Source organism: Rhinatrema bivittatum, chromosome 1 (assembly GCF_901001135.1).
Source record: "Rhinatrema bivittatum chromosome 1, aRhiBiv1.1, whole genome shotgun sequence".
In the NCBI taxonomy this organism is placed as follows: Eukaryota; Metazoa; Chordata; class Amphibia; order Gymnophiona; family Rhinatrematidae; genus Rhinatrema; species Rhinatrema bivittatum.
This window is the reverse complement of record NC_042615.1, coordinates 163,901,265-164,189,622: the sequence shown is the minus strand read 5'-3', so window position 1 is coordinate 164,189,622 and position 288,358 is coordinate 163,901,265. Positions and strand designations below refer to the sequence as shown.

The following is a 288,358-nucleotide window of genomic DNA, read 5'->3' as shown; positions in this document are numbered from 1 at the left end:
ATTCTTTTTTCAACCGATAACCATTGTAAGTTGTAGAGTACTGGGGATATGTGGTCGGATTTTCTTTTGCCAGTCAGAATTCTGGCAGCTGCATTTTGGAGTAACTGCAGTGGTCTTAAGGTTGATTTAGGAAGGCCAATTAGAAGGGAGTTGCAGTAGTCCAAACTGGAGAAGATGAGGGCTTGAAGAACGGTTCTGAAGTCCTGGGGGTGAAGCAGTGGTTTTAGGTGTTTGAGAATTTGAATTTTGTGGAAACCTTCTCTTGTTCTTGTTGTGATGTGTTTTTTGTAATTTAGTTCATTATCTAGCCAAATACCAAGGTCTTTAACGTTGTCTTTAAGATGAATTTGAATGTTGTCGAATTGGAACATAATAATAACATAATAATAATAATAACATAATAATAATTGGAACATAATAATAACATAATAATCTACTAGCAGTATGGCTCCTAAAGCAAACTGGATTCTCTGTAAGCTATGATGGCTTTTATTGGGTCAATGTAGGTATCGTCCAGAAATTATACTTGAACAGTAGAGACCATATAAATCCCTTCTTCAGAGGTGACTAATGTCTCTGAAAAAGGGACCTCTGTGGTTTCAAAGTTCATGCACTATATGTTTAGATACTTTGTGTATCCCCTACTTGCAGTTTCATAAATGCAGGGACAACATGGTTCTTGGGGCCAATATATCAATTCCAAACACTCTCTTAGAAGTCTCTTATCCCTAGGGCCAGGTTCTTTTACTGGCAGTGGGGGCGGACTCTCTCCTCCAAAGCCCTGAGTAGCAGGGGTGAAATGTCTTTTACCTGGGAGAGGTAGGCATTCCTTTTCACCTTTGTGTTGTGAGTGCCAATAACTATTTAGGAGACTGGTTGAGTGTCCAAATGTAAACCTTACTAGAAGGGCTTTTAGATAAGTCAATGTGCACTGTTCACATCAGTTCTTGACACCACAGATGACATTTACACTTCTCAATATTTCCCGTTATGTGCAAGGGTCTCTTTTCTTTACCAGGGCAAGGGAAACACTCACTCCAGGGCTTGGATAGGTAAAGTTTTCAAGGGATATTCTTGTTTGGGTTGAAAAAGAACTCTCCAAATGGCAGGGAAATGGTAACAGTCTTTGCACAGTCCCAAAATCTCTTTTCCAGGGGGACGACTCCAAGTGTGTGTGTGTGGGGGGGGGGGGTCCTCAAAATATCTCAAATAGGGCTTACTCACAGTTCTCCAGAATGTCTCAATCATTTAGGTCCCTCACTGGAAAGAGGATCCAACCAGGAACAGCACAGATCTCACAATACTCCTCCTTAGGACAAAAAAGGGGCAGCAAAATCTTCCTCCCAGATCCTCCAGCTCAAAAATATTTCCCCAAAACTGAATTCAAACACCAGAATCCACTTGCAGTGGATCACCACCAGGGCATCACCCTCAGACTGAGGATGAAGGGGGCAGAGTACTCCCTATCCTGGGCCCCCTAGGGAAAGATTTCTCTGTAATCTCTTTCCATGCCTAAACCAGGAGTCTCACAAGGTTCCCTACATCTAAAACTGGAAATATTCCCCAAACAACCCAGAAGGTAAACCCAACCAGCCAAGGAGTGGACTGGAAAGGCAGTTTCCTGACTTTTTCCCAGGAACACAGACTGGAGTGCCTGAGCCCCATAAGTAGGCCCCAAAACAACTGAGGCTAAACTCTTCTGTTTCCTGTAACTCTAAACTCAACTGCACTGGCCCATCGTCTCAGGGAGAGAGTTGCTTTTATACCACAAGGGGATGTCCAACCCAGTACCCTCAAAAGGAGGAGTTGTACTGAATGGAACCTCTCCTAACGTACTAGCACTGCCTTTCCTAGTTCAAGGAGTTAACTATGATCTTTCCGGTAATGAACCCAAAGGGTCTTTACATTTGTATGCAATAAAAAAGTTTCAACATTTGATTGGAATATAATTTTCAGTTTTAAGTTATTGTATGCTTTATGTAAAATTTATTTTTTGTTATATGGAAAGATATGGTGGAGGGTTAAAAAATTGTGAAAACACAGAGTAACTCATCAAATGGAACAGAATTGGTGAGAGTCCCGTAAAAAGAAACTGGCAGAGCATCACAAATTGAATAAGAATCATCCAGTATGGTGTATCTCCTTGGCTCTTCCATTGTGGAAGGTGCAATCTTTTAAATTGCCACCATAAGGCCAGCAGGATCTCAGTAACTTTAGCGTCATGTGATTTTACAGGATAGTTCTTAGGGAGGTTGGCTGATCATGATTGTTGAACTTAATTATCTAAATCTCAGGGTGAGATTATATGAACCCGAATTCCATGAACAGATTCTTTTAAATGCTTAGCAACACTTCTACAATTGTCATTTGAATTTATATAGCACTTTTCATCCAGTTTGGATCATACCCTGCTTTACAAGCTGTACTTCAAAACATTGCATACAACTACTCAGAGAGATTAAGGGTGATTTGGGCTTCTTGTGGTTCCCTGGCCATGACCTCTGCACATTATCTTTTCCCTTAATCCATCCCTGTGCAACCCCCTTCTAGGCTTGGGCCCTAGGCAACATCTCCAATCTGTCCCTGAAATTACTACTAGTGGGGGGCACAAAGGCCAAGGATTTAAACCTGAAAAGTTTTCAGTTCAATAAATTTAGGATCAATAGCAGTTCAATATTATTTCTAGGCTTGATGAATTGCAATTGTTACATAAGTATATCAATGCAATGTATATAAATTAAAAATAAACATACCATACATTAAAGCTAAAAGTAATAAAAATTATAAATTCAAAATCTATATTAAAATTAAAAAATCAACTTAAAAATAATGAAAATAAAAGATTAAAAAAATAGATACAAACTATAGTAAACTAAGGAAAGTAACATGAAATATCTGTATAAATACTTAGGCCTTCCAAGATGAACTGCTCCTTTGATTTTACAGATATCTACAATCTATGTGAAAAGAAAAGTTTTAAGGGACTTCCTAAATTTGGCATAGTTTTTTTTCAAAGCATAACGCCAAAGGAAAAAACAGAGTTCCAAAGACTGGGCGCCAGAAAAGAAAAGCAGATTTTATGAGTGTTTCCAGTCTTATCAGTTTAGGTGAGGGGAGAACTAAAAGCTGAGGAATGTAGAGTATGCATAGGTAAATATGGAGAAGATTGGACAAGTATGAAGGAATAGCCTAGTGAAAGGCCTTGAAAGTTAGATAGCTAATCTTGAATTGAATTCTATAAAACATGGAAGTCAATGAAGTTCAATGAGAAGTGGCATGACCATGATCAAATTTTCTTTTACCAAATATTTTTTTTTAACTGCTGTGTTCTATACTGTTTTATATCTGTGAACTTGGTTGTATGGCATTGCAATATTCTAGTCTATTGAGTATAAGAGAATGGGTGAGCATCTTCAGTCCATAATTTCTAAAAACGGTTTCAGCCTTCTAATGAACCGGAAGAAAAAATAGGATCGCTAAACTAGGGTAGAAACATATGAAGAGAATTTGCGTAAAGAATCTAGTTGATTCACTCAAAATAATTCAAATTGGCTCATGTTGGGAAATTTCACATTTGAACATGGGAAATAGTAAATTTATGAAGTTAGTACTAATAACATTGTAACACAGAAACATAATAGATGATGGTAGAAAAAGACCAATCCACCCACAATGCCCTGGATACATCCCAGCTCCTAGCCATAGAATATGACTGCTTGCAAGATTTCTCACCTTATCCAGGTCAGTCTTTTTTGTCTTCTCCTTGGAACTCCACCATTTTGAGTAAGCCCCATAGCAATTGCAGTATCTTCATATCTTCCCCTTTTCGCAATGAGGCCCATATTCAAAAGTCATTTAGACGGATAACATAATAGTTATCCATCTAAATGGCTTACCCGGCCATATTCAGTCTTTGTCAAGCTAAATTCTAGCTGGCTAATAAGTTAAGCAGCTAGAATTTAGCCAGAGAAGTTAGGGGCGGTCCAGGGGCATAACTGGGAAGAGAGTGAGTTAGCCAGCTAAATTAACCAGCTAACTCCAATATTCACTTAGCCGGATGACTTTGCCCACTAAGTCCGGTCAAGTCCTAAAATTAGCTGGTTAACTAATTAAGATAGCTGGCTACATTCAGTAGTGTGGCTGTACTGTTAAATATACCTCCAAAGTTAGCCAGTTAAGTTTATCTGGCTAACAGGGTCATTTTTCAAAATGCGATGGGCCGTTATCACATGCATTAGGGCCTTATCGCGTGCAATAACACCCTAATGCACACGATAATGACTGCATCGTGATGATAAAATTTAAATGAGGGAAAGGGGAGGGGGTTTGGGCGGGAATTAAAAAATTTGAGGTCTGGTTATGCTACGGGTGATAATGTTTTACACATTATCACCGGCAGTAGTGCTGGAAATAACTACACCTTTTGCAGGGGTGCTATGGGGGTGATGGTGTTCACCATGGCTGCAGTTGCAGCAGGTGAGAACGCACAACCACGATGTGGCCAGGTGCACACTATCACCCCACCCCCACCCCTTTTCTGGCCACGGCTTTTCATTCCACTATATTTATAGTGGAATGAAAAATCTTGGCCAGGCTTTGCTATCCGGACTGGGTCTGAATATAGAGCTCAATGCTTTTAACACCTCCAGTGACTGTGCTTTTGCCAGTTAATGTTAATTTGCTTGCATAGTCTTACACTGGGTACAAAACTTTGTTGATTTCCTATTGAAATAATCTTTAAAAGAAAGAAATGTTAAGATTGATTCACCCCTGCCAGTTATGGTCGCCATACAAACAGTAATTGAATTTTGGGATTTTCTGAATATCTATAATAATTAATAGGGCTTCTTCAAACTACTAAAGATATATATGCAAGCACTTGAACAAAAAATATTTCAAACGAGCAGGAAGAGGAGCTCACATATACTTTCCATTATCAATATACTCTCTGCTTCTGCTTCTGCTTCCTGCAAATTAAAGCAGCATCCAAATATCCTGCTTTAATTTGCCACCCCAGGGCCTGAATCCTGAATATATTTACTATAGCACAAAGTAAGAATGAATCCAGTAGCTTTCATTTTGACTGCATAGTTCTTATTATTAGACTCCTTTCTGTAGGAAAAAAAGTTGACTAGGACATCACCATATATGTGTGTGTGCTTCTGTTTTTCAGGGAGGACTAAGAATATTCTGACAGGATTCACAAAAATATTCACATGTTCCAAAATGTAGGCTGTACTAGTTCTGTTGAAAAGCAATTTTGCTAGACCATAGAAATTGCACAAGCATCTCAACACTTATTTATTTCTTAGTTTTATGTCCCATCTTTCTAATTTGCATCCAAGATGCCTTACAAAATTACTCAGTAACAGTAGTACAGTTTGTAAACCAGCAAGACACTTACATAAACCACATATATCCTTACAATGAACAGTTTGATAAGGTATAACAATTTTGGGAAATACATCACATACGTACATCACAATCACCAAACACACCAATGTATAAATAATACATATTCCATAAAGTCCTAAAAATTAGGCCAACTATACACTTAACTAATGTAATGCTACCCCCGGTTGCTGGCTGCATAACAATGGGGCCATAAAAGAATTTGTATTTTGGGGCTGGATCACATGGGCTAGCTCTTGCCACACAGTCCTTTTCCTTCCCAGGTTCTGAGTTCTTTGTTGGATGGGGAGAAAGAAATTTTCTTTCAAGGCCCAGAGTGCCTGTGGTAGTTTTGCTCTCTTTTTCTAAGGGAGAGGTATAGTGTTCCTTCACTACTGTGGGTACTGTAAGTGCCAACGAAAATGGCGGAGGCATTTACTGATGTAAATCAGGTGGAAGAGAATGATAGTTATCAGACTCATTTCACAATTGCAATGCTCTAGCCACAGTGTGGATTGTTGTCAAAATTAGGAACCTAATTCTGACAACATACACTTTTAATCAAACTTTCATTTTTCATCACAAATTAATTTCATTTCACCTTATTCCTTATCAAAAAGAGCAAAGATAACTTCCACTGAATACGAAAGGAATGAGCAAGCTCCTGTTAAGCCCCTCACCTCTGATCCAAAGCAACTCCAGCCTGGTCTCCAGCAACATGCTGTTCCAAGGACCCAGGATAGAGCTCGCTCCAACTCTGGACTGCCTTTATAGGTGCCCTAGCCAGGACTTCCTGTGGCGCTGGCTAATGATGTCACATCCTCAAGGAGGATATAAGGAAGTCTCGTGCAAACAGCTAGCACCTCAGCAACAGGTCATCTGGTGTCTGTGTATAGGGCTAACCTTGTTGAGATTGTGTCTTATGTGGTAGTCCTGGTATGTTTCCTTGTGTTCTGTTTCTTGTCTGGTTCCCTGCCTGCCCTTGCTTCTGGTGCTGCTTGTTTCCCTTCCTTGCTTGTCTGTCTTGTCTGTCCTCTTTGTCTTGGTCTGACTACTTGGATCCTGATCCTGGCCTGGCCCCTGACCTTCCACTGTCTGCTGCCTGCCCTGTTACTTGTTCTGCTGTCTGCCTTGACCTCTGGTCTTTACCCATTCTGCTGCCTGCCATGACCCTTGCTCTGATTGGACTTTCACTCATCTTAGCCCTAGGGACCCACCTAAGTCCTGCTGGCTGCCTGAACCCAACCTGTGGGGGAGGTGACTGGTATAGGTGAAGCTCCAGCTGGTCCTGCCTATGGGCTTCTCTGCCAGTTGCCAGCTTGGGCCTAGTGAGTTTGTTCATTAGGTGGTGCCAACCATGCTGTAGCCACAAGGGTCCACTTCCTTGACAGCATCACAGTTCCATTGGCTTTGAGATACTGTACTTTGCAACATTAATATAAAAACTATTTTTTTCTTTTTATCTTGGGCAAAAAAGTATGCAGACCCCGTATAGAGCTTAGCTGCAGTTACGGATACACTAATGGCTTCATTGCTTTGCTATGAAAACCATCTGATTCCAGATCATAAGGCTTAAAATCAACTATGTGTTAAATATACTCATACCTCATGGATCACACATTTATCACTGAAAATGTGCTTTCCTCATGTTAGCAGCAGTGTTGCATTAGAACATCATGTTTCCTTAAACATCAAATGCTGCATCCTAATGCACTATAATCATAGCTCAGTTAATTCAATACTGTGTACTTTTACTTTTTGTAGAAACACATTTTTGTGCAAAAATATCAATTTGAAAGAAAGGATAACTTAGCTACGAAATGAATGCAATCCAAAATAAGAGGCTTCATCATATTGCATCACCCAACACAGCTGTGTTTCTGCAGGGGTTTGCTTGCTTTGCGGCCTCTGGTTCCTTTCCTCCATAACCCAAGTTGAAGCACAGCTGTGTCAGGCGATGCCGTGTCTGCACCTTGCAGCACTTTCCATTCAGGACATCAATGTAGGCCTTGCAGCTGAATATCTTCAGATAGTTCCTACAAGGTTTTCTACCAAGCCACATTTCATGCAGTTTCATCTCATTTGCCCTTGTTGGGAGTAGGTCTTACAGATAATTCACAGTGATCAGTGCTTCTCCCCAGAACTTGAGATGAAGGTTGGTGTCTAGCAGCATGCTTTTTGCCGTCCCAACAGCATGAGGTTCTCCCATTCTGTTCAAGAGTTTACAGCGCAGTGGTCTGATGCTCAATCTCTTGCGCTAGAGGTATAGTTTACTTGATCTCGTGACATACTTTACTCTCCTCTAGTCTATCATTCCATGTTTGCATTGGAACTTGTTGCTTGTCACTACCACATACCCCTTGTGTTTCTCCAGTGTCTCATTTTGGTGTCTCAAGAGGTAAGTCTTTGTGTACCTGGAGTAATCATCAATGAAGATCAGGAAATAGATTCCAGAAGGGATCACTGACTTCATTGGTCCTCACAGATCACTTTGGATTAGTTCCAGTGGCTGACTTGCACTGCTGTGGCTTGCCTCTGGCAGTAATGCATGTGGTGCTTTGTTTTTCAGACAGCACATGCATATTAATGTCTCGGTGCATCAGGATATCTTTAAGTCCACTATCATACCTTTGTTCAACAAGTCATTTATTGATCTAGACATCTGTGGCCCAGGCTCCTGTGCCATGTGTGTATGCATGCCCGCTATGGGGGATGGGTAGCTGCGTTCCCTTTTTTATCCGAGCAGATGATTCTGTACAGGTTGCTATCTGCCACTCCTTGTGCTTCTATGCTTGCCTCTTTCTTAATTGTGCATGAACATTTGTAGAAGAGCATAGTGAAGCTCTTGCTTGTCAGGCGTTTCATTACTCATAGGCTTCCCTTAAGGTCTAGCACATCCTGCATATTAATTCTTTGCCTGACCTCAGCAATGGGGGTGCATTTAAGCCATCCTTCTCCCTTTTCCATTGCAAAAATACATTCTCATCAAGTAGGAACACTATTTTTCACATTTTTATTAATGTCTGTGAAGAAATCTGTACTGTTTGTCATGTGGCTTGTTGCTCCCAAATCGATTCACCATTCTGTTACACTATCCTGAGAAAGCTTGAAACTGTAATTCCAAAGTCATTAAGGGTCAGAAACGTGCACTGTCTCAGCTAATGACTGGTGGCTATCAGGTTTCCAGACTGGGCAGTTCCTTTTCAAATGTCCTGCCTTTCTACAGTAGTAACATACCTTGGATTGTAACACCCCTGAGATATGAAGGTATTTTTGTCTTGTTTGGGCTGTACTTGGCCACAAGCCTCAACCCTGCTGTGTAAGTAATTTTTGTTCTTCAGGGCTGTGTTCACCTATCAGCACCCACCTGCAGCAAGAACAGTTTGAAAACCCTTTATATCTTTCTCTCTCATGCAGTTCTATGAACAAACTCATGAATAGGTACAGAGAAGGGTGACCAAAATGATAAAGGGGATAGAACAGCTCCCCTATGAGGAAAGGCTTAAGAGGTTAGGGCTGTTCAGCTTGGAGAAGAGACAGCTGAGGGGGGGATATGATAGAGGTCTATAAAATCATGACAGGACTAGAATGGGTAAGTGTGAATTGTTTTTTTACTCTTTCAGATAATAGAAAGACTAGGGGGCACTCCATGAAGTTAGCAAGAAGCACATTTAAAACAAATTGGAGAAAATTCTTTTTCACTCAATACACAATTAAGCTCTGAAATTCATTGCTGGAGGATGTGGTTAGGGCATTTAGGGATAGATTTTCAAAGGGTTGCGCGCGTAAGATATGCGCGCAACCCCCGAAAACCTACCCCTGCCTCCCCCTGCACGCACCGAGCTTATCTTGCATAGGCTCGGTGGCGCGCGCAAGCCCTGGGACACGCGTAAGTCCCGGGGCTTGAAAAAAATGGGTGTTCCGGGGGTGGGGCCCTGGCCCAGGGGCGGGACCGAGGCCTCCGGAACAGCCACCGGGCCGGGGGATGGAGAGCCAGCGCGTGCAAGTTACGCCTGCCCGGAGGGTGGAATGAAAGTTCCCTCCGAGGCCGCTCAGAGCGGTCTAGGAGGGAACAGAGGCAGGCTGCTCGGCTTGGCACGTGCAGGTTGCACAATTGTGCATCCCCCTGCGCACGCCGATCCTGGATTTTATAAAATGCGCGCGGCTTCAGTAGCATGGGATATACTTAGTTTTTGGGTACTTGCCAGGTACTTGTAGCCTGGATTGGCCACTAATGGAAACAGGATGCTCAGCTTGAAGGACCCTCAGTTTGACCCAGTATGGCAACGTAATTAATATTATATACATAGTCACATGGTTCCGTGCATAGGGATTGTGCTGATGTGACCACACAAAATAGGCAGGGAGAAAAAATAGAGACTTGGACTCACCTAATGCAGGCTACAGCCTTTTAGGTAATTCTAGCATTTTCACTCCTTCCCATGCAGCGTCAGATGGACAGACATGGGGAATGTTAGCCACTTGCTCTTTGGTCCGGAGGAGGACCTTTCACTATCGTCTTACAACATCAAAGACCCCCATTTCTGTATGGAAATGGCTTTTGAAAATTGCCCTCTTCGTGTCCATTTGAAAATTTATGGAGGCTCAGCAGCTAAATTTAGCTATTCAAAAGGTTGGTGTTCTCAAAAGCTTTCCCAGGAATTAGGGAGGTGGACCTTAGACATTTAGCGCTGATTTAACCAACTAACTGCAGCGAGCACAAGCAGTCCTAATTAAAGGCTGACAAATTTTGACCAGATAGATTTAAGCAAAGTTTCAGCTACAACTGAAATTCACTTAAATTTAAGCAGTCAGAATTTATCCAGCTAGGTCAAGCACTGAATGTTTGGGGTTGGTTTTTTTTTTTCAATAGACCAATTATTGTCTATTTTTCCTATGAAAATAGTATCTGCACAGAAATGCATCCTACCAGCCCTGAAATGTGATTAAATGGTAGTCTCAGATATCTTTGGCTCTTTCCCTTGCATTGCTAGGCTGTCTGTAATCCTCCTTGAAATGGAGGATTGTTAGTGAAAATTCTCCAGTTGTTCTAATGTTCAGTTCCTGGAGAAGGATCAAGGGTAAGTGGGATAAGATAGCCAGATGAGTTTTACAACAACAGAAAGTCATTGTTGTGCTGAAAAGAATGATGTGTGATTTACCTTGGTAAACAAAGTTTAAAGTATTATGGTTTGGAAATTTCATTCCACGTAATGCAAAATTCCTGTGGCCATAGGACTGACAAACACCTTGAGAGTAAAGGGATTTAACTTCCTTGTAATTATGACTTTGTTTTTTTCTACCAGGAATGAAAAATGTGTATTTTTCTTTTCTTTGCCCTCTTCCTCATTGATTTATTTGGAATTGGGCCACATAAGAAATTTGTAGCATACTTAAATCATATAGAATGGTGTGGGCAAGCTTAGACTGAGCTGACATTGGAGTGACAGCATGTTGCATTCATTTCTCCTATCCTGTTTCAGATGTTCACAACATGAGAGCGATTCTGTTTGCTGGAAAAGAGATAATGAAAGTTGTGCTTGAAGCTGACAATATATTATGCCATTTTGAGTGGGCATTTGTCTAAAAACTCATGTACAAGAGGTTTATTCTGTTTGCTTGAGATATGCAGGGTCTTTGAGTGGCATATTTTAAAGAGGGAATGTAATTTTTTTTAATTCACCAAAGTTGACAAATAGTGTTCCATCAATAATTGTTCTAAGTCTCAAATTTGGGCTAATTAAGCTTTGAGATATTGCTTGGAGAAAATGGCTTATATTGTTCAGGGTGTGTTATTTCTTTAGCTGATATGATTGTACACTTGCATCTTCTTAATGAAGTCAGCTTGAGAAAGGGTCTTCTCAGATTGCTAAGTCATTTTAAATTTGAAATAACAGAGTGAAAAAAAACTATGTTTTAAGGGGTAATTTCCAAATCTTTTTATACGCATGAAATCTAGTTTTATGTGCCTAAATGACTGTTCTAAAATTGACCCAGACTTACCGGCTAATTTAAAAAAAAACAAAAAAAATCCACACGAGCGTTATCGGCGCTCCAGTGAAGATACACTAGAATTTTAAATCATGCATGCAATTGTGCATGTAGGTTTCAAAATACACCAACTAGGCATAAGTAAGCTCCTAATTTTAAGTTGTTACTCGAGCAAAGCTAGTACGCATGTCTTCTATAGGACTTTGAATATAACCGGATTTTACAGCATGCTTGCGCAAGGTACATACCCTGTTTTCCAGTTAGTCCACCAGTTTGTCCAGTTATTATTGATGTCTTCCAGATCCCTCTGTTTCTTCATCCTGCAAGCCCTGCCCCCCTTCCCCCCACCCCCAGTTGACATGGACCCCTGACCCTGTAGTGTAAGCCACAAAAGGTGAGATCTGCAGACTTACTCTTCATCAGGAGCAGCAGTAAAGTTATACGGATAACAAGCCTATGTGCACCTTGGTTTCCGGTTTTAAAATATGGAGTTACATGCATAAGTGTTGGCCACGCCCCAGAATGCCCATGTCCCACCATGCCCTGCACATTCCCTGCCCCCCTTATTTTTCATGCATACACAGTCCACATATGCACATAAGTGGACATTTTTGCTTAAGCAATGCTTTTAAAATCGACCACTTATTGGGCCTGATTTTAAAAATCATTTACTCGAATAAAAACCAGGTTTACTGGAGTAAATTCACTTTACTTGAGTAAGTGGGTTTTTGAAAATTGCTACAATATATGCCATTGACTTGTCTATAGGATTTACTCACATAAGTGCACTTTACTTGAGTAAATGGCTTTTGAAAATTGCTACAATAGTAGCTACATTTACGCATGTAACTCCTTTTGAAAATTACCCCCATTGTGTATAAAAGCACATATGCAACCCAGTTTCAACTGTACTTTCACACACACTGAGGAGAGACATTCCAGGAGTGGAATCAGCACTTATATGCTGCACAAGTTTTGATTTTGAAAAAGATTCATGTAGGTACACACTTTAGGGGTAAATTTTCAAAAGGATTTATAAGTGTAAATGTAACTACTATTCTAGCAGTTTTCAAAAGCTATTTACTTGTATAAAATGCACTTATGGGGTAAATCTTATGGACAATACAATAGGATATATTTAGCAATTTTCATAAGCCCACTTACATGGGTAAAGTGTATTCACACACTCGTTTTTAAGAGTGTAAATGCTTTTGAAAATCAGGCCCTATAGTTATGCCTTCCAAAGAGGAGCTGCATCTTTACGCAAATGAACATGCACATATTGAGCCAATTACCAAAGTATTTTCAAAGAAAACTTATGTGCACAAGTATGCTTTGAAAATACTCCATAAAGTCTGCATATACAAATATTGGCTGGTTAAGTTTATGCAAATTTAGGTTGTAGCTGAAAATTTGCATAAAACTAAGTGACCAAATTTTGGCCAAATGTAGGTCTTTCCTTTATGCACTAAATCAGTTACGTTACTAAGTCACCCCCCTCTCCCAGATCCTAGGAAAGCTTATGGGGCCATCAAAGTTTTGAGCTGATACATTTAGTCACCTAGACAAAAGAAATGGTTATATTTAGCCACTCAGTCTCAACAACTTTTCAAATGGACATTGAGCTGTATGGCCACTCTGAGGACAATTTTCAGAAGCTATTTCCATGCAGAAATAGGATCTTTTGTTATTTGGAGGACAAATAACAAGCTCATCCTCCAGACTAGAAAGCAAGGCATTAACATTCCCCAGCTCTGTCAGCTGACCCTGCATGGGAAGGTGTGAGACTGCAAGGGTTACCTAGATAGAATATTTATTTATTTATTTTAATAATTTCTAATCCACCCGATTACCAAACTTTTGTTCGGGGAGGATATTACCTGTATTAATGAGTCCATATCGCTATCTTCCCTAGCAGCTTCCTCACAATTTAACTGGCTAAATGGCAACTTTTAAAATATATAGCCACTTATCTGGCTAAAGTAAAGACAGATAAGTCATTATCCGGCTATAATTTAGCTAGATAAAAAGAGAGGCATTCTGGGATCATTCCAGGGAATAACTAACTTATCCAGTTAACTTGGTCAATTTTCAACTGTAACCAGCTAATGCCTGGATGCACTAAGCCACGATATTTTATCACGGGAGAATCCCACTATCAAGGGGGGTGTCGCCATGATAGTGGGGCCCCCTCCCCCAAAAAACTTTGGGGCAGATTTTCAAAGGGGTACGCGCGTAAGATACGAGGGGTACGTGCGTAAGATTTAGGAGCGGCCTCGGAGGGAACGGAGGCAGGCTGCGCGGCTCGGCGTGTGCAGGCTGCCAATTTTGGGCAGCTTTGCGTGCGCCGAACCCGGAATTTAAAGGCTACGCATGTATCTATTAAAATCCGGAGTACTTTTGTTTGCGCCTGGTGCGCGAACAAAAGTACACGCGGGCGTACTTTTATAAAATCTACCCCTTTGTGGCTCTATAGTGTGTTCTTTTATCTTGCGGGCAAACCCCATGGGACAAAAGAACGCAGTTAGAGGCCCTTTAATGCCATGACGGTCCCCACCTCGAGGGACTGCCATCACCTTAAAGGGCCGCTGGCCTTTCCCCAAAAGAGTGGAGGTACAGGGGGGCCAGTGCTGGCCCCGCCTCAACCTGGGACTGCCACTTGAGGCAGCCCTGACTCCCCCCAAAGTTTTAAAGTTAAAAAATGAGCCCGAGCGGTGATGGCCCTGGCCCTTCCCACTCACCAAGCCCATTAATAAAATGTATGTCCTGCTCCTGGACCCGCCGCCCACCAAAGTCCATCAATAAAAAAATCAGGTCTAGGCCCCAGACCCCATTCCCATACTTACCCCCCCCTCCTCAAAAGGTTTAATTAAAAAAAACAGGGTCCCAGGCCCTGGCCTCCCCCTTTATCCACTGATCCCCCTCCAGCACCCCCCCAAACCTTTAAATGAACCCCCAAAAAACTGAATTAATTTGGTTAAGCCGTGACGCACAAAAAACTGTACCCCCAGGGATAGATCTCGGAAGTTGCCAAGTAACCCCTGCTACCCAAGTGAGAGATTTAGGGATCCAAATTGATGAAAATTTTACAATGAAAGCTCATATAAGCAAACTAATTAGATCTGGTTTCCTCAGAGTGCAAATTCCGAGCCGATTAAAACCTCTACTGAGCTCAACAGATTTCAGAACAGTTTTACAATATCTCATTTTTTCAAATCTCGACTACTGTAATTCATTACTTCTAGGTCTTTCAACAAGTCACTTAAAACCCCTGCTCCCACTACAAAATGCCGCTGCCAGATTATTATCTGGAGCAAGAAAATTTGACCACATCATCCCCAGTTCTGATGGCTCTACATTGGCTTCCTGTACAGTCAAGAATACGTTATAAAATTCTAACTATATTATACAACAACATCAACGATCTGCTGGGAATATCATTCAATCCTCACATCCCCCCCCCCCCCAAGAGCTCTCAGATCACAGAACAAAGGCCTCCTTGAAATTCTGAATTTAAGAGGCTCTCATCGGCCCAAAACTATGGAATTCCATGCTAGAAGAACTTCAGTCATTAACAGATAAAAAGAAATTCAAAAGCAACTTAAAAACTGGCTATTCAAAAATGCCTTCCATTTGACTATAACACCTAGCCCCCCTTGACGCAGATAACATAAATAGTTCTCGTTCAATATCCCACCTCCCCTTACTAACTCTTTTTATCTAGCTCTGTTTCTACATTAGATGTCTACCTTTGTACTACTACCATTTCTATGAATGTCTATTTATCCTGTAACACTTTTATTTATCAAAATCAACAAAAGAGAGGGAAAAGGATCAAAGCCCAATGTCAATTTCAAACCCACTCAATTTTTTGGCAAATGACAATATCATAAAAAATCTTTGCTTTAAAGTTTACATCTGCAGCCTCTCGCCTCACAATGGGCCGCAAGCTTCAATCAGCTTGTAAAGCAGAATGTAATTTCTTTTTAATCATTTATTGTCATATTGCCTATCACTAATCTAAACTTTATTCAAACAAATTACTTATCACTAACCTCATTCAAAACACCCCTAAAAAAGGTATACCAGTGTGAAAAATTTGTTACTTCTCACTTTTCACTATAATTCAACCATAATCTTCTATAGAGGAATACTTAGCCAATTCAACGTGAAATGTAAATCAAATTATTCCCGACATGAATCACATTTCGATTGTAAAGACAATCTTCCTCAGGGGATCATTTCACAATATTTGTTGCTTGAAACGGCCAATATTTTTCAGTATCCCAGACAAACAGTGTCTCACCGCACATATTCAAAAAATGGCGCCATGGCGCCATTTTTTATTTATGAATGTTTTACATGTAAACCACTGTAAACTAGTGATTCTCACATGGAATGCCAGTATATAAAACATTTAAATAAATAAATAAATAAATAAATAAATAAAGATAGATAGATAGATAGATAGATGTATCTGGGCTTCTGTAGAAGTCTGAGGAAGAGGTAGCATCCAGCTCTACAGTAATTATTATCTTTCCTTTGAAACCAGACAGGGTAGGTCCTGAAGTTCTCTTTCCATTGGGTGAGGATGCCAAGCTCAATAGTCAGCAGTGCAGGCAGCAGACAAATTATCCAGCTACAATTAGCAGGATAACTTTTTTCAGGATATTCAGAAAAGTGCTACTGAATAGTACTGATTGGTTACTCTGCTGAATATAGCTGGATAAAGTCCTTATTAGCCAGATAGACTTATCTGGTTAACTTTAGGACTGCTCTCAGGAGCAACCAGATGTAGCCTAATGCGTTATCTGTCTAACTCTGAATATAGGAGTTAGCCAGATAGCCTATCCGAATAATTTAACTCCACTCCAAAATGCCCCTAGACCACCTCCTAGTTATTAAGATAAGTTTTATCCAGCTAACTACATAGCTGGATAACTTCAAAACAGTCAGATCATGGAAATTTTAAAAGCCAACAGTTTATTCAGATAAGTGCCAACTGTAGCCAGACAAAATATTAGAGTATTGGCCCTGCTGTTTCTAAAGCTAAGATTGAGAGAGTTTCTGAATGTGGCTCATTCCACTCAAAGAAGAAAAAAAGGTTTTCGATTAAAATTTTAATAAATAAAATGTAAAAAAAACATTTTAAAAAAGTAAATTGAAAACAAAACATTGTTCTACCTTTTTTTTAGTCCTTCTTTGCATTATTCTTCATCTTGTCTGTTATTCTTTTCATAGTTTTCCTTTATATTCTACCTTTTCCTCTTCCTTCATCTGTCTGTTTCACAACGTTATCTTTTATCTATCCATCTCATTTATCACCACCTCTGTTTTTCCCATCATTCAGCTCTCCACCCAACCTACCCCTTTATTTCACCCCCATTCTTCCTGATTTTTAGTGCATGCCCAGTATTCAGTGCCAGCATCTCTTTCCTCACAGCACTCCATGTCCCCTATTTCATTCCGCAAGCACTCCCTGGCCTGTTCCTTGTCTATCTCTCCACCCTGAACCCATGCCCTCTTTGTCTCTTTCCCCAGCAATCAGTGTTCCCTCTCTTCCCCTTCTCTCTCTTTTCCCTCAGCTCTCCATGCTCTCTCTCTCTCTCTGTTCCCCATGATAAAGGGGATGGAACAGCTCTCCTATGAGGAAAGGCTGAAGAGGTTAGGGCTGTTCAGCTTGGAGAAGAGACAGCTGAGGGGAGATATGATAGAGGTCTTTAAGATCATGAGAGGTCTTGAATGAGTAGATGTGAATCGGTTATTTACACTTTCGAATAATAGAAGGACTAGGGGGCATTCCATGAAGTTAGCAAGTAGCACATTTAAGACAATCAGAGAAAATTCTTTTTCACTCAACGCACAATAAAGCTCTGGAATTTGTTGCCAGAGGATGTGGTTAGTGCAGTTAGTGTAGCTGGGTTCAAAAAAGGTTTGGATAAGTTCTTGGAGGAGAAGTCCATTAAATGCTATTAATCAAGTTTACTTCCAGGCCGATACAGTAAAAGTCGCAGGAGAGCCGGCGAGCGCCCGCTCTCCCAATGCATGCACAGGCCAGTGTCCTGGGCGCGCGATTCAGTATTAGCCCATATGCAAATGAGAGCCTGCGGTAAAAGGAGGCGCTAGGGATACTAGCACGTCTCTAGCACCTCCTTTTTGACAGAAGCGGCGGCTGTCAGCAGGTTTGACAGCCGCGCTCAATTTTACCGGCATCGGTTCTCGAACCCGCTGACAGCCATGGGTTTGGAAAACAGACGCTGGCAAAATTGAGTGTCCGTCTTTCAACCCATGGGCGGATTTTTAATTTTTAAATTTTTTTTTTAATTTTTGGGGCCTCCAACTTAATAATGCTATGATATTAAGACGGAGGGTGTACAGAAAAGCAGTTTTTTCTGCTTTTCTGTACACTTTCCCGGAGCGGCCGAAATTAACTCTTGCCTTTGGCAGGCGTTACTTTCTGTATCGTGCGGGAATGACTAATAGGCCCATCAACATGCATTTGCATGTTGCGGGCGCTATTAGTTTCGGGGGGGGGGGGGGGGGGAGTTGGCCACGCGTTTTCCATGAGCTATTAACCCTTACTGTATAAGGGGTAAAAATAGCACGTCGAAAACACGCAGCCAAATGGGGGGCTAACAGTGCGCTCAGCCTGAGCGCACTTTACTGCATCGGCCCGTTAGGGAATAGCCACTGCTATTAATTGCATCAGTAGCATGGGATCTTCTTAGTGTTTGGGTAATTGCCAGGTTCTTGTGGCCTGGTTTGGCCTCTGTTGGAAACAGGATGCTGGGCTTGATGGACCCTTGGTCTGACCCAGCATGGCAATTTCTTATGTTCACCCCATTCCACTTATCTCCATGCCCCAGTCTATTTTTTCTCAGCGCTCCAGTCCCTCCCCCCAGCTCTCCATACCACTTCTCTCTCTCCGTCCAGAACAGAAGAACAAAGAGAGTAGCTAAAAAAAATGGCAAAATATAGGAATCATACAAAAGGCCATTTGATCCCAATGTTTTGGAAATTTTCAGTTATTTCCAACTGGTACTTTATTAACTGAAACCCTATGGAAATTTCAAATTGGAAGCATAAATGCACTTTTAGTGCCATGACCAATTTATTCTATTAGCACCATTTCCTTAATATTTATAAAATGTTATTGAGCATATTTAGTACAGTTTTGCATTTGTATTTGAACTCTTTTTTTTATCATTCAAAAATGTGGCCTATTTTCCATCTTATTTTTGTACCTAAGTGGCTCTTTTTTGTCTCCACCCAACGCCCTCTGCTCCTTGTCTGTCTCTTGCCCAGCACATAATATCACCTCTCTCCCTACCTTTCTGATGTGGTTGAATGTGTACATGTGTGTATGCATGCTGTAGCTGTGTAGTTGGTAATGCGTGTTTCCTCTGTTAGACATTTCAGGTTGTCGAATGTTGAAAGTTGAGGATGATTCTGTTGTATGAAGCAGATAAGCATAGCTTTCTCTATTTTCCTACATAAACCTTCTCTATCACAAGAAGGACTGGACTTACAGTATTCTTTGGGATATAACTGAGTGCTTGTGGCCTGGATTGGCCATTGTCGGTGACAGGATGCTTGGCAAGATGAACCTTCAGTCTAATCCAGTATGGCATTTTTTATGTACAGCATTGTCTTTCACTTAATTTTATTTGTGATTGTGCTTTATTTACCAGAAATAAAATATGAATTTTATTTTATTTTCCACCATTGATTCCTATGGTGTTGGACCATGTAATATACGAATGAGTCATTTTGGTGATTTTCAGTTCTTACCCTTGGTTTAAGCTGCCATTGCTGTCAGAAAATACTCAGTATGCTTTCCCAACTGAGTTCCAAGTTTTGGTGGCATCAGAAGTGTGACTGTGTGAAAACTAAATCACAATACATGTACGCTAAAATCACCCACTGGTTTTGCATCTCCTACTTGTGCAGGTGGGCGAGCAGGACAACACAGTGCGTGTGTGTTTGAAAACTGAATGGATGTCTGCTGCCTTCCTCTCCTGATCTAAATATGCCTCCATGAATGCCTCTCTTTAACCCAACTGAAAGCGTGTGATCTGTAAAAGCTGGTACCTAGTTTTAAGCAGGGCGGAGGAGGACAGTTATCAGTCACACCATTTTATCCACATGAATGGTTTGAACATTGTCCTCCCCCATATGCTAGGTGAATTGGAGTAGAGAGTTGTCTAAAAAAAACCAAACAGCATAAAGTGGGGTTATTTGGTTTCTCTGTAATGCATATTATTTAATCATTTTATATTGCTGTAGTTGATAAATAATTTTCTGACAGAAATGATCAAATTTCTAAAATTTGTGTGAATCCAGTCCTAAAAAATGAAGAACCAGCACACGATCTCCAGCACAGCAGCAAATATGGCCACTGTGCCGGGAGCCTGAACCCGCCCCACCCCAGACCGTCCAGACCACCCACCCCCCGCCTCCTCCCCGCCCCTTTTTGCAAGCCCCAGGACTTATACGCGTCCTGGGGCTTTACACGTGTCGCCAGGCCTTTTTTAAATAGGCCTGGTGCGCATAACCCTTTTAAAATCCGGCCCTTAGGGGATAAGGAAATACCTATAGTAGTTGAATGCAATCTGCTTTGAAGTGCCTGAAATGTGGAAAATTAACTAAATAAACAATAACTAACAGAGGACGTAGCCTTTGGATTACTTTTAACAATAGCCTTTATGCATGGGTGTTTTATTTTTGCAAAGTTCAGCATTAGTCCTCATTGGTTAGGCGAATCTCTTTGGATAATACATAGTAGGATAGATTTTCAAAAGGATACACGCGTAACCCCCAAAAACGTACCTCTGCGCGCGCTGAGCCTATTTTGCATAGGCTCGGCGGCACTCACAAGCCCTGGGTCGCGCGTATGTCCCGGGGCTTCGAAAAAGGGGCGGTCCGGGAGCGTGGCCATGGATGTGACAGCGGTTCATGGCCGGGGGCGCGCCGGCAGTCGCGTGCAAGTTATGCCTGCCTCGGGCAGGCATAATTTTTGGAGCAAAGGTAGGGAGGGGATTTAGTTAGGGATGGGGGGTGGGTTAGATAGGGGAAGGTGGGGGGGGGCTGAAAAAAGTTCCCTCCAAGGCCGCTCTGAGGGAACGGGGAAAGCCATCGGGGCTCCCCTCGGGTTCAGCGCGCGCAAGGTTATAAAATCGGGCGTAGATTTGTTCGCACCGGGTTGCGCATAGATTTTAAGATCTGGCCCAGTATGTATCTGAATGCCTGGGAGGAAGTGGCGTTTTACAGACAGGTGTGATACATTGTAAAGATCTTCACGAAAAATTGTTGAAATTTCTTTAAAGGTCACTGTGCAGACTGTTGAGTGTTCAAAAAGTACTGGAGAAGAAGATAAAGGAGGAATCCAGACCTAGCCTGCCCCATTTCAGAGTAGGAGAAAATGTGCAAGAAGCTCCCAAGACTGAAACCCTCTGCAGGCGAGACGTCTACCCTCCATATTTTCTAAAACCATCCCCTAGGAACAATTGACTTTAACTTAGAAACAGATGACCCAGTATGCAGATCTTACCTAAGGGAAGAGGGAGGGTATGTCCACATTTCTTAGGTCGCCGATATTATCTTTTTCACATAGTCTTTTGTTTTGGTTTTTTTTATGGCATGATTCAGGGAGAGGCGTCTGTAACTCGTAAATATGAATGAGCACAATGAGCCATTCTATCCTTTGCCCTCTCTACTTGCCCACCCCTTCCTTTTCTTCCTGTGCAGTTTTCATAGTGCCAGTGCAGTGCAATGTAAGTGACCGCAGTGGCAGGCATGATAACGCTTCTTCTCACACTGCCACTCCCACTTCCTCCCATGACCGTTTTGTTGTTGTTACTGCTGTTGTACTGACAACAACAAAAAAAAAGGGACGGGAGGTAGCTCAAGCAGCAGCACAGAAGAGTCGAGTGCTTTTTACCTGCCGCAGCACCTGCATGTTGTGTACCACTACTGTCGTCACTACTGGTGCTAGTTTCACTGTGCTGGAAGGAAGAACCAGCACAGGCACGACAGCAGCAGAAAGCCTTTGTGAAGCTAGGAACTCTCCCAGAGACCTGGAGCATGGTCTCTGAGCCCAGAGAATACAGTTCAGACCCTGCCCCTCCATCAGTCAGGATCATAAGCAGCGAATGTGTCTACGTGGATGCTAGCTCTACCACTGGGTAGCATACTCACTGAAACAGCCTGTGAAGGAAAAATGCATAAGGTTCTCTTCCAGCACTAAGTCATACCACTTTTAGCATTGATCCTTTAAGATTTCAAAAGTTATGCAGAGCCGAGTATGGACAAAGCTTGAATAAAACACCTCTGATGAGTACTGAGTGCTGCAGGAAATAATTCAATATAGGATGCTCTTCCCTCTGACTTATTATTAAACTTAGGCACTAGCATGGTTTACACAGTAAAAAAAGTAGATGACAGCAGATCAGGACCAGTTGGACTACCTAGCGTGCCACGTTGTTTCTATCTACACTGCCGAGGAAATTGCTTTTCATCCAGATAACGTTTCTGGTCTTCCCTCCCTGGTGTTCTACCTTTTCCATGTAAACCAACATTCAGATTGGTCCCCCACCCCCAACCCCTCACCACTGCCGTCCGTGTCTTTAACCAGCCTCTCAACTCTGTTCTCATTACTGTCCTCTGTATCTGTCCCAAGCATACTTCATTTCTATCACAGAACTACTTTCTGCTGCTGGTAGGCCATTCTGAGGCATCTATCACCCTGTCGGTAAAGTAGAACTTCCTTACATTTCCTCTGAATCTCCCTTCCTCCCATTTCGTATCATGATCTTATCCTTGAATTTCTTTTTCTAGGAAACGTATACCTTCCTGTACTTTATTGAAGCTTGTCATGTAAGATGCTGCTGTTGATGCTGCTTTTCAGATGAGATATTTTGAGTACAAGCATTCAACATACTAAAAAATTAGAGCTGTGTAAGCCAAAAAAGGTTTCCATTTTTTTTCAGGGTTTTTTCATTTTTCGGTTTGTTTAATGTTAATTTCAGTTTAGTTCCTTTGATAAACCAAAATAAACATTTAAAAACAAAACAAAACAAAATGGGCCCTCTAACCCCACCTCCCACACTCAAAGGCCTGGAAGACCCAGGCCTACTTGGCTAGGCTAAGCCCACTCAGGTCCTTCCTGATCTGCCTTCCATCCTCCCACGAAAACAACAGGGCCTGAGCCTTTCCAGCTTGGTGAAAGGAATAGAGTGGGTCTTGAACCAACAACACTTGGAGCACAGATTACACACTCAAAGAATTAGCCACAGGACCAGTTAATCTCAAAATACTTTAGTATTTTAGTCTACTTAGCAGTGATGTCCATGCCACTGGCAGCTTCCGATTGGGCAGCCTTGGATGTGCCCCCTGATTAGAAATTGTGTATAAGGAGCCCCTGCTTAACACACCCTTGCTAGGCTAAACAGAGGCCTTCTCTGTGAAAAGGCTAACCGACTGACCCTTGATTCCTAATCAGTTATTGACTTTGGATCCTTACCAGATTCCTGATCCAAGCCTCAACCTCCCTACACCTTCTTCAGGTACTCCACAGATTGCCATGTCCCAGCTGCGACCTCCACTTGCAAGCTCAACCCATGGGAAACAGCCATGACTTTAGTGAAGACACCACCCAGGAGCTGTGCCTTGTGAATTTGCTTCTATGTCACTCTTTCCCAGACCTTGGCCTCCTCTGGATGCTGTCCTTGTTCTCCATTAGAGGGAAGCCCCATAACACCTGACACTGGAGCCTCCCCAGGCCCTCTGACCCTCCTCCTAGTCCTACTTACTGTTTTTGTAGGGATCCTGGAGAAAGAAAGGGGCAAGAGCAATGCCCACTTACTTCTGTCCCACAGTGATCCTTTTAAAAATATCACTGGCAGCCCTGAGGCCTCACCTAATGCCAGGAATCTGCTAATTTAACTCCATATTCAATTTATGTGTAAGGCAGCATAGGCCTTACTATAAAGTGTAATGTATTAGTTAAAATGAGGAACTTTCCAGAGAGGAGAGAACTCTAAAGGTGTGCACAAGGAGCAGAGTGACAAGGAGTTCCAGCCCCCAAAAGGCTCCTCCACAAGCTCTTGGGAGTTGTTGCTGTTTTAGATTTTAATGAGGAGCAGTGGAGCTGGAGCTGAGACTCCCACGAGTCAGGGGCCTGGAGTGTAAAGTGAAGCAGGCTGAGGCTTGCAGCCTGATGAAGTAATTAGAATGGTTCGAAGGATTTTTGACGATTTGAAGTCTGATCATCTTGAAGAAGCCAAGGAAGGGTTCCTGGGAAGAGGAGTATTCCTCTGAGGTGTAGGGATTTTCTGTCTGGACTTAGGAAGCCCACAGCTTGAAATAGTTCTTGAAGTAAAGAGAAACTGTGAGTAACTTCTGTGGTGGAGCTTTGGAATATGGAGATTTGCATTTTATTTGGACTTGCGCTCCTGAAATTGTTTTTTTGTTTCCTACTGTTATTCTGCCCTATTTGGATTTTGATTCTTCTGGACTTTGCAATAAATTTTCTATCTGTTTTGAAAATTTCTGGAGTGCACCTTTAATTTTTCCCTGAGTAAGTGTAACTCTCCCCTGGAGCCTCCCAGCATTTCCTGGCCCCCTGCTTGGTCAAACTATGGTTTTTGTCTGTCTTGGGGCCGCAGAAGGCCCTGCAGCCACCGAAGGTGACCCCCGATGAACGGGGAGATTACATATATATTTTGAAAACCTAACTGGTTTGACCAGTTGAAAACTGGACTTGCACACTGCTGTGCAAACAACTGTTCATCTGATAATGCTGATCATCATAGGAGATTAATTTCTGAGGTGTACAGGTTATTTTTCCACTGTTGTATGCAAATATAACTGTTTTGTTTACCAAATATCTGACTAATGGCTTTAAACATTAAAGCCATTAGTCAGATATTCTAACTAATGGGATTCTGAAATTATAATTCTTACACAGGAAGGAAGTCTCCTCTTCTGTAGAAGAGCCAGTTACTTATAAAGGGTTAAATGTAGTTTATTTTATTTTAGCAGGTGGAGCAAGCAGGAATTCTCTTTGATGGTTCCATCAGATACTGTGTGCTCCCAGCAGATAATTTTCATGTAAAACGTTTTGTTTGGCTTCCTGTATTATACAAGAATTCTTTCTAAAATGTAGGCATCTTTCCTAATGAATCAGTAGAATATTAAAGGTACATCACTCACTGCTTTCCTATAAAAGGGAGCACAACCTGAATCTCTAAATTTAGTCACAGGATCAGTTTGCAAAACAAACTAGCTTACTCTGACCGAAAGACAATTTCATGGACTGGTGGTTCCGAAACATTTTTTTTTTTCTATCAAACATCCCTTTGGCATTCAACATGTGTACCAAAACCATTGAGTACATTTTAACCACCAGATTCCCAATCTCAGCCCCCACCCCACCCACACCCGTATATTTTTCTCCTTCCCTTCTTGCCTGATTCCCCCCTTCCACATTTTCTGGGAGAGGTGGCCCCCAAATAACCCTCAGGAATCGCAACTGTGCCTAGTGTGTTTATGTAACAGCAAATTTACCATACTCCATTTTTATTTTAACACAAAGAGTAGCCTAGTGGTTAGAACAGCTGGCTGAGAACCAGAGAAGCTAGGTTTCAAATCCAGTTTTCCCATTGTAGCAGATCCCCCTGTTCAGTGCTTTATCCTTGACTAGAGGTGCTACAGATTGGGGCAGGGAGGAAGATTTTTCTTTTGGGGCCCCTGGTGCTGTCAATCACAATCTCAGTGACCACATCACACGTTAGATAAAATTATTCCTTGAGGTGCCAGATAGTAAAAAAATAAGAGCAGGGAAGCCAAAATTAACAGCACAGGAGAAACCAGGAATCACAGAAAGGTCCATCCATCTCCTAATAAGTCCGTATGGGGCATACTCAAGGATAATAATGGAGTTTGTAGTTGGTGTTCAAATAAAAGATAGTTTTTACTGTAATTTAAAGAAGAGAATCCAAGTCAAGATTACAAAAATAAGAATCAACATACATCCAGTGACTTCTCCTTCCATCCTTCTGTTCACTTCCCTTCCTACTCTTTCACCTTCATCCTGATTAAAAATATCCTCCTTAGTAAGAGTGAGATAACTAGACATTAGTTCCGGTTCTGGCATGAACTGGGCTGGAAAAAATATTCCCAAGCAAAATATTCAAACTGGGTTCAAAAAAATCCAACTCTCTAACTGTAATTCAAACAATCAAAAATATGTCTCTTGAGTTATTGGCTAAAAAGTCTATATCCTTCTCTTCACCCAATCTGTTAACTGGTCGAATGCGTCAAAAGATCTTCGTCCCAGCCCTTTGGGATTCCGAGTATATGCTCTTCCCTTAGGCACTGGTCAATCAAAATTCCAAAAAGTCTTCTGAAAACGTCTTCTTTGAAACCTCTTTGCCAAATGCTTGAAGTGCTTTCTGTGAGATCTATTGGAAATCTCCAGCTCTCCAACCACCTTGCTTTGAGATCTCGGGGAACTCTCTTACTCTTCAGTCCTCTCTCTATTGAATTCTTGGGGCGGTTTCAGCTCCTCACTCTTCCTCTCACTAACCCTGCTCCTCATCCTCTGAAGTACTGGGCCTGCTCCAACATACTATTCCTCCCCAAAAAGCCTGTTGCCCAAAACGGTGAGGTCATAACAATGGGAGAAATCAAAAAATGGCAAAACCCCTCCTGCTGCCCCAGATAGAAAAATTCACATAGGGATAACGATAGTGACTGGTATAGTCCCATCACATCATTAAATCGCCATGTGACCCTCCTTTGCCTCAGGATAAGATTTAGGGGGTCATTTACTAAGCTGGCACAAGATGGGAAAGGGAATGATATGCATGCAAATCAGCTCATTCCAAGTCAATCTGATGCAAATAAAATGACACAATTTGGAAAAAAATATCTCAAGCCATTTTATTGTAAGGAAAGTAATCTACAACTTAAGAGCTTTAACTAACTGGCCCTGGGAGTATTAGGACATTAACTCATGTTCCAGTACTATTGGGGTTTGCCTTAAAGGGTCTGAGCAGCCTGAACAATCCTTCCCCTCAAGTAGACAAAAAAAACCCCTCTGTGGGACCAATTTTATACTTGTGCCTCGATCACATGATAGGAGCTAAAGATTGTGTGTAGCTGGTCAGCACCATTTTGAAAATAGTGGTGCCAAACCTGGAGCCCTAGGGGTGTTCTGGGCCCCCTAGACCACCAGGGCAATGAAAGTAAGGGGTGGGGTTTGGGCTAAGGTGCAGAAGTAGATATAAGATGGAAGGTGGTAATTTTATGGCACCCAGGCTGTGGGGCCGCCACTGAATGCCGCTGGCTGCGTTCTTTTGCCTCGAAGTAATAGTCCATGGGATTTACAGAGCTGTGGTACCAATTACCACAGCTTTGAGAATCCGTTGGCCTTTTTCCCTCTGGTAAAAATACTGTGGCTTAGCAAATATACCCCTTAGATTGTAAGACCTCTGTACCTGGTTTGTAACTTGCCTTAAGCATGGGTTTAGAAAGGTGAGTAAATAAATCTAAAAATGAAATCCTAACTATTTTTAAGTGGAGAAATGATGTTTCTGTGACTGACTGTAATGAGAAACACAGTAAGACTGCCTCTGACATTAATACTATCCCTATGCGTAATATAATCTCAGCACTGGGTGTGTTTGTATCTGATGATCTCAAGGAGGCCAAACAGTTGGATAAGGCAATGATAAAAGCCAGAAAAATGCTTGGGTACATAGGGAAAGGAATGGTTAGCAGAAAAAGATGTTATTGCCCCGAATAAGTCCCTGGTGAGATCCCATTTGGAATGCTGTGTACACGTCTAAGGCCGCACCTTCAAAATTGCACTTTCAAAACCAGATAGAGTTGGTCCAGAAGGCAACTAATAAAATGGTCAGTGGTCTTCGTTGTAAAGCATATAGGGACAGAATTAAAGATCTAAACATGTATACCCCAGAGAAAATGTCAGATAGGGGAGATATGGTAGATATTTAAATATCTCCAAGGTCTCAATGCACAGAGAGCAGGCCTCGTTCCCTGGAATGAAGACTATAGAATGACGAGTCATTGGATGAAGAGAGGAACTGTCATAAATTTCAGGGATTCCAGCTTTGAATTCCTTTATAAGTTGTGCAGACAGTTGTCATAAGGTTTGAAACTGTGCTGCTTTGCTGGGCAATATAGCATAAGGCGGGACATGTGACAAAATAGGATAAAGAGCGAGCTAACATACATCAGTAGTCTAGAGGGATTCTCTGGTTATAATCCTGCCTGTATTAATGCATTGCGTGTGACCAGGCCCTGGATATGCAGTTAGAAAAAAACTTCCTCATTTACTCACTTAAGGCAAGTGAACCAAAGATGACATATAGCTCGAGCATGCTAGGATAAAGAAATGTATATTCTTTGGTATCCAGGGTATTGCCATATATAGCAATACTTAAAGTTGACTGTTAGGTCATGTAAGCAATACATTAACTTTTCCATAGGTATTAGTTACAGGAAGTTACTGAATATTAAAATAGAGTATTAAATACCATCAGCTGATTTATTGATTGCTTGTTATCATGATCTGTACAGCATATATAAGAATTAAAACTCAGAACAGCTTCCTGATTTTGATGATAACCTTTTCTTTTCAGAGTGCATTCATCTGATAATGAAATAAAGGAAGTAGGATTGCAACCTGTTTCTTGTTCTAGTTGTTAAAATATTGTTTTGTGCAAATTCAGACAGTGTAATGCAGATCAAGAGTTTGGGCCTGAAAGGGTAAATAACTTATTTACATTTACCAATTCTATTCCACTCATTATTTTATATGTCTCTCTCATATCTCCACTCAGATGTCTTTTTTCCAAGCTGTACAGACCCAACTTCTTTAGCCTTTCCTCATAGGGGAGCTGTTCTTTCCCTTTTATCATTTTGTTCATCCTTATCTGTATCATTTCCAATACAACTGTATCTTTTTTGAGATGCGGCGACTAAAACTGCACATAGTACTCTAAGTATGACCTCACCATGGAGTGATACAGAGGCAATATGACATTTGCTGTTTTATTCTCCATTCCTTTCCTAATAATTCCTAATATTCTGTTTGTTTTTTTTGACCGCCTCTGCACACTGAATCAAGGATTTCAAAGTATTAGCCAGTGCCACTATGATGCCCAAGTCACTTTCCTGGGTGGTAACTCCTAGTATGGAACGTAACATTGTGCAACTACAGTGTAGGTTACTTTTCCCCATGTGCATCACTTTGCACTTGTCCATATTAAATTTCATCTGCCCTTTTAAATGCCCAGTCTTCCAGTCTCATAAGATCCTCCTGCAAATTTTTACAATCTACTTGTGATTTAACAACTCGGAATAATTTTATGTCATCTGCAAATTTGATCACTGCACTCATTGTTCTTCTCTCCAGATCATTTATAAATATATTAAAAAGCACCAGTCCCAGTACAGATCCCTGAGGCTCTCCACTGTTTCCTTTTCTGATTGAGAAAACTGACCATTTAGTCCTACTCTCAGCTTCCTATCTTTTAAACAGTTTGAATTCCACAATAGGACATTGCCTCCTATCCCATGACTTTTTAATTTTCTTAGGAGTCTCTCATGAGGCACTTTGTTAAATGCCTTCTGAAAATCCAAAAACACTACATCCACCAGCTCACCATTATTCATGTTTATTAACCCCTTCAAAAAAATGTAGCAGATTGATGAGGCAAGATTTCCATTGTGTAAATCCTTGCAGGCTGTGTCCCATTAAACATATCTTTCTATATGTTGTGTGATTTTGTTCTTTAGAAACGTTTTCACAATTTTTCTCAGCACTGAGGGCAGACTCACTAATCTATAGTTTCCCAGATCACCCCTTTTTAAAAATCGGGGTTACATTTGCCACCCTCCAATCTTCAGACATGGTAGACGATCGCGGCGAAAGGTTATAAATTACCAGTAACAGATCTGGAATTTCGTTTTTGAGTTCTTTCAGAACTCTAGGGTTTATACCATCTGATCCGGGCAATTTGTTACTCTTTAATTTGAACATCTGCCTTATTATATTTTCCAGCTTCACAGTGATTTATATCTGTTCTTCTAAATCACCACCATTAAAAATAGTGTCTGGCACAGGTATCTTCTCAACATCCTCTTCAGTAAGCACCGAAGCAAAGAATTCATTCAATCTTTTATGATGGCCCTTTCTTCTCTAAGTGCCCATTTAAACCCTCGATCATCTAACAGCCCAACTGACTCCCTCACAGACTTCCTGTTTAAGATATATTTTTAAAAGTTTAAATTATGGGTTTTTCCTCTACAGTTTCTTTTCGAATTTACTTTTAGTCCACTTTATCAATGTTTTACATCTAACTTGTCAATGCTTATGTTTTTTCCTGTTTTCTTCAGATGGATCCTTTTTCCAATTTTTAAAAGAAGTTCTTTTGGCTAAAATAGCCTATTTCACCTCACTTTTTAACCATGCTGGCAGTTATTTGGCTCTCCTTCCACCGTTTTAATATGTGGAACACATCTGAACTGGGCTTCTAAAATTGTATTTTTAAACAATGCCCATACAGTCCTTTTCTACCATCATATTTCTATATTTTTGTCATTTACCTTAAAACCATCTAGTCATATGTACATGCACTACACCTCTGAGCACATTGCATTGTATTGAATGCATAATAGGAGTAATTTGTTGATAATGCTAGATGTCTCATTGGTAACATTGATTACAGTTTATGGATGGGTTAGGTAAGTGGAGGGTTGGGGTGGGATGGGAAAGAATGGGCGGGGCAAGGTGGTTATGGAGGAAAATCTATGAAAGTAAATTGATATATTGTTATAATGCTATGCACAAAAACTTAAAGGCAAATTTTAAAAGCCCTGCACATGCCAAAGCCGGGAGATAAGCGAGCGAGTCAGGCCAGCACACATCGAGTGGATTTTATAAGCCTCCCGCTATGCGCACAAGTCAAAAGTTTTTAAAAAGGGGTGGGGTGTGAGCATGGTCTGGGTAGGGTGTGGGCATGTCGGGAGAAGACCAAGAGATGTGCGCGTAAATACTTACACTCACAGGCACACGCTGAGGTCCCCTGCCGCATATCATTACTTATGCTATGGATGGCATGCAAGTAATAAAATAAAATAAAATCTAGGCTAGTCAGTGGGGTTTTAAGGGTCAGGGCTAAAAGGGGGAAAGGGAGACCATTAAACTAGGGGGGGTTGGGAAGTCCTATCCCTTAACTGGGCGAACTGAGAACAAACTGGTGAAACTGGCATTGGTGTGGATGTGCTCCCCTTTTAAAATCCCCCACTTATGCAGTGAAAGCGGGATTTGCATGCATCCACTTAAAATTGTGCGCACATGTGCATGCGTTCAGCCTATTTTATAACGTGCGCATTTACGTGTGTATGTTATAAAATGGCCCCGTCACTGGATGCGAACCGGCAAACGTGTGTACATGTGCGCCTGTTTCAAAGTTACTAAGGGGCGGATTTTCAGAGCCCTGCTCGCGTAAATCCGCCCAAAACCGGGCGGATTTACGCGAGCAGGGCCCTGCGCGCCGGGAAGCCTATTTTACATAGGCCTCCCGGCGCGCGCGGAGCCCCGGGACTCGCGTAAGTCCCAGGGTTCTCCGTGGGGGGCGTGTCGGGGCGTGTCGGGGGCGGGCCCGGTCGTCGCGGCGTTTCGGGGGCGTGTCGGCAGCGTTTTGGGGGCGGGTACAGGGGCATGGCTACGGCCCGGGGCGGTCCGGGGGCGTGGCCACGCCCTCCATACCCGCCCCCAGGTCGCGGCCCGGCGTGCAGGAGGCCCGCTCGCGCGCGGGGATTTACTTCTCCCTCCGGGAGGCGTAAATCCCCGGAGAAAGGTAAGGGGGGGTGTAGACAGGGCCGGGCGGGTGGGTTAGGTAGAGGAAGGGAGGGGAAGGTGAGGGGAGGGCGTTAGAGGATTCCCTCCAAGGCCGCTCCGATTTCGGAGCGGCCTTGGAGGGAACGGGGGTAGGCTGCGCGGCTCGGCGCGCGCCGGCTATACAAAATCGATAGCCTTGCGCGCGCCGATCCAGGTTTTTAGCAGATACGCGCGGCTCCGCGCGTATCTACTAAAATCCAGCGTTCTTTTGTTTGCGCCTGGAGCGCAAACAAAAGTAGGCTATTCGCGCGCCTTTTAAAATCCGCCCCTAAGTGTTCTTCAGTGTTCTGCAAGTACAATATGTAAGCTAAATGCAATGCATACCTTGATTGCAATATCTTTGTTTCAATCAACAAATTTTAATGTAAAAACGCCAGGTCACTGAATAATCTTAAAATGATTTTCATAAATAACTTACATAGGCATGGTCAGTGCAAGTTAACAGGTTCATTAAGCTGTGAAAAACATGAGCAGCTATGTATGTATATCACACTTAGGTAATGTATTGATCTCATGCATTGTGCTGAGAAATCAAACACACATAGCAGCATTCTCTGCTTGAAAAAGGACAGAGACTAGGACATTAATACTATCCAGAAATCTAGAAATTAATTGGAAAAAAAGGTAACAGTGTTTTGTGATGTGGTTTTCACAACCCTAAATATTTTAATGACCTTCCGAATATTCCTTCTTCTTTCTCCCTCACACTACCACACAGTGGGGTAGATTTTCAGACGAGCGCGAACAGCCTACTTTTGTTTGCGCTCCAGGCGCAAACAAAAGTACGCTGGATTTTAGTAGATACGCGCGTAGTCGCGCGTATCGGCTAAAATCCTGGATCGGCGCGCGCAAGGCTATCGATTTCGTATAGCCTGCGCGCGCCGAGCCGCGCAGCCTACCCCCGTTCCCTCCTAGGCCGCTCCGAAATCGGAGCGGCCTAGAAGGGAACTTTCCTTTGCCCTCCCCTCACCTTCCCCTCCCTTCCCCTACCTAACCCCCCCGCCCGGCCCTGTCTAAACCCCCATCCTACCTTTGTCGGGGGATTTACGCCTCCCGGAGGGAGGCGTAAATCCCCGCGCGCCAGCGGGCCTCCTGCGCGCCGGGCCGCGACCTGGGGGCGGGTACGGAGGGCGCGGCCACGCCCCCGGGCCGTAGCCACGCCCCCGTACCCCGCCCCCAAAACGCTGCCGACACGCCCCCGCAACGCCGCGCGCTCCGGCCCCGCCCCCGACACGCCTCCCGACACGCCCACTCCGAAAACCCCGGGACTTACGCAAGTCCCGGGGTTCTGCGCGCGCCGGTGAGCCTATGTAAAATAGGCTCACCGGCGCGCAGGGCCCTGCTCGCGTAAATCCACCCGGTTTTGGGCGGATTTACGCGAGCAGGGCTCTGAAAATCCGCCCCAGTGAGCATAAGTGATAGATAAACATTTTAATTCTTCTCCAGCGTTAATAGCAGAGACAACCTATTCTCAGTTTTAAAGAATAAGCATTAAAGAGAGCTGCAACCAGTCCTGTCTTACTGATTCAAACTTTCATTTCTTTTGAGAGTTATTTCTGCCTTACTCCTTTTCTGGGATTCATTGCAGTATAGAAAATATTCTGTGATAGGGCTATGAAAGAATGCAGAAAGAATTGTTCTGAATACATTAAGCAAAAATAGAGTGCAAGTGACATTTTCCCTTGTTCATGGATTAGATTACCTTTTATTGGATTAACATAAGGATTACCTATGGATGATGCAGGCAAGCTTTTGAGAGTGCATAGTCCCCTCTTTGGGTCTGACCAATGACTTGGAATAGGGCACGTGAGGTTCAGTAAAATGTTGTATCCTACCACCTCAGAGAAGATCAAGTTATCAATTCTTCTCACGTAAAGATGGTATTATAACCATGCCGCAGCAGTACCATAAACAAACCTTTATCAGTAAGTACTACCTTTTCTGACAAACAGATCATTTTAACAGAAATACAACACTAGAAAAGGAATAATAAATTTTGACACGTATTTGGAGCCTGAATCAACATCTGTTTTCTAGTAATAGTATATATCCTGTCTTCTCCCTCTTTCCACAACTTTTCTCATCAGTCTCCTCAATCTACCCTGTTTCCTTTCCTCGTCCACTAAAATGTTATGCTCCTTCCCCTATAATCCTTTCACTACCTCATTTCTTTTCTTTATGACCCACTCCACCCAAACTTTCCATGATCTCACCCTTGCCTCCAAAGCTACTTCTTCCCTAGTAGACCCCATTCCCAAGCCTCTTCCTTCAATGATTAGACTCCACCCCCCCCCCCCCCCCACCTTCTTTGCTTTTATATATCTTTTAATTACTCAACCTCTCATTCTCCTGTGGTACTTTCTGCACTCCTTTCAAACCTACTGTAGCCTATCCCATCCTTTAAAAAGTCTCTTCACCCTCACATTTCCAACTCCTGCCACATTTCCTTTCCTAGGCAATCCAGCCGATGCCTCTCATTGGTATAACACTGCATGCAATGTTGCTGGGAGCTTAGATCCCATTTCTGCTGCTGAATCACAGACAGTAACTTCTGATACTTCATCTGGAAGACACTTGGGCATTTCTTTTCTCTTTCCTCATTGACATGAGTACCAGTGGATTCCACCTCATTATGGGAAATAATTTGCTCTTTCAGGTGGCTTCAACCGAAAGCAGGTCACTCACTACATTTTACAGTTCAATACTGCCTTTTTCTCATGAACTGTTTCACTCTGGTTGACACTTGACATAAGCATGGTCATTTCCTTTATTCAGTGTGTATACTGTTCTCTCTTGATACTGTACAAATTGACCTGTCCTAATCTTCTCAAAACTTTGTGCAATGTATTTTTTTGTCATTATCCACAATGTTTTCTCTGCCTGTTCAGCAATTTTCTGCAATTGTCTGGTGAACTCAGAAAGCTTTCTTTTTGTAATAGCTTTTGTTTTGCACAATGCAGCTGAATTTTCCAGTAATTATTGCTTTCTCCTTCTTGAAGAGTGAGGTCATTATGTCTCAGTGGCCAGTGTCAGCATCAGAATATGGTCCTGCAGAGGGACAGCAAGCAGAACATTGTGACATTTATTTATACCACATATTATTGCACATATTTAACAAAGAAGAGATTGCCTCCTGGTAGACCAAAAAGTCTGATATCTCTATATAGGTCACTCTGCCAGTAAGCCAATTCAAGGCACTATTGTGACAACATCACACAGGTATACCAGTTAATAAGTACCATTTCATACATATGTTCATTCATAAACAACTTACCTACGGATATAAACTGCTATACTAAAACTTTAAATATATGAGGCCTGGATTCACAATGCTGCAGTAAAATGATATTTATTTATTTATTTATTTATTTATTTATTGGTTTTATATACCGGAAGTTCCTGTATACAATACATATCACTCCGGTTCACATTTAACAGATATAGCTATCGCCGGGTAGGCGGTTTACATGGAACATATTAAATATAATATAATGAACAGAAGAACTATAATACAGTGTAATATATTATATTAATAAACAACTAAGATCAACTTAGGTAACAACTTGGAACAAAAAACTGACTCAATGTGAGCATTACATTATTGTGGTAAGACAAGGCTGGATGTTTGTTCTTCCTGCTTTAGCTCTCTGGGAAAGCTTGAAGGAAGAGCCAAGTCTTGAGTTTCACCTTGAACGTTGTGTGGCACGGTTCTAGGCGGAGGTCCGGTGGTAGTGAGTTCCAGAGTGACGGGCCCGCTGTGGATAGAGCGCGTTTCCTCAGGGTAGATTTTGCAGGTTGGGTGATCATTCTGTTCTGGTATGCCCTTCTGGTTGGTTTGTTAGAAGAGTGTAGTTGAAGCTGGAAAGTTAGGTTGAGGGGGGAGATGTTATGTAGTGCCTTGTGAACCATCATGCAGGTCTTGAACTGGATCCTGTATTTGATGGGGAGCCAGTGGAGGTGCTGTAGGATTGGGGTGATATGGTCCCTTTTTTTGGCATTGGTAAGGATCCTTGCAGTGGCATTCAGAACCATCTGGAGTGGCTTGGTAGTGTATGCTGGAAGGCCCTGCAGGAGTGAATTACAGTAGTCTAATTTAGTTAGAATGATGGCTTGGAGTACTGTGCGGAAATCCCTATAGAGTAGAAGGGGCTTTAGTTTCTTTAGCACTTGTAGTTTAAAGAAGCATTCTTTTGTGGTGTTATTTATGAATTTATTGAGGCTGAGTTTGTCGTCAAGTAGTACACCCAGATCTCTGACTTGAGGTGCGGTGGAATATCCTGAGGTGTCTGGAGAGTTGATGGATGTTGGCGGGGTAGATTGATCTGGTGCTATGATGAGAATTTCCGTTTTTTTGGTGTTTAGCACCAGGTTGAGGCTGGTTAGTAGATCGTTGATGGATGAGAGGCATTTTTTCCAATAGGATATGGTTTTGTGTATGGTCTCCGTGATAGGGATGAGAATTTGAATGTCATCTGCGTATAAGAAATGGGTGAGCTTGAGCTTAGTAAGTAGATGACAGAGAGGGAGCAGGTAAATGTTGAAAAGGGTGGGTGAGAGTGATGATCCTTGTGGTACCCCCCATCTTGATTTGGATGGGGTGAGATTCCTTGTTGTTTATCTTCACTTTGTATGTTCTGTTCTCTAGGAAGGACTTAAACCAGTTGAGGGCTGTTCCAGTGATGCCGATGACTGATAGTTGTTGTAGTAGGCTAGGGTGGTTCACGGTGTCGAAAGCTGAGGAGAGATCCAGAAGCACGAGAAGAGAAGGTTGGCCTTTTTCGAGATTGAAGATAATGTTGTCTGTTAGTGTGGCTAATAAGGATTCGGTGCTCTTTTTCTTTCGGAATCCATATTGGTTGTTAGTGAGGATATTGTTGTCTTCAAGGAATTCAGAAAGTTGTCTGTTGACGATTTTCTCCATAATTTTAGCTAGCATAGGGAGGTTCGCTATAGGTCTGTAGTTAGCCAGATCTGTAGTGGGAAGGTTGGGTTTTTTGAGTAGAGGTTTGAGAAGCGCTAACTTGAGTTGTTTAGGAACTTGGCCTTGGGCGAGGGAGCAGTTAATGATATCAGCCACTGGCTTGGCAATGGTGTCATGGATTGAACTCAGCAGGTTTGATGGTATATGGTCTAAGGGGTGAGAGGACGGTTTTATCTTCTTAAGGATATTTGCTATTTCTAAGGTGGAAGTGGGTTCGAGAGATTCAAGCACTGCTGTGTGAGTGTTGGGTTGAGAGGCGGTTGTTGTTGAGAGGCGGTTGTTGTTGAGAGGCGGTTGTTGTTGAGAGGCGGTTGTTGTATCTGATTGCTGGCTGTGGTTGCTTGTAAGGCTAGTGTGTGGCGTTGGCCCTTTGAGGGGGGCTACGAGGGCTGTGATTTTGTTGTCGAAAAAATCGGCAAGTTCACTGGCTTTTTTTAGAGCTTGGTCATCTGGGATGCTTGGTCCAGGAGGATTAGTGAGGGCTGAGACATAAGAGAAGAGTGCTCTTGAATCGAATGAGAGGTGGTGTATCTTTTTGGAGTAATATTCTCTTTTTGTTTTGTGGATTTCGTTTCTGTAGGTGTTGAGGCATGATTTGTAGTTGAGGAGGGTTGTTGTAGAAGGGCTTTTACGCCATAGGTTTTCCTTGCTTCTAAGCTCGTGTTTACGAGACTTCAGTTTTGTGGTGAACCAAGGTTTTCTGTTATCTTTGTCCGGGTTAATAGACTTAGTAGTCAAGGGACATACATGATCTGCAACCTTGTTGGTGATGTTGAGCCATGATGAAGTTGCTGAGTTAGCGTCGGTGAGGTCTAGATTCGTTAGTTCTTTGGCTAGGTGTTTGCTTAGGTGATCTCCTGAGCACTGTTTCCTGACTGAGATGTTAATAGTTTGGGTTGTTAGGGGAAGAGGCTCAGGGATCTTTAACATTGAAGAGATGATTCTGTGGTCAGTCCAAGGAACCGCAAGGCAGGTTGGAGTGGTGTGGGAAGATAGACCTTCGTTTATAAAGATCAGGTCTAAGGTATGACCAGCTTTGTGGGTAGGTTCTGTCACAATTTGTCTGAAACCCATATGGGTGAGGGAGGAGAGAATGGTTTTGCAGTTGGAAGAATGAGGATGGACATCCACGTGGAGGTTGAAGTCTCCCATAAGGATAGTTGGTTTTCCTGAATTTAAGTGTTTTGCTGCTAGTTCTATGATAGGGGAAGGGTCTGATTCCAAGAGACCGGGAGGAGCGTAGATTAGTGCTATAGTCAGATGCTTTGAGTTGAATAAAGCGAATTCCAAGTTGGCTATGGTGTTGGATGTCTGCAATGACAGACCTAGTGTTTTTTTGGTTGCTAAGAGGAGGCCGCCTCCTCTTTTTTTGCGTCTGGGTATGGACTGTATGTCGTAGGTCTGGATAGGAAGCTGGTTGATTAGAGTTGTGTCGGTTGGTTTTAACCAGGTTTCTGTGATGGCACAGATATCTGGTTTAGAGTCGGATAAGAAGTCGTTAAGTATGTGTGTTTTCTTGGATATGGATTGCGCATTAAACAGAGTGATTGAGAAAAGAGCCAGGCCGAGGCATTGGGTGATCGGTGTCAGCATGATGGGTCTGAGTCTCTGTTGGCGGTTGTGGTGTGGTGGTGTAGTGGGGAGCTTGGGTGCTTTCCATCTTTGGTTGTGGATGATAGGGATGGTTATGGGGTGCATGATGGGAAAGTAGCTTGAGAAGATGGTTGAGTGCTGAGAGGCGAAGGGTGTTGTCTGGTGCTGGTGCTGGTTGAATGCTGCTAGGTGGTCAGATGTAGTTTGTTGCTGTCGATTGTTGAGTTGGAAGCTGGTTTTAAGGGATTGGTAGGTTAGACTTTGTGTGAAGGCCGAGGGTCCCCGAGAACGTTACAGTAAGGAGAGGATTGTCTGTGGCTACTCCGGGTTAGGGTCGGGGATATTAAGAACATAATACTCTTCTTAGTACTTTAATCTGGAAAGAGATTTCAAAATGCTATTAAATAAATAAATAGCTAAAAGATAAATTATATATTTAGTTAGGTATGGGCAAAAAATAAGGTAGAGGCACAAAAACCTACCATTCCAATGGTAAATGTCTTGAGATAACACATAGCAGAAGAAAAACCCAATATTAACCATGTTTCCTGAGTAGCTGTCTCAAGGGAGAGCAATAGATCTAAAAGGTAAAGGAAGGATGTTAGAATAACATTTATGTTATGGTTTTGAGGTGTTTGAGTGGATTCTTGGGTACTGTGGAGATGACCACGCCCACAGGGAGGAGCCCTGTGAGGAGCCACAGTACTGGGCTAAACTCGGACACACAAGCACAGAGATGTGTCTTTTATTATACAGCTGATGTGTACCACCAGAGGTGCCAGTAGTGAGGTGATCCAGAGACAGCAGTCCAGAGACCCTCAGCAGAAGAGACCCGTCTCACAGAGATAGTATAGGGAGATCCGGTTGCAGGTTCCCAATGCAGCATAGCTGTAGATGAGACAGACTGACAAAGTTAGATTATTCACTAACAGGCCCTTGGACGCGAGTTTTCCCTTACCCCTTATTCAGTAAGGGGCGGAAAACGCGTGAACAACCCGCAGCACCAAATAGCGCCCTCAACATGCAAATGCATGTTGATGGCCCTATTAGGTATGCCCGCGCGATACAGAAAGTAAAATGTGCAGCCAAGCCGCACATTTTCCCGGTCATATAGGGCATGCTTGTACAGCATGGCCAGCTTGACCACAATACATGCATAGTCCCAGTCTCTTCAGTGTTCTTCTCTCTTTTGAAGATAGGTAACTGCGGCCTAATTGCATTGGCTCTTCTTTGCCAGCATCTGGACCTGAGTAAATAGGCCTGGGTGTGGACTTAACTCGAGTTTCTCCCTGAATTGGTCTTCTGGGAATCTTGGTCTCTTGAACCTTGTCAAGAATTTGGCGATCAATCCTTGTTGCCTTTTTCATTAGTTCAGCCAAGGTCTCAGGCATCTCACGAGCCGCCAGCTCGTCTTTCAACCGAGAGTTCAGTCCTTCAAAGAAGAGGGTCTTCAGGCACTTAGGGTCCCAATGTAATTCTGATGCCAACGACTTGAATTCTATGGCAAAGTCTGGTAAAGGTTTATTACCTTGCTTCAGATGAACCAACGTGGATCCTGCGGTTGTGTACCTGGCAGGGTCATTGAATACTGTTCTGAACAGTTCCAGGAACCCATCAAGGTCATGCAGGAGAGGGTCATCGCACTCCCACAGCGGAGAGGCCCAAGCCAACGCTCTTCCGTCCAGATAAGACAAGATATAGCTGGTCTTGGCATAGGCTGTAGGAAAATGATTAGGTTGCAGAGAAAAGTGCATGCAACACTGATTTATAAATCCTCTACATTTCCAAACTTCCCCTGAGAAGCGAGTTGGAGCAGATAGAGGTACAATTGTCTTGACTGTCAATTCTGGCGGTGTAAATTCTTTACCTGTGGAGTTCGGTGTATTCATCTGTGCATGCAACTGGTTAAAGGCAGCAGTCAAATTATCCAGCGAATTCTGTTGTTCGACGATTCGCTGGGTCAGGCCTGGAATGGCCTGCAAAGCAGTGAGCTGAGCCAAATCCATGGAGTTAGCAATCTGTTATGGTTTTGAGGTGTTTGAGTGGATTCCTGGGTACTGTGGAGATGACCACGCCCACAGGGAGGAGCCCTGTGAGGAGCCACAGTACTGGGCTAAACTCGGACACACAAGCACAGAGATGTGTCTTTTATTATACAGCTGATGTGTTCCACCAGAGGTGCCAGTAGTAAGGTGATCCAGAGATAGCAGTCCAGAGACCCTCAGCAGAAGAGACCCGTCTCACAGAGATAGTTATAGGGAGATCCGGTTGCAGGTTCCCAATGCAGCATAGCTGTAGATGAGACAGACTGACAAAGTTAGATTATTCACCCTCGGCAGAGGAGACCTGTCTCACAGAGATAGTATAGGGAGATCCGGTTGCAGGTTCCCAATGCACAGAGCTGTAGATGAGACAGACTGAAAAAGATTACTCAATAAGTTGGTAGCTGTATAGGTGAAGATTCCAGCAGGCAGAAGTAGTTGAATACAGGCACCAAACCAGGGAAAGCATGTCCTTGAGGAGCGAGTACCTGATCCCAGATAGGCACATGAAAGAAAGCAAAGGGCCCCCGAGGAGCGGGTACCCAGGTTAGAGAATTACCCCGAAGGACAGAGAGAGCTTCCAGAGGCAGTAAGGAAGCGGCAGAGTAGCTTAGACCGGACAAGTCCAATCCTTGCTAACTCGCGGCTCGATACAGTAACGTGCGGTTGAAGATTTCCCATCTGTAACGTGCTGGGAGCGCACAATACAGACGCGTAAGGCGAACCAGCGATACAGTCTCCAGTTTCACGCGTCCTTAGCGCTTCTTAAAATAGACACATAACCCTTGTAAATATCCTTATGGGTCTTTTTCTTGCTTTCTTTGCACAGGAACTAGGAATTTTAATTAAATTAAAAAAAAAATTAACTAGCAATCATTAGCAAAAAATCACACAGGAGCCATATAAAAGCAATCCATATATATCAATCTATACTTACAGCATGAATTATCACCAGAGTGCCCTTTATGCAAACTGTTTGCATTTGACTAGGTGAAAAAGAGTGAGTGTGTGTGTGTGTGTGTGTATGTATATATATATATATATATATATATATATGTTTCCATAAACCAAAAAGTATGTGTTATCACAATCTCTATATGTAAAGATATAAAGGCATGGATAAGTGTTAAACTTATGCCCATTTGGCACAGGTTATCTTGAATATTTGCATATGTTCTTTTCATTTCAATCGTACCCAGTTAAGAGCTGGGTTTGTGCAAATGTGTGTGTGGTAGTAAGTTTAACTTTGAGCATTAGCTTAGACAACAAAATCATGAGGAAGAAGAGTGAGAATATTCCAGTAAGTGGCAGAAGTATTAGAGCAAGAATCTTCTACAGAGCTTGTTAGTATTGCCAAGTATAGCACAGTTCTAATTTATCTTTCAAGCAAATAAGTAAATGAATTCTGTTTGAGCTGCAAAATTATTTGGTGAAAAGTTAAATGATGACTCATCTGCAATTTATTCCTGCCTAACAATTTTAGAAGCCAGAAGAGAACATAATGAAACAGAAAGAGCTAATGCCCTGATCTCCTCAAGGTCATGCGAAGGAGCCTTATTAAGGCTGCCAAGACTCAAATGCCTCAATCCCCCAGGATACCAGCCAGGATGAAAATGCTTGAACCCACCAGAGATCTGTATAGGTGGGAATGGTGAAAAGATTCTCCATAGTACAAACTCACAGAGTATTCTCAGACTTAAATACAGAAGAATTTGAAGGTACACAGAGCAAAAGGAAAAGTTAATCATAGTACAATTCAACATCATCTAGGAAAGAACCTCTTGAATACACAAATGACTATGGGGTAGATTTTATAATGTGCACGCATTCATACACATGGTCGTGCTGATTTTGTAACATGCATGCACTGGCGCACACGTTATAAAATTCGAGGGCCGCGTGCATAATCCACACGCGTATGTGTGGGCAGCGTGCGCAAGGGGGGGGGGGGTGAAATTATGCAACCTCTGTGCAGCAACACATTTAGGCCGTCCCCAGTTCCCTCCCAGTCCGCTCCAATTAAGGAGCGGACTGGGAGGGAACTTCCCTACCCCCCTACCTAACCTTCCTTCCCCTTCCCCTGTCTTCCCCATCCCCTAAACCCTACCTATTCTTTTTTTTTTTTTACTTACTTCAGGGCCCGACCTGAAGTAAATTGCGCCCCTCCCTGCCCCACCCCTTGGAAGATGCCCATCACTTATGCACGTACCAGCATTCACGCTCGTGGCTGGGCCCCTTTAAAGATTCACCCGGCACGCACAAGGCCCGGCCACGCACGTAAATGCCAGAATTTATGCACGTAGGGCTTTTAAAATCTGCCCTTATCTGTCTGAAAGATGGCAGTGAGGGGTTACCAAGAAAATTAGATGCTTCTCACTTTGGAAAACCCTGAACATATGAATAGAGATGTTAAAGGAGATTGTTCCCAGGAAACTGAAGAAATCAGTCAATGTTGAAGATGTTATTGGTAGAACAAAAAAAAAAATGTATAAAGTGAACAAAAAAGGGAGAAGAAAAAACATTTTTTAAAGTTAAATTCACATGAGAAATTCAGTCATAAAGGATAGATCTGAGGTAACAAATGTATAAAGTTGAAAAAGGAAAATATGCTAAAAAAGAAATCCAGCTCATTTATTTGCAGTAAATGAGGACTCATGGTCCAACCCCTCTGTCCATTTATCTCTGCTTATTGTGTAACTGTAGACCCCACATCATTTCCAGTCAACCTTATCGCTACCTTCTTTAACCCTCCTAAACATGTATAAGCCCCTCTCCTCCCAGAATGCAGGAGCACATAGTTGCCCCCGGAGCCACTCTTACTACCTGCTGTCCTCCTTTTTCTCCAACACTCCACTTGGCCACTTGGGTACCGGAATTCATTCTGACAAGGTGGAGGATACACCTTCGAGTCAGTAGGCTCACGGGAGTGGAGATGCGTACACAATATTTCAGTCTCTCTTCTGGTTGCTCTCACAGATTTAGTCATACTTGGGATATCCTTGTTTTAGGGGCACCTTTGACTCTGAAGAAAGATGCAGAATACACTGGTTGGGTGTTCAACAAAAACTTACAGTAACCAAAACTACTAAAAATTCATTTCACAAAAGAAGTTCTCCAGATAATCTTCTCACAAAAATAAACAGTCCAAAACTGCCTCTTTCTCAGTTTAGTTAACTGAGTCAGTGTCCTTTTGGAAGGCAAGAACAAGGAAAACCCCTACACTTTTGAGTGGTAGAGAGTGGGGACCTAGTAGGTGTTGGATCTCCTGTCTCAATTTCGGATGGTGCACTTGGACTTCGGGTGCTAGGAAGTCTCATCAAGATGTTCAAAACTCCAAAATCTCTCTCCTTCTCCCAAAACAAAATGGAACGAAACTCTGCACAAAATTCTTCTCTCTCTTTTCTCCATCAAAACCCTATCAGATTATTGCTGTCTCTTCTTAGCTGGGTGAAAGGAGACACAGCACCTTCCTGACCTCCCAAGGTGGGGCTAACCGACCTCCTTGGGCAGGAGCAGGATCCCAAAAACAGTTCTCAAACAAAACCACCAAACAACTCTTCTCAGTTCTTCTTTTCCCTCTCCAGACAATCCCTTCCAGGCTTTGCAGAAATGGCACAGGGCAGAGTTCCCCTGGATCAGGCTGTGGGGGCCTCAGTTTGGGATCATTTCAACAATTCTCCTTTTTTTCCAAATTCTAACCAAAAACACCACTCTGCTCCATGTGCACATCCAGCTCTTATAGTGCACTGCTGAGCAATCTAGACAAACCTCTGTGGAGAATGCCTGCAGGAATGGTCTGCAAACTACTGGATACTATCTCAGGGTTTGATGCTAGGGACAATTTAACTACTGAAGACCTATAGATCTTTAACATGCTTCAGTCTGTCACTGTTCTGCCTACTTGCATCTCTGTTCCAAGCTTTCATTACACTCTGAGTAATATTATTCCCTTGAATTTGCTATGTCTTCCTCTCCTTCCAATTATGATCCCTGGTCTTGAGCTGTTTTTCTTCTAGAAAAGGTTAACTTCTTGTCATGCAATGAAGTTTGCTAGATATCGTCATGTTTCTTCAAGATCTGCTCTATCCTTGCTTTCTTCTAGATCAGTGCTTCTCAACCAGTGTGTCACCAAGGGGTGGAAGATGTGTCACCAAAAACTTGACATAGCAAGCCTGTGCTTTCTATAACAGCTACATGAGCTTGCTGCTTGAGGAGAGTGCAGAGAAGGGAGCTGGTACTTAAAATTCCTCATCACCGCTCCCTGTTCCTGCTTTTCCTTCACCCCTGGCAATCACTGCCACCACCAGTGTTAAGAATTGTGGACCCTTGCCTCGAGGTGGGGTTGGCGCTACCTGCGGGGTTGAGCCCCGCAGGTCTCCACCGTTGGGAGGCGAGGCTGGCCGGGAACAGAGGCAAACCAGGAACTTCGCCAGTACCAGCCCACGTTCCCCACAGGGTGCCGGGGCCGGCTGGTCTTAGGTGAACCTCTGTGTGGCTGGTCCTGGAGGAGACAGGCGGCTGGAAGCAGGGAGAGTCAGAGATGGCAGATCCAGTGCAAGGTTGAGATACCCTCGAGGATGGAGAGAGAAGGCCTCAACGGATGAGATGCTACATCAGTTCCGGAGGCAGTAGAGCAGGACCATGTGGGGAAGGCCCCATGGAGAGGAAGTGCAGGAGCAGAGGCCTGTATAATGGTATGTTGAAGCAGGCCCTGAGCAGGGAATCTGCTGTGACAGGTTCTAGTGGAGAAGAAGCACTGAGGCACTGCCTGAGGTGCGACAGTACAGTAGGAGGAACCTGTGGAGTAGGAGTGTAGAGAAATACCCCGAAGAGCGGGGACACAGAGACACAGTCCTGTAATGTAGAGGTGCTGAGACAGGTCCTGAGCGGGAGCGTAGAGACAGAGTTTCATGACGTAGAAGCTCTGACCCTGGCCACAAAGGGCTGAAGTGCCGTGACAGGGTCTCATGATGTAACAGCGCTGAGCCAAGTCCCGAGGAGCGGGAACGCAGAGACTGGGTCCCAGAATTAGAAGTGCTGAGCCAGGCCCTGAGGAGCGGGTTGCCAAAGCAGGGACCCAGATGTAGAAGCGCTGAGCCAGGCCCCGAGGAGTGGGACGCTGAGGCAGGGTCCAATATGTAGAAGCGCTGAGGCAGGCCCCGAAGAGTGGGACGTAAAGACAGGATACCGATGAGCAGAGCAGGGATCTGTAGAACAGGAACAACAGGTCCGGAGTACTGGAGCAAGCATCAGCTAGGATCCAGGGAACTCGTTGCCAAGTCAGCTAGTGGTGGAGAGTGGTAGTTCTTAAATATCCCGGGACGGTGATGTCATCACTCGGGGACGAGCCTGAAGTTCCCGCCATTGGCCCTTTAAAGGGAGGACAGATGACGCACGTGCACCTACAGAGGACCAGGGTCGGAACGCTGGTCGGCGGCGTCCAGCAGCTACGTGGAGCACAGGAAGCCAGGAGGAACGCGGCGGCAGTGACTGGCTGCGGCCGCAAGAGCACCGGGAATAAAGTGCCAAGCATGACATGAGGTGAACTGAGCCGGCTGCGGGTGGCTGCAGCCGGTGGACGTAACAACCAGTTCAAGCCAGAAATGTTGCTGCATGCTGCATCCTGCCCCATCATCCTGCCATACCTCCCTCTCCCCCTTCTTGGAGTGTCAGTTTTTCTCTCTATGCTTGTTTATAATTTATGGTCTTTTATTCTGTATTAGATAAGAGTCAATGTGCATTGTGTATGTTTGACAGAGGTGAGGGATTCTGCTAACTAGGATGAAGGAATCTAGAGCAGTCTGCAGTCTGGCTTTCTTTGTTTTTCCAGTAGTAAGTGTACTGAGTTCTATATTTGCAGTCTTGCTTTTTCATAGGTAAGGTTGTTGCTGTTCAAGTCCTGGGTGTTAGTCCTCTTATGGTATGGCTGGTATGCTATATAATTTCTAAATGTCTTTTTAGCAGGTTTTCATGTTATTTCACAAAGTGGCTGGCAGGGAAGGGATTTTGAAGCACTGTTACTGAGGGGATATCAGAATTTGAATATGGTTTTTGTATGGTGAGTTGAAAGGGGAAATTTCCTAACTCTGCTCTGTATAAACTCCAGAAGAGGTCAGCACTTTCTGAGGTTGACAGTGAAATGCATAAGTGTCTGTATCGAAAAGCTGTGCATTGCATTTGCATATCAGTCCCAGATTTCTCACTGATGCAGTAAGCAAAGATTTAAATTTTTGTGAAAACAATAACATTTAATAATGATATTTTATAAGCAGTTATTGAAATTAAAGAATATGTTCTCTCTCTCTCCTGCATCATTTTCAGCAATAAAATGTCTAGGATTTCTTTTTTTTAGTATAACTGTTAAATGTAGTGTGCATCATCTGTCAGGTGTGGCATGATGGAAGAAAGGTTGAGAATCACTGTTCTAGATGATATATTTAGATTTAAACTTTTGTGGAAGGGTTTCTGTTCTAGATCCTATACCATTTTGGTAGCCTTCATCTAAACTTCTGCCATCCTCTCCAATACTCAGCAAATACCTTCTTTGTGGGTTTTTTGTTGGTTTTTTTTTTTTTTGGGGGGGGGGTAATTCATGTTCAATTTACCACCACAAATCATTTTCAAAATTGACTCCTATGTTCATCTGTGATCTATAAAAGGGCAATATTACTTAATTTTTCAGACAGGTTATAAAACCCAAACATACTGTTTCCTTTCCTACTGTTTATCACACTGACTAACAACCTTGAAATCATCAGAAATGAATATTTCTAGGTCCCTTTCCTCATCATGTCTGCCAAGTACTAAGATTGAAATTAAGCAGGTGACTTAATGAAACTGAAATTATAGAAAACAGAAAGAAACAATACAAAACAAATAGTAGTTTCCAGAGAGACCCAGAGGCAAAGTATAAAAAAACCCATAATGATTAATGAATATTATCTGCATTGTAGATTTTACAAATGTAAAATAAATAAACCTGAAGGACGAAAATACAGAATGGCTGCTACAAAAAAATTCCTAGGAACAAGAAGCCCTTTCTGAAACACATGAGAACAAATCTGATGATAATTTGCATAAAATAAGTACATATAGTAACTACATAAGTAGATAAGATTTGCCATACTGGGTCAGATCAAAAGTCCATCAAGCCCAGTTTCCTGTTTCTAACAGTGGCCAATCCAGGTCACAAGCACCTGGCAGGATCCCAAGGGGTGGATAGATACAATGCTGCTTAAACTGCGGATAAGAATTGGATTTCTGCAACTCCATCTTAATAATGGTTTATGGACTTTTCATTCAGGAGTTTATCCAAACCTTTTTTAAATGAAACTACACTAACAGCTTTCATTACATCCTCTGGCAACAAATTTGAGAGCTTAACTGCATTCAGAAAAAAATATATATTTTGTTATTAGTTTTAAATGTATCATCTAGTAACTTCATTGTGTGTCCCCTAGTCTTTGTACTTTTTGAAAGAGTAAACAGCCAATTAATACTTACTTGTTCCACTCCACTCATTATTTTATAAACCTCTATCATATCTCCCCTCAGCCATTTCTTCTTCAGGCTGAAGAGTCCTAAACTCTTTAGCCTTTTCTCTTAGGGGAATTGTTCCATCCCCCTTTATCATTTTGGTCGCCCTTCTCTGTACCTTTTCTAAATCTCCTATATCTTTTTTGAGATGTGGTGACCACAACTGCACACAGTTCTCAAGACAAGGTTGCACCATGGAGCAATACAGGAGCATTATGATATTCACAGTTTTATTTTTCATTCCTTTCCTAATAATTCCTAGCATTCTATTAATTTTCTTGGCTGCTGCTGCACACTGAGCAGAAGATTTCAACTTATTATCAACGACGCCTAGATCCTTTTCCTGAATGGTGACTCCTAATGTGAAATTTGCATTATGTAGCTGTAATTTGGGTTACTTTTCCCTAAGTGCATCACTTTGCCCCGTCCACATAAATTTTCATATGCATGCCCAGTCTCCCAGTATTGTAAGGTCCTCTTGCAATTTCTAACAATTCTCTTGTGTTTTAACAACTTTGAATAATTTTGTGTCATTGGCAAATTTGATCACCTCACTCATTCCCATTTCTTGGTCATTTATAAATATATTAAAAAGCAGTGGTCCTAGAACCGATCCCTGAGATATTCCACTATTCACCTTTCTCTATGAGGAAAATTTACCATTTAGACCTACTCTCTGTTTTCTATCTTTTAACCAGTTCCCAATCAACAATAGGACACTTCCCCCATCCCATGACTTTTAAATTTCCTAAGAAGTCACTTGTCAAATCTTTTTGGAAATCCAGGTACACTATATCAACTGGCTCACCTTTATCCACATGCTTATTTATTAATACCCTCTAAAAAAAAATGCATCAGACTTGTGAGGCAAGATTTCCCTTAGCCAAATCCATGTTGACCTTGTCTTCTTAAACTATGCTTATGATAGTCTCTATAATTTTGGATGGCACAGATGTCAGACTCGCTGGCCTATAGTTTCCTGGATCACCCCTTCATCCCCTTTTTAAAAATTGGTGTTACATTGGCAACCCTCCAGTCTTCAGGTACCATAAATAATTTTAATGATAGCTGGAAAATTACTAATAGCGGGTCTGCAATTTCAATTTACAGTTCTTTCAGCACTCTGGGCTGCATACCATCTGGCCCTTGTGATTTGCTACTCTTTAGTTTGTCAATCTGTGCTATTATATCTTTCAAATACATTGATATTTTATTCATTTCTGGCATGTGTATCTCTCTTACAAATAATTCATTTATCTCTCTGCTATTGCTTTGTCATCTGTAAGTGATCCATTTATCCTTTGTTCATGTAATGGTCCAACTGAATCCCTTGCAGGCTTTTTAATTCTAATGTACCAGAAAAAGTTTTATAATGAGATTTTACCTCCACAGCAAGCTTCTTTTCAAATTCTCTCTTTGCCTTCCTTATCAATGCCTTGCATCTAACTTGCCAGTGCTTATGCTATTTCCTGTTTTCTTCATTCGGATCCCTTTTCCATTTCATGAAAGATATTCTTTTAGCTAATATAGCCTCTCTCACCTCACCTTTTAGCAATGCAGCCAGTCATTTAATCTTCATTCCACCTTTCCTAATGTGTGGAACATATCAGGTCTGGGCTTTCAAGCTGGTATTTTTAAACAAGGTCCATCCCAGATGTAAATTCTTAACTTTTGCAGCTGCTCCTTTAACATTTTCCCTAACCATTTTCCTCATTTTATCCTAGTCACCCTTCTGAACGTTAAATACTATTGCAGTGGATTTCTTTAGTATCCTCCTTCCAGTTATTAAGTCAAATTTGATCATTTTGTGATCACTATTGCCAAATGGCTCCAATACTGTTACCTCTCACACCAAATCCTATGTTCCACTAAGGATTAGGTCTAAAATAGTTTTCCCTCTTGTTGGTTCTTGTACCAACTGCTCCATGAAGCAGTCATTTATTTCATCTAGGAACGTTACCTCTCTAGCATGTGCTTATCTGACATTCACTCAGTCAATACAGGGGTAATTAAAAACTTCCATTATTTCTGTGCTGCTGATTTTGTTAACTTCCCTAATTTATTTTTGCATTTCATTGTCTGTTAGTTCATTCTGGCTAGGTGGATGGTAATACACCCCCACTGCTATTGTATTCCCCTTTCACCTGGAGTTTCTTTCCATAAAGATTCAGCATTGCATTTTGTTTTCCGCAGAACTTTTATCCTGTTAGATTCAGTGCCCTCTTTAATATATAGTGCTGCCATCCCTCCACCAATTTGATCCTTCCTATCATTTCAATATAATTTGTATCCTGTTATCACTGTGTCCCATTGGTTATCCTTTTTTCACCAGGTCTCTGAGATGCCAATTATATCAATCTATTCATCTAGTACTATACAATCTAATTCTCCCATCTTATTTTTAGACTTCTAGCACTTGTATACAGACATTTCAAAGTATGTTTTTTGTTTGTATTAACAACCTGCTTATCAGTTAACATGGGTAATTTGAAATCTTTTGGCTCTGCCTACTCTTTACTTAAAGGTACATGATCCACTGTAGCATTAATTGCAATCTCTCTACTGGGATGCCCTAAATACCCTGTTCTCTTAGTATCCTTCAAAGATACATCATTCCAAACCATGCACATTTGAGTGACTGTTGGCTTTCCCCCATCATCTAGTTTAAAAGCTGTTCCATCCCCTTTTTAAAGGTTAGTGCATTACCAGCAGCCTGGTTCCACTCTGATTAAGGGGGAGCCCATCCTTTTAGAAAAAGCCCCCCACCCCAAAATAATGCCCAGTTCATAACAAACATAAAACCCTCTTCCTTGCACCACCATCTCATCCAATCATAGAGTCTCTGGAGCTCTGCCTACCTCTGGGGTCCTTCGCATGAAATAGGGAGCATTTCAGAGAATGCTACCCTGAAAGTTCTGGATTTCATCTTTCTACCTAAAATCCTATATTTGGCTACCAGAACCTCCCTCCTGCACTTTCCTTTGTCATTGTTGCCCACATGTACCAAGACAGCGGGCTCCTCCCCAGTACTATCTAAAATCCTATGTGACACACAAGTTCCACCACCTTCACACCAGGCAGGCAAGTTACCAAGCGATCCTCATGTCCACCAGCCACCTAGCTATCTACCTTCCTAATAATGGAATCACTAATTACAATGGCACTCTTAACTCTTCCCTCTTGGGCACATGTTCCTGGAAACTATCCTTGATGCGAGAGGATACTATATCACCATGAGCACAAGTCCTAGTTACAGGATTGCTTCCTGCCTCACCAAGGTGATGCTCTCCTTCCAAGTGACCTTTCCCCTCCAAGGCAGCACAGGGGCTACCAGATTGGAGGTGGGACTTATCTACTATGTCTCCTCTATAATACCTCTTTGTCTCCCTTAGCTCCTCCAGATCTGCCACTCTAGCGCACCTAGTGCACACATACAACCTCTCATTAGCTGAGAGATAATTGTACCTATAGCATTCAATGCAAAAGACTGGAAAGCCTCCTTCTCATCTCAGGACTAAGTATCTCCATCTTAATTTTGTTGATTTATCATTTCTATTTGTTAAAATTTCTAAGGGTATTTAAATTACTTTTAGTCTATTGATTTATTTTATACTAGCCGTTAAGCCCGTAACAACGGGCTCGGTCCGTTTCCTTCCCACTCCCTCCACCTCTTTCTCCCTCCTCCTTCACTCTCTCCCCCCTCCCTCTCACATCCCTCTCTCTCACCTTCCCCTTCCCTCCCTCCCCCTCACCCCCTCCCCTTCCCTCCCTCCCCCTCACCCCCTCACCTTCCCTCCCTCCCTACCATCCCCCTCACCCCCTCCCCTTCCCTCCCACCCCCCTCACCCCCTCCTTTCTCACCTCCCTCCCCTCCCTCTCTCACACCTCCCTCTCTCATACCTCCCTCCCCCTCTCTCTCACCTCCCTCTCTCTCACCTTCCCTCCTTCTCCTCAGTCACTCCCCCTCTCTCAATCCCCTCCCCTTTAAGATCATCCACAACCGGCAGATCTCGGGGGGGGGGGTGTCCCTCCCGCGCGCAGCTACTTCTCCTCCCGCTCCTGCCGGCAGATCTCGGGGGGCTGTCACTCCCGCGCGCGGCGCCGCTGCTTCTCCTCCCGCTCCTGCTCGTCATCGCGGCTGCCGCCGCTCCTGCTCCTCCCACTCCTGCTTCGTGGCCGCCGCCGCCGCCGCCGCTCCTGCGGCCCCACCGCCATTTTTTCATCGCTGCTGCCGCCGCTACTGCTCCTCCCACTCCTGCTTCGCGGCCGCCGCCACTCCTGCGGCCCCACCACCATTTTTTTTTTCGGGCACGCACGGCTCTGACCGACGTGCTCGCCCGCACACGCGCGGTAGAGCTGCTCTCTACTGCGCATTTGCGGGCCGTCGTTCAGAGCCCATTTATAAGGTAGATTTGTCTGTCAATGACCCTCAAAACACTAAAACTAATCTACTTATATCTACCTAGTTACCCACCTTATTGACTCGTTTTGAATTCATTTCCTTCTGTATAAAATCTGTAGTAAATTTAGAGTAAGGAACTTTCAGGTATGCGTGCCAGCATTTGGTCCTCTTCTGCTGCAAGGGATGCAGGGCTTCTGGAAACTGGGGCTGTGGAGCCTGAAATCTCAGTTGCTCATGGTGACGTCTGGAGTCCTGTAACGGGGCTACTGAGTAATGTATGCAGATGACCCTTCCGGTCCTCTTCTGTATGGGCTTTAAAGTAGAAGGACTTTGCTGACCAATGATAATAACTAAATGCACAAAAGATGAAAAGTCTTTTAGTAAATTTATTTATTTAACGTTTTTATATACCGACATTCATTTGACACATCATATCAGTTTACAGTGAAAATATGAAGGATGAAAGGAAATTACATCATAACAAATTGAGTAACTGTGCTTTAACAAAAACAATATGGACAACTATGTAGTTCGAAGTGCTAAAAGGAGGTAGGAACATAAGAGATCCGAAGTAGAGAGGAACAAATAATTATAAATATTATGTCTGTGATGTACATGGGGAAAACAATTTCAGGAACGTGCTTGAGGAGGGAAGAGTTTGAGAGGTTGAGTGCAAGTGCGAGGGGGAGTTATTAGTAGGCTTGTTAAAAGAGCCAGGTTTTCAGGTTTATTTTTTGAAGTTTTGAGTGTTGGGTTCAAGCCTTAAATCAGGGGGCATTGTGTATAAGGAATATATATAAGGAATATATCAGATTTTCTGTTTTTATTTTCTTACCAATCCTGGATTTAAAAATATGGATTTTTCAAAAACTGTAGAATAAAAATGTTAAATGAATTGGCTGCCATATGATTCAGAAAGTCTTACATGCTTACAATTTGGTAAGATGATAGTGAAGGCAGGATTTTCTTTAAGTTCTTGTGATCCATTTTGGCTTGAATATATTGCTTTAGGGTTATATTATGCATTTCAGTCCTAATTCTGAAATGTTCTTTATGGGGATAATTAACATGGTTTGTTGGGTTTTAACTCTAAACTCTGATAACCTAGACAGTGTGAAATATACATAAAAAAGCTGATGGAACAACATTTCAGCAGCACGCCATTCCATCTGAAATGCTGAGGGTGAATGCAGCTATCACTTCCTTGCCTACATTTCTTGTTTCCTGTTCTCTCCTTTAGGGCTGAGCCCCTGATGCCACCACATGCCAGCTCAAGAAATAAAAAAAAATTAGAAAATGTGACATTCTAAATAGCCTCAGTTCAACCCTACCATACACTTCTTTTTAAAAGATGCCAACTTTGTTCCCCCAAAATCGCCCCTTATCTGTAACTTTCAGTCCATACAACTAAAAGTCTTCATGCTCTCTGTTAAATTTCATTCAGATCATCCCAGTCGGTCTGAAGATCACTTGAATTTCCCTCCATGCATTTCCTATGGGAAAACTTTTCACTTCGCTTCTCTCTTCTCCCACCCAAATTCATTCCTAGGCTTTGAATACCAGAAAGATCACATGTCCAGCCAGGACTCTATCTCTGCACAAAGTTTGGTTCCACTCAGTGTAACCATTTAAAAGTTATTAATGGGGGCACAATCAGAAACATACAAACTGACCCCTAGATTCATCATTCTGATATATATATAGCACCAAAAAAAAGGGGCGGGGGGCGATAGTGAGCAGCCGGCTGCATCGTGGTGGTGGATTTCACCCACCACGGGTGCGGCTGCGTTGTATACTATTGCCCAAATATCGCCACGGGAAAAGATGTAGTTATTTCCCGTGGTGCTGCCGGCGATAATGTGAAAAACATTATTGCCCACAGCGCTGCCGGGAGATAACTCCACCCAAACCCCAGCTATACTCCCCCTAATTAGAATAATACCGCTGCGATGCGACAGGTATTGCATGCAGTAGGGCCTTATCACGTGCGATAAGGCCGTAACGCACGCGATACCGGCACATCCCGAATAAAGAATGACTCTGTAAATCAGGCACAGATTTAGTAACATTTGGTAAGTCTCTTCATGTAGAACTAAGGCTAAACACATACAGTACAATTGGCTTCCAGGTTTGCCACACAGCAATGCTGAAAACACTGGAACGGGATTGCGGTAGCAGCCTACTGCAACCCTGCCTAAAGATGCAGATTGATGAAGGTATCGGGAGGGTGGGAGAGTTAGGGTTGGCAAGGGAGGGGAAGGCACAGGAGGGACCAGTGGGGGGAGAGGGCTGGTTGGACCTCTTCTACATTTGTGGTGAAACTCAATCATCTCAGATGAGGGGAGGGGTCTGGGGGCAAGAAGAAAAAAGAGGGAGCTGAGGGGAGAGACAAGGGGTCTTCTCATTCTTTTTATGGAGGGTATTATGTTGAGGCTGCCGAACCTTTGTTGTTTTTCTTGTGGAGAAGGGGATGTTACATTGGGATCACCGAGCCTCATTGTTTTCTTTCTTTTTTTGAGAGGGGGAGTTGTTAGGTTGGGACTGTTGAGCCCCTGGCATTATTCTTCTGGGGGGAGGGGTCTTATGTAAGATATCAACCTCCACCCCCACAAGAACAATGACTGTGGCCCAGCTTAGTATGAGAGAAAATGCATTTCCATTGCTAGTACTCCAGTGTTGCATCGCATGCAAAGCCTGGCTTCTTGAGGGTTACCATTTCAATTTTTCCTGCATATTTCATTCTCTAAATTATGATCACTTACTTTTTATTTGCTTTGGGTCATTTTGCAAGTGTGTCCAAGGTGAGGTATTCTGCTAGCATTTGGTTTCTGTCTAGGGATCTAAAGCAGTCCAGCTGTTCTGTTTTCCAATCTGCATCTCCCAATAGGAGGTGTTTTGGGTGCAATGCTTGCAAGGCTTTTCCACTTGACGGATCTCGCCGAAATTTGGTAATGGAGTTTCTTACCAAGATGCTAGTGATGATGTCAAATTTCAGTGAGATTGTTCAAGTGGAAGGGTCCCTGTTTTGTATGGTGAGTTTTTACAGGGAAATGCTATGCACCCATTGTTGAAGTGAGGAGGGAGGGGCATCTGCGGCCGCAAAGTATATATTTACAGAACTGGTGGGGAAAGGTTTATATTATGTTTGTCTTGCATATACCATGAAAAGAATAATCTTATGTTTGAATATGTTTATTAAATTTCAACAGCCAGGTACAAAAACACATGCAAGCATTCAACAAAATTAACAAAGCATATGCGGAGATAAACTGGTTGATCCTTCCCAGTGCCTCCATTTGTGTGTACTTGTACCATGACATTCCATCCCCTGTAAACTGCTCCCTTGTCCCCCCTTCCAACTATCTTGGTATAAAGCCGTTTATTCAAAAAAACAACAAACCATGGCCTAGATTTATCAAACTGCACTAAATATCACATACAATAAGAGAAGGGGCATGTTTTATGGTAATAGCCTATTTATCATAATATGCATTATCTTAGCACATGTATTACCACAATACTGCATACACTTTTCACACTTTGTGGTAATACCTACATAATTGCATTTCCCTACCTGCAAACTGCTCATTTTACCACTGGGGGGGGGAAGGGAGAGCAAGAGAGAGAGAGAGCGAGAGCGAGACTATCTACAAGGCCCTTGTAGTAGTTAACTATTTATGCTACTATAGGAGGCCCACCTAGTAACTGGAGGTGAGGTTTAAGTAGTAGTGTAGGGGTTAGGGGCCACTTTTACATGCAGAGTGAGATGTACGAACAGAACAGTACACTCTTGTGAAGATTTGATGTCCTTTGGTGTGAGGAAACTCACACAATGATGAGATTTGTACAATGTTCTCTCAACCTAGCTTGATGTTACCCAGGTAGAGAGTCCATCAAGCTAGGTTGAGAGAACATTGTACAAATGTCATCATTGTGTGAGTTTCCTCAAACCGAACGACATCAAGTCTTCAGAAGACTCTGCATCTAAAAGTGGCCCCTAACCCCTACACTACTACTTAAATCTCACCTCGTGTTACTAGGTGAGCCTCCTATAGTAGCATAAATAGCTGCTTACTATGGTACTACCCCCAGAGGCTCTCTCTCTCTCTCCCCCCCCCCCCCCCCCCCTCGCCTCCCTTTCTCCTCATCTCAGGCCCTTCCCCAGCCTAAAAATCACAAATTGCATTATGGGCATATCGCATATCACCACACAGCTTAATACAATTAAAAAAGGTGTAGTCATTTTCAGCATTAAAACTGCGCGATATCATGCATTATGGCTTTGTGAAGCCAGCCCACTTTTACAGAAATCACACCCCGGACTCCTACCCAATCTTTCACCTTTTAAAAATTTGCATCGCACCATGTGTTATGGTGCTTAACGTATGCGTTAAGGCATTTTTCGCATGCGAAAACACCCTAACGCGTGCGAAAATGCCTTAACACGATATGATAAATGACCCTGCATGACATATAAGCTGGTAAATACAAAGTATGCATGAAATATTGCTAAATTCAAACAGAATTAGCACCTTTGAAACAAGATACATGATAGCTCTGTCAGAAAAAATCTGCATATATGCATAAGAAAATCCTAAAGACCCCACAATCAAAGCTGACTTAACAAATGATTTTGAGTGCCTGACTCTTGTGCACTCAAGCTCAGACATTTCCCCATCACAGCCAAAGAATAGAACAAAGGGTCAACAAACATGAGTATCCCACCCTGTTTCCCTCCCTCCCACAATGAATGTAAAGAAGTGCTCATCATATTGAATGAGTCTTGGCCAAATAAATCAGAGTATTCAATATCAGGCTGCGGGCTCTAGGTGAGAAACTTTGGAGATACAGTTCCCAAGTTTCCAAAAATCATTTCCTCTAGCCCATATTATCACAATTACACAATGACAAAGATTCCATGGTCATATCATGTAGAGAGTTCCTCCTGTTGCGACTGCGACCTGCGGCTGATGTTGAGAGCATGGAGGCACGGTCACTAGCTCATGGGAGAGCGTGAGCCCCTGAACCACGGAATGACTCAGGGAGGAGCCAAAAGGAACACCGTGGGAGATGAGAGCATACAAGCATGGGCCGAGCAAGAACAAAGCAGGACTGGAACCAAGGCAAGAAACTTCTGAGCAGGAACAAGGCAGGATCAGCCCTCCGCTGGACCTACACGCACCAGTGTGACCCAGCAACGTAATGCTGGTCACAAGAGTAGCCCTCCGGCCACTCGGTAGCCCTTTCGGACCCGCCACTTGGGAATGATGAGTGAGGCCAAACAGAGGCTGAGGGTAGGAACAAGACAAGACAGGAACTCAGGATACTCGGAAGACTCAGACAAAGACTCGGATACTCGGAAGACTCGGATACTCGGAAGACTTGGACAAGGATTCAGACGAAAGTACTGGGTGAGACCTGCATCGCAGTGCGTCCTACACAGTTGCCCATGGCTGGTCGCGGACCACGCTGAACGCGAAGCAGACTCCAGGCGAGGAAGTGGAACTTGAGACTGGAACATGATGAAGATTCAGTAGAGGCCTGCACCAGGGCACACCCTACACAGCCGCCTGTGGCTGGTCGCGGTTCTGGCAGAGTCTTGGGCATGGACGGAAGCAGACACAAGGGACTCTAAAGACCATGACAGGATTCAAGACTCGGGTTACTCACAAGCAAGGCATTAAATACAGACGTCTCTTGGAGGCTTGCACTGCTGACGAGAAGAAGGCCTTGTACCACGAAGTGCCCTACACAGCCCCCCATGGGCTGGTCACGGACCACGCCGGTGGCACGCCAGGAAAGGTGGACACAAGGAATCAGGGAACTGGTTGCAGAGGCGAAGATGAAGACATCAGGACCAGGACATCAGGACATGGAACATCAGGACTTTCAGGAACAGAACCACAGAACACCAGGACATCTGGAACATCAGGACTTGGAACAGGCAATGAAGGAGCTCTGACGGAGAACAGGAACATCAGGACAAGGAGACCAGGAACATGGAACGAAGAGCCATCAAAACAAGTGAAGACCTTGACCTGAAGAGGAACACAGACAACTGTGGATTCTGGATCCAAAGGCCCTGAGGAACAGGAACTGAGCCCTTTTATAGGGCTGAAGCAGGAAATGAAGAGAGACTGGCTTCCAGTGGGGCAGCGGGCTTTTCCCGCCGCTGGCCCTTTAAATATCTTGAAGAGGTGTGGCCACGCGCCTAGAGAGGGGCAGGACTAAGGACAGCATCAGCGGCATCCACGCCATGAAGAGGAGCAGGCAGAGGCGGCAGTAGGCTGCGAAACGAGGGCCTGATGTCGGCAGCTCCCTGCCGCAGGGAGACTCAGCGGCAGCAGTTCTGCCCGCCGCGAAGTTGGAGCATCGGCAGCAGCCTCTGGGCTGCGCCAGGAAGAGGCTGTGGCAGCGACGGCCTCCGAGTCGCAACAATACAGCGCTGAAGGTAAGAGGCCTGCTCGCGGGATGAGCTCCATAAGCAGGATCGTAACACCTCCATTGCCAATGTGAGGAGTTGCTCCACCATTGTAACAAAATCGACTTTTTTCCCCAGCAGGAATGCTTTTAATGCAACAAGAACAGTACCTCTCCATACGTAAAGTTTGGAAAAATCTTTCTTAAATAGAATAAATTCATAAGATAAAAGAATAGGACAACCCACCAAGGTGGTGACATAACCAAAAACCTTCCCCCAAAACTTCTTGGTTACAGCACAGTCCCAGAAAGCATGAGATAATGTACCTGGAGCTTGCTTACACTTCACACATATCCTAGAATCTGTAAGGTTAAAATGAAAAGCCAGAGTTTGAGGGATGTTATTCATAAGCCAGGATAAATTGGATATGATCTTAATCCCTGAAATTTATTGCTAGTGCTCTTCTTAATTCTTGTATTGAGCCAAACTGATTCTTTCTGTAAATTCTGTAGGGAACCTTTCCTTTCCCTAAGTAAAAGGAGTGTACCATTTGATTGTAGAAAATAAGTGAAAGAGGTTTGGGTTTTAGTCCACCATGTGGGAACAAGAGATGGTGTGTCCTAGCTGTTTATAATCCAAAAGCACCATCTATCCTCGTGGATTTTTTAGTTCAGCCTTTGTGGAAGCAAATTGCTTTCAGTCTCCTGCCTGCAAATTTTTTATTACGCTATGAGAAAGGAGTAAGCCTTCCATTGACTTGTCTGTTCAGCTTTCAAGCTTGTTTTGGATGTTAAGCCAATTTTGGAGAAATTTCCCTGTGAGAGCCTTGGTACCCCTACGCAGGGGATTGGGGCATCTGCTGTGTAAGGTTAGAACGTGTTAGGGAAAATTCTGGCAGATTTATATCTCTCCTTCAGAGGATAAAACTGTCTGGTGACCCAATGGAGAGGAATTATATTTTTTAATTAATTGTCTTTTTGCACTATCTCCTCTGTTGGGAGGGAAGGAAGTTTTACTCCTCACTTCCTGCTTCTTGCTTGATTTTTTACACCGTTTGGTACCTGGGAGTCAGTAACCCAAATACCTTAGACACTGGAGTCTTTCATAGAAATTCATCTAAAGGAAGAGATCCCAACAAAGTACACTAAAGGATGGAAGCTAAATGATACAAAGGAAAGGTAACAAGAACTTTGTTGCTGCTGTGTGAAGTGTTACATAAGGGGAGAGTGAGGTACCCACCAGGCACTGCCTAAGGAGTAAAAGGATTTAAAGAGGATTCTGGAAGAGCATTAAATCTGGGACTAAGTTCTGATAAATTATTGGAACTATACATTCTGACCACCTTCAGTGGGAAAAGCTGAGAATTAAATTGGGAAGTGAAGAAGGATTGAACCAATTTCAATCTAAAAGAATATTGGATTTGATGGAAGTGAAAAAAAAGAAAGAATTTAGTGTAAATACAGAGCCTTCCAGTAGAAGCAGACTTTGCTAAAGAAGTGGAGTCAAGTTTATTATATTTTTTTTCTGTCTTATTTATTGAATGGAACTAAGAAAAGAATTGAAGTGTAAATATCATTCAGTCATCTAATCAACTATCAGTTAAGAAGTTGGAAACTACCATTCTTCTCGTGTGTTTACTGAATGCAGAGGCAGTGTTAAGTAGTAGTTCGGTGTACACAAGACAGAGAAGGACTGATATTGTAAAGAAACAGGTATAAGAACTATATTGTTTGTCCCCACAATTGGAATCCTGGAACTCAGAAAGTAAAGCTATCTAGTGGGGAGATGGAGAGACAGAGATATTTAAGGAGTGGTATGCAGAAAGGGTCCATCTCTTTGCTTCTTCTGTGTGGCTCTGGCTGCAAGTTAAAGGATCCCTCCCTCCCAGGGTTACACTTGTACAGCAGCGGTCCTGGAGATCTCTCCAGGACTGCCGCTGGACCACCAGAGACTTTTGGGAAGTCCTGGGGGGGTCAAGACTTGCCAAAAGTCCCTGGAGGTCCAGCGGGGTTCCTGGAGCCATATCCTGCTCTCGGGCTGTCGGCTGCCAGTATTCAAAATGGCACCGATAGCCTTTGCCCTTACTATGTCACAGGGGCTACCGGTGCCATTGGTCGGCCCCTGTCACATGATAGGAGCACAAGATGGCACCGGCCGTCCATTGCTCCTACCTTGTGACAGGGGCCGGCCAATGGCACCGGTTGCCCCTGTGACATAGTGAGGGCAAAGGCTATCGGCGCCATTTTGAATACCGGCAGCCAACAACCCGCATGCAGGAGATCACGCCAGGACCCCGCTGGACCACCAGGGACTTTTGGTAAGTCTTGGGGGGGTCAGGAGGGTGGGGGTTTGAAATTAATTAGATTTAAAGGGTTGGGATGGGGTTTTTTTGGGAAACGAATACATACATAACTAATGAACGGATCGGGGTCCCCTGAGAACGGATGCAATGGATTTGGCTCCCCACGAATACGAATACGAATACCTAATGGGATGAATCCGTCCCTGCTGCACATCCCTAATATACAGACAGCATATCAAGTTGAGCTTGGAAGTTGTTGGTAAATATGTATACTCATAGGAAAGATAGGACAGGGGAGATATGATAGAGACATTTAAGGGGATCTCTGAGAGAGTGGTAGGGATTGTAAAGCTGAGCCGTTGGTGTGGATGGGCAGACTAGATAGGCCTTATGGTCTTTTTTTAGCCATCATGTTTCTATGTTTCTTTTTAATGTGGTGAGTGGTGCCCAGTTAGAACAATTTCTGAATCTATAGGCCATATTTTCTTGGGGTTTCTGATAACATCTCATGGTACTTGATGATCTTCTCTCTCTCCATACATAGTACAGAATAGTTATTTAGTATTGAAATTGCCATTAGTAATGATGTGATTCTAGGTTTCTCCTTTACCACATCTGGTTTTCTAGCATCAAGCATTTTATTGGTTGGTTTGGGAATTTTTATTTATTTATTGGATTTTTATATACCGTCGTTTAGACTAGCCATCACAACAGTTTACAAACATTTCGTACAAAACATCCAGTAAAAAAATAGAAATAGAAATAACATGAACTAAAAGTCATAAAACAGAGTTAATAAAACATAAAAAAATAATTAATACAAGGCTTCTCAGTCATAAGAGCAGTTAATAGCCAGTAAAGAATAAAAATATAAGCATCTAAAATTAGGCTGAAACAACTATGGTACTTAAAATATAACTGAAGGATAAAAAAAACTATTCAATATCTATTGTATATACTTGCTCAAACAGCCAGGCTTTAAGTGCCTTTATAAACATTTTGAGCTCTGCCTGTAATCTTTATTATATTCTATAAAATGATTAACATGAAGAATGTATTAAGAAAGAATTAACTGTATAAATGAAGTAAGAATGTGGTAGTGGTAGCTGGGAGCAGAGCTTGGTCAATTTGTCCTGCCTCCTTCCCCACAACCAGAAAGGCTTTCTGTTGCCCCTGGCTCTGGATACAAAGTATGTATGGTCAATTGCACCTGCTTTTTCTATGGGCAGATTTTTGCTGGAAAAGTATGTACAAAGATTTGAAAATGCTATCTATAAGTGTATTTTTTCTCCTCGACCTGAACATGCTCCCAGGAACATCTCCTGTCAATGTGACTTTAAGTATGAGCATTGTAGAAGAATTCACGTACTTTTTATCACATTGAAGGTTGGAAATTTTGAGACAGACAATTTATGTGGATAGAACATGTAAATCACTTTTAAAATTGTCCTCTCTATTCCAAAGCAAATAAAACATACAAATGTGCAGTCTGGGAAGAAGACTGGAGAATGAGAAATGAGACAAGCAGATGAGAAGAATAGATGTAGGAGTCAGACAAGCTGAGGTTTTTGAAGAAATTGGGTGCAGTTACTTTAAGATAGACCTTACTTTTATCCATCTAATTGAACGCCAACAAAAATTTAATTGGTCTTTTAAGCAAACTGCAGTTTCACAAGCGTTTCTCTCTGAGGAGTGTGTGCTGGTTGCACGATCATGCTTCCTTCCCTCAGAATACAATACATTTTGAATTGTGTCCTTAAAGGCTCATTGTGATAAAACATTAATTACTATAATCACCTTGAATAAACGCCACCGAATACAGAAAACACATCAAAGCAACCAAACTTTGGCTGTCTGCAAGCAGAGCCCTGCAGGCTTTCAGAATGAATATACAAGTGTGTTTGTTTCATATTCTAGGTGCAAGACATTTGAAGAACTAAGCAGCTGGAACTACCCAATGGCGTATCCCCTGACAGGTAGATATAATAATTGTTTTGACTGTCTCTTTTTATATCTACTGTAAATACATGATGTTTCCAAATCACAAAGTCTATGTGTAGCACAAATCATTTTGCTACATTTTTCTATAACAGCCTGATGTTATCTTTCATGACTGAATAAAGCACTTTTTGGATATAATTACCACATGGTGGAAACCGCATCTATTAATACAGTAATGCATGCGTTTTTTTCATTCATAGCTTGTGACATACAGCCTTTTAAGGAAAGAGCTGTGTCATGACATGTCAGATGGGTGATTTGATTGCCTTTGAAGCACTTCTTCATTTTGCTTTCATAATATTTTAGTACATAACATTTAGCACTAAAATATATGGTTTGATAATGAAGCTGAAAAAAGGCACACAACCATCAAGTTCAACTCACTTGATGGTCGTGTGTTTAGTTAAGCTTTTGGTGTAGAAGCCCAGACAAAACTCCAAGCTGTGTACATCAACACTAATTACGTTCTCCCAAGCAAAAAAAACCCAAAAAAAACCCAATTCTGACCTTAAAAGGTAAATAAAGCAAATTCTTGAATCTGCATTAGTCAATTAGAATCTTACCAAATTTGAGCACCCTTTACCACCATAACTATCAATCACTAGAAACTCATTCAGCTTCGTTTCAAGGAGGTAATTTTCCAACAGGTTTGTGTTTGTAAATCAACTTTTGAAAATTACCTGGTTGTAAGGGAAAAAGTAGGTGGGTAACTCAATTACATGCGTTCTTTTCCCCGCACTCAAAGTAGGTAATTCCAGGGCCTGGAACCGAGGTAGGAAAAACATTTACGCACATCCTTTCAATTTTCAAAATATGCATATAAATGTGCATGCAGAAAGTTACACCTGCTTCAGAACAGATACAACTGGGTGTGCATATGTTTACAGTCCCATTGGGACAACCCACAGATTTTCAAAGCAGACTTATGCACATGCATCTGTTTTAAAAATTCAGGCTGAATTTGAAATTCACCTTGAGCTCGTTTGGTAAGTTAAGTAAGTAAGTTCAAATATGTAGATTGTCAAGGTCAAAAGCATATTTCATAATTTAACAGCTCTCAGAATAAAGAAAAAACATTCAGGTGAATGATCATAGACTTCCATCCTTCCAATCTAGATATAAAATCCCTATTCTACAGAACTGTCCACATGAAAACATCTTTGTTCTAGGTTTTTGGGGTTTTTTGTAAGACCTCCGATATATCTGGGCAGGTATAAGTGAAAATATTCTCTGATTCTGTTTGTTATCCTAGACTTGGGGTCTGCTTATTCTGGAAGAGCTTTTTAAACCAAACTACATTTAAAGTTCCAGGAGAATATGATCTAGGATAGAACTGTCATAGCCACTCTCTCTCTCTAGGGACTTTCACCCACCTGGCAATCCTTCCTTTATAGTTGATCCATATTATTCAACTGAATAATAAAAAACATTGCCAGAATAGCAAGTTCATTGTATTGATGACCCCGCACAATCGGGCGGATTTTAAAAGCCCTGCTCGCGTAAATCCGCCCGGATTTACGCGAGCAGGGCCTTGCGCGCCGGCGCGCCTATTTTGCATAGGCCGCCGGCGCGCACAGAGCCCCGGGACGCGCATAGGTCCCGGGGTTTTCTGAAGGGGGCGTGTCGGGGGCGTGTCGTGGGTGGGGCCGAACGATGCGGTGTTTTGGGGGCGGGCCCGGGGGCGTGGTTTCGGCCCGGGGCGTGGCCTCGCCCTCCGGAACCGCCCCCGGGTCGGGTCTCGGCACACCAGCAGCCCGCTGGCGCGCGTGGATTTACGTCTCCCTCCGGGAGGCGTAAATCCATGGATAAAGGTAGGGGGGGGTTTAAGATAGGGCCGGGGGGGTGGGTTAGGTAGGGGAAGGGAGGGGAAGGTGAGGGGAGGGTGAAAGAAAGTTCCCTCCGAGGCCGCTCCGATTTCGGAGCGGCCTCGGAGGGAACGGAGGCAGGCTGCGCGGCTCGGCAGCCTTGCGCGCGCCGATCCAGGATTTTATAAGATACGCGCATATCTTATAAAATCCAGCGTACTTTTGTTTGTGCCTGGTGCGCCAACAAAAGTACACGAACGCGCTTTTTTTTTAAATCTACCCCACTAGGAGGTGTTTTGGTATTCTAGGGCATGATTTGCTTAGATTGATAACACAGGGCTTGATTTTAGTGATGTGCATTAGTTTTAACCGAATTTGCAAAATACAATGAATAAGGGCCAATTTGTTTGATTCAGAGGGCCCAGAAATGAATTGAGGGGACCCCCGAATTAAACGAACCTTATTCATTTAATTTGGTTAAAACTTCCGGTTGGGCCTATGCCTAGGCCTGCAGTCAGGGTGTCACCTCATCTAGAGTATAGGCCGAGGTCCAAAGCAGGGGTGGTGGCCTCCAACCGAGTGTGATGCCAGCATCTCAGCCTAGGCCGAGGTCCAAAGCAGGGGCCTTGGCCTAGACCTGAGCACAAAACTGGGGTCTCAGATACGTCCAGGGCCGATACCGGGGCCTCAGCTGAGACCCAAAGAAAGGCCAAGGCCCCCGAAAAATTACTTATCTAGTCCATCAGGTATCCAAAGCCTTGGCCATGCTGGAGCATGGGCCCAAGCCCACAATGGGGTTTGATCCAGAAGCCAGGTCTTGATGCCTGTGCCTTGGCCCAGCCCAGGTCTGATACCCAGGGCTCGGTCTGGAGACTGGGTCCAGGTGCCAGGGCCTTGGCGGCCTAAGCTGGAACCTGGGCCCAAACCTGATGGTGGGCTCCAGCTGGCCTCCTGCATCAGGCCTGTTTTGGACCAAGACCCTGGCATTGGGACCCAGCCACTGAGCCAGACTAAGCCAAGTCCCCGACATCAGGACCTGGCCTCTGAAATGGCCCTTGGAATTAGGCTTGGACTCCAAGTATCAGAACCTGGTCTCCAGACTGGACCCCATATCCAGGGCTTTAGCCAAAACTGAAGCCTTTGCATCTGGCTTAGGCCCTGTCATTGGGCCTATGCTGAGGCCCAGACATTGGGATCTGGCCCCTAGGTTGGGCCATGGTGTCAGGCCTGGACCCAGACCCCGGCCTAGGCTAAAACCCTGAAGTCAGGATCTGGCCTCTGGGCCAGTCCCTGACATCAGGCCTGGGCCCGGGACCCAGCTCAGGCTGGACCTCGGCATCAGGCCTGGTCCAGGTCAAGACCTTGGCATGGGCACCCAACCCAGCCTCTGGGCCAGTGTAGCATTTGGCCTGGCCATGGCCTAGGCTGTGGCCCTGGCATCAGGACCCTACTTTGAACTGGGCCTTGGCATCAGACCTGAGCATGCGCTCTGGTCTAGACTGAGGCCCAAGTATCTGGACCCAGCCACGGGCTAGTCCCCGTCATTGGGCCTGGGCCTAAGTTGAGGCCCAGGCATCAGGAACCAGTCTCCAGACTGGGCCCTGGTGTCAGGCCTGGGCCCCGGTTTTAGCCATGTTCTTGGCGTCCGGCTTAGGCCCCAGTGTTGGACCTAGGACGAGGTGTCAGGACTATGCCTCCAAGCCTCAGCCTTTCATAGAGCATACGCTAAGGTCACGGCGACTTAATTTGGCCCTGTCCTATGTAAGGTCGAAGCTTTGTCCTGGGTCTAGGCCTCGCCAGTGTATCTCCTCCAGACTTGGTAAGTGGTAGCCAGGGGGAATCCTGGACCTGGCATTTATCCAAGTGAGAGGGATGGATTGTAAGGACTAGAGGCCTTGGGAGGCCCCATTTCCTTTTTTTTTGTTTGTTTTTGTTCTTTTCTAATGTTTTATTCGCTTTTTTTAAACTAAAGAAACAAATTAAATATTAAACAAAATGAAATTCATGGGGAAGAAAACCTCCCGAAAACAAGCTGAAAAACAAAACATTTTTTATCCCTGCACATCCCTACTTGATTTACCCAAATTCATTTTGGCCTTTGAGTTGGAATCCATCAGATTGATGCCCGCAGATTAGTTGTACCCAGGTAATATTCAGCAAAGCCAAATGGCCAGATGTTTGGGCAATAATCTTGCCAGTTTTTAGGCAGCAGCTTCACTTGTTTTTGTAACTGCATAGGTTATTATAAAGCTTGGTGGTAAGACATGGGGGATTGGTGCTGGGTGTTGGAGTAAGTATGGGAATTTGTTTGCTTATCTACCCAAAATGAAGACAACCAAAAACTGACTTAACTGGGCAGATTGGATGGGCCCATTGCTCTTACCTTGCTCTTATCTACTTTGTAACTACATTCTCCGAAGCTTAAAAAGTGTTCTAAAATAATTGTTCTCATAGGAATTAGTCACAGCTGCTTGGCTGTGGCAGTGTGCAGGCCTAGAATTACAGCTACTATAGGAAGGAATAAATATATTTGGGTTTGAGGGCTCCACAAGGTGAATTAAAGATGAGTACATATTTGGGTGAATGAAGAGGGATGGCATCTATTAGAGATGTATAAAAGTGGTACAATATATGATAATTACTATAACAATATAAGGAGAGATCACATATAAAGTAAGTTTTATGACGTATTAAACCCTCATATTTCTGAGCATACCATACATATACGCTGAATAAGCGTCTTAATATTCAAAATACTTAGAGATGTGCATTCGTTTTAAACAAAATAGACAATGGCAATGATGTTGTCTATTTCATCTTGTTTCGAGAGTGTCATGAAACGAAAGAAAAAAATGACAACATTTCATAAAAATGTGTATTTTCTGAAAGTGCGCACTAAAAGGACTTAAGTGCACTAACTGAAAATGTTACCAATAATTTAAAAAGTGTCAATTTTGGGAGAGGTTTGTTAGCTAGAAATATGTTTCTGCATTCCCATTGACTGTCTCCTGAGTTAGTTGTTTGTATTGCCAAGATTGTGGGGGGATGACCAGTGCCTGGTAACAAATATAAACAAACAAGTGATATAATAATAACCAAGTTCTAGTCAGCAAAAGCAAAAGTATGTAATGCAAATGTATATTTTGAATTTGCCAGTCCCTTTGTATTTTAGGAAAGGTGCCTGGTATTTTGGGATACGCATACTTTAAATTCCCCTGGTAGGTATGGGAGTGGCTGGTGAGAGGGAGAGTGACTGGAGTGTCTTCTTTCAGGTGATAGGTGGGGGAAAGACTGGTTGCAAATTTGAGTGGTGACTGGTGATTGAGAGGCAGCCTGGTTTGTGTGTGGTGGTAACTGGTGAGAGGGGGTGTGACTGGGGTGACTGTATGGGGTGACAGGTGGGAAAGAGTCTGGTTGGAATGGTGACTGGTGAGCAAAAGGTAGCCTAGTGTGTGTGTGTGTAGGGGGGTGACTGGTGAGAGGGAGAGTGACTGGGATGACTGTATGGGGTGACAAGTCAGAGAGAGTGACAGCCTGGTATGTGTGGGGATGACTGGTGAGAGGGGGAATGATTGGGGTGACTGTATGTGGTGACAGGTGGGAGAGAGACTGGTTGAGGTGGTGACTGGTGAGAGGCAGCCTAGTGTATGGTGGGTGACTGATGAGAGGGGGAATGACTGGGGTGACAAGTGGGAAGGAGACTGCTTGGAGTGGTGACTGGTGAGTGAGAGGCAGCCTGGTGTGTGTGGAGAGGTGACTGGTGAGAGGGGGAGTGACTTGAGTGACTATATGGGGTGACAGGTGGGAAATAGACTAATTGAGGTGGTGACTGGTGAGAGAGAGAGACAGCCTAGTATGTGGTGACTGGGGTGGCAGGTGGGAAAGAGTCTGATTGGAGTGGTGAATGGTGAGCAAGAGGCAGCCTGGTGTGTGTGTGTAGGGGGGGTGACTGGTGAGAGGGAGAGTGACTGGGGTGACTGTATGGGGTGACAGGTGAGAGAGAGCGACAGCCTGGTATATGTGGGGATGACTGGTGAGATGGGGAATGATTGGGGTGACTGTATGTGGTGACAGGTGGGAGAGACTGGTTGAGGTGGTGACTGGTGAGAGGCAGCCTAGTGTGTGTGGGGTGACTGAAGAAAGGGGGAATGACTGGGGTGACTGTATGGGGTGATAGGTGGGAGAGATTGGTTGAGGTGGTGACTGGTGAGAGGCAGCCTAGTGTGTGGGGGGTGACTGAAGAGAGGGGGAATGACTGGGCTGACTGTATGGGGTGATAGGTGGGGAGAGACTGGTTGAAGTGGTGAGAGGCAGCTGGTCTGTGGGGTTTGACTGGTGAGAGGGGTGTGTGACTGGAATGTTTGAATGGGGTGGCAAGTAGGAGAGCAACATGTTGGGCTTGTGACTGGTGAGAGAGGGGCAGCCCGGTGTCTGGGAGTGACTGGTGATAAGGAGAGTGACTAGGGTGTCTGTATGGTGTGTCAGGTGAGGGACAGAGAATGGTTGAGGCGGTGACTGGTGAGAGAGAAGCAGCCTAGTATGTGGGGGTAACTGGGGAGAGGGGGCATGATGGGGTGACTGAATGGGGTGGAACGCAGAAGAGAGACTGGTTGGGGTGGTGACTAGTGAGAGAAAGAGGCAATCTGTGTGTAGGGGCATCTGGTGATAGGGGGAGTGACTAGTGTGATTATATGGTGTGTCAGGTGGGGGGAGAGAAAATGGTTGAGGTGGTGACTGGTGAGAGAGAGGCAGCCTGATATGTGAGAGGAGAGGTGACTGGGTGACTATGGAATGACAGGTGTGAAAGAGACTGGTTGGAGTGGTGAGAGAGAGGCAGCCTTGTGAGTGGAGGTTACTGGTTAGAGGGGAATGACTGGGGTGACAAGTAGAAGAGAGACTGGGTTGGAGTGGTGACTGATGACAGAGAGGCAGCCTGGTGAGTGGAGGTTACTGATGAGAGGGGAGTGACTGGGGTGACTGCATGGTGTGCCAGGTGGGAGAGAGACAGGTTGGAATGGTGATTGTTGAGAGAGAGGCAGTCTGATGTGTGTGGGGAGGGGGGATGACTGGTAAAAGGGAAGTGACTGGAGTGACTGTATGGGGAGACACCTGGGGAGAAGCTATTTTGTCTATGGAGGGGTGACCGGGTTAACTGTATGGTATGACAGGTCACCCCCAAACACCAGGCTGCCTCTGTCTCACCAGTCACAACCCCAACCAGTTTCTCTCCCACGTATCACCCCATACATTCATCTCAGTCACTTCCTGTTTCACCTGTCACATTCCCCCCCACCCAAACACAGTCACACATCAGGGGAATTCAAAGTACGCATATCCCAAAATGCCTGAGCCCCTTTCTTAAAATACAAAGGATTGGCAAATTCAAAATATGTATTTGCATTACATGCTTTTGCTAACCAGAACTTATTACATCACTTGCTTGTTTACACTTGTTACCAGGCACTAGCCATTGCCCCCAAAATTACCACCTTGCAATCTTGGTAGGACAAACAAGTAACTAAGGAGACAGCCAAAAGGCATGCAGAACCATACCTCTAGCTAACAAACTGCTCTCCAATTAACACTTTTTAACTTATTGGTAACATTTTCAGTTACGGGCAGATTTAAAAAGCCCGGCGCGCATAAATTCCAACCTTTTCGCACGCCAGGAGTATATTCCAAGAGGCCCAGCCACGTGTGTAAAGGCCGGTATGCGCTCAAGTGCTAGGCTTCTTGGAAGGGGCGGGACGAGGAGGGGCGGGCTGGGACAACCCCGTTGTTTGCTCTTCCAGAGCCTCACATGCTGGCCGGCTGCCGGCACACAACTTACTTCAGCTTGGGAGCTGAAGAAAGTTGCTCAACAAAGGTAACCAATAAAAAAAATTTTTGAATTTAGGTGTTGGGGAGGAGAGGGGAAGGGGAAGGGCGTGATGCGTCGCCATGTGAGAACTGCATAATTACCCCCCCCCTTGCACGCAAGGATTACAAAATCCAGTGCACATGTGCACGCGGCTTGCTTGCTGATTTTATAACAAACGCATGTCAGCGCGCGCGCATATTATAAAATCGGGACTTCCATGTGTGCGCGCATGCATGTATTAAAATCTACCCTTTAGTGAGCACTAACTATAGTTAGTGTGCACTAACATCCAGTTAGCATGCATTAAGACCCGGTTAGTGCGCACTAATACAAAATACAAATTTTTTAAAAATGTCACCATTTTTTTCTTTCATTTCATGGTACTTCTGAAACAAAACAAAATAGACAATATTGTTGCCATTGTATATTTCATTTAAAAGGAATGCAAATCCCTGCTGGGCACAATTTACAGTTATTTAGTGTGCCACGTGTTTGTGGCATGCAGTACATGACATGGTATGATCTACTTTGGCCAACTTAAAGAGGTGATGGAAGCTGAGATGTATGACCCACTGGAGGCAGAATGGAAGATGCAAGCATTATTTTAGCTAGATAGAAGAGATCAATTTTCAGATAGGCCAATTTACCCAGGTAAATGGCTTTTAAAATTGCCTTCCACATTTGCTTTTTTTTATTTTCTAGATACATTTGAAACTATTCTAAACTTTGATTATCATTCTGTTTTACTCTCTTCTATATAAAAATTTATTTTCTAAAGCAGAAAATACATTTTGTGATTCATCATTTTTGTCTTAAGAACATAAGAAAATGCCATACTGGGTTAGACCAAGGGTCCATCAAGCCCAGCATCCTGTTTCCAACAGTGGCCAATCCAGGCCATAAGAACCTGGCAAGTACCCAAAAACTAAGTCTATTCCATGTTACCATTGCTAATGGCAGTGGCTATTCTCTAAGGGGTAGATTTTTAAAAAAGGCGCGTTCGCGTACTTTTGTTCGCGCTCCAGGCGCAAACAAAAGTACGCTGGATTTTAGTAGATACGCGCGTAGCCGCTAAAATCCAGGATTGGCGCGCGCAAGGCTGCCGATTTTGGGCAGCCGGCGCGCGGCGAGCTGCGCAGCCTGCCTCTGTTCCCTCCGAGGCCGCTCTGAAATCGGAGCGGCTTTGGAGGGAACTCTCTTTCGCCCTCCCCTCACCTTCCCCTCCCTTCCTCTACCTAACCCACCCCCCGGCCCTATCTAAACCCCCCCCCCCCCACCTTTGTCTGGGGATTTATGCCTCCCGGAGGGAGAAGTAAATCCCCGCGCGCCAGCGGGCCGCTAGCGCACCGAGACGCGACCCGGGGGCGGTTCCGGAGGGCGCGGCCATGCCCCCGGACCGCCCCGGGCCGAAACCACGCCCCCGGGCCCGCCCCTGAAACGCCGCGTCCCGCCCCCAAAATGCCGCGTCGATCGGCCCCGCCCCCGACAAAAAACCCCGAGACTTACACGAGTCCCGGGGCTCTGCGCGCACCGGCAGGCCTATGGAAAATAGGCGCGCCGGCACGCAAGGCCCTGCTCGCGTAAATCCGGGCGGATTTACGCGAGCAGGGCTTTTAAAATCCGCCCCTAAGTGAACTTAATAGCAGGTAATGGACTTCTCCTCCAAGAACTTATCCAATCCTTTTTTAAACACAGCTATACTAACTGCACTAACCACATCCTCTGGCAACAAATTCCAGAGTTTAATTGTACGTTGAGTAAAAAAGAACTTTCTCCGATTAGTTTTAAATGTGCCCCATGCTAACTTCATGGAGTGCCCCCTAGTCTTTCTACTATCCGAAAGAGTAAATAACCGATTCACATCTACCCGTTCTAGACCTCTCATGATTTTAAACACCTCTATCATATCCCCCCCTCAGCTGTCTCTTCTCCAAGCTGAAAAGTCCTAACCTCTTTAGTCTTTTCTCATAGGGGAGCTGTTCCTTTCCCTTTATCATTTTGGTAGCCCTTCTCTGTACCTTCTCCATCGCAATTATATCTTTTTTGAGATGCAGCGACCAGAATTGTACACAGTATTCAAGGTGCGGTCTCACCATGGAGCGATACAGAGGCATTATGACATTTTCCGTTTTATTCACCATTCCCTTTCTAATAATTCCCAACATTCTGTTTGCTTTTTTGACTGCCGCAGCACACTGTACTGACGATTTCAATGTGTTATCCACTATGACACCTAGATCTCTTTCTTGGGTTGTAGCACCTAATATGGAATCCAACATTGTGTAATTATAGCATGGGTTATTTTTCCCTATATGCATCACCTTGCACTTATCCACATTAAATTTCATCTGCGATTTGGATGCCCAATTTTCCAGTCTCACAAGGTCTTCCTGCAATTTATCACAATCTGCTTGTGATTTAACTACTCTGAACAATTTTGTGTCATCTGCAAATTTGATTATCTCACTCGTCATATTTCTTTCCAGATCATTTATAAATATATTGAAAAGTAAGGGTCCCAATACAGATCCCTGAGGCACTCCACTGTCCACTCCCTTCCACTGAGAAAATTGCCCATTTAATCCCACTCTCTGTTTCCTGTCTTTTAGCCAGTTTGCAATCCACGAAAGGACATCGCCACCTATCCCATGACTTTTTACTTTTCCTAGAAGCCTCTCATGAGGCTTTTCCTAGAAGCCTCTCATGAGCCTCTCATGAAGCTTTGTCAAACGCCTTCTGAAAATCCAAGTATACTATATCTACCGATTCACCTTTATCCACATGTTTATTAACTCCTTCAAAAAAGTGAAGCAGATTTCTGAGGCAAGACTTGCCCTGGGTAAAGTCATGCTGACTTTGTTCCATTAAACCATGTCTTTCTCTATGTTCTGTGATTTTGATGTTTAGAATACTTTCTACTATTTTTCCTGGCACTGAAGTCAGGCTAACCGGTCTGTAGTTTCCCGGATCGCCCCTGGAGCCCTTTTTAAATATTGGGGTTACATTTGCTATCCTCCAGTCTTCAGGTACAATGGATGATTTTAATGATAAGTTACAAATTTTTACTAATTTTCCCATTTATTCCTGTAGAATTTTCCCATTTATTCTTGTAGAATAGAGACATAAATGTTTTATAGGATACTTATCTATAATCTTTATAAGCGTCATCTGGAGAATGGACCTGTAGGGTTTTGAAAGCTCATGTAGTACAGCATCTTTTTTGTTGGTCCAATAAATGGTTTCATAACCTGCAACAGTCTGGTTTTCTCCAGGACCAATAAGGCTATCAGAGCTCTTTACAAGGACATGTTTAAATGTGGCAATGTGGTGATCAAAGTGTACACAAATGTTTGAGACTTCTTGCTCTTAGCTTAAGCTGACACTGTGATGGGAGCACTTCCATTGTGCCTCTTCTGCTTAATTACAGATATTGATGACATTAGGAGAGTGATGCTGTATAACTTAAAAAGGAAAATGAGACTTATGCATGTTATAATGAAGCTGATAAGATATAACATGGAATCCGGGTCAGTCTGAAAGCATAAGAAAAAGATGTATTTAGATTCTTCACGATATGCAGGGTCTGAAAGTCACTTTTTAGCAAAGGATTTGGATGAATCAAGACCACAGTGCCCAAGTATGGAAAGAACAATTACTAGTATACAGACATGGAAATCTTGCCAGTTAAATGTGTACCACATAGATATATAACGTAGACTGTAAGACAAAATACTATCAAGTGAGGAAATGGATAGTGTAGTCAGTGCTCTCAACAGACCCTACCATTTCTAGTGAGGTCAGTGCAGGCAGGAGTGTGTAGGGAGTTAATATAACTGCTGTAGCCCTAAGGTGCAATAAGAGATTGAGGAGATGGAGACGGGAATTGGAGGAGAAGCTAATCTGCCTACTGCAGTTTGAGAATACCACCTCTGCACAGAGTGGTGTCTACTGAGCTTCTTCCTATCATAGGCCCGGCGACGCGCATATGTCCCGGGGCTTGAAAAAAGGGGCGGGGCAGGGGCGAGACCGAGGCCTCCGGCACAACGGCCGTGCCGGGGGATTGCGCGCTGGCACTAGGCTGGCGCGTGCAGCCTACGCCTGCCCAGAGGCAGGCGCAACTTATAAAATAAAGGTAGGGGGGTGATGTAGGTAGGGCTGGGGGGCAGGTTAGGTAAGGGAAGGGAGGAGAAGGTGGGGGGGGTGGAAGGAAAGTTCCCTCCGAGGCAAGCCATCGGGGCTCCCCTAGGGCTCGGCGTGCGCGAGGTGCACAAGTGTGCACCCCCTTGCGCACGCCGACCCTGGATTTTATAACATGCGCGCGGCTGCACGCGCATATTATAAAATCGGGCGTAGATTTGTGCGCGCCGGGTTGCGCGCACAAATCTACGTCCATGCATAGCTGCTAAAATCTGGCCCATAGTGAATTGCTGGTGTTTAAAATGCCTCATTTGATTTGAGAGAAGTCTGTGCCAGGGGATCGCATGCCGGTGCACGCAACTTGCTCCTGCTCGGAAGCAGGAGCAAAAGGTAAGATAAGACATTTGGGGGGATTTAGGATAGGGATAGGGGGAGGGCAGAATAGGGGAAGGGGAAGGGAGGTTAGGCTAGGGGGTTGGGAAGTTCCCTCCCAGTCCGCTCCTTAATGGGAAGGCCCCGATGCATCGCCACGCGTACTTGCAGATCTCTACCTCCACTTGCGCACTCCGACCCGAAAAGCATGCTATAAAATTGTGCATCCATGTGTGTGTGTGTGCACACGTAACGTTTGAAAATCTACCCCAAAACATACACACACATACAGTATCCCAAAAGCCCTAAACTGTACTAACTTGTCTTCACATAACTGCAATCTAGATGGATGCATGCATTCAGGTTTAGTAGTAACACTGATACTTGCGCAGTCTAGGCAAGTTTGTGTGTTACTTTACTTTATTAGTATATTTTATTTATTTATTTATTTGAATTTCTTATATACCGGCATTCGCGATGGGAGTCACATCATGCCGGTTTACAATAAACAGGGTGTGACAAAAGGATAAATACTTAAAAACACTTAACATTAACATGTGATAGAATAGGAAAATAGCAGTTACAATAAAACAGGGACATAATGCAACTTGGATTGTAGAGAAGGTGAAAGAGAAATTAACAATGAGCTAAAAAAGAAATAACCAAGGTAATAAAACCTGCCAAATTAGAAAAAGAAAAATAACATTAAGGAGTTGTCCAAGGTTGTTGATTACTCTGACGGAGTTGAGTTGCTTGAGTTGAAAGTAAGTTCAGTTGGTATCTGGAAAGGCATAAAGTATATAACATAAAGTATATAACAAAGTATATAACATATAAAATATATAAAGGCATAAAGTATATAACATAAAGTATATGTTATATACATTAAATCTGCTGTCTCTATTGATTTATTTATGTATGTTCCCTCTCTTACCCACTGAGATTTGTGGATCATTGGTCAAAAAATTGTTTAAATAAATCAATTAATAGGCTATACATTGAAAAAATATATAAAGTCTGTTTCTCCTTTTGCTGTTTCCAAATACTTCATGATGAAAGTAAAGAAATTTATTAGAGCATTCCCATGGTTATGGTATAGTTAATGTTATCTTCTCATCTATTACTAGATTGCCCAATACACTACTTTTGAATTGTATTATGTCAGTCTCATTTTTTTTTTTTTACTTAAAATAATCTATCAGTTTTTTCTTCCCTCTTTCTTTTCTATTTTAGATACTAACAAAGCATAATCCAGATGGGGTGCAGATGTTGCAGAATGATACAAAGGTAAAGAATGCACTTCTGAGCATTTGAAGGAAATGTATTTCTTCCTATAACCCACATTTAGACCCCATTACTAGCCAAAGCTATTCCATTATTAATCATGCCAGGGGGGTCAGCCACAGCATAACACACCACAATGCACCTTAGACACATGTTGCAATCAACATAGTAGCATGGCATCCATACTTGGGGCTCAATGAACCCGTTTCTCTGGGACTGAGAATTTTCTGAAAGGTATTCAGAGACTTTTGCAAATAAAAACATTCATATTTTATGTTAAAAAGACACAGGTTAGAAGCCCTCCCTAGCTTGGGAAATGTCCTATGAAAACCCTTTGCATGGCATTTTAGGATGGCCCATACGCCTCATTCGGAACAGGGCAACACGTTATCAGTTTCATTACTAAACAGGATCTGCATTATTCCTTTCCGAAAATGCAGTCAGTCTCCTATTATCACCAAAATCTGAAGCTGGGTGGGAGGAAAATTCAACTGAGCATACTCACACCTTGATGTCAAGAGCAAGAAGCCAAAACATCTACCCATACTTCAGTCTCCACATTGGTGAAAAGCATTTAATACTGCAATTTTCAAAAGGCATTTACCTAGGTAAAATAACCTGACTGTAAACTCCCATCCTCAAATACGGCTCGAAGGACGCAGGGCTGCCAGAGCATGTGTAACTTTAGCCACGTTAAAAGGAGGCAATTCTGCGGATGTGGTTAAATTAGGGAAGGAAAAGAACACATGTACAGTTGATTACCAAAAGTACAAGTACACATGCTATTTTGCTCTTGCTCAGTCACCTACACAGATATTTTCGTAACGCCCTCTTCGAGGACCTGCTGGAATGCAGGGGCTCACTGTAGACCCCAGAGCCATTTCTTCTCTCAGATCACACTAACACAGTTCACAGCAGGCCACCAGGGTTTGTTCCACAGGAAGGAGAACAAACCTCCAGGACCCTAGGCTCACAGGGCTGGTGATTCGCACACAGTCTCTCACTTCCTTTAAACTCTCTTGAGCCAAGGTGCTCACGTTCAGGATGTCTTTGCTCGAGGGCATCCTTGACACTGAAGAAAAAACACTGGACACTGGTGGAGTGTTTAGCAAAACTACTGCAACCAAAACTATTTAAGTCCAAATCACCACAAAAATTCTCCAGATGATCTTCTCACAAAAAGAAACAGTCCAAAGGAGCCTCTTTCTCAGTTGTAATAGCTGAGTCAGTGTCTGTTTGGGTGGCAAGCAGTAGGAAAAGACTCAGTACTCCTGAGCGGTAGAAGTTTTTAGTAACCTACATAAGCATATTAATGTTAAAATCAAACTGCCTAATTTGTTCCTAACAATCAGGTTTAATTTACACAACTAGTTTATTATTTTACATTGTTACCAAACTATGATGGCACACGAGTAATTTGTAATCTATACCACCCATATTTCTCTTTATCGTGCCCTTCTGTAAACCGTTGTGATGGTATTTAACTTAACGACGGTATAGAAAAATGTTTAAATAAATAAATAGAGCATGGGCTCCTAGTAGGGCTGGGATCTCTGTCTTTTTCTGATGGTGAAAGGATGGCTTCTGGTGGTAGAAAAATCTCAAAAATCTATTCAAAATCTAAAAATCTCTCCTCCTCCTCTGTGGGCAGGAACTGGTAGCAAAAATTCCCCCCAAAACAACTGGAACAAAACTGCAAAAATTCTTCCCTTTGTTTTTCTATCAGTACTCTGTCAGGTCACAGCTGTCCTTTCTTTAATTGGGTGAAAGGAGTCACAGGGCCTTCCTGACCTCTTAAGGCAGAGGTAACAAGACCTCCTCAGGCAGGAGCCAAATCCCAAAAAAAATAAACTCTCAGGAAAGTACACAAAACAGCTCTTCTCCAAACACTCTTTAATTTCTTCTGCTGCACTCTGCCTCTTCTCTGGAACCAGGCTGGGTGCCCAGAATTGGGAAAATCTCCAACGGTCTCTCTTTCTTTACTTCTTCGTACTCCAAAATAAAATTCAAAACTCCATTGCTACTTCCTCTGGTATCAGGCTGGGGGTCCATCAATGATAACTAAGAAAATCCTCCAACTTCCTTGAACTCCAACTAAAAATGTCACCCTGCTTCTCATGCACATCCTGCTTTTATAGTGCACTACTAACCAATCCAAGCCTCAGATGAGGTGCCTGCAGGGATGGTCTGCAAACTCTCTCTAAATCCCAAACAGGAAGTAAGGTAGGGACAATTTAGCTAGTAGAGACCTAGAGGTCTCTATTTTTTATTTTAAATATTTATATTCCACATAATCCAAGTAACAGATGCAAAGTGTTTAGATGCTTTTAACATGTGTACTTTGCACCTGCTCATTTTCATAAAGCAGATTATTTCATTTTGAGAACCGGTACAACGTATGCAGCTACAATAGCTCACATATTTTGCACACAACCGGACTATTCAGGGTTGCTCCTTATGTGGTCCAGCTCTGTAGAAATCAATGTAGAAAAAGGAGAATTAAAAGAATAGAAGTAAACCGTTTTTGGAATTTGCAACATTTTTATATTTGAAAGGAGCTTACAGAGAATGCCACACAATTGTTAAGGGCTGACCCAGCAAGACTGTGGGATTTGGAACAGATCAGCCTCCTTTCTTGGCTTCATCTGAAATCTGAACTGCACAGGGATGGTAATTCCTGCAAAACTATGGGACCCTGCACAGTTCAGACCAGATTAAACTTGGCAAAGGAGAAGGCAGATGCAAGTTAAGAAGTGCTGCTCTCTTCCTTCCTATAGGAGGGAGGAACAAGAGGATCAAAGGAATGGATCCACCAAAGCACAGGGCCTGGTACAGTCTCCCCAGTTGCCCCCTCCTCCTTGCTAACACCCATGGACAGCCCTGTTCGCATGCATGTATAATTCAAAGTAAAGTAAAATTAAATTGCCGCATCCATTTTGCACACGTTGGCAGGAGTCAGCAGCAGAAAACCTAAAGTGTGGGCCACATGATGAAAGAAATTTTTCAGGATACAGGAATGTGTGCAAATTTACTTCATTAATGACTAATGGGCCCAATTGTACTATACTTCTGAGTTAACAAATGGGTACAGGAACAGAGGTAAAAGCTAGTGCAAGATGGATTACCCTACTACTACTTATCACTTCGATAGTGGTATTTGATGTATATGAATGCAATCCGTTAAAGTGCTGAAAAGAGGAATGTAAAAAAATCTAAAAAATAAATAAATAAATATATAGTGCTGTACAAATACACATAAAAGATAGTCCCTTCTCTGTACAGCTTACAATCTAATCAAGACAAACCTACAGGGCAAAAGGCACTTTGAAAATGTAATGTATTAAGAAAATGGTTAAAATCAATAAGGCTGTGAGTCAAAATTTAAAAGCAGCCTCAAAAAGGTGGGTTTATAGACTGGAGGTGAATAAGACAAGAGCGCGAAAAGCAGCCTTGCTTCGGGAGGAGGGGAGAGAGGACTGGCAGTGTAAAGCAATGAAGCGACTTACTTTTTTTGCAGCCCCCCTCTGGAGACGGACATCGGTGAAGACGGACCGCGGCTCCCCTGCCTCCAGCTGCCCGCGAGGATGGATGCCTGCACGGGCGAAAGCAGCCCCTGTGCGTGCAATTTTTGCCGCTCAAGGCGTGATGTCACGACGTTTGGCGTCACGGCATGTGACGTCATGTCTTGAGCGGCCCAATTGCACGCACAGAGGCCGCTTTCGCCTGTGCAGGCATCCATCGTTTTTTCGATTTTTTCCGCTTTCGTTGCTTGCTTCAGGAGGAGGGGAGAGAGGACTGGCAGTCCCGAGCGTAGGAGAACCGTCCACTTCCTGGTAGGCCAGCGCACCCAGGATACTGTATAGTGCTCTATACAGTAAAATGGGTTGCGCGGGCCTAACGCTTCACGGACGCAGCTTGCATTTGCAAGCTATTTACATATAGTATCAAGCGGTAGGTGAGCTGGACTGTGCGTGCGGCAACCGCGGGTGCGCCCGGCACTAACGCAGCTCTTCCTACCGCTCCTTACTGTATCGGCCTGTATATGAGGTAAATAGTCATTACTGGGTATCATGCACCGTATCTGCCCATATTCGTCCATTCTCAAAACTCAACTTTTTGAGGCTGCTTTTAAATCATAAACACTTCCCTAGAATAAGTATAATTCTCACGAACTCTTGTTAGTCATACATGTTTGTCTTGACTAGACTGTAAGCTCCATAAAACAGAGACTATCTTTTATACGTGTCTGTACAGAACTGCATATGTCTAGTAGTGCTTTAAAAATAAGTAGTAACTGGGCATGTAGGTGTAAACTTTCTGGGTACATTTTACCGATGAGATTTGTACTATAATCAAAGCAAAATTGCACAAAATTGCACAAAAAAAGGAATTCATTGAATTTAAATACCATCCCCCATTTATCCCTGAAACACTAAAAAACAAAATACAAGAAGAACTTAATACATTTGACTACCCCGACTGTAATACCGCAACAGCAGCCTGGATTAACATGACTAATAATTTAGCGGATAACATAAACCCCAATAAAACCATATGTACAAAGGTATCAAAACAAAAAAAACATGGCACAACAAACACATAAGAGAAGTCAAATGAAAGCTTAGGAAAAAAGAAAAAGAATGGAAAAACAATAAATCAAATGAACACCTGACAATACCAAAAACATCTAGCCTATTATAAAAAAAACAATTCTCGAAGCAAAAAAGAATTACTTCTGCACTAAGATAGAAAAATTCACGAATAATTCTAGAACACTGTTCAACATAGTTAATAACCTCACCAAAGATACAACTAACTATCCTGATAACTTACCTGAGAATAGATACAGCAATGAAATAGCACAGTTTTTTAATGATAAAATTGAGAATTTAAAAACCAAAATACCACTGACAGCCAAACAAGAGATTAAAATGTGTAAAAGAGACGTCACGCAGTGGACCAAATTTAATGAAATATCAAGCTTTGAAACAGAGAACATGCTAAAACAGCTAAATCTAGCCCCATATAGAATAGATGCACTACCCATCACCGCCCCAAAAAAGTTTCCAGACATTGCCGCCCCAGCACTAACTAAAATTATAAACTTTTCACTAGACGAAGGATCTATGCCAGACATACTAAAAGGAACAATAATCAAACCAATACTAAAGAAAAAAAAACATGGAACCCCTAACACTAACTACAGACCAGTATCCAATCTACCATTAATTGCAAAATTAATAGAAAAAAACAGTACAAAAACAACTATCAGAGCATCTAGAAAACAATAACATCCTATATCCATCACAACATGGCTTTCGGAAACATTACAGCACCGAAACATTATTACTAGCACTGACAGACAATATTCTTAGAGGATTTGACAGTGGAAAACATTACATTCTGGTATTACTTGATCTATCATCAGCCTTCGACACAGTAAATCATGAAATACTAATCAAAAGACTAGAAGGAGGACTACATAACAACACAATTACATGGTTTAAATCATACCTGAGTAACACATTTTTCCAAGTACAAATTAATAGTGCCCTGTCTAAAAAAATAAACCTAAAAACAGGTGTTCCACAAGGATCAGCACTATCAGCGACACTGTTCAACATTTACCTACTCCCACTATGCCATCTTCTAGCAGAGCTAGGAATCATACACTATGTTTACGCCAATGATATTCAATTTATCCTACCTATCGAGGACACCATTGGAAAAAACTTTATACTTAGCCAATATGTACATTGACATAATCAAACAATTACTGAACCAAATGGAACTAGTAATAAACATTGAGAAAACTGAATACCTACACTTAGAAAGAAAGAACATTAACATAATTTAAACACCATTAATACTCAAAAGCGATAAAAAAAATCAACTTAGCTGAGAAAGTGCGCGACCTCGGTGTGATAATAGACACAGAACTAAACATCAAACAACACATATCTCTAAAAGTTAAGGAAGGGTATGCCAAACTAATGGTACTTAGGAAACCAAAACCACTGCTGACACTATCAAACTTTCACACAGTACTTCAAGCATTAACTTTTGCGAGCACTGATTACTGCAACGCACTGCTGCTAGGATTGCCTTATACATCACTTAAGACCACTGCAAATATTACAGAACTCGGCAGCATGAGTTCTCACAGGCAAAACGAAAAGGGATCACATTATAGATATACTAGCGGAACTACATTGGCTACCAATCGAACAAAGAGTTCATTTCAAAGCACTGTGCACCATACACAAACTGATCCATGAAGAAAAAGCAGAATGGCTGAACACATCACTACGAGTACATGTACTACATAGAAATTTAAGATCAGCAAACAAAGCACTCTTAACTATCCCGTCAGTAAAACGGCAAGACTGACCCAGGTCAGGGAGCGAGCTCTATCACTGGCCGGTCCCATTTTATGGAACACTATGCCTCTAGAACTAAGACTACAGAGAAATCTCAAACTGTTTAAAATAAATCTGAAAACCTAGCTTTTCAAACAATCCTTTTACAAAGAGAACGGTGAAAATAAGTAAGTTACAGCTGGCATAAAGCGCCCAACACATAATATCCAGATACCTACCTGGAAATTATTTTTATCACACTGACAATCGTAAAATCAACTGAAAAGTCTAGAATGAATCACATGTGCTTCACCCATGAGTCATGTATCAATAGGTAATATATATCATTATTCAACTAGTTTTTAACATTTCTATGTTACCGAATACTACTGGCATCTTTTTTTTTGTAAAGTACCTTTTCTGTAAACCGTTATGATGGTAAATAACTTGACGGTACAGAAAAAGTTTTAAATAAAATAAATAAATACTTTTGCTTTGATTATTTCCCAACCAAAAATTGCCCACTGTCTCTATTAGTAATTTTCCGCACATTTTTCTCCTTTCCGCTGTCGAGAGTTTGCGGATAAAATTATGCATGAAATTGAACAGTGCACATAGTTCTCTTCACAGACAGGTTGAGCAATATTTAAAGCCACCACTTTCATGGGCTTTGAGTATTGCCCTCTGTATGAGCATCATGGCAGGACCCAGAAAATGATCACCATAAGGCTTCCCAGTTTGTGATTTTTCCCTTCTTTTTCTACACTGTTATTTTAAGTATTCTGGTTATTACCTTGGCAACTCATGTAAAATTGTCATGCCAATTTTGAATCAGGGCCAGAAATAAGATTTGGTGCCCATAGGCAGGGTTGCCACAGTGGTGTCCCTTTGAAGCTGCATCAGCACACTGCCCTAAAGCAAGCGGGAGCAGGCTTCTCCTCGGCCTGGATCCTGGATATTTAGTGCTTTCAAAATGTGGGGCCTTAGGCAGTTGCCTATGTTTCCTACATCCAGGCATGACCACAGCTATCACTAGGTGTGTGTGGTAAGGAGGTGGAATATGTGTCATGTATACGTGGAGGAAATTTTCAAATGGCTTACGAATTATGCATGCAATCTTAATGCACATACTTTAGAAAAAAAGAAACTATCTGTAATGGTTCTCTCTGAAAACTGACTAGAAGAAAATGGTTGCTCAAAGTACTTGTTTACATTGCACCTGCTCTTTGTGCAAGCAGTAGGGATGGAACATAACAAATATAAATTTGAAAATTAAATGCACATATGCAGTCGTCCCCCCCATCCTCCTTACCTAGAAAGGTCTCTTTTTAATGTGGCTCAAAGTACTCATAATATGGAAACCGTACATACTTTTAGCCTTATTTGAGGAGGGTAATTTTCCATCAAGTCATTTTTACCTGGCTAAATACCTTTGTAAAATTGACTCCTGTGTGCTGGAAAGTTTATTATATGTATTGGTGCTATGATTAATCAGTGATGCAATGCAATATGCCACTGTTATATTATCTTTTGAGATCCACACAGCTCTGTGCTCTAAAATTTACAGGCAACCAGGTCAGCTCAAAAATAATTGGCGACATCTGATCTTTTATTTTAACCCTAGTCAATACATGTACACAAGTTGGAAAGCTCTAAGATATGTCCTTAGCTAGCTCATATTAAAGATTATTATAATAGTCCAATTGTCCAACCAACAATGCCTGTAACACCGATCTGAATAACAGAGGTGTCAACATAAATTTCAAAACTCTCAAAACCTTCAACTGATAAAATGGTCTTTTTTCCCCACCTGTCAAATCTGTGAAACAAAGGTCAACCCAGAGAGAAGGATGACCCCCAAATTTCATGCTTCCACAACAAGTTGGAAAAGTAATCCACCTAAGAACAGAGAATCAACTTTAAACATTGAGGCCTTACCTATCCTCAGCAACATGGTCTTTGATACATTCAATGTCAAATGATTCTGACATAGCCAGTCATCTACTACATCCATACACTGAGAAAATAAGTGGAAAATCACCATCCACACACTGTAAATAAAACTGCACATCATCAGCATAACAATAATATTTAACATTCATCCTCCTAAAAATCGAACAGAAAAGTAATATATACAAATAAAATTAAAAAAAGGAACCCCGACCCCTAATTCCTTCCAAGAACAACAACTATGCCTAACCTGTACCCGGTGTCGCCTTCCCTGTAAAAAAAGATGTAAACCACTTCAACACTACTCTTCCAATCCCTCTCTCTGTCAATTGCTGCAATAAAACTCTGTGGTCCACGGTATCAAAGGCCACAGTCAATTAAAGTTGCACTAGGATATCAGGATTACCCTGATCTAATTATGTAAAAAATCCACCAGTAGCAGTAATAGTGTTTCAGTTCCATGATGCTTTCGAAACCTATATTGCTGGGTATCTAAAAATATTATTCTCTTCCAGATAATCATGCAGTTGGGAATCAACACGCATTTCTTAACAATTTTCCCCAAAATTTGAATATTCGTTATAGGTTGATAATTTGAGAGTAAATCAGGGGCCATCATCGCACCCTTCTGCACAGGTCTCACAGTTGCACTTTTTAGCTGACTTGGTAAAACTCCCTCTAACAATATCTGATTAAAAATGCAGTTTATAATTTTAACTGCTTCGTTTTTCAGTCCTTTAATCAAGGAGAAAGGACAGGGATCTAATATGGAGTTAGTGGTGTGCAGGGCATAAATTACAGCATTAACTTTTTTTCAAAGTGATTTGCCTGGAAGTACCTCTATTTTTCCCCTGCAGCTATCTGGCTAATTATTAGTTCTTTCCCTGTTTCAAACTTTACACATAAATCAAGAATTTTATTCTGAAAAATATTTGCTAAAATCTCACAATCAGGATAGTTTGATTACCTTGTCCTATATTTTAATTAAAACTTTAAATACATTAAACAATTCTAGAGGCTGATTAATAGACCGTTGTGTCGCTATCATAGATTTCTTATACTCTTGACACTGTTCCCTGTACAATCTCTTGTATCAGATATTGCTGCTTTAAAGCTACTTCCTTTGTTCTTGTCCAGGATTTTTCCAATTTCTGTAATGCCCCTTTCTGCTGCATTAGAGTGAGTGTGTACCATGGTGCTTTTTTACACTGATTTCGCGAGGAAATCACTTTTGCTGGTGCAATATTTGCCAATCCCTATAAAGGTTTTCTGCTGTTCCCAGATTCTTCACATTAAAATAAGACTGAACATAATTATCCCATTCCTTTGCAAACATTTCTTGGTCAACCCTTGGCTGGACCACCTTCTTTTCCTTATGTATACTAAAATAGTTTTGCTTTTCCACACAATCCTGGAATTCAAACAGTAATAAGTGAACTAACCATAAATGCTCTACAGTACATGTACCCTTAAAAACAAACAATCTACTTTTTATGATGTAAGAAAAGGTCCAATGTATGCCCAGCCCTGTGTGTGGGCACTGCAACTCCCAGAATATAACCCAACGTTGACATACAAGATAAAAATTCACTTGCCAGTTTGAATGATGGATAATTATTGAATTATTTAATTATCAATATGAATGTTAAAATTTCCTGCAAATAACTTATAATAATATGGTATTAAGCCTATTGTAATGCATGTTGGGTATGGGCTTGGACCTCAGAAAGCCATAAATAAACAATTTAGATTACAATATATTAAAGCTCTAATGCTGAAATAGCACTAACTGCCAGCATTCTAACAGCAATAACCCTACCTATGAAAAGGCAGCACTGCAAATATTATACCAGACCTTATTACACCTCCTATTAGGAAAACAAAACAAGCCATGCTGCTCTAGATCTCTTTGCAGAAACTACATGATAGCAGAATACCTCACCTCAGTCACACATGTAGAACACAGACAGACCATCTCTAAAATACAGAATAAAGAGGCCATAAAGTATGAATAGAAATGTGCAGACAAAAACTGGACTGGAAACTACAACAAATCAGACTTTGTATACAGTCCAACAAAGGAAAAACAGAAACATCACCATGCGTTATTAAACATCACACAACAAAATTAAGAAATATAAAACATCAATCATAATAGTAAAAACATACTAAGAAAAAGAATACACTGTAGACCTGATATAATGCGGGCAATGGAGTCCAAAAATTTGACCCGTATTATAAGTGAGCCCATGTTATATGAGTTTGCTATACTAGATAAGAAAGATGTGGTAATCTTATACTGTACAATTGTTTGGATGCTGGAAATAAAGATTTCATGGAAATAAAGTTTTATTGTTAAGAACAAAATAACTTGCAGTCTATCATTATCAATTTTAAAAAAATCATAAAATAACTAAATATGTATTTTAACATTGAAAACATTGGGATCCAAACTTTGAGCATATTATAAGCAATTTTGCATTCTTTGGAGCCACATCATATCGGGTCTATAGTGCATTTCAAAACAGTGGACAAATAGAACATTCAATAATTATCTCATATAAAACAAATTTAAGTTCCCAAAAATCAATAAAATATTTCAAAAAAGAAGACATCAAATAACACCCAATAATTAAAACTAATTAGGATATAAGAAACTCCCTGCTGTTACCTGTTACCTGGTAACTTTTGATTTTCAGTTACCTTGAGATTGTTGTGAATTAGCTGGAGGAGGAAGGGGCACACAAATTTTGCCCTCTCTGTCATATAAACACATTAATACACACATGTCCATTCTCTCATTCCTATATGCTCATGCCCTCTCTCACACACACACACACGCGCTCTCTCTCTCATCTCCTTCTCTGGAATGCACATTTTGCAGCAACCTCTACAGGCAGGACTGATACTAGCTTTTTTGCTTCCCTGTGTGAACAATAGTAATAGTAAAAGCATACTAATAATAACATTTAAAAAACAGATAACAAATAAAAGATCAAATTATTAGAAACTTTTTTTAAATGTCCCAAACACCAATATAATATTTCAAAACAGTAAACACATCAAAGAACAACCACAAATAAAACTAAAAAGGATTTTAAAAATTCACACTCTCCATACCTGTGAACTCTTGACTTCCAGTCACCTTGAGATTGTGATGGGTTAGGGGGAGTGGGGTACACATACTTTTTCCTCTTTCTTACATCCCAGGCAAGTTCTCATTTGATACGCCCGTTGGTCGCAGATGGCTGCGACTTCTGTTGCTCACCTCCTTTTTTGCAGCTTTGACTCCGTGGGGAAGACTTGCGGCCTCTTCCAGCTATCTTCAGTCTGCCCACCATTCCCGGGCCTCCCTGGACACCGCGGACACTGCCGACCACCATCTTGCCCTCGGAATCCCCTAGGCGCGCGCGCACAGGCCATTATTAAGCACCTCATGACGGGAACCTTGGGGGCGTCCCCCCTCCGGATGATGTCAGTCTTCCAGGATATTTAAACCGGCTGGCCTTGCCTACAGATGACTTGGCAACGAGTTCCCTCATTGCTGAATCCGCCTCGCTTGCTATGGACCTCCTGTTCCAGTTCTTGCTCCTTTGGCGTGAGACACTCTGGGTACCCGCTCCTCGGGGGCTCTTCCTCATCTCTGGCTATCCGCTCCTTGGAGGGCCTATTGCCTTGGACTATCTTTTACTTTGTTTCCTGGAACTTCCCCTGGAACCTCTACTACTGTGAGTACCTCTACTCTACGGACCACTACCGTACCATCCTAGTGAGGAACCCTCACCGGTGATCCCCACGCTGCGGACCACTACCATGACATCTCTACAGAGGAGCCTCTTTGGTGTACCTTGCGCTGCGGACCACTAAGTGACATCTCTACAGATGAGCCTCATCGGTGTACCCTGCGGACCACTACCATGACATCTCTTGTGAGGAACCCTCATCGGTGTACCACACACTGCGGACCACTACCGTGACATCTCTTGTGAGGAGCCTCACTGGTGTAACCCACACTGTGGACCACTACCGTGATATCTCTTGTGAGGAGCCTCATTGGTGTAGCCCACTCTGCAGACCATTGCCGTATCTTCTACAGAGGTATTTCCCTTGGGTATACCCCACCGCACAGACTCTGTGACTTTCTCCTACACTCCCCACTTCATGGGCAGTGCCTCTCTATTTTCTAATAAAGACTCTATTCCACAGCTGTGTCTGACATCTGCAGAGACTTCGCCTCCTGATGGTGAGGCTCATAGGGCTCCTCCCTGTGGGCGGTACCATCTCTCACCTTGGCCCAGGGTCCACATACCTACTAATCCTAACACCATTCACACACATACACATATACACCTATCCCAGGCAGGCTCCCATTCACTCACACACACCATTCAAAGCAGGCTCCCATTCACACACACAGGCAACCCAAACCTTTTTTAAACTCAGATAGACTAACTGCCATAACCACATCCTCTGGCAATGAGTTCCAGAGCTTAATTATGCGCTGAGTGAAAAATATTTTTTTCTGATTTGTTTTAAATGAGCTAATTGCTAACTTCATGGAGTGCCCCCTAGTCCTTTTATTGTCTGAGAGAGTAAATAACCAATTTACATTTACCTGTTCAAGTCCTTTCCTGATTTTGTAGACATTCAGCATATCCCTCCTCAGTTGGCTCTTCTCTAAGCTGAATAGCCCTAACTTCTTTAGCCTTTCCTCATAGGGGAGCCATTCCATGCCCCTTATCATTTTCGTCACCCTTCTCTGTACTTTCTCCAGTGCAACTATATCTTTTTTGAGATGCAGCAACCAGAATTGCACACAGTACTCAAGGTGCGGTCTCACCATGGAGCGATACAGAGGCATTGACATCCACTATCTTATTCGCCATTCTCTTCCTAATAATTCCTAACATTGTTTGCTTTTTTGACCACCACAGCACACTGAACCGACGATTTCAATGTATTATCCACTGTGACGCCTAGATCTCTTTCCTGGGTGGTAACTCTTAATATGGAATCTACCATTGTGTAACTATAGCAAGGGTTATTTTTCCCTATATGCATCAACCTTGCATTTGTCCACATTAAATTTCATCTGCCATTTAGCCGTCTAATCTTCCAGCCTCACCAGGTCCTCCTGCAGTTTATCACAATCCTCTTGGGGCCTTTTATTTCTCCTCTGCTGCTACTGCCACCCTGTGCCTCCATTGTTGGGTAGAACAGGAGTTATTGTAAAGCTGGAACCAAGTCTGCAGCTCCTCCTCTGTGCCAGCCCCGCTGCATTCTACACTTGCGGTGCTAGCACTTCCTGTATGCTCATTTCCTGCATCACGAGCATGTAAGAAGGTCTAGCACCGTACGTGTTGAATACCGTAGGGCCACGCACATGAGGAGGAGTTACATGTGTGTGTGCGCGTGTGTGTGTATGTGTGAGTGGTAGTATTCCTGGGATTGATAAGTGTGTGAGAATGGACTTCCTCTTCTGAGTTGCAGAGAGCAGGCCTCTTTCTACTTAATTTGGATATTACAAATGAATTTAATGATATTGTAGCTATACCCCACTCTCAGTACCACTTACTATATGGAGAAGTGTTTCACACACAAACATATACAGTGCATGTGTGCTGTAATGGTGACTGATGCATGCTTAAACACTGTTAATCACTAACAGACAAAAAAGACTGGCAGCCTTGTAAGACTCCTGTCTTCAGTCTCTGAGAGTGCTGCAGTCACATCTTTGTCCAGGGACAAAAAAATCACTAGCACTGCTGTAACTGCAATCTCCACCCTGTCCTCCCACCTTGAGCCTCCCCTAGTGAACAGAAACATCAAAATCAGCAGCAGTGCACTGCCTTTCCTACTAGAACAGTAAGTGAGCTCACTGCAGCATGGAGATTAGAAGCAGCCCTTTACCGGTGCTAAATCCAAAAGTTAAGCTTTTTTAAAATTTTCAGAGCGCTTCTGATAGGATGTCCTTTGTGAAGAACTAGAGAGGAAATACAGACCTGCTTCTTGCACATGCTGAGACGTTACAGTGGGAGGATGTCATCATTATTTAATCTAGATAGCAGCCATAGACTAATTGAAAAAGTTGCTGCAATGTGATTTGTCCTCTGGATAGTCTGCTTAACAACTTATTCTGCCATGGCTCTGACAAGGTGTTGAGGTCACATAGGCAAGAGCTGGTTGCTATTGTTTTTTTCTTTTCAGCAATATATACATACAGTCATAGACTTAAATGGGCCATTGAAATGTATAAGCTACAAAGGAATGGGATGAAGAATATTCATTTCATTTGTAGAATCCCCTGCATTCATTTTGGGAGGCCACAAACGAAACAAATATGGACTCATTTATTATGTTTTGCACATTCATTTCAAACAGATGCACATCCCTAATGGTTAATTTCTGCAGAGCTCTTTAATGCATTTACTGTCTTATTATGAATAACTTAAAATAGTATTTCTCATCCTACGGACATACATCTGTGTTTTCTCATATATAGAAAAGAGAAAAACATTTTATTATATATCTAGCGCTTAGTCATGTGATTTACTTATCTTTTTTTCTCATTATTAGCAGTGATTTGCAGTCTACTTATTTATAGCCTTATATATATTGGCAACTGCTCTATTATAGATATTGGATTTATAATATTTTGGGATTGAAAATTATAAGCAAATGTTATGGATGCTATTGCTTAGCATGCATAAGGAACCCTGATACTGGTCATGTATTCACATTTCTCTTTATTTCAATAAAAATGTTTAAACAGTATGACAATATGCATCCACCATCTGGCTGAGATAGTTAGCAGGATAAATATATCCAACAATTTAGCTGAGTTATTTCGTGGACTGTCTGCACCACTGAATATACCCAACTATCTATCCTTAGACCTGCTCAAGAGCAAATTAGCCGGATAAGTAGCCCCACCTCAGAATGCCTTCATCATGCCCACAACTTAGCTGGATATCTGTTAAGCCAGATAAATAGTTATATGGCTAAATGGCAGCCACTGAACATGTCCGAATATTCAAACAGCACCACTTAGCCAGATAAATCTGAACTTATCCAGCTAAGTGGCATTGAATATCAAACTTTATATCTTTAGATAGGACACAAAAATGCTGGAGGTAAAAAATGTAAGAAAAAGAGAACAAAAATCATTACATTTTGTGCTAGTAAATGAATGTTCACATTAGGATTGTATAATACTTTTCTCCATATGAAACTACCCTACTAGAGACTAGAGCATTCCCTCACAGCTGAACCCAGAATCCTTATATTAATGCCACAATTTGTCTTTAGATGTTTTCCTAGATCTGTCACATCCAAAGCTGAACCACATACTCCCAGATCCTGTTATGGTAGGATTTCCCATTCCGCTGAATTTGTACAAATGAACTTGTAATTTATTAATCCTTATATAACATGTTTTGATTTTGTTTCCAACCAGTTACATTTTTGATCCAGTAGAAGCACCATCGACTGGATATCTCAATGAAGCGAACACCTTCAGTAATAACGATCGAGAGACTGACCAGGACAGAGTGAAAATAGACAGGGAAATAGTAATTCACAAAAATGAACTTCAGAACGAAGGGCAGAAAATAACAGTAAATAACAAAAAATTCAGCAATGTTGAAGATAGTTCCAGAAACCATGGAAGAGATGTCTATGGGGAAAGCATGGGAAATGGGGTTGAGAAATCTGATACAGCTATTAATGGTCTTGTTTCTAATATTTTCCTCTATCCTATTTTGGATGGCCATGCAAACCAAATGAAAGAAGTCAGCCATGATGTACATCTCAGCCCATTTTCTAAATCAAGTGCTCAAGGGAACTTTGAAATGAGGACGTTGCCTCAGCTCAATAGATCTGGCAAGGAAAGTGTACAGGAAGCAGGCACTAGCATGAAATTGGCCTCTGAAGGACACGAAAGTATCCAAGATGAAAGCTTTGAGTCCACAGAAGAAAACAATTCTCTCACAGAAAGTGCAATACTAGAAATGCCAAATGCTAGCATGCTTGGACAGAATGATTACTGTCAAATGGATTACTCCAATGATGACGATAAAATAACATTTTCAAAAGCTGAGAAAGATTTAGAGCAGGTCACGGAATTTCCAGTATGGAAATGTCATGGCTTTGACCTCTGTTCAAATTGGGAAGCAATTTGTGATCCCGCTGAAGGAGAAAATCAAAATAAAGTTTCAGAGGCCTATTTCCAAAAGGGCCCGTATGCTGGTGGCCAGTGTGTAGATACTCCTCCATCCACCACCAGTGTATCAGAGGATTTCAGCAGTGAGGAACTGAATGGGGAGGATATTGAGGATGCAGATGTGGCAGAGGCTCTGGCAGCGCTAGAAGCTGCAACGGCAGGAGAAGATGAGGATGAGGAGTATTAACTGCAGACATCTTTAGCTTCTTTCTGATACTCTCCTGCCTTCGCTGCTCAGGAAACAAATGTTCATTATACATTTTGTTGAAGGCTTGGAGATACAAAAAAGATAAATGTTTTGTTAACTATTGTGGATTTATTCTTTACCTTTCTGATGACTTCAGCCAAGTGCAGCATCATCTTTGTACTTTATGTAGGGTCATTATCCATTTCAGGCTGTGATAAATATAATTATTTGGAAAGAGTTCTGGGCTCGGTTTGCACATGAGTGGCCTTGGAAGGATTCAGTGTTGGTGGTGGCTTCTTTTCCAGCCCTCAGTCAGCAAGGGCATACGACTCAGCAGAAGCAGTCACCCTGAGATAGTGTGACTAAAAAAAGGGAGTAAGTACCAAGCAATAAGTATAATACTTGCCCATCATACCATAGGATCATTTTTATACAATCACTGAAATACATCAAATATCTGCAGGGACAAGTTTAGCTAACATAATAAAAGGAAGTTTAAGCACCAACCCTGTGCCTTCTGCAGTTCTCTACTACCAAGGGAAGTTTGAGATAAAACTGGAAAAAACACGACTAATTTAGGGCCCTTTTTACTAAGCTTTTTTCCCATAGACACAAAAAGGGAGAAAACCTTTAGTAAATAACCCCCCTTATAGAGCTCCTATACCAAGGGCAGAGCTTCCACTGATTCAAACTGTGCAAAGCACCTAGACCTGCAATGTCATGGGGCCCTTCAGGCCTGCCAACCAAGAGGAGATTTAGCTGTGGGCAACATAGGCATGTGCCCCAAAACAAGGACATTCTGCTGCTCTGCCTATGGGCACGCATCATAAATCCAGCCCTGCTGCCAACCTGAAATGAGAGCTGGTGACGGCAGTTGGAACCAGTGGCCCTTCACGGGCATTGGTGCTCAAGTGAAAAGAGCCACTTCAGGTCTCACCAATGCCCTATGAAAAATGAATGGTATTGTTTTCTTGATAACTAATATTTACTATTTTTATACAGTATATGCCTCAGCTGCAAGGAAATTATCCAGCCACCAGCTGTGCATACACTGATATGAGTACTATTTATATGCACGTAAGAAACAGCAGACAAGTGTGACTTAGGTCGTCTCTTGTATCCTTGAGAGAAATTATTTTACATATGGCCCATTATGTTCACCACCTACCATGTGTGTTTGGATACATTTGCATTAAGCTGAAGCCCATGGTTTATTGAAATCCTGCTGCCTCGCTTCATGCAGTTCAATAATTTTCATATCTGCTGAGGCACAAAACCATGGCAAGGAAGCTTGCAGCACCATTACAGTAACAAATTAATGTTTTGAAGAAAACAAATGTGGCACTTTTGTCAGAAACCCAATACATGACAGCAGAAATCTCTTTACACATCAGCTAATACTGTTGTATGTACATGGGCAGCAGATGCTTATTGACGGGATTATACCATCCACACGGTTTATTGTCCCCAAAGATCAGATTGTTTTACCTCAAGGGAAAGATGATTGTCTCTGTATTCTGAGAAAATGCACAGATTGGACACATTGTAACAGACAGAAAAAGGGGTTGAATTAGCACAGGTTTTGTTCTACATTCTGAGAAATTGAGTCCATTTTGATTTTATGAACAGTAGATTAGATTTTTTTTTTTTTAAAGTTAGTTCTCACTCATACAGTTACACTCCACCACTCATCATTTCCCAAAAGTTCCATAAATGTTTTAAGGGAGTACAGAGAAAGCATTAAATGACAAAAAGAAAAACCACAACCTGACTTGACTGCCATTTCAACTGTGCCATTATTGAGCAGCTGTGCCATCTAGTGGTCATACTAAGAGCCACTGATACAGAGTGCGTATATTTCTACCAGCAAGGAAATCCTCCAGCTCTCTGCAAATGCATCAGTTATTCATTTTACCAGTTCACATGGATGACCCTAAGGGCCCTTGCCCTTACCTCCCCCACCCCTTCCAACCAAGACCCTCTCCGCCCGCCTTCCCACCACCAGAAGAGTGGCACTTCTTACCTCCCTCTGCTGGCCTCAGTCTGAAATCTGAGCACTTGGTACAGGTGAGTCCCTTCAGACTACAGGGCCTCTGTCCGTTCAAAGGAGGGAGGCAGATGAAGGTGTAGAAGAGCTGCTTTCCTCCTGTCAAAGGGAAGGGGCAAGAAGATTGGGCTGGGGAGTGGGGGGGATTAGGAGGAGAATGTGTGCCTGGGGGAGGGCAGAGGCTTCTGCTCTTCTAGCACAGCAAAGACTATGGCAGAAGCATGCCAGGTTGGTGGACACGCTGGTTGAGAAGCCCCTGCTTCTTAACCTACAGGGCCCGAGAAGGTTTACCACAATTTGCCCTGCCTTAGGGATGGGTTCTATCAGTGCTAACATTATTGATGTGGCTGAGGCAGAGGGCTTGAGTGTAGAGCTGCTTTGTCTCCAGTTGTAATAAATAGCCTAAAGGCTATATCCTATTACTATCATGGACACAGGATTTTGTACATCTAGGTTGGGTTAGGAATCCCCCCTCATTCACCCCATCAAATGGATAGCTTAACTGCTGTCTTTATATTGAATAAAGCAAACACTGAGAATGTTTGGCAATTTGCTTCCTAAGATTAAAAGAGAAGACTTCGTTCTACAAGTTGTTTTGGTTTTTTTTTTCCATTTATAAAAGCGGAGCAGCCGTTTTACAACCATGAACATTTTGCTGGGCAAAGTGGATGGAACATTTTGTGCTCTATCTGCCGTCACTTACTATGCATAGTGTATATAATTTAGAGTAATTATACTTAGGGACACACAGAAGCCTAAGGTCCTACCAAGGCACATTGGTACAGATGTATTTAATACATATGTACATATATAAATATGGGATTGCTTATCTTTAAAATGAAATGTTACAAACTATTAGATTTTGAACTATTTATGTTACGTAATTTTCATGTATTTCGCATCAGAACTAAACATCATAGGCATCCATGACTATCTCTCCCTTCAGAAAAAAAGGTTATGAGATAGTTTGGCTTTTAAAGACCACAGCTTGGTTTATTAAATACATATTTGCGTAAGAACATAATCAAACTCTACCCTGAGCCAAGCACTGTCCCTAGGCTCCAACTGCTTGCCTTGTACAGCAAGATAGCCAGTGAATCTCGCAACCCCTGGCATATACCACGTTCACCGAACTAGGTGCCCTCTGCTGGCAAGGATATGCCAACCTCCTGCCAAAATCATCCAGGAGATCCCTGGTGCTAAGTTGGTTTGCTAGCCTGGCACATCCCTGCTTGCACCATGAATAAGCCACTCTAAGTACTCATCTCCCAGGAAAGCACCACCCCCGGATAGAAAAAAAAGCCAACCTCTTTCCCCTTTCCCAGAAGAATGCATCAACGGTGCTCATCCTTACCTGCATACAAAGCCCTTGGCTTGGGTTCACCCGCTACAAGATGCGACAAAATTACAAAGTTTAAATTGGACAAAGTTACACAACAAAAGTAACGTAAGAATCTAAAAAATAAGGGTTTATAGTGGGAGAGTAGGAGGGACAGAAGGAAAATCATCTTGCTGATGGAGCAGAGGTAAACCATTGCCAGTACATGCTTGCAATACACAGTTGTATCCCTCTCCCGTCTTCCTGTGATTGCCCTGGCGCAGTGAGACCCCATCAAAGCTGGTCAGGGGGAGGTGGAACACTGGGGCAACAGGCATCATGTTATTTTTGGCTTTCATGAACCTCGGCAGGCAGTTTTGTTATTAAATATGAAATTTAAAAAGTATGCAAATATAAACATTTTTCCACAACAAAATACTGAAGGTGCTTGTATTTTATTACAATATACACACTGGTAATCCATTCTCAACTGGACATGAACACATAAATCTCTGGGGAAGCTGTCTAAACAGAGAGAACAGACCCAACACTGAAAAAAAAATGATGATGATGGTTTTTCACCACCCATGGCAGGGCTCATAATATACAGATAACTTCATGAAAGAATAAGGCGACTTCCAGAGCAAGAACTGTTCAGAGTGGCACAATACAGTTTAACCCTAATCACTCTTCTTTCTATAATCTACTGTTAAAATAAAAATCAAACAGGCCGACAAAGCATACCCTGTGCTTTCTTTACTAAACTGAAAACTTGCTTTGTACTTATTGGTGAAAAATAATTGGGTAAGCATCACAGTATTTGTCTGTTGAATGCCACCCTTGCATACACTGTAATTGAGGAAGTTTTCTCACAGATGTCCACATTGTTTAACTAAGAAATTCATCAGAGCACTGTTTTATGTACTTCAGAAGCATACAAAAAATTATGGTCAGCATAAATCTCCATGACACAAAGTCTAAATGTCCCTTGGGTTTGCAAACAAATTATTTTAGGAAGTATGTTGAAAAAAAAAAATCTGCACTGGAGATATTCCACCAGTTTTTCATCAAGGGGCTCTCGCCAACCTTGAGGCGCATGGGGCCTGATTTAGCAGGAGTTTTCTATTATGTGGGGGGGGGGGGGGGGGGAGCCTTGTAAACCAGATCCTTGCTGAGCTGTATTGCTGCCATAGTTTGTTTTCCTCTTAAATCTCTTCAGTCCCAGAACCCTGGACATCTTCCCAGAGACCAGAAGATCAGGTTCAAAACTGAAAAATTCTAGCCAGGTCGATTCTGGAAAGCTCCTAGACAAGCATAGGATTGTTTCTTCCCATGAAGATTGTAAGCTCTTTGGAGCAGAAAATTGTCTTGCCTAATATGCCTGGATGACTAATCTTAATTATTAATTGTACTCCTGTATTGACATATCTAGGTTTGTCATTTACAGCAATGGTGGTGGGCATTATTGACGTGATTTTTTAAAAATAATTATTATAAATGTCTTATTACGAAAGATTTGCTGTTTGGGTTGCTGAAACTTCTTGAAATCTGTCTGAACATCTTCCATGAGTGGAGAGTCTGTTTGCAAGTTTTATATTTTAAATTTTAAGTGAACCTAGTTTCCTAATATGTACCTGGCAAGAATCACACATTTGTTGTAACATGAATATCTGTGCTCTCTTGATAAGCTATTCTGAAAAATTTGTGTTGTACAACTGAAGTTAGAGAGTTGTGTTTTAAAACGTAGTAGGAAAAGCATATAGCCACACTTATCCTCCAGTAGAAGTAGCTTCCTCAATAAGATACATGCAGTTGAAATGATCATGTAGCTGATCTAACTGATTGCAGTAGAGTAGCATTTACCTGAATAACAGGAGGTCCTAACTAGCGGTGCCGGTACGTCCCATTAGGTGAAGTAGGCGATTGTCTAGGGAACCAACCATTAGGGGGCGCCAAAGAGCAGTCATGTGGGGCCACAAGCGGAGCCTATCCCACTCACAGCAGTGAGGAGTAGAGATTTGGCAAGCTGCGAGTGGCACCCATCCTGCTCGCGGCCTAGAGAAGCACACACTCAGTGGGCCATGAGAAGCATCTCAGCGAATGAGGTAGGAGTCGGGGCAGAGACCAGGGGGGGGGGGAGGAGGGCAGTGCAACTATGGGGGCAGGCGCAAGGCAGAAGGTTCACCTAGGGTGCCTAATATCCTTGCACTGGCCCTGCTACTAGAACCTATGTAGACAATCCATAGTCTAAGGGTGTAGTTTTCCAGTTACTGTAATTTATTTTTACATTAGTGAAAAGTGCCTGGAATTGCTCGGGCTCTCTAATCCATAACAGATATACATTTTAAAATCAAACTAAAGTGACAATATATATATTTTTGTAATTTATTAAGTAAATAACAGAAAGCATATAGAAACTACAAACATACTGGGCCAGATCTTAAAAGATTCGCTCGGGCGTAGATTTGTTCATGCAACCCAGTGCGAACAAATCTACGCCCAATTTTATAACATGTGCATGCTGCCGCACGCATGTTATAAAATCTGGGCTCGGCGCGTGCAAGGGGGTGCACACATGTGCACGCCGAGCCCAAGGGGAGCCCCGATGGCTTTCCCCATTCCCTCCAAGGCCGCTCCGATTTCGGAGAGGCCTTGAAGGGAACTTTTTTTTGGGCCCCCCCTCACCTTCCCCTCCCTTCCCCTTTCTAACCCACCCCCCATCCCTAACTAAATCCCCCCTACCTTTGCTCCAAAAGTTACGTCTGCCCAAAGCAGGTATAACTTGCGCGCGCCGGCCAGCTGCCAGCGCGCCATGCCCTGGCACAGGCCACTGTGCAGGAGCACTCGACCCCACCTCGAACTGCCGCCACACCCACAGACCGCTCGACCCCACCCTCGAACCCCACCCCCAGCCCACCTGTTTTGGAAAGCCCCAGGACATACGCGTGTCCCGAGGCTTGCGTGCGCCACCGAGCCTATGCAAGATAGTCTCGGCACGCACAGGGGCAGCTTTTCAGGGGTTACACGTGTAACCCTTTAAAAATCTGCCCCACTATAAACTACATTGACAGTGTTTTAGACGTCTTCTGTTATTGGCCGCAATGGGACGCCATCTTGAAGTGGCTGAAAAGGCCTGCAGGATGACTGGCATGTATCCCATTCTGCAGCATCCAAAGAAGGAGATGACTGCCAAAGGACCCTATCATGCATCAGATAAGAAAAGGGTCTAGCGATGGCTGAAGAAGTGGTCCTATGTGTGTGTGAGTGGGAGCCTGTGTGTGTGTGTGCATGTGTGTGTGGGGGAGAAGCCTATATATATATATATGTGGGGGGGGGGGGGGCTGTGTGTTGGGGGGAGCTGTGTATTTGTGTGTGTGTGCCTGACAGTGCCTGTGCCTGCCTGTGCCTGTCTGTGGGAGTGTGAGAGACAGGGCTTTGCAGAGTACCTGGTGTTTATTTATTTAAAAATGTATTTATTTAAAAGCTTTTGTATACCACTTATACAATGTAGCAAACTAGGTGGTTTACAGGTTGAAACATGCATAATTAGTGAAACATAAAACAAAACTTCATAATATTAAGATTACAACAATTAAATTATAACTGAAATTAAAAATAGATAAGAAACAACGGAAAAATGTTAAAAAAACAAACATTGATAATATTTGAAATTAACTAAAGTAGGCAAGCTAAAGAATTAGCGGAGGAGATTATAAGACATTAATCTGTGTTGTCGGATCCAAAAGCAATAAAGCATAGCTAGGTTTTTAGTTTTTTCTTGAATTCTTTCCAGTTAGTTCTCATTTTAAGTGAAGTTGGCATTGAGTTTCAGAGCAGGGGAGGAGCTACTGAAAAAAAGCACATTGCTCGGTGTTGTTTGGGATGTCTGGTTCACAACTGATGAAAATGTTCAAAACCAAACAAAAGTATAAAAGATAAATATTGTTTTATTGTATTAACAAATTAAGAGACGAGCCTGTGTGTGTCAGACCATGTGTGTCTGTGTGGACCCTGACATACAGATAGAGCTTTGCAGACAAAGCACATGGTCTTTGCACAGTGCATCTTCCACTGCTTCAGGGGCCACTTTGTGGCCACTAACAGACACAACACTGTGACTAACTGACAGACTGACACAAGCCTTTTATATATGTAGATAACCAGCAGAAAGGACAGTTGCAAGCATGATTCTGAATGAATCAATTACTTAGGGAGGGCAATTTTTAAAGCCATTTACAGATAAAATAGCAATTTATGCATGTAAAATGAACATTTGAAAATTACTCTCCTTCAATATGGTTAAAAGTATGCATGTATTGTTCCACAAGCATACTTTATAGTGTATATATTATCTGACTTTTGATAAAGCGCTTCTCTGCTACAGGACACACAAGGATATTATTAGGAATTTAGTTGAAGCAAAGATTAATTTATTATTGCATATCCTTGGAAGACACAGACCGCCAGACCTTCAATATAGGCAGGGCATTACTGTCTCTTACAGTATCTTGTAAAAGCTGTATTTTATAAGTTCAAATCATACACAGAAAATGCCTGTGATGAGGATCACTTATGCAATATGACAGTGTGTGCCCTGTTTCTTCTGAATTTCTTTATTCTGTCAATAGATCAATCATTTCATCTCCAGGGGGCAGGGAGAAACTTTGAGTTCAGTTGGAGTCTCTTGGAGCCAGATAAACAAAGATTTCAGTTTCAGCCATCTGCCATCGATAACCTCATGACCTTTAGTTATAGGCTTTGCAGAGCCTAAAGGTCTTCCAAATTCTTGAATCTGAGGTCAGTTAAAGGTTCATTGTATACCAGCAGTTTCAGTTAAGTCAGACAGCAAAGGTTTCTGGGATAAGCTGAGTGAGCCAAAGGCCTGAACCAAAGTCTTCATATATCAATAGCCACATTTGGAGGAACAGTTCCTGGGGGCATTTTGGGTGGGATCAGAAAACATTGTTACATGTGAAATTTCAAAGGAGTTTTACATATAAATGTAACATAGTTATCGAAGCAGTTTTCAAAACCCATTGACCTACATTAAGTACACTTATGCAAGTAAATTCTATCGACAATTCAATGGCATATATTGTAGCAATTTTCAAAAGCCCACTTACATGGTAAATTGCATTTTCACATATAAAGCCCAGTTTTAAGAGTATAAATGCTTAGAAAATCAGGCCCATAGAGTATTTTCACATCTGTGTGTGTTATTTTCCTAATAAAACCTAACCAAGCAATAAGCAGGTGCAAATGTCCCAAGGTAAAAATTACCTGCGGACTCTGTCCCTATGAAACAATTTGAAGCTTGACCCCAATATGAGAAAGCCCTCTGATTTGCCTACTAAAGCAAAAACAGAAATATAACTGTGCAATTACAGGGAAATTTTATATCCCTGGCATGCACAAATACCGAGAGATACACGCATCACTGAGCCGTGTGCACACCGCGTGCATTTTCTAAGCGGCCCGGCCACGCATGTATCTCCTAGTACATGCAGAAAACTGGCTGCAGCCAAAAAGGGCGACCGGGGGCAGGGCAGAGGCAGGCCGGGACAGCACCATTAGGTGCTTTCTACTGAAGCACTCACTGGCAGCCAACCAGCTTGCAGAAGCTACTCCTGCTCCGGAGGTCAGGTAAGTAGCAAATAAATTTAAAAAAAGAAATTTGGGGAGGGGTTTAGCGGTCGGGAAAGAGAGGGAAAGTGGGAAGAAGGATAGGGGGTTAGGGACTGGGAGGGAACTGGGAAAGGCCCGATTGCATCACCTTTTGCTTTCATATAAAATCCCCCCTTGTGTGCACGACTGGGCACCCGTGCGCACGTCGATATTAAATTGTGCGCGCATGTGTGCACAGGTATCGGATTTTATAACATGCTCCTGGTGATGCATGCATGTTGTAAAATCGGTGCATCCACACGCGTGTGCCGGGAACCGCGCACACATGGACGCCTACGCGAAACGTTTTAAAATTTACCCCTTATTGTTCCGACATATCCTTTGCTGACTTTCAAATTTTTAACACTTTTCCTTTCACTCTGCCGCCTTTTTGTCCTTCCCAATTATGACCTTAAGTTCTCCTACAATTGCACATAAACCCCTTCCCCTCTTGAGGTGCTTAAGCCAGTACAGAGCAGGAGAGTTCACATAAAAGTAAACACTTTACATTCATTCCCCTATACGGCAATAACAACAAAGACTGTTTACGTTTACCATGCAGGAGAGAAGAAAAACTCCAAGGCCCTCTGTCCTGTACAATCACATTTGGTACTTTAGACAAAATTGCATTCATGCACTTGTTTCCCTAATAAGGCACTATTTCCATAATATCACAGCTTTGGCAGAACACTTAAACTCTTTATTGTAGTAGTCAGAAAAAAAAAGAACACTCACAATTATTTACCTGAAAATAAAAGAAAGGAATAATTTAAATCAATAAACATTTACAGGATAAGGAAAAGAAAGAGTAAAATTCAATGGATAAAAGAAAAATTGGACTTTTCATTGGCAGTATTAAATAACTGCTTTCGATCTGTGCAGTCCCAAATAATCGTTAAGATAATTAAATCTTTCTCTCAGAGGATGCACTTGACTGTAACATAATTGTTCTTCAAGGGGGAAAAAAAAGTCTTCAGGTCTGACCAACCAGATACTAACTAAACTAACAACATGTAAAGGGGCTGGCTGTGGCAAAGAAATCTTTTAATACTGTCACATGCTTGCAATTCTGGCAGGGCCAGTGCAAGAGTATCTGATGCCGTAGGTGAACCTTCAGTCTTGCACCCCCACCCCCAGCGGGTGTGGTAGCTTCAACACACCACTCCTTTCTTTGGCATTATTGGCACTCTCCCTCTGGGCCTCGTACTGGTGGGATTTTGCCGCCCCCAAAGTTTTGGCACTCTAACTGACCACCTAGTTTGCCTAATGGCAAACTACGTCTCTGGCATGGCCCTGGATTCTGCTCATCTCAGTGTAGGTGCTGGAGAGAATCTCTGGTCTTGCTCCAGCTTCCTGCTCTAACAATTCACAGAATTGCAGGATGGGGTGGGGGAAAAAGAGTGCAAAAGTCTGAAAACTGCACCTCTATCTACTTGAGGTAGTCAGCGTACTGCAACTTTAGACAGTGAACTTGGAGGTTTTCATTCACCATGGAAACTGGGATCTTTGCTGAACCCTGGACATTCTACAGGTTTTCTCTCTCTCTCTCTCTGTTCTACCAGCTACAATTCATGGGTAGAATCTTCTCCCAACGCTACTCATGAGTTCTGTCTCCTTATTGGTTCTTGCTGACCCTGAAGAGATCCAGATTCTAATTGGTTAAGAACATAAGAACTGCCACACTGCGTCAGACCAAGTTCTGTTCTCAACAGTGGCCAATTCAGGTCGCAAGTACCTAGCAAGATCCCAAGTAGAAAATAGATTCAATGTCGCTTATGTCCAGGGATAAGCCACAGCTTTCCTCAGGTCTACCTGGTTAATAACGGTTTATGGACTTTTCCTCCAGGAACTTGTCCAAACCTTTTTTAACTACCTTTATCACATCTTCTGGTAATGAATCCCAGAGCTTAATAGTACATTGAGTGAAAACGTATCTTCTCTGATTTATTTCAAATGTGCTACTTAGTAACTTCATGGAGTATCCCTCATCTTTTTATTTTTTGAAAGAGTAAACAACTGATTCACATTTACCCCTTCCTCTTCACTCATGATTTTATTGACTTCTATCATGCCTAGGGGTGTGCATACCTTTTTTTTTTGTCCCCATTTCGTTTTCGGGTCTGGGGAGGGCCATTTCGGTCCACTCCCTGGATCGGAAAACTTTTATCATGCTTTCGTGAAAAACAAACAAACAAATAAAAAACCCCAGCCCTTTAGATTTAATTAATTACAATCCCCCACCCTCCCGACCCCCCCAAAACGTGCCTAAAGTCCCTGGTGGTCCAGCGGGGTCCCGGGAGCAATCTCCCGCTCTCGAGCCGTGGGCTGCCAGTAAACAAAATGGCACCGGTGGCCCTTTGCCCTTACCATGTGACAGGGGCTATCGGTGCCATTGGCCAGCTTCTGTCACATGGTAGGAGCAATGGATGGCAGGCGCCATCTTAAAAAATGGCACGGGCCATCCATTGCTCCTATCATGTGACAGGGGTCGGCCAATGGCACCGATATAGCCCCTGTCACATGGTAAGGGCAAAGGGCCATCGGCGCCATTTTGAATAGTGGCAGTCGACGGCCTGAGTGGAGGAGGTAGTCAGCCCAGCCCTTCCCCCCCCCCTCGCCTCTGCCCTTTTTTTAATTCACCACCACGTCCCAGTGGTAAGCTATTTTGCCCCTTTCTTACCCCGCCTCATCCCAGCAAGGGTAAGCCGCGGCCTTTGAGCTTTAGCCCCCTAGTTCGTTAGGCCTTCTCGTGCAGCAGCCCCCCCGACTGCATGAGACTCACCCCCCCCCCCCCCGTGTCAAGTAAACAAATCATATATATACTAGAGATGTGGTTCGTTTATCACGAATTAGGCAATTTCAACGAAATTGCCTAATTCGTCGTCGGTCGGGGGCCCCAGGTTTGTACAGGGAGAGGGGCACATTTTATTTTTTTAAATTAAAAACCACCCCAAGCATTACAATTAAATATAATACAACCCCCCCCCCCCCCCCCCACCATCCTGATCCCTTCCCAAGACTTACCAACATCCCTGGTGGTCCAGCGGGGTCCCACGAGCGAGGCAGGCATGCCCGGCATGCCTGCCTTGCTCAGAATAGCGCCAATAGCCTCTGAATTACTGTGTCACAGGGGCTACTGGTGCCATTGGTCAGCCCCTGTCACATGGCCATCGGTGCCATCTTGTGCTCCTACCATGTGACAGGGGCTGACCAATGGTGCCGGTAGCCCCTGTGACATAGTATGGGCAAAGGCTATTGGCGCCATTTTGATTACTGGCAGCTGACGATGAGATCGCTCCCGGACCCCCACTGGACCCCCAGGGACTTTTGACTCCTGACCCCCCCAAGACTTGCCAAAAGTCCCTGGGGGTCCGGGAGTGATCTCGTCATCGGCTGCCAGTAATCAAAATGGCAGCTGATGTAGGCCACCATCATCGTATTGTCGGAGAACACTTGAACCATGCGTTCCTGGATCCAGGGTAGAAACGCTTGTAGGGCAAGACATACCGCCCTTGTCTCGAGATGATTGATGGACCATGAACCCTCTGTTGGAGACCAAAGCCCTTGGATGGATATGGTGTCGCACACAGCTCCCCAACCTGACAGACTCGCATCGGTGGAGACTATCAGCCAATTCGATGGGTTCAAATCCACCCCCTTCTCCAGATTGCCACATGAAAGCCACCATGACAGACTGGCTTTGGACTCTGGAAGCAGAGACAAGGGTAGGTGGAACTGCTCCAACACAGGACTCCACCGTGACAACAGCGCACGCTGTAGCGAACTTAAGTGGGCGAACGCCCATGGAACCAAGTCTAAGGTGAACACCATGGATCCCAGCACTTGCAGATGATGCCACACAGTGAGTGTTTGTCTGAGAAGAAGCACCTGTATCTGGCTCTGCAACCTGGCTACCCCGTCCGACGCCAGAAAGACTCTGCCTCGCAAGGTATCGAAACGGGCTCCCAAATAGGTCAGCTCTTGGGTGGGTTCCAGGTGAATCTTCTGAAGATTGATGACCCATCCGAGCGATTTCAATGTGAACATCACCATGCTAACCGATCTTTCGCAGTCCTCCCTGGTCTTGGCGCGAATCATCCAGTCATCCAGGTATGGATGGACCAGGATCCCCTGCTTGTGAAGGACACTGCTACCACCACCATGACTCTGATGAAAGTTCAAGGAGCCGTCGCCAGACCAAATGGAAGGGCCTGAAACTGGAAGTGTTGTCCCAAGACCTTGAAGCGTAGAAACCTCTGGTGACATAGCCGTAATGGAATATGCAGATAAGCCTCCATAAGATCCAGGGATGCAAGGAACTCCCCCGTCCAAACAGCAGCCAGTACCGTCCACAGGGTTTCCATGTGAAAATGAGAGATTCGGAGACAACGGTTCACCTTCTGTAGGTCTAGGATGGGATGAAATGTGCCCTCCTTTTTGGGAACCACAAAGTAAACCGAGTAACGTCCCTGACCCTCTTCTGCCTCTGGAACCGGGACAATGGCCTGTAGCTGGATCAGGCGCTGCAGGATCTCCGTACTGCTTGCTGCGTGAGGCCATGCGGGACTCCATGAACACCTCCTGCACGGGACGTGAAAACACTAGAGCGTAGCCTTCGCTGATCACCTCCAGGACCCAACGGTCTGAGGTGATCCTTGCCCATTCCATGTAAAAGCTGGACAATCTGGCCCCGACAGCTTTGACGATGGAATGGGGACTTGTGGCTTCATTGGGAGGGTTTACTACCTCTTGTCCTGAGGTGTCCAGAATCCTGGCCGAGACGATGACCCCCTCGAAAGAACTGCTGCTGCCCTGAGGTCTGCTTAGACGTGGAAGGCGAGGAATACCTGCCAGAATGAAATTGGCGTGAATCCCGAAAACGTGGCCATGAAGGAAACACCTTTCTGGTGGGTCTTATATCTTCCGGCAACTTATGCCCCTTAGATTCTCCGAATAGCTTTACCAACTGCTCCAGTTCCTCACCGAACAGGAGTTTATCCTTAAACGGGAGGTTACACAGCTGAGATTTTGAAGACAAATCCGCTGACCTATTGCACAGCCACAGTAGTCGGCGCGCAGCCACTACAGAAACCATGCTGCACTCTGATGTTCGCACTAAGTCGTAAAGCGCATCTGCTACATATGCGATGCCCGCCTCCAAACGAGCGCTCTCCAAGGCGGCACCACTGCCAGCTCCTGTAATGGTATTAGAGGCCTGAACCCAGCACAAACATGCCCTCTGCATGAGGCTGGCGCAAATCGTGGCCCGAAGACTCAATGCAGCCACTTAAGAGACTCGCTTCAACTGGATCTCCAGCTTACGGTCCTGCATATCTTTTAAAGCGGCAGCACCCACTACCAGAATAGTGGTCTTCTTTGTCACAGCCGAAACCACCGCATCCACCTTTGGAATTTTCAGAAGATCCAAGACATCTGTTGAAAGAGGATAGAGCTTGGCCATAGCTCTGCCCACCTTGAGCCCCGCATCCTGTGCGTCCCAATCGCAGGTCACCAGCTTGCGAACCATTTTAGGCAGTGGAAAGGACGAAGTTGGCCCCCGTATTCCGTCAAGAACCGGATTAACCCCATCACTATCTGATTCTTCATTAGAGATCTTAAGCCCCAGAACTTCCAACACCTGGGGAATAAGGGGTCGTAGTTCCTCCCACTTAAAAAGGTGGACCACGCTGGGATCATCCCCTTCTGTGGGTGGCAAATCACCATCATCTGCAGCATCTTGATCAGGGTCCCCAAGATCAGGAACCAGTTCAGGAACCTGAGCCGAACCTGGATCCGGAACTCTGGAGGGTGGGGGAGGGGTCTGCGGCCCCTGGGGACCATCACTTCCCCCGCGGGCCTTCTGTTCCTCGAGTCGACCCTTCTTGAACGGCGGCTCGGGAAGACCCACTGACTGAATTTGCCTCCTGAAGCCTGCCTGCTTTCTGGCCAGGAAAGCCTGGTGCATTAACAAGACAAACTCCGGCAAAAACCCCTCCGGGTTTCCATCTGCCGGAATGGGATCCTGAGGAGCCAGTTCACCCAGTCCCCCAGCACTGTCCTCCGCCACAAGAGCTAAGACTGGAGGGGATCCCTCCTCCCTTGAGCCTCGGCATGAAGACCCCTCATCCCGGGGGAAGGGCTCAGGGCCCGACGAACTCTCCATCCCTAGGAAGGATAAGGGAAGGAAAAAACAAAACTAAATTCTGCCTTCGTGCCCACACGCCTGACAGAGCGAGGAGAGAAAGTGAAGGCCCCTTGAAAAAAAAACCACGCAGCCACGCGGCCCAGGAGCTGAGGGGAGGAATGGAAAAAGTAGAAAAAATGCCAACAGGCCCGTTGCAACGGGTCGTGCTGCCAAGCGCGGTGAACCGCATCAAACTGGCCGGCGAAGAAAACACCCATCCCTTCAGAGCAACCCGGAGCCCCGGGAGTAGAGGGAAAGGGGGCCGAAGGGCTGCCAAACACCCTGGAGTGCCTGCAAGGCTGGCTGTCCCAACCCGACTTCTTACCTCAGCTCAAAACCACAGAGGAAGTCTCACTCAGTTTTACTTTTTTTTTTTTTTAAACTTTACTGAGTCCTGTAGAGCAGAGATGGTCGAAGGAGCAGCTTTGGGGGAGCAGCCACAGAGGTGAGTAACCAGGAGCCCCTGGTCTTCACACTTCGAGTGGTGACGGACAAAACCCAGATGGAGGTAACCAACCCCCCGGACGTCCGGCTTCGACTGAGGGATGGCCCACGAAGGTGTCTAACACCTCAGGAAGCAATCCTGAAGGAAAAAACCCGGAGAAAATATTCTAACTAACTAAACTGAAAAATTAACTAAGACTGCAGGTGCCTGTCTTCCAGCTGCTGGAGTCAGAGAAATACTGAGGGACTGCAGGTGGCACTCTCGTTATGTAGCAGTGCCCAAAGTTCTAATTGTTCTCTGACTCCACCTGCTGGTAGGGATACACAACCCACTTCTCTGGACTGATCCTTGTACTTTTAGGGAATGACCAATTATTAATCTCTGATTTTTTTTTTTTTTTTTTAAATCTTGGCCCGAGTAAAACCCAGCAATGCTGGCAAAACCCTAGGAAATTGCCAACGGGGAATTCCTATCTCGGACTTCAACGATTTTTTTTTTAAACATATGAAGATGAGAAAGCAACAGCAAAACCCCACACAACTCGCTCCTCCTCCTTTCCTAGACCATCTGGCAGGCGGCACAGCAACTTCAGCAGTTGCCTGCCTGCCAACCAATAGCACTGCAGCGATTTGAAATCGCTGGCGACGCGCTATTGGTTCCTGCCTCCTGCTTAGCTTCTCCTCTCCCTACCTCTCCCCACTCCCCTAGCACAGACCTCGCCGCCGCGCACCTTTCCCCCTGTTACAGCGAGCGATGTGAGACAAGCCCTTGCTGCCACTTATATATATTAAAAAGCACTGGTCCCAATACAGATTCCTGGGGGGGAGGATGGATGCCACTATTTACCTTCCTCCATTGTGAAAAAACTGGCCATTTAGTCCTACGCTGTTTCCTGTCTTTTAACCAGTTTGCAAGCAATCCACAACAGGACATTGCTTCTTGTCCTATGACTTTTTAATTTTCTAAGGAGTCTCTCATGAGAGACTTTGTTAAATGCCTTCTGAAAATCCAAATACACCTCATACACTGGCTCACCATTATCCACGTTTATTAACCCCTTCAAAACATTGGAGCAGATTGATGAGGGAAGAATTTGGGTAAATTTATGTTGGCACGTGTCCCATTAAACCATATCTATCTATTTATTCTTTAGAATAGTTTCTACAAATTTTCCCAGCACTGACATCAGGCTGACCTGTCTATAATTTCCTGGATCAGACCTGGAACCCTTTGTATAGACTGGTGTTAAATTGTCCGTGCTCAAATCTTCAGGTACAATAAACAATTTTAATGATAGGTTATAAATTAGTAATAGGCCTGCAATTTCATTTTTTAGTTCTTTCAGAACTCCGGAGTATATAACATTTGGGTCCAGGTGATTTTCTACTCTTTTGTTTGCTAATCTGTCCTATTATATTTCCAAATTCACCATGATTTGTTTCAGTTCCTTGGTATCATTACCATTTAATATCATTTTCTTTTTTTTTTTTTATTTTTTATTTATGCATTTTCACAAACAAATTCATTCATTTGTTACTCAATCAGATACAATGGGAATTTTTACATTAATAAATCATAAGAGATACATCATTTGATCTGATAATCTGAAGAGGAAATAATTCAGAAGGATAGCTAACATAAAGAGAGCGATTCAAAAGGAAATAGAATAGCAGGGTAAACACCTGCTTCCTGTAACAATTGAATATTGAGAGTCTGCTGGCATATATTGTTTGCATCAAACATACCATTACAGCAAATTATTGGGTGTGGGAGTCAAGGAAGACACGCAGTTGTGAAATTTCTAAGAATAAATATTTTTGATTCAGATAGATGATCTCACATTTACAAGGAAATGTTAAATTCATTTTCCCTCCTATAGCTTCTAGTTCAGTTCTCAAGTTAATAAACTTCCTTCTCCTCTCTTGAGTTACCCTAGAAAAATCTGGATAAATCCAGATTTTTTCACCATGGAACAGCAATAGTCTATTTCTCATATACAGTCTAAAAACTGTCTCTCTATCTGAGGCAAAAGTAAAAGAAATATGTAAAGTAGCCCTATTTGCTATCACTGTCTCAGTATTGGCTTCAATAACATCAGTCAGGTTTAACTGATCTTCACTAGATTTCTTCTCAGCTATTGTTTTAGTTTTAGTTGTAACAAAATAAATCTTAGACAAGACTGGAAGGGTTTGCTGCGGCATTTTCAATATTTGTGTAAGATACTCTTTGAACATATCATAAGCAGATATTAAATCATGTCTAGGAAAATTAATAATTCTAAGATTGAGGTATCTTAATGTATTTTCTATCCCTTCCAATTTCTTATCGTAGATAATTTCAGCTCTAGCAAACTTTTGCTGCCAATTCTCTACTTTACATAATCTAGTCTCCATCTGTACCAGTTCATTTTTATTCTTCCCCAGAGAGGCTTCGATGGAGTTAATATGTTGGTTAGAGTCCAAAGTCAATTTAGAGAGGTTTGTAATTGCCCCCTCTAAAGATTTTATTACTGTCCAAAGTGAATCTAGAGTAATTTCTGATGGTTTCTCCAAAATATGCTCCCCGCCTTCTGCTCCTTTAACTTCCAACTTTCCCATTGCTGCTTGGGCTCCTTCCCCCAACTTAGGTAATAAATCCATCTTAAGAAAATCTACAGGTAAATGATATGGTGGGGAAGGAATATTTGGTGCACCAGGGCTTATAGATGTTTCAGCTAATGAATCTGATATTCGCTCAGTATCAGATTTCCCTGCAGCCACTTCCTCTGGTATCTGGCCAGCATTCGGAGTGAAAAAAGCTAAAATCCATTGTTGGGAAGGCTCCGATATGGGAGAAGATACTACCATCTCCCTAATTTTTACCTTCCGTTTAGTGTGAGGCATTATCTTAAAATAGTTCTAGATGTCCACAGACTACGGTATTCACTTCACTCTCAATTTTTCAAGCAATCCTTCTGAGAGGAGGCCAATGGTAAAAGTAGTAGTAAATTACTTGATTACTCACATTTGGATATTCCAATCTCTTGTAGCACAGTCTGGCAGCTTGATGTAACGTTTGTCCTGACAAAGCCGCGTGCCCCTTTGGCGCGCCGACTTCAGCTTTGCACCATAGGGGGGCCGGTTTTTAAACCTTACCGGTCCCCACTGATGACGTCGGGAACCAAGAAGTGCTCTGCCCCGACTGGGCGGGAGGACCACCCTCTCACCCACGCTGGCTCCGACAGACAGATGGAAAGGAAAAAAGCAAGTCTCCAGCTGGGCTGGAAGGGGTCCCGCCTCTCGACAGCTCCAAAGCAGGGTAGGCAATAATTTCCCCTCAGCCTCGAGCAAACGCTGTAGGGGGGCCGGTTTTTAAACCTTACCGGTCCCCACTGAGGCCGTCGGGAACCAGGAAGTGCTCTGCCCCGACTGGGCGGGAGGACCTCCCTCTCACCCACGCTGGCTCCGACAGACAGATGGAAAGGAAAAAAGCAAGTCTCCAGCTGGGCTGGAAGGGGTCCCGCTTCTCGACAGCTCCAAAGCAGGGTAGGCAATAATTTCCCCTCAGCCTCCTTAATATCATTTTCAGCATGGATATCTCCCCCAACATTCTCCTCTGTAAACACATGAGCAAAGAATTAATTTAGTTTTTCTGCCATTGCCTTGTCTTCCCCAAATGCTCCTTTAACCCCTTGATCATCCAACCAACTTCCTCTCAGACTTCCTGCTTCGGATGTATTTGAAAACTTTTTTTTAGTTTTTGCCTCAATAGCCAGCTTCTTTTCAAATTCTCTTTTTGACTGCCTTATCAATGTTTGCATCATCTTGTGAGTGCTTATTTATTTATTTATTTATTTTAATTTTTTATATACCGGCATTCGCGATGGGAGTCGCATCATGTCGGTTTACAATTAACAGGGTGTGACAAGAGGAGAAAAACTTAGAACATTAACATGTGATATAAGAAGAAATAGCAGTTACAATAAAACAGGGACATAAAGTAACTTGGGAAGTAAGGAAAGCGATAGAAAATTAACAATGTGATAAAAAGAGTAACAAGGTAATATACCGTATATAATAAATTTATATAATATAATAAAATATAATATATAATATATAACATACCGTATATATAATATACCGTATATAATATACCGTATATAATAAAAGCAACATAAAAAACCTGCTCATTTAATGAGAAATAACATTGTGGAGTTGTTAGAGTTTATGTTTACCCTGAGGGGAGGTCTTAGTTGGTTTGGTTGAGAGAAAGTTCAATTTGTGTCTGGAAAGGCTTTCATAAATAACCAGGTTTTGAGTCTTTTTCTGAATGTAGGAAGGCAGGGTTCCTGTCTCAGTTCTGGTGGGATGGAGTTCCACAAGGTAGGTCCTGCTGCAGAGAAAGCCCTGTCTCTGAGCGTTGTATGGTGAAAGGTTTTGGCAGGTGGAACCTGTAGTGAATCTCTATATGACTCTCTGATAGGTCTGGTAGAGGTATGTTTTTTAAATGGTATTTGGAGGTTAAGCGGAGAGAGTTGATGGAATGCTTTGTAGATGATGGTGATGGACTTGTATAAGATTCTATAGTGCACTGGCAGCCAATGTAGGCCTTTGAGAATCGGAGATATGTGTTCTCTTCTTCTTGTGTTTGTCAAAATTCTGGCCGCCGTGTTCTGAACCATCTGGAGAGGTTTAGTATGAGAAGATGGGAGACCTAATAGAATGGAATTACAATAATCTAACTTAGAGAAGATTATTGATTGCAGAACTGTTCTGTAGTCGTGGAAATGGAAAAGTGGTTTAATTCTTTTTAAGACGTGCAGTTTATGAAAGCAGTCTTTAGTGGTTTGATTAATGAAAGATTTAAGATTTAGCCGATTATCAATGATGGCTCCTAGGTCTCTTACGTGTGATGTTTGAAAGCCGGATGGAGGATTTGCGGTGAGATAACTGTTTTCGGGGGAAATTATGATGAGTTCAGTTTTTGCAGAATTTAAGATTAGATTTAGACTGGAGAGGAGGTTGTCAATATTTTGAAGGCAATTTTCCCAGATTTTAATAGTTTTAATAAGGGATTCTTTGATAGGGATGACAATCTGGACGTCATCTGCGTATAGAAAGTATTTGAGGTTCAGATTGGTTAATAGTTGACATAGGGGTAAGAGGTAAATATTGAAGAGCGTGGGGGAAAGAGAGGAGCCCTGAGGAACTCCCAGAGTGGAAGGATAGAACTGTGATTCTTTGTTATGTATTTTGACTTTATATCCTCTGTTTCCCAGGAATGATTTGAACCAGTCTAGTGCAGAGCCTGTTATTCCGATGTTCGCTAGTTGATTTATGAGATGGGAGTGATTCACGGTATCAAAGGCTGCCGATAGGTCAAGGAGTATCAGCAGGTAGGCGTGACCTTTGTCGAGGCCCATGATGAGGTAATCTGTCAGAGATATGAGAAGTGATTCTGTACTTAAGGATTTCCGGAAGCCGTATTGAGTGGGGAATAAAATCTTGTGATCATCGAGGTATTCAGATAATCTGGTGTTGACTAATTTTTCCGTAACCTTAGCTATAAAAGGGAGGTTGGAGATTGGGCGGAAGTTGGAGGGCTCTTTAGGATTTAGATTAGGTTTTTTTAGTAAAGGTTTGATAGAGGCAATTTTCAGGTCATCTGGATAAACTCCTTGGGCTAAGGAACAATTGATGATGTCAGTCAAGGTTTTGGCGATGGTATCAGGTATTAGCAGCAGAAGTTTGGAAGGGATATGGTCAAATGGGTGAGATGAGGGTTTCATTTTCTTCAATATTAGCATGGTCTCAGATGTTGCAATGGGTTCGAAGGCTTGTATAGCAGTGTCTTTGCAGTGATGGTGGTATGTGTTGAATGGAGCTAGGGTATTCGGTTTTAGTAGAGATTGCAGGTTGGAGATTTTGTTACTGAAGTAGATGGCTAGCTCCTCAGCTTTTTTGTGCGCTTGGTTGAGAGGAATGTCGAAGGAGTTGACTTGTGTTAAGTTCGAGACGTAAGTGAAGAGGGCTTTTGAATCGAAGATGAGGTGGTGTATCTTGTGAGCATAGTAGTCCCTTTTTGTTTTTAACGTGGTGCTCTTGTATGTATGAAGCGCGAGTTTGTAGGCTGATAGGGAGGTCGGAGATGGTACTTTGCGCCATTTATTTTCTTTTTGTCTAAGGGAATGTTTGAGTTTTTGCAATTGTTCGTTAAACCAGGGTTGTCTTCTGGATGCATTATGTTTAGGTTTTTTTGTTGCCAGAGGGCAGAGTTTATTTGCTGCCGATACTGTGATGTTAGACCATGATTTGAGAGCAGAGTTAGGCATGGAGATGTCTATATGAGGGAGTTCTGGGACAAGGTGTTCGTGAAGTTCATTTGAAGAACAAAGGTTTCTATAAGAAAATTGAGGTTGAGGATCGTGTTTGATGCTTGATTGATCCAGCGAAAATGTGGTAGAGATTAGTGCATGGTCTGACCAGGGGACTGATTGGCATATGGGTGGTGCAGAGTGTGAGATGCCTGAGTTTACAAAAATGAGATCCAAAGTGTGTCCTGCTCTGTGTGTGGGATTGTTGATTAACTGTTTGAATCCCATGGCAGTCATGGCGTTTAGGAAGGTTTCACAGTTTGTAGAGGGAGAGGGGTCGTCAACATGTAAGTTAAAATCTCCCAAAATGATGGCTGGAGACTCAAGGTTTATGTTAGTAGCTATAATTTCTAAGATGGGAGAGGTGTCTGAATCCAGAAGTCCCGGAGGGGCGTAAACTAGAATGATTTGTAGCAAGTCTGATTTGAAAAAGCTGGCTTCAATTTTTGTAGGAGAGTGTACTGGGAATTGAGTAAGTCTCAGCTCTTTTTTGGCTGCAAGGAGAATACCCCCACCTTTTTTTTTCTGTCTGGGAATAGAAAAGAAATCATGGATTTCAGTTGGCAATTGGTTTATTAGTGCGGTGTCCGTATGTTTTAGCCATGTTTCCGTTATTGCGCAGAGGTCGGGTTTCATGTCCAGTAGAAGGTCATTGAGTATTATTGTTTTTTTGGTAAGAGATTGAGCGTTGAATAAAATCAGAGAAAAAAGAGCTAGGCCTAGTGTCTGTGTGAGGGGGGAAATCATGATAGGAATGAGTGATTTATAGGTAGGTGGACGTGAAATCATAGACGTATTTCTTATGAAAAATGACCTTTGTTGGAGAATTGGAATAGGGAGGCCAATATGCATAGTGGCTTGTGGTCGCAGGAAAGCTGGTTAATTTGTCCGAGAGGAGGATTGTCTGTACAGTTTGATGAATATTGAAAGAGTGCTGAATCCTCGAGTGTTGGATGTGGAAAGGATGATCGCTGGATGATTGCTGGTGTGGAAGGATGAGCGCTGGATGATTGCTGGTGTGGAAGGATGAGCGCTGGATGATTGCTGGTGTGGAAGGATGAGCGCTGGATGATTGTCAGTCTAGTACAGGAGTGCTTGGAGTTACAACAAGTGGCGATGCTGAGAGAAGATGGTAAGCGTTAATATTGGAGTCTCACCCTGACCTCACCAAGGGGCTCACTAAGGGGCAGGCCCCTTAGGTCGCGCCCCTTCGGACGCGCGACGCCCAGCGCGCGACGCCACCGGTGTATGCGCTTGTTTAAAGGTCTCCGGTAGCAGTCTGATTGGTCTAATGCCCTTCAGGGGGCGTGGTTTACGCACAGCGTGAGTCTCTTCTGTTGGCTTTTCTTTTACTTTAAAGTGATCTTTCTTTCTGTTCTGCGCAATTTAAATTCGAAAGCGCTCGCCTAACTTCTGCACGGCTCACCTATGAGAGAGCGGGTTCTAGCCCTGGATGGGCCGCAGGAGCCCCGGCAGAAGGGACGAGGTAGGCGCTGGAAGCGGGCGGGAGTCAAAAGAGTGTTGGGGTTTAAAACCCCCGCTCACCTCCGTGTTGTCACGTGGGAGCCCTGCAGCCTTCTTAATTGGCTGTTGCTGCGGGGAGGAGGAGAAGCGGAAGCCTCGTGGCCGGTGCCTGGGCCGTCTGGAGGTAAGAGTAAGCGATCGCGAGGCCTTACCCCGGTGGGCCTGGGCGCGGGTTGCGCAGGTCCTCGCCGTGTCCTCCCTCTCCAATTAACAGGACAGCCGATCGCGGCAGCAAAGGGGTTCTCAAAGGGAGTGCTGGGGTTTAAAACCCCCGCTCACCTCCGTGTTGTCACGTGGGAGCCCTGCAGCCTTCTTAATTGGCTGTTGCTGCGGGGAGGAGGAGAAGCGGAAGCCTCGTGGCCGGTGCCTGGGCCGTCTGGAGGTAAGAGTAAGCGATCGCGAGGCCTTACCCCGGTGGGCCTGGGCGCCGGTTGCGCAGGTCCTCGCCGTGTCCTCCCTCTCCAATTAACAGGACAGCCGATCGCGGCAGCAAAGGGAGGAGAAGATTTTTCAGTTCTCTTGGCTAAAATAGCCTCATTCACCTCACCTTTTAACCATGCCAGCAGTTTTGCCTTCCTTCTGGCCTTTTTTAATGCATGGAATAAATCTGATCTGGGCTTCCAAGATGGAATTTTTAAACAATGTCCATGCCTAATGTAAACTCTCTGCAGCTGCACTTTTTAGTTTGTTTGTATTTTCCTCATTTTATCAGTCTTCCTTTTGAAAGTTAAATGCTAGAGCAGTAGTTTTCCTTAATGTCCTCCCTTCAGTTATTAAGTCAGATTTGACTGTGCTATGATCACTGTTGCCAAGTGGCCCCACTCCAGTTACCTCTTGCACCAAATCTTTCATTCCACTAAAAATTAGGGGAGAAAGGAAGAGGATTTCTCGTGAGAAGGTTTAAAGGGGGTGGGGGAAACCATGTCTGTTCCTATTAGTGATGTGAAATGCTGAGGAAGGGGAGAGGCAGGAAGCAGGGTTTTCAGTGTGAGGCAAATAAGTGTCAGTAATAATATTTCTAGATTTCTCCAAAATTGGCAACCCTGCCCCCTGTCTCCCCCCTTCCCCAATATCTGCCTAAGGAATAGGGGGCAGGGCAGGTTAATAGATATTGGGATGAAGTGTTTGCGTGTGTGGTGCACTCTCTCTCCCTAACACCCTCTCTCCCGTGCACTCTTGTTCCTTCTCCACTTCCTTCCCCTTTGTCATCCCATGCCCTCCACCCCTCAACCCCTTCTCCCCTATCTTGCAACTTGTCAGATTGTGGCATGAGTAAAACAACTCTGTCTGGAGACCCTAATCCAAGAAGAGTCACTCAAAGTTGGTATCTGAGTTGAGGATTTGGCACAACAAAACAGTGCACACCATCCCTACCATGAAGCATGGTGATAGCATAGAGATATTTCTCATGGGCAGGGACTGGGGTATTTTTCATGATAAAAGGGACAATAAATGGAGTAAAGGTAAAGAAAGGTCCTCAAGACAAACCTGCTGCTTTCTGCAAGAAAACTGAAACTAGGATGGAAGCTCAGCTTTCAACAAGACGACTTGAAGTACACAGCCAAAGCTGCAGTGGCGAGGATAAGGAACAAAAAGGTAACTCTCCTGCAGTGGCCCAGTCACAGCCCTAACCTGAATCCAATTGAAAATCTGTGGAATGGCTTCAAGATTGCTGTCCATCAACATTTCAAGGAAACTGATAGAGCTTGAACAGTTTTTTGTAAAGAAGAATGGTCTAATATTGACAAATCTAGGTGTGCAAAATTGGTGAGGGCCTATCCCAAAAGGCTCACCACAGCAGTAATTGTTGCCAAAGGTGCTTCCACCAAGTATTGACTCAGAAGGGTGGAGACTTATCCAATTGTTCAGTTTTGCTGTTTTGGATACACATATGCTTTGTTCTCCCAATTAAAGAATTTTTTTTCCCTGAAAGATGTGGAGTAAGGTATGATAAGAAGGGGGAAAAAATCCTCATTTAAATACATGTAATACTGAAGCTCTAATACAACAAAACGTGAAACATGTTTAAGGGGGTGTAGACTTTCTATTGCCAGTGTAGATGGTATATGGATTGATAATTTGGCTACCAAAATCTAAAATATAGCCAGCTTGCACATCCTTAGTTCCACATACCAACCAAGTTACTGATAAAACAAGAACATGACAAGTGTTATAACTGTTGCTTTAAAGTGTGTTTAAAAAGTGCCTACTTCTGTCAGAGTCTCTCAGAATTGCAATGCTGTCAACCTAATAAGAATTTCTTTCCCTAGTAACAAGAAGTGAGTCATGTGTTAGGGTGCATGCTTGACAGAATCTGCAAACTGATGCTATTCTGTTATAATTTAAACAGATAGTTTAACTCGATGCAGAAAGGGGAAGCTGCTTTTTCAATTCCAAACTTTATTTACAGGCAAAACAAATAACAGAACAGATTCTTACTCTGCATAAACTGGAAATAACAACCAAGGCAGTATGGATCACAGAATTAAAGACAGATAAAATGATTATTTTGCAGGACAGAACTGACTGAAAAACTTGAGTAAAAATCACAGGATGCTGTTTCCCAGTCAGAGTTAATCCTTTAGAGCCAGTTGCACTGAATATAACAGAAGTAGCAAATGTATGGGCTGACCAGTAGGGCAGTAGGGATGTAAATCGGGCTTCGGAAGATTGAAAATATTGTCGATATTTTCAAAATCATCAGAAATCGGGGGCTCCCCTGAAACGATAGGAAAACCCCACGATATTGATCGTGGGGGTTCTCTTATAGTTTTGGGGGAGGGCGGGAAAAACGGCACACAAAACTAACCCCTAAACCCACCCCGACCCTTTAAAACTAATCCCTTTGCTTCCCCCACTCTCCCGACCCCCCCAAAAACATTTTACAGGTACCTGGTGGTCCAGGGGGTCCCGGGAGCAGGCCATCCAGTGCTCCTACCATGTGACAGGGGCCGGCCAATGGCATGGATACCCTGTCACATGGTAAGGGAAAAGGGCCATCGGCGCCATTTTGATTAGTGGCAGCCGACGGCCCGGGAGCAGGAGATCGCTCCCGGGACCCCCACTGGACCACCAGGTACCTGTAAAATGTTTTTGGGGGGGGTCGGGAGAGTGGGGGAAGCAAAGGGATTAGTTTTAAAGGGTCGGGGTGGGTTTTTTGTTTATCGGCTCGGGTGCAGTAAAAAATAAATAAATAAATAACTTGGCAGACCAACGAGTTATGAAGACCGATGCCGTTAAACTTGGCGTCTGTTTTCATAACCGGCCAAGTTTACCGGCATCGGTCTTCATAACCGGCAGCCGCGGCGGGTCGCATTAGCAAGGAGGCGCTAAGATCACGCAAGCGACCCTAGCGCCTCCTTCCTACCGCAACCCCCTAATTTACATATTGCATGGCGCCCCCCCCCCCTTGCGGGCGCCATACATGCGTTAAGAAAGCAGGCGCTGAAAAGTCAGCGCCTGCTTTCCACGAACATTATTGCATCGGCCCCATTGACTGCAAGACCCATGAGAAGCACTGTTTCAGGAACAGGTCCAAAGAAGTTCTTTATGGTCCTTTATCTGGCAGTCCGTACTTCCACTTTAAGGACTTTCCTACCTCTACTGGGCACCATCTTGGTGTAAGCTCTCTAGGCTGTGCTAGATTCACACCAGATGGTAGCAGGAGTCAGGATGGTTGGAAAATCCAGGTTTGTACATACAGGTACCAAGCATTGATTATGGCTGAGACTGCAATCATCAGAGTGATTAGTGTAAGCATTGCTCATCTTGAAACCAGATGGAAGCAGTGTGTTCCCTAGTTGCACTGTACTTGGAACATTAGCAACCAAAACAGTCATCTGAGGATGGATCTCTGCATCCAGTTAGGATTTATCAGTTTAAAGCATTTACTGAGGATGTGCCAAAGTAAATTAAATCCAGCACATCTTCCTCAGCTGAGGATGCCATTTTGCTGTGAGGTGCCATACAGCAAACTGATGCCCTCCACTGAGGATGTGCCAGAGTAAATTGACTCCAGCGTGTCCCCAGCGGATGCCATCATTTGCAAAGAAAGAAGACAAGAAGAGGATCTACCAGCCAGCACTCCAGCTTTGGGGCTTGGGCCTGACCTTGGACAGGGGCCCAGGCATTGGGACCTGGCCTCCAGACCAGGCCCCGGCATCGGGCCTGGACCCAGATGCCGGCCAAGGCCCAGGGACCCAGCTTGGCCGAGGCTTTGGATGTCTGATGGGTCAGGTCAGTAATTTTTTGTGGGGCCTGAGCCTTTTCTCGGATCTTGCTCAAGGCCCTAATGTTGGCCTGTGCCTAGGCCAAGATCCCAGCGTCACACGCTGGTATAAGAGCGGACCATGCTTTGGGCCTTGGTTTATGCCCTAGATGAATCCCAGGCCTAGGCGTACGCCCAACAAAGTTTTAACTGAATTACCATGTCAGGTGGCAAATCTATTTCATTTAGAACCATTTCAGTAATTTCCACTGCTAACATGAACCCACACAATTCAAGTCTTGGGATGGTATGGCTAGTTTGTGAAGTTAATTTAGATTCTCCGAGGCTAAATCTATCATGGCACTTACCTTCATTGTCTAATATCTTCATATAGGCCACGACAGCTATGGCTTTCACCAAGACATCTGAATATACACAGATTTCCCTGTATTATGCTGCAATGAGAGAAACAGTGGTACACATACATAACATCTGGAACTGATCAAGAGCTTATAGGTAGACTCTCCATGCCTCACACATCCCTTTTTTGCTTAGGGGCAGTGTGGGGTCCCATTCTTGTGTCTCTGCTGACAGATCTCTTAGCAAAGATTTCCATTGTATAGTGACTGGGACTACAAATCCAAGGCATTTATATAGGCTGTTCACCATCCATAGGATCTGGAATACAGTTTTTCCTGAATTGATACTTAAAAGGTGAATGGCTCTTTTGTTAGATCCCAGCAGAGACCAAGATAATGCTGAAATGATGTGTCAGTTCTTAGGTCGAAGTTATTTAGATCCTTTTCACAGTCCTCTGAAAAGTACACCTTACCTTTGTACTATTGGAAGCTCTTTTATGCAGTCTAAGGTTAATGACAGATAACATCTGTTGCGCTCTTTTCAGCAGGTCAATGGCTTCTTCCTCTGTAAGCACATACTTGGATCCATCGTCCACATAAAAGTCCCTTTCCATAAACTCTTGGCATCTGTACCATACTCCATTTCTCCTTCTTGTGCTGTTCTTCTGAGTCCATTGGTAGCCACCACTGGTGATGGATTGTTGCCAAAGACATGCACTTTCATACAGTACTCTGTCATTGCTGAAGTTATTATCATGGTAGCATAGGAATCTTAATTCTCAAGATCTTCTCAGACCATAAAACAAAACAACTGCTGGATGTTGGATGCTTATAGCAACAATTTTCTGAAATGGTCATCTCTCCTGAAAGACTGTTTAAGTCAAGTCTGGTCTGGTAAGAAGCACAGCATTCAGAGAAACTCCTTGAAACTGAGCACTTTAATCAAATACAATCCTGATTTGATCACGTTTCTGAGAATGGTATTGTAAGGATGCTTTGAGAGAATTCTCTAGGAAGCCAGACAAGTTTGGTGGTGGTAAAAAAATAAAAAGATAACAGCAGTATAATCACAGCATAATGAGACTGCACCAATTAGACTTGTAAAATTAGTCAAGGCTGTTGAAATAAAAGTATCTTACAGGTTAGCTAGTATGTTAAAGGTTAGAATGGAGTTTCATTTGTGCCTTGTGGCTCAATTCATAAGAAATCATATGACTTATAAGAATCCAGTCATTAGCATATATGGGATAAAAATTATAATGCCAACCAGTTGGAAAATGTTATGCAAATTAACCCATTGGTATTTAAGTTTAAAGGCAGTGATGTATTTAACAAGGAGTAATTGTTCAGAAGAGCTGAGTTGGGGGTTTATTTTACATTATTTGGTAAGCTGCACTGCGCCTATTATGAGATATCTTATAAGAAAAGGCAAAGATTTTTCTCTTACTACCAGTTTGTACACCAAAGGTAGGAAGATGGCATGCTAGTACTCACCTTCCTTTAATGCAGAGTTGGCTCTATGCGACCATTTTCAAATATATTTTTCATGAAGGCCACAAAACATTTCCCTATGAGATTAGGACTGTTCAGCTTGGAGAAGAGACGGCTGAGGGGGGATACGATAGAGGTGTTTAAAATCATGAGAGGTCTAGAACGGGTAAATTCCGTCACTAAAATCTGCTCATCTGAATTCAGTCCGAGACAGAGCACTTTCAATAGCCGGGCCCCGATTATGGAACTCCCTACCACAAGACCTCAGGATGGAACCTAACATCAAAGCTTCTAAGAAAGGAGTAAAAACCTGGCTGTTTATTTCAATAATTTTCAATATTTCTTATTTCTTTCATTTTATGTTTTAACCCATTTTAATTGTTAAAATTAGCTAATTTTATAATTTTTATATTATGTATTTGTAATTTTCTTGTTTTTATAATTTTGAATTGCAAATGTTTTAATTGGCATTTGTTTTTGTTGAAAACCAATTTGATATGTACACATGAAAGCCGTTATAGAAAAAAATACAATACAATAAAATAAATAAATGTGAATCTGTTATTTACTTTCGGATAATAGGATGACTAGGGGGCACTCCATGAAGTTAGCATGTAGCACATTTAAAACTAATCAGAGAAAGTTCTTTTTCATTCAACACACAAACTCTAGAATTTGTTGTCAGGGGATGTAGTTAGTGCAGTTAGTGTAGCTGGGTTTAAAAAAGATTTGGAAAAGTTCTTGGAGAAGTTCATTATCTGCTATTAATCAAGATGACTTAGAAAATAACCATTATTACTAGCATCAGTAGCATGGGATAGACTTAGTTTTTAGGTTCTTGCCAGGTACTTATAGCCTGGATTGGCCACTGTTGGAAATAGGATGCTGGGCCAAGATCCAGTCTTTGGTTATAAGGAATATTATGAGGACCATTGTGTTGCTGACAAATCTTATGAAATCTCAGCATCTCTCTACCAAGTAGAAGCATATCTTTGCATTGTGATCTAAAGGTGGGATAAAACTGACTATAGCTTTCAGGTGGGGCTGATACCATGCAGTCTCTGGCATAAGGACTTCATTTCAGTTAGGTATCTGCTTGTATTCTGTAAGAGAAGGGCACGGCAGCTCAATGCCGCCATCTATAGCTTTCATTGCATAACCAGTCCCCATCCTCCCAGTAGTCTATTGTCCCTGCATATGTACTCAATGTGGAGGGCAAATTATTTTCATGTATGTTAAACAAGTTGAACTTTGATCTGGCCAGTGATCCATTACTCTGATTATCCATGATTACCTACATCCTTACTAATTTCTCAGGTTAACTCTTATGATGCAACTTAACATGGCATATTTTTGAGCATGATCCATCACTATCCTTCTCCACAGGCTTTAGTGCATTTGGGGATGACTTCTGGCAATGCTATCTATTCATCTCCCTCCCTGCCATCCTTTGAACAGGGGTAGAAGCTTTGGAGAAATTGATTTTTGCAGTGTCTGGGTGCAGGACAGTAACATTTTGTCACTGTTTATTTTGTTTCTTGATTAATTGCAACTTCTTCCTTTCATAAATCAGAGGCATATACAATTTAAAAATTGTAAAACAGTCTTCCTAATGAAATAATAAACAAAACAAAAACCAGAAGATAAACAATTAAAGCAATATAAACAAATGTGATAATAAACTAAAGTAAAACAGAATTATAAAAGATTACAAAAAGTATTTAATCATAAGTTTTGGAAAAGAGGAAAGCTTTTAAGGCTTTTCTAAATTTGATATTTCTTCAGTCATAATAAAAGTGGAAAAAGTGGTACAGAGAAGGGCGACCAAAATGATAAAGAGGATGGAACAGTTCCCCTATGAGGAAAGACTAAAGAGGTTAGGACTGTTCAGCTTGGACAAGAGATAGCTGAGGGGGATATGATAGATGTATTTAAAATCATGAGAGTTCTAGAATGGGTAAATGTGAATCGGTTATTTACTCTTTCAGATAATAGAAGGACTAGGGAGCACTCTATGCAGTTAGCATGTGGCATATTTAAAACTAATCAGAGAAAGTTCTTTTTCACTCAACACACAAACTCTGGAATTTATTGCCAGGGAATACGGTTAGTGCAGTTACTGTAGTTGGGTTTAAAAAAGGATTGGATAAGTTCTTGGAGGAGAAGTCCATTACCTGCTATTAATCAAGTTGACTTAGAAAATAGCCACTGCTATTACTAGCATCAGTAGCATGGGATAGACTTAGTTTTGGGGTATTTGCCAGGTACTTATAGCCTGGATTGGCCACTGTTGGAAACAGGATGCTGGGCTTGATGGACCCTTGATCTGACCCAGCATGGTATGTTCTTATGTGTTCTATAAACATGAAGCTAGATAAGAGAAATTGATTTTGCTCATGCTCTCCAGTTCTAGCAGTTACTGCTGAGAAGAACAGAATAGCTGTCCACGACAATAGGGAGTAATTAGACTGGAAAGATAAGGAGTTCTCCACTGTAAGGCCTTAAAGATCAAGCATCCAATCTTAAAATGAATGCTCAGACTGACTGGAAGCTAGTGCAAATGCTACTGGAAGGGGGTAGCATAATCAAACTTAAATCTACTGAAAAATGAGTTAAGCCCCTGTGTTTTAGCCTGTCTGAACCCTTCTTAACTGCACCACAGAAACTCCATGATAAAGATCATTGCAAGAATCTAAGCACTTAACAGTGGCTATACCGCCCTTTAGAGAAGTGATTTGTGGAACAATAGAATCTGAAGTAGATTCCTAGTTCCTTGAGCAATTTTTTGTGTTCACCCCAAGGCTAAGGTTTCTTGTGCAAAGGACATTGTCTAGATCTTCTACCTTCTGGTTTGTGGAAGTAGTGTTGGGTACAAGGTACAGGTGAAACTTCTGTTTTGTGTGTGGCTACATTTGTTCTTTTTTTAAAGTTACTATACCTTTAAGATGGCTGTTCATCCCAAGGATAGTATTAGTTGGTCACATCTGACACATCAATCATAAAACTTGGATTATTTCTCGTTACCTCAAAGTCCCAGATTAAACTGGAGAAAACTGCGAAAGGTGGAAAAGCAACATTTTTGTCCATTTTATATCTTGAACCTTGGGAAACATTTTTCCTGCAGGCTGTATGACAGTTTCTTCAAGCTGAGGCTTAGAAGATATAGGTTAGATAACTTCCTTGAGTTCACTCTCCCGCGTTTTTACTGAATCGGCCCGTCAGCTACTAAAGAAATTGATTATTTTGCATATTGTGGTTTGGAGCTGTCTAGCACCTCAAATCAAGCACTGTTAACACTGAAATCCTGGGCTGGACTACCTACAATAGTGTGGATTGGAGTTATTTTAACAAAATTTGAATTTTGAAATTATTTTTCCCTTGAATATATTACTTAAGTGATTTTTTTATTGGATGATGTGAAATTTATCATTTTTGAATGTTATTTTACCCTATTTTTATGACAAAAATGAAGGGATATTCCTTGATATAAAAAATAATTCTTATATTTTCCCATTAAATAAAATCTATAATTGGGGTCTCAGCTCTCCCCAGATGCCCATTCCTCTATTTTCCCCTTATTGCTTGATTTTTGGGCACTTTATATTGACATTAAAAAGTGATTAACACTGTGGGAGTTTTGTATCTTTTAAACCCCTTCTAAGGCCATATTGGGCCTTCAGGACATCCCCCTTCCGATGTTCCTTATATTTATTTAAATTTCATTTTGTGATTTTTTAATAAGTGGGATCACCAGGGTGCTTCTGGAGATATGGAATTTCTATAGGACCTCTATTAATGAGCCCCAACCTCAAATTGTGTGTTATTTTATGTTCACTTTTCACTTTTAATTTGTTTGCGACAGACCCACGAAATAGGAAATAACAGCCTAACTTCCTCCTGATGCCAGGGGCTTTCCCAGCATTCCCCCCCCCATGTCATCACTCCACAAAGCAACAGCATTGCCAAGACTGGCACTTCTAAAATGAAACTGCACTGCAGCCGCCCTTTTAATCACTGTGGCCCAGTAGCTCCACCCCTTTTTCATCACAATAGAGCCAGCACAACTCTCCCCATCCTCCATCACAGGAGTCAGTAAAATTCTCCCATGGCTGCCTTGCAACCTGAATCTGCTTTTTCCATTATGTACAGCCCTGCCTTTCCTCCTCTGCAGCTCATTGCTGCTTTTGCAATAATGGGCCATGACAGCGCCCCAAATTGACTCCGCAGCCCATCACTTCTTCTCTGGACCCTCTCAGCCATCTGTTTTTTTTTCTAAATTTAAACCCCCTCTTTTACGATCTTTAATTTATAATTAAATGTTCCCTCATTAGTACCCGCTGGGTTACATAATGGTACCAAGTACCAAAGTTTGGTGTATCCCTAAGTAGTTTTCCATGCCTTCCCAGCCTCAACAAAGGCCTACAGAAGACCTCCATCCTGGGTTCATATTTTCAAGGGGCCACATAGGCCCAGAAGAACACCCACATTCCTTCCATCGGATTGTTTCAAAAATCCCCATCTCCCAACCCCACTTTGCACACTGATCTGTTAAAAATAATTAAAATGGAGTAATAAGCTCCTTTAGACCTCGCCTCCAGTTCATCAGCTCTACCCTCTGACAAAAAAATGCACCTCCATCCCCAAAAGCTTACCTGAAAGTCTGGTGGTTTAGTGGAGGCAGGAGTGACCCCCCCCCCTCCCCCAAATCACTCCTGCCCCTCCGGCACCATTTTGCAAAACAGTACCTGCTTACCCTAAGCACTTTTGTTCCTCTCACATGAAACAGGGGCAAAAGGAGAACCTGAGTCAGCCAGCACCATTTTGAAAAATTTCAATGGAGACACAGGAGGGAGTGGGAGACTCCTTTAAATTCCAAATCCAGGAGCATCAGAACGCACCTTAACATTTCAATGTACTGGGGGAGGGGGAACATTTTGTATGTACTATGGTAATCAATAGAAACAAAGAGAATCGGTAGTTGAAAATGCCCTTTATTAGATGATGCCCGACTCTGGCCGAGTTTCGCTCTCTCACACAGAGCTGCCTCAGGGGCAATCAATTGAAGCAGGGCTATTATCTGTAATGTTAACGCCTCAAAAGTATATGTGAGCTCATCAAACATCTGTAAGACCACAAGTGAATTTCACTCTGCAGCCTTCTGCAACGATCAGATCAAGGTCTGCAAAAAGTGCCGTCAAACAGCACCATTCACTCAAATTTTGAGGCGTTAACATTACAGATAATAGCCCTGCTTCAATTGATTGCCCCTGAGGCAGCTCTGTGAGAAAGAGCGAAACTCGGCCAGAGTTGGGCATCTAATAAAGGGCATTTTCAACTACCGATTCTCTTTGTTTCTATTGCTACACAGCCAACTGGATCGGCTACCGCTTTGTTCTATGGTAATCAATTGCATGACAATAAGCTGCAGTGGGGGCAGTGATATTTTCCAATGTTTATCCCACATTTTGTTTTTTGCATGGGGGAAGTTTTATCAATGTTTACAAAGGGGGTGGGGGGATTCAAACATCTGTCAAACCACTGTCTGGAGTACAAGCTCCTACAAGCTTTGCAGTCTTCTCATTTGAACCTATTCGATATTCCTCCTCTTTCTACTATTAGATTGGAGACTACTTGTTGTACTGCATTTGGCTGCCAGGCACCTTCCCTTTAGAGCATAAGCAAGAGAATAGGTATCAAATTTAGAAATAGTATGAACACTTGCCATTTTAACCAGACCTTGGATCGTGTTTTATAATGAACTCATTCCAGATTCTTCCTTTATTTATCCTAAATCTTGTAGGCTAGGTTCACATCAAGGTTCTTCTTAATGGTGTTTTTATTGTATTTTTGCCTAATTGTTCTATCGCATTATTTGTTTTGCTTTTGTACTTTTTTTTTATTATATTTTGTCATTTTATTTTATATATTAAGTTTACAGATTGTACTGCTTTATGTATCTTATTTTGTAACCCACCTTGATTTTATTATGGAAAAGCAGTCAAACTAAACAAAAACCTAAAAACAGAAGTCCTAATGTATCGCTCCATGGTGAGACCGCACCTTGAATACTGTGTACAATTCTGGTCACCACATCTAAAAAAAAATATAGTTGTGATGGAGAAGGTACAGAGAAGGGCAACCAAAATGATAAAAGGGATGGACAGCTCCCCTATGAGTAAAGACTGAAGAGGTTAGGGCTGTTCAGCTTGGAGAAGAGATGGCTGAGGGGGGATATGATAGAGGTCTTTAAGATCATGAGAGATCTTGAACGAGTAGATGTGAATTGGTTATTTACACTTTCAAATAATAGAAGGACTAGAGGGCATTCCATTTCATTTTAATTTCATTTATTAAAATTTATTGATCGCCTACCACAGAGAGGCCTAGGCGATTTACAACATAAACATACATAATAAAATATGAAGTTAGCAAGTAGCACATTTAAGACTAATCTGAGAAAATTCTTTCACTCAACACAATTAAGCTCTGGAATTTCTTGCCACAAGATGTGGTTAGTACAGTTAGTGTAGCTAGGTTCAAAAAAGGTTTGGAGAAGTTCTTGGAGGAGAAGTCCATTAACTGCTATTAATCAAGTTTTCTTAGGGAATAGCCACAGCTATTAATTGCATCAGTAGCATGGGATCTTCTTGGTGTTTGGGCAATTCCCAGGTACTTATAGCCTGGATTGGCCTCTGTTGGAAACATGATGCTGGGCTTGATAGACCCTTGGTCTGACCCAGCATGGCAATTTCTTATGTTCTTAAGATAGCTATTGGAAAAAAGAAGTAGAGCTCACATAACACAAGGGAGTTTAAGAATAAAGTTTTATTAAGCTTTTCTGCTTTGGCAGTACAAAACACTTAAAGACAATACAAATTGCAAGATAAATTTCAGAAAGCTCACTTTTATAAGTTATTTTTACATGGTGATGCCATGATGCTGTGTAATTTAATTGTTTAATTGCAAAAAGGCTGAAAATAGAGTTATAAATAGGCAAAAATTTGTCTCATTACAGTTCTTATATTTACATTGTTCTTGGTCAAAGGCAAGTATGTATAATACAAACCAATAAAATATTTTACATATCTGATGCACTGAACATACATTTAAAATACATTTCTATTTTATTTTGAAACAGAATAAACTAATTAATAAAATGCAGCGTATTATATCTAAACAATCTCAAATATTTCCTATCATTCAATACCTTTCACTAAGTAAAAAGAAAAAGGGTTGCTATGAATTTCAGCAAAACAGAGTAGCTAAGAATATGTATTCAAGAACTTGTAGTTTTAAAAGTAGTGCTATGTAACTATTAAAAAGGAAAAACTAGTTTTGGATGAACAAAAAAAAAATTAAGGTATCTTTGCTAGGAGGGAGGGGGGAAGTTTTGACACTTGTAACCTGCTTTTCATCCCCTGCAAGATTATTTGAAAGGTAAATTAGATGTTGCAGATACATTGATTGACTGACTTGGGGAATGGGAGGGAAGAAGAAAAGCCAGGAGAGAAAAACAGGAACTTAGCAAATGCAAGGCCATGTTAGCAGCTTTCTTGTTAAAACTAAAGATCAGTTTTGTATACAAAAAATGGCAATAGTCTCTGCAATACAGAAACTGCTGAAAACAAACAAAAAACATAATGCAGCAGGATAAAAACATAAAACCCCTGGATCCTTTTACATGGAGATGAAATATTTAAATATATAAGACGATGCAGAGATCAATTTACTTTTTACACATTTTTACATTTTAGTTTTGCTATGTTATAGATATTGCAGTTGAAAAAAAAAACACCTTTTTTTTTTTATTTTAACAGACCTAATTTCCCCTGAAAGCTCTCAAAATAAAGTTAAAATTCTGAATGGATGACAGCACAAAAGTGTTTCCAGAGCAGTACATTTGTGAAACCAGACAAGATCATGGTGTCCCTGTAATTTCAATGAGGACAAAATGGGCTGCAAGGGAGAAAGCTGCTCTTCAATGCTAGTGAACAACCCAGAGAGTAGGAAGTATACAGATTAATATGAAATGGCTTATTTTTTTTCATTATTTCAACTCTATTCTACCAGAAAAGTCCCTATAGGATACCAGCTTTCAATTTCCTCCAGAGGAACCAATGGCACAAGTTTAATCAAATGGAAAAAGCCACTGGACCTTCTTTTTTGTGGAAAATCACGCACGCACGCACACACACACACACTATTAGATTCCTCCATAACATTCAGTCTCTAAAATAGTTACACTGTGCAGAAGCATCTTTCTGTGGAACTACTGCACTTCAAGGAAAGGAATGATTTATATTTATGATACCAGAAAAAAATAGAACAACATATATTGCCGATAATGCAGAAATCTATCCTAACAACTTAATTACAAAGCTGTCACAGTCATAAAGCAGTCTCTCTTTGGCTCAAAAATCAAAACAGACACATGAACATTATAAAAAATAACTTTACAAAACCTATCAGCTTCATTGCTGACCCCAGTCTGCATTTATTTAAAAAAAAAAAAAAAAAAAAAAAAAAGACACAAACTTTATTTCCTATTTGGTGTAATTTACCCACCCTTAAGGTCATGATTGCATACCTTAGGAATATATTTTTATTAGTTAGCCTGCAGCAGTGATTGCGTACTCCCAGTTTTTCCCTCTTACAGACTGAAAAAAAAAAGGCACCTTAATGGTTCTTAGTATGGTAGGACAAACAAGAGGTGCTAAAATCATAGCAAACATGTGGGCACAATAAATGCTATTCAAATCAGTAAAAACAGCAGGCATTTATATACAGAGTAGGCAATGCATGTCAGTTAGGAACACTGAAAACAACATGCATGCATAACTATTGCTCAAAGTCTGCCCCATACCCTCATTTATCCTGGAATAACTTCACCACTGATCAAATTGGCCAAACCAGATTAGTGTTTTAAAAAATACATTACAAAGTATTGCCTTACAATAGGTATTTTGGTGCAGTATGAAAGGATTTTCATTGTTCCCTTGTGAATCTCAAATAGGAGATGTTACTGAATGATGCAAATTCCGTGGAGGATGTTGAAGGGATCCTCCTGCACTCTTTGAAGAGTGCACGTGCCAGTTTTATATTGTAGATCGCTGTGGGATTAATCTGTTAGAGCTTCCTTCTGAAACTGTGAAAATACAGGGAGTGTTATAAAAATATCAGCGCCTATGAATGTTAGTTATGCACTCGTCTTCTAAACTTTCAGTTCTTTACAAAAGCCGCTTCACATAAAATCCTGCACCTGCAAAAGAAAGATAGCCTGAGTAGCACACTGTCAAAATTTGACACTGCATTAGCCTACATAGTTAATGTACCACGGCCATTTGACAAGCGAAACAAAGTTATTAGCTTTAATTATCTTTCAGTGTCCTACGTGCTCTACTGGAAATCAACTGCACACATTTCAGCAAAATTATAGCAAAAAAATTAAACTCTAGGAAATGTTTAAGGTTAAATTATGATGTTTAAACATACAAAAATGTATACAAGAGGCCATTAGGTGACCTTGTATCTACCATCCTCACATGGAGACAGGTAGTGAAGTTTGCCGAGGAGATTTTCGGGCAAAATGAAAAACAAACAAACAAAAAAATAAATAAATCGGAAAACTTAGCATCAAACTTATGCATTTTTCTCACCAAGATAATGAGCTTCACAAGACAGCAAAAGACTGGTATGTTTTCATGGCGTTACTCTACTATTAAGAGCAAATGCTTCACCATACAAAACAAAATATTTACCTCAAATTTTTGATGACAGATTAGTCCTGCAATAAACAAATATAAAATTAAGCATTAATTTAAAAAAAATGTACATATAAACCAAATGCTTTGAAGGAACAGTAAGCCAATACTATCTCTTAGCAGTTATGTTTAATGCATGAGCTTTTTTGTTTGGTTTTATTTTTACACACATTTTGGATGAGTGTCAATTTGCCAGCTATTAGCAAAATAAAAAAATGTCAACACTATTGTGAAATACAGTTTATCAACAAAATAATCTACATACAGGAATTTTTTGCAATACAGTTTCAATTAAATGCTCTTCTATATTTTTTTTTTAATCATCTCTAGGAGAAGTAGTAACATCCATACTTAAATACACATACATCAATTCCTGTGTAAGAGAGATACTGATGTTAACGTGCATGTGTTAAACACCATGTTAACGGCCAATCTTGAAACACTTAAGTATGCTTCATTTTTAAACTTTTATGTTCCTTTTTATAACTTCTTTTCTTGGTCAGTTCCATCTCAGCTCTGCTTCTCTTTACCAACGTTTTATTTTCCTGTCTTTTCATTTTTTCAGTTTAATTTTGTCTTTTTCCTCCATCTCTGTGAACTGCTGTCTCTACCTTTCTCACTCTCCAACAAAGCTCTCTCTCAAATGCAGAATATAATGGCAGATGAGGACAATAAGGTCTATCTAATCTGCCCATTTTTCTTCCTTTTGCATGCTATAGAATCCTGTTGATCTTGGTCACTAGTGATTCTCTGGATTAGCTCACACTTTTTGAATTCTTGGAAAAATTACTTACCTGTTAATTTCGTTTTCCTTAGTGTAGACAGATTGACTCAGGACCAATGGGTATAGTGTGCTCCTGATAGCAGTTGGAGACGAAGTCAGATTTCAATCTGACGTCAGAACTACATATACCTGTGCAGGAAGCTCTGCTCTTCAGTATTCTCCTCGAAAAGCAATTGTGCATATATGTGTTTGAATAACTTGATCTGGTTGACTTGATTTCTAGCTGGAGATCGCCAGTGCACTCAACCGAGAAACTCAGACACCCTGCAATTATGGGTGTCTTAACTAGGGGTAGAGTCTGGCTTACCCGTGGCTTGTCTTGCTGTCAAGGATTGTCAAACGAGGTTTCCGGATTTTGGGGCAGCCGTGGGCGGGATACTGAGTCCATCTGTCTACACTAAGGAAAATGAAATTATCAGATAAGTAATTTCTCCATTTCCTAGTGTGTAGCAGATGGACTCAGGACCAATGGGATGTACAAAAGCTACTCCCGATCAGGGTGGGAGGCTGCCTGTGGCCCACTTGTTACTGCCCTTGCAAATGCTGTGTCCTCCCTGGCCTGAACATCCAGGTGGTAGAACATCAAGAAGGTGTGAATGGAGGACCACGTCGCCGCCCGCCAGCATCTTGGTTTCTGCCCAGGACACTGCCTGGGCCCTTGTGGAATGGGTCTTGACTTATAGAGGTGGAGGCTTGCCTGCCTCTATGTAGGCCACCTTGATTACTTCTTTGATCCAGCGGGCTATGGTTGTCCGCGAGGTTGCTTCCCCTTGTTTCTTCCCGCTGTGAAGGACAAACAGGTGGTCCGTCTTTCGTACGGATTTTGATCTTTCCAGGTATCGGACTAGGAGTCTGCCGACATTAAGATGGCGTAGAAGGCGTGAGTATTCAGAGTTCTTATGCTCGTCTGGAGATGGCAATGAGAAACCACCTTTAGAAGGAAGGAGGGGACAGTGCGAGGCTGAATGGGTCCTGGTGTGAATATGAGGAATGGTTCCAGACAGAATAGTGCTTGAAGTTCGGAGATGCGACGGGCTGAACATATTGCCACTAGGAATGCAGTCTTCAAGGTCAGGAGTCATAGGGACAGACCGCGTGTAGGTTTGAAAGAAGCTCCCGCTAGGAAGTAGAGTACTAGATTGATATTCCATAGGGGTACCGGCAACTTTAGTGGTGGTCGGATTTGCTTGACCCTTCTCAGGAAGCGGGGGACATCTGGATGGAAGATAGACTGATGCCATCCACTTTGGCTCTGAAGCAGGCCAGCACGGCCAGTTGAACCTTGATGGAGTTGAGAGACAACCCCTTCCTCAAGCCGTCCTGCAGGAATTCCAAGATCATGTGAATTTTGACTGTCCGCGGAAGGATGTCACGGTTTTCACACCAGGCTTCAAATATTCTCCATGTTCGTATGTAAGTTAAAGATGTGGAAAACTTGCGTGCTCGGAGCAAGGTGTCAATCACTGCCCTCGAGTATCGCTCTTCTTCAGGCGAGTCCTCTCAATGGCCAGACTGTAAGAGAGACTCGAGTTGGGTCTTTGTGGAGGATCGGTCCTTGCTAGAGCAGGTCCCTGTGTGGAAGTAAACACAGGAGGTTTCCCGCCAGATGTCTTCGCATGTCTGCGTATCACGGCCTTCTTGGCCAGCCCAGGGCCACTAGAAGTACTAGCCCCCTGTGGTGTTCTATCTTGTGGATGATCCAGCCCAGTAGTGGTCATGGAGGAAAGGTGTACAGCTGGTCTTCCTGTGGCCAGGTCTGGACGAGGGCATCGATCCCCTGGGATTGTGGTTCTTGTCTGCGGCTGAAGAACTTGGGCGTTGGACAGAAAAATCCATGGCTGGTGTTCCCCAGCGGTTTACTATCAACTGGAAGGCTGAGGGCGACAGCATCCATTCCCCAGGGTCTAGACTCTCTCTGCCAAGGTAATCCACAATGACGTTGTCTTTTCCCGCTATGTGGGCAGCTGAGATCCCTTGTAGGTTTGCTTCCGCCCACGCCATTGGGGGGTCTATTTCCAGGGACACCTGTTGGCTTCTGGTTCCTCCCTGGTGGTTGATGTAGGCAATTGTTGTGGCATTGTCCGACATGACTGACAGATTCACCCCGGAGTCTGTGACTGAATCGTAGGCAGGATAGTTTGCCTGCCCATTCTTCTAGTTGGTTGATGTTCTATTCCGGCTCTTCCTTGTCCCATTGCCCCTGGGCCGTCAGTTCCTAGCAGTGGGCTCCCCACCCTCGTGGGCTCGCATCTGTGGTGAGGAAGACCTAGGTCGGGTGGGGATAGCCTTACTCCCTTGCTCAGATGGTCTTCTTGTAGCCACCATTGGAGCTGGGTCCGCGCCTCCGCCGGTAGCTGGAGGCGAACAGCGTGGTCCTGGGGCATCGGGTTCCATTGTGACAGTAGGGAACGTTGCAGCGGTCGCATGTGGGCTCTTGCCCATGGGACGACATCCAGGGTTGATGTCATGAGGCTGAGGACTTGGAGGTAATCCCACACCTTGGGGCGAGAACATCTCAGCAGTTTTTGCAACTAGTCCATCAGTTTACTTCTCCTTGTAGGGGGAAGAACAACCTTGTCTTGTATGGTGTCGAACTGGACTCCCAGGTATTCTAGTGATTGGGAAGGCTGCAGGCAGCTCTTGGTTGTGTTGACGATCCATCTGAGATTCTGCAGTAGATTCTTGACTCAGGTGGTCGCCTGATGACTTTCCTCTGGAGATTTTGCCCTGATCAGCCAATCATGTAAGAGGATTCCTTCTTTTCTCCATGTCGCCGCCTTTACACCATGATTTTGGTGAACGTCCGAGGAGCTGTAGCTAGCCCGAAAGGTAGCGCCCGGAACTGGTAGTGATGGTCCAGGATCGTGCAGCGTAGGAGATAGGCTTCTGACAGATCCAGAGAGGTCAGAAATTCTCCCCGCTTTACCGTCCTTATGACCGAGCGTAGGGTTTCCATGTGGAAGGTTGGTACACACAGATAGCGATTGACGGACTTGAGGTCCAGGATGGGCCGGAACGTGCCCTCTTTCTTGGGGACGATAAAATAGATGCAATAGTGTCCAGTATTTTGTTGTTGCATGGGCACCGGTGTTATTGCCTTTAGGGCGAGTAATTTTGTCAGTGTGGTTCCCACCGCTGTCCTCTTAGAGAGGGAGTGGCACAGTGATTTCACAAATTTGTCTGGAGGGATGCTGTGGGAGTCCAGACAGTATCCCTCTTGAATGTCCGACGTTATCTCGACCCATCTTTGGTAGAATTGGGCAAGCCTGCCCCCTATGGCTTCTTCCTGTGAATGGGTCTGTTGATTCACACTGTGGGGTGCGGCTGGGGCCAGGGCCTGAGCCGGCTCCCCTCTTGTTGTGTGTGTTCTGAAAGGACTGGACACTGCCTGCGGAGCGAGGTGCTTGTAATGTATTTTGATACGGTCTAAAATGCTGTGATCCTCTGCCCTTAGATGTTCGGGGAGAGGGGTGTTGGCTTCTTTTATTCTTGTCCTCCAGTAACCGAGGTACTGGGGATTTGCCCCATTTGTCAGCTAACTTCTCCGGTTCGCTTCCGAACAGGAGGGCTCCTTTAAAGGGCATTTGCATGAGTTTTGTCTTGGATGTCACGTCAGCTGACCAGCTTTGGAGCCAGAGTTGCCTTCTGGCTGCCACAATGGATGAAACACCCCTGGCTGAGGTGCACACCAGGTCGGAGGTCGCATCTGTGAGGAAGGATATTGATGGTTCTAGTATTTCGACGGGCATGGTGGCGTTCCTAGCAAGCGACAAACAGGCATGTGTAACCACGGCACAGCAGGCAACAATCTGCAGTGACATAGCTGAAACGTCGAATGACTGTTTAAGGATGAGTTCCAGACGTCTGTCTTGGGCATCCTTGAGTGCTGCTTCTCCTTCGACTGGAATGGTAATGCGCTTTGTGACAGCGCAGACCATGGCGTCCACTTTGGGGAACTCCAGGAGTTCTTTGACTGAGGGTTCCAGGGGGTATAGGGCTTCTAGGGCCCGCCCTCCTTTGAAGCTGGCCTCCGGAGCATTCCGTTCCAGATCAAATCGATTGTTGTACAGCCTGCAGCATTGGGAAATGGCATGAGGCCTGACTGAGCCCAATCAAAACAGGGTTCGTCTTTGGCTCCGCTGCATTGCTTGTGCCTGGGATGGCCAGCATCTTCAGGCTCAGAGACACGAGGTCTGAGAGCTTGTCTTTGGAGAAGAAGCACATCATGGTTCGGTATGGTTCCATTTCAGGAGGGATTTCCCCTTCCTCCAGGGCATCTGGCTCTTCTTCCGAGGAGTCCGTGTCCCCTAAGGGGAGGCTTTTGTCTGGAGGAAGCACATCTCGGGGAGGACAAGAGGGGCTTGGAATTTGGTCCTCTGGTGGAGCCTGTGGTTGTAGAATTCCGCCCAGGAAAAGGTTCCTGGGTCTATATTGAACCCAGCGGCGTTCCCCGAGGGGCCCAACTGAGGAGGGGCCGAGCCGGGGATAGAGAGATCTGGGGTACTATCAATAGTGGAGCCGGGTTTCTCTACTGGCAGAGGAGGGCCTTGTCCTGGTTCCCCCAGAGCCGCCTCACACTGTAGGCACAGGGCAGTAGCCACTTCGTGTTGTGCAGCTCTCAGGTGGCAGGCTGGGCAGAAGGCTTGCCCCTTGGCTTTCTTGGCCGGCGGTGCCATGCTTTGTGCGTGTAGAGTCGTTCAAAACTCGTCTGTGCGCGTATATGCGCGCGCCGGGAGGCTTAGTTGTGCGCTCCGGGTACGCAGACTCTGTGTGCGCGTGTTTCAAAAGATGTGCGTGCCGCTGTGCGCACGGGACTATTTGTGCACCTGACACCGTTGAGCGTGCTGCTCTGTGCCAAGCACCATTGTATGCATTGCTGTGTGCACGGCACAGATATGCGTGCACCGCTGTGCGCACAAGTGGTTTGTGTGCCCGGCTCGCCACTGTGCGCACGGCACGGCGATCAAGGGAGCGAAATGGCGCCGGCGACCATGCAGGCAAGATGGTGGTCCCCCCGGAAGGTCTCCACGTGGGAGGACCCTCGCGCCGGATCGGGGTCTAGCCCGGACGGGGCTGCTCAACCCGAATGAACAGACGCCGGAAGGACGATCTGTATAGCTATCCGAGCCTCGGAGACCGGAGACTTTAAGAAAAGTTTTCTACCTTACCTTGTCTCGGCGCTTCCCAGACTCGTGCCGGACGGTCTCCGGCTGCAGGGGTGGGGAGGGGGGGGAAGAGGGAGATTACCTTCACCGCCGTGCTCGGTATTGCATCCGCTGCCTCTCAGCCACTCCCATTCCAGGGGGCTAAGTCCACATTGGGAGGCGGCTACTGGACCGAGCCTTACCTCTGAGGGATCTCGGAAATCACCTCAGGAATTCTCGACTGAGGGAGGGACCCTTAGGTATCACCACAGGAGAGTGGGGGCTCCTCTGCAGAGGTAAGATTATTTCTTCTGTATTTTGGAAGTTTTCTTCTTTGGTTTGGATTTTCTAATGCTGTGCAAGCGTGTGTATAGTCCCGAACTGCTAAGGAGACAGAGAAATACTGAAGAGCAGAGCTTCCTGCATGGGTATATGTAGTGCTGACGTCAAATTGAAATCTGACTCAGTCTCCAACTGCTATCAGGAGCACACTATACCCATTGGTCCCGAGTCCATCTGCTACACGCTAGGAAATACTATTTTTGTCCCCACCAACTCTACTAGAAGGCGATTCCCTGCATCCACTACCATCTTTGTGAAAAATATTTCTCTTCCAACCTAGGTTGTCTCTCCAATTTCTCCATTCCCTAACCCAGCTAGTCTGTAATTGTCAAGGTGCTAATGACTAAGGAGAAATAGTCTTATCTAGCAATTTATTTCCTTGAATTCTGCTACACCAGTCTAGATTTGTGAGTTTATGTCATCCAACCATTGGGAGGAGAGTGGACCACAAACTTCTTCCACTGACCTTATCACTGGTATACAGGATAGGGCAGCACAGTATACTTATATTAAAGAAATGGAATAAAAAAAATAAACTGCTCCTAAATGCAAACTATAATAAACCACAAAAAACAGGAGGGAATCCTTTCATCCAAATCTCAACCAGGGATAGAAGGGAAAGCAAATGTTGCTTACCTGTAACAGGTGTTCTCACAGGACAGCAGGATGTTAGTCCTCACATATGGGTGACATCACAGGATGGAGTCCAATCACAGAACACTTGTCAAATCTAGAACTTTGACTGGCACCTACTGGGCATGTCCAGCATGGCACTAAACCTGCAGCCAGCAGGGGTCCCCCTTTAGTCTTGTTTATAGCTACAGGAAGTGCCAAAAATGAAAATAATAAAACATAACGAACCCAACATCGCGGGGTGGCGGGCGGGTTTCGTGAGGACTAACATCCTGCTGTCCTGTGAGAACACCTGTTACAGGTAAGCAACATTTGCTTTCTCACAGGACAAGCAGGGGTGGTAGTCCTCACATGTGGGTGAGTACCGAGCTGAGGATGTCAGAGTATGCACCAAATGCACCCAAAGATGTGCAATAGGCACAACAACTGGGGTGGAATTTGGTAGAAGGCATCCTGAACCCTAATGGGCAGGCGAAGGGTGTTGGTACATCAAGTTGCAAAAAGGTTGTGCAAGACAGATTGGCCGAAGATGGAATCTTGTCTTCCAGACTTGTCTAAACAATAGTGTGCTGTGAAGGTATGGAGAGAACTACAGGTAGCAGCCGTACAAATATCAGGAAGCGGCACTGAGCGTAGGTGCGCTACTGAAGTTGCCATGGCCCTGACAGAGTGCGCTTTAACTTGGTCTTGAAGTGGAATGCCTGCTTGCTGATAGCAAAAGGATATGCAGTCCGCTAACCAGGAGGAGAGTCTGCTTACCCACAGACTGCCCCAATTTGACAGAATGGAAAGACAAAAAATTGAGTGCTTTTCCTGTGGGCAGCTGTATGGTCAAGATAGAATGCAGGAGCCCGTTTACAGTCAAGGGTATGCAGAGCCTGTTCTCCTGGATTGGCATATGGCCTGGGAAAGAAGGTAGGTAGTATAATGGATTGATTAAGATGAAACTCCGATACTACCTTAGGCAAGAACTAAGGGTGAGTGTGGAGTACTGCCTGATCGTGCAGAAATTTAGTGTAAGGCGGATAGGTAACTAGGGCCTGTAACTCACTAACTCTGCGAGCAGATGTTATTGACAAAATAAAAATCACTTTCCATGTGAGATAGTGAAGATCACAGGATTGGAGAGGCTCGAATGGTGGTATCATGAGCCAACCCAAAACCAGATTGAGGTCCCAAAAAGGGGCTGGAGGGCGCAATGGAGGCTTGAGGTGAAGCAAGCCCTTCAGAAATCGTGTTACCAGGGGTTGTACTGAAATAGGAACATCCCCGACACCTTTATGGAAGGCAGCCACCGCACCGACATGCATTCTGATGGAGGAAGTTTTTAGACCTAACTCTGACAAGTGCCAGAGACAGTCCAGAAACTTCGTGGTGGAACAGGTAAAAGGATCAAGGGATTGAGCAGAACACTATGACTTAAACCTGTTCCATTTGTAAAGATAAGATTTTCTCGTGGAAGGCTTCCGCGAAGCAATCAGGACACAGGAAACTGGCTCCGAAAGGTTAAATGGCTGAAGAATTAACCTTTCAACATCCAGGCCGTCAGTGACAAGGCCTGAAGATTGGGGTGACGTAGGCACCCGTTGTTCTGAGTGATCAGAAGCGGGTCCTTTCCAAAGGGAATATGCCTGCGAATGGAGAGGTCCTGAAGGATCGGGAACCATACTTGGCGTGGCCAGTGAGGTGCTATCAGGATCATGCTTCCCTTGTCCTGACGTAGCTTCACGAGAGTCTTCGAGAGAAGTGGAAGTGGAGGGAATGCACATAGGAGACCGGTTGCCCATGAGAGGGAGAACGAGTTTCTTGGCTGTGAGTGTTGGCTGCGAGTGAGAGAGCAAAGGTTCTCTACTTTGCGGTTTTGAGGTGACGCAAAGAGGTCTATGTGAGGACAACCCCAACGTTGGAATATTGAGTCCACTACTGTGGGGTTGAGAGACCACTTGTGTGGCTGAAAGGTGCGACTCAGCTTGTCCACCAACACATTGTCCATTCCCGGCAAGTAGGTGGCCTTGAGGTACATCGAGTGGGAGAGGGCCTCCGCCCATATCTGTGCAGCTTCCTGGCACAGTAGGTAGGAGCCCGTCCCTCCCTGTTTGTTGATGTACCACATGGCCACCTGGTTGTCCGTCTGAATCAGGATGACCTGGTTGGAAAGGTGATCCTGAAACACCCTGAGAGCATATCTGATTGCTCGCAGCTCCAGGAAATTGATCTGGTGTTTGGCTTCCTCTGGAGACCAAGCTCCTTGTGTCTGCAAATTGGCGACATGAGCTCCCCAGCCGAGATTGGAAGCATCGGTGGTGAGCATTATTTGAGGGTCTGGAGCCTGGAAGGGTAGGCCTTGGAGGAGATTGATCAGATTTTTCCACCAGGCTAGAGACTGATGAAGTGGGTCAGTGATATGGACAATGGTCGATAGAGGTTGGACAGACTGAGTCCATTGTGACCTTATAGTTCACTGCATGACTCTCATGGCCAAGCGGGCCATTGGGGTAACCTGTACTGAGGACGCCATGTGTCCCAGCAGGATGAGGAAGTGGCGTGTAGTCGAGCGGTGCTGAGACTGAAGCTGGTGTGCGAGAGAAATGAGAGTGAGAGCTCGCTGTCGAGGCAGAAATACCTTTGCTTGAAAGGTGTCTAAGTCTGCCCCTATGAAGGACAAAGTTTGAGATGGGACTAAGCAGGATTTCTCGTAGTTGATGAGAAATCCTAGCGAAATCAGAGTGTGTAAGGTAAGATGTAGAGACGACAGAGCAGCTTGCTGAGTGGGAGCCCTGATCAACCAATCATCTAGATAGGGTAAGATGTGAACACCTTGAGTCCTGAGGAAGGCTGCTACTACTACGAGGCACTTGGTGAAGACTCGTGGTGCAGATGCCAGGCCGAATGGTAGCACTCGGTACTGATAGTGCTTGGGGCCTACCAGAAATCTCAGGAATCTGCAATGAGATGGAGTTATTGCAATGTGTGTGTACGTGTCCTGGAGGTCTAGAGAGCAGAGCCAGTCTCCTCTTTGGAGAAGAGGAAAGAGGGAACCTAAGGTTACCATCTTGAACTTTTCTCAGTAGAGGTATTTGTTGAGGGCAAGTAGGTCCAGAATTGGACAAACGCCGCCTGATTTTTTGGGGATTAGAAAGTACCGGGAATAGAAGCCTAGGCCTTGTTGGGAGTAGGGTACTGGTTCTATTGCTCTGGACTGGAGGAGGAGGGAAACCTCCTGTTCCAGGGGAGTGGTGAGTGGTCGGATGTTCCCCATGTCAGCCGAGGTGGGGAGTCCGGTGGGATGGAGAGAAAGTTTAGGTGATAACCTTGAGAGATTATAGCAAGAACCCACTGGTCTGAGGTGATTGTGTGCCACCTGTTGTTAAAATGGCACAATCGACCTCCCACTGGTATCTGAGGCAGTGGAAGCTGGCTGCTGCTCTCTATGAAGGAGTCAAAAGCTGGAAGCAGGGCCCGGCTGAGGAGCTGCTTGTGGCTTTTGTTTACGAGGTTGACTAGACTGGGCCTTTTGGAAAGGCCTCGTAGAACGACACGCCGGTCAATAGCATCCAGGAATTTCTGCTCTTTACCTGGGGGGAAAGAAGAATGGGGTTTTGAGCTTCGTGCCCTCTTTTGGACAGATTCTACAACAACAGATTGGTGATCCAGCTGAGGTTTCTCGAACCCTGGGGCTGACTATACCAAGTAAGTGGTATCTGCCTTCCGGTTGACTGGGGCTATGGAACCAGGGTGTTCCCAGTTCTATTTGAAAAGATCCAAAAGAACCTGGTGTATAGGGATGGAGGTTATTTCCTTGGGAGCATCCATGAACTGTAACAACTCCATCATTTGGTGCCTATCATCCTGTTCAGTTTGTAATTGGAAGGGAACCAATTCAGACATTTCCTTCACAAAATTTTTGAAGGACTAGTCCTCTGGAGGAGAACGCTTCCTACTTTCAGTAGAAGGTGGCGACAGCAAATCATCGGTGTCTTGAGATGAATCGTCAGTCTAGTTGTCAGGGATCAGCACCTGTCCCTTTAGGAACCTGAGAAGGACAGGACGATGGTATTCCTGAAAGTCCTGGTCTAGGCTCCGAAGGCATCGAGGGCACCGGTGCAGGCATCAAGGGCATCAATGGATGGATCAGTGGCGCCAATGGCCGCACTGGCATAGATGGCTGAGGCATCAGCAGAACTCCAGATGGAGGAATGCGGAACGGTGTTTCTTCTCCCGATGACAGAGTAAGCAGAGAAGGCACCGGATCCATCCGTGACCCTGGATCCATCACTGGAAAAGCAGCTATAAGCGCTTCCATCTTCGAGAGCAGCGGTGCCAGCGCTGCTGGAATGGGATCAATGATCTGTGCTGGGGGAACTTGGAATCTGTGCATCGCCTTATCGATGGCCTCCTGAACCATCCGGTCCAGTTCTTCACGGAGACCTGGAGCAATCAGCCCCGGCTCTGGAAGGGAAGAAGGAGGCAGAGGATTAGCCGGAGGGACCACCGTTCAAGGCGGAGTTGCGGCTCCCGATACCCGTTCCAGGTGATGCCTTTTCTGGACGGGGTCTCTTTGATGGCCGCTCAGACGATGGCGAGGTCGATGATTTTCCTTCCTCGATGGTCCGAGACTTCCGGTGTCGATGCTTAACTCTACGATGATCTCGGTCCTGAGGGGGAGTAGAGGTAGTTGAAGGCTGAGAAGTCGTCTACGCCGGATGGTCACCAGCCGGTGGCAGATACTGGCACGAAGCGGACAGTGCCGGTTCGGACGACGTCGATGCAATAGATGGCATCAGAGTTTGAGAATGGAAGAGAAGTTCCATTTTCTCCATTCTGGCCTTGCGACCTTTTGGTGTCATTAAGGCACATTTGGTGCAAATCAGGACATCATGCTCGCACCCGAGACACATTACACAGACTTTATGAGGGTCTGTTATGGACATGGTGCGAGTACAGTCCGGGCACCGACGGAACCCCGACGCCATGGCCTTTGAAAAATTGAGCCGCAGTGCAGTCGATGGCCAGTAGGCCGCGAGGGCCAAATTCGATGGGAATCGACTGAAAATGGGTAAAAATTTACCAGAGTACGGCAGAGTCAAAAATGTGAAAGCGGGACCCCTGTGGGGTATGAACGTTTTTAGTAATTCCGTGAGGAAAATTGCTGTCAGGAATCTCTGTGGAGCTCCTTAATCCGCGTGGCTACTGCTGCGCAGAAAAAAAGAAGACTAAAAGGGGACCCCTGTTGGCTGCAGATTTAGTGCCATGCTGGGCATGCCCAGTAGGTACCAGTCAAAGTTCTAGAAACTTTGCCAAAAGTGTTCCGTGATTGGGCTCCATCCTGTGATGTCACCCATATATATGTGAGGACTAACATCCGCTGTCCTTTGAGAAATAAAGGAACAACATAATGACACAAATAAGAATCATCATCTCTCCCCCCACACCCAGGAAGAGAAACTTTCTGCAATACCCAAGCCTTTAAACCAAGGAGAAGAATCAATGACTTCCCTTGGGGGGTTGTCCTGAACTGGTCTAGCAGAATTCAAGGAAAGGGAATTAACAGGTGGGACTAAATTTCTCCTTTGTCATTATCCTGCTAGACCAGTCCAGACACAAAGGAAATATCCAAGCCTATGCTAATCTGAGTGGGAAGAAGACAGGGCTGTCCTGAGAATATCTGCCCCAATAATGCCTGCCTCAAAGGCTACATCTACTTTGGCTTATAAATATAATCTGTAATGTTTAGTAAAGAAATGTAAAGACAATCAAGTGGCTGCTTACACATGTCCTCCGGAATGAGAGCAGAGGTCTCTACCCAAGATGATGCATGTGCTCTAGTAAAATGAGCCAGGAGAATCTCTAGAGCCTGCAAACTCCTGAGAAAATAGGCAGAAGATCTCTAAACTATCAGGACACAATACTTGGGTCTGTGAGGCCCCCTGAAAAGGGCAGACAGACTTAGTCTTGGTAAAACAATTTAAGTATCTTAGAAGGATACAGCAAACATTTAAGAAATGAAGGGATCTGTCCTTAACATGACATGCCCCCTCAGAGAATGTCCTTGTTACAAACTGTCTGACTTAGATGAAAGACAGACATGACCACTATTCCCTCTAAGCTGTGCACATGTACACAGTTCATGAACCCACACACAGCATAACATTGCACAAAAGAAATCCTGATATTATTTGCATTATACTGGTTCACAGCACTTAAATTTGAACTCAACTTACAAAACGCTGCATGTCTGGGCACGTAACCTTTCAAATATTAGAGGAAACATTGGATATGACCTTAGTCGTTTTGATATATATGTTTCAGGAGCTCGTTTATGACAGAAAAGCGTATGGTCAGTATTAAGAAGTGATAATAGACTTCCCCTGAAGAAGCCCGGTGAGGGTGAAACAAGGAATCTTGTTGGGGTGACAAAGTTTGGAACACAGGAGTGGAGAGAATAGGGTGAATACCCATGGAATAAAGAAATTGGAGAATATATAAATGAGAGGGATTTTGGAGTAAATACAGACCATTTTCTCTTTCTCTGGATCCCAAGTTGGTACTCCTCTGTTAAATGTAACTTCTGTTTCCGTAAATGACCTCTTGTTAATTGGTCAGTAATGAATGTTAACCCCCAGGTTCCATGTAAACCGATCTGATATGACTGTCATGAAAGCCGGCATATAAAAGAATTTAATAAATTAATAAATTAATTAAATTAGGGCAAGCTGTGATACATTTTATGGGGGTTAAGAATGTTAGTGGAATGAGTCAATGTGGTTATGTGTTATTAATGGGTTAGGGTTGAGGGCATGTTCGGACAATTTGTATAAAAAATTCATTATGATATACATTTATTAAATTGATATGTATATTGTGATATGTATTGTTTGATATGATGTTGTGATGACATTTTGTATGTAAAATTATAAGTTGTGTGTGATGAAAAAGTGCAATATAATAAATACCGTATTTTCCGGCGTATAAGACGACTTTTTAACCCAAGAAAATCTTCTCAAAAGTCGGGGGTCATCTTATACGCCGGGTATCGTCATATAGGGCACACCTGCTCTCTGACCAGTTTCTCTCAATCACACACATGCTCTCAATCAAATGCATTCTCTCACTTACACACAGGCTGGCTGGCTGCTTTTCTCTCTCTCACTCACTTCCTCTCCCCCGCCCCCCCCAAGCACAAATAGTAGCTGCAGCCCCCGCAGGCCAAGAAAGAAGAATCCCATCGGCCGCGGGAGGCTCATGGTGCTGTCTCCTTTCCCTATTATCAGCTGCTTCGATTGCTCGGGGGCCGATGCTGCTGTCGCTGCTATTTTTTCATGCGGCACGGCTTTCTCCTTCCCGCGCACCGCACTGCCGTTGCCGCTGGGCTATCAGCACGTTCAAGCCCAGCGGGAACGGCAGCGGTGCAAAAAAAAAAAAGCTGTGGCATCCGCGGCTGCCCTTTTCTTCTTCCCGCCCCCCCCCCCCCCTTTGAACCGGAACAGGAAGTGATGCGCGGGAAGAAGAAAGCCGTGCCGCGTGAAAAAATAGCGGCGACAGCAGCATCGGCCCCCGAGCAGTCGAATGAGCTGGTAATCGGGAAAGGAGACAGCAGCATGAGCCTCCCGCGGCCGATGGGTTTCTTCTTTCTTTGCCTGCGGGGGCTGGAGGAGGAGGCTGCTGCAGCTACTATTTGTGCTCGGGGGGGGGGAGTGGAAGTGAGTGAGTGAGTGAGAGAGAGAGAGAGAGAAGCAGCCAGCTTGTGTGTAAGTGAGAGAATGCATTTGAATGAGAGCATGTGTGTGATTGAAACTGGTCAGCAAGCTCATGTGTGTGTATATGTGAGAGACAATGAAAGTGACTGCTCAGAGAGATGACTGATGTGTATGTGAGTGTGAGAGAGAGAAAAAGCATGGAAGTGAGAAATCTGGGTATGTGAGAAAGCATGGGAGTAAGAAGCCTGATTATGTGAGAGAGAGCATGGGAGCGGGAGGGCTGTGTGTGTGTGTGTGCATGAGAGAGAGAGACTGGTTGATAAGGTGGCGGTGTGTGTGAGAGAAAGAGACTGGTGTGTGTGAATGTGAGAGAAAGAATGTGATTCAGGGAATGAGAAGCCTGTGCACATGGAGAGCAAGCATGGAAATGAGAGAGAGACTGGTGTGTGTGTGTGTGTGAGACAGAGAAAGTGATTATGAGAGTGAGAGTGAGAAGCCCGTATATGCACTGGCTCCCTATACAGTCACAAATTCTTTACAAAACACTCTCGATCATACACAAGAGTCTAGTCAACTCTAACCTCAACTGGATTAACCCCCCCCTCTCACCCCGTACATCCAAGAGACCTACCCGCCCAGCACTCCAAGGTGCACTCCACGCCCAATCTATCAAATCTTTTAAACTCTCCTCTACTATTAACAGAGCCTTCTCCCTTGCCGCCCCCACCTTATGGAACTCACTGCCCCATGATATTCGCATAGAGACTTATACCCCCATTTTCAAAAAGAAACTTAAAACCTGGCTCTTTCGGCAAGCCTACTCCATCTCACCCCCTATTACATAAACCCCCCTATGAAATGTTAGACTGATTTCCTGGTATGAACGCCTTTATGTCTGCTGATTTTGTACTTTGCACTATCATGTATATAGTTATAGTTATAATTATTAGTCTATTCCATAGCATCTACTCATTGATGCTTGTTATATCTTAGGGCTCCTCCCAAAGACTATTTATATGTTGCCGAGTTCAATATGTTATCTGTTATATGTAAGGGCAATGCCTAAAGTTTTGTTTCACTGTGAACCGATACGATGTGCGAACGGATATCGGTATATAAGAAATGTTAAATAAATAAATAAATAAATAAATATGTACGGTAAGCAGAACACGGGAGTGGGAAGCCTGTGTGTGTGTGTATGGCATGAGAGAAACTGTTCAGGAAGGTGTCTGGTGTGTGTGTCAAAGACTGTTTGGGAAATGATTGGTGTGTGAGAGACAGAAACTGGTCATGGGGGCATGACTGGTATGGTGTGTGTGAGACATGGGCCCTAAGGAAGAGGACCATGAGTATAGAGCTTAGCCATTACTGCTGCTTCTGGTGTGTGCTACGGCCTGCATGGAAGAGGAGTAGGCTGCTGGAGGGGGTAAGTAAAGGTGGCTTTTAAAGTTTATTTTTCTTGATTGACTGCCATTTTAATTATTTAATATTATGTGATGTGTCTGCTTTTTTGAAATATTTTATTGGTGTTTGGAGAATGTTTAATAGTTTTTATGAGTTTTTAATTGTTGGATGTTATTCTGTTCATAGCTGTTTTGAAACATTTATTCTGCTTATTAGTATAGTTTTACAATTATTTCTGTGTGGGGATCTATAGCTGCTTGCTAGTTCTGTTTTCCTAATAAGAGGTGTATTGGTTTTTAGGGCCTGATATACGGTATTTGTAGTGTTGCCTTTTCATAGATAGGGTTGCTCCTGTTTGAGTGTAAAATTATTTTTTTTCTTAAAAATATGTATAAAAAAGGGGGGGTCGTCTTATACGCCCAGTTGTCTTATACGCCGGAAAATACGGTAGTTAATATTTACAGAACAATGTATTGAATATCTGTATGATAAAATTATTAAGTAGAGTAATGTTTACATAGTATACCTGATAAACATAAGGGTTGTATAACTCATTGTGATTCCCTGTTGTGTTGGGTGCTTAGTCAAAAAAAGACATTACTGGCTGAAAGAGAATACACGGAAAACACCAGATAAGGCTTGCAATGCCCCATGTGGAGAACCTAGTGGTTATGTTGTCACCATGTAGCCCTCAAACGAAGCAAAGAAGGCCAAAGCACCCTTCCCTGTTTGCACACCTGTGCTACATATGCAACTCTTATTGTCAGCCCTGCCTAGTCATCCCAAGCACCTGTGCGCATAACAGCATTCCAAGCAAACCAGCCTGAGACACCCCATCCCCACTAGCTCAAAGAGAGCATCCGCACAGCTGATGGCTGACCTATCCTACTCTGCCACTGGCCTGTTGCTTCTCCTGCTGCTGCTCTCTTGTGCTTTCGCTGAGATCTACTTTTTCCCCATAATTTTATGAAGTCCAAGGAGAAAAAGAGAAAGGATGTGGTGGCCGGTGGGGGGGGGGGGGGGGGGGGGGGGGGGAGGGAGGGTGGGAAGGGTCCAAGGCAGGAACCACAGATAGGAGACTTTGGCTCAGACGATATATTCTTAACTAGCCCACTACCCTCTAAGGCTTAACAAGGCCCCATGGGGAATCTGGAAGGCGACCAATCAGGGTCACTCAATCCACAAAGGAAACCATGGGAGGTGGCCCAACATCTGCTCAACTAGAGAAATAGTTCAGAAAATAACTGTTGCACTAGTAGCTGATCTTTAAGGTAACAGATTTTTGTTGAGATTTTATAGTTTTGTATTTAATATAGTTTATATTGTTATAATATTGATTTTTTTGTCAAACAACAAAACCACCACCACACTATATCCACATAAAAAAAGAGCTTAGAGATTTTCATAATACTTTCATAAGCACAATGCCAAATTTATTTCATGGCTATATCTCTTGCTTTAATCATAGGTCCCTTAAAAGAAAAAAAAAAAAAAAAAAAAGGGCAAGAATTTGTAAGAGAAGGTTTTTGCTATGAACATTCATATAACGCATGAAATGCTTATCGCACTATCCAATATACTGTGCAAAATGTTCAAAAAATACTTGAGATACTGGTCACGTTGTCCAAATTTTAAAACCCCAACACACTTCCCATATTTAGGCAAAACTGCTTCATGATGACTGCCGTGCTTGAGAATCAATGTGGATGCGCTCAATCAAAATGCTTGAGAATCAATGTGGAGAACATCCACATTGATTCTCAAGCATGTCAATTACCATGAAAATAACCTGAAGCAGTTTTGGCAAAGCACTGGGTCGGGACTTCAAAATTTGTGACAATGCTTTGGACAATGTGATAAGCATCTCAAGCATTATTTGAACATATTGGATAGTGCGATAAGCATTTTAAGCATTAACTGAATGCTAATGTTATCATGATAGGATAAGTAACAGAACTACCCTAAATGTTTCTGCATAAGGTGGTGTCAGAATTCTCTCTTAAATCAGTCAATCCTACTTCCAACATTTTTTCCCAGGCTATATGTCCACCAGGGTGAGCAAGCACTCCATAGTTTGGACTGCAAAAGAGTCTTGGCATTCTACCTGGAGCAGACTGACGTTCATAAACAATCTTCCTAGCTTTTTGTTTCTTTTGATGCCAACAAGCTAGGGATTGCTGTTGCCAGACAGACTTTGTCCAACTGGCTAGCAGACTGCATCTCCTACTGGTATGCCCAGGAGGGCCATATCAAGGCTCACACTATCCAAACAATAGCAGCATCAGTGGCTCAATTAAGATTGGCCTCCATGGAAGAGATCTACAAAGCTGTCACATGGTGTTCTCTCCACATATTCACATCACACTACTATTTTCACAGGGACTCTCTCACGACAGTAAGTTTGTCCAGGCTGTCCTGTGGAACGTTTAAGGTATAGAATTCAACTCCATTCTCTCTTAAGGTCCATTGTTTTTGTTCCAGGCTGCCCTTCATAGGTAACATATAAAAGTACATTTTATATACGTGGATGATGATATATGGTATAAAAATTGAATAAATCAGGATGTTTTCCCAATGAAAATTTTCAAAAGATTATGCAGGAAACACAAGACTGGCTATATGATAACAAGTTATCATTAAACACTGCCAACACCACTTTGATGTGTATAGGGAAGACTATTTGAATGAATATACTTGGTCCAGCAGTATTCAAAACAGAAGTTTTTGCAAGTGGTTTTAGAAACCAGAAATGTAAGGTTATTATAGACAGAAAGTTAACAATGAAGCCTTGAGGAACGCAACAAAAAGAGCATTCTATAAGCTGAAATTAGTAAAGCCTCTTAGGAAGTTTCCTTTCACAGGAATACTTTAAAACAGTATTACAAATTAGTGTTTTCGCAAATTGATTTTTGCAACAGTTTATTGGAGGGATTTTCTAACATATATGTTTGAGCATTGCAACCAATACAAAATTCTGCTGCTACACTGTTGAAAATCTCTCCTTATGATCACATCATGCTGATATTGGCATCTCTTCACTGGCTACCAGTTAAAGGGAGAACACACTTCAAAAATTGCTAGTCATAATTCATAAACTACTAAATGCAAAGAAAGTGTATACCAGCAAACAGCCTCAATCCTCATGTCACTGGTAGAGCATTGCGCTCTGCAGAGAAAAATGTATTAACAGTGCCTTCTTTGCATACTGCAAAACTACATAAGTATATGTTTTCATACACTGCCCCTGAACAATGGAATGGCCTATTCACAGCTGTACAAGAAGAAAAGGATATTAAGATTTTTCGGAAAAAGCTAAAGGCTCTGTTTTTTAATGAAGCATTTTTATGAAATATGTTAAAATTGTAATTTGTCTTTGGTATTTGTGAGATGTATATTTTAAATTATGGATGTTTTGACATTGTAATCCGCTTTGAACAAATCTTTGGAGATCTGGAAAATAAGTCTTGAATGAATAAATTAAGTAAGTTAAATTAACTCATAACGAGTTACTGTTGTCTTTACATATATATTTTATACTATTCTATTTATTATTTATTTTATTTCAAGTTAGTTATTTACACCATTATCTATTTTATTACATGTTATTTACTGTATAGATTCTCGTCATTTGATGAGTCACTGTTTATTTAATATTTATTCTCATGTTCTGAAACTCCGTTTATTGTAACGCCTCACCGCGATTGTTTTGTTTTATGTAAACCGACCTGATTTGATATTTGTATCGAGAACGTCGGTATATAAAAATGCTAAATAAATAAAATAAATAAGTTAAAAAAGGCTTGATATCAACAATAGTTTTGTTGTGTCCTTGGCGCTTTTGTAGTTCCCCTTTTTCTGCTGGGGCAGTCTGTGGCTAGTGATGCACACATGAGGACTGCCACCCTGCTTCTCCTTGGAGAAAGCAGAGTTGCTTATCTGTAACAAGCGTTCTCAGAGGATAGCAAGATATCAGTCCTCACAAATCCTGCTCACTTCCCCTTGGCTTCCCCTTTTAATGCTAAGAAACAAGACTGAAGGGGTCCTCGCATGTTGTAGTGGCATGCTGGGTTTGCCCAGTGAGGCACAGGCAAAGTTCTAGAAACTGATATAAAAGTTACAAGCTGGACTCCATCGGATGATGCCACATACATGTGAGGACTGCCATCCTGTTTGTCCTCGAAGAAAAACAGAAAAGAAAGAAGATCTTGGAGTAAGTCCAAAAGACAATACAAATCTTAATATTCTGAGACCACCTTAGAGTGACCTTCAGTACTGACCTCTACCTCTGAGCCGCTTCTTTGCCCCATCTCTGCTTTGGCAGGAGTAGATGGCACGTCACCATCAGACATCAAGCTTTTTCGCTCTTTGGATTTAGGTTCCACTTTGGTAACTCTGAACCTGAAAACATAGCAGAGAGACGCCATCTAACATCAATTGTCTACAATAGGAATATATAGGACAAGATAGAATATTCACTTAATGCAGATGTTGAAGAAAAAAATAAGTGTTTATCTTATGGTCAAGGGGCACAGATATGGACTACATTTGTAGAACTAGTTTTAGTCTTTCAAGTGAACACCTTTTCCACAGTTTTTTTTTTGTTTTTGTTTTTTTTTTAAGGACTTATGAGTGCTGCAGAAGCACCGAAAATGGATAGAGTTGGAAGATGTATGAAAAGAGAAGATACCAACACTGCATACCCACGGACATGATCTGAACAGTACAGAGAAACACTGCTGGGCTGCAGTAAAAGTTTCTTGGAAGTCACCATATTTGGCTCAAATTCGTTTTTTCTTCCAATCTAGATGAGGTGGGTTTTTTTGTTTTTTTTACTACACTTTATTTTGGGAATGGGAACCAGGTCAGCATTTGCAGTCAAGATAAATTTGATTATCTAAATATGATGCAAGGACTATTGCTAACCTAAAATCTATTACATGTTGATGGACTGCAACTAGTAGCAACTTAAAGAATTCAGCTTGTAGTTACTATGTTTTCTTATAGAAAGTGCTACAAAATCTTCAACCTAGCAAAGAAATGTAAAACTAATTGAGCCTGAAATCTTAAACAGATTCTCTCCTCTCTTTTCCTACTTTATTTGTTCCCTACTCATTTCCATTTAGAAGAAAGCAATGAACAAGGAGAGCAGGGGCTTAGTAGACAGAATAGTGGACTGAGAACCAATGGACCTGGGTTCGAATTCTGCTTCTGTCACAGAGTTTGATCAAGTCATTTTATCTCCCACTGCCTCAGAAACATACAGATCTAAGATTACAGTCTAAGAGGCAATTTTCAAAAGGATTTACATGTGTAAAACTGGATTTTACGTGTATAAATGGACTTTTGAAAATTGCTACTTTTATATATGTTAATTCCTTTAAAAATTACCTCCTAACAGATAGAAACATAGAAATGATGGCAGAAGAAGACCAAACAGCCCATCCAGTCTGCCCAGCAAGCCTCACACATTTTTTCTCTCATACTTATCTGTTTCTCTTAGCTCTTGGTTCTATTTCCCTTCCACCCCCACCATTAATGTAGAGAGCAGTGATGGAGCTGCATCCAAGTGAAATGTCTAGCTTGATTAGTTAGGGGTAGTAGGGGTAGTAACCGCCGCAATAAGCAAGCTACACCCATGCTTATTTGTTTTACCCAGACTATGTTATACAGTCCTTATTGGTTGTTTTTCTTCTCCCCTGCCGTTGAAGCAGGGAGCTATCATGGAATAGACTTAGTGTTTGGGTACTTGCCAGGTTCTTATGGCGTGGATTGGCCACTGTTGGAAACAGGATGTTGGGCTTGATGGACCCTCGGTCTGACCCAGTATGGCATGTTTTTATGTTCTTTATTTTTACTTCTCTCCTCCAGGGTCCGTTCCGCCATCTCTCCCTGCTTCCTCTACTCCCCCATCCTCTGTGCCTCCTAGGCTATTGCGTCTCTCCCAGCCCCAGACCCCCAGCTTCCGAGCCACATCTTTCCTCAGCCCACAAGCCCTCCTGGTCTTACCCAATGGAAGAGACAAGCACCACATTTTAGACTCCTGGGTGACCTAATCCTTGGATTTTTCCAGCCCTGTGTAGCTATACCATCATCATTTTCCTCCAAGATCCCCTTCCAGTTAAATTTTGAATTGATCCTAGCGTCATAGCCACCACTGCATCGCTGTAAGGTATACTATCATAGAAATTTTCAAAAGCCAATTACCGCGTTAAGTGCACTTAACGCGGGTAAAGTCCGCATGTATTGCAGCAATAATCAAAAGCCCACTTACATGAGTAAAGTGCACAACCCAGTTGTAAATACTTTTGAAAATCAGGCTCATAATAAAAAAAAATATGTACGTTAATTTGTAACAAGGCACCCTAGTTTAATGTGCTAGATAAATTCCATAATAATGATAATTGTATAAAAGGTCTGTGTCATTTCTGGCAAAAAGTATTTCCATGCCAAAAATCACTTCCTTCCCTTTTTCAACATTGCTATAAATATATTTTTTTAAGAGCCATCATTAACAGCAGGGGAAGAGAATTGAGGAGATATATAAAACCTTGGGTCAGTGCATTTGTAATCTTGTGCAGACATCTTACTGAAATGGAAGCCAGAACTATGCAAGCTGGAGAAAAAAATACATTCTTTGCCACCCATGTAAAGTTGAGTGGTCTACAAACTCTACACCACTATAAACATAATTGTAACACTATGAATAAATTAATTGTACCTAACTGGTACACTTGGTCATGACCTACTTCACTGAACAATTGATTGTCCTAATGATATATTGTAACCGAACCTTTAACGGCACTTGTTAGAATGTACTACTGTACGCCCTCACTTACACTAATTTATGTGCCTACATGTAAACCGTTGCAATGGTATATAACTTAGCGACGGTATAGAAAAGATTTTAAAATAAAAAAAATAAAGTGCATACACTACAAGAGCGATGGGCTCTTACTGTACGTATCAACACTGAGGTATCACTGGTCAGCGCAATAAATGTGAAACTGCTCTGCTGAAACACCCTTACCTTCCCACAGCAAGCACTGTAACTTCACCAACACGACCTTTTTTGGCTTCTTTGGTTTTCTGCATAGGCCTCAAGAGTTGCCACCGTTTGTGGCTGCAGCGAGTACATACATTACTTTCTGCCACTCCACCAACAGTGTGGAGGTGATGCCCTCGACAGGTGTGTTTCGACGGCGTTGCATTTGGTGACAAAGGAGTGCCAGGACTCGCAGGACTTCCTGGAGTATAGGGAGTTGCAGGGCTATAGCAAAATAGATACAAAACTGGTTACGCACACTAGTTAAGAGAACTGTTTTTACAGTTACACACACTACTTTTGACACACCATGTTTCCACATACCAAAAAAAAACAAACATAAAACTTTTTTTTTCTGAAATATGTATCTCTCACACCAATGCTTTAAGATCTATGATGCTAGAATTCAATCAGAAAGATTCTGAAATGTTTACATTTTTCAATTAGTAAGAGTTTCTTTAAAATTATGAACCCATTTAAGAGAACAGTTTTTCTTTGATATACTGTGCTTGGCACTCCAAAACAATTCACAAAATTAATCAACATCTTTAGTTTGATTTTTTTCAAGAGAACTGTATGTAGAAAGCTGCAAGTGTTTCAGTATTTCTCAACGTGTTTTCATGTTTCTATGAAAAAGGTGGAAATGCCATGGACTGATTAAGACGTGCAGAAAGAGGGACATGAGATGGAAATGGGCAGACCAGACAGGCTTACGGTCTTTAAATGCCTATAGGTTTCTATGTGTTTAACTCACGTCCTGCATACCTGCAGTGCTAGGTAGGTGAGCACTTCCATATGCGACCACTTTCCACTAGTTTAAGTCATAAATTCACAGGACCTTTTGTAACTTCTTTACAAGAATCCCAACACTTACTTACAAAAAACTTTTTTCCTCCCATCTTCGATCAAGTTTTACTTCCTCGGTACTTTTCAAGCATCCACAGTATCCTAGAAATCTATATATACTGCCGATGTTTATCACATATCAATAGGAATATATAACAACTGGTCAGAACCAGAAAACTTCAAGGGGTTCTTTCATCTGAAAGTGATATCGAGGATCTCATTGTTTTGTCATATCCGCACACACAGCAAGATCCTTTCTATTGCCATCTCTAGACACGCAAGTTTTAATGCATTTATTTTTACATTTTTCATATTCCGCAACTTCCATTAGCAAGTTCAGTGCAAATTACAATAAAACATTCATAAAATCATTTAGACAATAAAATTCAACAATACAAATCAACAAATCAAACTATTTACAAAAGCCATCTTAAAATAGGCTACAACAAAAGTGATTATGTTTCTTTTTTATATATTGATATAACAAAAATATCTGTAGGAGAACATGAAAAATTATCCTTCTAAAAACAATTTCCAAAAACATAGTTAAAACAGGTGGCTCATATCCATCTGTGAAGATTTGAAGGTGGAATTATCAGAGCTATAACGCCAATGTCCATACATCCCACTGATCAGTTAGCAACTCAAATACAAGCACCTCTCTTTCTTAAAGAAAAGCAATTCACATCAATGACAATCATTCACTGAGCACTAAAACCAGAATGCTTTGAAAATTCTTACATAATACCATCTAAATACCTATTTAATTGGCCATGTTAGGCTTCTTATTATCTGAAGTGAAGGTTTCAGTTCTGAATTCATTTCATTCCCCTGCTTATCTTCTCTTGAAGTCACACTTCTCAGCTGCTCCAGACGTCACTCCTTCCCCCGAGCAAGAAATTTTTATTTCCCTCAGCAACAGAGACACTTCATGTGAAGACAAGTGATAGAAAATGATCTATTCCTGAAGAATATTTTGTCTAAATAAATTAATTGTTACACTTGTCCTACAAACCATCCTAGAAATATTTTCCCTTTTGGAAAATCTAGTAAAGATACAAAACTCCCTGAGGCTGCACCACTCCATGATTTGTCATGCGGCCACTCATTGGCCTTGGCTAAGCACTCAGTACGTGGTACGTCATTCATTCTAGCTCAGTCTTATTTATTGATTGTACTGGCACTCACCGGCAGGAATACTGTGCCTTGCCCTTTAAGAATCATGAGGTACCTTCCACTTTAAGCACTGCAGTGGTCCAGAAGCAGTCAAAGTGGAGGGCCTCAGGGAGATTTCTCATTCAAAGGAGCAGGTGATCGCTGCAGAGCCAGCTTCAATTTTCCAGGCTAATTGCGTGTTAATTAATTTTTGCCCTGAGAAGGGGGTTCGTGGGATTAAGACTGAACATCAAAACAAATGACATAATGGTGTCCCATGACCAGCATATTATGGTTTGCAGTTGAATAGCAGTCATGTACCAGTCAGCCTGCAGCCCTACCAGAAAAACCCCAGACTCTGTATAATCTACAACAGAAGATACAAAAACTTTTTTGCAAATCAAGCTGTGAATAAACTTCTGAAATTAATGTGCTTTGAGAGAGGACATTAAGTTCTCTGAAAGAATGTATGATTTGTGTGCGTTGGCAAAAGTGTCCAGTAGTCAGGTTTCCATTAACTGCAGTGGGAGACTTTTCTGACAGCTCTCCTTTAACAATAAATGTTTAAACATCTATTTTAATTCCAGGACTGTAGTTTACAATTAGGGCTTCTGATTTTAGGTTTTAACTGATAAACACCTGATGCCAAAAAAAAGTGTTTATTAAATAAACACCAGAAAACCACACTTGCCATAGTTCTCACTTTCACCTCTCCTCTGCCTACCTTTGATGCCCTGCTTTGTTTTTGTACCTTTTCCACATGACTGGCTTCCACAATAGATCCTGTGCCATGAACACAGATTTTTGGTACCCCCAAACCCCCTAATTAGCTGGAAAATACCTAAATTTACAATAGGATATACTAATGCATATCCTATTGAGAAAACACAACAAATAAGATTGAAACAAATGCCTACATGCTAGTAAAATACCTCACCTCGGTCACACACCCAGAACTGACCTTCACCAAGTACAGAAAAACCACAAATGATAAATATGGAGACAGAAACTGGAATGGAAAACCAAAAAAGCCATTCTGCATGCAGTGCAAACCGGGAGAAATGGAAAGAGAAATATAGCACCTAACAGACTCAGGATTTGCAATAATGCACACAAACTAACCCGCACAAAGTTACACCTGAATTATGGAACACACTCAAACAGTAACAGCCCTATCTATGAAAAGGCAACTATTAAACCAAGCCCTAAACACTAATGCATTTCCTATTGGGAAAACAGAATAAGCCAAGCTGCTATAGAGCCCCACCCAAAAATAAATGTAAAGCTATACTAAAAATGTTACAAAACAGCTGCTGAACAGAATAATATCCAACAATTAAAAAGCCATAAAAATTATTAAAACGTGTCAAAATATCAATAAAATATTTCAAAACAGCAGACATTGCACAATACCCAATAATTAAAATGGCAGTCAATCAAGAAAAATAAATTTAAAAAGCCACCTTTACTTACCCTCTCCAGCAACTCTCCTACTCCTTTCCCTTCCAGACCAATAGTACTCACCAGAAGCAGCAAGGGCTGCTGAAGCTCTGTCCTCACAGTCCTCTTCCTTAGCACCCACAATCAATCAATCAAACACAAACACACACACACACACACACACACACACACACACACACTTAGACCCCACGACCAGTCTCTGTCTCTCTCACAGTCATTTTCCTGACCAGTCTCTCTCTCGATCACAGACATGCTTCTCTTATATACAAGCTCTCAATCACACACAAATGCTCTTGCACCTATTCACACCAGCTCTCACCCTGGCACCCACACACATACAAGCTCTCACTCAGGCACCCATTGACACCCACACACACAAACTCTCACCAAAAACTACTTCTTCCTTCACTGCAGGGATGGGCTCTAGTTCCACCGCGGCTTTACTCCGGCGGGCCTTCTTTTTTCGCCACCACAGGGATGGGCTCCCGTGGTGACCTCGGTCAGGTTTCCTCTTCGCTGCCACAGGGATGGGCTCCCTGGCGGCCTTGCTTCGTCAGGGTTCAACACTGCCATTCCTCTCACCCCACCCCCGGGCTATGCGATGCCTGCCTCACTGGCCAATCAAAGGCTTCCTCCCTTCTTCCTACTCCCACTGGCAGGTAGAAGGGAGGAGGCTTCCGATTGGCCTGCGTGGGGGCAGGCAGAATGAAGGAGGCTTCCCATTGGGCAGTGGGGATAGGAAGAAAGGAGGCTTCGAATTGGCCCGCGGGGGATGGAAAAAGGGAAAAGAAAAGTACAATGGGGCAGTGGGACACAGAGAGATGCAACACACCTGCCGGTGTTTGGCGACACACCGGTTGAGAAGCGCTGGCGTAGTTAATGCTGCGATTTTTAAATATTTTAAGTGTTTAGGTCACTCATCATTATTTCCTACTGGGACTTAAAAAAACAAAAACAACCACCACCCTCCAACAGGATTTTCCACCAGGATCTATCAGATCTTGTTCTATCAATATGCAGAGAGGTATTTTAAGTGAATTAATAAACTACCCATAAATATAATCTTCATGAGTCCCCTTATCTGATCTCCGAACACGTCCCGGGGGGGGACGTGTTCGGAGATCAGATAGGGGGGGGGGGGGGGAGAAGGAAGGGGACTGGGTTTGACTATTGTATAATGTTATACTAGTTATAATTTCATAGTGGGGTGTATCAGAAACCAAGCACTCTGCTATGTTTTGTTGTTAAAGATTTTGATTCAATAAAAATTCTAAAAGTAAAAGGGTAGAAAGCTCTGCGTGGTTATGATTTAAGGCTTGTCCTACTCTGAGCTGAAGCATAAGACTGGCAGCTCCACCCCAAGGATCTGAATCGTTCCTCAGGGTTTCATAAGGAATTGCTGGAGTTTTCTGCAGCGTTCCTGGCAACCAGAGGGTTGGATCTCAGAGGTGAAGCTCTGTTTCTTTGCATTTGGTTCTGAACCTCATACCTTGTTATGTGCTCTGAACCTTGAACTCCTGAAAAACCAGGAACATTCTGACTTGAACTGAACCAGACAACGAGTAGCAAGTTTCCTTTTCTGCTCTGATGCTATATTAAGCTAAGGAAGTGAAAAGAACCCATCACCTTTGTGTTAATCCTGCAAATAAAGCCCTATACTGAACTCCTGGAAGTCTGTCACTAACCTGATAAAAAGAAACATTTCAGGTAGATTTTAAGAGCGTTGCTTGTGCAAAAATGGCCCCATAAACACATATGTGGGCCACATGTGAGCAACGCAAAATTTAAAAAGCCAGGAAGTATGCGCGTACGTACCCTTGCGCGGGGCACTTTCAACTCAGGGTAGGTTTTGGGAGGGGGGGTATGTTACAAGGATCTGCAGACCAATGTAACACCGCCCCCCAAAACCCACCCTGAACTGAAAGTGCCCCTCTTACAGTGGGAGATATATAGTATGTCAGCTTGTCTCTAACAGAGTCTCTCTCTCACAAAGGCTCTACACAAGGATATTTTAAATGATACACGTGTACTTGCATGCACGATATACGATAAAGCGTATTTCTTCTCGTGTTCCAAATACGTGCGTTTATGGGCGCACACATGGTCCTTTTAAAATTTACCTGTTTAGTTTTAGCCAAGATGTTCATACAATACACACAAAAAAATGCTTATTAAAACACTTATTTTTCTTTCTAGGGAAAAAACAAAACAAAACAAAAAACCCAAAAAAACAAAACTACAATACTTCTCCCCAATCATGGACATGTCTTCCACAAATTTTAGAAAATTTGAACAAAAAAGGAAAATATGTAACTGTAGTTTGGTAAATATTCACCAACAGGATTTTTACCCTAATGATCTGATTGATTTAAAAATATTAAGCATTTAAACACTTCCCCTAAAATATAAAATTAAATAATAAAAAAAAAAAGTTAAATTCTCACTGCTTAGTAAAGCCCATCAACTTACAGTTTTGTAAAGAACCTGTTAAATCTGTGGGAGAGAAGAGGGGTAGTGGACTATTAAGAGAGAAGCAGAGGTAGCACATGGCAATGAGCAGCAGAATATAGTTGACTAAGCAGTTAAGACAAGGAGAGAGGGTTAATAGTAGCTGTTAACAGAATCAGCTGAGAATTAAAATAGATTTTGATCAATAAATTAAAATTTTAACTATTTATTTGCCTCTGATTTAATATAACAAGACAGAAGGAAGAAGCCCTTCTGTACAGTGAATACACTTCAGTACAGTGAATACAAGACTGTTATTAGCAGGATTGCCCAGTTCCTTAATTGAAGTAAGCAAATATACAGGAAGTGCGGAGAACCGGCTCTCTGTGTTGAGCTCCCGCTCTCCAGACGCGCACCCAGGAACCTCTCCTGGGCGCGCGATTCTCTATTTAAATTAGGTGTCACACTAATAAGGAGGCCCTAGGACAATAGCGCGTCCCTAAAACCTCCTTATTAGCAGTAGAGGTAGCTGTCAGCGGGTCCGACAACCAATGCTCAATTTTACCGGCGTCTGTTTTCGAACCCGTTGACAGCCAAGAGTTAGGAAAACGGATGCCGGTGAAATTGAGCGTCCATTTTTCTAACCCTCTGACCAGCAGGCAGATTTTTTATTTTTTTTATTTTTGGTTCCTCAGACTTAATATCACTAGGATATTAAGTTGGAGGGTGTACAGAAAAGCAATATTTTCTGCTTTTCTGTACACTTTTCTGAGTTGCTCAGATCTTAATGCCTGCCCTTGGGCAGGTGTTAATTTCTGAGAGTAAAATGTGCAGTATCCCGGGCGACTAATAGGCTCATCAACATGCATTTGCATGTGATAAGCGCTATTAGTTTTCACAAGGTTGGCCGCGCGTTTTCGAGGTGCTATTATTTTTCTTTGTAATTAATAAAAGAGTATATGGCTAACTGCAAACTCTACTAGACAACGACAAAGCATGCTTGTGGAATATTTTCTGTGTAGGGAAACAGAACAGGGTTTTCAACTTAATTTTCTTCAGAAGTGAACTTATTTGTCTGGACTATGTGACAAGAAGGAATGTCCAATGGGCCACCTCTGCTCACCTGATGCATCTGGAAAATCACAGAGAACACCTACACACTAAGGCAGAGCTTTCCAAAGTGTGTGTCGCGACACTTTACTGTGTCGCCTGAGGTTTGCCGGTGTGTCGCGCAAGCCCGGTGCACGTGACACACCGGCAAGTGCAGGGGCCGGGAACCCATGGCTCCGAGCCAGATATGGCTCTTTTGAGGGCTGCATCTGGCTCGCAGACAAGTATCGCCACACTTTCCCGCTGACCCAGCTGCTCCCCGGTCCTCCTCCGCCCGGGCGGAACGCAGCAGGACATCTGGAGTCAGCGGCACCGGCGTGCTCTCTTCTTCCCGCCCCCCCCCCCCGGCCCGGAAGAGGAAGTGGAGAGTATCGGGTGAGTGCAGCAGCCTCCTCCCAACGCTAACCTCTTCATTTTCAGCCCTCGCGGAGGCGGAGTCCCATCGGCCGCGGTTGAAGCTCTTCATTTTCCTCCGAGCCGCGCACGCTGCAGTCTTCTTTTCTTCGGGCCGATGCCGAGCGCACTAGCGTGGCCTCTTCTTGCCGCGCACTCACCCGATACCCTCCACTTCCTCTTCCGGGCCGCGGGGCCCTGTGTGTGTGTATGAGAGAGTGAGAGATTGCATGTATGTGAATGATTGAGAGCCTGTACATGTGAAAGAGAGTATGTCTGTGATTGAGAGCCTGCCTGTGAGAGAGAGAGAGCATGAATGTAAGTTTACCATTGGGAACCTGTATGTGTAAGTTTGTGATTGAAAACCTGTTTGTGTGAAAGAGTATGTGTGTATGATTGAAATCCTTTGTGTGTGAGAGAAATCATGTGTATGTATGATTAAGAGCCTGTGTTTAAATGAGAGAGAGAGACCATGTGTGTCTGTGTGTGATTGAGAGCTGGTTTAGGTGATGGAGCATGTGAGTATGTGATTGAGAGCCTGTGTGTAACAGAGAAAGAGAGGACATGTTTGTAAGCATGTGAATGAGAGTGTGTGTGAGAGAAAAAGACAGCATGTATGTGTGTGATTGAAAGCCTGTGTGTGTGTAAGCGTGAAAAGATAGACAGCATGTGTGTAAATGTGTAATTAAGAGCCTATATAAGTGAGAGAGAAAAAACATGTGTATATGTGAGTACTGAGAGCATGTGTGTATAGATGTGTCATTGAGAGCCAGTGTGAGAGAGAGCGCTGGTATGTGACTGAGAGGAGAAAGTTCCAAGCAAACCACCCCTCCTCCTGCTAATTCAGAACAATCTCAGGAGACCTGGATATCAAACGTTCCCAGGTATGCAGAGCAAAAAAATGTTTGTATCCTTATTATTTTTCATTACTGGGTCTTTGTGTCTGCTATTTTGAAATATTTTGTTGGTATCTGGAAATGTTTTATATGAGTTTTTAATTATTGGATATTCCACTCATCAGCTGTTTCGAAATATGTTCTTTTTGTTAGTACAGTTTTACTGCTGATGATTTTATATTTCTTGATTTGTTTTATAAGGATGGGTGATGTTTCTTTTTTCCTTTGTTACACTGCATACAACCTCTGGTTTGCTAGTAGACTGAATTACTGTGTCCCGAAATTATGTTTGTCTAAAAAGTGTGTCACCAACATGAAAAGTTTGGAAAGCTCTGCACTAAGGGGTTGATTTTAAAAGCGTTGTTTGCACTAAGATGTCCACATATGCATGTACCTGTGGCACGCTCGAGCGACACAGATTTTAAAAGCAGCAATTTACGTGCATATATGTGTGTACATGAGCAAAATATAAGAGGGGTGGAAAAGGGACAGGGCATGAGCATGCTGGAGTGGAGCTAACAGTTATGTGTATTTTAAAACTGGAGACCACAGCATATGGCAACTTGTTAGCCACATAACTTTACTACTGCTCCTGATGAGGAGCAAATCTGCATATCTTGCATTTTAGGGCCTACACGACAGGGTGAAGGTTCCAGGTCAACTGGGGGCATGCTGGATGAAGAACCCATGAGGTTTGGATGATCTTGAGACTAAGTGGGAAAAATGGTGGACTAATTGGAAAAATTGGAACTGTCCCTCGCACGAGCATGTTTTAAAATCCGCTTACATACGCTCATAAAAGCCGGCAATGTCCTACTGAAGATATACAATTAGGTTTGCTCGAGTAACCGCTTAAAATTAGGAGCATACTTAAGTGCGGTAAGCATATTTTAATTCATATGCATGCAAGTGTGTGCATGATTTAAAATTCCAGTGTATCTATCTGTTTGCACACCAATATGGGGCATGTATAGGTGCACATGTGCTTGTTTTAAAATTAGCTTGTAAGTTGATACATCCAAAAAGTGACAGTGACACAGGAGGCGAATACTAAACTAGTTAATTGTGATCAGAATTAAAAAGAACTTAATATTTCATCTTATTTTTAAGAAATTGAAAAGGGAAAAATATATGAATTGTTACTAGTTCACTGGGTGCTTGCAGCAAAATACAAGATCAGAATCCCACAGGGCCCTTTCCCTGGAGGAATTCCCTACTCAAATTCAAACAGGGCCAGTATCCCCCAAGCATACTCCCAACACCAGCCCCCACCCCCCACCCCCAGCCATCTAGCAATGCAAACGACTTCCTCACAGGCTTTTGGCTTTGAATGTACTTTTAAAAGTTTTTTTATCATCAGTTTTGCCTCTCTGGCAAGCTTTTTCTCAAAATCTGTTTTGGCTAATTATTTGTTTTACATCTAAGTTTGCCAGGACTTATGACTTGCCTATTATCATCTTTGGGGCTGCATTCCATGTTTTGAACAATGCCTTTGCAGCTATAACTGCCTTTTACATCAATAAACAATGTTGGCAGTCATTTGGACTTCTCCAAGGACAAGTAGATGGTAGTCCTCAATATGGGTGACATCATCAGATGGCGCCCCGATGCAGAAAACTTACATCAAAGTTGCTAGAAGCTCCACTGAGGCTGGCAGAGACGCCAAGGTGTATAGCCCTCCCCTCCCCCCCATCTAATTCTACCAGTGCCTGTACCTCTGGATGAAGACCAAGCACCTAGCATCCCCTGTAGCATACAGTGAGGAGGAGGGTCCCTAGGACCCCTGGGGGAGATGATCAATGTCCTCCTCCAAGGACTCTGATGGTCTGTCAGACCCGTCTCCTCCAGATGAGCGAAGCAAGTCCACACCAGAGGACTTGACCTTCACAGGGTTTGTGAAGGTGATGGAGGCCATCCCATTTCAACTTTTGACAGAGAGGAATGCCAGGCACAAAAAACTTGAAATCCTCCAGTTCGTGGAGCCTCCTAAGGAGAACATGGTGGTCCCAATACACAAATCCTTAAGGAGCTGCTGCTGAGGAAATGGGAAAGCACCTCCAGTTAATAAAAAGGCGGATGGAGTCTACCTCGCCCAGAAGACTGAGATTCGATAAGTGTCAACTGCTTCACCAGTCAGCGGTGGTCGAATCCGCCCTCAAAAGGGCCAAGTGCTCTCTGACCCATTCCTCAGAGCCCCAGGGGAAGAATCACAGAGCAATAGATGCTCTTGGTAGGAAGGTGGTTTCAGGGTGCCATGCTTATTGCCTGTATTGCTTTCTACCAGCTCTACATGAGCCAGTACTTGCGGGACATTGGGAAGCAGATGCAAGATCAAGATACCCTCATGTCACTAGTGCACAAGGGTCTGGAGTGCGGGAAATACAAGGACTATGTGACCTATGAAGTTTTCAAGATGGCATTGAGAGTCGCTGCAGCAGGAATCAGCACCTGCAGAATAGCATGGCTGCAGGGCTCAATCTCCGACAAGAGGTACACAATGATTCGCTGTCATGCAGTGTAGTGGAGAGAATCTTTTCAGAGATAGGGTGAGGGATGCTGTGGCCCAACTCAGGGACCACCATGAAACCCTCCAACAACTCTCTGACAGTACTCTGGACCCATTGTCCTCATCCAGGAGGCCATTGAGACTGGGGCCAAGGAAGTCTTTCACCAAAGTAAGCACTATCCTCTGCCTCCTTGCTCCCATCACACCATCAGGGCTCCTGCAGCCGTCCCAGGCAGCAGAGAGCTCCCAAGCCCCAGCCGGCTTCTCAGTCAACTCCTGGGATGGGGTTTTGACTGGATCATAGTGAGCTTAAGCCAGATGCTTGTACCCAGGGCGATGGACACTCCAGTCGGAGGCAGGCTGTGGTTCTTTGTGAACCAGTGTAATCTAGGCCCAGTGGGTTCTGTCCATCGTCCGCTAGGGGTACCAACTGAATCTATTGGGTGACCCGCCAAATTGATCTCCGTGCCCATATTGGGGACTGGTAGCACATTAGGAGGTACGTCTAACAGAGCTGCTCTTCAGCTTAATGGACAGAGCGGTCGAACCTGTACCACCTGGGCTAAGGTGGTGGGAATTTTACTTCAGATACTTCCTGCTTCCAAAGAGAACATGAGGACTCTGTCCCATTTTAGACCTAAGGGCCTTGAACAAGTTTCTTACAAAAAAAAAAAAAGAAAAAAGTTCAAGATGGTTTTCCTGGGCACCTTGATCCCCCTTTTGCAAAAGGAGGATCAAGGTGCCCCGGGAAACCATGAAGGTGCCCCCAGGGTTATGCTCCCTCAACCTAAAAGGACACACACCCATATCAAGATCTTCCACGGTCACAGGAAGTATCTCAGATTTGTGGTGGGAAAACAGTACTTCCAATACTGGAGTGTTGCCATTCGGGCTTACGTCTGCACAAAAGATCTTCACAAAATGCCTGGCTGTGGTGGCAGTGCACCACCTAAGACTAGAAGTGCATGTCTTCCCATACCCAGACAATTGGCTGGTCAAGTGTATGTCTCAGGCAGGGGATGTGAGGTCAATGCGCTTGACCATTTAGGTGTTGGAGTCACTAAGGTTCGTTCTCAACTACCCAGTCCCATCTCAGCCCATCACCTCATGTTCACTTCATAGGAGCCCCGCTAGACACAGCTCAGGCCAAGGCCTTTCTGCCTCGCCAGAGGGCTATCGCCTTAGTGACATTGTGGTAGAGGTTCAGAGCCAGCAAGTGTCAGCCTGGTATATGAGGCCGCAACCATCTATGTCAATGGATCCTGATGTCACAGTGACACCATGCCACTCAGAGCCACCAGCATTGCCTCCGAGTCCACCTGTCTCTCCAGGACTCACTGTCATGGTGGTAGGCATTTTCCAATCTGGAATAGGGAATTTCCTTTTGGAGTCTCCTACTCAAATTGTGCTAACCACGGATGCATCTACCCTGGGGTGGGGAGCTTATATAGTTGGGCTCGGCACCCAGGGTCTGTGGCCACTCAGGAACATCTTCAAATCAACTTCCTGGAGCTCAGGGTGATCATGTACGTACTATGGACTTTCAGAGATCGGCTGTCCAACAAAGTTGTTCTGATCCAGATGGATAACCAGGTAGCCATGCGGTATGTCAAGCAGCATGGAGGCATGGAATTATACCTCCTATTTCAGAAAGCAGTCCAGATCTGGTCATAGGCCCTATCCCACGGAATGGTGCTCAGGGCCATGTACCTGACCGGGATAGAAAACATAGTAGCAGACAGGCTGAGTCAAGCCTTCAGAGCCCAAGAGTGTAGCAAATCTGATATTCCACCTCTGGGGGAGCCCGAATGTAGATCTGTTCACGACCCTTGCAACAGGAAAATGCCTTGGTTCTGCTCCCTGTACAGGTCAGATGGCAAACCAGCCTCGGAAGCCCTTGAATGTCATTGGGGCAAGGGTCTTCTGTACGCATTGCCATTAAGAGAAATCGGAGGATAAAACTCTTGAAAGTTCGCGAGGACAGAGGTGTACTGCCACCACAGCCACGTTGTGCAGACACGAGCCCCAACGGCAACACCTCTCAATATCCAGGCTGTGGCATTCCATCCTCCAGGCCCTGTCGCTCACAGCCTGGATATTGAGAGGTTAATCCTGCAGCTGCTTGATCTTTCTGAGGATGTGTCTCAGGTCCTGGTGGCTTCCAGAAAGCCTTCCACTAGAAAGTCCTATGGACTGAAGTGAAGGTGGTTTTCCCGTGTGGTGTGAGCAGAAGACCCTACATCTGTTCTCCTGCCCCACACAAAAACTGCTTGGATTACCTTCTACACACATTGGAGGCTGGATTAAAAAACAACTCCATTAGAGCTCACCTTAATGCAATTGGTGCATATCACCACGGTATATATGGTACACCCATCTCTGTACAGCCTATAGTAGTGCGTTTCATGCAGGGCCTGCTTCAATTGAAGCTTCCCCTAATGCCTCCCCGCTGTGTCTTGGGACCTCAAGGTGGTGTTAGCTATAAGAATATAACATAAGAACATAAGATATGACTTACTGGGTTAGACCAAGGGTCCATCAAGCCCAGCATCCTGTTTCCAACAGAGGCCAATCCAAGTAATAAGCACCTGGCAAGTACACAAACATTAAATAGATCTCAAGCTACTATTGTTTATTAATAGTTTATGGATTTTTCCTCTAGGAAATTATCCAAACCTTTTTTTAAACCCAGTTACACTAACTTTCGAAGCCACAACCTCTAGCAATGAATTCCAGAGCTTAACTATGCACTGAGTGAAAAATACTTTTGATTTGTTTTAAATGAGCTACTTGCTAACTTCATGGAGTGCCCCCTATTCCTTCTATTATCTGAAAGAGTAAATAACTGATTTACATTAACCTGTTCAAGCCCTCTCATGATCTTGTAGACCTTTTATCACATCCCCCTCAGTCGTTTTCTCCAAACTGACCAGCCCTAACTTCTTTAGCCTTTCCTCATAGGGAAGCCATTCCATGCCCCTTATTTTAGTCGTTTTTCTCTGATCAGCTGATGAAAGCTCCTTTTGAACCGCTACATACTTGTGACCTGAAGTGCCTGACCTGAAAGGTCATATTTTTGGTGGCAGTCCCTAAGCTCCTACGTAAGGTGGTGACAGATTTCCATCTTAACTAGTCAATCATCCTGCCTGTATTCTTTCCCAGGCCTCATTTGAACCAAGATGAATGAGCACTGCACATTTTGCACTAAGCAAGCCATAGCCTTCTATCTGGAATGTACAGAAGCCCATAGACAGTCCACCCAACTTTTTGTTTCTTTTGATAAGAATAGGTTGGACGCTGCCATTGCCAAACAGACAATATCCACTTGGCTAGCAGATTGCATCTCATAAGAATTTAAGAAATTGCCATGCTGGGTCAGACCAAGGGTCCATTAAGCCCAACATCCTGTTTCCAACAGAGGCCAAACCAGGTCACAAGAACCTGGCAAGTACCCAAACACCAAGAAGATCCCATGCTACTGAAGCAATTAATAGCAGTGGCTATTAGCTAAGTAAACTTGATTAATAGCAGTTAATTGACTTATCCAAATCTTTTTTGAACCCAGCTACACTAATTGCACTAACCACATCCTCTGGCAACAAATTCCAGAGCTTAATTGTGAGTTGAGTGAAAAAGAATTTTCTCCGATTAGTCTTAAATGTGCTACTTGCTAATTTCATGGAATGCCCCCTGGTCCTTCTATTATCTGAAAGTGTAAATAAACGATTCACATCTCCTCCTGTTATGCCCATGTGGGACTGCATCTTGGGAGTCATGTCAAGGCTCATGGTTTACAGGCCTCCAACTCAAATGAAAGAAATAGACAGAGATCTTGTCAATGACATCCAAAAGGTGGGAAAGAAGGGAAGTGTGTTGACTGTGGGAGATTTTTTTTTTTTTAATTTGAAATTTTTATTGCTGTGATACACAGGATAAACATGTACATCCTCTAGTACATCAGAACATTCATCAATAACTAAATGCAAAAGCAAAAAAGAACAACATAATGAAGTAACAACAGCAACCTTTGTATAAGTATCCCCTTCCCCCCACCCCCCATCATGCCATTTAAAGTCCAAGTAGTTGTGAACAGTCGTGAACAGGAATGCATCACTCCAGCCGATAACAACTCAAGAGCTGTACGTAGGGTAGTGAAATGGTAAGTATTTAGAGGATAAATGAAAAAACTTTGCATTATATCGCATTAAACAGTTGTAAATATTAAGGATCTCCATGAGATGTAGGGTTCCCAGATTTGGTTGAATTTCGAAAGGCGGTGATGCTTCAGCGCCGTGAGTCGATAGAGAAGGCATACAGCATCTAAACGTTTGAGCAGCTCGTCTGACGTGGGCGGTTGAGGTCTCTTCCAACGGTAGGCGATCTCCATTTTAGTCGCTGTACATACTTGTTGCACAAGGATTTGAGCATGCAGAGGCAGGGAATCGCATGAGGCAAATAGCAACGCCTGCTCCATTGTGAGTAAACAAGGAGTCCGAAGCAGGTCCGACAGTAGCCTGGAGATGTAGGACCAAAGAGGACTAATAAAAACACAGGTCCACCACATGTGAAGAAATGTCCCATCTTGGTGGCAGTTCCGCCAACAGTGTCGGTCCACCTGAGGATAGCAGTGATGTAGCCTAGACGGCGATAAATGCCAGCGGTATAGAATCTTGTAATTGGCTTCTACAATTCGAGTGGACACATTTCTGCGAGATAACTTGGAGAATATGGAAGTCCAGTCCTCCTCAGAGAGAGAGGCCGCCGTAAATCAGCTTCCCATGCCTTCATATGAGTATGTTTGGTAAACGGACGTAGTAGTAGTTGCTGGTAGATTTTGGATATAAGACCTCCAACGGCTTTGGACGAGACACAGTATCCCTCAAATAGAGAGCGTGAGGGAGCCAGCAGCCCCTTAGCTTGAACAGATAAAAAGAAATGGCGGAGTTGCATGTAGGGAAGAAATTCCGTGACAGGTAGGTGAAACTGCTCGCGAAGGGTGTCGAAGGGCACCAGTCCACCCTGCTGCATTACATGATACAGGCAAGAGATACCTCCAGCTTTCCAAAGTTCGTAGGCCTTTGTAGGAAGTCCAACCGGGAACTGAGTATTATGGAATAAGTAGGTAAGGGGAAAAATAGTCATAGCGTCCCACCAGGCGGGATCCCCATTGCTTCCATACGTTGTACGTGTGCCTGGTGTAGGGTGTAAGCTGGAGCGTAGGTCGCCACGTAGAGATAGGTTGCCAAAGGAGTGAGGCCAAGGGTACCGGTGCAATCCAGGCCTGCTCCAAAGCAACCCACGGCTTCACGACAGTAGTACAGTGCCAGTCAATGATGGGCCGGAGCTGAGCAGCTACATAATACCTTGTCAAATTAGGAAGGCCCAATCCACCCGCCACTTTGGGCTGATAAAGAATAGACTGAGCCACACGGGGAGGTCGATGACGCCACAAGAAGCGGAGCAGCTTCCGTTGCCATTGAAGTAACGTGACTCGACTAAGTGGAATTGGTAGTGTCTGAAAGAGGTAAAGGAACCGGGGCAGCAGGTTCATCTTGATGGTAGCAAGTCGTCCGAGCCACGTGAGCGGTAGGGAGCCCCATTTCTCCAAGTCAACGTCCATGTTCTTGAGAAGAGGAGCATAGTTAAGCTGATACAAATCACATACATTATTACTCAAATACACCCCTAGATACTTAAGTTTGGTGGACGCCCATCGGAATGCATGAGCGTTTTGCAGTTGACCTACTATAGCTGGGGGGCAGGTAAGATTCAAAATCTCGGACTTATCCCAGTTTATCTTAAATCCTGAAAGGGCACTAAAGCGGGCCAGTTCCAACTCGAGCTCCGGGAGGGAACCCACAGGATTGCTAACTGTGAAGATAATGTCGTCGGCAAAGAGCGACAGCTTAGGCTCGCAGGCATGTATGGAAAATCCCTGCACTTTTGCATTGTGACAGATAGAGATGGCTAAGGGTTCGAGAAAAATGGCAAAAAGCACGGGTGACAAGGGACAACCTTGTCTGGTCCCCCTCTGGACCTGGAAGGGATTAGTGTATCTACCATTGATTTTTATGCACGCTAGAGGATTGTGATAAAGGGCTTGGATCCAATTGTGAAAAGAAGACCCAAACCCCATCTCCTGTAGAGTTTGAAACAGGAAAGGCCAGTGGACCATGTCAAAGGCCTTTTCCGCATCTATGGCCAGGAGAAGATGGTGAATATCCCGTCTCTGCGTGGCCCCCCAAATAATATTGATAATTTTGCGAACATTGTCGCTAGCTATGCGGCCTGGGATAAAGCCAGCCTGGTCTGGATGAATAATATGCGTAATGAAGGTATTAATCCTATCGGCCAAAATCTTTGCCAAAATTTTTAGATCCAAATTAAAGAAATCGGGCGATAGGATGCGCACAAGGCGGGATCCCTGCCTGGCTTAGCTATAATAGTGATGCCCGCAGTGTTGGAGTTTGAATGTAGCTTTCCCTCACTGCGTAGGTAGTTAAAGTGTCCTTGTAAATGTGGGGCCAGAACCTGCCTAAAGGATTTATAAAAGGTGGCTGTGAGGCCATCGGGACCCGGGGCCCTGCCCACCTTGAGAGTTTTGATAACCTCAAGGATCCCAGGGGTCGTAATTTCCGCGTTCAGTCTGTCGTGCATGTCCTTATGGAGTCGGGGGAGGGAAATTTCTCGGAGATATTGACAAATATCTGCAGTCTGGATTTGGGGTTCCGCCGAGTACAACTGCTGATAGAAGTGTAAAAATTGTCGGGTGATAGCCGAGGCAGACGTTTCAATCTGCCCCTGGTCATTCTTAATTTTAAGAATGTGATTTTGAAATGATTGTTTTTTCAGCTGGTGGGCCAAAATCTTGCCTGCTTTATTGCCTCCCTCAAAATGGAGTTGCCTGGTAAGGTTAAGTGCATGTGTGATATGATCAAGCTCGAGTCTATGTAGCTCCTCCCTGGTCTGAGTAAGCTGCGACCGCAGGCGCGGAGAGCCAGATTTACTATGCTGAGCAGTTAAATCCGCAATTTTGGCCCTTAAATGTGAGCAAACCTCCTCCTTCTTCTTTTTAACATAGGAGGAGCGGGAAATAAAATGCCCCCTGATATATGATTTAAAGGAATCCCATACAATGACCGGAGAGGAGACGGACCCAGCATTAATAAGAAAGAAGTCTCGTATCACTTGCGTAGTGGACTGCATGAACTGAGACTCTTGAAGCAGAGAGTCATTAAGCCGCCAAAATTTGGCGCCATGATCTCCGGTAGGTATACAAAATTGTAGGGAAACTGGAGCGTGGTCTGACCATGTCACTACCCCAACTTCAGGGCCACGGATCTGGTGGAACAGGTTTTTATCTACCATCAGATAGTCAATACGAGTATAGGAATCGTGTGGTTTTGAATAAAAGGAGTAGGAGCGAGAGTGCGGGTAAGTTGCCCTCCAGGAATCAACCAAGTTATGCTCTAATAAAAAGTCCTTGAGGGCCCTGGTGTGTACCCGGGCAGTGTGGGTGATACCCTTTGATGTGTTAAGGGCCGGGGACAAAGGGACATTAAAATCGCCTCCCACAATAAGGGATCCCTGCGCATGTTGAGTGAGGAGGTGGTGGAGATGCCTAAAGAACACGGCCTGCTCTCTATTCGGGGCATACACAAAGAGGAGCGTAAACTCCTGATTAAACATCTTAATTCCCAGCAGCAAGTACCGACCCTGTGGGTCCGCCACAATCTTCGTACATTCAAACACCACATGTGTTGCAAAAAATATGCCCACTCCTGCATACTTAGCATTTTTGTTTGCTGCAGAAAAAAACTGAGTTGAGAATTTAGGAGATTTCATGAGGGCTTCATATCTACGTGTTAAGTGCGTTTCTTGCACAAAAATGATATCTGGCCCAGAGGAGGCAGCCTCTCTATAAAAAAAGGGCTCTCTTCTGAGGGGAGTTCAGTCCCTTAACATTAAGGGACAAAATTTTAAGCCAAGCCATGTTGGAAATCATAGGGCAAGCGAGGGACAGGCCACAAAGAACCGATGACCCCCATGACGCAAGAAATACCAGCTATGGTAAGATGGAGCATCAGACTTAATACTGAGGTCAGCCCAACCGTCTGTGAGAAAGAATCAAAGATCTCATAGGAGATCCATGAGAAAGGAGACCCTACCATTAGCAAAGAATATGCAGCATGGAGGAGTAATGCATGGACATCCACAATAAGAGCGACATAACTAGGCATGATCCCCGTGTGGACCCCATTCAAGTAAGGGTCCCCTATGAAAACGCCTGCCATAACCTCCTAACAGGCTGTCACCCGACCCAAGTAGGGGAAGTAGGTAATATCACGAAAACAAGAAATGGCGCCCCCCCCCCCCCCCATCAGAACAATCGTATAGCAAAAGGCAACCACACATCCGCCATACATAAAGTACACAAACTGAAATACATTCTGTCCCAAATACATCAGCAGCATAACTTTGAGCATAGAAGGATAATTAGCCCTACTAGCTAGAGCATAGAATGAGATCAGGTCGGGCCCTGGTCTGAGAAGGGGCCCCCCGGGTGCCTCCGGAGTCGGCTGCTCCTCTTCCCCACTCGCTGCCACGCTGGCAAGGGCGCTCGAGCAATGAGAGCGCCAGCATTCTTCCGAGGTGTCTGCAGTCCCACATAGCCCATATCGGCGAACCACGGCATGGCCTCCTCCGGTGTCACGAAGTTATGAGCAACTCCCTCGTGAGAAAACGAGAGGCCAAATGGATGTAGCCACCTGTAGCGAACAGCCTTAGAGCGGAGGAACGCGGTCATTTCTTTGAAGGCATATCTACTTTGTAGCGTTGCTTGGGATAAATCAGGAAAGATCGCAATGGTTTGATCATTCCACACCCACTCGTTTTTCTCCCGTGCCACCACCGCGATGCGCTCCTTAACTTTAAAAGAGGTGAAGCACACAATAATATCGCGAGGGCGATTAGGTTGGGGGGCACGCAGAGCCCTGTGTGCCCGATCAAATTGGACGTCGGGAGGCTCGAATTCCTCCGCAGTATTGGCCTCACGGAGCATAGAGATACAGAAGTCCCTGACCAACGCGTGGCAGTCCTCGGGCCCGGAGGCCTCCCGGAAGCCCCGAAAGCGGAGATTGCTCCGGCGCGCTCTGTTCTCCAAGTCAGCTAGTTTCGCGGTCAGCTGAGCGTTCTCGGCCCGCAAGGAGTCACAGGTGGTCTTGTTAGCAGTAATTTGAACGGCCTGCCCCTCCACACGCACATCGATGTCGCCGACGCGGTGTCCCAGGGCTGTTAGATCTTCCTTCACCTCCTCCACGCGGGTTAAAAGCTCCTGGCGGTATGCTTTTATATCAGCCCGTATTCCGGCAAACCACTCCCGAAACTCGGCCCGGGATGGATGTTCAGAAATGGAATCGTCCGGGACAGCCGGCAGGTTAGTAGCGGGCTCAGAAGGTTCGGCACTCGGGGCGCCGCCATCTTGGCCACCACCTTCATCCATCGGGGGAGCACTCACCTCCTTAGTTCCTTCCTTTTGGTAGGAAAAACGTTGGAGATCCGCAGTTTTTTTCCTGCTGGTCATCGCACCCGTGAGCTGCACTCGCTCTTGGCTAAAGTGGGACAGATTGGGTAAGTATGACGCTCCCCCCCGACTGTGGGAGATTTTAATCTGCCGGACATAGAATGGAGAATCCCTTCTGCAGAATTTACCAGAAGTAGAGAGATAATGGATGCCCTGCAAGGGGCTCTGTTCAAACAAATAGTAATGGAACCCAGGAGTGAGGGAGTTATACTAGGCCTAGAGCTCACTAACGGGGATAATGTCTCTAATGTCCGGGTGGGTGCCCTCCTCAGCACCAGTGATCAAACGGTATGGTTTCATTTCGCAAACAGAACACAGAGAAGTCACACGAAGACCCAAGTTTTGAAATTCAAAAATATGGACTTTGTCAAAATGGGGACGTACCTGGAAGACTGGAGAATTAAAAGGAACAATTACATAGGCAACAAATCTATATGTTAGAAAAGTAAACAAAAGTAAGAGAAATAAGAAACTGATCTGGTTCTCAAAGTAAGTGGCTGATAAAATAAACACAAAAGCGAACAGCGTTCAAGAAATATAAAAGTATCCCAAAAAGAAGAACAAAGGGAAGAATATCTGTTGAAACTGGGGGAGACAAAAAAAAGAAAATCAAGAAAGCAAAAAGTCAGGCGGAGGAAAGGATTGTCAAAGAGGTGACAAAACATTTTTCAGATATATCAGAGAAAGGTCCGAAATGGTATAGTGAAATTGAAAGGTGACAAAGATCAATGTGTGGAGAGAGACGAAGAAATGGCCGAAATATTAAACAAATACTTCAATTTGGTGTTCACTAAAGACGACCCTGGAGAAGGACCATTGCTAGTTAACAAGACTGAGAATGGGGGTGGAGTAGACAAAACTCAGTTTACAGAAGAGAAAGTATGGGAAGAGCTGGGAAAACTTAAAGTGAACAAGGCCATGGGGCTGGATGAGGTAGATCCCAGGATACTGAGGGAGCTCAGAGATGTAGTAGACGTGCTTTATAATTTATACCGTTACTTTTGGTCATTTGCTATTTTTCATAACACTATTATTATATTACATAATCTTATTCATTCAGCTGTTCCTCTTATCATGGTTAACCTATATATATATTATCAGATAGCTTATATACATTATCTCATATATATTATCCAGTGTATTCTTATATTTATTACTATGCAACTTTTCGTCTGCATTCTCCTCCAAGTTTCAGGAACTCTCGTTCAATGTAACTTATCTCTCTTCTCTCATCTCTTCTACCACCTTCTCCGGTAGCCTCCTAGTTACGTTTATTGTTTAGAGTTTCTCTTTAAAGTTCTCTTTACCCTTGTTCAATGTAAACCAATATGATAAGATATCCATCTTGAATGTCGGTATAAAAAAAGGTTAAATAAATAAATAAATAAATAAATAAAATGTGCTGGCAGGTCCGCTGAAAGACCTGTTCAATAGATCCCTGGAAATGGGAGTGGTGTCACAAGATTGGAGAAGAGCGGTGGTGGTCCTGCTTCACAAGAGTGAGAACAGAGAGGAGGCTGGAAACTGCAGGCCAGTTAGCCTCACCATAGTGGTGTGAAAAATTAATGGAGACTCTGCTGAAGGAAAGGATAGTGAACTATCTACAATCCAGTGGGTTGCTCGACCCGAGGCAGGGGAAGGTTCGGGCAAACAATTCTAATTGATTTTTTTTAATTGACTGACTAGAGAGTTGGATCAGGGAAGAGCGCTTGATGTGATTTGCTTGGATTTTAGTAATGCTTTTGATACAGTCCTACACAGAAGACTCGTGAACAAAATGAGAAGCTTGGGCATGGATGCCAAGGTAGTAGCATGGATTGCAAACTGGTTGATTGACAGGATGCAGCATGTAATGGTAAATGGAACCTATTCAGAAGAAAGAAAGATAAGTGGTATCGGTTTTGGACCAATTCTGTTCAATATCTTTGTGAGTGACCTGGCAAAAGGCATAGAAGGTAAAGTTTGTCTATTTGCAGATGATACTAAGATCTGCAACAAAGTGGACACACCTGAAGGAGAAGAGAAAGAATGAAGAGAATGAAATGTAGAGATTACTTACCTGATAATCTCGTTTTCCTTAGTGTATGCAGATGGACTCAAAACAAGTGGGTACAGTGTGCTCGTGCTAGCAGTTGGAGACTGATCTGACGTCAGCACGGTTACATATACCCCCACAGGAAGTGCAGCAATTCAGTAATCTTCCTTGCAAAAGCTGTAGCTGACCGATCGATTAAATGAACAGGATTACCCTGACCGATTGATAGTAGCTGGAGACCGCCAGTGTTCTCAACCCGAAGGCGTCGACACCCGGCAGGGTGGATGCCCTATATAAGGAAACATGGCTTACCGTAAGTCGGTGAATCCCCATGTATGCCGGCAGCCGGGCGGGATGCTGAGTCCATCTGCATACACTAAGGAAAACGAGATTATCAGATAAGTAATCTCCACATTTCCTAGCGTGTAGCAGATGGACTCAAAACAAGTGGGATGTACAAAAGCTACTCCCGGACTGGGCGGGAGGCTGCCCGAGGTCCGTTCAGGATTGCCCTCGCAAATGCTGTGTCCTCCCTGGCCTTGACGTCCAGACGATAGAATCTGGAGAAGGTTTGGAGGGAGGACCACGTCGCCGCTCTACATATGTCTGCAGGCGACAGCATCCTAGTTTCTGCCCAAGAGGCCGCCTGCGCTCTGGTAGAGTGAGCCTTGATCCGTAGAGGGGGTGGTTTTCCTGCTTCTCCGTAGGCTGCCTTGATAACTTCTTTGATCCAGCGGGCGATGGTTGCCCGTGAGGCCGCTTCCCCTTGCTTCTTCCCACTGTGAAGGACGAACAGGTGGTCCATCTTTCGTACCGCTTCTGACATTTCCAGGTATCTGGACAGCAGCCTGCCGATGTCGAGATGGCGTAGTATTCGACCTTCTTCCGACTTCTTCAAACCTTCCATGGTAGGCAAGGATATGGTTTGGTTGAGGTGGAATTGTGAGACTACTTTGGGTAAGAAGGAAGGAACCGTGCGAAGATGGATAGCCTCTGGAGTGATTCTGAGAAACGGATCACGGCAGGACAGTGCTTGTAGCTCTGAGATGCGGCATGCTGAGCATACAGCCACCAGGAACACCATCTTCAAGGTTAACAAACGGAGGGACAGGCCTCGCAGTGGTCTGAAGGCGTGTCCCGCTAGGAATTCCAAGACTAGGTTGAGGTTCCACAGGGGCACTGGCCACTTCAGTGGCGGGCGAATGTGTTTGACTCCTGTCAGGAAACGTGAAACGTCTGGGTGAATGGCGATGCTGTTGCCGTCCCTCCGGGGACTGTAGCAGGATAGCGCTGCCATGTGAACCTTGATGGAATTGAGGGACAGACCCTTCTGAAGGCCATCTTGCAGGAAATCCAAAATGATAGGGATTTTAGCGGCATGTGGATTGGTGCTGTGAGTTTCGCACCAGGCTTCAAATACTCTCCAGATCCTTATATATTTTATTTATTTATTTATTTATATTCTTTTTTTATACCGAAATATAGCAGAGTGCCTTCATTCCGGTTTACAGTGTAACAAATTTATACAGAGAACAGTTATAACAAAGATTATAACATTATACAAGGAGAGAATATATATATTTATAACATCTCGGCAAAAGCAGAGTATAACAAGTTAGCATGAGACAAAAGGGATTAATTATGCATAAACTTATTAAGAAGTATTAGTGATCAAGATGATGGTTGGGATAGGTATATATAGATCATATCATTCTGAGTATGATTGTCTAAACAACCATGTTTTTAGTTCTTTTTTGAAATTTTTGGAATCTTTGATGGAACTAAGGTATCCTGGAATAGAGTTCCATTCTTTTGGTCCAGCTATAGAGAAGGCTCTATGTCTAGTAGAGGATAGTTTTGCAGATGAGAGCAGAGGGATGAATATATATATATATTATATATGTTAGTGATGTGGAGAACTTGCGCGCTCGGAGGAGTGTATCTATTACCGGCCCCGAGTATCCTCTTTTCTTCAGTCTAGCCCTCTCAATGGCCAAACCGCAAGAGAGAATTGAGCTGGATCCTCGTGGAGGATGGGACCTTGCCGCAGCAGGTCCCCGTGTGGAGGCAGGGGAAATGGAGTCCCTGCCAGTAGTCTTCTCATGTCTGCGTACCAGGGTCTTCTTGGCCAGTCCGGGGCCACTAGAAGAACTAGGCCTCTGTGCCGCTGAATCTTGTGTATAATGGCGCCCAGCAGGGGCCATGGAGGAAAGGCATATAGCAGGATCCCCTGAGGCCATGGCCGTACCAGGGCATCGATCCCCTGGGATATTGGATCCCGCCTGCGGCTGAAATATCTGGGTACTTGAGCGTTGGACCTGTCCGCTAGTAGGTCCATGCCCGGCGTCCCCCACTGATTCACAATCATCTGGAAAGCTGTGGGCGACAGCTGCCATTCCCCTGGATTTAGGCTTTCTCTGCTGAGGAAGTCTGCCGTGGTGTTGTCCTTCCCGGCGATGTGGACGGCGGAGATGTCCTGGAGATTTGCTTCCGCCCAAGTCATCGGGGGGGGGCTATTTCTAGGGATACCTGTTGGCTTCTGGTTCCGCCCTGTCGGTTGATGTATGCCACCGTGGTGGCGTTGTCCGACATCACTCTGACCACTCTGTTTCGTAGTCTGTGGGCAAATCGCAGGCAAGCTAGCCTGACCGCCCGTGCCTCTAGTCTGTTGATGTTCCACCCCGACTCTTCTCTGTTCCACCGCCCTTGGGCGGTGAGTTCTTCGCAGTGTGCTCGCCATCCGTTCAGGCTGGCATCTGTAGTGAGCAGGGTCCAGGTTGGGGAGGACATTCTTGACCCCCGGGCTCATGTGGCCGGGCTGCAACCACCACCGTATCTGATTCCGCACTCTGGCTGGTAGAGGTAGGTGTACGGTGTAGTTCTGTGACTGTGGGCTCCACCGAGAAAGGAGGGCGCGTTGTAATGGTCTCATATGAGCCCGCGCCCATGGTATCACCTCCAGCGTGGATGCCATAAGGCCAAGGACCTGTAGGTAATCCCAAGCTGTGGGCCGGGTGGCGCTCAGCAGGGCCTGCAGACGATTCCGGAGCTTTGCTCTCCTTTTGGCGGTCAGACTGACCTTGTCTTCCTGGGTGTCGACTCGGACTCCTAGGTATTCCAGCGACTGAGAAGGCTGTAGGGAACTCTTGTTCAAGTTTACTACCCATCCTAGGCTTTCCAGAAGAGATATAACTCTGTTGGTTGCCTGGTGGCTCTCCTCCGGGGACTTTGCCCTGATCAGCCAATCGTCCAGGTAGGGATGGACGAGGACTCCTTCCTTCCTGACGCCGCCACTACTACTATGACCTTGGTAAAGGTTCGCGGCGCGGTGGCTAACCCGAAGGGTAAAGCTCGGAACTGGAAGTGTTGATTCAGGACTTTGAAGCATAAATAGCGCTGGTGATCCCGATGGATTGGGATATGCAAGTAGGCTTCCGACAGATCTAGAGATGTGAGAAACTCCCCTGGCTGTACTGCATTCTTGACAGATCGCAGAGTTTCCATGCGAAAGCTGGGGACCCGTAGGTGCCAGTTGACCGACTTGAGGTCCAGGACGGGCCTGAAAGTGCCCTCCTTCTTGGGTACTATGAAATAAATGGAATAATGCCCAGAATTCTCCTCCCATGCAGGCACTGGGATTATGGCTTTTAGGGTTAGGAGCCTCCGCAAGGTAACTTCTAGTGCCGCCCTCTTGAGGGGTGAACAAGGAGATTCCACAAACTTGTCCGGCGGGAGCTGAAGAAAGTCCAGGTAATACCCTTCTCGGATGATGGCGAGGACCCGCTGGTCCGAGGTAATCTCGACCCACCTGCGGTAGAAGAGGGTTAGCCTGCCCCCTATGGCTGCTACCCCCGGATGGGTCGGCTGATTGTCATTGTGGAGTGCGGCCGGGACCAGAGCCTGAGCCGGTTCTCCTCTTGTTGTGCTGAGTTCGAAAGGACTGGTTCCTGGCCTGAGAACGAGGTGCTTGGTAGCAAGCCCTGTAAGGGTTGAAGCGCTGAGAGTTTCTACCTATGGATGGCCTAGGAAAAGGGCGCTGGGCCCTCCTGGATCCGTCTTCCGGTAGACGGGGTAATGGAGAGGCGCCCCATGTATTAGCCAATTTCTCGAGGTCGCTGCCGAACAACAGGGATCCCTTAAAGGGCATTCTAGTGAGGCGAGTCTTGGAGGAGGAGTCGACCGCCCAATTACGGAGCCAGAGGTGTCTTCTGGCTGCCACTGAGGATGATACTCCTTTGGCTGCTGTACGAACTCAGTCGGAGGCAGCGTCAGTAAGGAACGAGAGGGCTGATTCCATTTCTTCTCCCGAGATGTTGTTCCTGGCTTGTGATAAGCAGGAGCACGTCACCACGGTGCAGCAGGTCGCAATTCTTAGGGACATGGCTGCTACCTCAAAGGCTTGTTTCAGAATGGCGTCCATGCGCCGGTCATGTGCATCCTTGAGGGCCGCCCCTCCCTCCACCAGAATGGTGGTGCGCTTCACAATTGCGCTAACTATGGCGTCTACCATCGGGCATGCCAGCAGCTCCTTGGTTGCCGGGTCTAGGGGGTACATGCTAGACAGAGCCCGACCCCATTTGAAGGAAGCGTCTGGTGCATTCCACTCCAGATCGATTAACTGCTGTGCTGCTTGAAGGAGGGGAAAATGGTGAGCCGTTGGACGCAGGCCCTCTAGCAGGGGGTTCATTCTGGGTTCCCCTGAGGTGCCCTGGCCCAGTATAGCCAGCTCCGACAGGCATTGAGAGACCAGGTCTGGAAGATCCTCCTTAGGAAAGAAGCGTCTCATGGTTCAATATGGTTCTATCCCCGAGGGGAGTTCTCCCTCCTCGGGGGGCTCGACATCTTCCTCAGAATAATCAGAGTCCCCGTAAGTGGGACTTCCGGGTGGCGGGTGGCCATGTGTAGGCCTTTAGGGTCCCGGGGCCCGGGTCATCCGATATGTATGGGCCCAGTCGGGGATCAGACTGCATCTTGACGAAGGCATGAATCCCCTTGAATAATTCCACCCAGGAGAGGGAAGCAGGTTCTAGCCGTAGGGGCACCAGGCCTGTAGGGTTCCCTGGCTGCTCATCGCGGCCTGCTAGGTTCGGGGTGTTCCCTGAGGAACTGGCAGTCAAACTGGGCTGAGACCGGTCCTGGCCTGGAACTCCCAGGGCCTCTTCACATTGGGCACATAGGGAGTCTGTTTCCTCGCTCTGTGTGGCTCTGAGGTGGCATGCTGAGCAGAGGCCTAAAGCTCTTGTGCCTGAGTCTGGAGGTGCCGGCTCTGCGGCCGCATGGGCTCTCTTACGCTCCATCGTGTCTGAGATCCTATCAATGAGCACCTATAAGCGCGTATCAATGTGTGCGTATGATCGTGCGCCTAACAACGTGCGCGTATCAGCGTGCGCATATCAATGTGTACGTATCAGCGTGTACGTAACAATGTGTGCCTATGCTATCAACGTGCGCGTATTACCAGTAATGGGTGCCCAAATCGATTCGGGCGCCTAACATACGCGCCCGCCGTCCTTCTTAGATCGAGGCGGCGAGCCAGAGATGGCGAGCAGGCAAAATGGCAACCTCCTTGGCGGGCTGCCACGTAGGCAGACTCTGCTAATCCTCGCTCTTCGGAGACCAGTAAGTAAAGATGTACGCCTTACCTTGTCTTCGGCGCTTCCCGGCTGCGACCCGGGTGGTCTCCGGCTGCGGGGGGAGAGGGTGAGTACCGTCACCGCTGCGCTCGAGGAAGTGCACCCGCTGCCTCTAAGCCTCGCCCGAACGTCGTCTCGCTCGGGGGCCAAGTCCTCACCGGGACTGAGGCTGCCTCTAAGCCGTGCCCGAGCCCTTCTCACTCGGGGGCTAGGTCCCTGCCGCGATCCGGCCACCGGACCGAGGCACTCACCTCCGAGGGACCACGGAAATCACCTCGGGAAACTCAACTGGGGGAGGGACCCGAGGGTATCACCGCAGGAGTGTGGGGCTCGTCTTCAGGTAGGATTTCTTCTAAGAATTTAGTCGTTATAATTTGGAAAAACGCTCAGCGAGCGTAAGGTAGCTCCAAACTGCTTTGGAGACGGAAATTACTGAATTGCTGCACTTCCTGCGGGGGTATATGTACCCGTGCTGACGTCAGATCAGTCTCCAACTGCTAGCACGAGCACACTATACCCACTTGTTTTGAGTCCATCTGCTACACGCTAGGAAAACTAAATTTTCACCCAATACAGGAGAGAAAAATAAGCCTCTGACCTCAGCTCCAGGCTGCACATACAACAGAGCACAGGATAATCATGCTTCTCTCCAGACAGACATTAATACCGATTCTGGGGAGGTTGTGATGGCAGAGGGAGGATTACTCAGGCATAGTCAGAGTTGCTTTACAGTATTTGTATCAGCCCAGCAGGTGGCACTACAACCACCTATTCCAGTCTGCACTGAGACAGCTGAACAAAATTGTATTACACTGTACAAACCTATTAAAACAAATCATTTTGGGTGATTCTTTGGAATCTTGAAGGCAATTCATAAATTTTATCAAATAAATAATAAATGATAGAATGCTAATTAAAATTAATTTTTCCAATATTTTTCTAAATATTTTAGTTTTAAATAAAATAGATAACTTTATGACAGTTTTTTTGAACAAACTGATCTGTTCAATAAATATATGCATTTACCACAGCAGTAATCTCTCATACTGCAATTCAGGGAAAAAAACCATTTAAATTAATCTCTTACCTTTCGGGATCAAAGACACTGTTATCCCCAATTACAGAATTATCTGCTACCAAGGCCTTTAAAACATCAGCATTTGCTGCACATACAGACAAAACAAAAAGTGAAGTTTTAACATATTAAACTAACTCATTAAAGCATTTCAAATGGGATGAAATAACAGCTGGCAGAACCATAAAAGCACATTTTTACACTTTTTCTGGAAGTAAAAAAACTTTCAGGCCTTTCTGCTATGTGTGACATTCTAAGCTTCACTCTCTGCTCTGAATGTGGCCCAGCAGGCCTTCAGCTTTCCAGGAGCACAGAATCTCAAGTACACCCAGCAGAAAGAGGGCTTCTGCCAAGAAGAAAAGTAATAGAACAATGCATCCTCACTCATATTCAGCAAGAATAAAAATATTAGCATTTCATATATAACATTTAATGTGTATGTTAAGGCCATTGTACACATGCTAAAGACAACATGGTATGCAATAAGGGCTTATGGTAAAATGGGGATCTTTATGCCTGGTGAGATTTCTTACTTGGTCCCTAGTAAGACCATCATTCCCTTGCCATTTTTAAACCGACAGGCAGGTGACACCCTAACTTCGCAGTTTCAGATAGCTGGGACTGAACAAGTTAACCTGCCATATTACTCTCAAAATAAGTCCTAGGGAAGTATGCATTCCAATTTCCACAAGGTGCTATATCATTACAATATTTTGTTTTGTTTCTGATCAGGAAGCCTGTGCTGTAGAATTTCATTGGTTCTACAGTACCAGTTACAGAGTAACCCAGTCCAGAATTTGCCAGAATTCTTTATCTTGCCCTGTCCAAGCTCCACACATCCTTGTAAGGACAGTCTCACATGAACCAAGTACTGGCTAAGTAAAGTAAAATGTCTACTTATTAACTGCATGAAAGCTTTTTTATTTTACTTGTTGCTATTTGCAAACATTTTTTCTGTTCACCATTCTTGCTATTTATTAATAAATTCTTTGGTTTGTTAGCTCTGTCCTGTGACTGAATGATGATCCCAGCACATTTAATATTTGGTCTTTAGGTATGCAAGTTGTAACTTCCTTACAACTTGCCCTCAACTCCACAAAAACAGAACTCATGATCATTTCTCCTCCCACCCCTCTACATGCTTTTCCCACCTCACCAATAACATCGATGCACATACAATTCTCCCACCAAGTCCGATAACTAGGAGTCATTATTGACGACCAAATGACCCTCAAAAAATTTATCAGCGCAATCCTTAAAGAGTGTTTTTTCAAATTACATACACTCAAAAAATTGAAACCCTTACTTCGCGCATCTGATTTCCGGACAGTTTTACAAGCCATGTTGTTTTCCAAAACAGATTATTGCAATTCACTCCTCCTAGACCTACCTAAAAATGCCATCCGCCCCTTACAAATCCTGCAAAATACTGCAGCCCGCATCCTTACTAATACAAACTCAAAGGAACATATTACGCCAGTTTTGAAGGATTTACACTGGCTCCCCATTCAATCTCGCATACACTATAAGACACTAACACTTATCCATAAAGCCCTCCACAATCCTGAAATGAAATGGTTTAATAATACACTACAATTTCAAAATTCTATTAAACCCACCAGAAATCAATACCTTGCCACATTACAGACCCCCTCGCCCAAACTATATAACTATGCTTCTACCAAAGCGTGAGCGCTTTCTTTTGCTGGCCCTTTGTTATGGAATACCATGCCCACCGAACTGCGCCTTGAGCCATCCCCCAAAACATTCAAGCAAAAACTCAAGACATGGTTATTCACACATGCTTATACTTGAAATATATATGTCCTCCCCTCCTTTACCTGCCCTTCTACCCGACACCCCCTGTCTATATACCATCTCTAACTTCCCCTATTTCTGCTCCTACTATAATGATCCTACCATATAATTGCTCCTAATCTAAGATTAGCACAATCTCTCCCCTCTTACCACTTCTAATTTAGAACTCCATCACCTTCTAACCCTCTCCCTTAGCTTTTACCTATTCCCCTTGAACCCTTTTATTCTATAGTATTGTTTTAATTCAGCTCAGTTAAGTTACAACTAAATGATAGTTCTGTTTTTTTTTAAAGATTCTACTTGTTTTATGTTTCAAATATTTATATACTTATCTTTTTTAATTGTATAACGCTTATATAACTCTGTTAAATGTAAAACGCTCCGGCGTAAGTTCCTGTTCACTGTACACCGACGTGATACCTTTGATGAGCGGCGGTATATAAAAATTTATAAATAAAAAATAAATAAAATGTTTCTGTGTAACCCTCGATTCATGTAGGGTCTCAAAGTCCCTAGAAACCACCAGGAGATAGCGTGAAGATAGTTCCTGTTTTGCCTCTAGGCAAGTACCCTATGTTGGCAGGTGGGAGGCTACTAGTGTAGGGACATGTGCATAAGAAAGCCTGGGCAGTCCTTGGCAGAACCCTTTAAGTGTCCAAAGGATTAACCTAGAGCAGATGTTAGGGGTATCACTAAGGCATTACGTGACAAGTTTTAACGTGCACGTTAAGACGGTCAAACAAATTAACTTGTGGAACATTACTAAATATAAACCAGAGAGCATAATATGCAAATGAAGCTTTATTAGTCTCAAGGAAATAGCAGGTGGAGGTCACCATACCATGCTATTTACTGTGGGCCTGATAAAGCAAAAAATGTAATACCTGCCTGGAACAAGGCACTAGTTTTTCAAAGCACCCTCTACCACAAAATCACCCAGTGCTAACCAGTCCAAAGTACAAGGGACAGTTAAAGGATATTTCCTCCTCAACATCACCCCAGAAAGACTGTGCTGACCAACCCTACTCCCCTTACAAATCCTGAGCATCTCATACAGAATCCTGGTTCTCCCACAAAACGACTGCAAAAAACCCCCTTCAAGGCAACCCCCCTCCTGATCTCCTCTCCCTTATGCAAGGAAAATGCAGCCTCCTTTCTGAGGTTACCCAAGCCCTCCCCCCACCCACCTTTCCAAAATCGACACCCACCATTCCAGAGTTGCCACTTTTTTCCCCCAAAAGGCGGCCCTGCAGAGTCCTCCTGCCAGCACAGCAAACTTAGAACACCACCACCTAACAGCACTTCACTACATATCCAGCACAGTGAAGCAGAGCTAGGCAGCATCATTCTGAGTTCAGCAGCTAGGGTGGCAGGAGTCTGCAGTGCCTCCTGCCAAGGAAGCAAGGTGGCATCTACAGAATAGTAGGCACCCATTCTGGAGGGATGGATGGGAAAGTCTTGGGTAGCCTGAATTGTTCTTTTATGTGGGGAAGGATGGGGGCATGTTGACCCGGAGGGACCTTTACAGTTGCTTTGCAGGGAGAGACTATTTTAAAGTGATGGTAGTAGTGACAAACAATGCCCCCCCCCCCCCGCTAAACTGACCCTTTCACTTCAAACCAGTTAGGATTTCCCGACTGTTAGCAAGGATACCTCAAAAGTTTTTTTTTTATCCATTCAATATGTGCATATTGAATCCACAATATTAAGGGCAAATCTTTAGCATGTTTTCAATAAAACGTAGTGTATGGCAAATTACATATTTTAATGTGCATGTTAAAATTTTACCATGCTAAAATGTTCTTAGTGTTATTGCATAGGTACCTGAATATTCTGTTTAACATGTGAATACAATTTTGGATTTGATTCACATAGCCTTTTCTCCCATTCTGATTGAATAAAAGCCTAATGAAACAGGCCTTTACTAAAATGGTAAACCACTAATGTATGCTTCTTGCTGTTTTCATTTCATTATAACTGTGTACTTTTTTGGTACCAATTATTGTAAAAGCAACTGTGTGGTATCAGTCATAACCTGACTCCAATGATAAACAGAGGCAGTGGCCTTAAGTTCTCAAAACATTTTATACAACAATTTTTGGAAGTTTAATGATGATTGAAGACAGGCATGTAAACAGAAATATATAACTATAGATTTATATAGATAAAAATGTATACATAAGGATAAATGTTTATATATATATATATATATATATATATATATATATATATACACACACACACACACACACACACACACAGTATAGCTACAATATGTACAGTTACTACTAATCACTTCTATAGTACTACTTGACTTATGCAACTCTGCAGAAAAGTACCGAGCAAGGACTCTCTGTGGAGTTTCAATCTAATCAAGACAAAAACATACAGGGCAAGATTAGAATTCAATTTATTAAGAAAATGATTAAAATCAATGAGGCTGTGAGCAGAATAATAATTAAGATTTAAAAGCAGCCTCAAAAAGGAAGGTTTTTAGACTGAATTTGAATAAGGCATCAGGGAGGAAACGTGACGCTCCAGCTCAAAAAAAAGTTTATTCCAAGCATATGGAAGACACACTCGGGAACTGATGGCAGAGAAGGGCACAGGTAAGAGTGACTTGCTGGGTGAATGGCGTTCACAAGGAGGGTGTAGTGGGAAATAGAGTGGAAGTAGTGAGCAGCTGCATAGTAAGGGCTCCTGTAGTTGAGTAAAAGGAGCTTAAACTATATGTGAAAACAGGCAGCAAGCCAGAGTAGTGACTTGAGAAGTCAAGGTTAGCAAAAACGTAAGTCGCACAGCTAAATTTTGGATAGACTGTAGTGGAGAGAGACTGTTCACTGGGAAACCTGTGAGAAGCAGGTTGCAATAGTCTATATGGGAGTTATTGAGAGGGTGGATAAGGGTTCTGATAATGTGCTTAGAAAGAAAAAGGACAGATTTTGCTTATATTATTGAGAAAAATGATATATTTTAGCAGTGTCTAAGGGTAAGCAATCAGAGGGCCAGAGAGATCAACCAAAACAGACAGTAAGGGTGCAAACAATCAGAAGTTATAAATACAATCCCATACAGTAGGTCTAAAGAAAAGATAACCACTCAATTTCATGATTTAAGCTGGTAGGGGTGAGGGACTATAGCTTAAAAATCCACCTTTATTCCTTCCGAACAAGAAAGGTAAGAGAAATCACCCCTTCTGCTTGGGGGCAACCTTTCTCAATTACAAATACCTGCACATCTGAAATGTCATGTGATTTTTCTTGCCAATGGCCTACCAAGAGAGCTTCCTCCCTGCCAGCACGTAAGCAAACACAATGTTTGAAAAACTTAGTTTTAAGAGCTCAGGTGATTTTGTCCACGTATAAAAGGAAGACAAGGACACCTAACAAATTACTCCTTTTGACAGACAATTAGACTGTTTTAATAGATATGAATTTCCAATGCACGGGTGTATAAAGAAATCAATAAAGAATGAGAGCAAACTAAGCATTGGCTGCAAGGTGAAGGCCCCCTTTGAGAGATGTCTGGAGGTAATTGTAGGGGGTGTAGTTCCAATGAAACTAATAAATCTCTCAAAGTTTTACCCCTACAAAATGCAGGAAGCTCCCTTAGTAGCTTTTGACCAGCCAATCATCCAGATAGGGATACATGTGCATCCCCAGTTTGGGTAGGTGTGCCGTCATCATGGCTGGGCATTTTGTAAAGATAGGTGGGGCAGATGCAAGCCCGAAAGACAGAATGCGATAAAGTTATGGTCTCCCACAATGAATCAGATATTTCCTGTGACCGGGAAATATCTGTATGCGGCTATAAAACATCCTTTAGATTGCGAAAGCATAGCCAGTCCCACCCAGGAAAAAGATCTAGGCATCATAGTGGATAAATCTTTGAAACAGTCTGCTCATTGTGCTGCAGCAGTCAAAAAAAGCAAACAATGTTAGGAATTACTGCTTGCCTGCCTGTCCAGCTGAATTTTGCCAGTCATTCTCAGCAAGTCACTTAGAGTTCATTCAGCCAAAGCAGGCTAAGAAAACCTGAGGATTCTGGGGGGGTTTCTTTCTCCATGTTGGTTTTCTGTTCAGGCATACTTCTCATTTCCCTCTTGTGCCACTTACAAATGGCAAGAGTGGCACACCCAAGTACCAGAGGTGAAGACAGAACCGTGAGAAGTGATTATGGCAAATGGGCTGAAGTATGTAGGCTAACAACTAACCTTGTGTGTGCATTGTGATCCCTCTAGCTTCCCACTAAGGTAAATGAGACTCATAGATAGCCACGCACTCTTTAAGTAACAAATAGCAGTATGACTAAGTTTCACTAGATATCCATTAGCTTTATAATTGAGCTGTAAGGATACCTGCATTATAAAAAGGGCCTAACTTATAATAGCAAGACCACATATGTTATCTTTCAGAGTCAAGTAATTACATAGTAGTGGTGTAACATGTGTAAAGATAAGAACAAAGAGAGACTAGTATGAAAGTATTATTTTTCTCATATAATACTAGGTATACTGGGCAAGTCTATTCAAGGAGTACTGCTATTGTAAACAACAACCCAGGGTAATATTCATTAGAATGGCAAGTATGGATATAAGCAATGCACATAACCAGGAAAGTGAAGGAAGCCAAGAAAATAGAGGAATACCAAGAATCAGCAGGCGTCACAATGAGGTGTGCATACATAATGTGGGACAAATTATAAAAAAGTGTTGCAAAAGACAAGACATGTTCTGGTCATAGGCAGAAGTGAGATTATAGGTAGATAGAGGTGTGACATTATCAGAAAACATCTCAGAGAGATTGTAAACAAACTGTAAGTAAATAAAACTGATAGGTAGTGTTACAGGAAGAAATACCCAAAAAGGTATATAGGGAAAAATAGAAGGGGCTCACTAAATTCAGTATATTGGGTACAGTTAGGAGCAGGGGGAGTATGATGTAAAAGGCCAGCAATGTGAATACCTTGAATGTAGGCTGCAGGAGAAGAAATAAAGAAAAATACTTGTGCAGAAGCAGCTGAAGCCTATTCATAGGGTCACAAAGAAGAAACCAACAGCAGGAGCTTCAGGCACTATTCTCAGGAGTTTCTATAAACACAGCCACAGATGTGTTAATTACTTTGACCAGTAAGATTTTAACAGAACAAAGAACTCTCTTGAGAGTGAGGGCAAATGGGCCACACCTAGAAAAAAAGTAATCAGGGCAGTTCACAATCATGCTGTTGACATGACAGCCTATGTAAATGATCCTTTGGGCAGTCACGCAAATCTCTAGAACCTTCTACCTGTGTTCAATACTGAATGTTATCTATAAAAGAAGGATTACTTCCTGTATACGATGAGATGCTGGTAATCAGTGTGTCAGAGACATGGCATCAGCATCTCCCAAGAATACTTATACTGAATAATAAAAAATTATGCTTTCAACAAAATCTAAGTGTTCTTGTCTCCCTGGCCATAAGCGTCATAAAAAAATGGAGTGGCGCTTAACAAAGGGAACGGTGAATAAAACGGAAAATGTCATAATGCCTCTGTATCGCTCCATGGTGAGACCGCACCATGGTGAGATGGCTGAGGGGAGATATGATAGAGCTCTTTAGGATCATGAGAGGTCTTTAACGAATAGATGTGAATTGGTTATTTACACTTTCAAATAATAGAAGGACCAGGGGGGCATTCCATGAAGTTAGCAAGTAGCACATTTAAGACAAATCAGAGAAAATTCTTTTTCACTCAACGCACAATTAAGCTCTGGAATTTGTTGCCAGAGGATGTGGTTAGTGCAGTTAGTGTAGCTGGGTTCAAGAAAGGTTTGGATAAGTTCTTGGAAGAGAAGTCCATTAACTGCTATTAATCAAGTTTACTTAGGGAATAGCCACTGCTATTAATTGCATGGGATCTTTAGTGTTTGGGTAATTGCCAGGTTCTTTTGGCCTAGTTTGGCCTCTGATGGAAACAGTTTGCTGGGCTTGATGGACCATTGGTCTGACATAGTATAGCAATTTCTTATGTTCTTTTTGAAGAAAGGAGATTAAAGTGCCCAGGGAAACCATCTTGAACTTTTCCCTTTTGATGAGTATGTTTAAGACCTTTAGGATTAGGATGGGATGAAGTCCCCCTGTTTTCTTTGGAATCAGGAAATACTTGGAGTAGAATCCCTGCCCTATTTGCCTTTGTGGAACAAGATCGACTGCATTGGCTAGTAAGAGAAGAGAGCTTCTTTTGACACAGTTCCTGATGCAACCCCTTAATGAATCAGGGGATGATTTCATGGGAAACCCAATAGGTTTAATATGCTCCCTCTTCTGATGATGCAGAGGACCCACATATCTGAAGTTACACTGGGCCACGGGTTTACATAAGACTGTAGTCTCCCTCCCACCAGAAGGTCCTCTAGCATGGATACTGGCTATGTTCTCCAGGTTCCAGTCAAAAATCCCTTTCCTGGTGCTAACTGGGTTGCTATCTAGGGCTAAGGCACCTGGGCACCTGCTGTTACCTCACATGGGCATGTGGGGCCTGCTGTGTACAGGACCAAGAGTGCAGAGGACAGCTTTAAAAAGTGCCTCTGACCTGGCCTCAGGTACCTCTTGGCAGAGGAGACTTAGTCTTGAGTTCCAGCAAAGAGCTGCTGGAGCATTGTAGTGATCTCTGATCTGCACTATCACCTCCTTCGCTCTGTCTCCAAAGAGATTCTCTCCTCTGCATGGTACATCAGCAAGTCTTTCCAGCACTTCTGGGTAGAGATCAAAGGCCCACAGCCAGGCAAGTCTGTGAGCTCCAATCCCTATGGGAGAGATTTTGCCATCTCAAAAACATCAAAAGTTGATCAGACCATGAATTTTCCATACTTTAACCCTTTGGCCACCAGTGACTGGATAACATCTTGCCACTTTAGAGGAAGCTGCCCAACCATCCTGTGTGTTTCCTTCAGCAAGTCTCACATATACTGGCCCATAAAGAGCTAGTTGAAAGCTATGCAGAAATTAAGCATAGCCCCCTGAAAGACCTTCCTCCCAAGGGAGTCAAGAGTTATAGAGTCCTTCCTAGGGGGCATTGAGGAATGTATTCTAGACCTTTTGGGCTTCTTGAGAGAGGATTTGACTACCATAGATTGGTATGGCAGGTATCTTTTCTAATCTTGGAGCCTTTAGGACAAGATAGATTGTGCCAGCCTTTTTAATGGAAGCCATAGAGCAGGGGGTTCTCCCACATCCTTGCCTGCACTTCCTGAAGGACTTCATAGACTGGGAATGCCACAACGTCCTAAAGGCGTGCCACAAATTGGAGGATGTCTAGCATTTTACTTCTGGTCTCATCCTCTGTCTGCAGAGTAAATGGAATTATCTCAGCCATTTTCCCGATAAACCCTGTGAAGGAGAGGTCCTCAGGAGGAAGACAGGAGTCTGAGAGGAGACTTATTGACACCACCTCTTCATAAGTGTCTTCAGAGTCATAGCCATACCCTCTAAGAATATTTGGAATCTAACTCACCCTGGTCTGCTGGTGGTCACTCCCCTCTCAGTGCTTAACCCCCAGTCAAGGTCTCAAGACAGCTCTAATTGGCTGTTTTGGCCTGGATCCTGAGGAGTTCTGATGGTCTGGAGAAGCTTCCTCCCCCAAGGAGCGGGAAATCACAGCTGGGTGGTGGTCAATCTGATCCCACTCCAGGCATTGGCATCGGCTCCGGCACCGATGTAAGTGCTTCGCTACTGAGCACCCTTAAGAAATCAAGCAAAGGCTTAAAGATCATTTGTGCCTACCTTGGTACTCTTGATGCCATGGCACCGAGGCCCAGAAATGCTTTCTCCAAGGTCTGCTGGATCTTTCTATACAATTCCTTCTTGAAGATAGCTGATGCCAATACCGACCGAAAGGGTGATCACGTTCTTTTCAGAAACAAGAGATTGATCAGAGGCAGAGATCTGGACTGGTGGAGGCTATAGCAAGTCCCTGGCATTCAAAGAGGATGAGCTCTTCTCGCCTCGGGACTTCTTGGGGGGAGTTCTTAACATGAGACCATCCCTGATCCTGGCATTCGACACTAGTTGCTGATGCATCTTTGGCTTCCTTCAATGCTTGATATTGGATCTCCTCAATGCCAGTATCGAAAAGGTGGAACCAGATTATTTCTCTGATCGGGGGGAAAAAAAAAAAAAATCTGACAAAGGCCTCTCTCTAAGTTCCCTATCAGCCAGTGGGACCGAAAAAAACATGCCCCCCTGCTTTCAGTGCTGAAAATGCTCCCTCCAAACACCACAAAATATGATGGTTGATACTTCAGACGTCAATGGATTGGTCTTCCAACACCTAAAATGATTTTCCGTGAGTTTCAGTTATAACCTGCACCCTTTCAGATCATGGTCGCACATTTGTAATACCCATGGACATCATGTTATGCCTCCAGACAGTATATATCTATCATGAGAGTCTGATAGGCATAGGTCTTGTGAACCAGGGGCATTGCTGGAACCCCCGAAACTGTGATTAAAAAATAAGAAAATGGAGAGCTCCACAAACTGCGAGGCAACTGCAACACAGAAAAGAAGAGATTGAAGGGGGACCTTGCGTGGATGTGCAGATAGCAGCAGGCTGGGCATGCTCAGTGTGCTGGTCAAAGCTTCTAGAAACTTTGACAAACGTTTTCCATGCCGGGCTCCATTCGATGATGTCACCCACATGTGAGGACTCCTGCTTGTCCTACGAGAAAACTTGTGTCAAAATTTCTAGAAACTTTGACCTGCACACTAAGGAAGCCCAGCATGCTAATATCCATGCGTCCACACGGGGTCCCTTCTTCACAAAAAATAAAACCACCACAGGAGAAACTCAGCTCCACAGGATGGCGGGCGGGTTTCGTGAGAACTAACATCCTGCTGTCCTAGGAGAACAACTGTTACAGGTATGCAACTCTGTTTTCTCCTAGGACAAGCAGGATGGCAGTCCTCACACATGGGTGAATACCAAGCTACAGGCTGTACCATGCAACAAGAACCAGACACCTAACCAGGTGCCAATGGGCACAAAACACAACAATGCTGTTGGTAATATAGGGAGACAGCCTGAACCCGAACAATGGGCCTTAGGCAAGAAGAGTTGAGTTCTATAGGTGAAAGATTTTCCAAAGGACAGATTGGGCGAAATTGCTGTCATGTCGGCCATCCCTATCCAAACAGTAATGGGCGGCAAATGTGTGGAGCGAACTCCACGTCACAGCCCAGCAGATCTCAGCCACGGGGACCACGCGCACATGGGACATCGAAGCCGCCATGGCTCTAACACAGTGAACCTTAACATGGCCTCCAAGCTGAAAGCCTGCCTGTGCATAGCAGAAGGAGATTCTATCCACCAGCCAGGTTGGCAGTGTTTTGTTTGGTAACCACTGCTCCTAATCTATTCTTGTCGAAAGAGATGAAGAGCTGCATGGACTGCCTATCGTCTACTGTCTGCTCAACATAGAAAGCTAAGACCTTCTTGCAATCCAAACTGTGCAGAGCCCATTCACCCTGATGTGAATGGGGTCTGGGAAAAAAGGTGGGCAGAATGATTGACTGGTTAAGATGAAAGTCAGTCACCATCTTAGGCAGGAACTTCGGGTGAGTACGGAGAACCACCCTGTAAGGAAAGAGCTTTGTGCAGGGCAGATATCTCACCAATGCCTGAAGCTTGCTGACCCTCTATGCCAAAGTTACCGCAACCAAGATGATGACCTTCAGATCACAGGAGGGCAGTGGCTCGAAAGGATCTAGCATGAGTCAAGACAACACCACGTGGGGGTACCAGGACAACAGGATGCCTCAGGGGAGGCTTCAGTTGAAGCAAGCCCACATGAACCTTCCCAATATGGGCTGCACGGAGACGGGCAAACCATCAATACCCTGGTAGTAGGCCCCAATGGCACTCAGGTATACTCTGACCAAGTTGGTCTGCAGACCGGGGTGCCAAAAGTGCAGCAAGTAATCAAGCAACTTTGGAGTGAGGCAAGAGAACAGATCCAAGCCATGACTCTCACACCAGACAGAAAACCTCTTCACTTCAGGTTATAAAACTTCCTAGCGTAATGTTTCCTGGAAGCTACCAGGACCCGAGGCACGCTATCAGAGAAGTCAAGGAGCTACAGAACTAGCCTTTCAACATCCATGCCATCAGAGACAACACCCTGAGGTTGGGATGACACAGCCTGCCCTGATCCTATTTGATTAGGTCAGGGGAGGTCCCCAGACTGATCAGTTCTCTGACCCGAGAGATCCCATAGGAGCGAGAGCCAGATCTGCCTCGGCCAACAAGGGGCAATGAGAATCATGGTCCTTCTGTTCTGCCAGAGCTTCAGGAGAGTCTTCATCACCAGAGGAAGCGGAGGATACGCATACATAAGGCCCTCGCCCCAACGATGTGCAAAGACATCCAAAGCTGGATTTCCGTTTCCCCTATACAGGGAGTAGACGTGGCTCAACTTATTGTTGCAAGGGGAGGCGAAGAGGTCCACTTCTGGGATCCCCCAAAGGCAGAAGATGCAATTGCTACCATTTGATCCAGGGACCACTCGTGGGGTCAGAACACTCGACTCAGCCAGTCTGCCACATTTTCCGTCCCGGCCACATACATGAGTCCATGACTAAATCTGGAAAGCCTCCTGACATAGGAGGAACAATCTTGTACCTCCCTGCTTGTTGATGTACCACATCGCTACTTGGTTGTTGGTCTGAATCAGGAACATCTGGTTGGACAAGCAATCCTGGTATGCCCAGATTGTATAACAGATCGCTTGAAGCTCCAGGAAGTTATCTGGTATTGAGCTCCCTGAGTGGACCAGCAACCTTGCGTGCAGAGACAGTTCACATGTGCACCCAACCCAGGGTGGACGCATCTGTGGTAAGCATCAACTGGGTTGGGGGTTGCTGAAAAGGAACCCCCTGTCCAAATTGGGCAGACTCTCCCACCAAGATAAAGAAGTTTGGGGAGGCAGTGTGACACAAATGCGCCCACTGAGGACCTGGGTGGTCTGCTGCCATTGAGACCGCAGGATCCACTGAGCTCTTTGCATATGCAAGCAAGCCCAGGGAGTAACATGGACAGACGCAGCCATGTGAACCAGCAAGCAAAGCAGAAGCCAGGCTGAGACCTGTCGGCTCCCGCAGACTAGACTTGCTAGAGACGCCAGGGCAAGCGCCCAATTGCAAGGAAGGAAGGGTCGGGCCTGTGACGTGTCCAGGTGGGAACTGATAAAGCACAACTGAGGCAACTGGGTGAGATGGGACTTCAGGTAGTTGATGGCAAACATGAGGAAATCCAGCACCTGAATGGTCAATCATCCTCCTTCCTGCAGAGATGCGCACCCACTAGTGACAGGCATTTAGTAAAGGAGAGGTGCTCTGACAACTCCTGAACCTGCTTCCAGAGGTTCCGAGTGTTCTGGGTCATATACAACTAGTAGAAAGTAATCCGGGTGATCAGCATGGCGCCCTGGTACACCTTCCTACCCTAAGGCATCCAATGCCCTATGCTCCCGACCCGGAGGAGCAGAAGCATGGGTGCAGGAACGCTTGGCCTGGCCTTCTTGAGGGCTGACTCCACCACTACTGATTGATGTGGGAGCTGACGCCTCTTAAACCCTAAGGCCTGCTGTACCACGTAGACCACATCTGCCTTCTGGTTCACCGGAGGCACCGATATGGGGTGTTCCTAAATCTGAAGGAGTAAATCTTTAAAGATGTCATGGATAGGAACAGCCAGTACCTCCTTTGGGGCACCAACGAACTGAAGCACATCCAGCATCTTATGACGAGCATCCTCCTCCTTCAGGAGTTGGAAAGGAATGGTTTCTGCCATTGCATGCACAATGTCTGCAAAGGTTAGATCCTCCGGCAGGGACCGGTGTCTCATCAGGAGGAGACGGGTCCAAAGGAAGATCCCAGATTCATCAAAGACTCTGAGGTAGCAACCCCCAGGGATCATATGGGGCATCCTCCTCACTAAGGTCCCCTAGGGAGACTCGTGGAGGGCCCCCACTCGTTTCTCATGTTTTGGCACTAAAGGCACAGAGTGCATCGACCGCACTGAGGGTGGTACCGAGGTACCCCGGACGGTGCCCTGGGCTGCAGCACATAGTCTTCCTCTGAGGAACCCACAATGGGAATCACCCCAGAAGATGGAGGCGCCAGTGGTCTTTGGGGTATCGAAGGATCCCTGGGAACTGGCAGCTGCTGCTGGGCAACACGGCCAGCAGGACATCAAGGCACTCCAGCAGCGGTGCCAACATTGCAGGTGCGTGTTCTGACACTGGTGGAGGCACCAGTGGAGCTGGTGGCTTGATGCCCAGCAGGGCTCGGAGCACCGCCAGTTGCACCCTGTGGTCCAGCTCCTCTTGAAAATCCACCAAAGACAGAATGGATGGAGGAGTCGTCGTCACCAGAACTCTTCTAAGCGGGGTCGCATTGGAGGCATCACAGCAGCTGCCAGTGCCAACCCGAGCTAACGACGGCGACCGATGGTGATGTTTCCAAGACTTCCCTCAGTGCTCAGCCCATTGTTTCCCTGGCGTAGAGGATGGAGGTGACCCCGACTTCCAGATGATGGCCTGACCCGGCTCCTCTCTCCCGAGACGGCCCTGATGGAGGAGTGGACATCGATGGATCCATGTCCATAGGCTCCCTACGGCCTTTGGGCATTGATGCACCCATTTTGGACCTGAAAAGCTTCTCCATTTTATCCAAGTGGGCCCGTCGACCCTTAGGGGTCATTTGATTGCAAAAATGATACCCCCGGACGTCGTGCAAGGTCCCCAGGCAGAGGACACAGACCTCATGCAGATCCATGATGGACATGGTCCACGGGCACTGGCATTGGCGAAAACCTTATGGCACCATAAAAAAAAAAGATCTGGTGAACAGTTGATGACCAGTGGCCACCAAAGAGCAACACTGCCAGGAATCGATCGTAAAGAAGGGGGGGGGGAGAAACCACTTACCACACCTCCCTATCAAGGCACTGATGTGGGCGAAGAGGGACCCTGGCGGAGACAAATCAGAAACAACCAGGAATAACCAAAGACTTTGAAGAGAGCAGAGATCCACAACCACGAGACGAAAGCTGCACGGAAAAGAAGAGACTGAAAAAGGACCCCACATGGATGCATGGATAGTGGCATGCTGGGCATACTCAGTGTGCCAGTCAAAGTTTTCCGTGCTGGGCTTCATCTGATGTCACCCAAGTGTGAGGACTACCATCCTGCTTGTCGGGGGAGAAAAAATATTTTTATAGCCTTTTTAAAAATTTGTTTCCATTTTGTTTGTTTTTTATTTTCCATTTTTTTCTTTAGTCTTCTTTTTTGGATTACTAATTTTGATTGCTTATTTTTCTTTATTTTGCTTTCTTCTGTAGGTCTGTATTACAGGACTTCCCAAACCTGTCCTGGTATCCCCCACAGCCAGTCAGGTTTTCAGGATATCCACAATGAATATGAATACGATAAATTTGCATATCATGGAGATTCGGTATATGCAAATTTATCTCATGCCCATTCATTGTGGATATCTTGAAAACGCGACTGGCTGTGGGGATTCCAGGACAGGTTTAGGAAGATCTGCCTTATTCCCACCCCCATCCCCACCTTCCATGCTCGCCAAGCATTTCTTCTTTGGTAGGCAGTCACAGTGGTGACAGATACTCTCTTCCCTGAGCCTGGTTCCTCCACCTCCCACATGCTCACTGATAACTGCAGTTACTTTCCTCACTCAGGCCTGGTTCCCTACCTACTCAGCAGCTGCTAAACGCTGTTTCCTTGCACAGGTCCAGCTTTTTTTTTCAGCCTGACTGCCGCCACCAGAAGCTCCTTTCTTGGACCCAGACACTGCTGCCAAAATTTTAGGCACTTGGGATTTTTTCTGTTTCTGATATACACCACCACACACAATATATAGTAATTAAATATAAACAAAAAATGCATGGCTACATACCTTCATTTTTCATAATATAATTTACAATTTGGCCCACAGTATCATTATTCAAGTCTCCCACACTTTCATGCAGTTCTGTAAAAACAAGATAAAATATTACAATTCAGAATTAGAGCTTAAACTACCATTGTGGTTTTAGAAATTTAATTTTAAGTTCCCCTGGGCAGTAACATCAATGTCTAAACAATTGCTGATCTATGAATGAAGAGAACACCTCTCAACACATTCCCAGTGCTCGTATCACTTATGCTCACTTATCCTAAAACTACCTCTCATTAGAGGTAAAGAATATAATGGCAGGATCTGGGAACGCTTTCTGCCATGATTCCAAACTAGACGTAGCAGCAAAGGCTGAGGAATCCTCTCCCTTGAGGCCCTAGATCTGGGCATAGTGACAAGGATAGAGAAATATGTTTTTCAGCAGTGAAGAGTACTGGGTTTTGCTGTGACACATGGGATTTCATCTCACCTAATTCTTGGAATTTTGGTTTTTTTTAGTTCTTTAAAAACTTATGCAGAGGGTGAAAGTCAGAAAGGTATTTAGTAATGCCCCCCAAATCATAACAAATTGTTCACAAATTTTGTCATATAAAGACCATGCATGGCTCCTATACTAATCAGTGCAGAGTATCCTTCTTAATTATTGTTAAAAAGCAAAATAGTCATGGTGTTGGCTATACTCAATGTGCATGTCACAAAGATGGATTTATCTTAAAGCCATCAAGTTAAAAAAAAAAAAAAAGAGCTCTGGCAGAAGGGACCGGGAGCTGTTCTAAGTAACATGGTCAGAGAGGCCCTAAAATGATTCCAAGCTTATAAATGAAAGGCCATCTTACTAATGCTTGGGTTCTTGCTGGAGAAAGACAATAGCAAGCCTATCAAAGATTTTTTTTTAATGCACATGATGTATAAGATTAATATTGCCTGTCTTAGATATTCAAGTAAACTATAAGGAATATCAAACACACTTGACCAATGGTTTAAACCCTTTTTCATTTGTCTATGGCAGGGGTAGGCAACGCCAGTCCTTGACTGCAGCAAACAGGTCTGGTTTTCTGAATACTTATTAAGAATATGCACGAGATCTAATTGCATGCATTGCCTCCACTGTATGCAAATATATCACATGCATAGTCACAGTGGATATCCTGAAAACCAGACATGTTTGTGGCACTCAAAGACCAGCGTTGCCTATCCCTCATCTACGGTTTATCCCACATTTTACAAACTGATAATGTTTAAACATAATATTTGAATTGTTTGAACTTGCAAGATAAAAATATATGAAATTAAATGTATTTCATATATAACTTTTTAAAAATCTCGCTTCTGCAGGTGGTTAAATAGCCAAACTATTAAACACATTTAGCAATACTAAAAATAAGGGGATAGGGGAAGGTGTGGAATCAGTCACACTGATATTGCCAAGAAAAAAAAAAAAGCTACTTGTTTTCTTACCTATCTTTTCTCCTGTAATTTTTTCCTCTTCAATGGGTGGTTCTGCTTCTGTTGTACAGCGGTACCCTTTTTTCTTAAGCAAGTGGCAGATGAGGATCCCCAAAAGTCCCATGATGAAGAAAACAGGAACCAACACGAAAGCAACATACTCTGGATGCCCACCACCACTGGCTGGAGAGTCCGCGTTTTCTGTGTTATGGCTTGCCGAAATATCAGGAGAAGACTCGCCATCTGTAAAAATAAACCCAAGATTTATCTACACAGTTATGTATCTTCACACCCAAAATTTACAAAGGTCTAAAGTGAAAGTTAGCATGCAACAGAAAAAAAAAAAAAAAGAAAAATCACAGCTCTTAACAATGGTCAAAAAATGACTGATCTGACTTCCACCATAAAAGTTTGCATATGACCTTCTAGCCTCTAGCATGCTCGGCCTTATGCCCTCCCTGTGCTAATTTTAAGTGCCTAGTGAGGACATAGGGACAAAGCAGAGACCTCATGAGGTTTAGGTCAGTCTCTTGCAGTAATTTAAGGGTAAACAACAAAACCTTGAATTTATTTATTTTCCGCTTTTTGGCACTTCAAAGCAGATTACATTCAGATATAGCAAGTATTTTTTCCCTGTCCCTAGAGGGCTCACAATCTAAGTTTGTACCTGGAACGTGAAGTAACTTGCCCAAGGTCACAAGGCTGCAACATTTTAGATCATTTGAAACTTTCTAAGAATCCTTAACAAGAAACCAATACAAGTTGCAAAAATCCAGACCTGAAAAAATAAAGGCATGTATAACAATTTCTAGACTTGGACCATCTAAGTGACAGCTTACAGATTTTTGTAGTTAAAAAAAAATAAAAAAACATTTCATATCTTAAAAAGGGATCCATATGGTATTGAAAGCTCAGCACAATACATTAGAAAATCTATTAACCATAAACTTATTGTTTGGAAACTTAGATGTCCCCCAGGCCATGATCTATTATCTATAAAAAAAAATAAAATAAAAAGCCAATTATCCAGTGTTGCATGCCACGCAGATGTTATAAGACAGTACCTTGACCTCATTCTCACCTATCTGCAGCCACATCATCAGCATTTCTAGCAGTACAGTCTGGCAGAAAAGGGTCCAAAATGACCCATTTACTGCAAACTGTTCCTGTAAAAATGCAGCCTCGGCACATTAGCATCCTTATTGCTTTCCTCAACATTTCTATTTAATCTTATCTGGCGAGTATGTTTTTGCCAAAAAGTTTTTGGGTTTTTTTTCATTTTAATGCACCTGAGATATTGCCTCCAAGATACTACCGACAATGCTAAGTAGGTGCTGTAAGGATTTATTGCCTAAGCTTTTGTCCCAAAACACCAATACACAAGCTGTTTTGTTGGTTTGGTCCTCTTGAATAGTGATGATTACATTTGTTTTTACAGAATGATTCTCTAACTGTGCTGTCCCTGCCGACGCAGCCAGCTTGGCGAAACACGGGGTTCGTGTCGAGGGGGGACCCTTTAATTGAATTGGAATACTATGTATCTAACAGTGGAGTTGCCATAATAAAAATTTATTGATGAAAGAACTTTGGACCAACAGAGAATTTTTCTGCACTTCTCGTGGATTACTTACTAAGCTTTAGTCCCACCTTATATTTTTACCAGCAATCTGAGAATATCAGACAATTACACTAGTCCATTTGACTTAGATAATGAATATCACTTTATTAGAGGTCTCCTTTACTCTCATGGGTTACTGTAATAACTTCAGGAGTCGGGCAAGAGACATTTCTCACTAGAAAGCATGATACAGAAACATACTTGGCATCAAGATTTAGCAGATTAAGGAATTAGCAATATCATCACAATATTCTAGCCTAGACTTGCATATGAAGGTACTAAAGAAAACTAGTTTACTAACCCATGGACATGGAGTAGCATCCCAGTTTCTCACCACTTTGAAGGGTTCTGGTGACAGCTGCTCTCAAGGAATCTCTGCTGCTGGATCCAGACCCTGGTGGTCTCACGGTACTGAACTAAGAGAGGACCCTCCCTGTCACTAAAAAGCAACAGAGCGGGTTCGACCCTTCTGCTCAAGTGCCAGGGAAGTATGGTGTCAGATCTGCTGTGTTCTTTTCTTCTGCATCAGTCTCTCTCAGCCCAGGTATCGGAAAGGGCCAACCACACTTATGCAGGGTTGTTTCAGCTTCTTCAAATGGTCACCAACCCAGTGCTTTCACTCCCAGCTACTTTTAAGGGCTTACCTATGCATAATTTCGTGACTTTACGCTCAGTAAAGTGAATATACGTGTGATAGGTTCTCTTTTTGTACTCTTCGAGAGTCCTCCGTCTCCTTCTCCCAGTTCAACTTCAGGCCAGGCTGACTAACCAGCTGATAGCTCTTCCAGCCCTGACTGCCAGGGTGCCATAACAGGGGGCTCGGGATGTTCTGTCTGGTAAGCTCTATAAATCAGATAAACTGGTCATGTACACAGCTTGACCAGAACAGTCCATCTCTGCATTCGGATGCAGAAAACAATACAGGCCAATGTCCATTTTGCTGATGTCAGAGAATTCTAGTTGGTTTCATAAAGTTAGTAAGAAGCCAAGTAGGCTCCATCTATTTTTTTAAATCTTTTATCACTTACTAAATACAAATTTTTGGAAGTCCAAATATAATCCACTTTTTTTTTTTAATTTTATTTTTATGCAATTTGAAAATATAATTACAAGAACATCTTGTACAGAATCATGAGGTATACAGAAATGAAAATATTTGGCAATAGCCTTTACCAGGAATAATTTTACCTCACATTATATAAAAGGAAAAACAGGGGGTAGACAAGAAAAGGAGCAGATACTGGAAACAAAGAAAAACAAAATACTGAGTACAAGGCCTGATACTGACTAAGCCGGCATATTCATGATGGAGAGACAAACGCCCTTAGTTGGGATGGTTCAAAAAACAAGTAGTTAACATTATTAATCTTTACAACACACTTGCACGGATAGCGAAGTATAAATTGACCCCCTTTGGAAATAACTTCCGAATGTAAGGAAAGAAATTGCTTCCGGCGAAGCTGTGTGACCCTAGTTAAATCAGGGTACATCCATAACTTCTGACTGTAGAATTGCAAAGAACAGTTAGGAAGAAAACTGCAGAAAAGGCAAAAGTCACCAATAGAGTTCCACCTTGTTTAATCTCAATTAATTGAGAATCTTCAAGAAAGTTGGTCAAATCCAATGAAGATTCCATAGGCACATTATCTCTGGGCACATCCTTAGATGTAACTTGGAGTAAGAAATATGGCTTAGTTCAAAAGGATTTGGAACCTTGAGAGTCTGAGAGATGTAATTCTGAAATAATTCCATCAGGGAAATTTTCTTTATTTTAGAGAATGCATTCCATTCTCAATATTTTCAATATTCTTGGAATAGATTATTTCATATTGTACCAATTGCTGTTGTACCTTTTCCACTATATCCAATCGGGAATCCAACTTCAGAATCTTTGACTCTTGAGCAGATATTTTAACACTATCCTGGAGAGATTTATTAGTATCCATAACAACTGAAGTTAGTGCAGTAATTGAATAATCTAATTTAACCAATGCATTCCAAAGGGCTTCCAAAGTTGAAACGAAGGTTTTAAAAGTTGAAATCTAGCAACCTGGGCGTTGGTGACCTCTCCTGTAGATATTATTCCACCCAAGCTATCGAGAACAGCCTCTACTGAGGCCAGGGGGAAGGAAGCAGTTCGAGCAGAGTCTTCCATCTCGGGGTTCCTACACATCCCGGTTGCTGCTTCTATGTCCATCTTTGCAATGTAGAGGACTCAGTCCCTTCCAGGTGTATGCTCGAAGGCCTCGGTGTCTCTTGCAAATCTTCCGGTTGATACACTGCAACTGTGTGATCAAACTGGGGAGGATATGGTGTTGCTGGTGCTCCCGGTCTCAAGGAGATCTAGTCAGCCAGCAATGGGGATCTCCGCTCCGCATTCCCTGCCACTGCAGTGGTCATCACAACGGGAGCCAAGTCAGGCGTTGCCACGAAAAATTCCTCTATCCGCGGCTGACTCGGGCCAGGTAAGGGAGAACTGGTTGTATTCTCCCTAAGTTTGGCCTTTCACTTGGTATGAGGCATATTGTTTGAGGAAATTCACAATTATTCAGAAAAAGCAGGGGAGAGATTTTCTTCTGTGTATCTCAGATGTCGGCCATCTTGTCCACCTCCGAAAACCCACATTTTAAAAGGAAAAAAATAGCTTTTGAAGATTACCTGAACTTGAAACCTATCATTCAAATCATCCATTGTACCTGAAGATTGGAGAGTAGCAATGTAACCCCAATATTTAAAAAGGACTCCATGGGTGATCTGGGAAACTAAAGACTAGTGAGCCTGACTTTAGTGCCAGGAAAAATAGTGGAAACTCTTCTAAAGATCAAAATCACAGAGCCTATAGAAAAACATGGTTTAATGGAACACAGTTAGCATGGATTTACTCAAGGGAAGTCTTGCCTCACAAATCTGCTTCATTTTTTTTGAAGGGGTTAATAAACATGTGGATAAAGGTGAACCAGTAGTTGTAGTATAGAAGCTTCTAAGAAAACTAAAAAGTCATGGGAAGCGATGTCCTTTTGTGGATTACAAACTGGTTAAAAGACAGGAAACAAAGTAGGATTAAATGGTCAATTTGCTCAGTGGAAAAGGGTAAACAGTGGAGTGCTTCAGGGATCTGTACTTGGACTGGTGCTTTTCAATATATTTATAAATGATCTGGAAAGGAATACAAGTGAGGTAATCAAATTTGCAGACAGTACAAAATTATTCAGAGTAGTTAAACCACAAGCGGATTGTGATAAATTGCAGGAGGACCTTGTGAGACTGGAAGATTGGGCATCCAAATGGCAGATGAAGGAGACTAAGATGGCTGCTGCACAGGATACACGCTAGCGTCTTGTTTCCTCGAAGGTCTTCTGATCTATGCTTGTTTCTCTGGAATTTCCTTGTCTGTTTCTTGATTCAACATGCCACATACAAAGAGAAAGGCAAGAATTAGAAACAATATTACCTCTACTCCTGTTTCTGACTCGCGGAAACAGAGGATTGATTTGATGCTAGTGGGACCCAGTCACACTCAGCCGGAGGGAGGAGCCGCAGGAGGATTCAGCGTAGAGCAGACCCTGAACCTCATGGCAGAAGAAACATCTCTTAGCCCCGGCACACCAATGGTTCCTAAGCCTCCGTTTGAGTCCTCGAGAAGAACGGAGGACATGGTGAATGAGCTAAGAGGAAAATCTGCCTCAGAGGACCTCGATACCCCGAGAAGAAGCGGAGAAGATCCGCAGACTTCAGTAAGCTCAGTGTTTCAGAGTCCACGGGATCGAAGTTAGAGGAACAACTCAGTAATGGCGGAGGAAAGGGCCCGGCAGAGTTGGGAGAAAGAGATCCAGAGATAAAGGTAATTTGCACCAACCTTTATTGAGACCTTCTAAGATTACTCTGGAAGATATTTGGAATGTACTTATTTCTATGGACAAATCTATTAATGCCTTGACTGTAATTGTAAAGGAAAGTATGAATAAGGTGCAGTGCTTAAAAAGTAAAGCAACTATTGAAACATCAGTAAAAGAAATGGAAGTCAAAATTGAAAATTTGAAGGAAGTCCAAAATAATTTGGTTAAATCAGAAAATACATGTAATAAGAAATTGGAAAAATTCGGAAACAAAATTAGATCTAATCTAAGGATATTACATTTCCCTAAATCAAAAATGGTTTCACCCTGGGGGCCTATTTAAAAGTTATTTGATAAATGTTCTTAAATTTCCTGAACAAGCTGTTCCAGCTATATTAAGAATTCATTATATTCCATCAAACAAAGATGGAAAGAATGATCTGCAAAATCAATTAAATGAATCCCTGGTAAATTTAACTACGATCTAAGAAATGTCTCAAGAAATAATTATAGACTCTAGAGCTATCACTTTCATCTCTGAGAGGGATTCAGTATTAAGGCTGGCCTTTCGGCATCAAGCACAGGAATTCTATGGTCAACAAGTCCGTGTCTTTCCAGACATTATGAAAGTTACCCAGGAAAGAAGAAAGAAGTTCCTGGCAATGAGGAATGAAGTTCTATCAAGAGGAGCCAGATACAATTCTATATCAGAACTAGAGATACATCTTTACTGAACTAGACCAATTACAGTTATACCTGGACTCTCACTCCTGAGATAACTCTGCTGGGGTATTGGCAGTTAAATGTAATGTGTGGTGTTACTGTGCAGCAATTTAATGTTTAATAATTTCCTATTGGTGCTGCTTTTTTCTTATATCTTTAGTCTCCCAATATTCTTATAATTGTTTATTTTTCAGATTGTTTTTCATTAGAGTATATTCTTTAATACTTGAATTGATTTTGTAACGAGTCTGAAATATTTCTGAATAGTAAATACTATTGCAAATTTTGGAAATTCAATAAAAATAAAATAACCCCCCCCCCCAAAAAAAAAAAACCAAATAGCACATGAAATTTAATATGGACAAGTGCAAGGTGATGCATATAGGGAAAAATAACCTATGCTGTAGATACACATTGTTAGGTTCCATGTTAGGAGCTACCACCCAGGAAAAAGGTCTAGGCATCAGTGGATAATACATTGAAACAGTCAGCTCAGTATGCTGCGGCAGTCAAAAAAGCAACCAGAACATTAGGAATTAGGAAGGGAAGGGAAGGGTGAATAAAATGGAAATGTTATAATGTCTCCGTATTGCTCCATGGTGAGACCGTACCTTGAGTACTCTGTACAATTCCAGTCGACACATCTCAAAAAAGATATAGTTGCACTGGAGAAGGTACAGAGAAGGGTGACCAAAATAATAAAAGGAATGGAACAGCTCCCCTATGAGAAAAGGCTAAAGAGGTTATGGCTGTTCAGCTTGGTGAAGAGATGGCTGAGGTGGGATATGATAGAGGTCTTTAAAATCATGAGAGTCTAGAACAGGTAAATATGAATCAGTTATTTACTCTTTCGGACAATAGAAAAACGAGGGGGCAACTCCATGAAGTTAGCAAGTAGCACATTTAAAACTAATTGGAGAAAATTCTTTTACACTCAATGCACAATTAAGTTCTAGAATTTATTGCCAGAGGATGTGGTTAGTGCAGTTAGTGTAGCTGGGTTTAAAAAAGGTTTGGATAAGTTCTTGGAGGAGAAGTCCATTAACTGCTATTAATCAAGCTGACTTAAAGAATAGCAACTGCTATTTGCAGACAAAAAACCACTATCCTCTCATATATGTATGTACATATGCATGTAAGTATGTATGTATACACACACACATACACATGCACGTACTCTATTGCACACATGCTCTCCCAAACACACACATTCCCTCTTGTACACTCCCTCCTTCAGGGATCCTCTGTAAGAACAAGCAGAAGCAGAAGTAGCTTCCTCCTTCAGCCCCATCTGCCAAAGGGTAACTCCTTTTTCTTTGGGCCATGGGGATTGATACTGTTCCTACTCCTGAGGACACTGCTCTGCCTTCCAACACTTATCCTCCTTTTCTTTCATGAAGGCTGACGCTGCTTAGTGTCTTGGTCCTTCCAACATGCAGTCCGACGTTGCAGACTGCTCCTTCCAGAAGTAGCAATGGGATCTCCTCTGTGTGAGCCCACGCAACACCAATTCCTCTTCAAGGTCTGGATACCATCCCCACGCCGGCCCAGAACTGTGACGCTCTAGGAGGTCATCTAGTGCAGAGGTCCCCAATCCTTTTAAAGAAAGGGCCATGTAGGAAATTTCAAATCAATTGGACCAATGGAGGGAGTTTTCTGAGCAAAGGGGGGTGTCCTCCTCAAAGTTTGGTGAGAAGGGAGTGGAGAGTGTGACAGGTGGTCCTATGGATAATTCAAAATGCTAGGAAAGGGAAAAAAACAGGGTTTCCAGGGATGTGGCAGGTAATAGGCCAATAATATTTCTAGATTTCTCGGAATTCAGCAGCCCTGCTACACCCCTGAGAACCCTGTTCACTGGCTTCCCCTTCTTCTGCATCTTCCCCCCTAAGCAGTGTGGATTTGGCACTGCATCTGCCCTCCTTAAAGTGATGTATGAGTGCGCAGATCAATGGTGCTGCATGTGTCCCTCTAAGGAGTGTGTGAGAGTGAGTGAGTGAGTGTGTGTAACCCCTCACCTCCCTTCATATTCCTTTCATGTCGCCCCTTTCATTCATTTCCTTTTTTCTCAATCACCACTCACTCTCTCTTCCCTACTTCCTTTCCCTTCACTCACTCAACTTAACACTGGCAGGGCCTGGTCTCCCCACCAGTGTTATCCTTCATTGTGGCATGTCCAGGTGCTTCTTGTCCCATTGGTGGAACTTGGTCTCCCCACCAGCAGCTGTTTTGGTCACCCTCTTGTCCCACTGGTGGGGGTCTGAGAATTCCCACCAATCTTTCTGCTGATTCTGCTGCCATGGATAAAAAAAAAAACACAAAACAAAAAAAAAGAAAGGGCCCTTCATTGGTCAAATCCAGTTATGCAAAGGAAAAGCATGGGGAAGTCAGGCAAATGAACTCTGCGGGACAGATGAAGCCCACAGGCTGTAGTTTGTGGTTCCCTATTCTAGTGCTTCCACCAGCCCTGCCCTTAAGGGCTTTTGCCGTGATCAAGATATTCAAAAAGGAATTGTTGTTCTTTAGCTGTAATGCCCCAACAATAAAATCTGAATTCTAGTTAAAAAACAAATTTAGGTCCCAGCCATATATTAATAGAAATGATCATAACCTTGTTATAATGAACATAAAGATTAAAGCTAAGAAGGATCCTAAAGCAAGAACTGCCAGAATAATTTATGTCAGAATAGCAATGGACTAAGACAGGACAATTTTCTCATAATCTTAGGGGAGGCTGCCCAAGCAATGCAAGTGTCCAAATTGTCAAATCAGCATGAATCTACTGGAGTAGCCACATAATGGTTAGAGCTGCAGGCTGAGGAACAGGGAAGCAGGATTCAAATCTCGCTGATGCTTCTTATGACCTTAGGTAAGTCACTTCACCCTACATTGCCCCAAGATTTTAAGTCCTCTGGGGACAGGGAAAATACCTACTGCACCTGGCCTTGAGCTACCAATGAAAAGGCATGAGCTAAAATGTGAATAAAATACCTACTGAATTGCTGGAAAAAACCACAAAGGTAAATGTTACCATCAATATGGATCATGTAATATAGCATAATCCAACAGTCAGGTAAAAGACCAACCTCATAGACAGGACCTATTAGAACAACCTCATAGACAGTCACTACTGGAATCACCAGGTATTTAACCATGCACATACTATCATCTATGACCCTAACTGTTCTTCCAAACATAGTGCTACGTATGTATCTTTCTTAAGTATTACTTGCAGAAAAGCTGACAAGTTTTAGAGTTCAAAAATACAACAAATCTTCCAGCCCAAAATACATAGCTGAAGAAAATATATCAATTTTATAGACTTAAAGCATCTGACAAGCAAGGGGCACTATGAGCCATAATGAAGTAACACGTTTTCAAAAGAACCATCAACATTTATGGTTACACAATAATATAAAGTACAGCTCTCACAGGCAATGCAAGTAGGATATGGCAGGGATATTTCTCATTTTCATTTTGTTTCAACCTTTTTCTTCAAAACATATCAGAAATACATGAAAACTTGGAAGGAACACTAAGATGAAATGTATTCTTCTTATCTGATAGTTTCTTTCTTTGAGTCCAAAGACCTGCCCAAGAACACAGGGCAAGTAAATAAGATCTCTGATCTATAGCAGGTACCTTCTTGCTCTCACTTCTTCCTTCACTTGGAGCCTTTCAGATCCTAGTCTAAATTAAAATGTTTGTTTAGGGGTTTGTTTGTTTTTTGTGTCAGTGTTTTGACAGAAAGCTACTTGAAACTGCCTAGGACCATACCTCCTTTATAGCCCAGAGTGAGGTCGTATAAGAGGAGTGTCCTCTTCTCCCGCAACTGAGGCAAGGAGAAATCCCATGTGTAAGGATTGGTCTAGCAGGACTCGAGGAAAGATTATTATCAGGTAAGAATAAATTTCACTTTTCTTTTTTTCCCTGCTAGACCAGTTCTTACACATGGGAGTTATCTAAATTGTGCCTTGTCAGTTGTCTTTAGGATTCCTGTCCCCAAAACAGCATCTACTTTGTCCTGAACATCCAGTCTACTTCACAAACAAATGTAGGAACAGCCAGGAAGGCTGACAAATGGTCTGGCAACTAAGTTTTAATGCTAAAAAAAATGGAGAGTTATGCATTTAGGATATAAAAACCCATTAGAGAGATACAGTATAGTGGGCGAGATTCTTCTAAGCACAAAAGAGGGATCTGGGAGTGATTATATCTGATGATTTTAAAATGGCCAAAAAAGTGGATAAGACAATGGCAAAAGCCAGAAAGATGCTTATGAGCATAGGGAGAGGAATGGTCAACAGAAAAAGGAGATGATATTGCCCCTGTAGGTTCCTTGTAAGATCTCATTTGGAATTTTGTATACAGTTCTGGGCACAATCTTCAAAAGGACAAACTGGTGGGAGTCAGACCAGAAGGTGGATACTGAAATGACCAGTGGTCTTCGTTCTAAAGCATATGTGGACAAAGTTCTAAACATGTATACTCTGGAGGAGCAGCGGGATAGGGAAGATAAGATAGTGAGGTTTAAAAAAAACAAACAAGGTTTCCATGCAGAGGAGGCAGACTTCTTTCATAGCAACATAGCAATAAAGTAATGACAGCAGAAAACAACCAAATGGTCCATTCAATATGCCCAACAAGGTTGTTATGGTAATATCTACCGCGTCGTGTAGGTGACGTCAACCCCAGGTTTCTAAGGGTAGTCAGTGCAGTTACCCCCAAGCAACTGTCAAATCCATAAAAAATTACTGCTAGCAAAATTTTTACTAGCTGATAAGCTTTCTTGAAAATTCCAGCAATGCTGGCTTGCTTTGTTTATAGGCAACAATGCATGTTAGACACCAAAAATAGTCCCAGTGTAAACTTTATTTGGATGGAGACTTATATTCATACAAATGCCTGACTCTGGCCGAGTTTCACCCCAATTGGGGCTGCCTCAGGGGCTAGAAACAATGAATAAATACATGATATCAATAAACATAAGAATAACATGTGCTTTTTCCCTTATGTCTGCATCTCAGTACCTAACATCAAATAAGGACATAAATATTTGTTGTATAAGACATAATCTATTCCTTGATTATAATTATTTAATCAGTCAAAAAACTCTTAGAACTTCATATAATTTATTACCAAACAATATTAACATATAATTTAAACATCATTCCATCAAGAGCATATATAGTAAGAATATTGTATATACTTATTCAGTTTTCTTCTATTTTCTTTTAATTTTTAACATTGTGTGGATACCCCAAAACTACCAAATTTTTGCATAAATATATATAACACACTATCCCATAAAATACATACTACCCATTCACTCACACCATTCATACTATTACTTAAAATTACCCACCATATTGCACTTTTCCCATAAACATGTTTAACATAAAGCAGATACAGTACATGAATTACAGATAAATGAGCCTTTATACAATGTTGCTACACATATCCAGCATCATTATCTCTCTTTAATACATTTCTTTAGTTCTTCAACAATTATTAACGCTCCCACCGTATTCAATATATGTTGAATAGTCAGTCCCCTGACTATACAACATATATTGAATACGGTGGGAGCGTTAATAATAAATTATATAATTATATAAATATATATATTATATAAATTATATAAATATATATATATATAATATAAATATATAATTTATATTATATAAATTATATGAAGTTCTAAGAAAGTTTTTTGACTGATTAAATAATTATAATCAAGGAATAGATTATGTCTTATACAACAAATATTTATGTCCTTATTTGATGTTAGGTATTATTAAGTTAAGGACTGGTACATTACCCTTGTTGTAGTTACTGCATCTCAGTACCCCCAGGCCATAAAAACCAGAGCCCAAGTTGGTTGCCATCTATATCCACTTCCCTTTGTTTTCCCCCTCCCTGCCGGCAAAGCAGGGAGTGAGGTTGCAGTTGCGTCAAACGTATCGAGGCTTATTGGTTAAGGGTAGTAATCCCCATGCTTCTATGAAGGGTAGACACTATTAAACCAAGGATACCCCCATGCATTCTTTTCTTCATTTCTCTCCTCTAGCCTTTAGGAATCCACACAGTGTTTATCCCATGCCTGTTTGAAATTTTTTTAAACTGTTTTTGCCTTCACCACTTCTTTCAGAAGGGCATTCCAGGCATCCACCACCCTCTCCATGAAGAAATATTTCCTGACTTAGACCCCTAATTCTACTGTTTCCTTTCCAACGGAAAAGGTACAAAGTTCATGCATCATTAAAACCTTTCAGGTAAATGAAGGTCTGTGTCATCTCTCCTGCACCTCCTCCCTTCCAGGGTATACATATTTAGGTCCTTTAGACCTAAATATGACGGAGACCCCACACCATTTTGATCATTCTTCTGTGGACTGCCTCCATCCTGTCTCTATCTTTTATGAGATATGTTCTCCAGAACTGAACACAGTACTCCAAGTGAGGCCTCACCAAGGATCTGAACAAGGGGATTTTCACCTTTTTCTTACTGGTTATTCCTCTCTATGCAGTCCAGCATTCTTCTGGTTTTAGCTATCACCTTGTTATATTACTTCGCTGTCTTCACATTACTAGACACTATCACCCCAAGGTCCCTCTCTTGGTCCTTGCACAAGCGTCTTTCACCCCCACCATATACAGCTCTTTTGGATTACTGCATCCCAGATGCGGGACTCTGCACTTCTTGGCATTGAATCCCAGCTGCCATATCTTCGACAACTGGTCATGCTTCTTAAATCACATATTCTCTCTACGCCTTCCAGTGTGTCCACTCTTTTGCAGATCTTAGTATTATCCACAGACAAACTTCATCTTCTATCCCTTCTACAAAGGCGCTCACAAAGATATTGAGCAGAACTAGTCCCAATACCAATCCTTGTGGCATTCCGCTTAACAATGTTCTTGCTTCAGAGTAGGTTCCTTTTACCAGTACATGCTGTCTATCCATCAACCACTTTATAATCCATGCCACCACCTTAGCGCTCACTCCCAAGCTTCTCATTTTATTCACAAGCCTCCTATGCGGACTGTACCAAAATCTTTGTTGAAATCAAAGTAGATCACATCTAGCACTCTTCCTTGATCCAATTCTTTAGTCACCCAATAAAAAAAAAAAAAAATCAGGATTTGTTTGACAGAATCCATGCTGCCTCTGTCCTAGCATCTGCTCCTGACTGTAGATAGTTCACTATTCTTTCCTTCAGCAGTCTCCATTAATTTTCCCCACCACTAAGGTGAGGCTAACCAGCCTGTAAGTTTGCAGCCTCTTCTCTGCCACCACTCTTGTGAAGCGGGACCACCACCACTCTTCTCCAATCATGAGGCACCACTACCATTTTCAGGGATCTATTGAAGAGATCATTCAGTGGACCAGCCAGCACATCTCTGAGCTCCCTCAATATCCTGAGATGAACCTCATCTGACCCCCATGGCCTTGTCCACTTTCAGTTTTCCTAGCTCTTCCCATACATCCTTTCTCCAGGTTCATCTTTAGTGAACACCGAACTGAAGGATTTGTTTTAATATTTCTGCCATTTCTTAGTCTTTCTCCACACAGTGCTCAGCACCTTCAATTTCACTATACCATTTTGCACCTCCCTTCTTTCTCAGATATATCTGAAAAATGTTTTGTCACCTTGCTTTACCTCTTTGGCAATCCTTTCTTCTGCTTAATCTTTTGCTTTCCTAGTTTCTTTCTTCGTTTCCCTCAGTTTTAATACACATTCTTCCTTGAGTTCCTTTTTTTGGGATCCTTTATTCTTCAACGCTGTTCTTTTTGCCTTAATTTTTCAGCCACCTCCTCTGAGAACCAGATTATTTTTTTTCTATTACTCATTTACTTTTCTAACATATAGATTTACTGCCTTTGTAACAACTCCTTTTAATTTGGCCTGCTGTTCCACCTCACCCATTTTCTCCCAGTCTTCCAGTTCTTCCTCCAGGTATATCCCAATTTTGACAAAGTCTATTTATGAAATTCAAAAGCTGGATCTCTGTATGACTTCTGTATCCTATTCCCAATATCGAACCATACCCTCTTGATGATCGCTTCTGCTCAGGTGAGTCCCTACACGAAAATCAGACATCCCCATTAGTGAGCACTAGATCGAGTATCACGCTCTCCCTCATGGGTTCCATTGCCATTTGTTTGAGCAGAGCCTCTTGAATGGCATCCACCATCTCTCTAATTTTGTAGATTTTGCAGAAGGGATGCTCCAAATCACATCCTTTCAAAGGAAAGGAGGTTCTAGAATGAGAGAACTTAGATAAGTATAAAAGGGCATAGGACTCAGAAATAATCTAAGGAAATATTTCTTTAGAGAGAGGACAGTGGATGCATGGAACAGCCTACCAATAGAGATGGTGGAGACAAGGACAGTATCTGAATTCAAAGTGGCATGGGAATAAACAGAGACATCCATCTAAATGGCAAGTTCTGAATATTTGCCTTGCTTCTTCAAGGCTAAGATTTAGCAAAATAAGAGAAGGCGATGTTGGGAACATTCCAGTGCAGGGCTGAGTTAGCCAAATAACTAAGGCAGCTAACAATGATATTTGGAGTTAGCCTGATAAATAATTTGGCTAACTTCAGACATACCTGAGAGCAAGTCTATGTGTTTTCTGGGAAATATTCACAGATAAGTTCAACTGGCTATATTCAAAAGAATATAGCCGGTTAAGTGCCGAGCTGCAGGACTTTAAAAAAAAAAAAAAAAAAAAAAAAAAGTAGCATCCAGGACCCACTTCTCTCCCCGCATCTCATCCCTAAACCTCCCACCCTCTTGGTACCTTCAAGCATAGAGGTAGCAGCCTACTGTAACCCAGGCCCAGCACTTATTTTGTCGCTAAGGGAAATATGCTGGAAGCATAAGCTTTCAACATATCACTTCTAGCACTGCATAGATTGTAGCAAAACCTTTTCTACTTAAATATGGTTGAAGACGGCAAATAAGCCAAAGTCTCATAAAAGGTCCACATAAAAAAAAAATTAATTTGAGAATACAAAACGCCCTAATACCACTCCAAGGTTGGGAACCACCACCTTATGCTTCAGAATTGTACCCAAAATCAAATGCTTACAGGTAAAAGATTTGGCAGACCTAGTAATACAAAGAATCTCCAATTTAGTGGGGTTAAGTTTATGAACAACCAACCAAGAATTGACAGCTATCAAAAAGTCAATATCATCAGAAATGAGACTACAAATCTTTCCCCACTCTAACATATAGTTGTATATCATCAGCATACAGATGGCATTAAACCCTAGACTTACATCCACCAATGGTCACAAAAAACATTTTACAATGCAATGGGGAAAGCACAGATTCCTCTAGGACAGCGGTTCTCAACCGGTGTGTCGCGACCCTAGTGTGTCGCGCGCTCCCGGTCTCTCCCGCTGCTCTTTCTTCGCTGCTGCCGTTGCCACCGGGCTATCAACACGTTCAAGCCCAGCGGGAAAGGCAGCGGCGCTAGAAGAAGCTCTGGCACCCGCGGCTGGCCTTTTCTTCTTCCCGCGCCTGCCCCTCCCCCGTGACCCGGAACCGGAAGTGATACGCGGTGCACGGGAAGGAGAAAGACCGTGCCGCGTGGACAAGTAGCAGCGGCGGCTGCAGCATCGGCCCCCGAGCAGTTGAAGCAGCCGGTAATCGGGGAAAGGAGAGAGCAGCAGGAGCCTCCCGCGGCCGATGGGATTCTTCTTTCTTAGCCTGCGGGGGCTGGAGGAGGCCGCTGCAGCTACCATTTGTGCTCGGGGAGGGGCGGGGAAGAGGAAGTGAGTGAGAGAAAGAAGCAGCCAGCCTGCGTGTGATTGAGAGCATGTGTGTGAGTGAGAGAAACTGGTCAGAGAGCTGATGTGTGTGTATATGTGAGAGACAATGAAAGTGACTGCTCAAGGAGATGACTGATGTGTATGTGAGAGTGTGAGACAGTCAGGGAGGTGACTGGTGTGTGTGTGTGAGAGAGAGAAAAATCATTGAAGTGAGAAATCTGGGTATGTGAGAAAGCATGGGCGTAAGAAGCCTGCTGTTGGGGGGGGGGGGTGGATGTGTGTGAAAGAAAGCATGGGAGGGAGAAGCCTGATTATGTGAGAGAGAGCATGGGAGTGGGAAGCCTGTGTGTGTGTGTGTGCATGCATGAGTGAGAGACTGGTTGGTAAGGTGATGGTGTGTGTGTGAGAGAAAGAGACTGGTGTGTGTGTGAATATGAGAGAAAGAATGTGATTCAGGGAATGAGAAGCCTGTGCAGTGAAGAGCGAGCATGGAAATGAGAGAGAGACTGGTGTGTGTGTGTGTGTGTATGTATGTGTGTGTAACAGAGAGAAAGTGATTATGGGAATGAGAAGCCTGTGCATGTGAAGAGAGTGAGCATGGGAGTGAGAAACCTGGGTGTGTGTGAGACACAGCAGGTGAGGGAGAAGCCTGTATATGTAAGACAGAACATGGAAGTGGGAAGCCTGTGTGTGTATGCATGAGAGAGATCAGGTGACTGGTGTGTGTGTGTGTGTTTGTGTGTGTGTGTGAGAGAAAGAAAGTGATTATGGGAATGAGAAGCTTGTGCATGTGGAGAGAACAAGCATGGGAGTGAGAGACTGGTGAGTGTGTGTGAGACAGAGAAAGTGATTATGAGAGTGAGAAGCCCGTATATGTAAGTAGAACACGGGAGTGGGAAGTTTGTGTGTGTGTATGGCATGAGAGAAACTGTTCAGGAAGGTGACTGGTGTGTGTGTGTCAAAGACTGTTTGGGAGATGATTGGTGTGTGAGAGACAGAAACTGGTCATGGGGGCATGACTGGTATGGTGTGTGTGTGAGAGACATGGGACTAAGGAAGAGGACCATGAGTATAGAGCTTAGCCTCTACTGCTGCTTCTGCTGTATGCTATGGCCTGCATGGAAGAGGAGTAGGAGAGCTGCTGGAGGGGGTAAGTAAAGGTGGCTTTTTAAGTTTATTTTTCTTGATTGACTGCCATTTTAATTATTTAATATTATGTGATGTGTCTGCTTTTTTTGAAATATTTTATTGGTGTTTGGAGAATTTTTAATAGTTTTTATGAGTTTTTAATTGTTGGATGTTATTCTGTTCATAGCTGTTTTGAAACATTTATTCTGCTTATTAGTAGTTTTACAATTATTTCTGTGTGGGGATCTATAGCTGCTTGCTAGTTCTGTTTTCCTAATAAGAGGTGTATTGGTTTTTAGGACCTGATTTAATATTTATAGTGTTGCCTTTTCATAGATAGGGTTGCTTCTGTTTGAGTGTATTCCATAATACAGGTGTAACTGTGTGCGGATTAGTTTATGTGCATTACTACAGATCCTGGGAGTATGTTAGGTCGGTTCTGTGTCTGTTACCGAGATGAGATATTTTACTAGCATGTAAGAGTTTTATCAGTCTTATTTGTTGTGTTTTCTTAAGAGGACATGCATTGGTGGTAAACTGTTGTCTTTTCATAAGTAGGGCTATTGAGCCTGGAAGTAGAAGGAGTTTGAGTTGCTGTTACTGAGATGACACCAGAGCCAGAATATCTTTTTTGTAGGGTGAGTTGTATGGGGAATGTCATAATTCTGTTTTACATCCATTATTGTGGGTCAGGGGGGTTTCCGTGGATGCAAACTGTACTTTTACATCAAACCCCGTGACAATCATGGGTCAGTGTGTCACGCATGTGAGAGCCATCTGTCAGGTGTGTCCCGACAGAAAAAAGGTTAAGAACCACTGCTCTAGGATACACCACATTAAAATACTATCTTCTCTCAGAAAACTATCCCATGATACCATGTATGTCCAATTGAACAAAAAAAATAAAAAAAAAAAAAAAACTCCAGCTACTTCCATACTAATCCTGTAATATCAGTGTCTTCAACCGTTAGACTTGCAATCCATTAAATCAAAAGCTGCAGGAGTCTAAGAAAATAAACAGGTGTCCAGACACAACTTATCACAAATTAATTACTACTTGGAAAAAAATGTATAAGGGGAGCTTCTCCAAGTTATTTAAAAGTTTTCTGAAATGAAGAGAGATGAGGGCAATCATTCATTCACTTAAAGTAACACCCTTATGAGAAAGGCAATCATGGAAAAGAAGAAAATTGTAGGTTTTGTGCATTACTATGGCTAGTGATTTCTTAATAGATGTCTATCTTTTCAAAAACTTGGCCTGCTCATTCCTTTTCAAATGTAAGGTTATCTGATGGGTCTGGATTAATTTCCTAAATAAGCAATTTTGAATAATTATGTTGTGTTTTGTAAATGTACACATTTACTATTCATATATGTTGCTATCTCGAATGCCGGTATATAAAAATCCGAAATAAATAAATAAAATAAATATAGTCAGTTTCTAAAATTTATTTATGTAGCACAATTACATTTTGACAGCTGACAATACGGCCCCCATGTGGAGGTATCTTTGCCCCAACTGGGCTATGGGAGACAGCAGCTTTCACGCTAACTTCCACACTAACCGGGCCTCTACAAGCAGCAGCAGGGTTGTGGAGAGGCAAGGAGTGGAGAGACCGACCAAGGAGTTGACAGATGAAGAGGAGAAAGAATTTTTTGGAAGGAGGGTTGCAGGTATATATGGGAAGTAAGTTCTGGAGGAATGTTCAAATCCTTGCATATATAGTGCTGTCCACATTACATAATATAAGTTTTAAATGGTTGCAAAGTGCACACCCTAAAGAATTTACAGCCTAAATTTTGAGTTCAAGAAAGGATAAGTGACTTGCCCATTGTCATACAGTAAGTATCAGAAGGAGAACATGAGCCAATCTCTCTGGGTTTCACAGATTTATGCTGCAACATCACATTCTTCTTTGCCTTTTGGCTAAGATCTGTTAATGAAATGAGAACCATCCCTTCTTGACCTCTGACTGAGATTAAGAACTAGGATAATGTGGGAGGTTAACGCCCTGCCACACAACATAGGATGATATTCTAACTGTTGCCAAAGCAGGAGGCTTAAATCACACGCTTAAAACTAATTTAAAATATATAAACCATCCCACTGCCAGCAAAAGCACAAGACCAGTTAAATACAGAAAAATTCAAAATACTGAAAATCTTGTTCCCATGCAAATAAGAATGGAGAAATGCAAATAAACAGGCAAAGCATCAGCAGTGCACTGTCCAAATACAATATTCAAATATTCAAATACAAATATTCAAAGCTATGCTCAAGGTATCTGGAAACTCTCTCCTTTGAGAAAGATGAAGCATACTAAATGTCAAATCAGGGTACAAATTAAAACTGAACACAGAACAGGCTCACTTTTTCATCAGGTCATTTTGTATTCTGAAATACTGAGATTCCAGCCACAATTTTAAAAAAATTGTTAAAAAAAAAAAATTAACCAACTACGTATACCAAAACAAAAAGCAATTGTGAATTTCTTTGGTCCTTTAATCCACTTCTGAACTGCATGTTTGATTTCTCTCTGAAATACTTCCAATTTCTTTCCCATACGACCCTCCCAGAAAATGAGAATAATCACAAGCATCGTTCATTTGCAAATATAGAGAAAACAGCAATCTTGGCAAAAAGTTTGGAATATATATTTTATTATATTACAAGCCGTAAAGCCCGTTAAAACGGGCTACATCCCTCTGTCTCTCACCTCCCCCTCATTCTCTCTCCCCTCACTCTTCACCACCCCCCTCCCCCACCCACTCCTCTCCACCCTCCCTCTCCTCTCACTCAGTCCCCCCTCTCCCTCACTCCCTCCTCTCCCTCACTCCCTCCCACTCAGTCCCCCCTCTCCCTCCCACTCACTCAGTCCCCCTCTCCCTCCCTTCACCCACCTCCATTTCCTCCCGGCGCCGTAAGCGCGACTTCCCGCAACCCTCACCCGGCTCCATTAACTCCTCCCGCTCCTGCCGGCAGATCTCGGGGGGGGGGGGGGGGGGTGTCACTCCCGCGCGCGCGGCAGTGACCCCCGCGAGATCTGCCGGCAGATCTGGGGATGAGAAGCAGCGGCACCGCGCGCGGCGCCGCTGCTTCTCCTCCCGCTCCTGCGGCCCCACCGCCATTTTTTTTTCTGACCGACGTCCTTGCCCGCACATGCGCAGTAGAGCTGCGCTCTACTGCGCATTTGCGGGCCGTCAGTCACAGGCCATTTATAAGGTAGATTTAAAATTTCAAGACTAACCAGTCACTGGCTGTGTAGACTATCTTCAGTGCCTATCCAATTTGCTGCCAATGATCTGTATAGACCAGCAATTTTCAACCAGTGTGTCGCCACGCATCGGCAAGTGTGTCGCGTGCTACCCGGAGCCGGTGGGGACAAAGACCCGAGTCGCTGGCCGCTGCCACCCAAGACCAGGCTGGCAGGGCCGATGACCAGCTATTCAGCTAGGCGCTGGCGCGAGGAGAAGGGGGCTTGTGTGTGCATGTGAGAGAGGGAGGTTGCTTCTGTGTGTGTGTGCGCGAGAGAGAGGTGGAAGATGTTTCTGACTGGCTGTGGCAGAGAGAGGGGGCATGTGTGTGATTAAGAGCCTATATTAAAAAGCTTATTGTGTGAACGAGAGAGACTGGTCAGAGAGATGACGAGAGCGAAAGAGATTGACTGCCATTTTAATTACCGGGTTTTATGTGATGTGTTTGAAGAATTTTAAAATAGTTTTTAAGAGTTTAATTGTTAGATGTTGTTCTGTTGGTTTAATATTTGTAGTGTTGTCTTTTTATAGGTAGGGTTGTTCCATTTGAGTACATGCCATGGATTAGTTTGTGTGCATTACTGCAGATCCTGGTACTATGTTAGGTGCTATATTTCTATTTCTCCAGTTTTTTACTGCATGCAGAGACTTTTTTTTGGGCTTGCATTCCAGTTTCCGTCTCCATGTCTGTAATTTGAGGTCTTTCTGTACTTGGTGAAGGTCGATTTTGTGTATAGGACAAAGCTGAATTATTTAACTATCATGTAGCCTAGTAAAATACCTCTCCCTATTTGTTGTGTTTTCTCAATAGGACATGCATTAGTGGTGAACTGCTGTCTTTTTATAAGTAGGGTTATTACATCTGGTAAGTAGGCATTTGTGTTGCTGTTACTGAAATAACACCAGAATATTTTTTTTTGTATGGTGAGTTGTATGGGGAATGTTCTAGTTCTGCTTTATACCCATTACTGAGGGTCGGGGGTGGGGTTAGCCTTTTGACTGTCATGTGCTCAGTGTGTCACGCATGTGGGAATTATCAGGTGTGTCCCAACAGAACAAAGGTTGAGAACCACTGGTATCGATCATGTGCTAGGCACAATGTGCTACTAGAACCTATACGGCAGCCTTGTCTTTATTATGATTACAAAAGTTATGAAAAGAAAAAATTAGCAAATAGTTTAATTCTGCAATTATTTTTAATGCATGGCACAATACTGTTCAGTGAAGTAAACTGAGACATCAAGGAATACGATAGTTTCTTTAGTCTGTTCTAACCGGAAGCGAAACAGCATAGCAGGTGCTGTGTAATGCATTCCTGTTTTTCCTTTCATTGTGGTGTGTTCTTGAACAATAGAAACAGAGCTTTGCTTTGTTCTCTGATCATAAAACTTAAGAATGAACTGGATAATGCTAAGATTTAGATTTCCAAGAACTGTATCTGCTTTCCACTCTTGTAACAGTGTGCAAAAGTCACCTTCCTCCCCTCAGCACCACCCTGCTTCCTTCCTTCATCAGGAGAGGGGCAAATCTTCCTCGGCTGGGACTTGAAAATCTGCCTTCAGAGAGAACTGTACCTTATCTTTTTTATTTTTTTTAAAATTTTTACATGATTGCTTTCGTTTGTCATCTGTTGTAGTTTTTATCTAACCTGAAAAATCAAGTTTTAGGCCCAATCAGATTTCAAAATAATATTCAAGGCAGCTACCAGCATTTTTAGAATTCAGGTACCATAAATCCCTTCCCCTAAAGAGCTTACAATCTAAGTGGATACCTGAGGCAACAGGAGATTAGCCAGAGGTCACAAAGAACATCGGTTGTTGTTCTCAGTCCATTGCTCTACCCACTAGGAGCATGAGGGGGCTGGAGCTCTCTTGTCATTGGGGGTTTGTGTTTTTGCTTCTTACATTTACAGCAGTGCACACTAAAACTAAGACCCATGCCACAAAAAGTTTAAAAAGCTAATCCTCTATCCCTGGGGTCAATACCTAGTCGCTTTTGCCCTGCTGTCACAGTATTCCAAAATAGCACCAGCTGACCAGAGGTTGCTGCTGGGAATATCCATTTTGTACATGCAACTGCAGAACAATTTGTGAGGTCAGCTAATTCTCCACTTCCTGCTAAGGGATGAAATAAGCCAATCATCAGATAAGAAGCTGGCATAAAATTAAAAAAAGAACCCTACATACCTTTATATCTCTGCTGTTAGTTTAATTAAGGCTATGCTGTAAGCTCCCAGCTGGAGGTCAACAAAGCCTTCCAAAACATAATATTGACTCACAAGGGAAAATGCTCTGTGATATACTGTCAGTTCCCTGGTGAGGATTTTCCTCAGGCCACAGAACAGGCAACACAATTACACTTAAATACCTCTATTATGCCTTGTGTCTGTCTCATCGCAAATTTTCCACAGCTTATAAAACGTCACTTAATGACTCAGTAAAAAGGATGCTACCAGCTGCAGGATTCTCACATGGACAGCAGAAAACCTGGAGAACTACTGTCTAAAATATATTGCAGTCCACAGTCACGTTATCTGGCTAAATACCTACTTTTGAATATCCAGGGCACTTATCCGGATACAATTTAGCTATATTTTTAAATAAATAAATAAATAAATAAATAAATAAATAAATGGTGTGTGACAGAACTTGCTAAGTTATCCAACCAGCTCCAGCTGTACTGGCTAAGATAGCCATTTGCCAGGCCTGCCTTGTATAACCCCTGGGATAGTCGCACCCAGATATTTGTACCAGAGGGCATATCTCAAATCACAGTTCTTATGGTAAACTTCCCATAATGTTAAAAGATGTTACTTCTGAGTACCCTGAGTGGGGGAAAGGATTTCTTTCAAGGTCCTTTGCATTTTAAAACTTAAACTTCAATGTAAGATCTTTGCATACTGCAGTGATAACAGCACCGATAAGTGCTGAAGTCAGACAGTAACAACACACTGAAAGCTGACTAGTTTCCAACATTACTTTTTCTGCTACGCTGTGAAATGATGAAAAGATTCTTTACAGCCATTTAAATCACTTATTGATGTTACAAATGCTTTTAAATAAACTTGTGACTTTTCAAAATCTTATTAAAGTTTAAGATGGTGAAGCCAACTGATTCATGCTCTACTTTGTTTCTCACATCCCACTGGCATACAGCAAAGTTGACTGTTTCCTTCCCAAGGATGGTGAATTATTAAAAGATAAATGACTGTGTAACATGGATTTCATCTCCCACCTTCCTCTCAATGTAATTTTCTCCTCTGAACTCATGCTCCTCTCCCTGGTACCTGAAAGCACCAGTAATTCTCCTCTTCTCACTTTCAGTATCAGAATGATACATATGTTACTCCTCTTCTCCGAATCTCCAGTAGATGTTCCTGGGCCCTGTAGGGGGGTCCATTCCAACCCCTCTCTTCCTTTCTCTCCTCTTCTGGATGGCTGAAAGTCATCCATCTCAGATCCTAATGATCTCAGATTCCTGTTTCCTGAAGGTAACCTCCTCAATTGATGTTAAAGCAGCAAATTAATTTAATTGAGATGAGAGTGCTGCAGCAGTCAAAAAAAGCAAACAGAACGTTAGGAATTATTAGGAAGAGAATGGTGAATAAAACGGAAAATGTCATAATGCCTCTGTATCACTCCATGGTGAGACCGCACCTTGAATACTGTGTACAATTCTGGTTGCCGCATCTCAAAAAAGCTATAGTTGCGATGGAGAAGGTACAGAGAAGGGCAACCAAAATGATAAAGGGGATGGAACAACTCCCCTATGAGGAAAGGCTGTTCAGCTTGAAGAAGAGACGGCTGAGGGGGGGGGGGGGGGGATATGATAGAGGTCTTGAACGAGTAGATGTGAATCGGTTATTTACACTTTCAGGTAATAGAAGGACTAGGGGACACTCCATGAAGTTAGCAAGTAGCACATTTAAGACTAATCAGAGAAAATTCTTTTTCACTCAATGTAAAATCAAGCTCTGGAATTTGTTGCCAGAGGATGTGGTTAGTGCAGTTAGTGTAGCTGGGTTTAAAAAAGGTTTAGGTAAGTTCTTGGAGAAGTCCATTAACTGCTATTATTCAAGTTGACTTAGGGAATGGCCTCTGTTATTACTGGCATCAGTAGCATGGGATCTTCTTGGTGTTTGGATACTTGCCAGGTTTGTTTGGCCTCTGTTAGACACACGATTCTGGCTTGATGGACCCTTGGTCTGAGCCAGCATGGCAATTTCTTATGTATTTAACGCACAATTAAGCTCTGGAATTTGTTGCCAGAATATGTGGTTAGTGCAGTTTGTTTTGCTGGGTTTAAAAAAGGTTTGGATAAGTTCTTGGAGAAGAAGTACATTAACTGCTATTAATCAAGTTGACTTAGGGGTAGATCCCGGGGTTTACGCGCGTGGCCAGGCCTTACGTATACTGGGCCAATTTTCAAACGGGCCCGGCCAGGCATGTAAGCCCCGGGATGTGTGTTAGTGCCGGGGCTTTAACAGAGGGCGGTTCGGGGGCGGTGCTAGAGGTGACCGGTACAATGGCCATTTGCCACTGGCCCAGCATGCGCAACTTGCTCCTGCTCCTTTGCAGGAGCAAAAGGAAAACCAAAACAAATTGGGGTAGTTAGGATAGGGGGTTGTAGCAGACTGCGAGAGAACTGGGGAAGGCCCCCATGCGTCACTGCGCAATTTTGCAAAATTAGACCTCCCCCCCTTGCGCACGCCGACCCTAATTTTAGAACATGCGTGCGTCCATGAACCCGTATGCCGGGTAATGTGCACCCATACGTTTTTTAAAATCTACCCCTTAGCCATTCCATCCCTTTTATCATTTTGGGCGCCCTTTTCTGGAGAAAGTACAGAAAAGGGCGACCAAAATGATAAAAGGGATGGAATGGCTTCCCGATGAGGAAAGGCTAAAGAGGTTAGGGCTGTTCAGGTTGGAGAAGAGAGGCAGCTGAGGGGGGATACGATAGAGATCTATAAAATCATGAGAGGACTACAACGGGTAAATGTGAAATGGAAAATTACTTACCTGATAATTTTGTTTTCCTTAGTGTAGACAGATGGACTCAGGATCACTGGGATACACCAAAGTTACTCCCGAATAGGGCAGGAGGCTGCCTGCAAACCAGTCAACACCGCAAATGCAAAGGCTGCATCCTCCCAGGCCAGCAAATCCAGACAATAAAACTTGAAAAAGGTGTGTAAGGAGTACCACGTCACAGCTCGGTAGATGTCGACAGGTGACACACTAGCCCCCGCCTATGTCACTGCCTGAGTTCTAGTGGAATGAGCTCTAATCTGAGAAGGCAACGGCTTTTCAGCATCCACATAAGCGCCCGTGAACACCTCCTTAATCCAGCAAGCTATCGTAGCCCGCGAAGCTGGTTTGCTCTGCTTCCTTCCACCGTGAAGGACAAACAGACAATCCGACTTTCGGAAAAGTTCAGAACAAGTCTCCTGACATCTTAGGAATGCAGAAGGCTATATTCCTCCATGTCCCTGACCTTATCCAGGGACAGCAAAGAAATGAACTGATTCAAATGAAACTCTGGAGATCACCTTAGGCAAGGATGGAACAGTATGCAACTGCAACGCCCCTAGAGTCACCCGAAGGATCGGCTCCCGGCAAGACAAGGCCTGCAACTCGGAAATGTGATGCACAGAACATATAGCCACCAGGAACAGTGTCTTCAGGGTCAATAACTGCAAGGAAAAGCTACGGAGTCGAAACATAGAGCCCGCTAAAAAATCCAGCACCAGGTTAAGACTCCACAAAGGAACAGACAACCGCCAAGAGAGGCCGAAGGAGCGTCACTCCCTTCAAGAAACAGGCCATATCAGAATGGGACGATAGGGAGACACCATTTTTTGGTGCCTCTGCAACATGTAAGAGCCACAACCTGAACCTTCAAGGAATTAAGGGCCAATCCCTTATTCAACCCATCCTGCAAAAAAAATCCAGAAAAAGCAAGATCTTAAACAAACGAAGAAGAACACCACGCTCCTCGCATCAGGCCTCAAACACTCTCCAAACCCGCACAAATGCTAGAGAAGTGGATAACTTCCAAGCGGGGAGTAAGGTAACAATCACTGCAGAAGAATATCCAAGCTTCAACAGGTGAGCCCTCTCAAGGGCCAAACTATAAGAGAGAACCAGGCCAGATACTTATGAAGAACCGACCCCTGGTGCAACAGATCCATGCACGGCGGAAGACAAAGAGGGTCCTCCACGAGCAGTCTCCGCAAATCCATCTAACACACATGCCTAGGCCAATCCGGAACCACCAGGAGTACTAGCCCCCTGTGGATTTCGATTCTGTGAATGACCCTGCCCAGCAAGGGCCACGGAGGAAGGGCATAAAGCAACTCATCTTCCGGTCAAACCTGTATGAGAGCATCGATGTCCAGGGACCACGGATCTTACCTGTGACTGAAGAAATGAAGAACCTTCATATTGCAAAATGTCACCAGCAGGTCTAAGGACGGAAGGCCCCAGCAATTCACTATTACCTGAAACGCCTTGGCAGATAACGGCCATTCTCCAGGGTCCAGACTCTCTCTGCTGAGGAAGTCTGCTTGTATATTGTCTTTTCCTGCGATGTGAGAGGCCAAGATCATCTAAAGATGTCCTTCCGCCCATTCCATAAGTTGGTCTATTTCCTGTGACACATGGTTCCTTCCTGGCGATTGATATGTAGGCCACTGTCGTTGCGCTGTCCGACATCATGCAGACTGCTTGACCCCGTAGTCTGAGGCTGAACTGCAAGCACACCAACCTGACCATCCGGGCTTCCAGGCAATTCATGTTCCAGAGAGCCTATTCAGCCATCCAACATCCCTGGGCAGTCAGTTCCCAACAGTGAGCCCCCCAACCTTGAAGACTCGCATCTGTCGTGAGCACCAACCAGTTCAGGGAGGACAAGGAAACTCCCTTTTTCAGTTGAGCCTCCTGCAATCACCACCGGAGGCAAAAGCAGATTTCCGTCGGCAAGTGGAATCAAGCCGAATAGTCCTGAGACTGCGGGTTTCAATTAGACAGCAGTGAGCACTAAAGAGGACACATTTGCGCCCTCACCTATGGCACCACTTCCAGGGTTGCCACCAAAAAGCACCTGCAGATAGCTTCCACATCATCTGGTGGATAATGTTCACCAACTGACGCACCTGAGACATCAACTTTTGGATCTGAGCATCCGGTAGAAAAATCTTACCCAGCCTCATGTCTAAGTGAACTCCCAGATACTCCAATGACTGAGAAGGCCGGGGTCTGCTCTTGGCCAGGTTTACTACCCAACTGAGCTCCTGCAGCAAGGAAATAAGAACATACATAAGAATATAAGGCTTGCCATACTGGGTCAGACCAAGGGTCCATCAAGCCCAGTACCCTGTTTCCAACAGTGGCCAAGCCAGGTCACAAGTATCTGGCAGGATCCCAAGGGGTAGATAGATGCTAAGCTTCTTATCCCAAGAACAAACAGTGGATTTCTGCAACTCTCCCTTAATAATTGTTAATGGACTTCTCATCCAGGAATTTATCCAAATCTTTTTTAAATGCAACTATATTAATAGCTTTCACCACATCCTCTGGATATGATTTCTGGAGCTTAATTATGTATTGAATAAAAAAAATATTTTTTTCTTAATTAGTTTTAAATGTAATACTCAGTAACTTCATTATGTATTGCCTGGCCTTTGTACTTTTCAAAAGAGTAAACAATTGATGAATGTTTACTGGTTCCATTCCACTCATTTTATAGATCTCTATCATATAACCCCTCATCTGTCTGGTCTCCAAGCTGAAGATTCCTAACTTCTTTAGCCTTTCTTCAGAGGGGAATTGTTCCATCCCCTTTATCATCTTTGTCACCCTTCTCTATAGCTTTTTTAATTCTGCTATATCTTTCTTGAGATGCGGTGAGCAGAACTGCACACAATACTCAAGATGAGGTCGCACCATGGAGCCCAGAGGCATTATGATATTCTGTTTTATTCTTCATTCCTTTCCCTAATAATCCCTAGCATTCCAGTAGCATAGCCAGAAATGAATTTTTTTTTGGCGGGGGGTCCCAAGGTTAACATGGATGGGCAGTAGGCATACAGGTCTAGGCCCTACTAGTTGTAGTCTTAATGATAAATAATGCCTTAGAGTGCACCTGACAAAGATTTTTTTAAGGAGTCTGCAATAACCATCATGCATCATGAGTGACGCTTTAAAATATTTTAGTTCTAGTATTTCAAGCACTTAGCATTAAATATGCCTTATTAATCTGTATTTATTTTATAGTTGCAGTTTATAAATACACAATATCATGTAAAAATAAAACAAAGAACATTTAAAGACAGTTTCAATCATGTAATAAAACAAATATCAATATATTCCTTTATGAATATTCTTTCCAAAATTACAGAGTATTTCATAACTACAATAAAACAGCATGAATAATAAGAACTTAAGATTTGCAATGATTGCACAACAAAATAGAACAGTTCATATTACAACCCTACATGCAAAACAAATAGTCAAATTCTGGTATCACCTCAGTAACAGTAAAATAAACTCCCTCCACTGCCAAACACTGTTAAGTAACACAAACCCTTACAAAAATATAATAAAAAGCCACCTAGAACCTTGCCATACCATAACAGCAGTAAAGCAAATGTTGCTTACCTGTAACAGGTGTTCTCACAGGACAGCAGGATGTTAGTCCTCACATATGGGTGACATCACAGGATGCAGCCCAATCACGGAAAACTTCTGACAAAGTTTCCAGAACTTTGACTGGCTCCTACTGGGCATACCCAGCATGGCACTAACCCTGCAGCCAGCAGGGGTCCCCCTTCAGTCTTGTTAAAAAGCTACAGGTAGTGCTGAAAATAAAATAAGGAAACGTTACGAACCCAACACCGCAGGGCGGCGGGCGGGTTTCGTGAGGACAAACATCCTGCTGTCCTGTGAGAACACCTGTTACAGGTAAGCAACATTTTCTCACAGGACAAGCAGGATGGTAGTCCTCACATATGGGTGAGTACTGAGCTGAGGATGTCAGAGTATGTACCAAATGTATCCAGGCGTGCAAGGCACTAGACTTGGGATGAAATTTGGCCGAGGCCATCCTGAACCCCACTGGGCAGGCGGAAGAGTGTTGGTACATTACGTTGTAAATAGGTTGTACAAGACAGACTGGCCGAAGATGGAATCTTGTCTTCCGGCTTTGTCCAAGCAATAGTGGGCTGTAAAAGTATGGAGAGAATTCCAGGTGGCAGCCCTGCAAATGTCAGGAAGCGGCACCGATCGTAGGTGTGCTACTGAAGTCGCCATGGCCCTTGAAGTGGAATGCCTGTTTGTTGATAGCAAAAGGATATGCAGTCCACTAACCAGGAGGAGCAAATCTGCTTACCCACAGGCTGTCCCAATTTGATAGGATGGAAAGAGACAAACAACTGAGTGCTTTTCCTGTGGGCAGCTGTACAGTCTAGGTAGAACGCTAGAGCCCGTTTGCAGTCAAGGGTATGCAGAGCCTGCTCTCCTGGATTGGAATGGGGCCTGGGAAAAAAGGTAGGTAGTATAATGGATTGATTGAGATGAAACTCCGAAACTACCTTAGGTAAGAATTTAGGGTGAGTGCGGAGAACTGCCCGGTCCTGCAGAAGTTTAGTGTAAGGCGGGTAAGTAACTACAGCCTGTAATTCACTAACCCTGCGAGCAGAAGTGATTGCCAAAAGGGAAATCACTTTCCATGTGAGATATCAAAGGTCACAGGATTGAAGAGGCTCGAATGGTGGTTTCATGAGCCGACCCAAAACTAGGTTGAGGTCCCAAGAAGGGGCCGGAGGACGCAGAGGAGCCTTGAGGTGAAGCACGCCCTTCAAAAAAACATGTTACAAGGGGTTGTACTGAAATAGGAACATCCCCAACACCTTTATGGAAGACGGCAACTGCACTGACATGCATTCTGATGGAGAAAGTTTTGAGACCTGACTCTCACAAGTGCCAGAGATAGTCCAAAAACTTTGTGATTGGACAGGTAAAGGGGTCAAGGGATTGAGAAAAGCACCATGACTGAAACCCATTCCATTTGTAAGAATAAGATTTTCTCGTGGAAGGCTTCCGTGAAGCAATCAGGACATGGAAAACTGGTTCAGAAAGGTTAAGTGGCTGAAGGATTAACCTTTCAACATCCATGCCGTCATGGACAAGGCTTGAAGATTGGGGTGGCATAGGCATCTGTCGTTTTGAGTGATTAGAAGCGGGTCCTTTCCCAAGGGAATGTGCCTGCGAATGAAAAGATCCTGAAGTACTGGAAACCACACTTGGCGTGGCCAGTGGGGTGCTATCAGGATCATGGTTCCCTTGTCCTGACGTAACTTCACAAGTCTTCGAGAGAAGTGGAAGTGGAAGGAATGCGTATAGGAGACCGGTTGCCCATGAAAGGGAGAACACGTCTCTTGGCTGATAGTGTTTGCTGCGAGTGAGAGAGCAGAAGTTGTCTAATTTGCGATATTGAGGTAAGGCAAAGAGGTCTATTTGAGGATATCCCTATTGTTGGAAGATGGAGTTTGCTACTGAGGGGTTGAGAGACCACTCGTGCGGTTGAAAGGTGCGACTCAGCTTGTCTGCCAACACACTGTCCACTCCCAGCAAGTAGGTGGCCCTGAGGTACATCAAGTGGGAGAGGGCCTCCACCCATATCTGTGCAGCTTCCTGACACAGAAGGTAGGAGCCCGTCCCTCCCTGTACCACATGGCCACCTGGTTGTCCGTCTGGATCAGGATGACTTGATTGGAGAGGCATTCCTGAAAAACCCTGAGAGCATATCTGATTGCTCGCAGCTCCAGGAAACTTATTTGGTGTTTGGCTTCCTCTGGAGACCAAGATCCTTGTGTCTGCAGATCGGCCACGTGGGCTCCCCATCCGAGGTTGGAAGCATCGGTGGTGAGAGTTATTTGAGGTCTGGAGCCTGGAAGGGCACGCCCTGGAGGAGATTGATATGATTTTTCCACCAGGCGAGAGACAGGCGGAGTGAGTCGGTTACGTGGACAATGGTCGACAGGGGCTAAATGGATTGAGTCCATTGTGACCTTAGAGTCCACTGCATGACTCATGACCATGGCATCCTCAGTTCAGGGGTGACCTGAACTGAGGACACCATGTGTCCCAGGAGGATGACAAAGCAGTGTGCAGTCGTGGAGTGTTGAGACTGCAGCTGGTGTGCAAGAGACAAGAGAGAGTGAGAGCTCACTGTCAAGGCAGGAAAGCCTTTGCCTGCAAGGTGTCCAAGTCTGCCCCAGTGAACGATAAGGTTTGAGATGGGACTAAGCAGGAATTGTCGTAGTTGACGAGAAATCCGAGTGAAATCAGAGTGTGAAAAGTAAGATGTAGGGACGAAAGAGCAGCTTGCTGAGTGGGAGCCCTGATTAACCAATCATCTAAATAGGGGTAGACGTGAACACCTTGAGTTATGAGGAAGGCTGCAACTACAATGAGGCATTTTGTGAAGACTCGTGGTGCAGACGCACGGCCGAATGGAAGCACTCGGTACTGATAGTGCTTGGGGCCTACTAAAAACCTCAGGTATTTGTGATGAGATGGAATTATCGCGATATGAGTGTACTCATCCTGGAGGTCTAGAGAGCAGAGCCAGTCTCCTCTTTGTAGAAGAGGAAGAAGAGAGCCCAAGGTTACCATTTTGAACTTCTCTCACTGGAGGTACTTGTTGAAGGCACGTAGATCCAGAATTGGACGAACGCCTCCTGACTTTTCGGGGACTAGAAAGTACCGGGAATAGAACCCTAGGCCTTGTTATGAGTATCACACTGGTACTATTGCGCTGGACTGGAGGAGGAGAGAGACCGCCTGCTCCAGGAGCAGTGAGTGGTCTGATGTTCTCCACGTGGGTAGAGGTGGGGAAGCCGGTGGAATGGAGAGAAAGTTCAGACGATAACCTTGGGCAATTATCGCTAGGATCCACTGGTCTGAGGTGATTGAGTGCCACCTGTTGTTGAAATGGCACAATCAACCTCCCACTGGTATGTGGGGCAATGGAAGCTGGCTGCTGCTCTCTATGTAAGAGTCAAAAACCAGAAGCAGGGCCCAGCTGAGGGGCCGTTTGTGGTTTTTGTTTCCGTGTCTGACAAGACTGGGCTTTCTGGAACGGTCTCGTAGAACGGGTTCTAGTTGGTGGCAGGTAGGACTTCTTCGGGCGGAAGAATGACTTCTTAGAGTCTTTTCTAAAAGGCTGTTTTGAAGAATATCCCGAAGGCATGAGAGAGAGCTGTCTCAGGGTCTCATGATGGTCCTTTAGTTCCGCCACCATCCGTTGAATCTGCTTGCCAAACAGATTGACTCCTACACAGGGGAGGTCGGAAAATCTGTCCTGAACTTCAGGGCGAAGGTCAGAAAACTTGAGCCAGGCCCATCGTCTTGCCGATCTAGCAGCTGCAGATACCCTGGTTGCAGTGTCAAAGACATCATAAGATGATCGTATCTCATGCTTGCCTGCCTCAAAACCCTTGTTAACTAGGGTTTGGAGTTGCTCTTGAAATTGCTGAGGCAGGGAGTCTGTTAAGTCTTGTATCTGCTTAAATAAGACCCTATTATATTGGGTCATATAGAGCTGATAAGAGGCAATTCTGGAGATGAGCATTGATCCCTGGAAGACACGGTGACCAATGGCATCTAGAAATTTCTGTTCCTTGCCTGGGGGAAAGGAAGTGTGAGGTTTTGCTTTCCTTGCTCTTTTCTGGGCAGATTCTACAACCACAGATTGGTGATCCAATTGAGGTTTGCAAAATCCTGGAGCTGACTGAACGAGATAGGTGGTGTCAGCTTTCCTGTGGACTGGAGCCACAGAGCCAGGATGTTCCCAGTTCTTTTTGAGGAGATCTAGAAGAACCTGGTGGATAGGGATGGAGGTTACTTCCTTGGGAGTATCCAGGAATTGTAACAGCTCCATCATTTGATACCTGTCATCTTCTTCAGTCTGCAATTGGAAGGGTACCAATTCAGACATCTCCTTCACAAAATTTATGAAGGAAAGGTCCTCTGGAGGAGAACGCTTTCTACTTTCAGTAGGTGAAGGTGGTTAAGGCAAATCATCGGTGTCAGGTGAAGAATCATCAGTCCAGGTGTCGTAGGGATCAGCACCTGCTCCTCTAGAGACTAGAGGACAACAGGGTGGTGGGATCCCTGAAGGTCCTGGTCGAAGCTCCGAAGGACTCGAAGGAATAACTGGGGGCACAGATGAAGGCATCGAAGGCACCGGTGCAGGCATCGAGGGCATCGATGGATGGCTCTGTGGTGCCAATGGACGCATCAGCACAGATGGGTGGATCGGTGGCACCGGACATATCGGCATCGACGGCTGAGGCATCAGCAGAACTCCCGAAGGAGGGATGTGGAACGGTGTTTCTCCTCCCGTTGACAACGCAAGTGGGGAGGGCACCGGAGGCATCAGTGACCCGGGGTCCATCGGTTGAAAAACTGCCATGAGCGCTTCCATCCTCGAGAGCAGCTGTGCCAACGCTGCTGGAATCGGGTCAGTGGTCGGTTCCGCAATTGGTACCGGTGTCGATGCCGGAGGAACCTGGAGTCTATGCATCGCCTTGTCGATGGCCTCCTGAACCATCCGGTCCAGTTCTTCTCGGAGACCTGGAGCAAGCAGCCCCGGCTCTGGAACAGAAGAAGGAGGCAGAGACATAGCCGGAGGACCACCATTAAAGGAGTAGTCGCAGCTCCCGATACTCTGCTGGGCGAGGTTGCCTCTGTGACCCGGTTGCCGAAAAGGTCAGTGCCTTTTCTGAACGGGGTTTCTTCGACGGCGGCTCGGATGATGGCGAGGTCGATGATTTTGCTCCCTCGATGGTCTGAGACTTACGATGCCGGAGTCCTGAGGGGGAGTAGAGGGTGTCAAAGGCCGAGAAGTCGTCTATGCCGGACGGTCACCGGCCGGAGGTCGATGCTGGCACTAAGTTGACGGTGCCGGTTCTGACGACGTCTATGCAATGGACGGCGTCGGGGTTTGAGCACGGAAGAGAAGCTCCATCTTCTCCATTCTAGCCTTGTGACCTTTTGGTGTCATAAGGGCACATTTGGTACAGGTTAGGACATCGTGCTCACTTCCGAGGCACATTACACAGACTTTGTGAGGGTCTGTGATGGACATGGTACGATTACAGTCCGGGCACCGGCGGAACCCAGACGCCATGGCCAGGAAAAAATTGAGCCGCGGTACGGTCGACGGCCAGTAAGCCACGAGGGCCAAACTAGACGGTAATAGATGGAAAAAGGGTAAAAAATTTACCAGAGTACGGTGGCTTGAAAAAAGTTGAAGGAGGGACCCCCTGTGAGGTAAATTAAATTTTAGTAATTCCATGAGGAAATTTCCTGTCAGGAATCTCTGCAGAGCTCCTTAACCGCGTGGCTACTGCTGCACAGAAAAAAGAAGACTGAAGGGGGACCCCTGCTGGCTGCAGGGTTAGTGCCACGATGGGCATGCCCAGTAGGGGCCAGTCAAAGTTCTGGAAACTTTGACAGACGTGTTCAGTGATTGGGCTCCATCCTGTGATGTCACCCATATGTGAGGACTACCATCCTGCTTGTCCTGTGAGAACTCAGGACTCAAACAGCAGCAGCCTTATCTATGAAAGGGCAGCAAGGCACCAGGCCCTAGAACACTAATACACCAACTACTGGGCAATCAACAAGCTAGACTGCTATAAAACCCTACAAAAAAACAACACGTTTGCCGAAATACTGCACCGTTGTCACACTTGCAGAGCACAGATCAACCCTTACATAATACAGAATAATGAACTATAAATCAGAAACAAACATGCAGATAAGATTGCAAAGGAAAGCCCAATAAACCAGTCTCTGTGAACACTGGAATACTGAAGAAAAAGCAAAATACAAATATATAAGAAATGCACATTCCCAAAGATGACATATTCCAATCGATGAAAATCGATATTTTTTTTTTTTACCTTTGTTGTCTGATCTTATTTTTCAAATCAGTTGGTCTCGGTTTCTTTTTTTCCCTAATTCGTTTTTCAGGGGATCTTATTATTTCTAGTCTCTCCTCCTGCCCTTTCCTTCCTCCCTGACACACACACACACACACACACACACACACAAGCTCTGTCTCATACATATATGCTTTCTCTCACATAGGCTCCGATTCTCACATGCTCTGTCTCACACGAAGTTTTCTACTCCCGCACACACACAGGCTCTAACTCTTACATGCTCTCTCCCACATGCAAGCTTCTACTCCCACATGCTCTTCCACACCCTTATGCTGTCTCTCGTACATATGTACAGTGGCTTCTCACTCTTATGCTGTCTCTAAGAACATGCCATACTGAATCAGACCAAGGGTCCATCAAGCCCAGCATCCTGTTTCCAACAGTGGCCAATCCAGGCCATAAGAACTTGGCAAGTACCCCAAAACTAAGTCTATTCCATGTTACTGTTGCTAGTAATAGCAGTGGCTATTTTCTAAGTCAACTTAATTAATAGCAGGTAATGGACTCCTCCTCCAAGAACTTATCCAATCCTTTTTTAAACATAGCTATACTAACTGCGGTAACCACATCCTCTGGCAACAAATTCCAGAGTTTGTGCGTTGAGTAAAAAAGAACTTTCTCTGATTAGTTTTAAATGTGCCACATGCTAACTTCATGGAGTGTCCTAGTCTATTATCCGAAAGAGTAAATAACAGATTCACATCTACCCGTTGTAGACCTCTCATGATTTAAAACATCTCTATCATATCCCCCCTTAGCCGTCTCTTCTCCAAGCTGAAAAATCCTAACCTCTTTAGTCTTTCCTCATAAGGGGAGCTGTTCCATTCCCCTTATTTTGGTAGCCCTTCTCTGTACCTTCTCCATCGCAATTATATCGTTTTTGAGATGCGGCGACCAGAATTGTACACAGTATTCAAGGTGCGGTCTCACCATGGAGCGATACAGAGGCATTATATTTTCCGTTTTATTCACCATTCCCTTTCTAATAATTCCCAACATTCTGTTAGCTTTTTTGACTGCCGCAGCACACTGAACAGACGATTTCAATGTGTTATCCACTAGGACGCCTAGATCTCTTTCTTGGGTTGTAACACCTAATATGGAACCCAATATTGTGTAATTATAGCATGGGTTATTTTTCCCTATATGCATCACCTTGCACTTATCCACATTAAATTTCATCTGCCATTTAGATGCCCAATTTTCCAGTCTCACAAGGTCTTCCTGCAATTTATCACAATCTGCTTGTGATTTAACTACTCTGAACAATTTTGTGTCATCTGCAAATTTAATTATCTCACTAGTCATATTTCTTTCCAGATCATTTATAAATATATTGAAAAGTAGTCTTTGTGAAGGAATGTGTATATGTGTGAGAGAGAGATGTGTGTCAATGTACAGGGATGTGTGAGAGAAATAGGTAGTCTGTGTGAGGGTGTATGCATGAGAGAGGGTGTGTATATGTGCGCGTAAGAGAGAGGGAGCCCATATGAGGGAGTATGTATGTGCACGAGAGAGACTGAGCCTGTGTATGTATAAGAGAGAGAGGAAGCCAATGTGCAGGGGTGTGTGTATGAGAGACAGATAGGTATCCTGTGTGAGGGTGTATGCATGAGAGAGAAAGGAAGCCTGTGGTGTGAGAGAAGGAGCCTGTGTGAAGGGCAATACTGAGAGGCGTTAAAACTCTGGGAGTGAAGATAGAATGGAAGGGGTTGAGCCTCGCGGGGAAGGGGAGAGATAGTGGCGGGTGAAGGAATTTGGGGGGGGGGGGGGGCCTCAGAAGGCAAAGTGAAAGGAGACTGGCCAGGGGAGCAGGGCAAGAGGGAGGAAGGGATATTCTTACATTGTACTTCTAGGGAAATTCTGCTCAAAATATTTAAAAAGACTCTGCATCTTTAACAAATACATTTTTTCTGGATTACATTCTAAATTAGTTAATTAAAGAGGGTCAAGTATACTGTGTTATTTTGACAAATATAAAGTATGCAGAATTTTCCATTTTTTGTGCACAGAATTTCTCCAGGAGTAAAGTTCCAGTTCTGGCTTCAGTCCTAGGGCCCCAAACACCAGCCCTAGCTAGAGCTCCAGGTCCAGCATGCCAGGCCCTTCTCTCTCTGCAATAACCCAACTGTCACCCACATGTGTCTAGGGAACATGTCAATTACCCAAAGGCTGCTGAATACAGATGGATATAAGTTATGATGATTCTCTGAATCCATCCATAACAAAAACTAAATTGATCTATTTGGTAACAAGCAGCAAGATGGGATGGGGTGAGGAAAGAGACAATGACTTATACTTTTGGTCAATAGTATGTTATATAAACACCCAGGTACTTTCAGATAAAGAGAGGAAAGATAAGGAAAACTGTTCCCTCACATTTTTACATGATGGTTAATGAATACAGGACTGGCAACTACATGCACTGTAGGGCTGATTTGGAAGTGGAAGTAGGGGATATTTTAAGATTCCCATTGCACAGAAAACTGAGCTATGCTATCTTTCCATACAGACCCACGGTGAGGGAGAGAGAAACATTCACCTAAAAATGTATAGCAAAAAACGGCTTTTATTTCAAGGCTAACCAGGCAGAATCTAGAATTATGGACTGGCTAAAACAGCAATGTAATGCAAATCTTACAATTTTTTCACAGTGGCAGAATGCAGGGCTGAGGTAGATGGTACTGAGGAAATAGGAAAAAAGGCTCATACTTATTAAAAAAAAAAAAAAAAAAAAAGAGAACAGAAGCCAAAGTACTAAAGTGCACTGACACAAGCTAATTAATGCATGGTAAAATCTAGGTTAATGGCAAGCAAATGAGTTTTGTATTAAGTTTTTGTAATAAATATCTGCATTAACGTATCAACTAACTACAGGTTACACAAGGTGTAGTTAAGCTTGGGGGGGGGGGGGGGGTTTGTATTAACAGCACTGTGTTTGCTTGTGTGTGTTTTAACGTGCATTATTTTTCCATGTGTTAATGGCAAATAAACTATTTTGCATAGTTTGCATTTTATTACATGTTTTTGCATTAGAACTTGTAAGGCAAATAATATGCATTATAAATGCGGTTAAAGCATTTAAGCTAGATAACATGTTAAAAACGCTATTAGCACTTACAAAAGCAGCACACTTTAGTACATTGGACTCCTAGAAAATATGATAAATGGGGACTTGGAAATCTTTAATTACACAGCTGAATGAGTACAAACTCAGTGCAAAACATGATTATCAAACTGGACTCAAAGATAGCCATGGATGCTTTCCCACCAGAGCATAAAAAGGCTCAAAAATACATTTCTAATTTTCCATCCAGTACGGACAGTGACTAAATCAGACCATGTGATGACATGAGTTCTCCAAACTCCTCTCTCATTACCTTAAAAAGTAATCTAAGCAACTAAAGAAAGCAGGAAGCAACATGAATACTGCAAACAGATCACAAGCCATGACTGTTTTAAAAGTCCTTAATCATATATCTTGGGATATAACAGGTTAAAAGAATATAAAGAAACAGTTTAAAGTACTCCTGTCAAATAGTCTAATAGTGCCAGAGAACATATCTCCCCCTCCCAGCAGTGATATTTTGTGCAAAACTTCCAGAAAGTTGATGGCCAGCAGCCAAATGATGGGAAAGGCAGAACACTTGCTCGCAAATTACATTCACACAGCGCTGGATGAGGCCTAACATCTGTCCTCCAATCATATGGCAAGTAGTCTGCACTGCCATGTAGAGGATCTAAGCTCAAATTTGTAGGACAAAGTTTCTGTGTCCCCACACCAGCCGGGGATGTTGTGGAAAGAGTGTTCACACAGCTAATGTTCAAGGGTTTTGCCTAGAGGCCCAATTTAGGATCCATATTAACCGGATTCCAGATTTGTGGTCCCTGGCTATAGACTGTCATTGCAGTAGCTAGATGATTTGGAAAGGGGACAACAAAAATTCTTGAGTAGTTGTGATGAAGGCATAAAGCACCATACCACATTGGAGGCTGCTTCCAATTGAGTTGGAAGTCCAAAGTAGGAGGAGCCTACCAGGTTAAAAAAAAAAAAAAAAAAAGGTACAGAATAAAATGTTTGCTCCAAACTGAAACCAAAATTCAGCACATATGTACAGTGTGCTAGTCCTTACTCAGTTTTATTTAATTCTGTGAAACGTGATAGGAGTGGGAAAATATTTTTAAAATTTGGGCACCAGAAAAAAATATTTATGAGTCAGAGCAAATATTTAAAGTTTTATTTTTGCTCATTTTTTAAAATCTATTTGTTTTAAAGACTTCCTCTTTTTTTTTTGCTCTTTTTGGACTATTTTACTGTTTGTTTTGTTTGTTTTTTTTTGCTTTGGCTTTTAAGGGTTTTATTTTATTTTTTTTTAGCTTGGGATTTCTTTGTTCTGGTCTATTTTTGCTTTCTTTTTATTTTTTTCTCTCCCATCCAGCTTCTCCCTGACCCAAGTTCTTTCAAGCAATAGCAGCAGTTCATTTTTGGCCTGGGCTCACTACAATGGTGGCTCTCTTCTGGCACTGGACCCCCCCCCCCCCCCCAAGTGGTGGTGGGTTCTCTTTTGGCTTAAGCCAGTATCAGCAGCCAGTCTTTTTTCCATCTATGTGATGGTGTTCACCAACAACTTAAATTGTAAGCATGTGAAAACTGATTGCCTTACTCAGTAAGGGTGTTTCAAATGGTTCTCTGTGGAGACAGACCAGTTGGTAGCAGTAAAAAAAAAAGCAGAAAGACGATGCAGCAGAATAAGATTGAACTGATCAGACTTGTGGAAATAGTCAAGGTTAGCCAGCATTAAAGTTTAACCTCTGCCTTCTGGGCTAGACTTAACAAGAATTAGCATTGGCAGCATATATGAGTTAAGATAATCATGCTAACCAATTGAAAAATGCCATGCTTACAAAGAAACTAACACATTGGTATACAGGTTTTGCGGGAGGTGATGTATATAAGCTATTGCACAGCCAAAGAGTTCTCGAGCTCTGCATTCATCTTATATTGTTATGGCAAATCCACATTGCTCCTAAGATAAGCTTATTAATAAAGATTTTTCTTTTTTGCTGCCTGTCCGAATTAAGTGCTTGTTTCAACAGTGGGAAGCACCTACAACACCTCAGTATCCCCTTTGGCCTTTTCACCTTTTTGTGTAAATTTCTGAATTTGCAGGAAGCTTTTTTGTAACAAATGGAGTTCATTGCTGGGTAAAACTGTGCTCGGCAAGTTCTGGGCCCCATGTCGGTTCTAAGACATTTTTAGTGTACTTTCAGTTAATAAACACTGCCAGAAAGCTTCACCCAGACTTAATTCCAGCAACAGGGTAGTCTGACAAGAGATTTTTCACTAGCCAGCTGGGTATTTTAACTTGACTAATCTATAAAGTAGAGGATCCCAAGTAATGTGCTGCAAGGGTGGGAGGAAATCAAAAGTTTGCCACAAATTTTAGACCTCCCCCCCCCCCCCCGAGGAGAGAAAAATGGGATAGGTCACAGCCACCATCGCTGCCAGCAAGCAAGTCTGCCTCTCACTCTTTCCCTAGATATCCCCTGCACTATGGCCTCTAGCTGGCATGTAGTGAGCAGTGCTCCTTACCAGCTGCAGCCCCTCCTTTGCTAGCTTCCTGTTGAAGAAAGAATTGCGTGGAGTGGGGGAGGGGGGAGACTCACAAGACTAAGAGGCCCTGCATGGCTCCAACTTCAGTGGAAAACTCGATTGGAGGAGGCAGCAGCAGGTTAGGAGTGCTCAACCAATTCCTCTTGCCACATGGAGATAATGCCGAGTGGGGAAGGAAAGTGATGCTGCCAGTGGATGGGGAGACTAAATGGATGGTGGTGATGCCAGATGATATGGGGATCAGGTAAGGGGAGGGGAGGGGGGAAAGGTGATGGTATGCCACAACAAAGTGAACCCTAGAGCTGGGTGTATTGCAGCATTAAAAAACACAAAAACAAAAGAAAAAAACCCACACATCAGTGTTTGATGCTTCTCAAAATTCTTATTACTTCCAATTTAGATCAAAGAACTAATGCACTCATATACCACTACCACTACTGCAGCTCCTTCCAAATACAAGCACATTAAATAAGAGCTGAGGAATGAGCCTCAGGGAATGAGATTTTTAGAAAACACAACTTCAGTAATACTAAGGAAGTGCTAACATTTCCCTGAAAAAAACAAAACTATATATTTTTTTTTTTTTAATTTTTCTTTATTTCTTGGAGGGAAAAACAAGAAGTAAAGCAGAGTTGCTTACCTGTATCAAGTGTTCTCCTATGACAGCAGAATATTAGTCCTCACATATGGGTGACCTCATCAGATGGAGCCTAGCACAGAAAACTTATGTCAAAGTTTCTGGAACTTTGAGCATACTGAACATACCCAGCATGCTCTATTCCAGTTGTCCATGTGGGGTCCTTCTTCAGTCTCGTTACATAGAATTATGATAAAAATTAAACAAAAAATAGGAGGAACCCAACTCCACGAAGTGGGGAACAGGTTTTGTGAGGACTAACCTCCTGCTGTCCTAAGAGAACACCTGTTACAGGTAAGCAATTCTGCTTTCTCCTAGGCCAGGCAGGATGGTAGTCCTCACAAATGGGTGAATCCCTAGCTACAGGCTACTACCCAACATAAAAAAGGGACTGACAGATACCAACCAGGTGCCAGTGGGCACAACAACCACAGTACTGAACCCAAACAATGGGCCCTAGGAAGGGAGAGTTAGGTTCTACACTTCAAAGAGATTTGAGGCCATCCTTGTCTAGACAGTAATGGGATATGTATGTGTAGAGAGAACCAAAAAAACAGATCAGAAGACGGTCAACTGTAGCTAGACATCAGGCGAAAGTACTGACCAGTCAACTTAGTTACAAGGATTCCTTTATTAAGATAACTAAAAATTCACAATAAATTATAATGATGTCCAACTCAAGCCGAGTTTCACCCGATGGCAGGACTGTATCAGGGGCTGGAAAAACATTCAATTAAAAAATAGATCATATGTGTGAACTTATAGACCATCAAAGAAAAGTTCCTATTATATCAGTTTGAATCTTTGTATGTCTGAAACATATTAAAGCATGCAACCATATCATTGGCTTTGAAAACTATAGGACAGGAAGAAGAAGAAAGAAGAAAAAAAAATGTGGTATTGGAAAAATAAATTAAGTTTCCTCACAGTTAAAGTGTGTCTAAGGTGGACAGATTATTGTTGCTCCCGATGGTGATCAAGGGTTATCAGTTCAATTATTACTGATATCGGAGAGTCTTATTTTTAAAGAAACAGAGCTAGTTCAAAACCTAAATTATGAAGACAACAAAAACATGAAACAAGTCACATGTCTATTGGTAAAGATTGAAATTCTTTAAATATCAGAAAACATACTTAAAAGCACATCATAAGTACGTACGGAAAAACGAAAACAAAAGAGAGAACTCCATGTTGCAGACTTGCAGATTTCCACGGGCACTGCTTGCAAGTGGCCCACCCATGTTGCCATGGCTATGACAGAATGAGCCTTGTCATGACCCCCCAGATGCAGTACCGCCTGGTCATATCAGAAGGAGATGCAATCTGCTAGCCACTTGGATAGTTTCTGTCTGGCAACAGCAACTCCATCCTATTCCTATCAAAACAAATAGAAAAGTTGTGTCGACTGTCTATGGGCTTCTGCCATTCCAGATAGGCTGGCTGGCTGGCTGGCTGCCATTCTTACAATCCAAACTGTGCAGGGCTCATTTGCCTTGGTGCAAATGGGGCCTGGGAACGAATGCTGGCAGGATGATATAGTCAGGAATTTAGGGTACATACGTAAAACCAACCTATCATGAGAAAACTTAGTATAATGTGGTTAAGTCACTAAGGCCTGCAGCCTGCTGACTCTGCATGCTGAAGTGACTGCCACCAAAAATATGACCTACCAGGTCAGGTACTTCAGGTCACAGCAGCGCAGTGAATCAAAAGGAGCTTTCATCAGCTGAGCTAGCACCACGTTGAGGTCCCAAGACACAGCAGAAGGCTTTAGGGGAGGCTTTAATTGAAGCAAGCCCCGCATGAAGCATACAACTATCGGCTGTACAGAGATGGGCGTAGCATCTACACCTTGGTGGTATGCACCAACTGCACTGAGATGAGCTCTAACGGAGTTGGACTTCAAGCCAGCCTCCGAAAGGTGTAGAATGTAGTCAAGCAGTTTTTGCCCTGGGCAGGAGAACAGACCTAGGGCCTTCTGCTCACACCACAGAGAAACCCTCCTCCGCTTCAATCCATAGCACTTTCTAGTGGAAAGCTTTCTGGAAGCCACCAGGACCCAAGATACATCTTCAGAAAGATTGAGCGGCTGCAGGACTGGCCTCTCAACATCCAGGCCGTGAGCAAACACAGACCTGGAGATTGGGATGCCACAGCCTGCCCTAATCTTGCGTGATGAGATCTGGAGACATCCCTAGATTGATCGGTCTCTGGATGGACGAATCCCAAAGGAGTGGAAAACAAATCTGTCTCAGACAGTGAAGGGTTATGAGGATCATAGACTCTTGGTCCTCAGCAAGCTTCAAGAAAGTCTTCGTGACTAGAGGAATCAGAGGATACACGTAGAGAAGACCCTTGCCCCAATGTCGGACAAAGGCGTCCGAGGCTGGTTTGCCGTCTGACCTGTAGAGGGAGCAGAACTGAGTAACCTTCCTGTTGCAGGAGAATGAACAAGTTCACATCCGGGCTCCCCCAGAGGCAGAAGATCCGATTCACTACTCCTTGTATCAGAGACCACTCATGGGGTCTAAAGGCACGACTCAGTCTGTCTGCTATCACATTTTCCATTCCGGCCAGATACATAGCCCTGAGTACCATCCTGTTGGGACAGGGCCCAAGACAAGATCTGGACCACTTCCTGACACAGGAGGTACGACCCTCTGTCTCACTGCTTGCTGACATACCACATTGCGGCTTAGTTGTCTGCTTGTATCAGGACAATTTCGCTGGACAGCTGATGTCTGAAAGCCCATAGTGTGTACTTGGTTGCCCAAAGCTCCAGGAAGTAGACCAGACACCGTGCTTCCTAGGTGAACCATAAGCCCTGGGTGCGGAGCCCCTCTACATGAGCTCCCCACCCCATGTTGGATGCATCCGTAGTGAGGACAATTTATGTAGGGGATTTTGGAAAGATATTCCCCATTCCAAATTTGAGAGAGTTCACCACCAGGACAAAGAGTCCCTGAGAGGCGGAGTGACTCAGATGCGAGTCCAGAGGCTCTGTGTGGCCTGGTGCCATTGCAACATCAGGGTGCATTGGGCTCTGTACATGTGTAAGTGTGCCAAGGGAGTAACATGTGGCCCAACAGCCTCAACATGTGCCGAGCTGAAACCTGCTGGCTCTGCTGAATCACTGTCTCTATGGACACCAAGATGACCGCCCAGGAGTGCAGCAGGAAGCCTTTTGCCTGAGTCATGTCTAGCAGGGCTCCTATGAAGTCCAATCAAGGTGATGGGCTGAGATGGGACTTTGGGTAGTTGATGACTAACCCTAGTGACTCCAACACCGGATGGTCAAGGACAAGGATCGATCAGCCCCTATCCTGGATGATTGGCTCTTGACCAGCCAATCATCCAAGTATGGGAAATCATGCACCCCAGTCTAGTCTATGGAGGTGCACCCCCACCATGGCCAGACATTTTTGTGAAGACACGTGGGACCGATGCAGGAGGGGAATCAGGGTGTCCAGGGAAACCATCTTGAACTTTTCTTTTTTGAGAAATCTGTTCAAGGCCCTTAGGTCTAGAATGGGACAGAGTCCCCCTGTTCTCTTTGGAATCAGGAAGAACCGGAAGTAGAATCCCTGCCCTCTTTGCCCTGGTGGGATAGGTTCGACCGCTCTGGCCGTTAAGAGAGTGGAGAACTCCTGAAATAGTACCTCCTGGTATTCCGAAGAGCTGGGGATCCAAGATAGCTGCTACCGAGCAGGCTACGTGAGCACTGCGTCTTTTCCTCTTGTTTAGAAGTGGGTTTTGCCTTTGTGATGCCGCATTCGGCCCGAAAGCATCGGGCCAAGGAACGGACCTTCCCCACGGTTTTCTTGGATCCCTTCGTTTTGGGCCCTATAGATGCCCACGTTTAGCGGGGACAATGATCGAGAGGTCTGCCCTTGGAGGTGGAGACTGGTTTGGTCTTACTGCTCTCCCCTCCGGACTTAACAACTCTATCCCTGATCCTCAGGGTCCCGCCAACGAATCTGGCCATTTCCAGAAGCCTGGGAGCCCTGTCGGGAGGGGCTTTCGCCAACGACGATGAAGCCATGCAACCAGTTGCGGAGTCAGCACTCCCAGTGAGCAACGGAGAAGAAGCTGGTGTGGATCCCAATAGGGGCCTCGTCAGCTCACCGAATGAAGTAGTTTCTTCAACCCAGGAGAAGCTAATTTCTACTCTTGTCTCGAATCTTCTGCAGAAAGTTAGCATTCAGACTCCGGTAAGACCTCAAGAGATTACTGTTGACTCTATATGGAAGGCTATCGTGGATCTGCTATATCTTCTCAGCTGATTCCTATTGTGGATAAAATTAATACTATAGAAAACAACTTTATTTTAATGTAAAGTTCCAATGTTTAACTTCCGTAATCTTTTTGAAGAGAAACAAAACACAAATTTTAAAATCTACTCAGGACTCTTTATTAAAGGAAAGTCAACTGCTTCCGTATAAAATTGAGAATTTAGAAAATACCATTCGTGAGCGGAATCTTTGCTTTATAAATTTTCCCAAACTTCTGCATGTCTCTGCAAAAGATATGTTTAAAAGATATCTAATGGAACATCTTAAGGTTCTTGAAGCAGCAGTTCCTCCCTTATCCAAGCTGTATTATTTACCTCCATTTAAAAAGAAGGAAAATCAAGTGGGCGCACAAGCTGTGGCCTGCTTAACTCCTAATTTGGATTACATAACTATTAGAGACTTCAGATTCTGCCCTTTTACAAGGAGCCACTATGGTGGCTACTTTTGCCTTCGAATTTGACAGAGCTTGGGTTTTGAGACTTTATTTTAAAAATAGTCTTGAGCCTTTTCTTCAATCTGTAGTAAGGGTGTTCCCCGACACCTCGTGGCATACACAGAAGAAGAAACATCAGTTCCTCTTGATGAGACCAAGGGTTTTTCAGATCGGCGCTACTTTTCTTTTGAAATTTCCATGCAAAGGTTTGATTAGATATAAGGGAGTGTCCTATGGTTTTTTTTGTCCATTCTCAATTATCTTTTTTCCTCGTGATAAACCTGTGAGAGCCCAGGAGCTCAGATTAACTCAGTCCGGTACTCCTCTAGAAGGATGAGTACCCTGTTTAATGGATATATTTCCCACTGAATTATAACTGCTCACTAGTATTTCTTTTGATATCTCCCTTTTTAGGGTTCTTTTCCTTTTTTATGTTTCATAATTGGATACCCAGTAGTGGACTTAGGGATGAAGGAATGTAACTTGCATTCTTCTTTTGATTACTTATTGTGAGATATTTATTTTCTTTCCTTCTTCCTTTACTTTTTCAAGATTGTATTTCTTGACTTCAAACAAAATTGCATAAATATAGATTTAAATAAAGCATGCCTCATGATGTGCTATTGCCCCCCCAAACAGGCATGGTGGACAATTTGACGGGACACCCAATAGGTTTAACTGGTACCCTTAATGGACGATGGACAGATCTCACTGTCCGAGGTTATACTGAGCCACTGATCTGCAAAGAATCGTAGCCTGCCCCCAACCAGGGGGTCCAGCATCTCAGTTACAGGTAGCTGGCTTATACTCCCTACGATCCAGTCAAAACCCCATCCCAGGATTTGGCTGGGGAGCCAGCTGAGGCATGGGAGCTCTGTTGCCTGGAATGGCCATGTGAGCTCATCCCTTGCAAATGGGAGCGAGGGGCTGGAGGATAATTCTTCCTCTGGTGATAGAAAGACTTCCTCTGTGCCTGCCTCGCAGACCTCCTGGCTGAGGAGGGTAGGACTGGAGTGCTGGCAGAGAGATGTTGAAAAGTCTCCTGGTGATACCACACTTAGGTTACTGTGTCCCTCACCTTATCTTCGAAGAGATTCTCTCCTGTGCACAGCACAGCAGGTCGTCGAGTCTTTCCTGTACCTCCAGTCGGAAATCCGAGGCCCATAGCTATGTTATTCTGCGGGCACAGATTCCCTCTGCATAGACTCTTACTGCCATCTCGAATACATCGTAGGTTGAATGAATCTTGTGTTTTCCACACTCCAGGCCCTGAAGCACCAGCAATAAGAAGGGGACTTGCTGCTTTTGAAACAGTCACTCAGCTGCCTCTTGCACCTGCTTCCAGAGGTTGCATGAGTATTGACTCATGTAGAGCTGGTAAGAGGCAATGTGGGCAATGAGCATGGCCCTTTAGAACACTTTCCTCCCAAAAGCATCTATCACTCTATGATCCTTACCCAGGGGCACCAAGGCATGGATCCGAGAGCACTTGGCCTTCTTGAGAGCGGATTCGACCACTACCGATGACAGGAGGTACTGTGAGGAGATGCTCCCAGATCCTCAGCAGCAACTGCCTAAAGATCTCATGCACTGGGACCACTCTGATCTCTTAAGGGGCCTCCACGAACTGGAGGATTTCCAGCATCTTATGCCTGGCATCATTCTCTGTTATTAACTGAAAAGGTATGGCCTTCACTACTGCCCGTACAAAACCTGTAAAGGTCAAGTCTTCCAGAAAAGACCTCCTTCGCTCACCTGGAGGAGACTATTCTGAAGGGAGACCCTCCGAATCCTCAGAGGAGGATTCCGCAGTGTCGTCCTCCCAGGGGCCATACGGGGCCTCATGCTCACTGTAGTCCACAGGGAATGGAACCTTGGTTGCTTGGCCTTCGTCCAGAGGCACGGGCATCGGTGGCACAGGTGCCAGCCCCGGCAAAGCTGGATAGAGGGCTGCAGGCCTCCGTGTCCCTGACAGCTTTGATGGAGCTTCCTCCTTGGGGGAACCGGCAACAAGCACCGTACTGGTCAGAGGAAGCATTGGTGCCCCTCCGGGCATAGATGGCCTCCTGGGAATGTTAGGAATTATTAGGAAGGGAATGGTTAATAAAACAGAAAATGTCATAATGCCTCTATATCGCTCCATGGTGAGATCACACCTTGAATACTGTGTACAATTCTGGTCGCCGCATCTCAAAAACGATATAGTTGCCATGGAGAAGGTACAGAGAAGGGCAACTAAAAATGATAAAGGGGATTAAACAGCTCCCCTATGAGGAAAGGCTGAAGAGGTTAGGGCTGTTCAGCTTGGAGAAGAGACAGCTGAGGGGGGATATGATAGAAGTCTTTAAAATCATGAGATGTCTTGAACAAGTAGATGTGACTTATTTACACTTTCGAATAATAGAAGGACTAGGAGGCATTCCATGGAGTTAGCAAGTAGCACATTTAAGACTAATCGGAGAAACTTCTCTCTCACTCAATGCACATTAAAGCTCTGGAATTTGTTGCCAGAGGATGTGGTTAGTGCAGTTAGTGTAGCTGGGTTCAAAAAAGGTTTTAATAAGTTCTTGGAGGAGAAGTCCATTAACAGCTATTAATCAAGTTTACGTAGGGAATAGCCACTGCTATTAATTGCATCAGTAGCATGGGATCTTCTTAGTGTTTGGGTAATTGCCAGGTTCTTGTGGCCTGGTTTGGCCTCTGTTGGTAACAGGATGCTGGGCTTGATGGACCCTTCGTCTGACCCAGCATGGCAATTTCTTATGTTCTTATGTATGGTTTGAAGCGCTGTGATCCCCTGCTCTTAGATATTCGGGTGGAGGGGCGCTGGCTTCTCTTGTTCTTCTCCTCCGGTAGCCGCGGTACTGGGGATTCACCCCATTTGTTGGCTAACTTCTCCAGTTTGCTTCCAAACAGGAGGGTTCCTTTAAAAGGCATTCTCGTGAGTCTCGTCTTGGACATTGCGTCAGCTGACCAGCTTTGGAGCCAGAGTTGACTTCTGGCTGCCACAATGGACAAAACGCCTCTAGCTACAGTGCGCACCAGATCGGAGGCCGCATCCATGAGGAATGATACTGCTGGTTCTAGTGCTTCGACGGGTGTTTGAGGATGGATTCCAGACGTCTGTCCTGGGCATCCTCGAGTGCCGCTCCTCCCTCGACTGGGATGGTAGTGCGCTTTGAGACCGCGCAGACCATGGCATCCACTTTGGGGAATGCCAGGAGATCTCTGGCAGTGGGGTCCAGGGGGTAGAGGGCTGCCAGGGTCCGTCCCCCCTTGAACGTGGCCTCTGGAGCCTCCCATTCCAGGTCAATCAGCTGTTGGACGACTTGCAGCAAAAGGAAATGGCGGGAGGCCTGACTGAGTCCCTTGAGAAAGGGGTTCATCTTCGGTTCCCCTGTGGCACTCATGCCTGGGATAACTAGCTCTTTCAAGCTGTGATCCATGAGGTCTGATAGTTCGTCTTTGGCGCAGAACCGCCTCATGGTTCGGTAGGGTTCCATTCCTGGGGGAATTTCCCCTTCCTCCAGGGAGTCTTGATCCTCGTCCAAGGTGTCCGTGTTCGCAGTGTTGGGGCTTTTCGGTGGGAGAGGCACTTCTCTGCGTTTAGATGGTCCGGGGATGTTAGGGGTCTCTGGGGGAAGCTGTGGCTGTGTCATCGGAGGCGCTGGTTGTATGTGGACAAAGGTATGTAGGCCTTTGAAGAATTCTACCCAGGAGAAAGATGCTGGGTCTAAATTGAGAGGCACTGTGTCCTTGGAGAACCCCATTTGAAGGAGGCTCCCGCTGGGGGTAGAGAGGTCCAGTGTACTGTCGGTGGATCCGGATCCCAGTACTGGCTGGGGAGAACCTTGACCTGGTTCACCCAGGGCCACCTCGCACTGCAGACACAGAGCCGTGGCCTCTTCGTGCTGCACAGCTCTTATGTGGCATGCTGGGCAGAGGATCTAAGCCTTGAGCTTCTTGTCCGGTGGCACCATGGCTTGTGAGCGTATGCGCTCCGGCCGCATCGAAGTTGTGCGTGTAGGTCGGATGTGTGCTCAATAAGATGCACACGCCGCTGTGCACAAAGATTTAACTTATGCGCCCGGCACAGTTGAGCGTGTGACTGTGCACCCAGCTGTGCGCACAAGTGATTTGTGCACCCGGCTTGCCTCTGTGCGCACGGATCGAATCGGCGGACAGGGCGGCAATCGAGGGAAAATGGCGTCGGCGACATGCGAGCAATACGGCGACCATCTCGGAGGGTCTCCACGTGGGAGGACCTTCGTATCAGACTGGGGTCTAGCCCGGACAGGGTTGATCACCTGGTAGCATAGATGCCGGCTGGCGATCTGTGCGGCTATTCGAGCCTAGGAGATTGGAGACTTTTAGGAAGTTTTCTACCTTACCTTGTCTCGGCATTTCCCGGTCTCATTCCAGGCGGTCTCTGGCTGTGGGGGGAGAGGGAAAGGCACCTTCACTGCCACGCTCGAAGTGGCACCCACTACCTCTCAGCCGCACCCATTGCCGGAGTCCATGCCGGGAACCGGCTACCGGACCAAGACATACCTCTGAGGGATCGCGGAAATCACCTCAGGAATTCTCAACTGGGGGAGGGACACGTAGGTATTACCGCAGGACAGCGGGGCTCATCTGTAGAGGTAAGATTTCTTCTTTGTTTTGGATTTCTTTGGTTAGAATACTCTAACACTGTGCAAGCGTGTATAGAGTCCGAACTGCTATGGAGACAGAAGAATACTGAAGAGCAGAGCTTCCTGCAGGGGTATATGTACTAGGGCTGACATCAGATTGAAATCAGACTCCGTCTCAAACTGCTATCAGGAGCACACTATACCCATCGGTCCTGAGTTCATCTGCTACATGCTAGGAAACGTTGCCGATGCCAAAACCGACAGAGGTAGGAGGGGTGACCTAATCTTCCTCGGACCCCAGAGGTGGATAGGTGACTAGCACCAGGACCAGTTGAGACTGTCACACATCACTGGCATCAATGGAGGATGGGTACTACTCGCCACCTGGTCGCTTCGGGGGCATTACGGCATGAACCTTCCCGAGCCCAGCACCATGTATCAAGGGTGACTGGTGCAGATGCCTCCTTGGCTTACATCGATGCTCTGCCCAATCTTTCCCCAGTGCAGAGGTCGATGACAATGAACCCGATGTCCTCGACTTGGAAAAGACTGAGGGGCCAGTCCCCAGCGCCCCATCCCCCAAACAGCATCGAAGGAATAGATAGCCCCACCAAAGCAGATGGCTCGGCGTCCATCAATGCAAATGCTGATGTCTCGGATGTCCTCGACCCGAAGAGTTTCTCCATCTTGCCGAGCCAAACGTGATGTCCCTTGCGGGTCATCTGGGCACACATGCGGCAACCCCGGACATCATGCAATGCCCCCAGGCAGAGGACACACACCTCGTGCGCGTCCAGGATGGACATAGTCCTGGGACACTGAGGGCACAGACGGAAACAGGGGCCATGATGAACGAAAAGAAAAAGGGAAAATAATAAATAAATCGAGAAATGGTGATGGTGGGTGGTCAACACGAGCAGGCACAGAGGCAGCACCACCATAGAAGCGAAATTAAAACTTACCAAACTGCTGAAAAACATGACTGCGAAAACTAGAGGGAACAGAGAGGGACCCACATTTGATGGAATCACGAGAAAACCCGAAAGTGAAATAAGTTTCCAAAGGCGAAAGCTCCGCTGAGAAAAAAAAAGACTGAAGATGGACCCCAGTTGGGACGCTTGGAATAGGGCATGCTCAGTCAAAGTCCCAGAAACTTTGACATAAGTTTTTCCATGCCAGGCTCCATCCGATAATGTCACCCATGTACGAGGGCCACCGTCCTGCTTGTCCCTAGGAAAAACATCAGATATGTTGCCATCCTGTGAAAATACTTCTGTATAAAATAACTTTGGAACCAGGCACAAAGGTTAGTGGGAGCTACAAAATCCTACTGCATCAGACCAGCAAGTCCACCACTTACTGGAGACAGAGAGATACAGACCATTGGCAGAGCAGCACCAGCCTATATATCAAGGAATGATGTCACTGAAAAATGATATGTCCTCTGTCTCCATCTGCTAGTAGGCCGTAATAACCCACTTGTCTGGACTGGTGTAGCAGGATGAGGATTCTCAAATTAGAGAAACATGGAAGAAGCACAGAGGATCTGAAGAAGACAGGCTATAAAGCAGAGGAGGAAATGTAGATAAGTACACTGGATGAGCCAGATAGTGTCTGTCTGCCATCATGTTCTATGTATTATACAGTTCATGATAATAAAATAAATGTGCAGTTTGAAAAATGAAAACTTGGAAAGCAAAAAACGCAAAAAAAATGTTGAATATAAGGAATGCTATAATACCATGCATAAGATAACCACTTCAGCACAACTGTTTTAAAGTACAGATCCTAAGAAAATAATTGTGTACATTAGTCTATACTCCATTTTAATTAAACTGCATGTGTAAAATAATTTTAAAAATGTGACTAGCATAACTTAAGATGCCACAAGACATGCTGTTAATCTTATATTTACAGTATATGACAGCTCTCAAAAGCACCAATATCACCAATACATGCCAGTGTATCATGAATACCCACCGCTAGCTTGTGAACTCTGGTTTATGGTTCAGATCTCTCCCACAGCACTACTGCTGGCATGTAGACGCAGTTGCCACTGATGGATTGTGGACCCCAGTTTTGGAACACTGGTCTATCACAAAGCACCACTGCTAGCTTGAAGAAAGCACAGTCAAGTAGACAGTAGCCACCAGCCCAGCAAACCCTACACAACTCCCTTTTCCCTCACCCTAAGGACTGCATCATTTTTGCCTAACCTCCTCACGCTCTTGGACTGGAACAGAGTGCAAGCCATAAACATAAGAGGAGTTGACAGTAACAGTCAGGGTAAAATACTACGCCTGCTTTCTATAAGCCAGTGGAATGATGAGTCAGATCAAAGTCGCCCAACAGCATTCATTTGGCACATGGGGAGTTCTAGCTTTTTATATATATTCTCAGAACTCATGCGTACTGCTGATTCCAAAATCAGTGTATGCACAACGGACTCTTCTGAAAACCACTACACACAGATGAATTTTCTAACCACATTTCTAAAGCAGCATATAAAGCATGCCTTGTTTTATTTTACTTATTTTTAAACACTGAACAATTCTTGCTAACAGTTATCCTATTTCCCCAGAGAACAAACTTCCACCTTATGCAGTGCATGGTGCAGGTGAGCACGATGCACCATCAAGAACACCACGTAAAGGATTACCTCCATCAGTCTGGGCTTCTGAATTAAAATAATATATTTTTCAACTCCCCTCCCCCCCTCTTGTATTGGCATGCCACCTGTATGGAGCTCTGAAAAGGTTGAATAGTTCCACAATTTATTCAGATTCAAAGTCTTAAGAATGGATAATTAGGAAGTACATATATAAGTTTCAATAGGTCTGTCCTTGTAACAAGCCATCCTGTTTATCAAATCTCAGGTTCAGTTCTCCAATATAAACACTGGCAGGCAAAACACATTCCCTAATTCAAAAGGAATTTTCTCCTTTTGAGAGCATACAGAATTCACACACCCTCCGGGAGTATTTCAGCCTACCTAATACTTTCAATTGCCTAGGTTATGTCATATTATCCAGTAAGATGAGAAGATACGGGTGCTGAAGTCACATAAAGAGCTCCTATTTAAACAGTCATTTATAACCAGTGGGACACATTCTGGGCAGAATTTGTTTTGAAAACTTCAGGTGCTGGCTAAAAGTTTTAGGAGTCAGAGAAATGTTCTTTTCTTCATAATTTATTTTTGTTTCATCTATTTTTGTAGGGTTTTTTTTTTTTTTTGCTTTTAGAGGTTTGGTTTTTTTTTTTAAACTTATTTTGCTTTTCTTTTTCCTCCCATCGTTTTTCTTTCTTGCCTCTTCCTCTGCCAGCCTCTTTTTCTCAATGCAGTCTGGCAGCAGGGAACTACCCAGTAGCAACCATGACTCCTCCATGCAGTCCAGCAGCAACACTTACTTCATACAGCCCAGTAATAGCTTTACTAGGCCCCTAGCATCAGGCACTGAATTTTAAGCACCTGGACCACACAGCAGCTGGTAGTGCTCTAATCCTGAACAGATTAATTAATTATCTCTTGAACATTCTGACTAGAGATCTTCATAGGCTATGGATACTCTTTAGTGAACCAACAAAAATGTGCTGTGATACATGACCTTTTGAGACCAAAGGAACATCTGAAGAAGGTACTACATGGTCTTGTTTCCAAGTTAGGCAACACAGCAGTATGTTATATGAAACTTTACTCCTGGGGGAATTCTGCGCACAAACACTTAAAATTCTACAAAATTCTGCAAACTTTATATTGGTCATAACACAATTTACATGATCGCCTTTAAGTAATTAAATTTTAAATACAGAAAAAGTTTACTTAGAGATGCAGAATTTTAAATATTTTGAGCAGAATCTCCCTAGAAATTCACTGTAAGTGTCCCTTCCACTCCCCCATACTCCCCTGACCACTTTGCCATCTCAGGCCCCAACTCCTCCACCTGCCAGTATCTTCCCCTCCACCTCTAGGCTCAACCCCTTCCACTCTATCGCCAGTCCCAGAGTTTGACCCCGTTCTCAGTACTGCTCCTCACACAGACTCCCTCTGTCCCTCCCTCTCTTACACGCACAACCTCCCTCTCTCTAATACACATACACACATCCTCATACAGATGAGGATAATAATAATAATAAATAATAATAATAATAATAATAAATAAAATAAATAAATAAATAATAAATAAAAATAATAGATCCTCAGATCTATTATTTTATTCCTTTCAATCAGAAATTTACACATGCTGACTTCATACATACTACATACATTTACTCATATTGACTTCATATTTTTCCATGTTATTCATTGATTTATTAACTGTTTATTAACGGTTAAATATCATACACTATTTGCTTACTTCAATTAATTTATGCAATGTATAAACTTGCTTACTTAGATTTGTTCTATGTAAAAACTTCTTTTTTTATGTTCTATGTAAACCGCTATATTTTAGCGATAGTTACTGTTCTTTGTAAACCGGGGTGATATGTATACTATACAGGAACCTCCGGTATATAAATTATTTAAATAAATAAATACAGGCTCCCTCATTCTCTCACGCACACACACATCCCCTCATAGAGGGGCCCTCTCTCTTGCATGCACACTCACACAAGCTCCCTTTCTATCTCACTCTATATCACTAGGCTGAGTCTGTATATGGTTTGTCTGCTGTTTGTTTTGTTTTTTGAGTATTTGTTTTAATCTTATATTTTATTTGATCTATTTTACTTTTACTGCTTTTAATAACTAACTTATTTCATACTTTTAACAGAGTTAGTTATCACTATTTTATAAATGTATTGTATTTATTATATGTTTTATATTTTGTAAACCGTTTTGAAGGTACGTCTGATGCGACGGTATAGAAATACAATAAACTAAACTAAACTCACGCATACATCCTCACACAGGCTACCTATGTCTCTCATATGCACCGTTCACACAGGCTCTGTCTCACACATATACAATCCCTTCACACAGACTAGCACCTTCATATATATACGATCTCTTTTTCATACACACAATCCCCTAATCTCTCACACATATACACACCTTCACAATCTCCTCATAAAAGGCTCTCTCTCTCGCACCCCCTTCTGCTCACCCCCCTCTCTCGCACCCCCTTCTTCTCTCTCTCTCATCTTTGCTGTGAGCGGAACAAGTTCCATGGCACACGGGGGGTTTCATATTCGCCGCAAACGGCGTGCCAGGATCTTCATCTTCACTGCGAGCGAAGCACGACTTGCAGCACATGGGGGCCTTCATTTTCGTCTCCTCTGCCATTTTCTGCACAGAATTTGGCAGGAGGGCGAATTCTGCGCTCCGCAGTAACGCAGAATTCTCCCAGGACTACAACTTGTATCTTAGGGATATGCTCTAAACCAGTGTGGGCACATGTCTCCCATTCTAGGTCAACAATTAACTGATTTCTCCAGCTGCAAGTTAACTCCAGGGCCCTCAAATCATAGATAAAGAAAAAATGCTTTTTATCTAATTATTTTTCCTGGAGTCTTACCAGACCAGTCCAGATGGATGGGTTTTTCTCTCCTACCAGCAAATGGAGAGAGAATAAAAGTTTTACTATACTCTGATTATTTAAATTACTGTGCCATCAGCAGTTTCTCAGTACTCTTGAAACAAAGCTAAAACCAACCACCCCTTATGAGCAGAAGAATCAAAACATTCAGTGAACCCAAAACAAGGCATGACAGGATTTGAACATCCTAAACAACCATCAAATAACATAATACAGCTACACATATAGACACAAAGAACTGTAGTCTTCAGTTTCAAAGAGTGGGGACTCTGGACTAGTCTGATAGGACTCAAGGAAAGAAAATTAGCAAGTAAAAACCAATTTTTCCTTCCTTATTGTCCACCAGACTAGGCCAGACAGAGGAGATATACCCAAGTCACCCTAAACTGGGAGTGAACTTGAAAGGCCTGCTCACAAAACACCCACTCCAAAAGACAGCAGCGCATCTGAAGCGCATATATCCAATCTGTAACGCTTGGATAAAGCATGCAAAGTTGACCAAGTTGCTACTCTACAAATTCCCTGCACGGTGACACCACCTGACAATCAGCCCATGAAGCTGCTTCAGCCCTAGTGGAATGAGCTTTAAAACGTTCCGGAACCTCTAGAACAGTCCTTGACAACCACAAACAGGCCTGTTTTTCAATATACCCACAATGAATATACACTGTGTCTATTGTATGCAAAATCTCATGAATATTCTTTGTGGATATCCTAAAAATCTGGCCTGTTTGTGGCTTTCAAAATCAGAGTTGGCCATCCCTGCTCTAGATACTTGCAAATGGACATTGGACGCAATAGTCTCCTTAATCCATCTGCCTTTAGAAGCCTTAAAAGCCTTCTCCCCTTTGTTGCAACCACTAAATACAATCTATGAAAGTCATTTGTGACCTTCATATATCTCAGGAATATCCTACACATATCCAGAACATGAAGCTTCTGAGAATGATCAGCAGAAACTGAACCTGACTTTCTAAATACAGGCAATTCTATGACTGATTTAGACGAAAGGAAGAACACCTTCTAGATCCAAATACATGCTAAGAAAGCAAAGTGCTAATCACCTACTCCAAACAGCTTTTAACTCTCAACTGTCTCCTCTCAAGAGCTAGGTCATGAGACACAAGCAACTCGCTTGTTCCAAGTAAAAAGCTGACCCAGATATAGATGCCCAGAGGAACATGGCTGAACCTTAAGGGTCCTTCTACCTTGAGACATCAAATCTGCAAGCCATAATGTATGGGCGACTCCAGAGCCACTAAAAGCAATCGGCCGTGATTCCTCTCTCAGTTGTACTACCCTTTCTATCTGAGGCCAAGGTGGAAACACGTAAAGAAGAGCATCCTGAGGCCATGGTTGTGACTTTACCTCTCGTCTGTGAGTGAAGAACCTCAATACCTTGGCATTCAGCATTGTTGCTATCAAATCCAGAGGTGTCCCTCACCTGGACTTGATGAGGGAAAATGATTCCTCTGCTAATTTCCATTCCTTAAGGTCTAACCTATGCCTACTCAAAAAATCTGCCCACACATTTTCTACCCCAGCAACATGGGAAGCAAAAACAGCCCTTAAATGAAGCTCCACCCACCGGAACAACATTCTCACTTCCAAGGATACTTCTGCGCTCTTCATTTGTTTATGCATGCCACTGCTGTTGCATTATTTGACAGTTCTTTTACAATCTTGCCACTGACCAGAGACAGAAACAACAGCAAGGCTCTCCTGATTGCCCTTGCCTCTAAAAGACTGATATACTAGGAAGCTTCCAACACATTCCAGACACCCTGCACCATTTGCCCTTAGCAGAGGGTCCCCCAGCTACTTAGACTTGCATCCATAGTTACTATTATGCACTCTGGAATCTCCAACGTCATCCCTCTGGAAAAACTGTCTTGCAAGAGCCAACAGAACAGACCAAGTCTGCCTCTCTCTCTCTGAAGAAGCAATCTAACCTGGAAGTCCCATGATTAAGGATTCTATCTTGAGAGAAGAGCCCTCTGCAATGATCTCATATCAGTTGCCGTCCAAGAACAGATCTAAAATGTCAACACCACTGATCCTAGTGCCTGGCAATAATCCCAGGCCCTGGGTACCATCATCCTTAATAACTGAAGGTCCTGACTATGACATTTCTTCCCTCGTATCGAAATGAGCGCTGAGATATTCCAATTCCTGGGAGGGACAAAGCTTTCTCTTGGCAAAGGATCATCCAGCCTAGATTCTCTAACATGAAAATTAGAATTACCTGTAGATTAAGGTAGCCAAAGGAATCCGCCTCTCGCGCCCCCCCCCCCCCCCCCAGCAGGAAGTCCAAATGAAGCAAAAGATGATTTTTTTTTTAATTTAAAAAAAAAAAAAAAAAAGTCTTATTCACAAATACTCAGGGGAAAAGAGCTTAGAAGCATCCCATTCTATCCAGTTCCCCAAGGCATAACTTCCTCCTGCTTTCAGAGCACTTACTCCCTCCTGTAATGGGGGCAGGATTGGTGGGTCCACAAAGGCCTCAGCAGAGTCCCCCTGAATCACAGGAAGAGGGAGCAGTAGAGGAGTGGGGAAGGGAAGCTTGGAAGTCCTGCTCAGAGTATTAGCTATTAGGACTCTTCAGGAGCCAAGGAAGGAAGCACTCCCAGAGGGGAAAGAAAAAAAGACCAGAGAAAAATCATTACTGGCTGTCACACCTACCTCAATGAAAGGGCACAAGCTAGCCAAGGGTTCCCAATAATGTGCTCATCCCTACTCTACTAGAAGAATAGCTTGCAAGACCTGACACTCTTGGGAGCAATTTATCCACCAACTCATCCGACTGCAGGATGGACACCCCTTCCATCTGATGGAGATAGAGAAATGTTGAGAGACTACAGGTGGCAAAGTAACTAGTACCTGAGAATACAGTATCTCTGTCTCCATCTGCTAGTGTAGGAAATATCCCAATTCTTGCTTACAAAGACAAGCAGCTAAGAAAGACCCTCTGACGTCAGTAAAAATAGACATTGGCTTATTTGGGCTATACACAGCTGAACAGAGAAAAAAAAATGGACTTTGGCATTTGGCAATGTACATCCAAATACAGACATGAGAAAGCATTCTCCTGCTGTGTACATGACAAGCCCGAAGAATTTTAGTCTTACTAGCCAAGCTGGCAACAAAATGGGGCCAAAAGAAACATTTCTACACAGCACCATCTGTGCTAATCAGTGCTGCCATAATATTGAGGCCTCTCTTTAAGGTCCTAAATGTCCATGCCAGTTTCACAGTCTGCCACATCTGTGAAACTGTCATTCATTAGAACTGACCGTTTGTTGAACTGCACCAGCGAAAAAGGACTGAGAGAAAGAGTGTGAAGCTCTGCTAATTAAAAGCCTTAATTAAGCATTCACCTGACTATGCATGTGGTGCTGAATTATGCATAGGTGAGCTCCAGAAAAGGGGATGTTAACAGCTCTCTTGGCTGTCTGTTGTGAGCCTATCGTTACCCAGCTGAGGAGAAGGCAGCGACCATTCCGAGTACTGTGGCTTCTTCCCCTTGCTCTGCCATGCACCCTGGGTCTAAGCTTATTAGCTTAGACAAGGTCTAAGAGACTTGAGAGTGAACAGTCTGTCGCCTCTGTGGCCGTGACGGTCCTCTCTGCATCTGTGCTGGAGACCAGCGAAGGTAGGGATGTCCCCTGATCAGCCCGAGAATGAAACTACTACCTGTTGCCTGATAAGAATCTGGTCACCATTTCCTGCCCCCGGCGGGGGGGGGGGGGGGGGGGGCAGGTACAGCTTATTAGCATTCAAAAGTAAGTCTTGGCTAAAGAGGTGAAACCAGCAGAAATGAATGGTAATTTGACAAGCGCTGGATGTTAAATATGCTTTGGTAACCATTGCCTTTCTTATAGTCTGTGTCCCTAATTGCCTGTGTATTGCCCAACGAAATGTTAAGCTTTGCCCTGTGTAACCTATAAATAAAAGGAAATTTGTCTTTATTCTAACAAGAGGGTCACTGGTAAATATTAGGTACATACCTAAAGAGCAGTAGGAGTTAGAAATCCTAGCTCCCTACAGTAGAGGAACAAAATCCATCTATCTGAACTGATCTGGTGAATGATAAGGAAGAACCGGTTTCTCCTCTCCTCCTAGTGTCAGTACATTATCCTCCAATGGAATGTAACGCCATAACCGCGATTGTTCTGTTTCAATGGAAATATGATTTGATATTTTTTTCAAGAATGTCGGAATATAAAACCTAAATAAATAAGTAACCCATACCTTTCACAGCAGTGGAACTCTATCACCTCTTCTCCTGGGCCTTCAGATACAAGAAAATATTATGGCCACCCTGCCAGGCCTTCTGCAGCACAGCTATAACCACCTGACTATAAACCCTGAAGATGCCATTGAAGCACTGTACCTCTGGAATTATGAAGCACAATTTCCAACACCCAAGTGGTGTTTCAGTAGTACCACGACAGGAAGCCAGAAGCAAATACTGTAGGCAAGCCAGTCTGACAAGCACTTCTGTCATTCTCCAAGGTGCACCACACTCTGCAAAACAAGGACCCAAAAGCAGAAATCCTGTTGGGAAACTACAGGAGCTAACATTGGAAAACTGGTAAAACTGTGATAAGCTTACCATCTAACTGCCATGGATTAACATACATTTGTGTTTAAAAAATGCCTTTTATGCTACATCTAATCTTGAAATAGGGGTGGCCACACTATTTCTAACCAGACATTTTGCAGCTTGACCCATTAGAACTAATATAACAGCCTGAGCAAAATAGAAAATATTGATACTTTAAGAAATCCATTGTACTCTGAATATGCTAGCAGCACTTGACTGTAAGTGCTCTGTGCCATTACTGCTGTTCAGATCTAAGAAAGGTGTATGTTTATGATAACTGATGGATCTTATTTTGTTATAGCCATCCCAAGAATGTGCAAAGAAGAAAAGGTGAAGCTAAATCTCAAAACAGATTTTCTCCAGCTAAAACAAGGTTCAACTGTATGGGGAAGCAAAATGTATGATGACACTGCCAGAACCTCCTTAAAGCTGCTGTACCAGCAAACTATGTTTACAAAATTTGGTTGGCACATAACCAAATAAAATGTCGCTACAGCAACCTTTTCAATTCTGATTTACATTTTGCTTCTGTAGTCATACTTTGGAGTGAATTTTCAAAACTTATGCACATAAAAAAAACTTAGCATATACAAGCGTAAATAGCCTCCACTTGCACATTCCATATTTTATAAAAAAGCAAGTTTGTTTAGCATAAATGTTTTACATGGATAGCAGAATGAATTGGCCATTGCATGTAGGGTGACAACATCCAGCTGTACCCAGACTCATCTCTCCTAGCTAGTAGATGTTTTAGCTCTACTGAGCATGTGAGAGCGCTTCCCTCGTAGATATTGCCTTGTGAACCTCCTTAATCTATATTAGAGCTAACTAAGTAGTCTACTCTCTAGGGAGGTAAGTGGGTATGCCATGGCTAACTCATCCTATCTATGGAAAACACTGCTTATGATAAGCAAACTTGCTTTTTCCGTTAATAAGCAGGCTGAATAAGCCATTACATGAAGGGAGTCCCAAAAGAAGAATTGAAGCATGGAGAGTGGACTACTGCAAAAACAGGTTACGCAAAACTGCCCATCCGAATCTGTCAATCCTTGAGAGAGTATCCAGACAATAATGGGATGAAAAGGTATGACGACAGAAATGCAGCTTTGGAGATAATCCACTACAGGCACTTTTCAAAGATGAGCAACAAAAGAAGCCATACTCTCACTTGAGTAGCTTTTACAGAATCTATGACTTGCAATCCTGCTAAGGTGTAGCAGTGTTGAATGCACTCAGCTATCCAGAGAAAGTATGTTTGACAACTACCACACCTAACTTGTTAGGATCATATAACACAAAACAGTTGAAAAATTTGGTGATGTGACTAAGTTAGTTTCTTGTAGTAGGCCAAGGCATGAAGGGTTTTCTCACCTTCATGTGCACTAAGTCTTGGAAAGAAGGTAGGCAATAATATGGATCGATTGATATGGAAAGCAGAGACAATGTTCGGCAGAAATTTGAGGCAAATAAGGAGAACCACGTTATTGTGGAAGAATTGCATGTACAGTGAATAGTGAACAAGAGCTTGGAGTTTGCTAACTCTTCTGATGCAACCTCTTACAAGGATCAATATTTTCCATGTCAAGAACTTAAGAAAGCTGATGACAACTCAAAAGGAGACGTCATCAGTTGAGAAAGATCATCATCCAAATCAGGCCAAGAGTCCATCAAGCCCAGTATCTGTTTCCAACAGTAGCCAAAAGTTACAAATACCTGGCAAATACCCAAACACGAAATAAATCCCATGCTACTAATGCTGGCAACAAGCAGTTGAGATGTGGTGACCAGAACTGCACAAGGTATTCAAGATGCAGTCTAACCATTTATTTTTATTTATTATTTTTATATATGGAGCGATAGAGGCATTATAACATCCTCGATTTTGCCATTCTCTTCCTAATAATTTCTAATATTGTTTGCTTTTTTGACTGCCACAGCACACTGAGCCAATGAATTCAATGTAATATCAACTATGACATCCAGATCTTTTTCCTAGGTGATAACCCCTTAAAAAGGAAACTTAATATCATGTAACTACAATATAGGTTATTTTTACCTATATGAGTCCCCTTGAACTTGTAGACATTATACTGAATCTCATCTGTCGTATGAATGTCTAATCTTCCAGTCTCAAAAGTCCTCCTACAGTTTATCATAATCCACTTGTGACAACTACTCTGAATAATTTTGTGTCATCTGGACATTTGATCACCTCATTCGTTTCCCTTTCCAGATCATTTATAAATATATTAAAAAACACTGGTCCAAGTATAGATCCCTGAGGCTCTCCACTGTTTACCTTTTTCTACTGTGAAAACAGATCATTTAATCCTACTCATTTCCTGGCTTTTAACCAGTTTATAAACCACAAAAGAACAATCGATTCCGGTCCACTCCGTGTCATACCTCAGCAGCCACCCTCCTACTGGGACTACTTTGCTTAACAGTCGCCACCTGCAGCTGCAGACAGCTATGCCTTTGCCTTTCTTACCCTCCTCCCCTGAAAGGATTGGTCCCTAATTCAAGCATCCAAAGAGGGCTACTTTGTGGTTTTATACCTGCACCAATCTCATAAGTGCCCAAGTGCTGAAACACTGTGCCCCTGTGTGAGTCCTATCCTCAAGAAGTCTCTGGGGTTATGATTCCACTAGATCCTTCACCAGCTTTTATATATGTCCTCTCCAAAAACGAGATTAACTTTGAAATGTAATTCACAAGAGGCATGACACTGACACAGAATCTGCAGTCCAACTTAAGGGATAGAAGCCTTCTGGACCTTACCTCTAAGGCCAGAACTCTAGAGGATATTTTCATTAGGTCGTACATATCATCAGCCTAAAATGCTATGGCTGATTCCAGGTAGGCTAATTCTGGGAGCTGCTGGATGCAACAAAGGATAGACTGAGCCACATAGTCTTCACAAATGGAGGCCTGCAGAGCAATTTCATTTGTTGCCTCTGTTTTCCCATCTTATAAAGCTGATCCAGTCTCTAGGGGAATGGTGGTCCTTCCATGTGACTAGTGCAACCAGTGCATCAATGCGAGGGATTCTCAGGAGGCATTTCTTTTCCACCAGTGGCAGAGGGTAAATCTTATCAAAGTTCTTCCCCCTTTTAATCTCCTGCGTGGCATGTTCCATTCAATATGAACCATACATATGAGGGCACTGTGCAAGGGAAATGCCCTTGGTGGCTAATGTCCTGAAAAATATGATCCCCCTCAACCAGTTCTTTAGTGGAAGAATCTGACATCCTGAATACCTCAACCATACTAGAAAGAAGGGCCACCAGTTTTTCTTCCTGGAATAAGCAAACTATGATGGAACTGTCCTTCTCCAAGAACTTGCAACCTTCTTGTGAATCTTCCCCAAAGGCATGAGTGATCAAATGCCTCAAAGGGGAAGGTTCTGAGCCTTCCTTAGGCCTCTTGGCTGCTGCCGCTAAGAGGGCAAGAGTGAGATCCTGCTGGCCCCTTTTTCCTTTGTTTAAAGGACTGCAAGGTTCTTGCATGATTGAGAAACCATTCTCCAAGAGCTCCACAGATCCCTAGAAGTAAGGAATAACCACCCAGACCTCAACCAGGGAAGGTCCTGGGAGAAACACTCCCACTGGGAAAAGTCAACTCGTAGGGGTCATTGTTCCAGAATCAACAAGGAATCACCCAGTCCTCTTCATGGGGACAAAGTTGCCAGAGACAGATTACTGGATTGGATTAGGTCCACACCTCCCTTATAGCCCAGAGTGAGGTCATAAAAGAGGTATGTTTTGTCTCCATCAGCTGTGGAGGAGGGTAATCCTATACTTGAGGCCTGGTCTAGCAGAAAGAAAAGTAAAGTTATATTGGTAGAGCAGCCTGATGAGCCAGTTCTTGATGTGTCGATAGCTTCAACAGAGTAGGATGCTTTGGAAGAATGTCAGATTGCAATTCACTAAAGATCCATCGAAGCATCGAGGAATCGGTGCAGAGCGAAGATGTTGCATCGATACAAGTACTGAATGCATCAAGACTGCACATCATGGGGTCATGTATTAGAGGACTGGATGCACATTGTGGCCAGTGCATGGAAGCTTTGAGGTGCATCGATGAAGCATAGCCATTCATACTACAGGCTTTGGTGTGCCGTGCACCAAGTGCACTGGGAATCCCGAAGTAATGTAGCCCAACTGTTGGGATGCACTGTGCATTGGATGTACCAATGGCTTCAATGATGGTCACCTTGACAATGCTGATGCACTGTGCTTAGAGGGCTTATGCTTCTTTGACACAAGCTCCAACAGTTCCAATAACCGCTGCTGCTTCAACCTGAATCGATGGGGTCTTTGAAGAGTTCCCATTCAACTCTTTTCCTGGGGAGGCAAACAATGCTGCACTATGGGAAGAGGATCTGCTGCAACCTCAGAGATTTATGCAATTCCTCAAGCCTAATTGCTCGGGAATGTTGGGAGCATGAGGACATCTGTCTACAGCTGCAGCAATTCTTTCGGTCTGTTCTAGCTTGAGGGATAAACTGCACAACTCATGGCAGTCTGGAAGAACTGGTGGACTAATTGGTAAACTTATTCATTTAATTTATGCATGCACATTTTAAAATTAGCTGACTTGTGCTAGTATATCCTTCTTTACTTTCACACATAAAATAAGCACATGCATTTTTTTTTTTTAGATAGGTAGGAAAGTATGTGCATTCAATGCATTGCATGTATTCTGTGAGATCATTTACTCAAATTATTAGTTGTTCCTTCTCTGCCTAAATCTTTTTTGCAAGAGACACGCAACAGAGCAGCTTCTATAGCTACTCCTGCAGCTTGGAATACTTTGCCATTAGATGTACACATGGAATCTGATTAGTTTCTTTCTAAACTTCAAACAAACACTTATTTATTGAGGCTTTACCTGATTAACAGGCCGATACAGTAAGACCAGTGCACCATTTTATGTGATGTGGATGCGCTAGATGACATCTTATACAATACATGCATCAGTACCTCCATAACATGCATGCTAACCAGCATATAGGTAATAGCGCCCATCGCATGTAAAGAGCATGTTAATGACTTGATTATCTAGTACCCTTGATACAATAATGCGCATCCAGAAGTAGTGCATCCCTAAAAAGCTTTTTTACATGTAAAATTTAGCACCTACCCTTTCGCTGGTGTTAGTGTGATGGTGCTACTAGTGGCAGATGTAATGGGAAAGCTTTGTGTGATTCTGACCACATCCAAGATGGATTTTCTGTACATTTTTGCCTTGCTGGCTTTTCTTTTGTGTATGAAAGCAAAAATAAGGAATGCCAGGCGAAGGAGAGCAATTGCTCAGAACAAGGAAAAACAAGAAAAGCCGGTGCCAATACCTGAGGAGGTAAGCCAGAATTGGGAGTCGATGGACTTCTGTAAGGAGCTCACAACTGACACCCAAAGGCATCCATGCCTCTATGTACCATTCGGGACATATTAACCAGTCAGAAATGGATGCCAAAGGGCTCGACCTTTCTGAGGCATCCATGCAACAATAAAAAATTGGGGACATCCATGAAGAAAGGACTGTACATGGACATCCAATCAATTTATGCTGGCTATGGCCTCTTCCTTTATCCTTCCATGGATTAGTGGATAGTAGCTATTCCTACATACAGGTTGATACTGCACAATATTACTACTACTAATAATACTGCAAAATGATAATGTAAGTTACTTGCGACTTGATAGGCTAAAGCTGTAATTGATGGACCCTTAGTCAAACCCAATATGGTATGTCTTGTGTTCTTTTGTTTTTGATACAGGCCAGAACCATCCGTAGACCATGCTGGCAATGTATCTTTCACCTACGAACAACTCTCTTTGGGTTACTAGAGCAGATATGGTGCGAAGATAACGGCTCAGCTTGCGGGCAATTCTGGCCCTTTATGAAAACCTACACAGTGACCTTGACTTTGTAGCCAATCGCAACCATGCTGTGCCTGGAATGACGAAAAACTTAAGGGCACTTTACATTTTTTTGCCACAGGAAGTTTTCAAAATCTAGTTGCTTTCATTGTAGGGATGACTCAGGCCTCGTTCTTGCAGCATTTTGCACAGGTCTTGAAGGAGATGAGGTGGATGAAGAAGTACATTGCGTTTCCTGAGGACCCAGCACAACTGCAGGGTCTGCAGTTGCTAGGTCCTGCAATTGCTAGGATGCCGAATGTGTTGGGTGCCATAGACTGCACCCATATTGCATTGACCCCGAAACTGAAAGAGACAAGTACCTTCCGGAACCGCAAGCAATTCCTTTTGGTGAATGTGCAAGTTGCATGCGATGCGCACCTCTGAATCCTCAATATTGTGGCAAGATTTTCTGGGAGCTGCCATGACTCCTACATTCATCGCTTGGAGCCCATTTCCCACAGGGGAGATATTGCGATGGCTGGCTGCTCAGTAAGTAACATTGGTATGGTACAGGGTTCTAGGCAGCCAGGTGAGATGATGGCATGCGATGTGTTGTGTTAATTTCTGAAAGTATTTTGTTAAGGATTGTAATGGTAGGTTGGTGAGGTATAAAATGAGTATATGTATATTTGTAAGATGTGAATCTATTTTTATGCTTGCTGTTGTCACTGCTGTTGATGCATTTCTTGGTTACACCTTATATAAGTGAAGGCAGGTATGGCTGTAAGCCTTGGTTGCTAACTCTGCTCCAGTCCCCATACACCAAAGCTGAAATATGCTATAATGAAGTACATAGCAGTACAAGAAATGAGAGAGCAGACCTTCGGCGTACTGAAAGGCAGATTCAGATGCATGGATCGCTCCAGTAGAGCCCTGCAATACAGTGCGGAAAAAGTGGTGAGCATCATTATAGCCTGCTGCAAGCTATACAACATGGTTGCAGTTTGGCGTGCATGCTGAGGTCGCAGATAAACTTGCCACCGGTTCCACATCTGAACCTGGCTGCAGAGATAGACAACACAGCGAGGGGCTACGATGTTCGCAGAAGGATCATTGCGAACTATTTCTCATGTAAGTTGTTATCAATTACGCCTATAACCCTTGACAGGATACTGATGTAGTCTTGATTCAAACTGCCTATGCAAAATCTTTATAGTTTCCTTATTATAACAGTAGATAAGTTGTATATCTTGAATGGAGTCTGTCCCAGTCATCTTGGCCTCACAATATCCTATGTATGCCGAACGCTTGCACCACCCCTCGGCCTCTCAATAAATCCCATCGCTGGGGAACAAAAGCTAAATCCTGTTTTGTGTTTTATTTCAGGAGCTGAGATTGAAGGATAACAGTTGTACCCAGCACCAAAAAGTATCGTATACATTTTTTTTTTCTAAATGTGTCAATACATTTTTGGAATTTCTTTAACATTGTCATTTACATCCCCCTGACTTGGGTGTTCAGTTGTCACAGACATGCGGAGCCTTCACGGACACCTTGCCCGGCTGGCCTAACTAACAGACACCCAAGGACTAGGCCTTTCCAAGGCGTCCATGCTTTGGGCATCCGTGAAAGGATAGAGCGCCCTAAACAACTGGCGCCAAAGGCCTTTCCAAGGCGGTCATGCTTCCGGCTGCCTTGGGCGTTCAGTTGTCATGGATATGCAGAGCCTTCACGGACACTCAAAGCATGGACACCTTGCCCAGTTGGCTTAGATAATGGACGCCCAAGGACTAGGCCATTCCAAGGCATCCATGCTTCGGGTCTCCCGAAAGGGATCGCGCAACCTAGACAAATTTGAATTTTGGATGTCCATTAAGAGCTGCGAGTCAACTAACAGACATCCACGTGGAATCGGTCTTTCGTAAGCATGATCATGGACGTCCATCCCCCGTGATCACATCCAGACATCCATTCTGAGTGTTATTTTGGGTAGCCATGACTCACGGGAAGCTTCCAAATTTCTCCAAAGCAGATGTCAGGTTCCTGGCAGAGCTCATCATTGAGGACGAGAGACGCCTCGCCTGGGTTGCTGTACTGCCTGGATGTTCTGCTGTACAGAACATCCAGGTCCAATTGATCCATGGTCCGGATGTTCTGGAGGTCCTGTCAGTGCAGATGGTGGCCATCTTGCAGGACCTATGGCATGGCCAGCAGAAAATGATTGAGCTGCTGCCATGGATAGCAGCAGCTCAGTCGCTGATGGCCATGTCCCGGGCTCCAACGAGCCGGACACTGTCTCCCTGTCGTTGGTGACCATGCTCCTCCTTGACCCCCATGGACACGTCCCCTCCTTTTCATCCCAGCACCTCCTGCACATACTTATGTTTTTAAAAATTTAACATAGTAAAAATACATTTTATTAAGAAAAATAGCATTTTGGATAAAACATGATGGTGGTTGTCCTGTGTACAAAGCATTCGAGGGAGAGGGATTCAAGTGGTTTAGGGAAGTGATGTTATAGATGCTGCTGGTGGAAGTGGTGGGAAGGGGATGATGTTATCAGGGGAGAGGCATGACTATGACGGTTGGGGAAGAGGGGAGGGAGAAGGCAATGATCCGATATGTTTTATATTTGCGTGGCTTAAAAATCACATTTAATGTTGGATTATTAAATTTCCCGGAATAGTTTTTTTTGTTTTTTTTTTTTTATTACATGGAGCCCCTGACGGCCTCCAATGCCCACCTCTTATCCCCTCTAGCCTAGTGTATAGTTCAGGGCAAGGATCCCCACTTCCACCATGACCCAATTAACCATTACAGTGGTTAAGCCGAAAACTTGAACTTTGTCAAAGCAAGAGCCCATAAATTAAACATAATTCACTGCATTCACTGAACAAATATTTTTATTTCGCTAATACTCATAGGTGTTTCAGAGACCAGAAAGCACTGGCTACATCTTGGATGGTGCTGATCAAATTGTTTAAGCTGGACTGATTAGCCACTGCCTCAGTGATCTCTGTGCATATTTCCTTGAGTTCCTTGTGTACTAACTCATTGTGTCGTTCCTGTCCTGACAGTATTTTGGACATGAAGTGTTTGCTCAGTCCATCAATGCCTAAAAAAGGTCATATGCCACTGTTGCCTTGTCCTGGGCTGGTGCCGTTGATGCCTCAGCTCCCTAAATTTGAGATAAACCTGATCAAGGTTTTAGTGTGCTAGGGGTCCGAGTATTGTTATCCTTCATTTGTTCGCTGGGGGACTCCTCGGTTGATATAGGAAAGACAAATTCTGGTGTGGGAATGGATTCTGTCTCTTCCTCCACGACATCTTCCACATTATTGTTGACTGCATCTGTTGAGAAAGATGGAGAAAAACGAGTTGAAGTTCTCAACTCTTGCCCACCTAAAAGCCATAAAGAAAAAAAAACAAAAAACCATGCAATGCAAACAAGATGGCACTTTCAAAATGCATACCTTCACTTGGCTCCTGTATCGGTGCCGTACAGTGCAGCCATGACCTCTGGGCACACAGTATTCAGGTCTAGCTCTTCGAGGGGGGGGGGGGGTCAAAGCAATATCACATGGTGGCCCCCATGAGTCTTGTTTGCTGCCACCTCAATTTTGGCGACCTTTTCTTTTACCTCCCTTCTTAGTGGTGCATCACCGGTACTGGATCTGTTTGACCTCCCTGGGCATTACTGACAGAGCGCTGACTTACAGCACAATCCTCTCCCAAATCCACTTCTTTGTAGAAGAAGCCTTTGATCTGAAGAGAAAACTTTGTAGTTCTCTCAGACGGCACGGTATAGTGGCTCCTTCTTGCTATCCATAAAGCGAGCATCACTTGTTTGCTTCTTGGATGCTTGGCTACCGCTAGTGCTGCATGCTCTTGCAGATCTCCAACCTCTCTCATCATCTGAGAAAAGGTTCGTTTTGCTGCCATAAAGATCGGTCTCTGAATGAAAATAAAAACTGCGCATACATCAGTCATTAATAAACAAACAATACATATAAATTCAAGATAACATGTCAGAATATCAACTGTGCACTGACAGATGTCAATATAGCTTTCCACTAATAAGTAATGGAAAAAGGGAAAAGCTGGCCACATGGCTAATATTAACAGACACAGATACATGTAGTTAATGGTAAGAACAAAGAAGCAGGGCACATGGACAGCATGAGCATAGGACAAAAAAAATGCAGTAAATGAAAGGAGCAGGACTTGCCAACCGACTAGAGACCCACAATGGGTGGCCATCGAGCAGAAATCATGGAGGTTCCTGCTTTCTTGGACGTCCATGACTGAGCGTCCATTACGGGCCTGTGCTGGGCCACCTGAGTCATGAGCACCCAGGAAAGATGCGTCATTGACTGTGTCTCTTACCTGTTGAAAATGAAGCGATACCAATGTTGATCTCAATCTTGCTATTCCTACGATAAGCAAGGCACCAGTTCACAGTAGGCTGATTATAATACGGACCCAATTTGAACTGAATACAGAAGGACAGTCATACTCCGAGCACCAATTTATATACCTCCCAGGCAGGATTATGACGCCCAGTATGACGTCGCATTGGGGGAGCTATGATAGATTTGAAAATGAATATAAATTGGAAATTCTTATTCCATCTGACATGTATAGCCTTTTGATAGAAGTTTTGCGCATCCACGTGCGATACTGTGTAGACGTCTGATACAGTAAAAGGAGTAGCGTTATGGATGAGTTTTTTTTGTTGTTTTTTTTTTTACAAATTATGGCGCCAAAAAAGTGCGTGAAGGTCTCTTATTTAAATACTGTATCGTGCGCTCAGGAAAGGGGGCCGTACGCGCATTGAAAGAGTAGGCATCCAAAACGGATTCACTTTTTTTTTTTTTTTATACTGTGCCCGTATTGTATCAGCTTGAAGGTAATTTAAATTTTGAACAGCAGCTGCTTTATACCTTTGCATTTATTTTATTAAAGTTTTAGTACAAGTGCCATGTATTTTATTGTAGGTTTTATGCATGTGCATTTTGTTTTAATTGATATGCATGTTTATTGTGAACCACCTTGAACAAATTGGAAATAGTGGGTTAATAAAATGGATTAAATAAATGCACATATCTGCTCACAGCCATGTGTGTGAATAATTGCTGCCCTGCTCATTTGTTTGAAAGTCATCTTCCTGAGTTTAAAAAATTTCTGAAAGCACTTTATTTCTCAGCTAATCCCAACACTATGAATACAAATAGATGTGACATTACTATTTATCATAAGCCTAAGCAGACATCACAAAGTTCAAAAGTATATCAGAACAATGCAAATGGTTTCAAAAGTGGACTTAAAAATCATAAGGTCTGAAGTCATTTCAATAGGTCATCCAGTCCACCTCTTTTCCTCAAGGCAGGTTCCACTGTACTTAACCTCAAACAAAAAAAAAAAATCCATTCACCTTTTCTTTAAAAACATCTCGTGATTTTCATTAGAGATTTAAAAATACACATGGCTATAAAAAAAAGAAAAACACACAACTTTCAAAAAGAGGTAGAATACCCACAAACTATATAAAAATGAAGAAACAGAAATAAAGACATAATACAGACAAAAAAACTGAAAAAAATTAATATTTTGAAGATTCCAGTGAGATGCACTGCTACTTTAAAATTGATCTGATCTTTTTTCAGATAAGTTGGACATTCTAACAATACTCCCTGCCCACCACCTAAAAAACAGACTTGTTTCAAATGTTAACAGTATTTTCAGTGACTAGATGGCAATCTTCATAGAAAAGGCAAATCAAAATTAACATTCTAAAAGCTGAATGAAATGTTTTCCTAACCAATTTAATGGGAGCCAGATTCTCTAGGCGTTATTTGTGCAGTAATACAAACAGATGGCATATATAAACCATTGCATATTTGATGTTTATAAAATGTTTGAGAAACCTAGACTTGAGAGTTGCATAACTGCATCATAAGACCATATGGCTCAGTGAATCTGTCATAAGAGGCTAAGGAATGGCAAATGAAATTATGCTCTCTGGCTAAGGTATTCTACCCTGAGATATCAGCTGTGTAGTCTGGTGTAGTAAAGAAATGACAGGAGACATGTAAACCTCTCCCCCATTGTGGGAGGGGCTACAAAAATAACTCCACCTCTCAGCTGTATGTTTAGGGACAGACATGTAATGTGCCCACACAACCAGGGATGGGGAGGAGCAGCTGGAGCATAAAACCCACCTTATGTAGCTACAGCAAGTATTGCATATAAAAATCAGTGCATGCACAGTTACACAGCGCATTAGGATTCTTATACTCTAGTCTATAGCAAAACACAGACAAATGGCATTATAGTAAAAAGAAAAAAAAAAAGAAAGAATTTTATTAACATGGAAAATTGAGGAAAATCAGGTTGCAAGATTTAAAAGAAAAATCACTAGCCCTACTCTGTATCTCAGTTCATTTCACTTGCAAAATACTTCAAACTCCCACCTTAATTCTGGCCAGAATAACAACATAAGTTCTCAGCTAAGTCTCACGTGAGTTCTGTTTTACTTTTCTTTAGACAAGCTGCTCAACTGTGTGCTTGAGATCATGTGGCTGCAGGGTCCACTTGCTTCAGGAGATTGAAGTACCAGTTCTCACAAAAAACAAAAAAACAAAAAAAGATATATCTATAAAAATTCCCTCTCTACTCTATATAAAATCGTGACAAATCTTCCTAATTTCCTTGCAATTAAGTCAGCCTGATACTGAATGTACGCAGATACTAAATACTGTCCTTCTAGCTATAAATGAAACAAAAGGTCAGGAAATACTTGAAACTCACACTTTTCCCATACTACAAAATAACAAACCACTGCTTTTTCAGAACTGCTATGCAATTACTATTCTACAGACTATGGTGATGATGAACGCTCCAATCAATCTGCAACAGATCTTTCTTTGGTGGTAGCAACCATATGGCTGGGGTAGGAACCTCACCTCATTGCTATGTCCTATCTTTTGCTTGCTCTGTCTGACTGTAAACAAACAAAAAAAAAAAAAAAGACAACCTCTCTTTTATACCTAATTTAAAAAGTTCACTGAGAGGCAAGATGGCAGCATAGATGGAGGTCATGGATGGAGTTGCTCCCTGTCTTGGTTTCAAGAAAATATTTCCTCCAAAATGCCTCCAAAGAGGAAGTGAAAGGTGAGAGTTTACCCTTCCCTACCATTGCCTTCACCAATACAGCAGGAAATAATCCGATATATGTCCTCACCTGCACAAAAACTCCCAGTAACAGAGGATCCTGATGACTAGAGCTGCTTGGGAGGGCAGCCCAAATCTACAGAGGAGGCTTCACTGAGTCCTAATCTTGGATTTCCACCAGCGCAGAGAGCAAGTGATGAGTGCCCTGGAAGTACTACCACAGGGGTCACCATTTCTAGTCCGGAGGCGGCGGCTTTGCAAGCCCACGAAGAAGGACTGGAATTGGAGACAGCCGACCCGAGACCAGAAGAGGAGGAGGTAGAACTGGCCTGGGTTAACCCCAGGAGTGGAAGTGACGAACAGGCTGCAGGCGGTGAGTCCCTGGAAACTCTAACTCGTCCTGCCGTGGTCACACTAGAAATGCTGTGGGACTTAATGGCTGGTATGGCGACTAATATTAAAGGCCTGAATGAAAAGTTTGATTCTATAAGTGGGAAAAAATAAGAAAATTATTCCTTACCTGCTAATTTTCGTTCCTGTAATACCATGGATCATTCCAGACGGTGGGTTATGTTCCATGTCCAGCAGATGGAGTCAGAACACAAAATTCCCAGGGGAGGACCCATATAACCACGCCTCCCCAGTAACAGCTCTCAGTAACTAGACTAACAAAGCCCAAAAGAGAGAGACTAAAAACAGAGGGATCAAGTAATCAAAGAAGGAATTGAAATAACCACTGTCCAAATAAACAGCAACTAAATTCTGAACAGTGAACTTGCGAACAGCAGTGTGTGAACAAAAAAGACGCGCAGTATTTGAAATACAGAGTAAAAGATTGTTAAGACAGGTAGGCAGGGATGTCCCACAAGCAAACCCCCAAACCAAGGGAGGGTGTCTGGAATGATCCATGGTATTACAGGAACGAAAATTAGCAGGTAAGGAATAATTTTCTTTTCCCTGTACATACCAGGATCATTCCAGACGGTGGGATGCACCAAAGCTTTCCCATCACGGGTGGGCCGCAGACAGCCCTGCTCGTATTACCTTGTCTCCAAGCTGACCGCCTGATGGAGCACAGACATCCAGGCGATAATGTCTCGCAAAAGTATGGATCGACTTCCAGGTGGCCGCCCTACAAATCTCCTGAGTGGAGACGGAGGAGCTCTCCGCCCAAGATGACGCCTGGGCTAGAAGAGAATGAGCCTTGACAACCAGCGGAGAGGACTTACCTACGCCAAGGTACGCCGCTATGATCGCTCCCTTCAACCACCGCACTATAGATTGTTTGGAGGCAATGCAACCCTTCCGGGGTCCGGACCAGAGGATAAACAGATGATCGGAGAGTCGAAAATCATTAGTCACCTCCAGATAGCGTATCAGAGACCGCCATACATCCAGTGTATGCAGGTCTCCAGACTCAGAAGAGGCAAAAGATGGTAATTCCACCGATTGGTTGAGGTGGAATGCCAAAACCACTTTAGGGAGAAAAGAAGGAACCGTCCTCAGCGAAACCCCTTCAGGCGTGAAACGAAGATATGGTTCACGACAGGATAGGGCCTGCAGCTCGGAAATACGTCTTGCTGAACTGATTGCCACGAGAAAAATGGTCTTGGAGAGTGACGTCCTTGATGGTAGCCGAGCTTAGAGGTTCGAACGGCGAACCACAGAGGATTCGGAGCACCAGATTCAGATTCCACGACGGACAAGGTGGACGAATCGGAGGCTTCAAGTGTTTCACTCCTTTAAGGAAACGGGAGACGTCCGGATGAGAGGACAGAAACTCCTTATTTCCACTGCGAAGAAAAGCCCTCAAGGCCGCCACCTGAACCCGAAGAGAATTGTAAGCAAGACCCAAATCCAAACCTGCCTGCAAGAAGGAAAGGACTTGTGGTACTGAGGCCTGCATGGGAAGAATGTCATTCACTCCACACCAATCCTCAAAGACCTTCCAGACTCGAACATAGGTAACAGAGGTGGACATCTTACATGTTTTCAGTAGCGTTGAAATAACCGGCTCCGGATAACCGCGCCTCCTCAACTGACGCCTCTCAAAAGCCACGCCGCAAGACAGAAGCGATCTGCCTCCTTGAAAAATATTGGTCCCTGACATAGAAGACGTGGCAGCTGACCAAGATGAAGGGGACCCTCCACCGTCAAATTGCGCAGATCCGCGAACCACGGTCGTCGGGGCCACTCTGGCGCCACAAGGATCACCGGCCCTTGGTGTGCCTCTATCCTGCGGATGACCTTGCCCACGAGGGGCCACGGTGGGAAAACATATAGGAGACAGTGGCGCGGCCAGGGCAGGACCAGCGCGTCCACGCCCTCGGTGCCGCGCTCCCGCCTGCGGCTGAAGAAGCGGGCGTCCTTTGCATTTCCGGCGGTTGCCACTAGGTATATGTGCGGTGTCCCCCATCGCCGTACTATTATCCGCATCGCCTGTTGCGAGAGCTCCCACTCTCTGGGATCCAAGTTTTGTCAGCTGAGAAAGTCCGCCTATACGTTGTCTACTCCTGCTATATGCGAGGCCGCTAGTCGTTGGAGGTGAAGCTCTGCCCACTCCATCAATTTGTCGGTTTCCAGAGAGACCAACCGACTTCTCGTGCCTCCCTGGCGATTGATGTACGCCACTGTAGTCGCATTGTCCGATAGCATCCTGACTGCTTGATGGCGTACTATGGGGAAGAAACCCTGTAACGCCAGACGGACCGCCCTGGTCTCCAAGCGGTTGATGGGCCACTTCGACTGTTCGTCTGTCCATCGACCCTGGATTGAGCTGTCCCGACAGACCGCTCCCCAGCCTGTGAGGCTGGCGTCCGTGGTGATAATCACCCAATCCGGGTCCTCCAGCGACACCCCCTGAGCTAGGTGCCGCGGTTCCAGCCACCAATGGAGACTGATGAAGGTTCCTCTCGCAATTGGAAGGATTGCCTGGAAATCTCTCGACACCGGCTGCCACCAGGAGAGTAGGGATCTCTGCAGAGGCCTCAGATGCGCGAATGCCCAAGGAACCAGATCGATGGTCGAGGCCATGGTCCCCAGTACCTGCAGGCAGTGGGCATCTCGAGCGCCATAAATCCTTGAATCTGCTGACACAGAGAATGAGCTCTGCCCGGATGCAGAAAAACCCTGGCATTCTTGGTGTCGAAGTGAGCTCCCAGAAATCCAACGACTGGGACGGGACCAGGCTGCTCTTGGTGAAGTTGACAATCCATCCCAGAGATTGGAGAAGTTGTACCACTATGTCGACTGCGAGGATACACTGCGCTCGTGACTTTGCACGGATGAGCCAATCGTCTAGGTAAGGATGCACAAGGATGCCGCCACTACCACCATGATCTTCGTGAAAACCCGTGGAGCTGTGGCCAGGCCAAAGGGAAGAGCGTGAAATTGGAAGTGTTGACCCAAAATTTTGAAGCGTAGGTAACGCTGATGAGCTTGACAAATTGTTATGTGGAGATACGCCTCCGTGAGAACCAACGAAGCCAAGAATTCTCCCGGATGAACTGCCGCTAACACTGAACGGAGTGTCTCCATGTGGAAATGAGGGACTCTGAGGGACCAGTTGACCTGCTTGAGGTCCAGGATAGGACGAAAAGTACCTTCCTTCTTGGGAACCACAAAGTAGATTGAATAATGCCCCCGGCCCAGTTCGGCGGCTGGCACCGGCACTATGGCCCCCAATTGAAGGAGACGATCGAGGGTCTGCCGCACGGCTCCCTGTTTGATTAAGGACCCGCAAGGGGAAAACAGGAACCGGTCCCGAGGAGCGCAAACAAAATCCAAAGCGTAACCGCGTCTTAGAATATCCAGAACCCATTGATCCGACGTAATTTGGACCCACTCTTCGTAGAAGAGAGCAAGGCGACCCCCCAGTCGAGGGACCACCTCGCGGGTCCGTCTGGCATCATTGGGTAGATTTAGCGGATGTACCAGCACCCTGCGCTTCCTTACCCTGGCGGCGCCCATGAAAGGGCCGGTTCCAGGAGTGCGAACGAGAAGAGGGAGCCCGAGGTGGCTGTTGCCTCTGAGGACGTGCTCTCCGCTGGTTACAATAACGGTTACTGGAGTAATTATATGATCTTGACGAACGGGGTCGATCTTCGGGCAACTTGTGCACCGCGTTCTCATTAAGGGACTTGATGATCTGATCCAAGTCTTCGAAGAGGCAATTGCGAAGCAAAAGGAGCCGACTCGCTGAGACCGCCGCCACCATGGTTCGGGCTAGGACCCTTAAAAGATCATATAAAGCATCCGCTCCATAGGCAACCACAGCTTCCAGTCTGTCCGCCTGGTGAGCCTCAGCGTCTGGTAAGGACTGGGAGGTGAGAAGCTGCTGCACCCACCGAAGACCCGCTCGCTGTGCGAGGGAACTGCAGATAGCCGCCCGCATCCCTAAGGCCGAGACCTCAAAGATACGCTTGAGGTAAACCTCCAGCTTCCGATCCTGCATATCCTTCAATGCCGTCCCTCCAGTGACAGGAATAGTGGTATGCTTTGTGACCGCTGATACCGCAGAATCTACGGCGGGAACTTTGAGAATTTCCAAAAAATCAGCTGGCAGGGGATACAATTTTTTTTTTTTTCCATGGCTCTACCGACCCTAAGGTTGGCCTTCGGGGAATCCCATTCCCGAGTGATCAACTGCAAGATCTTGTGATGAGTGGGAAAAGACTTGGCTAGAAGCCGCAGTCCTGCTAGGAGGGGGTCCCCCTTCTTGAGAGCCGGGTCAGGCCCCACCGGTTCTGGAGGAGGATCAATATCCATTTCCTGGAGGATGTAGGAAATGAGGTCTTCTAACTCCGCCGCTTGGAAGATGCGGAGGACCCTAGGGTCATCGCCCTCCACCTGGGCCGCCAAGGTGGGGTCGTCCACGTCAGGGTCCTGGGATTGTCCTTCCCCCGACGAAGTCTGTATTATCGATGGTGTCCCGGTAGGGCCAAGAGATGTCCCCGTTCCCCCGCCTACTAAAGGGGGGGCGAGCCTGAGGGAGGGTCCCACCCAGGAGGGGGGCAGGACATGGTATCTTGGGAGGAGAGGGTCCCCAGGTCCCGAAGGTCGTGCCTCTGCTCTGAAGAAAAGCCCTGTGCATCAGGACTATGAATTCAGGGGAAAAGGCCTGGCATCCTGAGGGGTCACCCCCCCCGGGGGGGGGGATCCCCCCTCTGCCTATCAGGATTAAACTCGGAGTAAGGGTCCAAAACGGGCCTAGAAGTGGAGAACGGATTATCCGTGTCCTCCTCAGAAAGCACGGCATCAGAATCTTGCAACAAAATGGCCGCCGTTCCCGCGTTGAGAGAGAACGGGGCCTGGCGCTTCCTTCCCACGCGGTCTGCAGCTCGAATGTCCTTGCTAGTAGCTGGCGCACATTCCCCCCTCGGGGAAACAGCCTGAGCACAGACCCTCTTCAGAAAATAATCCGGCCCTGTCGGAGCCCTCACAAGGCGCCGCGGACTGCAACGCCGCAGGGAGAGAGAGAGAGAGGGGAGGGAGGCTCTACAGGTGGCTCGCGCCTAAAATGAGCGCCGACCCGGCAACGGACGTTTGCCGCGGTCCCCCACCGACCTAAAGAAGAACTGACGGGGAATTAACCTCCCGACAGCAGGCGGCCCCGGGGAATGGTGCTTCGCGGGGCCGCAGGTCGGGACGTCGGTCGCTCCCCAAAAGGATATAAAACCTGGGTCAGGAGGGAGAGGCCGGCACTACCGACTTTCACCTCAGAGAGCCGAACGGAGTCCAAAAATTGCAGTCTTCTGCTGAAAAAGAAGATGAAACAAAAATACACTTACCCCAACTGAGCCCTCAGTGAGGAAAATGAGAAAAGAAAGAAAGAAAACAGGCAACAGCCTGTCAGCAAGTCACCAGGCTAGAGAGCGATGAGCCAGCACCAGCAGAGAGCTCTCCCCCTGCTGTAAGAGGAGCCTTAGCAAAGTGACCTAAACTGTAAATTTAAAACTTCCTATTTTTATTTTTTTTTTTAAACTTGATCCCCCTGAGAAGGTAGCCCTAAGATAACAAGCTGGGGACCACAAGTCCCCTGCTCACATCTGCTGGAGTCAGAACGTTACTGAGAGCTGTTACAGGGGAGGCGTGGTTATATGGGTCCTCCCCTGGGAATTTTGTGTTCTGACTCCATCTGCTGGACATGGAACATAACCCACCGTCTGGAATGATCCTGGTATGTGCAGGGAACAACAAGATATCCTCCAAATACAGAAACAAATAAAGAAATCTGAGGACAGATTTAAAAGTCTTGAAGAAAGAGAAAAAGATTCAGGAATTTCATGCTGCAGTGGTTAAAAGATAGAGAACGTATATCTAGACGCATAGAGGCTTTTGAAAATAATGCCAAGCGTTTAGATTTACGTTTTCTTAACTTCCCTAGAGTCGCTGGGTTAGTACCATTAGAAACTATTAAAAGATTTCTAAAAGAAACACTAGGATTTACTGAACTGCCTATGATTCATGTTTGTTATTTCCTGTCTAAAAGAAATGTACATTTGAGCACATCTGAATTACCTTTTCAGGGAGATCTTACAAATTTTCTTGAAAATTCTGCCTTACAAGTAATAGATTGGAGTACTTTATTGGTAACTTTTGTTAATTCTCTGGACCTAAATAAGGCCATGAAAAAATATTTTAGTAAGTACCCTATTATCTTCTATGATAAACTTGTTAAGATCTTCCCAGATCTCGCTTTAACCACGCAGAATCCAAGAAAAGAATTTCTAGCCTTTTGTCAGGAAGTGATCACACTAGGTTTCTCTTGTTTTACGTGTAAGTGTCTGATAAAAAAACAGGAGGTAATATTTATCTTTTTTGTGCCTGAGCAATTCAAGAATTTTGTGGAACATAGGAAACTAGTCACTTCTTCCCCAGCTTCTAGTTAAGAATTTAAAAAAATTGTGCAGTTTGTTCTATGTTGGGCCTTTTCTTATTTTAAAAAAATGTAATGGATAAATCTTTAAATTTCAGCCTCAGTTACATTGCTATATTGTTATTTTGCTATGAAATTACCATTGGTTGTATAGGTAAGAGTGGGAATGACATATGATGAGATTTGAGATAATTCTTTGTGTTTTAGTATTGATATTTTGGAAATGTCACGACCCCATATTTCTTTTATAAATCGATGTTTTCTTTGAAATAATGAAAATAAATAATTTTTTTTAAAAAGTTAATTAGCAATCGATCCCCTGCTCCTCATAGGCTCTGGTCCAGGATTACACCGCAAGTTCTGATTCAAAGAACTGCCATAGGTCCATTCAACTCGGACTTTTCCTTCTGCGGAAATATCCATTTAATCCTAGCAATTGTAGCCAGGTCCAACTGATGTCACTGCAGTTCAGGGGATAATTCCAGCCATGCCCCCTCCCCTTGTAGTGGAACCAGAGGGTAATTTAACATTTGCATAAGTGAGAAGGTCTTCTGTAGGCTTCAAGAGAAAGAATTTGTATTGGTCCCTCTCTGTCTGGACCAACATTCACAAGTCACCATTTGCCTTTACTGTTCTTCCCGGGTTTGTTTGGTTTTTTTTTTACTTCGAACAGAGAGTGAACAGGGGTTCTCCCCTTTGCAATTTAATTCACCTTTGCTAGTCAGAGCAAGAACAATATCTTAAGCTTCTGGCTTACAGTCTAGTAGCACCTTTACTCCTGGAGGAATTCTACACACAAAAAGCTTAAAATTCTGCAATATTCTGCATATTTTATATTGGTCAAAATAACAGTTTACATGACAGTTTTTAACTAATTAAATTTTAAATTAATACAAAAAAATTTCTTAAAGATGCAAAATTTTAAATATTTTCAGCAGAATTTCCCTAGAAATTCACTGTACAAGTGTCTCTTCCATTCGCTCTCCCTACTCCCCTGGCCACTTTGCCCTTCTAGGCCCCAACTTCTCTACCTGCCAGTATCTCTCACCTCCACCTCAAGGCTCAACCCCTTCCACTCTATCGCCACTCCCAGAGTTTGACCCTGTTCTCAGTACGGCCCCTCTCACACCCATGCTCCCTCTCTCTAGAGCTCACACACATGCTCATAAAGGCTCCCTCGCAAACACACATCCCTTCATACAGGGTCCCTCTTTCTTGCCTACACATCTATACAAGCCCCCTTTCTCTCACACACACCCCTTCACACAGGCTCTCACATATACACAATCCCTTCACACAGGCTAGCACCCTCACATACATACGATCCCTTTCTCATACACACCAGCTCCCAGTCTCTCACATACATACACACTCCTTTACAATCTCTTCATGCAGGCTCCCTCTCTCTGACAACCACATTCAAGCACCCCCCAGCTCTCTCTCACACCCTCCTGCTTACCCTCCCTAGTCTCTCCCCCCCCTCCCCTCTCATCTCCCTCTCCCATAACCCTTCCCCCTCACACACTCCTCTCTACACACATTCACTCTCACCGGGGCCTTCATCTATGCCATGAGCGGGGGCCTTCATCTTCGCTGCAAACACACACGCTCCGCTCATGGCACGCCGGAGCCTTCATGTTTGCCGCAAACGGCACACGCTCTATTTGCAGCATGCCGGGGTCTCCTAAGCCAAATTCTGTGCGGGGGGGGGGGGGGATTCAGCACAGATTTCCCCCAGGACTACACCTTGTAGACTAACCTTTGAAGCATGAGCTTTCAAGGACAGCTTTCAGATTCAAAAAGTGGTGTACAGGAGATGGGTAAAATATATACAAAAAAAACACAAAGGCATTGGATTTGGCAGGACATGGTGTGGAGAGAGTATTAATAGCATTCTATAGTATAGTCTACAGACATCTCAGGCAAGTATGAAAAGACAGAATGATCTGAAAACAGTTTAAATGAGTCATGAAGCTATTGTCTCTGTTCAGACCTAGGGGGATCATATTAACTATAAAGGTGTCACCAGACTCCTGTCATTTTTTTACCCCAAGACAAAACTGAAAACATCCTGGTACAAAACAAGTGTGAAAAAAAAACAAAACTATCACTACACTAGAGTGCTAAAGGCTGGAGGCCAAAGCACATGAGGTAAGCATCAAATTGCAGGACTTACAAGATCCCTGTCAGTATTACACTACCTACCTTTCAGCCCAACTCCCACTATTGCAGACCTACAAACCTCAGGATTAGCCACATTAGCAGCCGTGCAAGCCAGAGCAAGTTCCTGTTTCGCCACCTTGCATAATATAAACATGAAATTCACAATGAGAGCGCTAGCACTGTAAAGTCAACACTGATGAACAGTAAATATTTCTAGTAACATCACTAGGTGTGATGTAGAAAAGCTGCAAAGCTCAAGCCGAGGCGTCCCGCTGCTACGGAGGCACAGGAAAGAGGAATCAATGGAAAGTACCCCGGAAATCGGCAAAATTCTTCCGAAAGCACCAAAACATGAGACATTTTACCACTAACAAAACTAGGAAATCTTCTGCCAAGCAAAAGCATGCATGGGGCTTCTCTCTCTTTTTGTAAAACGTAAAAGTCAACAAATAAGACAACTCAACAGAAATGTATCGCTTATGTTGCCCAATTTTTTTTAAAAAGTGTCACCTACAACAAATGTATTGACGCTCATGTCTACGTATTCAAAGGACGCACTAGATAATTCTGGTTTCGTGTGCTTTGTTCTTTTGGAAGAGACCGAAAGCATCTAAAAGTTATCCCCGACCCACGTCCGGAACAGAGAAACACATAACAGAGCGCGACAAAAAAAAAACATTTAAAAAGAAAGAGAAAACTCGGAGCCCGGCCCCCTACACACCCCAAACCTGATGATACGGGGCGAGAATCGTGCGGTCGGCATTCCCAAAGCAACCCTGTAAAGAAAGCGCGCGCGATGTAACTACCGCTGTGCAAAGTACGTCTTCAGGCACGCCACATCCCCACTCGAGAAACAGGGAGCTGGGCGAACTACTCACCAGCAGGTTGAGGAAGAACTAAGGGACCGTTTCCAACTGCTACCGCTACCGCTGCTCCCACCAGCAGCTCCATGTCCGCCCTTTCTCCCAGGCTCCGCACGCTCACAGCCAGTCGGTCACTCAGAACCCTCTCGTGCTCCCCCTGCTGTGCCTGCGCCTGCCAAAAGATGCCAGCCCCACACCGTTCCCTCCCCTTCCATGACGTCACCCAGCCTACGCGTCCAACTTCTTCCCTCCCCGTGACCCAGCGCGCGCTGGATCGCACCGGCCCAGCTCAAAGAGCCGGGAGCGGTAGCTCAAAGCCTACGTGCGGCGCTGTCAAAACCTGGAACTTTTCTGTAGTAACTCGCTGGCTTCTTCTTTTGCTCTTAAATTCTTTTCAACGCGTTGTCACACAAAAGTCATTAACAACTTGAATCCCCTCCCGTTTATTTCTTCCGCTTTTTTTTTATGTTGGGCTTGTTTTCGAAATCAATAAATACTTAAATGTTTCTGAAAGCTTTTTCAACTTAACCTTACCCACCATTCATTACAAATTTTAGTGAGCCAGAGTGCTCATCAAAACCCCAGACCCAAATAGGCATCTTACTGATAAGAAGTGGAAATGGGGCAGAAGTGATGCCCAGTTGCCCTGGCTCCACCAGGTTCTGTTTTTAAAATGGTGCCACCCAGGCCTGAGGCTGGCACCATTCTGTTTTGCCATCATACCGTATGTTGTTAGGCAAGAGCTAAGGGGATGGAACAGCTCCCCTATGAGGAAAGGCTGAAGAGGTTAGGGCTGTTCAGTTTGGAGAAGAGGTGGGGATATGATAGAGGTCTTGAAGGAGTAGATGTGAATTGGTTATTTACACTGTCGAATAATAGAAGGACTAGGTGGCATTCCATGAAGTTAGCAAGTAGCACATTTAAGACTAATCGGAGAAAATTATTTTTCACTCAACGCACAATAAAGCTCTGGAATTTGTTGCCAGAGGATGTGGTTAGTGCAGTTAGTGCAGCTGGGTTCAAAAAAAGCTGGATGGGTTCTTGGAGGAGAAGTCCATTAACGGCTATTAATCAAGTTTACTTAGGGAATAGCCACTGCTATTAATTGCATCAATAGCATGGGATCTTCTTAGTGTTTGGGTAATTGCCAGGTTCTTGTGGCCTGGTTTGGCCTCTGTTGGAAACAGGATGCTGGGCTTGATGGACCCTTGGTCTGACCCAGCATGGCAATTTCTTATGTTCTTATGTTTATTTATTATTTATTTATGTAACTCTTTTCTATACCGACATTCATGATACAAATCATATCATATCAGTTCACATGGAACAGGGGTGTTGTAACATTAATATTGAAGAGGAAGAAAAGTTACAATAAAACAAGGTTATGTGAACTTGGAAACAGAAACGTGCCAGGATTTAATACTTGTTAGAATATTTGCCAGTAGTTTCATCTTGGTCTGGAAAAAAGTACTGGGCCTTGGTGGGTATCCAGGAATGTTAAGGTTCTAGGATGGCTTCAAGGGTAAACTTTGGATGTTAACATAACAGTTATGAAGAACAAACAATTCTAAATGTAAATACCTTCAATGTCCAAAAATAGAATGAGAGAGAAAGGGGTTCACGCATACACAGAAGCCGTCTATCCATTAGATGGTGTTCAATCCTATCATCGTGTCCCCATGTCCTCTGCCCAACATATGTTTTGAGAATTTTAAGAATATGCAATTAAAAACAAATTAAAAACAATTTCCTGTCTAGTGGATAGATGGTTTTAGGTATGAGTGACCCCTTTCTCTCTCATATTATTTTTGGACATTGAAGGTATTTACATTTAGAGTGTTTGCCCTTCTCTTAGTTGCATGTTGATACTAAGTGATCTTTTTTTTCAATTGTTTTTTTTTCACTTAGGAGTAGAGCTTGGTCAGCGCAATGCTGATCTTTCCTTTCAGCTGTAGCCACTTCCATCCTACATACTTCAGCCTACAGAAAGAGACTTCAGCGGCTTTCTCTGGGCTGAAAGTCTCCCCTTTGGAACTGTTTGTACGTATACTTCTGAGGTATACCCCACATATTATGGTTCACAGTTACATTTAGTTACATTCACATATGGTTCACAGTTTACATTTAATTGAGTTTATGAAAGTTCTCTTTTAATAGTTTTCCTGTATACTTGTGTTAATGTATTCTGCCTTGAGGCGACTGTTTTAATGTATTTCCGCCCTGGAGGCGACTGTTCAGTTCCTTGTAAACCGGTGCGATATGTATTCTTTACAGGAACATCGGTATATAAAAATTAAAAATAAATAAATAAATAAATATTAAAGGATGGTGGCCTTACTCCTCGAATAGGTGGGGTACTTAATATAGAATCTTCCATCTGGATTTGTAGCCTGGAAGCTTGACTTGCTGTCATATTGCACAAAATGCTGTCCAAGTGGAATTTTGTCATCCTGCTAGAAGGACGGGTCATCTGGTTCACTAGAAAATAGTCTGGGTCCTCTCCTGGAGCCATATTAAGTATCATGGAAGCTAAAGGGGTAGACCAGGCTGTTGCAGCTTGCACGGATTATGCTATCTGTGTAAACAAAGTTTGTTGCTGATCAACATGCTCCTGTAGCGCTTGCTGCTGGGCCCTTTGGCCCTGTATGATAGGCTGCTGCTGCCTCTCTGTGAGGGCCTGGAGTAAGCACTCCATGCTGGCTCAGCAAGTGCCCAGGTGGAGCAGGCACCTCTTTGCTCTCAGAGTCCTCCAGCACTTGCACAATGAAAGGAAAAG

The 288,358-nt window shown here is 43.7% G+C and overlaps 2 protein-coding genes across 3 annotated transcripts in view; one reads left to right on the top strand and one right to left on the bottom strand.

Annotated features, from left to right (window-relative positions):
• C1H4orf19 (chromosome 1 C4orf19 homolog) overlaps positions 1-97,245 on the top strand; it is a 139,963-nt gene extending 42,718 nt beyond the window's left edge. Inside the window, exons 2-4 of the mRNA XM_029589576.1 lie at positions 62,510-62,568; positions 76,001-76,054; positions 91,817-97,245. Of these exons, the coding sequence (XP_029445436.1) occupies positions 76,023-76,054; positions 91,817-92,768 (984 nt within the window). The 5' untranslated portion in view covers positions 62,510-62,568; positions 76,001-76,022 and the 3' untranslated portion in view covers positions 92,769-97,245. The remainder of the gene's footprint in view (positions 1-62,509; positions 62,569-76,000; positions 76,055-91,816) is intronic.
• Positions 97,246-129,165: 31,920 nt separating this feature from the next.
• Positions 129,166-285,749, bottom strand: RELL1 (RELT like 1). 2 transcript variants are annotated; one of them, XM_029589553.1, is made up of 8 exons: positions 285,598-285,749; positions 201,540-201,770; positions 200,082-200,156; positions 184,320-184,395; positions 155,152-155,391; positions 152,402-152,522; positions 132,118-132,143; positions 129,166-131,618 (listed from the first exon to the last, which is right to left on the bottom strand). In XM_029589553.1, the coding sequence occupies exons 1-7, from the start codon at positions 285,668-285,670 to the stop codon at positions 132,138-132,140; spliced, it is 822 nt and encodes a 273-aa protein (XP_029445413.1). In that variant the 5' UTR covers positions 285,671-285,749; the 3' UTR covers positions 129,166-131,618; positions 132,118-132,137. The 2 variants fall into 2 exon arrangements, with proteins under 2 accessions (XP_029445413.1, XP_029445423.1); XM_029589563.1 differs by having other exon boundaries at positions 129,166-131,504.
• Between the last annotated feature and the right edge of the window lie 2,609 nt (positions 285,750-288,358).

Coding starts and splice junctions, on each gene's coding strand:
- RELL1 (XM_029589553.1), bottom strand. CDS start 285,670: ATGGAGCTGCTGGTGGGAGCAGCGGTAGCGGTAGCAGTTGGAAACGGT. Junction 200,157..201,539: donor AATTACAGGAGAAAAGATAG/GTAAGAAAACAA, acceptor TTGTTTTTACAG/AACTGCATGAAAGTGTGGGA. Junction 184,396..200,081: donor TTATATTATGAAAAATGAAG/GTATGTAGCCAT, acceptor CTGTATGTGCAG/CAAATGCTGATGTTTTAAAG.